Source organism: Amblyraja radiata, chromosome 8 (assembly GCF_010909765.2).
Source record: "Amblyraja radiata isolate CabotCenter1 chromosome 8, sAmbRad1.1.pri, whole genome shotgun sequence".
Taxonomy (NCBI): Eukaryota; Metazoa; Chordata; class Chondrichthyes; order Rajiformes; family Rajidae; genus Amblyraja; species Amblyraja radiata.
This window is the reverse complement of record NC_045963.1, coordinates 29,037,252-29,325,609: the sequence shown is the minus strand read 5'-3', so window position 1 is coordinate 29,325,609 and position 288,358 is coordinate 29,037,252. Positions and strand designations below refer to the sequence as shown.

The following is a 288,358-nucleotide window of genomic DNA, read 5'->3' as shown; positions in this document are numbered from 1 at the left end:
CCATTGCCACAGAGGGCAGGCAGGGGAGAGGGGTGAGTGATGAGGGTGAGAGAGGGAGAGATGGGACCAGGGCCTCCACTGCCCTCCCCCCCCTTTGAGGCCGCCACCGGTGGTGGGGGAGACCATAGACATGTTACTGTGAGGAGGAGAGAGAGGAGTTTGTGAGTGTGGCGGGACAGGCTGCCGCCGGTGGGGCAGGAAGGGGTGTCGCCATCCTGGCTGTGGCATTGACTGACAGGAGAAGAGACCAATCTGCATGGCGCTGACTGATGAAATCTGTGCATGCGTGGTTTTTAAGATCTTTAAACCTCGATAACTTTTACACTATACCACCGATCGGAACAAAACTTGTTGCACTCGCAGCACAGGAGAACGGCGAATAATCTGGCAAAATATTGTAGCGTCATCGCGTACCATTTCTGCGCAAATAGAAAAACCCCGCAAACCGGAAGAGCACAAGATCAGAGTTTTAGTTATGTAGAGATAGATATAGGAGAAAAATTTAGAAAGAACTTAGGAGGGCCTTGGCTACAGGCCTGAGCTATAGGAAGAGGTTGGGCAGGCTGGCACTTTAATCCTACAATAGTTTAAGGGGGGATCTTATAGAGGTGTATAAACTCATGAGGGGAATAGATAGGAATAATGCACAGTCTAACCCAGATTAGGGGAATCAAGAACCAGAGGGCATAGATTTAAGGAACCAGGGAGGCAACATTTTCCCACAGAGGGTGGTGAGGGATGGAACAAGCTGCCAGAGAAAGTAATTGAGGCAGGTACTTAAACAACATTTGAAAGACATTTGGACAGGTACATTGATGGGAAAGGTCTAAAGTGTATGGGCCAGACCCAGGCAGGTGGGGTTAGCATAGATGGGGAATCTTGGTCAGAATGGCTGTTTGGCTAAAGGGCCTGTTTCTGTGCTGTATGACTCTATGAAAGCAAAATGGGGTCACAAATTGACCATGGCAAGTAGAATGAAGGAGAATCGTAAAACATTTCATATGTATAAAGTGTATTATAAGTAATATGGGTGGCACAATGGTGCAGTGGTAGAGTCACTCAGCAGTCTTATGTCCTTAAGGGAGATGGGATGGGGAGGATATTTAACAGAAAAAGTGCAAAACTATTATTTTCCAAGCTCAGATTTATACTGAAGATTATTCATTCCACTTTTGATCTTCCATCTCCATGCGCCAGTAACAGCACTTGGCTTTGAATCTGGAGGTCATGGGTTCAAGTTCCACTTTGTGAGCTTGTGCACGGATTCTAGTTTGACTCTTTATTACAACACAGCAGGAGTGCACACTATCATTGGCAGCACGTTTGGAATGAGCTTTTAAATCGACACTGCACCACTATTCAAGGAAGAGGTTGGGTGTAGTGTTCAGCCATGGCCGTAGTTTAGTTTAGTTTATAGATACAGCGTGCCGACCAGCGATCACCTATACACTAGTTCGATCCTACACACGAGGGACAATTCACAGAAGCTAATTAACCTACAAACTTGCACTTCCTGGAACGTGGGAGGAAATCGGAGCACCAGGAGAAACCTCACAGGGAGAACATGCAAACTCCGCACAGACAGCACCTGTAGTCGTGATCAAACCTAGGTCTCTGGCGCTTTAAAGGGCCTGTCCCACTTACGTGTCTTTGGCACGCAAATTACGCGACCTCGTCCTCACATTGAGGTGCACGGGCATCGTGTAGCCGCGCGGAGCCGGTCCCACTGAGAATCGCGGAGGGGTATGGAGTTGTGCGCGGTATCGCGCAGCGCTCCGGGATTTTGTACCGAACTAAATCTTCGCACGCCAATGGCCTGTCGCGTAACTGACGCCAAAGTAGGACAGGCCCAAGACCCTGGAGCGACGCAACGTCTCACCTCCAACAGCAGCAGAAGCAGGCAAACGATCGCCGAGCTGGGGCTCACGGTCGTTGCGGATTCGGATCCGCCCCCACTTCTACTCCCAGAGTGGGGCCAAGAAAATCGAAGATAGACCCAAATGCTGGAGTAACTCAGCGGGACCGGCAGCATTTCTGGAGAGAAGCAATGGGTGACGTTTCGAGTCAAGAAGAAGAAGTCAGAAGAAGTCTCGACACGAAACATCACCCATTCCTTCTCTCCAGAGATGCTGCCGGTCCCGCTGAGTTACTCCTGCATTTTGTGTCCATCTTCAAATGACGTCACGTGCTCCAGACGGCTGTGCGGGTGCATGAAGACGCGCGCAACTTTCGCGGGACCACCACGAGGTCGCGTAATTAACATGCCAAGGACACGTAAGTGGGACAGGGGCTTAAGGCAGCAACACTACCCCTGCACCACTGTGCTGGCTGGAAATATGTTTCTGTCCAGGAACCTTGCGTGTGAAGCGAACCTGATAACCGCTAAACTACAGAAACCACCGCAGTTCTATAGTGGTCTCGGGCACTTTGTCCAAATAAAAAGCAGCAGCCACAATGCTTTAAGTTTTATCAGCCACTGCTACAATTGAACGATCGACCGATCAGCTTCATAAGTCATTGTTCATTTCAAATAAATTCTCTTCAGTCGTCCCAGAAGGTTGCTGCAGTAATATGAGCTTCCTCAGAGAAATATTGCTTTCAGAAGATCATGAACTGAAACCAGACGATTAAAGCTATATAATAAAATAATTGAGTTAGATCAAGTTCCCAGATGTGGGAGCTGTTAAAATGCAGTAATGTTTTCATGATTTATAATAGTCTCTGGTGAGTACACTGCAAAAGTGCAGTTAAATTCCATGGTCTCATATCCTGAATCCAGTTGCTGTATCTACATCAGATGCAAACTTGATTCACAGTTACACTTCTACCAATCCCACAATGTTCTGTATATGGTGGGAAACAATTAGTTTGTGAGGAGCATTCAAGTCAATACTTCATTAAGCATTTCCAGTTAGTGCAATTACATGTGAAGACAAGCAGACTCGACACAGATTGAAGGTAGATTCAAAATCTCAGTTTGAAATGCTAATGTTTTCAGAACAAGCATCCAAGTGGTCACTAGGGCGGCACAGTGGCGTAGCGGGTAGAGCTGCCGCCTCGCAGCAGCAGAGGACCTGGTTCGATCCTCAATGGGTGCTGTCTGCGTGGAGTTTGCACATTCTCCATGGGTTTCCTCCAGGTGCACATGATTGTAGGTTAATTGGCCTCTGTAAATTCCCCCTTATCGTGAGATAAGTGGATAAGATAATGGGATAAGATGGAATCAATATGAACGGGCAATCATTGGACGGCGTAGACCAAAGGGCCTGTTTACAAGCTGCAAGGTTAATTGGTCTCTGTAAATTGCCCCAAGTGTGTCGGGAGTGGATGTAAAATTGGGATTACATGGAAGTAGTGTGAATGCGTCGGGTGGACTCTGTGGACCGAAAGGTGTGTTTCTATGATGCAACTTAAAAACTAAAAGAATAGGAGCGACTACCAATCTTGTGCCAATTATTGATGAGTTTGGATTTACTAAAAAATCCCTTCTCCACATGCAGTACATTCTTGATTCAACCCACTAGTCTGAATGGAATTCAATCCCAAATGCTGGAAGTGGAAGGAAACTATTTCTGTTTGTGGACACAGCCCAGACCATCACATAAACCAACCCTTCCATTGATAGGCACAAAATGCTGGAGTAACTCAGCGGGACAGGCAGCATCTCAGGAGAGAAGGAATGGGTGACATTACTGGTTGAGACCCTTCTTCGGACAAGTTATAGAAATATAGAAACATAGAATATAGGTGCAGAAGTAGGCCATTTGGCCCTTCGAGCCTGCACCGCCATTCAATATGATCATGGCTGATCATCCAACTCAGTATCCTGTACCTGCCTTCTCTCCATACCCCCTGATTCCTTTAGCCACAAGGGCCACATCTAACTCCCTCATAAATATAGCCAATGGACTGGCCTCAACTACCTTCTGTGGCAGAGAATTCCAGAGATTCACCACTCTCTGTGTGAAAAATGTTTTTCTCATCTCGGTCCTAAAATATTTCCCCCTTATCCATAAACTGTGACCCCTTGTTCTGGACTTCCCCAACATTGGGAACAATCTTCCTGCATCTAGCCTGTCCAACCCCTTAAGAATTTTGTAAGTTTCTATAAGATCCCCCCTCAATCTTCTAAATTCTAGCGAGTACAAGCCGAGTCTATCCAGTCTTTCTTCATATGAAAGTCCTGCCATCCCAGGAATCAGTCTGGTGAACCTTCTCTGTACTCCCTCTATGGCAAGAATGTCTTTCCTCAGGTTAGGAGACCAAAACTGTACGCAATACTCCAGGTGTGGTCTCACCAAGACCCTGTACAACTGCAGTAGAACCTCCCTGCTCCTATACTCCTATCTGGGAAAGGGAAAGGAGAAATATAGACAGTGATGTAGAGAGATATAGAACAAATGAATGAAAGACGCAAAACAGTAATGATGTTAAAGGAAACGGGCCATTGTTAGCTGTTTGCTAGGTGAGAACGGGAACCTGGTGCATCTTGGGTGGGGGAGGGATGGAGAGAAAGGGAGTACAGGGGTTACTTGAAGTTAGAGAACACAAATATTCATAGCACTGGGTTGTAAGCTGTCCAAGCAAAACATGAAATGCTAGTCCACCAATTTGCGTTCAGCCTCACTCTGACACTGGAGGAAAGAAAGGTCAGTGTGGGAATGGGAAGGGGAATTAAAGTGTTTGACAACCGGGCGATCAGGTAGGCCCAGGCGTACCCATTGACTCCATTTACACCTCACGCTGCCTTGGCAAGGCCAGCAACATAATCAAGGACGAGTTGCACCCTGGTCACTCCCTCTTCTCCCCTCTCCCATCAGGCAAGAGGTCCAGAAGTGTGAAAACACACATCTCCAGATTCAGGGACAGTTTCTTCCCAGCTGTTAACAGGCAACTGAACTATCCTACCAACAACTAGAGAACTACTGTCTACCTCAATGGAGACTCTCAGACTATCTTTGATCCGATGTTACTGGCTTTTTCTTGTACTGAAGATTATTCATGTTATTCCTTTATCTTGTATCTGTACACTGTGGATGGCTCGATTGTAATCATGTTTTGTCTTTCTGCTGACTGGTTAGCATGCACTAACCAGTACCTGTACTGAGGTACAGGTGCATTGTACCTCAGTGTACATTACAATAAACTAAACTCAAACTTATCATACAGATCGAATTCAATGCAAATATAATGTCACTGGCAACGTTTCTGGTAACAGCAGAAACTGAACAGGGCTCCAAACATTAAAAGAATAATGGCCATAATGCATTGTTTAATGTTAAATTGGGGAGCGAGTCTATGTGGCCACCCAAGGGCCAATATTTGGATACCTTATGGTTTCTGGAGAAATTAATTATTTAGAGACCAAAATTGCAGAGTTTCGACTTTTAGACTTCTAGACTTTAGAGAAAAAGCGCGGAAACAGGCCCTTCGGCCCACCGAGTCCGTGCCGCCCAGCGATCACTATGTGCACTAGCACTATCCTACACACTAAGAATAATTTACAATTTGTACCAAAGCCAATTAACCTACAAAATGGCACGCCTTTGAAGTGTGGGAGGAAACCAGAGCAGCTGGAGAAAACCCATGTGGTAACAGGGAGAACATGCAAACTCTGTGCAGACAGCACCCGTAGACAGGGTCAAACCCGGATCTCTGGCCCTGTAAGGTAGCTACCCCACCGCTACGCCATTGTGCCGCCCCATTGTGCCGTTGTTGAATCTGGGGGCAAGTATTAGCTTGGGAAGAGAGACCGCAACGGGAGGAATCAGCCAGGAAACGCAAATGGAGACATGAAAAGCACCACAGATGCTGAAGTCTTGAGCAAAACACAAAGTGCAGGAGGAAATAGTGAAAACATTGCCACATTTAAAATCTGGGAACTTGATCTAACTCAATCCTTTTATTTTATACTTTTAATCATCTAGCTGCATTTCAGTTCCAGTCTGAAGAAGGGTCTTGACCCGGAACGTCACCTATTCATGTTCTCTAGAGATGCTGTCAGACTGGCTGAGTTACTCCAGCACTTTGTGTTCTTTCATGTAAAACAGCATCTGGAGTTTCTTGTTTCAACATTCTTGCTTCACTTCATAATCTTTTGAAGGGTCAGGTAGCATCTGGGAGTATAAGGAATGGTCCTAACCCACAATGTTACCATCCATTCCCTCCACAGATGCTGCTTCACCAGCTGAGTTCCTTCAGCACTTGGTGTTTTTGGTTAGGAAATGCAAATGTTAGGCCAGCTCATCACCTTGTGTGGGGATGATTTGTTCATAAAATCATAAGTTCTAGGAGCAGAATTAGGTCATTCAGCCCATCGTCTACTCCGCCATTCAATCATGGTTGATCTATCATTCCCTCTCAACCCCATTCTCCTGCCTCCTCCCCATAACCCTTGACACCAGTACTAATCAAGAATCTGTCAATCTCCGCCCTAAAATTATCTGTGTTTTTTCATTTCTGGCCCTTGTGTAGCCATCTGACGATCAACCCCCCCCCCCCCCCCCCCCCCCCCCCCCCACCCTTGCCTGCGTTCACTTCCTATCTGTCACACTATGTCCTGCCCCTCTTCTGTTCCAGTTTATCTCACCCACCCCCTCTAACCGACAAGGTGGAAAAGTGATGTTCTAACAACATTTAAGAACTGTTAAGAGGAACACTTGTCAAGTCTTTGCAGATACGATAGCGGCATTTAGAGACTTTAGGAGAGGAATATGGATTTGCAAGGAATGGAGGGATATGGATTATGTGCAGGCAGATAGGAGTGGGTCTTGGCATCATGTTCAGCACAGACATTGTGGGCCAAAGGGAGTTCCATTGTTTACATGCTTGTATCCCTTCGTTATCATCTCTTCCCAAACCAACAATGGGTCATTATGGGCTATACCGTTCCATGGTGGTCTGTTACAGGCCCTGCATAGTTCTGGCCTTTTCTTACCTCCAGTTTCCTCCCCTCTACTTTCAGTCTGCAGACCCAAAATGTCACCCATCCTTTTTCTTCAGAGATGCTGCCTGACCTGCTGAGCTACTCCAGCACTGTGTCTATCTTTTGCCTTTTTTTATGCTGTACTGTTCTATGTTCTTAGAATTTTATATTAAAGAGGTGATTTCAGTTCCTTCAGTGTCAGTCCATTCGCTCGTTCCTCAAAAGACAATCCCATCCAGCAATCACTCCAAAGAAACTTTGTTGCACATTTTCCCAAGCAAGCATATTTTTTCTTAAATTAGGAGGTCCAAACTTTGCGTGGTCTTGACCATGGCATGGTGGTGCAGCGGTAGAGTTGTTGCCTTACAGCGCCAGAGACCTGTGTTTGATCCTGACCAGGGGTGCTGTCGTGCGAAGTTTGTACGTTTTCTCTGTGACTGCGTGAGTTTCCTCCGAATGTTCTGGTTTCATCCCACACTCCAAAGACATACAGGTTTGTAGGCTAATAAGCTTCAGTAAAGATTGTAAATTGTTCCTAGTGTGTAGGATAGTGCTAATGTATGGGGGTGAATGGTGGTTGGCGTGGACTAGATGGACCGAAGGGCCTGTTACCACACTGTAACTCTAAACTGAACCATCCTACCAACAACTGGAGAGTGGTCCTGAACTACCATCTTCCTCATTGGAGACCCTTGGACTAAGTTTGATCGGATTTTACTGCCGTTATCTTGCACTAAATATTATTCACATTATTCCCTTTATCATGTACGGTGTGGATGGCTCGATTGTAATCATGTATTGTCTTTCCGCTGACTGGTTAGCATGCAACAAAAGCTTTTCACGGTACCTTCGTACACGTGACAATAAACTAAACTAAACTCAAATTAAAACATTTTCCTGGTTGTATACCAGTAGGCTGGAACATTTCTGGGGTTTAAAAAATAAGTACCAAAAAGAATTTACATATTATTCAGACAATTTATTTCAAATCTGGATGCTTAGGTCCCTACCGAGCTTTCCAATGTGCCCTTCTATTCCCCTTTCCCATGCTTGGCTCCCCCTTAATTAAAATGTTTCTAAATGGTCGGCAGAGTATAATATAGTTGGATCCCAAGGAATACATCACTGGCTTCTCAGGAAGTGTCACATTTATTTCTTTATAAAGGATTAAATGAGAATGGGACATTGGAATGTTCTGCTTGAGTCCAAATTCCCTTCAGATCAGGGATGTGCTTACCTTGATCAGGCAGTTAGCCATGTCAGGATTGCAAGACCAGCTTGAGTGCGGGGAGCGAGCGGAACAGTTATTTACTGTGGTATTACCTACAAAGATTAAATGCTACGGTATTACATGAGGAGCCAGCCAAGGATGACACACAAAAAAAAAAATCCATTCAGCATAAAGGTTGGGAGGTTGAAAGCTGCAGTAAAGCTTTGAATCTTCAGAAGTGAGGGGACATAGTTTCAATGGGCACTTTTTTAAGGGTTGAAGTCTGTTCTGAGGTACTCGCTACCGGAACCTCATCAGGTAGCTTTCTCCCCTGTAATAGTCCAGAACTTTGATGTCAAACAGGGAGCTTAATTTCAAGATGAGAAGGAATTGCACATTTAAAGAAAAATTTGCCACAGTGAAGCTACTTATGTTGGGAAGCAGTGCGGCATTTCCATTAAAAGGGGAAAAAGAACAACAGACATTGCTCATGGCTTCAGAAAATAATCACAGCATTGATTATTGCTTTACATCTGGGAACTTCTTGAGTCATTCTGTTTTCTCTTCTCTCTCTACTTCTCTGTGTCACTTGCTCTTAGTTTAGTTTAGAGATACAGCGTGGAAACAGGCCATTAGGCCCACCGAGTCTGAGCCAACCAGTGATCCCAGTGCACTAGCACTATCGTACAAATCAGGAAAAATTTACAATTTTTACCAAAGTCAATTAACCTACAAACCTGTATGTCTTTAGAGTGTGGGAGGAAACTGGAGCACCTGGAGAAAACTCACACAGGTCACGGGAAGAACGTACAAACTCCGTACAGACAGCACCCGCAGTCAGGATCGAACCTAGGTATCCAGTGGCACCGTAAAGAGCCTGTCCCACGAGCATGCGACTCCATGCGGCAAGCGCGACCTAACGTGGTCGCTTGAGGCGTACGGCCTCGTGGGGCCGGCCCCACTTCACTTCGCCGGAGCCGTATGGAGTTGTGCGGAGCTGGTCCCGACATCGCGCGGGGCTCCGAAAAACTGACCGCGCGGCAACGGCCTGCCGGCCCACAGCCACTTCGATGCCGTACGCACCGCCTTGACGCCGTACGTCACTCGCGGACTTCGCTCGAACTTCATGTCACTCACTCAACCTCCGCGTGGCCCCCGGTTCTGTTTGGTCGCGCTTGCCACATGCAGTCGCATGCTCGTGGGACAGGCCCTTTTGGTCGCGCTTTCCGCATGGAGTCGCATGCTCGTGGGACAGGCCCTTAAGGCAGTAGCTCAACTGCTGTGCCACCGTGCCACCCTTATGTTGGGAAGCAATGCGGCATTTCCATTAAAAGGGGAAAAAGCAGCAGACATTGTTCATAGCTTCAGGAAATAACCACAACATTGATTATTGCTTTACATCTGGGAACTTCTTGAGTTATTCTGTTTTCTCTCCTCTCTATTTCTCTTCACTGTGTCACTTGCTCTGCTTCATCTGAAATTGTTTTATTTTGCAGTAGAGCTACATTTTTTTTAACGTTAACTTCCCAGATAGATGTTCAGTTCAAATGCCAGTTCAACTGAATCAGACTGCAACAAACAAAAAATGATGCTTTCATGTCAGCGACAAGTTATTAATAGAATTCTCTCGCCTCCTCGCAGGGCTCGTGGGTTAAGGCAAACTGTTGCTGCCATTTTTGACAATGGCAGAGAGTGCACCGAAACACCCACTTAATGTTCAGAGAATGGCAGATACATTCATTGACCTCAAGGCGCGCACCATGCTTGAATTCTAAGACACAACCTCTTCCAGGGTTAACTCCATGAGGCACAGTGGTGCAGTTGCTGCCTTACAGCGCCAGAGACCCGGGTTCGATCCTGACTACGGCCATTATCTGTACACAGTTTATATGTTTTCATTGTAACCGCGTGGGTTTTCTCCGGGTGCTCCGGTTTCCTCCCACACTCCAAAGACGTGCAGGTTTGTAGGTCAATTGGCTTTAGTAAAATTGTAAATTGTTACTATTTAAGGCTGCAACTACCACTGTGCCACTATGCCGCTCTTAATAGGACAGGACAGAAAGTCATAAACTTTTTTCCCCGGAGCAAAGCATCTAAAACTAGAAGGAGAAACAAGGAACTGCAGATGCTGGGTTGCAAAAGAAGACACAAAGTGCTGGAGTAACTCAGCAGGCCAGGCAGCATCTCTGGAGAAATTGGATTGGTGACGTTTCAGGTCAAGACCGTTCTTCCGATTCGAGGATAACTTCAAGGTCAGCATAAGTTGAGGAGATTTTGCAGAAGAGCAGTAAAATGCAGGATGCAGGCTAGATGCAGGAAGATTGCTCCCAATGTTGGGGAAGTCCAGGACAAGGGGTCACAGCTTAAGGATAAGGGGGAAATCCTTTAAAACCGAGATGAGAAGAACTTTTTTCACACAGAGAGTGGTGAATCTCTGGAACTCTCTGCCACAGAGGGTAGTCAAGGCCAGTTCATTGGCTATATTTATGAGGGAGTTAGATGTGGCCCTTGTGGCTAAGGGGATCAGAGGGTATGGAGAGAAGGCAGGTACGGGATATTGAGTTGGATGATCAGCCATGATCATATTGAATGGCGGCGCAGGCTCGAAGTGCCGAATGGCCTACTCCTGCACCTAATTTCTATGTTTCTATGTTTCTAAATGGAGAAACAGGAAACTGCAGATGCAGCTTCAACCCCTGCTCCTTCAATCTTAACACACACACATGCACACACACTGTCCTAGGTTAAAATGAGAGCTTTGGAGTGTCTAGGGCGGCTTTAACCTGAATGTTTTCATTGCTCAAGGTCATTCAAAGTATCTGACACGGATCAATAAATCAAGTCATTCCATCCCACTCAGACATCCAACACAATTACAAACTGTCCATCGCAGGTAGCTGAGAACGGTATTTCAGATTTGGATGGCACTTTTGTGGGTTACCTCTGCTCAGCGTGCTGTCATCTTGAGGCTATCAGCATTTGCTAACCAATGGAACTTCCAGCCGCTGTTGCCGAGTGTCATCTGAACGATCACCCCGTAACGAGGGATAAATATTACATTTCTTGGATTATCTCGGAAGTGCTTTTGTTGATTGTGACATTTTGAGGATATTAATCCTTAAGTAAAGGTGGCTTGAAAGGGCACAAAGCACTGGAGTAACTCAGCCGCCAGGCAGCTTCTCTAGATGGGTGATGATGTAAGTCGGGACCCTTCTTCAGACTGATTGTGCCGGGGAGGGAGGGACGGGAGAAGAACGCTGGAAAATGGGAGAGGCAGGACAAATTGCAGCAGCTCAAAGATTCTAAAGATGGTAGAAGGCTGGCAAGGGTGGGGGTAGTTCCAAGAGGAGGAGGAATGTTGAAGGTGGGAGAAGGTGGGATAAGGCCTCTGTTAAGGAGATAACAGGTAAGGACAAACCGTTCCGTATTTTGGGAGAAGGGGTCGTCACCGGGAGGTGAGGACATCTTCTCTTTAGGAGAAGGGGAGACACTTGGACAGCTAACTAGATAGGAAAGGTTTAGTGGGATATGGGCCAAACATGGGCAAATGGGACTAGCTTAGATGTGACATGTTGGTCAGCATGGGCGAGTTGGCTGAAAGGCCCTGTTTCCATGATGAATGACTCAATGAAACCAGCATCTGCAGTTCCTTGAGTTTTTTTCTTTCTCAATATTCCCTTCCCACCTTCCAAACATTTCTATTTGTTACTCATTTATCATTGTTGAATGAGGTATGAAACAATAATTACCCTTCACCCCCACTCAGGACCATCCATTTATTTGCTTAATATAACACCAAACATCTATTTGTTTGCAGCCTGAAGCAGAGTATTTATTACTGGAGATGAAGAAAGCAAATGCTGACAGGTATTCAGCTAAACTGAAGGCAGTGACTAGAGTTCACTGCTCCATCCCAAGGTCTGGCAACATTTACCTTGAGGGCGGCACAGTGGCGCAACAGTAAAGTTGCTGCCTGATGCCCCTGTCCCACTTAGGAAACCTGAACGGAAACCTCTGGAGACTTTGGAAACCTCCCGGTGCTTCGGTTTCCTCCCACACTCCAAAGATGTACACGTTTGCAGGCTAATTGGATTGATAACATTGTAAAATAGTCCCAAGTGTGTGTGGGATAGTGTTCGTATGCAGGGATCGCTGGTCGGCACAGACTCCGTGGTCCGAAGGATTTGTTTTCACACTGTATCTCTAAACTAAATTAATACATTGGCAAATACACACTGCAGCAAAATACTAAGTGCTGGAGTGACTCAGTGGGTCAGGCCGCATGTGTGGATGGAATGGATTGGTGATATTTTGGGTCGAACCCTTCTGCAGACAGATGGACCATCCCCTCCACAGACGCTGCTTGACCAGCTGAATTCCTCCGGCACTTAGTGTTTATCTCAAGATTCCAGCATCTGCAGTTCCGTGTATTGGCAAACACAGTGTTATTCAAAAGGTCTCCCACAGGTTCTGTTTCCAGAATTGACTGGTTGAACACGTAGAACAAGGACAGAAAATAATTAAATGGAACATCCATGTTCCAAACAAATTATTTGCTTCTGATAATAAAATTGGCACTCATGCAGCTATGTTAATGGCTGCTTATGTAACTAAAGCAGAAATTGCTGCAAATATTCATCTGTGAAAAAGATACACTCAGAATTGGGAGATAATATCTCGGATTTTGCTGCTAATGATCATGGCAATTGCTGCCAAAATTACAATGAACATGAAATTCCCCGTAAGTGATGAACAATTTCTTGGGTGTTTTGTCCCTTCTTAAGGGACACAGCTTCCTCATCTTTACACGATTATCAGAAATGAATGCACTTGTGAACCAACTACCTTTCGAACTGGCTGCAGTGCACAGTGGGCGGCACAGTGGCAGAGTTGCTGTCTCACAGCACCGCAGACCCGGATCGATCCTGACTATGGGTGCTGTCTGTGTGGAGTTTGTATGGTCTCCCCATGACCACGTGGGTTTTCTCCGGGTGCTCCAAAGCGTGCAGATTTGTAGGCTAATTATCTTCTGTAAAATTCACCCTTCGTTATCATCTCTTCCATAGCCAACAATGGACCATTGTGGGCTCCACCTTTCCTTGGCTATCGATGCCGGTTCTGAGTTGTTCTGTACCTGTTCATACCTCTAGTTTCCCTATCCCCTGACTCTCAGTCTGAAGAAGCGTCTCATCTTGAAACGTCACCTATTCATTTTCTCCAGAGATGCTGCCTTACTCTAGCATTGTGTGTACGTATCTTCGATGTAAACCAGCATCTGCAGTCCCTTCCTACACTCTTTTGAAATAGAATAGACTGAAGATTGAATGAATGATGCCCTTTCATGAGAGTAATACATTTGTGATTTGCAAGGCTTCTGGGTCAGCCTTCCACAAGATCCCATATGACCAGTGGATCATATCCATGCATCTGGTAAAAGGCCCTGGGATCCAAGGTGTGACAAATTGGATCCAAAATCGACTCAGCAGCTTAAAGCAAAGGGTCATATTTGGGTGTGTGCTTTTGTGACTGAAAGCCTGTCACCAACGAGGTTCCATTCGAACATTCAATTACCCAGTAGTTTGAAATATTTGTTAATGATTTAAATTGATTAAAGAAAGGGTCCGCAGATGACACAAATCATAGGCTCCCTGATTGTGAGATGGAAGACTTAGACTACAAAATGATATGAATGATTTGATTAGTTAATGTAGTTTTAATTGAGAGAATTGTGGGATAATCCATTTGAGCAAGGCAAGGGAATGTGTAGTAAATGCCAGAAGATTGGGAGATTGAGATGATCAAAGGAACAGTGGAAAGGATGCCTATAGTTCCTTAAAGGTAATAGGAAAAGTCAATAAGATAAAGGACATGTAAGATAGACACAAAGTGCTGGAGTAATTCAGCGGGTCGGGCAGCATCTCTGGAGAAAAAGTTTGGAACTGTTCTTTGAAGCCTTTGAAGAAGGGTTCCCACCCGAAACGTCACCCATTTTCTCCAGAGATGCTGCCTGCCCTGCTGAATTACTCCAGCACTTTGTGCCTATCTTTGGTATAAACTAGCATATGCAGTTCCTTCTTATAGATGAAGTACATGGGTTGGCTTTGTTTATGCGTTAAGAATGGATAGGAGAACAAGGTTAATGCTCAAGCTATATACAGTATTAGTCTGGTCACAACTTGAGTGTATATTTTGTACTAGTCTCCACATTGCAGAGAAATATGATAGCACTAGATAGGCCCAGACTTACAAAATGTTGCTGGTACTGGAAATATTATCTACAAGGAAGGATTAGATAAGGCGTGTTTGTTTTCTTTGGAACAGAGGAGAGAATTAATTGCCGTCCATAATCACTAAGGGGCTCAGAAAGAATAACTGGGAAGGTGTGTTATTTTGTACAGGGGTCAAGAACAAGGGAGTACAGTTTTTAAAGTGATTCTTTGACGGATTACAGGGAAGACGAGGAGCTCCAAAACTCACTGTTTTTCAAAGAACACTGGGGGGGGGGGGGGGGGTGAAATCATCTTCAGTGAATTTAAAAAGCATTTGAATGTGTACACAGAACAATACAGTCTGAAGAAGGGTTTCGACCCGAAACGTTGCTTATTTCCTTCGCTCCATAGATGCTGCCTCACCTGCTGAGTTTCTCCAGCATTTTTGTCTACCTTCAATTTTCCAGCATCTGCAGTTCCTTCTTAAACATTACAGACAGGAACAGGCTTTTCAGCTCTCGATGACAGTGCTGACCATGATGCCAATCTAAACTAATCCTATTTGCCTGACTATGATCTATATCGCTCTATTTCTTCTGCTTCTTCATGTATCTGCCTAAATGCCTAAGCATTTCTTAAACATTGCTTTCATTGTCACTTCCACCAATGCCCCGTCAGTGACATTACAGGCATCCACCACCCTCTGTGCAAACAAAAGCTTGTCTTACCAATCTCCTCGAAACATTCCCTTTCTCACCTTAAACTATGACTCTGACAAGGTACCCTGTCTGTCCATGTCTCTCATAATTCTGCGCACTTTTATTACATTGCTCCTCAGCCTCTGACGCTCCAGACATAACAATCCAAGTTTTTCCAACCTCTCCTTATTGCTGATACACTTCAACCCAGATAACACCTTGGACTTTCAGATGTTTAAGAGTCAAGTCAAAAATGATTTATTGTCATATGTCCCAAAACGGAACAATGAAATTCTTACTTGCATCATATGTGAACACAGACACAAAATGCTGGAGTAACTCAGTCTCCACCCGAAGCGTCACCCATTCCTTCTCTCCAGAGATGCTGCCTGTGGTGCTGAGTTAATCCAGCTTTTTGTGTCTATCTTCGGATTAAACCAGCATCTGCAGTTCCTTCCTACACAGATATGTAAACATACTACTCTGTGAAGCCCATAAAAACCAACAAAAAAAAGTTCATGTATATATATAAAAAAACAAACAGACAAATAAATAGGCAATAGTAGCAAAGATATTTAGAATGTCTCCGATTTCTCTTCTACAGATGTGCTGGAGAAAGTATCCTGACTGGTTGCATCATGGCCTGGTACGGCAATTCCACCCACAGGAATGCAAGAAATTGCAGAGTGGTGGAATCAGCCCGGTCCATCATGGGTACACCTCCCCCCTTCATTGAAAGCATCTACATGAGGTGCTATCTCAGGAATGTGGCATCTATCAACAAGCAAGAAGGGTCTCGACAATGAAAGCAATGTCACCCATTCCTTCTGTCCTGAGATGCTGCATGACCCGCTGTGTTACCTCAGCTTTTGGTGTTTATCTTAGGATCTCCACACGACCTGATTTATAAACAGTTTCCTACAATCATCAGGTTCATAAGTTCATATATTCATGTCATAGGAACATAAGTAGGCCGTCTACTCCACCATTCAATCATGCTTGATCTATCTTTCCCTCTCAAACCCATTCTCCTGCCTTTGCCCTTTAACCTTTGACACTAATCAAGTACCTGTCAATCTCCATTTGTAAAAATACCCCAAAACTCGCCCTTCACAGCAGTCTGTGGCAAGAATTCCACAGATTCACCACCCTCTGGCTGAAGAAATTCCTCCTCATCTCATTTCTAAACATACGTCCTTTTATTCTAAGGCTGTGTCCTCTGCTCCTCGATTTTCCCACTAGTAGAATCTCCATTCTTTCCACATCCACTCTATCTAGGCCTTTCATTATTCAGTGAATTTCGATGAGAATCATAGTACAACCTGCACAACCCTAATCCTACTTTGACCACGGAACGCTTCAATTCACCTCTTGTACCACCATAGACTTTTTTTTCTAATTATCTTTGCACTGATGTCTTGTTTATTTTTGCACTTCGTTCTTTTAGAAATATTGTGTGCGATTTATACATAATTTCTGTGTTGAGTCCATGTGCAAGCAAAATTCATCATTGTACCTGTACCGCATTGTACTTTAAATTAAAGTAACCTCAACAAAAATATTTTCCTTCTGGTTTGTAAATGTTCTCTTACTCTGTTACTAGATGTATTTTTTGCGTGTTATTTTGACCATAAATTTGACGACTTCCACCTCTTCTGCACTCTCTCCAAGCTTTACCATCCTTCCTACCGTGTGGCGATCAAAACTGCACACAATATTACAAGTGTGGCCTAACGAAACTTTTAGACAGCTGCAACTTGAAGCACCATGCGTTGTCGAATATGGACCGGCTACCGGAAGGTGTGATCAGGTTGGGCAAACCTTTCAGTAGGCCAATGCAAAGGGGCAAGTGAACGGTCCTCTCATCAGCTAGAGTGTAGTCCTGACCTCCCATCTACCTCATTGGAGACGTTCAAACTATCTTTAATCAGACTTTATCAGACTTTATCATGCCCTAAATGATCCAGCCATTATCTTTTATCTGTGCACTGTGGACGGCTTGATTGTAATTATGCATAGTCCTTTCTTTAAGTGAACAGCACACAAACAGAAGCTGTTCACTGTACCTCAGTGCACATGACAATAATAAACTGGACTAAACTAAATTTCACTAAACTAAACTAAGTTTAAACAAAGAGTCGTGGGTGTATGGAATGAGCTGCTAGAGGAGGTAATTAAGGCAGGTACTATCGCAATGTTTAGGAAACATTTAGACAGGTACATGGATGGGATGGGTTTGGAGGGATATGGGCCAAGCACAGGCAGGTGGGACTAGTGTAGATGGGACTTGTTGGTTGGTGTGGGCAAGTTGGGCCGAACAGCCTGTTTCCACGCTGTGTGACTCGATGACACTAAACTAAACGGGGTGGGAGATTGCAACCTTCACGTGGTCCACCCTGTTTTGACTAATGCAATCAACCCGACGTGCACAAACAAATAGATGTAGTGTTTTGTTAGGCTGTGCACGCCATACGCAAGAAGACTAAACAAATCAAATATTTTCCTTGCTTCCTTAAGGGCCTGTCCCACTTAGGCGACTTTTTAGGCGAGTGCAAGATACTCTGCGCTCGCTTCATGATCGCCACATGGTCGTCACATGTTCGCTAATGGTCTCTGGTGAGTCTCCTTCATGGTCGAGAGGAGTTCCCGCATTCTGGGGACTAGTCGCAGCCTCTGTATGGTCACAGCAAATTTTTCAACATGTTGAAACATTTTCTGCGACCAAATATTGGTCGCCATGGAGAAAATCAATACTTTTGTAGTCGTAGTTAATGATAATAATAATAATAATAATAAATACTTTATTGATCCCCTCAGGGAAATTCAGATGTCCAGAAGCTCCCAATCAACAAACCCACAGATTCAAAATGAACGCAGACAGAAAATACATAAAATACAATGTGGACACTACCTGAGAGCAATAAATACTTAAAAAGACCAATAATTAACAGTTAAAAATTAATAATTGCAAAATGCATCCCCCTACAGCCTAGCGGTCCGAATTATAAAATCTAATGGCTGCAGGGGTGAAGGATCTCCTGAACCGCTCCGTTCTACAGGGCAGGGAGAGGAGCCGGTTGTTGTTCCGAGTGCTCTTTTGACTCTCCAGAATTATATGGAGGGGATGCCCGGGGTTTTTCAGGATGACCTGCACCTTGTGCCTCATACGCCTCTCAAGCACCTCCATCCCAGAGTCTACTCTCCCCTCCAGCACTGAGCCAGCTCGATTAACCAGTTTGACCAGCTTCCTATTGTTTTTTGCACTAATGCTGTTGCCCCAGCAGACAACAGCGTAGAAAATAACGCTTGCAACCACTGTGTTGTAAAACATGTGCAGCATATCCTTACACACATTGAAGGATTTGAGCCTTCTGAGGAAAAAGAGTCTGCTCTGGCCTTTTTTGTAGAGGGAGTCAGAGTTGACAGACCAGTCCAGTTTGTTGTCAAGGTGCACTCCAAGGTATTTATATGTCTGCACCACCTCAATGACAGCCCCTGCAGCGTTGACCGGCTGAAGGGGGAGCTTGGACCTGCCAAAGTTAACCACCATCTCTTTAGTCTTTGTAGTGTTCAGGGTGAGACAGTTCTCTTCACTCCAGGCACAAAAGGCACTGGTCAAGTTCCTGTATTCCTCCTCCTGCCCGTTCCTTACACATGCCACAATCGCTGTATCATCTGAGTATTTCTGTACGTGGCATGTGTCAGACTTATAGTTAAAGTCTGCTGTGTACAGGGTGAAGAGGAACGGGGCCAGAACCGTTCCCTGTGGTGCTCCAACATTGCACACCACTGTGCCAGACACACTGTCCCCCAGCTTGACAAACTGTGGTCGAGCCGTCAGGTAGTCGTGTATCCAGGAGATAAATGTGGAATCCACCCCCATCTTCTTAAGCTTGTCATTCAGAATCAGGGGTTGGATGGTGTTGAACGCACTTGAAAAGTCGAAGAACATAATCCTCACATAGCCACCGGGTTTGTCCAAAAAGGAGTAGATCCGGTGCAGCATGTAGAGGATTGCGTCATCCACCCCAATGTTCTCCTGGTATGCAAACTGTAGTGGGTCGAGTGCGTGCTGGACTTGTGGTCTCAGGAGACGAATGAGTAGCCGCTCCATTGTTTTCATAATATGAGATGTAAGGGCCACCGGTCTGTAGTCGTTGATCTCAGTCGGCCGCCCTGCTTTGGGAACCGGCACGAGACATGATGTTTTCCACAGACCTGGTACCCTCCCTGACTGGAGGCTCAGGTTGAAAATGGTCTGGAGCGGCTCCGCCAGCTGAGCCGCACAGTCTTTTAGTAGCCTGGGACATACACCATCAGGGCCAGCTGCTTTACCAGGGCACAACCTCCTCAGCTCAGCTCTCACCTCGTCCGCCGTGAAGAACAGTTGAGGAGATGCCGGCATAGGTGCTGCAGCTGTGGTGTTGGGGGGGCTGCCTCGTGGAGGTGATGGTGGGGGAGAGGCTGCACCTGTAGAGGTGGGAGGGGATACCAGATCAAACCTGTTATAGAACAGGTTAAACTCATTGGCCTTGTCCACGTCTCCTGACGGCTGGCTTCTCTTCTCCTTGAAGCCAGTGATGGTCTTCATTCCTCTCCACACCTCTTTGATGTTGTTGTACTGCATTCTTCTCCAGCTTCGTTTTATAGTCCCCTTTTGCCTGCTTCATACTCCTTTTCAAGTGGTGCTGTACCCTCTTGATTTCTTCCCGATCACCAACCTTGAAAGCCTCCTTTTTCTTGTTTAGGAGGCTCTTGATGTTGCTTGTAATCCAAGGTTTGTTATTGGGAAAGCAACAAACAGTTCTTACTGGCACAACAACATCCCTACAGAAGTTGATGTAGTCCGTAATGCATCCAGCCATCCTATCGATGTCCATACAGCTGTTTAATTCCTGTGGCTCCATCAGTATGTCCCAGTCTGTGCATTGAAAGCAGTCCCTCAGTGATTCACTGGCCTCTGGTGTCCACTTTCTGAAAGACCGGGTGGTTGTAGGCTGTCTCAGTACACAGGGTTTGTAAGAAGGCCTTAGATAAACCAGGTTGTGATCTGATTTGCCAAGCGGTGGAAAGGCTAAGACACTATAGGCCTCCTTGACATTGACATAGCACAAGTCCAGTGTCTTATTGTGCCTTGTGGGACAGTCAACATACTGTGAGAAGCCTGACAAGTGGGGGCTGATGTTCACATGATTGAAGTCCCCTGATAAGGCAATGAGTACGTCCGGGTGTCGGGTCTGTAATCTCGCGACAAATTTAGTTGCAATGGTAGTGGGGTCGCCATGTCATTGTAGGTAGTCGAGGTAGCCGTAGGTAGTGTTAGTTAATTTCCTTTGCTGACCGGGCATTTTAATTGACTCATTGGGGAAAAAAAACGTAAGTACGAGTTTTCAGAACCAAGGAAAACCGACCGGTAATGTTAAACTAAATCTCGTTGCACTGACGTGCAATGACAATAAAAGATATATTATTATTATTATTATTATTAAACGGCCACCAAACTTCACAGCAGCGTATCTCTGCTTATTAAAAGTTGTCTGGCTTCTTAAAAGTGTCTCCACTCCTTCTCCTCCCCCCCTCCTCCCCCCTTCTCCACTCCCCCATCTTTTAAAGGACTTACCGTACACTGTGCTAGCCATCTTTAACCTTCCTGTTCATCGTGGTGTGTGTCTGTATCACCTTGGCTTTGCACCGTATGAATTTTAGACAGTGCTCCCCCGCTTTCCCTGGCCCCCGCCTTTGCAATGTGTTTGTGTGTGAGTGTTCCGCTCTGATGGTCGCCGTTCCAGTTCACGGTTTTTCAGGCGAGTGCCGCTGAAAAGTCGCCTAAGTGGGACAGGCCCTTTACAAATTTTCTCCGACTATGTTGGTAGGTATATTTTTTCCCTAGTTTTTGTTCTTTGTTCACATATTACTGCCTAGCAGGAAATATCATTCCTTCCAGGGTGGCACAGCGGTGCAGCGGTAGAGTTGCTGCCTTACAGCGCCAGGTTTGATCCTCACTATGGGTACTGTTGTTTACGGAGTTTGTACGTTCTCCCTGTAACAACGCAGGTTTTCTCTGGGTGCTCCAGTTTCCTCGCACACTCCAAAGACGTACAGGTTTGTAGGTTAATTTGGCTGCTGTAAATTGTAAAAAAAATTGTCCCTAGTGTGCAGGATAAAACCAGTGTATGGAGATCACTGGTCGGTTCGGACTCAATGGGCCGAAGGACCTGTTTCCACGCTGTATCTCTAAACTAAACTAAAATCATTCCTTCCCTTTGTGCTACCCTGTAAAAACTGATAACGTTCTTGGAAACTGCTGTCACATTTCAGTTGTGTCAACAATGTTAATTGATCTGATTGTATCAATGTCCAATTCGATTCTTAACTGTGTTTTAACAAAGCTCCTAAATAGGAGACCTCCTAAATAGGAGACCTCAATCTTTGATACAGAAGGTTGGAAATTGTTTACAGACTGGGTGATATTTGATTCTTGCACTTTGTCAAAGGATAGAGACACTAGACCACACCTGCTAATCAGACAGTGTACAACCTCTGGGCTCAACACTGAATTCACCAATTTCAGATAATTGGTCCTTTCAACCTTGTGTCTTGCATCCTGGTTCCCGCAGTCTTTTGTTCTCTTGTGCTACTTTGAAATGTTGTTCAAATCTTCTGATTTACAACTCCCTCAGACGTTTGTTATTAGAATGGTGTAATGCTGCACAGGCACAGACAGTTCAGCCTGCTGATTCTGCAGCCATTACCACTTTCATTCATCCTCAGCCAGTTCTTCTATATTCCACAGCGTTGGTGCAAGGAGACAAATTAACCTTTGGACACATGCACAAATTGGAGGAGCAGCACCTCATATTCTGCTTGGGTAGCTTACAACCCAACGACAAGAAGCCTGAAGGACACAAAGTGCTGGAGTAATGCAGCAGATCAGGCAGCATCTTTGGAGAACATGGGTAGGTGTCGGGTTGAGAGCCTTCTTCAGTGATTGTGTTGGGGGGAGGGGAGGGGGTGGTAAGAGAAGAAAGCTGGAAAGGGAAGAGGCAGGGCAAAGCATGGTAGGTAATAGGTGGACGCAGGCGTGGGAGGGGGGTTGGAGGTTGATAACCAGATGGTCAGCCCACCCAGTGGTCTTGGACCGTTACTTGGTGAGTGTGCAATGGTCCAAGGAGATAGACCAGGAGTAAGTGAAGAAAGGGCACAAGGTGACTGGAGTAGATTTGGCTGCCATTAAGAGCCACTCATCAAGCCAAGCAGAAACCACAGTAGGATCCAAACCCACTGAGACATACAGTATCACAGACCTTTGTGGAAGCAAGGGTCTGTAATAAAGGGGCACCCTGGTCGCAGATGATTTCATAGCTCCAAAGTAGAATATATTACCCAATTCTCCAAGATAAACAGATCATAATATAATCCATGTCTTATCATTGATAGAATTACGATTACATTTTTTTGAGAGATACAGTATGGAAATAGGCCCTTTGGCCCACCGAGTCCATACTGACCAGCAATCACCCTTACACTAGTCCTATATAGGACAGGACAGAATAGGTTTGAAGCATGAATAATCGGACTTTCGTCTTTAGACTAGACTTTAAAGATACAGTGTGGGAACAGGCCCTTCGGCCCACCAAGTCTGCACTGGGCACCGATCCCCCTGTACACTAACACTATCCTACACACTAGCGACAATTTACAATTTTTACCGAAGCCAATTAACCTACAAACCTATATGTCTTTTGAGTTTGGGAGGAAACCAGAGCACCCAGAGAAAACCTACGTGGTCACAGGGAGAACGTACAAACTCCGTACAGACAACACCCGAATTGAACCCGGGTCTCTGGCAATGTAATGGGCCTGTCCCACTTACGCGACTTTTTCAGCGACTGCCGACATCCATCATAGGTCGTTGCAAATCGCTGAAAATTTTCAACATGTTGAAAATCCAGCGGCGACCAGAAAGACACTACGACTCTTTGGGCGACTGAGGAGACTACTCACGACCATACAGGTCACACAAAGTCTATATGGTCATGAGTAGTTGCCCAAAGAGTCGTACCTTGTTCTGGTCGCCGCTGCATTTTCAACATGTTGAACATTTTCGGCGACCTGCAACGACCCATGACAGGTGCCGGCAGTCGCCGAAAAAGTTGCGTAAGTGGGACAGGCCCATAAGGCAGCAGCTGTATCACTGCGCCACTGTGCCGCCCACTAGTTTGTGAGCTCTAAAATGTTGCATGGGATGAGATCATTGTAATGTGCGAGGAGAGAGAGAGAAAGGAGCATGAAATAAGTGAGTGGGCGAGTGAGTAAGTGAAAAGGCTGTTAGATATTTGATAAACCTGTGTCGGGAGGATGTTCAAATATTAACCCACTGCTCCAGAGGAATAGGATGTAACTAATTGAAAGATTCTGCCACTCGGTTTGACTTAATTTAGCAGGATCTTTTGTGTTTTAAGAGGCGGCATCTCTTTAAAAAGTTGTGCGTATGTGTGAGTGTGTGTGGGAGCCACATATGTTCTGCTCCTTTATTCTTTGGTTCAGATTCAGATGAGTTTATTGTCACATATTTCAGGGCACAATGAAACAGAGGCTTTGCTCTGTGCTCTTACGGATAAATGGATGGGAAGGATTTAGAGGGATCTGGGCAAATGCAGGCCAATATGCCAATTTGGTCAGTGGTGAACAAGGTAGGTCAAAGGGCCTGTTAACATGATGTACAGCTCTATGACTCCTCAAATGTGTTCTCCAGTGGTTGTACATAGTTAAAGTATTCTGGGGTGGGAGAGAGGGAGGGGACAATAGCGCATGGTACAGAAGTGTAAAAACGCACACCTCCAGATTCAGGAACAGTGGCTTCCCAGCTGTTATTATGCAACTGAATTATCCTATCACCAACATGAGGGCAGTCCTGAGCTACTACCCACCTCATAGGAGACCCTCAAGCTATCTTTAATCTGACTTTACTGGACTTTACTATTCCTTTGATTTATTTATGTTTCATTCACAAGAAGAAGACTGCACTTTATCTTACACTAAACGTTATTCCCTTGATCATGTATAGTCTATCCGCTGACTGGATAGCATGCAACAAAATTGCTTTTCCGTACCTCGATACACATGACAATAAACTAAACTAAACTAAACATAGAATAGTACAGCACAGGAACAGGTCCGTTGGCCCACAACTTGATGCCAAGTTAAACTGACCTCATCTGCTTGCACAAAGGTAGACACGAAATGCTGGAGAAACTCAGCAGGTGAGGCAGCATCTATGGAGCGAAGGAATAGGTGGCATTTCGGGTCCAGACCCTTCTTCAGACTGATGTGGAGGTGTGGGGGGGGCTGGAAGAAGAAAGGAAAAGGCGGAGACAGTAGGCTGTGGGAGAGCTGGGAAGGGGAGGGGAAGGAGGGAGAAAGCTGAAATTGGAGGTCAATGTTCATACCGCTGGGGTGTAAATTACCCAAGCGAAATATGAGGTGCTGCTCCTCCAATTTGCGGTGGGACTCACTCTGGCCATGGAGGCCCAGGACAGAAACGTCGGATTCGGAACGGGAGAGGGAGCTGGGCCACCGGGAGATCAGGTTGGTTAGTGCGAACCGAGCAGAGGTGTTGGGCGATGCGATCGCCAAGCATACGTTTGGTCTCACCGATGTAGAGCAGATGACACCTAGAGCAGCAGATGCAATAGATGAGGTTGGAGGAGGTGCAGGTGAACCTCTGCCTCACCTGGAAAGACTGCTTGGGTCCTTGGATGGAGTCAAGGGGGGAGGTAAAGCGACTAGTGTAGCATTTCCTGCGGTTGCAATGGAAAGTACCAGGGGAGGGGATGGTTTGGGTGGGAAGGGACGAATTGACCAGGGAGTTACGCAAGGAGTGGTCTCTGTGGAAAGCCGAAAGGGGAGGAGATGGGAAGATGTGGCCAGTGGTGGGATCCCGTTGGAGGTGGCGAAAATGTCGGAGGATTATCTGTTGTATGCGACGGCTGGTGGGGTGGAAGGTGAGGACAAGGGGAACTCTGCCCTTTATACGACTGGGGGGATGGGGAGTGAGAGCAGAGCTACGGGATATAGAGGAGACCCTGGTGAGAGCCTCATCTATAGTCGAAAAGAGGAACCCCCGTTCCCTAAAGAATGAGGACATCTATGATGCCCTGGTTTGGAAAACCTCATCCTGGGTGCAGATGCGGCATAGATGGAGGAATTGGGAGTAGAGGATAGAGTCCTTACAGGAAGCAGGATGGGAAGAAGTGTAGTCCAGATAGCCATGGGAGTCAGTGGGTTTGTAGTAGTGTTCCACATCCCATTATTTCCTGCTCTTCCATGTGCCCATCTAAAAGTCTCTTAAATTACATTATTGTACCTGCATAAGTGTTTTTCATGTCGAAATATATGGTTTATTTCCATCTTTTCAGTGCCATTTAGCTGGAAAGAGTGCCAAATGCCAGGACTCAAGGGCCCGAGTTATAGGGCGAGGTTGGGCAGGCTTGGACTCTATTCCTTGTAGGAGGTTGAAGGATCATCTAGAAACAAGGAACTGCAGATGCTGCTTTACCAAAGAAAGATATAGAATGCTGAGTAACTCAACGGGTCAGGCAGATCCCTGGAAAACATGAGTAGATTATGTTTTGGATCAGTCTGAAGAACGGCCCCGACCAAAAAACATTACCTATCCATTTTCCCCAGGGACGCTGCCTGACCAGCTGTGCTACTCCAATATTTTGTGTCTTTCCAGAGGAAAGGTTTAGTGGGATATGGGCCACGAGTGGTCAAATTGAAACCAGGTTGAATGGGGCATCTTGGTGCTGCCTGACTCTATGACTCTAACACACACCACTTTCTGCAGAGAGCTATCTCTCAATGCAATTGTATTGGAACAGCACCATCCAAGATCGCAACAAATTCCAGAGAATTGTGGACATAGCCCAGACCATCACACAAACCAAACTCCCTTCCATTGATTCCATCTACACTTCACGCTGCCTCAGCAGGACTACCAGCGTAATGAGGCATGAGTCTCACCCCAGTCACTCCCTCTCCCATCAGGCAAGAGGTATAGAAGTTTGAAAATACACACATACATTCAGAACCTATTCCTTCTCTCCAGAGATGCTGCCTGTCCTGCTGAGTTACTTCAGCATTTTGTGTCTATCTTCGATTTAAACCAGCATCTGCATTTCTTTCCTACATATTTTGTCTACTCCACTGCAAAATCTCCTCAAGGTAGGTCTACTTTGAAAAAGTTCTCCTCCTCTCTCCAACGAGAGCTCAACGGTCTGAAGACGTCTTTCCTACACCTCCAGATTCACGAACAGTTTCTTCCGAACTGTTATCAGGCAACTGAACTGTCCTACCACCAACTAGAGAGTAGTCCTGACCTACCATATATCTCACTGGAGACCCTCATGCAATCTTTATCTTGCACTAAACACAATTCCCTTTACCTTGTATGTGTACACTGTGGACAGCTTGATTGTCATGTACAGTTCTTTCTGCAACAGAAAGGCTTTTCACTCTACCACAATATATGTGACAATACTAAATAAACTAAACTAAACTATCATAAAAGAAGCTTGTTTTGGATGCCTGGATTTCCAACAAATGTGTTCCAATATGCAAAGGTGTTCTTGAAAGTTGAGATAGGCTCCCATTGTGAATAAATACCTCATGGAACTTAGTATTGTCACTCAAAATATTGAAGTAAGCCATGTCATTGTAGCCATTGATATTGCATTCAAGGACCTGCTGTTATCTTAAGGATATAATAACTCAATGTACTTTGAGATCAGAGAAATGTTACTGAATTTCTCGTGTCTCTCAGTGAAATATATTCTCAAGAAAGCCTGTTTGTTGTGCTGACGTTTTTCCATCTAAAGCCCCAGTCTCTGTAGTACAGTCACAACAGAGGCATATAAAAATGACTGACCAAATAGCTAGGGATCAGCTATTCCCATTGTGTAACAACATTCTAAACAACAGTTCCATTCATCTGCCATGATAATTAACAAGAGTAGTATCAAACAAACTTTTAATCCAGCACAAGGGATTGCAGACTTTAGCAAAACAGTGCGGAAACAGACCCATTGGCACACCGAGTGCGCGCCTACCAGCGACCGCCCTACACACACTAGGAACCATTTTACACTGTGCCGCCCCTGGCTTACAAAAAAAGACACAAAGTGCTGGAATAACTCGGTCAGGCAGCATCTCTGGAGGGTATGATTAGGTGATATTTTGCATGGGGATCCTTCTTCAGACTGAATTTGGTATGGGGAAAAATGGAAGAGAGGTGGGGCAGGCCAAAGCCACGCAAGTGATAGTTAGATACAGGGAGATGGTTGGTCAAAGGCCAGAAATGAAAAGATGAAAGGTTGTGAGGTAAGGAGAGAAGAAGTGTGAAATGTGGAGCCAGAGGAAGGGATATTCGTGGAAGGTGATGAGGGCCATTTATGCAGAGCCATTTTGGAGCAAAAGCGTGGTCAAAAGGGTAGATTTTAAGGATTGTCTTAAACCAGGACAGTAAAGAAAGTGAGTTCCAGAATTCTAGAGGCGGGACAACGATACAGCCGGTAGATACAGCCGGTAGTGCTGCTGCCTCACAACACTAGAGACCCGGGTTCGATGCTGACCTCAGGTGCTGTCTATGTGGAGTTTGCAAGATGTCCCTGTGACCATGTGAGTTTGCTCCAGCTGCCCCGGATTCCTCCCACATCCCAAAGACATGCAGGTTGGAAGGTTAATTGGCCTCTGTAAATTATCTCTGGAGTGTAAAGGGCCTGTCCCACTTACGCGTCCTTGGCATGCAAATTACGCAACCTCGTGATCGCGTTGAGGCGCACGGGCATCGTATGGCTGCGCGGGTCCGGTCCCACTTAGAAGCGCGGAGTGGTATGTAGTTGTGCACGACATGTTTGTAGTGAACTAAATCTTCGCGCGTTAACGGCCTGTCGCGGAACTGATGGCCAAAGTGGGACAGGCCCAAGACCCTGGCTTGACGCAACGTCTCACCTTCAACAGCAGCAGAAGCAGGCAAATGATCGCCGAACTCGGCCTGGGGCTCACGGTCGTTGCGGTCCGGATCCGCCCCCACTTCTACTCCCAGAGCGGGGCCAAGAAAATTGAAGATAGACACAAAATGCTGGAGTAAACCACAATCAGTCTGAAGAAGGGACTTGACCCGAAAGATCACCTAGCCATGTTCTCCTGAGATGCTGCCAGACCTGCTGAGTTACTCCAGCACTGTGTCTTTTTTTTCTAATCAATCTTCAGCCACTCCTGCACTGCTGCACATTCATCACACCTGGTCAACACAAATAATGATTTAAAACCACGATCCTGATCACACCTCTGACGGGTGCTAATGAGATCTACTGATAACCCCTGATATTATATCATTTAACTTTGTAACTGTAGAGCTGAAGGCCTAACTTGATATTTGTTTTCTCCCCCAAAAAGTATATCTGAACATATCTTACCGAATAATGAAATGCCTGGATAAAGTGGATGTGGAGAGGATACCTCCACTTGTGGTAGAGTGAAAGGAGATGAGGAGGATTTTTTTTAGTCAGAGGTGGTGAATCTGTGGAATTCTGCCACAGATGGCTGTGGAGGCCAAGTCACTGGGCGGAGATTGACAGATTCTTGGAAGAAGAGTCTCAACCCGAAACGTCACCCATTCCTTCTCTCCAGAGATGCTGCCTGTCCCGCTGTTACTCCAGCATTTTGTGTCTACCTTCGATTTAAACTGGAATCTGCAGTTCTTTCCTACACATTTTCACAGATTCTTGATTAATAAGGGTGTCAAGGGTGATGGGGAGAAGGCAGGAGAATGGGGTTGAGAGGGAAAGATAGATCAGCCATGATTGAATCACGGATTAGATTTGATGGGCCGAATAGCCCAATTTTGCTCCTATGACTGAACTTATCTTGAACGTCATGTCAAATTAGTTTCATTTTTGATTATTTTAGAGATACAGCACGGAAACAGGCCTTTTCGGTCCAACGAATCCATGCCAAACTTTGATCACCTATTCACAGTAATTCTATGTTATCTATCCCACTTTCTTATCTGCCTGATACAAACTAGGGATAATTTTTACAGAGACGAAAAAAACCTGCACGTCATTGGGATGTGAGAGGAAACAGAACACCCAAAGGAAACCCATACGGTCACAGGGGGAACGTGACGGCACAGATGGCACACGAGGTCAGGATCGAATGGAAAGGGTTTGATCCACACAAAGGCGACGGCTGGAGGCCCCGTAGCAGCCTGGGGTTCACCTCGATCGGATGCCGCTCCATAAGACCTAGAGTACAGACTGGACTTTGGAAATAGTGCCGAGTCAGGTGACTCAAAAATTAATTTCACTGTGTTTTGCACCTGTGACAATAGCACACTATTGAACCCGGGTCTCCGGCACTATGAGGCAGCAGCTCTAATACCCGTGCCAGCAAGATTATTGCTTGGAAAGACTTTTATCCTTGTTACGGTACTGCGATCAAACACTTCATTTCACTGCACTTCATTGTGCACGTGACGAATAAATCTGACGACTTCGAATGGGAAAAAAATCTAGCAATTCATGTCAGGAAATGAAGGAAGTTTAAAATGGAGCCACCAAGAAATATTATGAGTCGGCTCTGGCCATGTAATAGATGTGAGCTCATAATTTTTCATTTAAACCCAGTATTCCACCAGGGATAACAATGATCTACTGTACATGGAATAATATGATTCAGTGCACACAAATAGACCTGGAGGAAAGAGAATGAATCATCACCATGTCATAAAGTGGTGTGGAGGAGGCTGTTCTCTCTGTATAGAGAACATAATATAATAACATCCAATGCAATTGAGATACTACAAATTACACATGCCGGAGGAGGACAGGATGTATTCTGTTCTTCAGGTTTACCGTGCCATAATTTGCTTAACCAATTACTCTTAAGATTATAAACGTACTTCAGACACATTCATAACACCTTCGGAAACTAATGTGTTTAAAAATATGCCCTGGTGGTGTTGCTCTCCACAAAGTTTCCAGCACAGCGAGTTGGCAGGAAGAAACAAATTATAAGAGACAATGCAGTAGAGTGTGACAAAAGGAGGATCGAGCCAGGTTATTTCTGCTACGGTTGCTTAGTGTCGGAATTTATCTGCGGTTGCTTATGTTAAAGGGGAACCTGCAAGAATCATAATCCTTGTTCAATACGTACCAGGGCCCCATCCCCGACCTCTACCTCCATTACATCGACGACTGCTTTGGTGCCACCTCCTGCACCCATACACAACTGACTGACTTCATCCACTTCACCACTAACTTCCATCCGGCACTCAAATACACCTGGACCATTTCCGACATTTCCCTAACATTCCTTGACCTCACTATCTCCATCGCAGGTGATAGTTTTCTACATCTCATACATCATCTCCTCCCGTTCAGTTCCACTGACTTCAAATCTGTAGTGTTGCATGCAGTTCTGGTTGCCCCATTACAGGAAGTATATGGAGGATTTGGAAAGGGTGCAAAGGAGTTTTACCAGAATGATGCCTGGATATTAGTTAGAGAAAGAGTTTGGACAGTCTTGGATTGTTTTCTCTGGAACACTGTAGGCTGTGGGGAGACCAGATAGAAGTCGATAAAATTATGAGAGGTGTGGATAGGGTAGACAGTTCAAACGTTTTTTCTCTGGATGGAAATATCAAAATACTAGAGGGCAATTTTTTAGGTGAGAGAGGAAAACGTGGGGAGATGTATAGAGCAAGTTTTTTTACACAGAGGGTGGTGAGTGCCTGGATGGTGCTACTGGGGGTTGGTTGTAAAGGGAGATGCAACAGTGGCATTGAAGAACCTGATTATAAACATATGTGATATGCAGGGAATAGAAAGATATGGATTACATGGAGGCAGATAAGGGTTGGTCTTGTCATTAACTTTGGCACAGGCATTGTGGAATTCATTGCCACAGATGGCTGTGGAGGCCAAGTATTTGGGTATTTTTAAAACGGAGATTGGTAGGTTCTTAATTAGTAAGGGTGTCAAATGTTACGGGGTTACGGTATTGGGAGGGAGAGATAGATCAGCCATGATTGAATGGCGGAGGAAACTTGATGGGCCGAATGGCATTATTCTGCTCCTACAACATATATGACCTTATGAACTTACTTATGTTATTAAAATTTGCAGTCCATCTAAAGTGTGTGGCTTTCCCCACCTTGTACAGTACCGTTTCAATTTCTCACCTACATTGCGATTTATTTTCCCGTATTCTTCTCTTTAAAGATTCCTTGGGTTACGCAGTGTGCCGTTTGCAGGTTGTCTCAGCCTATTATATGCAGAAACTATCAGGTCAGGCTGTATCTCTGGTGGCTGGTTATCGGACCTCTGTGAGTGCTATACTAATTGGTGGGAAGGCCAAAGACCACAGGGAATGATTAAGGGTTAATTTCTCCATGGGTTTCTCCATCACTTTGCTGCTTGTTCTACATGAGCACCATATCCGGCATAATTCTTGATTTGAGTAAACTGCACGCACGGAGAAGCATCCATCCTTCTCTGCTCCACCGTGACCCACATGATGAATCAACCTTGTGGAATAGACTTGCCTCCCTGCCTCCTGGCCGAGAGATGAATAACAATCATGCGTGGAATTCATTTCTCTGCTGATGAAGAAAATTAATTGAAAACTGTGGCAACTAAAACCTTGGACATAGAAAAAAATCAACAGACATGTTTAAAGAGCTGGGCTTTTCAGTATGGATTTTCTGCTCAAGTTCACCCAATTTTCAGGTACAAACTGAGCAAATTGGTTAAAGAAATTGTGCAGGAACCCAATATACCAGATCGCTGCCTACTTTGTGCATCTCGCCAGCAGCTGGGGAAATAGAGATAAGAATCGCCTGCCTGAATTTTTTATTTCATTTTATTTTCTCTCACGTTCACTTCCAATTCAGTATTTCTAACACCAGTGGCTTCTACCTGACCAATCTATGCTGCCTTTGGCCAACTAAAACATTTAATATGTTCACCGCCACACCACCCTCACGTATAGTTTCTGTTTTTACTCTTGGTTTGACCTTAACTCATGCTATTTCCTTTTCTCCACGTTCCTTTATTTCTTTAATCAATCCTTAAATCTCTTTGCTAAAGGAAGTGTGAATCGTCCTTAAAGGGCACTCAATGTGAATTTACCAGGGCAATATCTGGACCTGAAGGGTTAGTTAGAGACAGAATTCTGGGCACAAGGTTATGGACATCAATGGGAAAGTGAATAAGGTAGAGAATCGCTACCTACAAACCAGGATGCGTGATGGAAATGTGAAGATGTCAAACAGAACAGTTGAGGAAGCAGAATACAAGTGAACAGCTTGGGGCGGCACAGTGGTGCTGCCTCACAGCGCCAGAGACCCGGATTCGATCCTGACTACGGGTGCTGTCTGTACAGAGTTTGTACATTCTCCCCATGACTGCGTGAGTTTTTTCCGGGTGCTCCAGTTTCCTCCCACACTCCAAAGCCATACAGGTTTGTAAGTTAATTAGCCTTGGTAAAATTGTAAATTGTCCCTAGTGTGTAGGATATTGCTAATGTTCCGGGTGATCGCTGGTCAGCGCGAACTCAGTGGGCCAAAGGGCCTATTTTTCCACACTATGTCTCTAAAGTCTAAAGAATGCTCTGATATGTATCAGATGAAACTTAACATAAAACAATTCAAAAGTGTATAATTTCAGTAGGAGCAACAAATTAATACAATATAAATTGAAGGGCACATTTTTAAAAGGGGTACAGGAACAGAAAGAGCTGGGCCCATAATTCTGCATACAGTGGATTTGAGGTTAAGGAGGAGGTGGTGTTGGGGTTTTTGAAGAGTATTAAGGTGGATATATCCCCAGAGCCTGATGGGATCTATTCTGGGTTAATGAAAGAGACAAGAGAGGATAGACACAAAAAGCTGGAGTAACTCAGCGGGACAGGCAGCATCTCAGGAGAGATGGAATAGGTGACGTTTTGGGTCGAGACCCTTCTTCAGTCTGACCCGAAACATCACCCATTCCGTCTCCCCAGAGATGCTGCCTGTCCCGATGAGTTACTCCAGCTTTTTGTATCTATAACCATATAACCATATAATCTCTTTGCTAAAGGATTAAATCTATTTTCGGTTTAAACCAGCATCTGCAGTTCCTTCTTGCACGAGACAAGAGAGGAGATTGTGGAAGCCTTGACAAAGATTTCTGCATCTTCTCTTGCCACAGGCAAAGTCCCGGGGGATTGGAGAGTAGCTAATGCTGTTCCTTTGTTTAGGAAGGGAAGTAGAGACAATGCGGGGAATTCAGGCAGGTGAGCCTCACATCAGTGGCAGGAAAGATATTGGGGGGGAATTTGTTGGGATCGTTTTTGCTTCCATTTGGATGAGAATGCATTAATTAGGGACAGAGTGTGGTTCTGTGTAAAGCAGGTTGTGTCTTATCAACGAGTTTCTCGAGGAGGTGATGAAGGTGATTGATGAGCGTAGGGTGGTGAATCTTGTCTACATGGATTTTCGGAAGGCATTTGAGGCATTTAAGGCATTAAATCCCCATGGTAGGCTGATCTAGAAGATTAAGATGCATGGGATTAACTGTTTTAAATCTAAAGTCTTAAAGTGCAGAACTGGGCAGAGAAATGGCAGAAGAAGTTTAATCTGAGCAAGTGGGAATGTTGCAGTTTGGGAGGTCGAATGTATGGGAACAATATATTAATGGTATGACTGCTGGCAGCATGGATATACAAAGGGATCTTTAGAAATCAATTAAAATTTTCAGCTTTGCACAAAATTAGTGACGGAACATAGACAAGTAGAGCACATGGCCTTATGGCCTACAATGTCATGCTGAATATGATGCCAAGTTAAACTAATCTCCTCTGCCTACACATGATCCATGTCCCTCCATTCCCTACATATCCATGCACCTTTCTAATAATATCTTAAATGCCACAGTTGTATCTGCTTCCACCCCCACTCCTGACAGCTCATTCCAGATTGAGAGATATGGACCAAATGTGGGCAGGTGGGTCTAATGTAGCTGGGACATGGTGGCTGGTGTGGGCAAGTTGGGCTGAGGAGCCTGTTTCTACACTGTATCACTCTATGACTCTATTCCCACCACAATTTGTGTAAATATGACTTGCCCCGCAAATCTCCCTTAATCTTCGACTCTCTCACCTTAAAGTTATGCCCTCTAGTCTTTGACATTTCCACCATGGGAAAAAGGTTCTGACTGTCTCATCATTTCATACACATCTATTAGATCTCCCCTCAGCCTGTGATGCTCCAGAGAAAACAATCCTGGTTTGTTCGACCTCTCCTTATAGCTAATGATGCGGGAAGCAAGCATTCAATGATGTAATATACCATTAAATGCTTTGTCTGCTCCCTTGTCAGGTAAATGGCAAACGTCAATAAATCATACCTGTTTACTTTAAAAATATGCGACATGTTCAAAATGGCAAACACAAACAGATAGCTCAACGAATGATTAGCAGTGCATTCCCGTAGCAATGGTGCCCGTAGGACATTATTGCAGGTGGACTTTGTGGTAGCTGGGCAGGCAGAGTCTCGAGGAAGGTACAGAAAGTTGCTGCTCATGCTGGTAGCTTGAGGCATGAGGAGGAGAAGGCTTCAGTTCTCATTGGCATGGCTGCACCATGTACAACCACCTTTGGTAGGAAGCATTTTGAGTGATGTCGGAAGGAACTGGTAACACCGAAGCTAGGCACAAAATGCTGGAGTAACTCAGCAGGTCACGCAGCATCTCTGGAGAAAAGGAATAGGTACCGTTTCAGGTCGAGGCCCTTCTTAATTTTGAGTGGGTCTTCATTACTAGTGCCTTCATTACTAGGAGCATACTTGCCTTCATTTTTAGGGGCATTGAGTATAAGAGTCAGGAAGTCGTGATGCAGCTCAGGGCACAGCATTGCAGCGGTATAGGGCCAGAGACCTGGGTTCGATCCTGACTACGGATGCTGTCTGTCCGGAATTTCCCTGTGACCGCGTGTGTTTTCTCCAGGTGCTCCACAGGGAGAATGCACAAACTCCGCACAGACAGCACCCAAGGTCAGGATCGAACCCGTGTCCCTGGCACTGCGAGGCAGCAACTCCATTGCTGCCCCACCATTCCGACAAATCTCTTTTAATTGTGGTTGGAACCCAAAGTTCAACAGAAAATTTGAATTTTGGAAATTTCTCAACAATTCATTTTCTGGCTCAAATTTCAATATTGCCATCCCTACTATAGTAATCTAATAACATATGGTAGACACAAAATGCTGGAGCAACTCAGCGGGTCAGGCAGCATCTCTGGAGAGAAGGAATGGGTGACATTTTGGGCCGAGACCCTTCTTCATATGGTTGTCTGCACTAATTAAAAAAAACAAAGTGCTGGAGGAACTCAGCAGGTCAGGCAACAACTGCAGGAGGGAATGGATAGGTGACATTTCAAGTCGGGACCTTTCTTCAGACTGAAGTAGGATCAGTCCTGAAGAAGGGCATGACCCGAAATGTCATGTGTCCATTTCTCTGGATGCTGCCTGACCTGTTGAGTTCCTCTAGCACCTTGTGTTTTGCTCACAAATTCCAGCATCTGCAGTCTCCTGTGTTTCCTGTCTGCACAAATTGTTTGGCCTCCTGGTTCCTTTGATCCCAAATAAATACGCTCTTGCTCAAAGCTTCCGAGTTATTTTCCAGTGGCATTTAAAATTTTGCTCACTAAAACCAATCTGAGATCTACCCATGAAGTGCTACATGATATTTAACATCAACCATCAAAAATTACAGCGTTACTAATGTGGCAGGCATGCACATTGGATTGACAACATAGGTGATAGGGAGAGCAATTTGTTTCTGCACAAGTACTCCATGTTGAAGATATGGGCTGACTTTGAAAGAAAATTAAGACTTCAGTCACAACACCTTATCTGTGAGCCACCCTTTCGAATTTTCTGCAGAGTTTCTGGTAATGTCTGAAACTGGTAGTAATTCTCAACTCATTAGGAACAGTAAATCACCTTTTGGCTTCTCTGTTGCAGCAGTTCTGTTTCCCCTGGAAATGATCTAAGGTGGCACAGTGGCACATCAGTAGAGTTGCTGCCTCACAGTGCCAGAGACCCGAGTTCAATAGTCACTTCAGGAGCTGTATGTACGTAATTTGTATGTTCTCCCTGTGACCACATAGGTTTTCTCCGGGTGCTCCGGTTTCCGCCCACACTCCAAAGACGTACAGGTTTGTAAGGTTTTCGGTAATTAAAATTGTAAATCGTCCCTAGTGTGTAGGATAGTGTTAGTGTATGCGAATGATCGCTGGCCAGCGCACTCAGTGGGCCGAAGGGCCTGTTTCTGTGCCATATCTCTGAAGTGTAAAGTCAAAAAAGTCTAAATCTCACGGGGCTCTCACATACCTAGAACAGATCAACTAACATAATCTTGACTCATAATTGAAGTCATTATCTGGGTGATTTTTTAAAACTCAATAATGACACTACCAAATTATATTTGTGGAGCGCTAGCAATGGGCGGCACAATCTGTCAGTGTCAGAAACGTGGCGACTCTTGTGCACTGCCCAGTGACGTCACCACGCAACGGCATGCCGGGCGATGACATCATCGCGCAACGCCACGCGCTAGGCGTACGACGTAGAGACGCTGCGTACGCCCGTCAAGACGCTGCGTACGCACTCAATGCGGCTTCGGGCCGACAGGCCGTTGTCGCACGGGATTTTCGGACAGTGCAAGATTTTTGGAGCCCCGCGCGATGTCTGGACCAGCCCCGCACAACTCCGTACGCCTCCGGCGATCGAAGTGGGACCGGCCCCGCGAGGCCGTACGTCTCAAGCGACCACGTTTGGTTGCGCTAGATGCATGCTATCGCAAGCTGGTGGGACAGGCCCTTTAGTGTGATTGGTGCACTGCTGGATTGACTGAATGGTGCAAGGTGGACATAGGCTCAGGTTTGCGCAGATTAGAATGAGAGAGGCACGTCAGAAATTTCATTAGAATAATCAAGCGCATGGGGTTTGAAATCACAGGTGATGGTTTTAGTAGCAAATGAGCCGAGGAAAGATTGGAATCAGGTAATTTAAATATCTGAGAAGTTAAATAGTGTCGCACAGGGTTTTTGAATCAGCAATGGAAATTAGTATGACCATTCACAAATTCACAGCTGTAATGAATTACCTATTTGACTTTTAATTGCACTGTGCATTTAACTTGACAGTAACAGAGACACATACTTTTATGCAAAAGCTACACTGCAGATTCTCAACTGATTCATTGCATACTGATTTTGTCTCAAAGATTTCAACTGATACATGCTGCTATCCTAAAGGACACAAAAAGCTGGAGTAACGCAGCATGCCAGGCAGCATCTCTGGAGAACACGGAAAGGTGATCTTTAGAGACACAGCGTGGAAACAGGCCCTTCGGCCCACCGGGTCTACACCAACTAACAATCAGCCATCATCCCAGTTTCGCATCCTTCACACTAGGGACAATTTACAGGAGCCAAATAATCTACAAAGCTGTACATCCACATGGTCACAGGGAGAATGCACAAACTCCGTCCAGACAGCACCCATGGTCAGGATCAAACTTGGGTCTCTGGTGCAGTAAGGCACCAACTGCGCTACTGTGCCGCCTGTCACCTTTCTATGTTCTCCTGAGATGCTGCTTGACACGCCGAGTTAGTCCAGCACTTTAAGTCCTCTTGTGTATTAAACCGCATCCGCAGTTGCTGGCTTCAAAATGCTGTACTCCTCTTGTTGCTGTCATAACTCCAGAGTAAAGTCACAAGTGTGGTTAGACAGAGTGGTGTCAAACAGCAAGAATTCTCTCCTTTTTGCTTTTTTTTAAAACATAGAACAGTACAGCACAGGAATTTCCAATTCAGCCCACAATGTTTGTGCCAAACATGATGCCTAGTTAAACTGAACTCATCTGCCTGCATGTGATCCATATCCCTCCATTCCCTGAACATCCATGTGCCTATCTAAAAGCTTCTTAAACACCACTGCCGCATCTGCCTCCACCACCACCCCTGGCAAAGCGTTCCAGGCTCCCACCACCCTCTGTGTAAATAAAACTTGTCCTGCACATCGCCATTAAACTTTCCCCCTCTTACCTTATAGCTGAGCCCTCTAGTGTTGGACATTCCCACCCTGGGCAAAAAAGGTTCTGACTGTCTATCCTATCTATGCTCTCATAATTTTATAGGGAAAAATGTACAGAGAAAAGCTAAAACAAAACATTTAAACCTTCTCTCAGTCTTCAGAATTCAAAGGAGGGGAGATGGTCAAAAGAGGGTTGTGGTCATATTTTATCCTAAATGTCAACATTGTTTTGATGCAAGTAGATGGATATGCGCTAAACTATCCACACACCTAATCAAATGGGGCAGTAAATAATTTGATGGCTTGGATTATTCTGAAAGTAGGTACTGGTGTCATTAAAAAAGCAATTAAAGCATTAATTACTGAAATGCCATCTTGACAAGTGATGACATGGGTGAGTTGGAGCAATTCACCAAATCAGTAATTGCAGTAAATAGAGTCCCAGCGCACTGTGGTGTTATTAATCAACCTTGCGAAGGCGCAGAAGATTAATGCTGTTTATTATAGTTTACTTCGTGACCAAAAATTTGAAATGTAGGTTTCTTTTAGAGATGCTGGTAAAAAGGATCATTGATTTGTTCAGTGTAATTGAAAATTGACTGGACTGATATTTCCGTACTGGAGATGCCAGATAATGATAGATACAAACCCAATTCATTCAGCCATTCAAAATATCGAGGCAGAGATTTGAATTGCAGAACTCTTTATGCATTATATATGAATACTTAATGTATTTCTTTCCTGGTTTAGATTTATATTTAAGTTTACCATTGTTGCGTGTAACGAGGTACAGTGAAAAGCTTTGTTTTGCTTGTTAACCAATCAAATTTGATAATACTATACATAAATATAATCGTCAGTCCCAATTATAAAAGGCAGAGCAAAGCGGAAGATACAGAGTGTAGAATATAGTTGTCAGAATTGTAGCAAACCAGCTCCAAAGACAGAGTCCTATGTCCGCAATAGGGTGGAGGCAAATCGGACAGTACCCTAGCTTATAGAAGGACTGTTCAGAAGCTTGATAACAGAGGGGTAGAATCTAATCCTGATGCTGGTGATATATGAATACTTAATGCATTTCATTCCTGGTTGAGGATGAGATTTAGGATGATTATTATTGCGTGTAGTGAGGTACAATGAAAAGCTTTGGTCTGCATGCTATCCGATCAGATCAGATCAGATACTATACATAAATACAACCAAGTGAAACTCCATTAGAATTGGTGGAGCTAAGGGGAAGATATAGTGTGCAGAATATAGTTCTCAGCATTGCAGTGCATCAATTCCATAGACCACCATATATTTATGCCGAATATATATATTTAAAAAAATACATAGAACACACACACACACACACACACACACACACACACACACACACACACACACACACACACACACACACACACACACACACACACACACACAATCCTACCCATGTACCCTAAATGTTTCTCAACCATTGTCATAGTACATTCCCCAAATACCTCCTCCGGCAGCTCGCTTGATGCACTTACAAACCTTCGTGTAAAAAAGTTACCCTTCATGTTCCTATTAAATCTCTCCCTCCTCACCTTAAACCTATGTCCTGGTTCTCGATTCCCCTACTCTGGGTAAAAGACTGTGCATTTACCCGATCTATTCCTCGCATGATCTTGTACACCTCTATAGGATCACCCCTCAGAATGTAATGAAAAAAATAAAGAATATAAAATACTTATGAGCACTTAAGTTTACACCCCAGCGGTATGAACATTGACCTCCAATTTCAGGTAGTCCTTGCTTTCTCCCTCCTTCCCCTCCCCTTCCCAGCTCTCCCACAGCCCACTGTCTCCGCCTCTTCCTTTCTTTTTTCCGCCCTCCCCCCCTCCCCTACATCAGTCTGAAGAAGGGTCTCGACCCAAAACGTCACCTATTCCTTCGCTCCATAGATGCTGCCTCACCCACTGAGTTTCTCCAGCATTTTTGTCTACTTAAAATCCTTGAATGAAAACCATTTAAAGAAAACATTGGTATATTAGTGAAACATTTTCTCTCCATTAAAATGAACGAGAATGCTATTCGGCCCATCAAGTCTACTTCGCCATATAGAACCCAAAATGGAATGGATTATATTTGGAATAATAGGAGAAGATACCAATTTAAATAAAGACCAAAATGTTTTTTTTAATTATGGGTTAATAATTGGAAAGAAATTGATACTTAAATTTTGGAAAAATACAACCATACCAACTGTTAAAATGTGGATTAGGAATATGATGGACATAGCACGCCTTGAAGAAATGAGACTCCGACTAATAGATAAATATGACCAATTCTTAAGGAGTTGGTCTCCTTTCATCGACTTTTTGGAATCATGTGATGCAGCGGTACCATAAGGATTGCTGATTTCAGTTCATGACGTGGATAGATCTACATCTCCGAATACAGATTTGAAAAATTCTCTTTTAAGGGGCCTTCTCTTCTATTTCTACTTTCCACTTTTTCTTTTTTATTTTTTTTAATTTTTTATATACACACTTCACATTTTTCTATTCTCTACCATCTATTTTTCCACTTTTTCCCCTTTCTATTATTTTCTTTTTCTTGTCTTGCTTACTTCCTTCTCATAACATAAAACTAGAGGTTGTACATAGAATGGATTACGGTATGACATAGTTGGCACCTAAAATCAGGTTCCACTGTACTGTTTTGTACTGTATTAACTTCTAATAAAATAAACAAAAAAAAAAAAAACAAAAAAAAAATCTACTTCGCCATTCCATCATGGCTCAACTATCTTTCGATCTCAATCCCATTCTCCTGCCTTCTCCCCACAGCCCCTGAAACCCTTACTATTCAACCAAACATTGACCCAAAGAGCAACAAAACTGATCTTAGATGTAGTGGAGATGTGTTGGGTGGAATTACTTTAGAAAAACAAGCTCCAAAAGTTATTAAGTCACACAAGTAGAAACTATGCTGTCAAGAAAAGCCAAGAATCTAAGTCAAAAGTAAGTTAGTAGAACAATGCTTCAGGACATAAATGTGAAATAGTAAAGAGTATTTTTAATTAAAAAAAACGTTTTTAATAATCTTATTTGGGCAATCTTGTATCAAGGGAGCACAGATAAATGTATTAATCATATTCAGCAGCAACAGGGTATTGTAGCTTGGAAATTGTTCAAGCAATGTCATCATGTGAACAGTTAATACACAGATAGTAAATTTGCCCTTGCCTTATTGTAAAGGAGGTATTAACCTGTTTATTTTAATCTAAGTTGCAGTATAACATGATGGATGTTATGTACAACGTTACAGGATCACTAGGCGTGAAAAGTGTGTTTTAAATTGCTGGGTAGCTGGAAGTCATTCTGTGAAATGGTGCTGGAAGATAAAACCCTCAACATATTTACAGAAGCATTTGTGAGAGTATGTCAAAGCTCAAGAATTACAATCAGAGGGCTGCAACGTGAAAATTGACGACATCGATTGTTTGTTGTCCAGCACGGGCACAATGGGCCGAATGGTCTTTTTTATTGTTCTGTAAATTTAGAAAAATTATTGTTGCAGGTTCTAAGCGATATTTTAAAATCTTGGATTTGATAATTATGTGAACGCATCCATATAAACAATACATACGAGCTTGGCGGTTGCTAAAAGGTGTTACGTGTGTTTTCAATTGTATTCCTTGCCAACTCGGTACACAGAGAGGGGAGGAGACCTTTCGGGCTGAATCATAGCTTCTATAGGTCACTATAGTGTTGTAAAGGTCAGAAGAACTTGAGTGACTGATCCCGAGTATCACATGGATCTGCAATACTAGTTTCGTTTTTGTTTAGAGATACAGCATGGTAATATGCCCTTCGGCCCATCGAGTCCACGCCGACCATTGATCACGTCACCTATGTTATCTCACTTATTCAACCACCCCCTACACGCTGGGGACAATTTACAGAGGCCAATTAACCCACAGTATAAACCCACACATCTTTCGGATGTGTCAGGAAACTGGAGCACCCGGAGGAAATCCACGTGGTCACAGGAAAAATGTGCCTACTCCACACAGACAGTAGCTGAGGTCAGGATCGAATCAGGGTCTCTGGCTGCACCACTCTGCCCTCCTAGATGTACGTTTCCAATTATTTTTCCCTAAATCCAAACTGTCAAATAAGAAAATGTTTGATGTTTTTGGACATTTTGACCACATTTTTAAAAAGCTTGGCACAAACGCACAGAACTCTTGCAATGACAAGAGCACTAATTTAACCATTGGTACACTTCTACTAACTTTTGATGTCTGAAGAACAGAGAATATTTGTCCCTGATAGATAACTACGTTCTAGCTGCAGCACAATAATAATAATAATAATACATTTTATTTATGGGCGCCTTTCAAGAGTCTCAAGGACACCTTACAAAAATTTAGCAGGTAGAGGAAAAACATGTAAGGGGAATGAAATAAATAGTAGAGACATGACTAGTACACAAAGTAAAGACAGAATTCAATTCAAAACACAATATGAGGCAATTAATGCACAGATGAAAAGGAAGGGAGACGTGGGGCTAAGGATAGGCAGAGGTGAAGAGATGGGTCTTGAGGCGGGACTGGAAGATGGTGAGGGACACGGAATTGCGGATCAATTGGGGGAGGGAGTTCCAGAGCCTGCGAGCTGCCCTGTAGAAGGCTCTGTTCCCAAAACTGCGGAGGTTGGACTTGTGGATGGAGAGGAGACTGGCTGATGTGGATCTGAGGGACCGTGAGGGTTGGTAGGGGGAGAGGAGGTCAGTGAGATATGGGGGGGCCAGATGGTGGAGGGCTTTGTAGGTGAGGATCAGGATTTTGTAGGTGATCCGGTGGGAGATGGGAAGCCAGTGAAGTTGTTTGAGGACTGGAGTGATGTGATGCCAGGGTTTGGTGTGGGTGATGAGTCGGGCAGCTGCGTTCTGGACCAGTTGGAGTCGGTTGATGTAGGTGGAGCTGATGCCAAAAAGAAGTGAGTTGCAATAGTCCAGTCGGGAGGAGATGAAGGCATGGATGAGTCTTTCAGCAGCGGGAGGTGTGAGAGAGGGTCTGAGTTTAGCGATGTTGCGGAGATGAAAGAAGGAGGTTTTAATGACATGGCGGATGTGAGGCTCAAGGGAGAGGGTGGAATCAAAGATCACGCCAAGGTTGCGGGTCTGGGGAGATGGGGAGACAATGGTGCCGTCGATGGTGAGAGCGGGGTTATTGATTTTGCTGAGTGTGGCTTTGGAGCCTATGAGGAGGAATTCTGTCTTATCGCTGTTGAGTTTGAGGAAGTTATGTTGCATCCAGGTTTTTATAGCTGACAAACAGGAGTTGATATGGGAGATGGGGGGGGTGGGGTTGTGGGGGGATTTGGTGCCGAGGTAGATCTGGGTGTCATCGGCGTAACAGTGGAAGTCCAGGTTGAAGTGGCGGAGTATCTGACCAAGGGGGAGGATGTAGATGATGAAGAGGAGGGGGCCGAGTACGGAGCCTTGGGGAACGCCTTGAGTGACTGTGGCTGTAGCAGAGGTGTGGTTGTGGAGAAAGATGAAGTGGGATCTGTTGGAAAGGTAGTAATGGAGCCAGCTGAGTGCAGAGCCTTCAATGCCGAGGTCTTTGAGTCTGGTGAGCAGGATGTTATGGTTCACTGTATCGAAGGCTGCGCTGAGGTCGAGGAGGATGAGGATGTTGAGGGAACCAGTGTCAGCAGAGGTGAGGAGGTCGTTGAGGACTTTGAGGAGAGCAGTTTCTGTGCTATGGAGGGGGCGAAAGCCAGATTGGAGGGGTTCAAGTAGGTTATACGCAAGGATGTGGGAATGAAGTTGCGACGCAACGATACGCTCCAGAGTTTTTGAAAGAAAGGGGAGGTTTGAGATTGGGCGGTAGTTAATGAGAGAGGAGGGATCAAGACCAGGTTTCTTTAAGATTGGTGTGACAGCAGCAGTTTTGAAAGTGGAGGGGACAATTCCTTGGGACAATGAGGAGTTGAAGAGATTAGTGAGGTAGGGGCAGAGAACGGGGAGGCAGGACTTCAGCAGGGGAGTGGGGAGAGGGTCGAGGGAGCAGGTAGTGGGTTTGGAAGAGCTGATGAGTTTGGAGATTTCAATAGGGGTGACCAGGTCAAACTGGGAGAGGAAGCAGTGTGGAGGAGGGGTAAGGTGGTCAGTGGAGATGTTGAAAGGAGGGGCCTTGGTAGGTGGTGGAGTAGATGCTGGGGAGTCAGGTACAGGGAATAAAGATTGATAGATGGTGCTGATTTTATCAGCGAAAAAGTGGAGGAATGAGTTGCAGAGATCCGGAGTAGAGGTAGGGAGAGTGTTGGCTCGAGACTTGAGGAGGTTGCCCACTGTGGAGAAGAGGGTTCTGTGGTTTAGGCAGGGATCGGTGAATATGGAGGAGAGGTAGGCAGATTTTGCAGCAATGAGGGCATCTTTGTAGTCAGTGAGGTGGAGTTTGTAAGCTTCAAGGTGGACTGTGAGAGATTATTTCTTTGTGTCGTTCAAGTCGGCGACCAGTCTGTTTCAGTTTACGAAGTGCAGGTGTGTACCAGGGTGAAGATGTGTTGAAAGTTACGGCTCTTGTTTTGAGGGGGGCAATAGTGTTAAGGGAGGTAGACAAGGTGGAGTTGAGATGGTTTGTGAGATCATCAGGTGAGATGGGGGTTGAGTCCAGGGGGAGAGTGGTGGAGAGCACGTCAGAGAGATGGTAGGGATCAATGGATTTTAGATTATGGAAGGTGATTTCTCGGAGGAAGCGGGGGCGAGGTGGCGGAGAAGGGATGGTGAACCGTATAAGCTTATGATCAGAGAGGGGGAAGAGGCATGGATGGAGGTCGAGTACCGGTTGATTTGTGGAGCAGACCAGGTCAAGGATGTGACCTTTGTCATGGGTGGGAAAGGTGACGTGCTGAGTGAGAGAGAAGTTGTCAAGTAAAAAGGCGAATTCAGATGCGAGCTTGCAGGTGGGGGAGTCCATGTGAATATTTAAGTCACCAAGTAGCAGCAGACGTGGGGAGAGGGATGAGGCAAGTGTGAGGAGTTCAGTGAAGTCAGATAGGAAGGAGGGGTTTGGTTTAGGTGGCCGGTAAATGAGGATGACTGTCATGGAGGAAAGGGCTTTGAAGGCGAGGAATTCAAATGATGCTACTGGGGGGAGGGAGAGTTCAGTGATCCGAAAATTCTGGTTGAAAATAACAGCGAGGCCACCTCCATGGCGGGAGGGGCGGGGTTTGGAAATGTAATTAAATCCAGGTGGGGATGCTTGATTGAGGGAGAAGAAGAAATTGGGTTGTTGCCAGGTCTCAGTGAGCAGAAGGAAGTCCAGAGTGTTGTCAAGGATGCAACTCATAGAGTTGGTGCAACTCATAGAGTTGCTGGCTCACAACACAAAAGGTTCAATCCTGACCTCAGGTGCTGCCTGTGTGGAGTTAGCATGATTTCTCTGTCAATCAATTCCATTCCATGAGAGATCTGTATCATACTATCTAGAATGCAGGAAGGGCATAACAAAGCAAAGAGAGGAAGTCTGCAGAGTGAAAGTCAATGGTCCAAACTCACTAGCAGGCGCTCAGTCTTGAACATGTGAACAGTTTGTAGGGTGGACAATCACAAAGCAGTAGAGACACCAAAAGAGACAGGTAGACTGCAACTGAAGAATGTGTAGAAACAAATTACAGAAGCAAAAAATGTCACTGGTTTATACCAAAAATAGACACAAGTGCTGGAGCAACTCATCGGGTCAGGCAGCATCTCTGGAGAAAGGGTTTCATCTGAAGAAGGGTCTCAATGTGAAGTGTCTCCCATCCTTTTTTCCAGAAATGCTGCTCGACCCGCTGAGTTAAGCCCCTGTCCCACTTTCACGACCTAATTCGTGACCTCTGACGACCTTAAACGACCTTAAAAAAAATAAAGGTCGCAGTAACCTACGACCTCCTACGACCTTCCACGACTATGTCTATGACCTCCTACGATTATCTTGAAGACCTCCCACGACTATGAAGAAGACCTCCTTCGACCTCCTTCGACTATGTTGAAGACCGGCTTTGACCATGTACGTTTTACTGCTGTTTGCCTTTTGCTTCTGCAGCCTTTTAAGAAAGGCAGAAGGGGAAGAGCAAGGGTGAAGAGGAAGCACAAGAATAGGTCTCAATGGGTGAATGGAGATGATGTGATGGACTGTCCCAGTACACCAGATGACTGGAAGAGAGTGGCGCTGGGCTTTGACAAAAGATGGAACTTTAAGCACACATGTGGGCAGTGGATGGCAAGCATGCCATTCTTGTCCCTGTCCCTGTATCCCTCATTTTCCTTTTCGTACAGGATGGCATTCTGCTGGTGGCATTCTGCTGGAACCATTCCTCAAGGTCCTCCTCCTGCTGCCTGGTGAATGTGTAGGGCATATCCTTCCTCCAGCCCTCCCTCACCACCAATGGGGCATCTGCCTCTAATGATGTGTCAGACACAGCAGAAAGGGCTGCTTTGCTGCTTTCAAATGAGGTAGTGAAGGATGGGGTGGTGGTGAGGACATACACTACCACCCTGGTCTCCTCCTCCAGGGGTCTCTCATGCAGGGCTACCTCCTCCTGCACTATCACCTCCTGTGGCATCACCTCCTGCCACTCCTCCTCTTGGGTGGGCAACACCTGCATGGCCGTTTTTTTTTAGGGTTGTGCCCTCCCCCTTCGCTGCTGCCTTTTTGATGCCATCTCTAAAACACAAGTCTCCTCTCCAAAAAACTCTCCAGCTATGAATGAACATGCCTTGGAGTGACAGAGGTGACCTTCTGCTGTTTAAATAACCTTTTTTTTCACTGACCTTTTTTTCACCCCGGAGCTATTACCTTCGACTGCCTCCGACCACCTACGACCACCTACGACTAGCATCACAACCTACTATTTTTTCCATGCCGACCTTTTTTACTCGTGGACATTTTTTATCAGGCTAGAAAGAACGCCGCAACCTACTTGATGCCACGAGTACCTACGACTAGCATCACGACCTGCTACGACCTACCTACGACCTCCTACCACCTTGTGGCGACCATGCTGCGAGTATGAATCAAGGACAAACTCAGCAGAGGTTGTGAATTAGGTCGTGAAAGTGGAACAGGGCTTAACTCCAATGCTTTCTGTTTATCTACAACTGAAGAATGCTAGGTATTTTATTTTATATGTGAATATTGCCAGAAAATTGGGGGAGCTTGTCTGCAAAAGGCATATTTTAGAGACAGCGCGGAAACAGGCCCTTCGGCCCACTGCCTCCGTGCCGACCTGTGATCACCCCATACACTGGCACTATCCTACACACTAGGGACAACTTACAATTTTCATCAAAGCCAATTAACCTGTTAACCTGTACGTCTTTGGAATGTGGGAGGAAAGCAGAGCCCCCGGAGAAAATCCACGAGGTCACGGGGAGAACGTATTAACTCTGAACAGAGAACACCTGTAGTCAGGATCGAACCCGGGTTCACCGCACCACTGCGCTGCCCTTATTTGGCAGACACTGGCTATGGACTGTATTTGAGCAACAGCATAATAACAGTGGCTAAATTTAATTATCCCAAAGCTCACCGTAATATAGCAATGTAAGTATTCAATGTGTTTTGGAAACATTTTGTGCCTGATTGCTGGATGAGTGTGTTGTTGGTCCAACATAAGATATACTGTTTGATGTAGTTCTCGGAAATGAAATTGAGCAAATAAATGATGTGAAGAGGAGAAAATTGGAAAATAGCGATCGCCGCAAAGTGCAGTTAAATGCAAGAACAGAAAAGATAATGAAGAGTCAGAGATAAGAACGCTGGTCTGGAGAAAATAAATGTTCAGGGAGATAAAAAGGTACCTGGTCCAAATCAACAGGGTTGGGAAGTTGCCAAATGATTCAACAGTCTAGCATTGGGCAAAAACAAAGTGTAAAGAATACACAATGGATCAAAACTTGCTGCCAGTGGAAGGAGTAAAGGGCCGGCCCCACCAGCATGCATTTGCATGTGTCTAGCGTGACCAAACGTGGTGGCTTGAGGCGTACGGCCTCGCGGGGCCGGTCCCAATTCCAACCGCGGAGGCGTCTGGAGTTGTGCGGGGCTGGTCCCGACATTATACTCACCAATCAGCTGGGCAGGAGGAGGGCCGACTGAATTTGGACGTCGCACGGCGTTGGGCGGTGACGTCATCACGCAATGGCACGCCGGGCGGTGACGTCATCCCGCAACACCACGCGCTAGGCGTACGCCATCAAGATGCTGCGTACGGTATCACAACGCTGCGTACGATGTCGAGACGTTGCGTATGCCCGTCGAGGCACTGCGTATGGCCTCAATGCGGCTGCGGGCCGACAGGCCGTTGTCGCGCGGGATTTTCGGACAGTGCAAGGTTTTTGGAGCCCCGCGCGATGTCGGGACTTGCCCCGCACAACTCCATACGCCTCCGGCGATCGAAGTGGGACCGGCCCCGCGAGGCCGTACGCCTCAAGCGACCACGTTTGGTCGCGCTAGACGCATGCTATCGCATGGTACACAAAAATGCTGGAGAAACTCAGCGGGTGCAGCAGCATCTATGGAGCGAAGGAAATAGGCAACATTTCGGGCAAAAAACCCTTCTTCAGACTGAAGAAGCTATCGCATGCTGGTGCGACAGGCCCTTAAGTTGATGTCGTAAAATTGTCCTTAGTGTGTAGGAAAATGTTAGTGTTGGGGGATGATCGCCAGTGGGCGTGGACTTGGTGTTTCTGCACTGTATCTCTAAGTCTTGACTAAAGACCTGTCTACTATTTCACACCCGGGAATGCATGCTGGCCTTGTTATCTCCACATCATCCAATGTCTCTATACTTTCCAACTACTACTATTAACACACATTCAAAGAAAGCAGGCAGAGAGCAACTGTGTATTTGGAAACCATAGTAAAGGAGACACACACGATGCATTCATCTTGCATGGGGAAGACAACAAACACTGCCAGGTAACAGCAGGCCACTGGTTGTGGAGGAATTGGAATTGGCACGTTAAGCCATTAAGAAGAGGAAAACCAGTCAATCAATAGAACAAAATGAGTCACTTTGGGTTGGAGGTGCTCAAGTTATTATTCCTTCAGTACTTTCATCCTAACTGTCACAGTATATTTTCTCTCCTCTCCTTCACCGACCAACTTAAAAGGAGCTAAACAAAGAATATATACTGACTGCAGAAACCCAAGTCGCAGAGCAACTTCAACAGTTCTCCCAATGGTAACGTGGACATTTTATTTCATTACTTCCATGAGAACGGCTTACGTTCACTATCCCCGAAGTGCTCCACTGCCTGGACACATTACTGAGTGGGTAACAAATCATTGAGATGAATAACTGAATCACAGTGCATAAGGAAGGTAAGTATGCAGACGTGGAAATGTTGCTTGAAGCCAATCTATTGATGAAGAGTATGTGTATCTCCAGGTCCTGGCCATGATACATAGTTTAGTATAGAGATACAGCATGGAAATAGGCCCTTCATCCCACCAAGTTTGTGCTAACCAACGATCACCCATATTCTAGTTCGATGTTGAGTCTAAGGAAGGGTTCCGACCCAAAACATCACCCTAACCAGCTGAGTTACTCCAGCACTTTGTGTTCATCGTCTAGTTCAATGTTATCCCAGTTTTACATTCTACACACTAGGGGCAATTTCCAGCGGTCAATTAATCTACTAACCTGCACGTCTTTGGAATGTGGGAGCAAGGATTTAGATTTATAGACCACTGGGATCTCTTCTGGGGTAGGGGTGACCTGTACAAAAGGGACGGGTTGCATCTTAACAGGAGGGGGACCAACATTCTGGCAGGCAGGTTTGCTAGGGCTACACGTGTGGGTTTAAACTAAATAGTGGGGGGGAGGGATTGACAAATTGGGAGTATAAAGATGGAGTTGAAGGGGAAGTGGCTACAGGACAAATTACAAAAGATTCTTGAATTAATGGGAAGGAAAGCTTGAGAATGGACAACAGAGTAAGATCAGGGCCAATTGTGAGTGGTGCGAGGGGGGGAAGTGAATACGGAGGTCAAAGTGCTGTATATGAATGCACGAAGTATAAGGAATAAAGTGGACGAGCTTGAGGCTCAGTTAGAAACTGGCAACTATGATGTTGTGGGAATTACTGAGACATGGCTGCAAGAGGGCCAGAGCTCGGAACTGAATATTCAAGGGTATACCTCCTATCGAAAAGTCAGACAGGTGGGCAGAGGGGGTGGGGTTGCCCTGTTGGTGAGGAATGAAATTCAGTCCCTTGCAAGGGGTGACATTGAAACAGGAGATGTGGATTCAGTATGGATAGAATTAAGGAATTGTAAGGGTAAAACTACCCTAATGGGAGTAATCTATAGGCCCCCAAACAGTAGCCTGGACATAGGGCGCAAGTTGAATCAGGAGTTAAAATTGGCATGTAGCAAAAGTAATGCTGTGGTTGTTATGGGAGATTTCAACATGCAGGTAGACTGGGAAAATCAGGTTGGTACTGGACCCCAAGAAAGGGACTTTGCAGAGTGCCTTCGTGATGGATTCTTCGAACAGCTTGTATTGGAGCCTACCAGGCAGAAGGCAATTCTGGATTTAGTGTTGTGTAATGAACCAGATTTGATAAAGGACCTGAAGGTTAATGAGCCATTAGGTAGTGACCATAACATGGTCAGGTTTAATCTACAATTGGAGAGGGAGAAGGGTAGATAGGAGGTGTCAGTGTTACAGTTGAATAAAGGGGACTATGGGGCCATGAGCGAGGAGCTAGCCAAAGTTGACTGGAAAGATACACTAGCAGGGATAACAGTGGAACAAATGTGGCAGGTATTTTTAGGAATAATACAGAAGGTGCAGGATCAGTTCATTCCTAGGAGGAAGAAAGATTCCAAGGGGAGAAAGGGACGACCATGGCTGACAAGGGATGTCAGGGACAGTAGATAGACAGTAGGTAGACAAAACATAGAGAATACTTGAAGTCTGATGAAAGGTCTCGACCCAAAACGTCACCTTTTCTCCAGAGATGCTGCCTGACCCGCTGAGTTACTTCAGCATTTTGTGTCATCTTCATTGAGAATACTTCCTTTGATATTTTGAGAAATCCTGCCTATAACTATTGATTGATGTACAAAATCTTATATGGGAAGCGTAATAAAGAGAGTATTAAATCTATTTTTCATATTGAAAAGCAACTGAGGCCAATACAAGAACTTTTAGCCAGGGCCATTTGTTGTCTTTTTTCCACAACTTTTTAACCTTGTACGTATTGACATGCAGCTGAATTGCTGGAGCAGGATTAATGTTTCCCTGTAGATGCTTCATAACTGCAAAGACACTGTAGCATGAGCTTTAGAAGATCAATGCAGGGCTGATACACTGCGCTCAATATTTCATTGCTTTGTGCTGACAATGGGATTCTTTTCAAAGTCAACACAGAGACAATCAATGGATCAGTCTGTTGATTGTTTACACATAGTCTCAACAGAAATTGCTGGACAGAAGTTCCTTACAAGCACGATATGCAACTGGGGTTTATTTAATAGAAGTCTTATGCGCTTAGACTCAAGGGTAAAAATCAGCATTCGAAAATTGCTGGTTAAATTAAATGAAGAGTTGAATGGTGGCCATTGCATCTGGAACAAAATAAAAAGGAAATATTTGTTTTTCAAGATATTATCTCCAGGCCACTCAGGGAGATGCAGAGAGAATGGTTCATTCTATATCACAGATTTGTTCCATTATTCGACTCATAAATGCTGCAAAGCTATTCTCGTTCCCACCGATCGCCTCGTGCTTGTGCTGCAGGCAACAATATTCAGGAGCTCCCAGGCTTCAGCATTTGACTGGATTGATCTTAAGTGGGAAAATATTGCAGGTACGAAAAATTAGCCTCGGCACTCTAGATCGGGAGGGAGAGGACAAAAGCAAGCTCAGAACCCGAGTGGTTCAAATGGGGCGCAGAACAAAGAACAGTACAGCACAGCAACAGGCCCTTTGGCCCACAATGTCTGTGCCAAACAAAATGCCAAGATAAGCTAATCTTATCTGTCCATACATGATCCATATCCACGCAATTCCTGCATATGCATGTGCCTATCATAAGACTCTTGAACACCACTATTGTATCTGCCTCCACCACCACCACCCCTGGCAACACATTCCAGGCATCTACCATTCTCTGAGTAAACAATGTCACCGAGCCAGTCTCCAGCTCGTTGAACCCGGCAGACCGCCAGACTGGGATTGGCCCCTGCTTGTCCCCCGAACCCTGAAGACTAGGGAGGACGGAGCCAGCAACGACGGACGCAACGGGCAAGCGACAAGGTCGGTAGGAGAGGAGAACTGGGGTCTGGCCTAATGCATCCTCGAGGTCGATTGCAGGAGGGATCCCCAGAGAACAAAGGTGGACGGGTGAGGAGAGGGATGTGGCGTCCAAGGAAGGAGATGGCTGGAGGCCCCACAACAGCCTGGGATTTGCCTGAAGCAGACACCGCTCATAAGAATTAGAGCGTGGACTTTGAAAATTGTGCCTAGACATGGAGCCTCTTGCATGCAGGCTCGGTAGACTATTTCTGTACACTTGCTAATCGAGGATCAGGGGTATGAAACATAGAAACATAGAAAATAGGTGCAGTGGGCCATTCAGCCCTTTGAGCCAACATCACCATTCAATATGATCATGGTTGAGCATATTGGCAATACTCTAGCGGACTGTTGGTATGAAAATTAATTTCACTGTGTGAGCACTTCGCACACGTGATAATAAAAACACCATTGAACCATTGAACACTTATCCAGCACATCTCCTTTTAAACTTGTCTCTCACACCTTAAAGCTATGCCAGCTAGTATCTAACATTGCCACTTTGAGAATAATAGGTTCTGATTGTCTACCCCGTCTATGCCCAAAGGCAAGGATTCAAAAGGTATTATATTTGGTGTGGAGGAACAAACTGCAGATGCTGGTTATTACATAGAAACATAGAAAATAGGTGTAGGAGTAGGCCATACGGTCCTTCGAGCCTGCACCGCCATTCAATATGATCATGGCTGATCATCCAACTCAGTATCCTGTACCTTCCTTCTCTCCATACCCCCTGATCCCTTTAGCCACAAGGGCCACATCTAACTCCCTTTTAAATATAGCCAATTAACTGGCCTCAACTACATTGGAGATAGACTCAAAAAGCTGGAGTAACTCAGCGGGTCAGGCAGCATCTCCATAGAAAAGGAATAGGTGATGTTTTGGGTCGAGTCGAGACCCTTTTTCAGAAAGGGAACGTCACCTATTTATTTTCCCCTATAAATTTGGTGTCATTTGATAAACGTCTCATACTTCTTCTGTGATTGACTGACTTCCTGACACTTACTGACTAGATTTATAATCAGGCACATGACACTTGGCTGAAGCGCTGAATGCCCACTGATACCTGGCCCATTAACAGCAAGTTAAAAAGTTCCAAAAAAACAAAGTTCATTCAAGCCATGCTCAGATTATTACCAATTTAAAAGTTGAGAAAGGAAATAGCTTCCACCATGACAAGCTTCGAAGCTCCTGCATTTCACATCATCCACAACCTGGTCATTCTATTGTAGGCCTCACGCCATTGCCTTCTTTGAACCCCGTGTACCTCTCCTCGCCCATCCACCTTTGTTCCACAGGGGTGCCTCCCGCAGCTGACCATGAGGGAGCGCTAGGCCAGACCCCAGTTCCCTCTCCTCTCCATCCTGGTCTTGCATCTTGCCTGTCGTCACTGGCTTCATCCTCCCAGCCTCCAGGCCACTGCTCTGCCGGGTCCATTAAGCAGGGACCAGCTTGGCGGCTTGATGGGGACATGGAGTACTAATTCCACCACAATTTGTTGGGGTTGTAAACCAGCACCTGCTGTTCCTCGTGTCGGTTTACTAAAACCTTTGCAGCTACGCTTCCAAGCAACTGGAGAGGTGAGTTATATGAACACTATCACACAGCCAACCAAAGCCTAACTTCGCTGCCTCCACCCATCTGCCACCATGTTCTACTACAAACACAAACAACACAATTCCAGTTCAGCTCACATGCAGCCGTGACTGTGAGCAGCATCATTGGAAGGACCAATCTTTTTGAATGTCAAGAGTGTTATATTGCCATATGTCCCGAAACAGAATACAATTCATACTTGCAGCAGCATAACAGATAAGGAAACACAGTACTCTGTAAGTACCATAATAAACCACTAAAAAGTTAAGTGTGTGTGTCACATACACATAAACAAATATATATGCACATATGACTATATTATATATAGAGACCTAATATATAGATTTGTGGGGAATTGTTTTTGTCTTTGCACTATCACATACACACTCGTTACAGTTTTCAGACTCCTATATCTTTTTCCCGTTGACAGGAGTGAAATGAGAATGTGGCCAGTGTGGTGTGGGTCTCTGACGATGCTGGCTGCCTTTTTGAGGCAGCGACGCCTGTAAATCTCTTCGACGGTGGGGAGGTCAGTACCGATGATGGATTGGGCAGTGTTTACCTCTTTTTGTGAGTCTTCTTTGTTCCTGGGCATTCGAGTTGTAGAAGTTCAAGAGATTATTTGTTGACATACCAAATCTCCTCAGTCTTCCAAGGAAGTAGAAGCGTTGATGGGCTTTCTTTATGATCGCAGCAATATGCAGGGTCCAGTACAGATCTTCACAGATATGTACGCCCTGGGATTTGAAGATTTTGACCCCCGTCAAAAGAAGGGTCTCGACCCAAAATGTCATTAATTCCTTCTCTCCAGAGATGCTGCCTGCCCCGCTGAGTTACTCCAGCTTTTTATGTCAATCTCCCATTGATGAAGACAGGTTTGCAGATCCTTAAACTTCCTTTTCCAAAGTCAACTTAGAAAACATTTCTAATTAAAACACAAAGTGCTTGAGTAACTCAGTGACTCAGGGAGAATCTCTCAAGGGAATGGATAGGTGACGTTTAAGTCTGAAGAAGGTCAGCACAGTGGCACAGCGGTAGAGTTGCTGCCTTACAGCGCTTGCAGCGCCGGAGACCCGGGTTCAATCCTGACTACAGTGCTGTCAGTGCAGAGTTTGTACGTTCTACCCTTGATCGCGTGGGTTTTCTCAGAGATCTTCAGTTTCCGCCCACACTCCAAATACGTACAAGTTTGTTGGTTAATTGCCTTGATATGTGCAAATTGTCCCTAGTGTGTAGGATAGTGCTAATATGCGGGGATCGCTGGTCGGTGCGGATTTGGTGGGCCTGTTTCCGCGCAGTATCTCTAAACCAAACTAAAACTAAGGGTCCCAACATCACACGTCACCTGTCCATGTCCTCCAGAGATGCTGTCTGACCCGCTGAGTTACTTCAGCACCTTGTGCTCCACTCTAAATTGCACCATGTGGAGTTCATTTCGCCCTCATTTCGTCTTTTCTCACTGCTAAAAGTAAAACAAAATTCCTTCCTCCTCCCCCCTCCTCCACCACCACACAGTCTGAAGAGGGATCCCGACCAGAACCGTCACCTACCCAGGATCTCCAGAGATGCTGCCTGACTGACCCAACAAGTTACTCCAGTACTTTGTGGCCATTTTCGTAAACTAACATCTGCATGAAAACAAAATCCCAAACTGTATCCAACAGGATCAATAGATTGCTTGCACTGGCGTGGCCAAAATTAATTATTGAGCTTCAAAAGATTATTTCACCATTTCTTTTCTCATAGTTTTACTCTTGCTTTACAAAATGTGCTTTTTTCACACAACGGGTGGTGGGTGTGTGGAACAAGCTGCCAGATAAGGTAGTTGAGGCTGGGACTATCCCACCATTTAAGAAATAGTTAAGACAGGTACATGGATAGGACAGGTTTGGAGGGATATGGACCAAGTGCAGGCAGGTGGGACTAGTGTAGCTAGGACATTGTTGGCCGGTGTGGGCAAGTTGGGCCGAAGAGCCTGTTTCCTCACCGTATCACTCTATGACTCCAATACTTCAAAAAAATAATGAAATGTCTCTGCAAAAACATGTTGGTACACAATGAGGCAATGAAAGATGCAAACAAATTCAAAACATTGTTCACCCTCCTGGTTGCCCCTAAAATAACCAGCGGTGCTGGGAATGAGCAGCAGGAATGAAAGTAGGACTGGCAACATTAGAGAAAGTCTCAGTCATCAGTGAGTCACAAATCATGCCAAAGAAAACGTAGATGGGATTTTGCTGGTTGCTAAATCAATTCGACAGCATGTTAAAAAAGTCGTACACCAGATGCCACACATTGACTAACATTAATTTTTGCAACATACTTAATGCCAGAGCATCTGGAGCTTTTAATTAATCCTTCCACAAATATATTTACGTATAGCAGCTTGACCAGCTAACTGTTTATTCCAATAATATTACCTGTGCCAAAGGCAGTCTTAAAATGGCTAAGAGATGGACTCGAGGACCTGAGTTCAGACATACAGCATGGAAACGGGCCCTTCGGCCCAGCGAGTTCGCGCCAAACATTGATCATCTGTGCACTGGTAGCTTAATTGGCTTGCTAAAATTTTCCTCAGTGTGTATAAGATAGTGTTAATGTACGGGGATAGCTGACCGTTGCAGACGGTGGCCCATAGGGCCTGTTTCTGCATTGTTTCTCTAAGTTCGTAAGTTCTAGGAGCAGGATTAAGCCATTCGGCCCATCAAGTCCACTCTGCCATTCAATCATGGCTGATCTATCTTTCCCTCTCAAACCCATTCTCCTGCTTTTGCTCCATGACCTCTGACACCCATACTAAACAAGAATCTGTTAATCTCTGCCTTACAAATAGCCATTGACGTCCTCCACAGCCGTCTGTGGCAATGAATTCTACAGATTCACTACCCTGTGACTAAAGAATTTATTTTTCATCACCTTTCTAAAGATACGTCCTTTTATGGCCTATGGTCCTAGATTCTCCCATTAGTGGAAACATTCACTCCACATTCACTCAATCCAGGCCTTTCACTATTCAGTACGTTTCAATGAGGATCCCCTCATCCTGCTAAACTCCAGCGAGTGCAGGCCCAGTGTCATCAAATGCTCCAACCTAAATAAACTAAACTATAGGAGACATGCAAGAGGTAGGACTGTCGTCAGGATTGTCAAGAGTCAAGAGCGTTTAATTGTCATATGCATTGGAAATGTAACAATTAGATTCTTACTTGCTGCATTTTTAGGCACAAAAACATTACAATACAAACCAAACAATAAATATACAATAAACAATAATACAATAAATGATCAGTTGTTCTCGGTAACCAAACCATAATAGTGTAAGCTGGCGTGCTTTGTAACTTTGTCAGCGCCGCCGTAGGTGGCTGCTATTTGTATACATTGTTTATGCAAGCAAAGAATCTCACTGTGCCCAGACACACGTGACAATAAAGTATGCGTATTCGTAAAGTACATTGCTCTTCCGCTGACTGGTGGCATAGTCTGAAAGTATAGCTTTACTGAAAGCCTAGTCTTTCTGCTGACTGGATAGCATGCAACAGAAAAGCCTTTCACCGTACCTCAGTACACGTGACAATTAACTAAACTAAAGTCTTGTACAATCTATACAAAGTCCGTAGTAGATCGATGCTGAGGTAGGGTTGCGGTCTGTCATTCAAGGCAGGTTTACGTAGCTGACACAAGGTAATGGTTGCCTTTCCCATTTTTAATAACGTATTCTCCCCTATAAACGCCAGCTGAGCAAAGGAATGGACTGGATTAATATTCTCCCTGAAGCTTAGAATAACAAACATTCTTTCATAGCCAAATGAATATTTTGATACACTCTTCCAATGCTACATCACCAAATCCAATATGTACCGCTCACTATAATGAATTTTCTGAAAACGCTCATGCAAAACCCAATGAAGATTTATTTGAAATCTCCGCATGGTTGGCTTCAGTAATGAAGTAATATATCTGAATCACTTTTAATAAACTCAAGCACTATAAAACTTAAAGCACATCTGATGACACAGCTCTGCAGGTTATCATCTGCAAAACAAATGCTGGGTTAAAATGTCAGAAATGTTGTTACCCGTGGCTTTGGAGACCATTTTCGCAAGGCTGGGTATATGCTATAACAAGCTGAAAACATATTTGTTCAAATTAGTGACTAAATCTATACCATGCCTCCAAAGGATTCTTCTTACCTTCAAAACAAAGAAAACACTGCTAAATTCCATCTTGAAGAAGGGTCTCGACCCGAAACGTCACCTATTCCTTCGCTCCATGGATGCTGCCTCACCCGCTGAGTTTCTCCAGCATTTTTGTCTACCAACAAATGCACTGGTTTTGTCTTCTTGCATTATTATTATTATTTGATTGTTTGTTTTACATATTTAGTTGAGTTTAGTTTAGTTCAGAGATACAGCGCGGAAATGAATGAATGAATGAATGAATGAATGACTGAATGAATAAGTTTATTGGCCAATTGTGTACACATACAAGGAATTTGCCTTGGTGCTCCGCTCGCAAGTACCAACACAACATCCAGTAAACCATTGAATAAAACATAAAACATTGTGAATGAAATAAAATACCAGAGCAAAAGGAAGCTACAGACTTTTGGTTATTGAGTAGAGCTACTGCTTGTGAAAAAAAACTGTTTTTATGTCTGGAGTCCGGGTTCCCCTTCCAGAGGGAAGTGCTTCAAAGAGTTTGTGGCCAGAGTGAGAGGGGCCAGAGATGATCTTACCCGCTCGCTTCCTGGCCCTTGCAGTGTACAGTTCATCAATGGGGGGAAGGTTGCAGCCAACAACCTTCTCAGCTGATCGAACAATTCGCTGCAGCCTCCTGATATCGTGCTTGGTGGCTGAGCCGTACCAGACCATGATGGAGAAGGTGAGGACAGACTCTATGATGGCAGTATAGAATTGGACCATCATTGCCTGTAGCAGATTGTGTTTCCTCAGCTGCCGCAGGAAGTACATCATCTGTTGCGCCTTTTTGACTGTGGAGTCAATGGTGGCCCCCCCATTTAAGGTCCCTGGAGATGATGGTTCCAAGGAACTTAAATTACTTCACAGATGTGACTGTGGTGTTGTTGATGGTGAGTGGGGGGAGGGGAGGGTGGGCTCTCCTAAAGTCTACAATCAATTCCACTGTCTTAAGAGCATTGAGCTCCAGGTTGTAGCAAAGGCACCAGGACGCCAGCTGTGACACTTCCTGTCAGTAGGCAGATTCCTCCCCGTCCACTATCAGTCCAATCAGGGTTGTGCCGTCCGCAAACTTGAGAAGCTTGACAGAGGTGTCTGTGGAGGTGCAGTCATTGCTGTAGAGAGAGTGAAGGAGAGGAGAGAGTACACAGCCTTGAGGTGCTCCTATGTTGAGGGTCTGCGGGTCCGAGATGTGCTTTCCCAGCCTCACATGCTGCTTCCTGTCTGTCAGGAAGTTGGTGATCCACTGACAGAGGGGTTCAGGCACAGTCAACTGGGAGAGTTTGGAATGTAGTAGCTCTGGCACAATGGTGTTGAATGCAGAGCTAAAATCCACAAACAAAATCCTTGCATAGTTCCCCTGGTGATCTAGGTGCAGGATGAAGTACAGGCCGAGGTTGACTGCATCATCCACTGATCTATTGAAAACCGCAGAAGGTCCAGCAGGGGGTTTGTTGATATTTTTCAGCTGGGCCAGCACATCTTTCAAGGGTCTTCATGACTACAGAGGTCAGTGCGATAGGCCTGTCATCATTAAGACCAGTAATCCTTGTCTTTTTGGGTGCAGGGACAATAGTGGAGACTTTGAAGCAGGCAGGGACAGTACAGGTTTGCAGGGTCTGGTTGAAAATGTCTGTGTAGACTGGTGCCAGTTGTTTGGGACAAAGCTTGAGGGTAGAGGGGGAAACATTGTCCGGTACTGGAGATTTCCGGCTTTTCTGTCTCCTGAACAGCTTCTCCACCTCCTCAATTTCTATTGTTGGTGATGGAGAAGTGGCCAGACTGATGTTGGGCAGCAAGGAGGGTGTGGGTAGTGGACGAGGGCCCAGTCTTTGCAGACTGGAGTCAGGCTGTAAGTAGACGTGAAGTGGCGGTTGGGGAGGAGTGGTGGGGGAGGGTGCAATCTTTGCAAACTGGAGTCAGGCTGTGAGTCGGTGTGAAGTGGTGATTGGGGAGGAGGTGAGGGGGTACTGGGGATACGTTTCTGTTCTTTGAACCTGCAGTAGAACTTGTTCAGGTCGTTGGTCAGATGACGACTGTCCAAGGAGCGGGGGATTTTCCTCTTGTAGATGGTGATTTCTTGCAAGCCCTTCCACACTGAAGAAGTCACTAGCTGAGAACTTGCTCCTCAACTTCTCAGAGTACCTTTCCTTGGCAGCTCTGATTCCTATTCTCAGCTTGTACTTGGCCTGCCTGTAGAGGTCTGCATCCCCGCTCCTGTAGGCCTCATCTTTAGACTGGCGAGCTGTCTGAGTTCTGTTGTAAACCAGGGCTTGTCGTTGTTGAACCTGATCCAGGACCTAGTGGGAATGCAACTGTCCTCACAAAAGCTGACAGATGATGTCACAGTATCTGTATATTCATCGAGGCTTGTGGTTGCTTCCCTGAACACAGTCCAATCAGTGCAGTCAAAGCAGGACTGTAGGTTTTCAATGCCCTCGCTTGTCCCATCTTTTCGTTGTTCTGATCACAGGTTTAGCAGATGTTAGTTTCTGCCTGTTGGTCAGAATGAGGTGAACTAAACAATGATCAGTGGGACCCAGAGGCGCCCGAGGAACAGCGCAATATGTGTTCTTGATTGAAGTGTAACAGAGATCGAGTGTTCTCTCCCTTCTGATGTGGCAGGTAACATGAAGTCTATACTTTGGAAGCTCTCAGCTGAGGTTAGCCTTGTTAAAGTCCCCCAAAACAATGACCATGGAGCCATGGAGTCCGGGAAGTCACTCTCTACCCTCAGCGAGTTGCGTTTGTGCCTCACGTACGCAGGCTTGGGGGGGGGATGTAAACTACAGCGAGAATAAAAGAGTAAATTCCCTTGGAGATTAAATGGGTTTGCAATTTATAAAGAAGGATTCTAGATTGGGAGAAGAAGAAGTTAGACATTACCATGATGTCGCTGCACCAGTGCTGGCTAGTGTAGAAGCATATTCCACAGCCTCTTGATTTTCCCGCTCACTCTGCTTCGCGGTTCGCTCTGTGTAGTTGAAAGCCAGCCAGTTACAGCGCATTGTCCGGGGTCGATTCACACAGTCAGGTCTCGGTGAAGCACAGGGCAGCAGATTGAGAGAAGTCCTTGTTTGTCTGGCGCAGGAGTTGCAGTTCGTCTACTTTGTTGTTGAGAGAACGTAGAGAACTGCAAAGAATATACTCGGGAGCGGTTTGCGTAATCCTCGTCGCCGGAGTTGGGCAAGTGCTCCAGAGCACTTCCCACAGATCCTCCTCCGTCTCAAGACCTCAAACACAGCCCCAGCCCCACCGACAAGTATGTCCAAATAATCCAGCGAGTGAGTGAAATCTGGAACGATGTTTGGAGGTACCGTATCTGATGTTAATGAGGACCTCGCTAATGAAAGTGATTTTTGTGGGATTTTCACAGACGACACACACAAAACAGCAAGGAGCAGTACACCGTGGTAGCCATCGTCATCGCCAGTCAAAACAGGCCCTTCGGCCCACCGGGTCCGCGCCGACCAGTGATCCCCGCACATTAATACTATCCTACACCACCTAGGGACATTTTTTACATTTGTCAAGCCAATTAACCTACAAACCTGCACATCTTTGGAGTTTGGGAGGAAACTGAAGATCTTGGAGAAAACCCACGCAGGTCACGGGGAGAATGTGCAAACTTCGTACAGACAGCGCCTGTAGTCAGGATCGAACCCGGGTCTCCGACACTGCATTCGCTGTAAGGCAGTAACTCTACTGCAGCTCCACCGTAACCACCACCGTGACCGTATATGTGTATATATATACACACACATAAACCCACATATAAACATATATGCATTTTTATGTGTGTGTCTGGTGTGTGAGTGTACGTATATATACACGCACACACACACACAAATACATACATATAAATATATACATAAATGTGAGTGTGTGTGTGTATATATGCATGTCTATGTGTGTGTGACGTTTATATGTGTGATTTATGTATACACACATATATATATGCACACACACATTTAAACACACATGAATGTGTGTGTGGTGTGTGTGTACGTGAATAGCTATTGAACAAATGAAGAGCAGAAAATAAGAGACTGCAGATGCTAGAAAGCTGAGTAAAACGCAAAGTGTTGGAGGGAAATGGACAACCGACGTTTCGGTCTGAAGAAGGGTCCCAACCCAAAATTATCCCTTTCCATTCCCTCCCCGGATGCTGTCTTATCCGCTGAGTTACTCCAGCACTTTGTATTTTGCTAGATGAACAACAGACGCAGAATGGGGCAGATTTTCCACTTGGAGACACAAGAGATTACAGTTGCTGGAACCTGGAACCATAAAACAAACCGCTGGAAAATGTCAATAGACCGTGATGCCAAATTACGACAAGAAATATTAACTACAGATGCTGTTTGACCCTTTGACCCAGTTCTACCAGTTGTTAGTTTTCTGTCCTAGCTTTTCTACATGTCCGTCTTGTACCCAGATTCCATTTATTCAAATATAACAAAAATAAAGTTCTAATCACTGATCAAGCTTGTCCCAAACTATTTACATTTAGGATTTCCGCAGTCTTTTAAAATGATTTTAATGATTCAATAATTCAATGATACCTTATCGTCACCTAGGCTTGTATTCACTGGAGTTTAGAAGGATGAGGGGGTTCTTATAGAAACATATAAAATTATAAAAGGACTGGACAAGCTAGATGCAGGAAAAATGTTGAGCGAGTCCAGAACCAGGGGCCACAGTCTTAGAATAAAGGGGAGGTCATTTAAGACTGAGGTGAGAAAAAAAAATTTCACCCAGAGAGTTGTGAATTTATGGAATTCCCTGCCACAGAGGGCAGTGGAGGCCAAGTCACTGGATGGATTTAAGAGAGAGTTAGATAGAGCTCTAGGAGCTTGTGGAGTCAAGGGATATGGGGAGAAGGCAGGCACGGGTTATTGATAGGGAACGATCAGCCATGATCACAATGAATGGCGGTGCTGGCTCAAAGGGCCGAATGGCCTCCTCCTGCACTTTTTCTATGTTTCTATGTACAGTGAAATTCTTTGTTTTTGCATACAATCTGGTAAAATTACACAGCAGACCTCACCAAGGAAGTACGCAAAGAGTCGCCACGTTCCTGGCGCCACACAGTTACAAAAAGTTCTTAGTACAGACTTCTCGCAGCGGCGAACCAGGACTGCTGCCGCAGTGGTGCCCCCTTCCTTCTCGGTGGCACTCATTGGGTCCCCCTATGCTCAGGGGGGCCCCCACCGCACCTGGTCTCCCCTTCGTCGACAGCGGACCCCCGGCGCGTCCCCCTATACATCCCAGGAACTTCCTGCCCTTGGATTCATGTTTCAATTCACAATCTAAGGACAAGGTCTCAGGTTAACACCATGGTGTTCCACCCAGTGCAAAGCATGCTACATGACATTAACATTTTCATAGGTGTGCAGGCGTGTGTTGGTATACTTATGAGTTTAATCGTGCAAAATATTTAATTTGCCCCGAAAGTGGCAAATGTACACCCCAATGATATGCACAAATGTGTCAGTAAATTATTTAACTGAGTTTCAAGCAGATTACATCAGGTTCCTCCCAGGTAGAAAATGAAACAGGTTTAAAATAAAAAGAGCCCATTTGGTGGGATTTGGGAATTGTGGGAAGGACCGAGCTGTTCTACCATTTTGTCAAGAACATGGGCAGCACTTCATTCTGTGGGATTCAAACTTTACTCCAGTGAAGTTGCCCTACTACACTAGGCTAAACATGTCTGGTTCAAGTAGTCCACTGAGTCAACAACTGGAATACCTGCATAGACACAAAATGCTGGAGTAACTCAGCAGGTCCGGCAGCATCTCTGGAGAAAATGAAAAGGTGATGTTTCGGGTCAAGACCCTTCTTCAGACTGAGAGTCAGGGGAGAGGGAAACTAGAGGTATGAAAAGCTACAGAACAAACCTAAGCCAGCACCAATGACTCAGTGGCCCATTATTGGCTGGGGATGAGGTGATGAAGAAGGAAGAGGAACAGTGAAGCTAGCAAGTCGACTAGGATGGGGGAGGTACAGACAGAGAGGGAATTCAAGGGTTATTTGAAATTAGAGAAATCAATATTCATTCCAGCCGAGCCCCATGCTGCTGCAGAGCCTCCAGCGGCCTGCTCCACCATCGAAGCAGTGCACCCCCTCCCGCTGCTGGTCTGCTTACCAGTCCTCAATGGAACTCTTTCCACCCTGGGAGGGCGAGCGGGCCTTCCTGACGGGTTATTGGGTCGCGCGGGCGAACGAGCCTTCCTGGAGGATCCTGGTCCACGCGGATGAGCTGGACCTTGCGGAACCGGCCTCGAGGTTGGCTGCCAGAGACGCCCCCTCCCTGGGGAACAAGGGCTGAAGAGCGCCAGGCGTGGAGAGTGATATTGGATCGCGGGATGGCCGGAATGGAGGTGACGGCTGCAACGGGCCTTCGTGGCCAGCTGCAGCTGGGACTGCAAAATGGCACCTCTTGCATATGGACTCAGTGGGCTGTTCTGTGAGTAATGTACTAACCGGGGGTTTGTGCTTATGTACGGGGATAGTTTTGCCGAGCTGTATGAAAAAATTGTATGTCACTGTACCTTTGACACTTGACAATAAAGAAACCATTGTATTATATAACCACTGTTCCGACAGCTGGAGAAACATATTGAATTGCATTAATAAAAGAAGACCAGGTTACTACTCTTAAATAGACAAAGGCATATTTTTTAATTTAAAGAAAGGAAATAAGGGACCACATTCTGTTATTTGCAATGGCCTATTTACAATGGTTTAAGGCATACTTTATGGTCGTGATTATAAAAATGCTTCAGTGAAAAATTGGATTGCATTCTAACTAATGCATGTCATGAATTAATTACAATTCTTAACTCAGTGGATTATGAATCTTTGAAATGATCTCATGAGTGCTTTGAATTCTGTTGAGTTATTCAAAGATGAAATTAATAGACTGCTGGATACGTAAGATTTATGGGGATCAAATGGGAATGTCAGCAGGATCAGTCATATCCACATTAAGTGCCAGAGCAAGCTTGGAGGGCAGGTAAGCAACTCTTGCAGTCTGAAGTCCAGGGGATTGTCTATGGAGCTGACGCATTACTATGTTGAGAATTATATTCTGCATTCTGTATCTTCCCCTTTGCTTTACCTATTGTACTTGCGTTTAACTTGACTGTATATTATTATCTGGTCTTTTTGGATAGCATGCAAAACAAAGCTTTTCAATGTGCCTCCATACATGTGACAATAGTAAACCTACACTTTAATCGATCTGAAACGTACTATATTCACTCCCAAGCCAGGAGGGACCTAACCCTAGTCTAAGGAAAGGTTCCAACCTAAAACGTCACCCATCTTTTTTCTCCAGAGATGCTCCCTGACCCACTGAGTTAATCCAGCACTTTGTGTCTATCTTCAGTAAAAACCAGCTTCTGCAGTTCCCTCCTACAAACCTAGCCCAAAACATCACCTGTCCATTCCCTCCACAGATGTTGCCTGACCCACTGAGTTACTCCATTACTTTGTGTTTTGCTCAAGAGTCTAACGTCCTTATTTCTTGTATCTCCATCTCTTGCTTTTGTTCTGAAGGATTACAGGACACAGGTTGAAAAACACCCATTCCATGCCTCTCATTTTGCCTGATTTATTGAAATGTGTTAAAATATATTTTTTAAATCATCTAAATGGAACTATTTATAAAAAAATGACATTGAATAATAGCGCCATAGATTGGTGCAACGTGGATACCACCTGCCTCAGCTACCTCCTCAGGCAACTGTGACCAAAAAACACAAATTGAGGAACGAAAGCAAATTGAGAGAAAAAAGTATTAATGCATTTAAATAATCATATAATTAAAAGTAATGCTTGATAATGTTTGGCACAAGTAACTGGTTGATATATAACTTAACATTTACAAAATCAGAGTAACCTTGCATGAAACCCAATATGATAAATGTGCCAGAGAGACTAGAATCTATTTTTGTTTCAGTTTAGTTTAGTTTAGAGATACAGCATGGGAACAGGCCCTTTGGCTCACCAAGTCCACACCGACCAATGATCACCCAGTTCACCAGCACTATCCTACACACACTGGACAATTTACAATTAATCTGCAAACCTTTATGTTTGTGGGAGTGTGGGAGGAAACCGGAGAAAAACCATGTGGTCACAGGGAGAACATATAAACTCCGTACAGACAGCACCTGTATCAGGGTCGAACCCAGGTCTCTGACACTGTAAGGCAGCAACTCTACCGCTGCGCCTCCGTATCGCCCTAGCATCTTAAACTTATCTATTTGGGCTGACTCCACTGATTTGCCACTCATGTCATGTAGGATTTTAGTTTAGTTTAGTTTATTGTCACAAGTTTCGAGGTACAGTGAAAAGCTTTTGTTGTGTGCTATCCAGTCAGCAGAAAAAAAATACATGATTACAATCGAGCCATTTACAGTGTATAGATACATGATAAGAGAATAACATTTAGTGCAAGGTAAAGCCAGCAAAGTTGTCCAAGGTTCACTAATGTGGTGGATAGTAGTTCTGCACTTCTCTCTGGTTGTGGGAGAATTATTCAGTTGCCTGATTAGATTAGATTAGATTAGATTTCCTTTATTGTCATTCAGACCTTTCGGTCTGAACGAAATGCTGTTGCCTGCAGCCATACATGTAATAATAACAACACACAATAAACACAAATTAACATCCACCACAGTGAGTTCGCCAAACACCTCCTCACTATGATGGAGGCAAAAGTCTTAGAGTTACTGTCTCTTCCCTCCTCTTCTCCCTCTGCGCCGAGGCGATACCCCACCGGGCGATGGTAAGTCGGTCCCGTGGTTCAAGCTCCGCGGCCCGGGGGTGGTCGAAGCTGCCGCCCTCCAGTCCAGCGGACGCAGCTGTTGCCACGGGTGCTCCGGAAAACAGGCACCAGCCTGTGACCTGCGAGCTCCCGACATTGTCATCCACTGGTCCGCGGCCGAGCCCCGGATCCAGGTCGCCGCCGCCAGAACGCTGCATCAGCCGCCGGAGCACCGTCTCCGCCCCGCACCGGGCCGCCCACACGGCAGCGTCTCAGCCCCGCACCGGGCTGCCCCCACGGGAGCGCCTTCCAGCCGGGAGCCGGTCCTGATAACAGCTGATAACAGCGGGAAGAAACTGTCCCGGAATCTGTGTCCATTTTCATACTTCTATACCTTTTGTCTGAAGGGAGTGGGGCGAAGAGGGAGTGGTCATGGTGCAACTCATCCTCGATTATGCTGCTGGCCTTGCCGAGGCAGCTTAATAACTTTACTACCATCAGAAAAAAAATATCTCTTTCCAGGGAATATGTTGCCTTTGATTAATAAGGGAAAAAATGTGTCTGAAGATGTAAGTAGGATGGTACTTCATTCATAGTCTGTATTCTGAATATCAAAATGGAATTGCTCTAATCACACACCAAAAGCAGCGGCTGCATGATTAACCAGATTGCCTTGACATCTAGTAGCATGCTACATCTTGCCTGGTGCACACTCCCAAAAGTAATGCTTGCAAATTCACTCACGCTTTCAATATTTCTCTCACAGACAGTGAAGTTTCAGCACAAAAATAGTCTCCTCGTGCTTTATTCCTAGTCCTTTGGGGGAAATTACCCAACATACATTACAGCTAAATGGACCATTTTGGTGATGGTGTATTAAAGCAGAAGGTACTCCTACTGTGTTCCCAGCAGGGAATCTTTTCCTGTGTTGCACATATAAAGTAGAATTACGATCTTAACTCACCTTAACATTTGATAACAAGGTGGGAGTGATACAATTTTATCAACAGTGCATCAGTTGATTTTACTTCGGAGTCACGTGAGTGACTACGTGAAGACCCCGTCCAGTACGCATGCGTGTCATATCGTCTATCGCATTGCGTGACGACTGGCAGGGTGAACGTGATTCTCCTGCCAGCAACAGACCTGAGGTAAGTTTTTTTTTAAACTTTCAGGTTAAATCTTCTTGCAGGAACCTCTACTTAGAGGTCCTGCTAAAAGTCAGGGGCAAAGTCGGGACGGAGGGGAAACCCCAGTCTCGAACTTCAGGGAACCCCGGTCACGGGGAATCCCGCCCACGGACCTAGGCGCACTGAACTGCAGAATGCGGGTAGCGAGCGACGGTGGATTCACCTTTGAGCCACTGGCAGTAGAACCAGCGGCTTCATATTGGGGGAGAACCCGCTCGGTAGACCGCGGGAAGCGGGGAGCGGACGGCGGTGGATTCACCTTCGAGCCGCTGGAGTTGGTGCCAGCAGCTTCATATTGGTGCCGGGGGCACCTGGACAGCTGCTCCGGAGACCGTGGAATATGGGGAGCGACCTGAGAACCCGCTCCGTAGACTGCGGGATGCGAGGAGCGGACGGCAGTAAGTCACCTACTGTGCCGCTGGCAGTTAAACCAGCGGCTTCATATACCCCCCCCGACTTTGTAAATCGCGGCTATCCCTTTGATAGGGACCGCGGGGATATCCCCGCTGCAGTAACTGCGGGGATACCCAGATTGGGGGGGGGGGGGGGAAGAAAGCCCCCACTGGAGAACACCGTGGAGAAGCCCTGTTATAAGGGACCGCGGAGAAAAAGCTCGGGGGAGAAATAACCCGCAATGGAAGTGTTTCTACAAGGACCACAGAGGAACCCCAGCTGTAACAAACCACGACCACGAGACCAGGCTCGGGAGGAGCTTTGCCCCGCAGCAGAAGGTTTAAAAAGGACATGCAGGTAAATTCCTTACTCGAAGGTCGTTTTGTGCTATTTTGTAAGAATATGTTACAGGAATGGACCGCATCCAGACTGACTGCGGAGGACCGCGGAATTGCGGGCAGTCAGCAGCTGTAGACTGCACCTGGATCGCTATTGATCAGCAGTCTCCGACCTGGCACCTGCACAGTCGGAATCGACACCTCAGACTGGTGGGAAAGCCAAGCAGAAGTCGGACAGGCCGAAGACTCGGACGAGTCGGGCTGTGAAGACTCACCGCCGGCGGGAGCAACTCTGATCGCATATCCCGCATGGAGCGGTTGATGGATCAGAAGCTACTATGTGACATGCTCCGGTATATGGAGTCTAGTCACCAGGGGGTCCTGGGACGCCCATGGCAGCACCTTATTGAGGGCTGCATAATGCATCTCCCTCGACAGAGGGGAGCATTAGGAGTCACTTCTGGGCTGACTCTGAAGACAGGGGTTTGGCTGAAGAAACCACAAGTGTGCAGGGGGTGCAGGAACAACACTACCAGCAGCAGGAGCTCGACGAGTGGCGTCGGGTTCAGGAAGGCCACATCATCACGCAAGACCTCACATCTTCGACGGCAGCACCCCTACGCACCCACCAGCAAACCACGATGAACTGAAGCTGGTGAAAGCTTGAAGGCCGTACAACAAGGACAAAGGTCTTTTTTAGGCCACAGCCCAGAACGGCCTTCCTGGAAGATGCGCCAACCTCGTACTCAAGCTCCTCTACCTCCCAGGAGCAGATGTAAAATAATGCACACATGTTTGAGGCAGCTCCTGGGTCGGGTTGCATAAGTCCTCCCATTCGGATAAAGGTATGGAACCTCATCGATGATGTCTCCTGTCATGGATACAAGTTGGTAATATTAAACTGGTTTGAATATTTACACTGGTTTGGGATAACACTAGATTAGTTTATACTGCACACAGGTATGGTTGGAGTTGCCTTTCAAGACAAGGCTCACAAGAATGGGATGTGGACTGATCATTGTCAACAGCCTCAACCCGCATGTGCAGTATAGACTTTTCTGAATAACTTCCATGTGATCATTTCCGCTCACAGGGTTGAAGATATTTGAAATTTAACTGGATGAGGCAACGATACACTCAGTAGCGTTGCAAAATGGGCTAACTCCAGTTTCCAGATTATTTACCAAATCACTACTATCAGTGCTTCGGCTGCACAGAGCTAACAAATAAGTAGCATGGCCAATCTGGATGATATTGAACATACTGTATTTTACTAAATTAGCCTTATCAGCCACATAGCTATATTTGAGGAATTGGTTCTCACCCGTCCAGTTAAATTTAAATTAAGTTGATACCAACTGAAACTATTGATTATTGGGATACAATCATCCATTTATTGGTCTGGGATCAGCTCTGAGACAAAAAATTAGACCTCTGCTATTTTTAGCTGAAACAATCAAAGTCACAATGATGGACAGCTTTGCTCCACTAAAACCTCTTATCCGTAAATCTTCAGTCATTTCCAAACTGATGCTATTGCCCAAAGGTAATTTACTAATACCATCTCTAGTTACGGAGGCAGATGGGATTAGCATGAGTTATCAAGTGTTCAGTCATGGTATCAACTGCCAATGGACACCAGGTGCATTCTGTGCATTAAAGGGTGTGTGGATATGCATATACGGCATGCACAAGTCCAAGGTGATACACTTTGGTGGTGGTATATGTTAATCACAAAGGTACAATCAAATCAAATTATCCGGTGATAGTTTTACCAAACCGCATTGTATTATTATGCAAAATCAATGACAACACAGAATGAATGTGTGATCACAAAGTATTTAATGACAATGTGGATTGATAGAACACTAACTATTGAGTTGCTTGTATCCAGTTTCAATCAACAGTGAACGAGGCATACAGTGGCGAAGGGTGCATTCTCGCTACACTAGGAAGGAATGTTCTTTTATGTCTTCCTCCATTTGGCCTCAATAGACGGGTCTTGCAAAATTCAGCAAGATTCCCGCTTCCGGGTTTTCATAGTGCCTGCCTGGGTTAAATACCTATGGCTCCTGCTGAGGCGAAGAATGAACATAAAACCTTACATGGTTAATTCCGGATAAAAAGATGCTGGTTCAGTTGTGATGTTGAAACCATCCTCTGCATGATATAATCAATTCATAGACTTACAGACTCTGAGAGATCGTTTCTGCGGCTCGGGTTGTCAAACCATAAGCGTTAAGAGTGCTCACTACAGATTGCAGGAATAGCACCAAATAGCAGCAATCTGCATAGGAGATGGGAAGCATTGTTTATGCTTCCTTACGTTTAACTCGGCACGGATGACTGACACATTAAAATTCAGTTTTATTGGATTATAACATTGTTACTATTCCATTACTGTGCCTTAAGTACCTCCTCATCATTTGGCTGAGGAGTACATAAACCACTCTGTCCGGTCTCACCCTCTGATATCCAGAATATGAAGGTATCGTCAGCTTAAAACCTCCCAGGCTTAGGGACGCAGAGATATGGGTTGTTAACATTGTACTACGTCACTTCACCGATGGGCACCAGCAACATCCCTGTCCATGGTCATACTCACGTACTAGTGATTACGCCATGGCACTGAGTACAGCGCTATTGGTCCAGTCATTGCAACACTGGATAGGATGATCATATCTGCGGGCTATAATAACATGTTTTGTTTATGATTAATCAAGCAGATTAGACAGGGACACAAGACCAAACTAGATGTTGCATATCCCATGGACCTTGGGTTGCGTGTGAACACGCATTTACACCAGTATGTCAAGGTTCCTAAGAGCCTGATAGACTGACAGCAATATTATCTATATTACTAAAAGTCTGTTCTTGACCGGTTTTGGCCTTCTGTGCTGCGTTTTCCGAGAGAACGCCGCAACCTACGGCCGTCATTTTTGGCCACCTTGCTCAGAGCCCCCCTCCGCCGTATGTGTGCCGAGGAGTTTTCCCGTCGAAGAAAAATGACAGAGATATTAATGCTTTTACAAAATTCCCCATTCTCTCTGCTGCTCCTGCTGGTGGGAGGGGGAGGGACTACAAAACCAGGAAGTGGTGTGCCCCAATCAGTCTCTACAACATGGAGGTCTGAGCTCTGAATGATTGAACAAATGTCTACACAGCTGTGAGTAAATACCCTTAATTTGGTTTGAAAATGAAAATATGGTTATGGTTAGTTTGAGGAATAAAGCACTGCCTGCAAATGGTTGTTTGGGGGGTTTGGGTTGAGTAAAAGGCATTTTCTCTCTCTCTCCCTATCCCTCTTTCTCTCTCCCCCCCCCCCCCCCCCCGTCTCTATCCCTTTCTCTCTCTCTCCCCTCATCTCTCTCCCCTCCTCTCTCTCCTCCCCTCTCCCTCCCATCCCCCCCTCTTCTCTCCCCCCCCTCTCCTCTTCCCTCTCCTCTCTCCCCCATCTCTCCTCTCCACCCTCTCCTCTCTCCCCCCCTCTCACCTCTCTCCCCCCTCTCTCCTCTCCCCCCCTCCCCCCTCCCCCCCCCCTCTCCCCTCTCCCCCCCCTCTCCTCGCTCCTCCCCCTCTCCTCTCCCCCTCTCCTCTGCCCCCTCTCCTCTCCCCCCTCTCCTCTGCCCCTCTCCTCGCTCCCATCTCTCCTCGCCCCCCTCTCACCTCTCCCCCCTCTCTCCTTTCCCCCCTCTCTCCTTTCCCCCCTCTCTCCTCTTCCCCCTCTCCTCTTCCCCCCCTCCTCTCCCCCCCTCTCCTCTCCCCCCTCTCCTCTCCCCTCTCCTCTCCCCCCTCTCCTCTCCCCCCCTCTCCTCTCCCCCTTCTCCTCTCCTCTCCCCCCCTCTTTCTCTCTCCCCTCTTTTTCTCCCCCTCCTCCCCTCCATCCCCTCTCCCACCGTCCCTCCCCTAAACCCTCCTCCCCTCCACACACCCCTACCCCCCTCCCTCCCCCTCCCTGCTCCCCCCCTCTCCCCCCCTCTCAGCACACCCTCTCTCCCCCCTCTCTCCCCCTCTCTCTCTCTCCCCTCCTCCCCTCCATCCCCTCCCCCACCCTCCCTCCCTCACCTAAACCCCCTCCCCTCCACACCCCCTACCCTCTTCCCTCCACCCATCCCCCTCCCTCCCCCTCCCTCCCCCTCCCTGCTCCCCACCTCTCCCCCTCATCCCCCTCTCCCTCCCCCTCACTCTCACCTCCCCTCTCTCTCTGTCTCTGCCCCTTCTCTCTCTGCCCTCACTCTCTACCCCCGCCCCCACACCCCCCCCTCTCTAGATGTGACTGCAAGTTGGGGGCTATGCGTCAGTAGATAGGGTGGTTATGGGGTAAAAGGAGCAAATTAATAATATTAATATAATATCAAGGGGGGTAATTAGCGTGAGTGCGGGGGGGGATAGTTAGTGTGTGTGCCGCTGCATACCGCCTCCCACCCCCCCCCCACAACCACACGTTGGGGGAACAGACCCAACGGGTCTGCACTTGGTCTAGTTAGTTACATAAAATCTTGTTAGAAGGAATCACTACGAACCATCTCCAGATGGTTATATGGGTCTGGCATATACAGGAGTGAACATTGACATTGAGTCTCACTCAACCAGGACCGCTATACCTCAGCAGCAGGGATGGATCACATCCTAGCGGTTGCAGGATGGTCAAACTATTGATCTGTCCAAATATTCAGAATAAACCTATTGCCAGATCAGGGGTATTTGCCAACTCTATGTTAGGTATGGTTCATACTTCCTCCAGGTTGAGGGAGGTTACTATTGCCACTATTATTCATTAATAGCATCAACATGTCTATATCTATGTCATGTCTGAATGCATTCTTAATGTTCACTGGCCTACTGATGCAGTGTATGACGCCTGGACTCGGTTCCACGGCATGAAATCACAGAGCTTTCAATTCTTCACGTAGTCACTCACGTGACTCCGAAGTAAAATAGTAAGATTAAACGAGCTTACCAGTTTGAAGTATGATCTTTATTTTATGAGGAGTAACGTTGAGGGATTACGTGCCCTCCGCTCCCAGCCCTCTATCATAAAGTTCAACTGGTATTATGGTTCTCTTATGTTACTATGTTCAGTTCAAGATAAGATAAGATAAGATAACCTTTATTGTCGTTCAGACCGAAGTCTGAACGAAATTGAAGCAGTCATACATACAATACAATACAATAAAAAACAACAATAAACACATATTAACATCCACCACAGTGAGTCCACCCAACATCTCCTCACTGTGATGGAGGCAAAAGTCTTAGGTCTCCAGTCTCTTCCCTCCTCTTCTCCCTCTGCGCTGAGGCGATACCCCCCGGGCGATGTTAAAAACTGTCCCGCGGCTCAAACACCGCGGCCCCGGGGTGGTCGAAGCTGCCGCCCACCAGTCCTGCTGACACAGCCGCTGGCCCGTGGCTCAACCCCGGACTCAGGCCACCACCGCCAGAACACCGTCCAAGCCACCGGAGCACCGTTCCAGCCCCGAGCCGGATCGCCCTCACGTGAGTACTGCCACCGTCTCAGCCTTGCGCCAGGCCGCCGCTTCTCCCTCGGGCTGGGGCGCCCCGACCGGGCGCCGCTCCTCCCTCGGGCTGGACCAACCCCGACCGGGCACCGCTCCTCCCTCGGGCTGGGCCGCCCCGACCGGGCACCGCTCCTCCCTCGAGCTGGGCCGCCCCGACTGGGCGCCGCTCCTCCCTCGGGCTGGGCCGCCCCGACTGGGCGCCGCTCCTCCCTCGGGCTGGACCGCCCCGACTGGGCGCCGCTCCTCCCTCAGGCTGGGAACGCCGTACCTCCCCGAGCTCGGCCACTCCGACGGGAGCACCGTTCCTTCCTCGGGCCGGCCGTCCTCACGGGAGCGTCACAGTCCTTCCCGAAAGCCTTGTCCCAGCCCCGAGCTGGGCCGTCCTCACGGGAGCGAGTCCTGGCGGGCTCTGCCTCCTGAGCCTCGAGGTCGCCAGCTCCGCCATAAAGCGGCCTTTTCACGGGGCGACTTGACGCAAGAGTTAACCGGAGTTTAACATCGTGGGAACCTCGTGCGATAACAGTACGGCATTCGTGGACCACCGTGGACCACCGTAGCGCTAACGGCAGGTAGTCGTGTAACTTGGTCACTCGGGAGAAAATTCAAGAAAGTTTGAATTTCTCCAAGATTGACTTGTACACTTGTGGTTGAGTATTGCAACATTATATGAACGTAGTGGCCAGTGCGATATCCGTAATAACTCTTGCGGGTACATATACCGTGGGAACTCCTGCGAACGGTGAACCCGGAAGCTGGACAGAGGGGACAGAAGGTGAGTAAAAATTATCTTCTGTGGGATTGAATTTTAAAAATAAATAAAAATAAAGATTTGCATCCGCATATGGACATCAACTTATTCATGAGTTATGTTAATGAGATTCAAGAAAATAACTATAATCTTTAAAAGGGACTTTAAAAGGGACTTAACTGAAAGGTTACGCATTTTTATGGTCCGTGAGAAATTTTTCACATGTACTTCTTTGAGAGATACAGGTCGGAGTCCTCGGGTCCAGGGGTCCGGAACGGTACCAATCAATGTTGTATAGAGACCCGTGTAAGGAATGAACTGCACATGCTGGTTTAAACCGAAGACAGACACAAAAAGCTGGAGTAACTCAGCGAGTCAAGCAGCATCTCTGGAGAAAAAAAGCTGATGTTTCGGGACGAGACACATCTTCAGACTCAATTCTGATTAGGCTGTCTGAAGAAGGGCTCCGATTCGAATCGTCACCTATTCTTTTTCTCCAGAGATGCTGCCTGACCCGCTGACTTACTCCAGCTTTTTATGTTTTTCTTCCCAGATCTGACTTACCTGCTGAGTTACACCAACATTTTGTGTCCTTCTGTGCGTATTAACCAGCATTAACCAGCGTCTGCAGTTCCTTTAGACATTACCTAACTTCAGATTTTAGAGATATAGCGCGTGGGAACTCCTGCGAACGGTAAACCCGGAAGCTGGACAGGGGACAGAAGGTGAGTAAAAATATCGACAAGGGAACATGTGTCCTTCGAGGACGTCCCACCTAATTGTCATTGTTGGATAATCTTTTTAACAGGAACACTTGCAGAGATGGCTCCCAGAAAATCTCAAAGAAAGGGGGTAAAGCGTGTCAGAGATGTTTTTGCCATGTTGCGCTATTCAGTTTCTATATTGTTTCAGTTTCTATATCTATATTGTTGCTCTATTCAGTTTCCCAGGGGGTCGGGACGGGACTGGAGTTGGGAGGGAAAGGTGGGGGAGTCGAGGGAGAGACAGATGGGGGTGTCTTCATTTACTGGCGGCGGGTGTCTGTCACTGAAACAGGCAGGTGAGATTTCACATCCACCTTGTGTGTGCCTCTCTCTCTCTCTCCCTCCCTCTTACACAGGCTGAGAGACTCTGCCTCTGTGAGTGTACGTCTCTTTCTCCCCCTCTCCCACACACAGTAAGACCGAGGTACTGTGCTCAGTCCATCTGTGTCTCCCACATACACAGTAAAATATGTCTCCAAATGAGCCAATTCAACCAAGGGAGGATATATATAGTGTGTGAAAAAAAAAGTTACATCATTTGTGTCACGTGTAGTTCACGATGTTCATTCAAGATTTAACGCGAAAGCTCGGGAAACGGACAAGTCACTCGCACAAATAACAGAAATGCCGAGTACCGTGGGAACTCTTTATCTACCCCCGTTATATCGTGCGAGACTCGTGCTGGACCACGACCTCTTCACTCTGGTGACATCTTGCGTCAACTCGCCCCGTGAAAAGGCCCCATTAGGCCTCAGCGCAGACGGAGGCAAAGAAGGGTAATACGACAAAAAGTCGCATTCCCCCGCAGGGAGAGACAGCAAGCCCCGTTTCAACCCCCCCCCCCCCCCCCAAAACAGAAACTAAAAACCAAAACTAGACTACCCAAAACGAAAATAAACAACACAAAAAAAATAGTTCAATAACTGTTATCTGTGATTTCACACCGCTGCTTTGAAGATTGACGCATGCGCACTGGACGGGGTCTTCACGTAATCCCTCAACGTTACTCCTCATAAAATAAAGATCAAACTTCAAACTGGTAAGTTCTCGTTTAATCTTACTATTTTATTCCTTCTGTCTTTACCTTCGGAGTTTAGAGATACAGCGTGGATACAGGTCCTTCGGCCCACCCACTCTATGCCAGCCATTGCTTCATTGTTCCGTTTTGTGACCAATGACAATAAAACATTGTTCACCCTTGACCATCCCATTCGGACTCCCACACACCAATGGTAATTTATAGAAGTCAATTAACTTACAAAGCGCCAGAGACCCAGGTTCGATCCTAACCTCGTGTGCTGTCTGTGTGGAGCTTGCATGTCCTCCCTGTGACTGCGTGGGTTTCCTCCGGGTGATTTGGTTTCCTCCCACATCCCAATGATGTGAAAGTTTGTGCATTAATTGGTTTCTGTAAATTGCCCTTATTGTGTAGGATAGAACGTGATCATTGGTCGGCATGGACTCAGTGGGCCGAAGGGCCTGTTTCCACGCTGTATCTCTCTAAAATTGTGTTTTGCTCAAGAATCTGCAATTCCTTGTACCTCCTTAACACGAGAACTGTCATTAGTCGAGTGTAAATAGGCCCAGTTCATTTCAAGGCACTGGGCCTGTACTCGCTGGAGTCCAGAAGGATGAGGGGGCCCTCATTGAAACATACCAAATAGTGAAAGGCCTGGATAGAGTGGATGTTGAAAGGATGTTTCCACTAGTGGAAGAGTCTAGGACCAGAGGCCACAGCCTCAGAATAAAAGGAGACCTTTAGAAAGATGAGGAGAAATTTCTTTAGTCAGAGGGTGGTGAATCTGTGGAATTTTTAAGGCGCAGATTGACAGATTCCTGATTAGTACGGGTGTCAGGGGTTATGGGAAGAAGGCAAGATAATGGGGTTGGGGGGGAAGATGGATCAGCCATGATTGAATGGCGGAGTAGACTTGATGGGCCGAATGGCCTAATTCTGAGTGTTAATATCAGAACTTACAGAGAGATAAAACTTTTTGACCTGAAATATTAATTGAAGAACAAACAAATGCTATTGCTGCGAAGCAAACAAAGAAATAAAAACATAAAACAGCTTGAACAATTAATTGTGTCTCTGCAGATGCTCACTGACCTGCTGAGTCTAGGTAGGATTTTCCAACTTTATATTAGGTATTTTTTCCTCTCACCTGATGGCCCCCAGCTATTTCCAGTAATTTGTGTTTTTATACTCTTAATGTGGTGTGGCAAACTAATCAGCTGCAAATCTTCATTTGCAAAAGCTGCAATGTCCTGATCAGGGAGCCCATTAAATGAGTGGCAGAAGCTTAAGGGCCTGTCCCACTTGGCCGTCATTTGCACCTCATTTACAGGTCATATGTAAAATAGGTTGCCGCGTCGTTACGCACAAATCACATGTCCAACATGCCGTCTGGTGCGCGTGACGTAATTAGGATACCCTGCGGCGCGCGGTGACGCATGGTTACGCACGGTGACGTAATCATGCGTGCGTAACCAATGTGTCAGCGTGTGTACGCGATACGTCACACAGGTGGCACGCGAGGATTTCGTGCAGCACGGAACTGTGGAGAGCCGCGCGATACCGCGCGCAACTCCACACTCCTCTACACCTCTCAATGCGCCCGTCCCACGCTACCCACACGCTACCCGTGCGTCACAACGCGACAACCACATGTTTGGAGGTTGCGTAAATGGCGCGCAAATGACGGCCAAGTGAGACAGGCCCTTTACTAGGTATGTTGCAAAGCCTACCTGAAGCGTCGCTGAAAATCTGTCGCTGCGGGTGTGCGCGATTTTGGCGCCGTTTAGAGGGGGGCGGGTTTAAAACGCGATTTTCTCTAGGCTGTTCCAATCGAAGATGTTCAGCCTTGTAAAATATTAACGAAAAATCGCCGAAAGACCCCGTCGCAAAAGCTATTATTAGTTTTAAAGGCCTTGAATAATAGTTATAGTAGTTTAAAAATCAATCTCTAAACCCGCGACCACCAGCAACCGCAGGGTCTCATAAAGCAGACAACTTGAAGGTAAGCTGTATATTTTTACATTAAAAAGGGCTTCTAAAGATCCCTTTATACAAAGTTTAATATTGCGAGTAGCTCATTTTGGGCCCATTATATCCCGCAGTATTTTTCTCGGCATTTGGGGCACAAATCTACCGCAATGTGAACGTTCTAAACCAGCGCGTTCCACAGGGACCCACTGGAAAGCTGATTTTAAATGGGCATTTATTTACAGCAATTGGACACTAAATTCCTTCCATTTGGTCTATAAATTAATGTAAATGAGATTTAAAAATCATGTTTTATTGTGAATTATTTGTGAATATTATTTGGACATTTAGGCTATTTAAAAATGTTAATCATTTATTAAAAAATGGATAGATGTTTAGATCTAGTAATTGAAGTCTGAAATTAGCTACAATTAGGTAACTAACTAATTATATGCTTTAATTTCAGGTCATCCAAGTAAGATTATTTTATATTTGTTTCAGAATGCTTCAATCTATGATAACTGAAAATTTCATTCAGTTCTCTTAATTTTTAAGAAAGTTATGGGCTTTTGACTGTTCACGATCACAGCTTTTTTGTTATGTCCATAGAAAATCAATAGGGAACAAGATGCTCATTTCCGAGTATGAAAATGGCCATAACTTTTTAAATACTTGAGATATGAAAGTGAATTAGGTGTCAAATTAAACTTATTTTTATGCTTTATCTGATGGGATAAATTGCAGACTTGATTTTTAAAATCTCAAAATTTTGTAACATTGCTACCTTTACTGTGCACAAGGTTCGAAGGAAACAATCCACCGGTATGCAAACCATTTGACCTGGATCACCTGTGCCAGGTTTTATATGCACACAATCCATAACTAATCTCTGTTTTTATTTCAAAATATAATCTGGTCTCCAGGCACAACATTTTATGGTTCCTGTGTTTTCCTTTAAACCGCTTGTCATGTCATTTGCACTTGGGACTATATGCACCTTCTGAATATCATACTTTCTCCTTGTTAAAGGAAAACACTAAGATCGCAACCTCTGACAGCGGGTGACGGAGAATATTAAATACCTATCACAATTACGCTGTCGTACATTAAAAGCAACTCATGAACATGTATTAAAACGTAAATGATCTGCATATGAACATGAGTACTCCAGAAGCAAACAACACAAGGCTGCATACACACTATCAATAGTCGCACGGTCAAAATAAACCTATCACCACATCCTTCACTTAAAACATTTGCTTCAGGCATTCACTGTGTCAAAACACTTCCTCATTAGCACCCCTCTGTCTATTCTGCTCAAACTAGCGGTTTCAGCAAAAAATATCTACAAATGTCACACAGACCTTCACCCCCCCCCATTAGATCTTGCAGTATCCCTCTATTACTGATCAGAACAGAACTTCATACCTTTGAGGTCATGGGCTGGTCAGAAATCGTGTCACAGAAGATTGGTCGAAAATGACACAATTTGTCTTTTTTATGATGTTATTAACACATCTATCAGATACTCATTTAAACGAGAAATCATGTGCCAAATCTTTCCAATGCCGGTGGGGGAACAGGGAGGAAAAAAATTATAGAGATGACAACCTTTAAACATCGATCATTAATAAGATGGACTACAGCCAGCAAGCGTCCTAACGACCCATCTTAATCTTTGGACTAACTGTATAAAACTAATGTTTTATTCTGTAAGGAATGTTGGTATGGAATCCCTCCTCAATTAAAGACATTGATCTATAGCAATGTATCGGGACTTGATCTGACAGATATACAGATCTACCACTGATTTTCCAGCAACGTGTTCCTGCACTCCCTTCAATTCTGACAAAATTATGAGAGCGTGCTTGAGATGGCCCCCTGGAAATCTCCCCTCCCCCGTGTGAGGTGACTTCATCGGGACTTCCATGGACGATCGGTGGGTCGAAATTGCCCCCTGTGGTCAGGGCTCTGGAATAAAAACCAGCTCTCTCCAGTTTTTCCACAGAAGTTCCCAACTCTAAGACATTACCAACTAGAAGGAAAACTAGTAGCGCAGCTGTAGAGTTACTGTCTTACAGCGCCAGAAACCCGGGTTCAATCTGACTACAGGTGCTGTCTGTACGGAGTTTGTACGTTCTCCATATGACTGCGTGGGTATTCTCCGGTTTCCTCCAACACTCCAAAGACGTGCAGGTTTGTAGGTTAATTGTCTTCAGTAAAGATTGTAAATTGTCCCTAGTGTGTAAGATGGTGCTGGTGTAGTGGGTAATCGCTGGCCAGTTTCCAGGTTGTATCTCTAAACTAAACTAAGTTTCACATCAGCGATGCACGAGACAGTCCCAAACATGTGTGTGAGTCACAGCATCACATTTCAGATTCACGATCAGGTGCTTTTCTACTGTGGTCAAGTTTTAACTTGAATTGTATTGAACGATGCAGCAAGTTATAGACTCATAGAGTGATACAGTGTGGAAACAAGCCCTTCGGCCCAACGTGCCCACACCGGCCAACACGTCCCAGCTACATTACTCCCACCTGCCTGCATTTGGTCCATATCCCTCAAAACTTGTCCTTGTACCTGTCTAACTGTTTCTTAAACTTTGGGATAGTCCCTGCGTCAACCACCACCTCTGACAGCTTGTTCCATACACCCACCAACATTTGTGTGAAAAAGCTACCACTCAGATTCCAATTAAATCTTTTCCCCTTCACCTTACCTATGTCCTCTGGTCCTCGATTCCCCTACTCTGGGCAAGAGACTCTGTGCATCTACATGATTTATTCCGCTCATGATTTTATACACCTCTATGAGATCACCCCTCAGTCTCCTGCGCTCCATGGAATAGTGACCCAGCCGACAACCTCTCCCTGTAGCTACGTACATTATTCCACTTTATCATCTATTCCTTACACACTAGGGGTAATTTTCAGAGTAAAAATTAACTGACAGACCCGCACGTCTTTGAGTTGAGGAAGGATAGAGAAGCACCCTGAAGAAATCCACACGCTCACAGAGAAAATGCGCACTGCACTCATTTCATGTCATACGAGCAGATTTAGGCCATTCAGCCCATCAAATCTACACCCCCATTCAATCATGGCTGCTCTATTTTTCCCCCTCAACCCCATTCTCATGACTTTTCCCCATAACTCTTGACACCCTTACTAATCAAAAATCTGTCACTCTGCCTTAAAAACACCCGAGGACTACTTGGCCCCCACAGCCGTCTGTTGCAATGAATTCCACAGGTTCATCACCCACTGTTGAAGACTAAAGAAAACTCCAAACAGACAGCACCCGAGGTGAGGATTGAAGCTGGGTACCCGGCACTGTGAGGCAGCAGCTCTACCAGCTGCACAACTCTGCCGCTCTATGTTTACACAAATAGTTCAAGGAGCATAATTAGGCCATTCGGCCCATCAAGTCTACTTCACTATCCAATCATGGCGGATTTATCTTTCCCTCTCAACTCCATTCTCCTGCTTTCTCCCCATAACCCCTGACGCCCGTACTAATCAAATAGCGATGGTGATTCCCAGTGGCACGGTGCGGTGAGGGGATTTGGCACTGGTTGCGTTTGTAGGCCCACTCATATCCTGAAATTAAAAACCTATCAGTGCAGTGGTCTTACTGGAGTGGACCTGCCCTCAGAACAGGCAGCACCAGTGTGCACAACTTAAACAGTAGCTTTACACACCCAAAGAACAACACAAAAAGCTGGAGTAAACCAAGTGGGTCATCAAGCATCTCCAGAGAAAAGGAATAGTTGACGTTTCGAGTCGAGACCCTTCATCAGACTGAGAGCCAGGGGAGAGGAAAATGAGAGATATGAAAACGTACATGGAACAAATGAATGAGAGACAACCAGGAGGCTGAGACTCGGGACGCCATCGCTGACACGAGAAGCAGCGCTGACATCCACCGCCTCTCCAACCCTCTCCAACAACTTCCCGGCTGATCCCTGGTCCGGACCACCAAAGCTGCTGCTGCCACCACCAACTCTCTCCAGTGTATGCCAGCATCTGCAGTTCCTTCCTGCACACTTTAAACACCCCAGACTGATTGGGCATATCTCTCTGTAGCACCTATTGATTTTTGTTTCGCTGGCTTTAATGCCTCAAAAAACAGATACAACAATGTGGACAACAATACAACAATTTATGTTCCTATATTTGCATAAATCGTACGCATCAGAGAGAGAAGCACGTTTATCGATGAGGCTAAGCAATGCCGTGTTCAAAGCACAATACAAATGCTAAAAATCGAAAATAAAGATACATCGCACTAGGAACGCACAACACGATGATGGAACAAAGTGCTGGAGCAACGGAGTGGGCCAGGCAGCATCCCTGGAGAACATGAATAGGTGCTCCGGTTTCCTCCCACAAACCAAAGATGTGCGGGTTTGTAGGTTAATTTGACTCTAATTCGCCCCAAGTGTGCAGGCAGTGGGTGCAAAAGTGACTGGTCCTGACCTGAAACATCACCCATCCATGTTCTACAGGGATACTGCCTGACTCGCTGAGTTACTCCAGCACTTTGTGTTCCTTATTTGTAAAGCAGCATCTGCATTTCATTGTTTGAACATCCAGGTTCAGAACAACTTCTTTCCTACAGCCATCAGGCTATTAAACCCGAACACCTCCAAATAAGCACTGAATACATAGCCTTGGGAGTATTAGTTATGCCTTTTGCATGTTCATAAGTGATAGGAGCAGAATTAGGCCATCCAGCTCATCAATTCTACTCTGCCATTCGATCATGGCTGATCTATCTTTCCCTCTCAACTCCATTCTCCTGCCTTCTCCTCATAACCCCTGAAGTGCGCGCGCGTGTGTGTGTCTGTGCGTATCTGTATATATATATATCTACACACACTTACACACCCACATAATATATGTGTGTGTGCGTGTGTATGATATACATTATGTGTATATAATTTATGATGCATATGGATATTTATGTGTATATATACACACATTCTATATATGTAAATGAAAAAAAAGTTTTACACACACACACACACACCCACACACACACACACATACACACACACACACACACACACCCACACCCACACACACCCCCACACACACACCCACACACACACACACACATACACACATACACACACATACACACATGTATATATATATATAAATAAACTTTTTTCCCGCTTATATTTTTTACAGAGTACTATGTTTATCCTGTTGTGCTGCTGGAAGTAAGAATGTCATTGTTCTGTTTGGAATGTGACGATAAAACGACTCTTGAATACTATTATGGCACTGTTCAGTTAGATCAGATTGAAAAGGTCAATCTGGTTAGATTGAAACTTGTTCTCCTCCTCTCTTAAAGTCAAGAAGACATTGATATATGCTGAGGTATGATCCTATGATTAACGAACAACCCTAGTTTACCCTCTGTTTGACCATTTCTTACCTGTCAGCAAGAGGTTTGGACAGAAGAGGCGTAACTCCCGTATTCAGACAGTAACCACACAGCTACAAGGATCCCCGGAACCATAATCAATAACGTGCCTGCGCCGACCCCTTCTACTTTATCCTGGCCCAAAGCTCACCTGCCAATCCCAGTGCCCCATCCCCGCGACAGTTGAGATTAGCTAACTTAACGTGATTGATGATGATTCCACGTTTGCGATGTTTTCACTCAATAAGTTATTAAGGTAGATTCAAAGATTGATAAATTGATCATTATTTTGGTGAAACAAAAATACATGAGGCAAATGCAAGGAGATCTGTGTCTGACTGAGTTTGCACTTCCATAAATGCCAGCAGCAGCAAATTGAAAAGTGACATTTGTTGATTAAATAGCATGTCCCTGCAGAAGATGAATGTCAGAAACTGCTATCTTCCGTACTGTTACTCACAATGACCCACAAATATAGGAAGGCAAAAATTGTCCGGCATTGATTTCCCTGTCCATCATTTCCATGCAATTCATCATAGCAGTGCTGTGTATAACCTCGACTAGAAGTTGGGTCAAACAGCATTCAGACTGAACCTGAACAATCATTTCTGTTTGCTTTATTGATACTGCTCCTTCCGCCTGCTTAAGACGCTTTTTTTGCTATTAAGTAACCTATCCTATCACATTGAGTCATGCAACATACAACACAACTAGTCTAGGACCAGAGGACAGAGCCTTAGAATGAAAGGACGCACCTCTAAAAAGGAGATGAAGAGGAATTTCTTTAGTCAGAGGGAGGTAAATCAGTGCAATTTATTGCCACAGATGCTTGCGGAGGCCAAGTCATTGGGTATTTTTAAGGCAGAGATTCACAGATTCTTGATGAGTACGGTTGTCAGGCGTTACGGGGAGAAGGCAGGAGAATGGTGTTGAGAGGGAAAGATAGATCAGCCATGAATGAATGGTGGAATAGACTCAAAGGGCCGAATGGCCCAATTCTTCTCCGATGAATTCTGAAGTTATGAACGCATGAACATGGAAACAGGCCTTTCGGCCTGACTTGCCCATCCTGACCAAGATGCCCCCATCTACACTCATCCCACCTTCCTGTGCTTGGCCTATATCCCACTAAACCTTTCCCATCCATTTCCCTGTCCAAATGTCTTTTAATACCATGACAACTATAAACAAACCCTGGCATTTTCCCTACACTGAATGTTGAATTTCCACCATTATTTTCCTGCATTAACATGATTTAACTGCTTCAGATATCAGGCCCAACATGTTTCACTGAAGCTTTCAGCAATCCAGATAAACATCACTTAAAAAAACACCAAAGATTCAAATAGTTTTTAAAACTGGTATTCCGTTAATTGCACTTGCAAATCCAGACTCCGTGTTATATATGCTGCTGGCTCCATCCGCATAATTCAATTGCTCAGTATTTTCACAAACTTAAAGAGGTTTGGGCATGAAACCAGATTTCATGCTTAGGTGAGGATTTATACATGAGTCATCACGTTGTGTTAATTGTAAGTGTCGTATTGAACTCGGGAAGAGCGAGTCCAATTGCTTCCTATCTACAAACTGTCCCGCAATGTGACAGTCACTCCCACAGAACCAGCACTGATGGCTAACTGTTGAAACAAAAAATAGGATGCTACCACTCTATGAGGGCTGGGAGATCAGACAGAGCCCGGGATGAGCGCAGTGAGAATCTGTAACTGGCAACTCATACCTGACGTAGATCAGCCCTGCACACAGTCAGCATCATTTCCACTTCATAAGCAAGCAGTTAACCATCACTACTGGGATTTCAGCAATAACTCAAGAGTAATGGTATGTACAACATCATGGCATTAATGGAGAATGAGTCGCGCTAACCAAATTCAATGGTGGCTTACACAGTCACCAAGAGTGTGAATGCGTATTCACTTCAGTTTCAGACTCTGGCAATTCAGATCAGGTTTGCAGTTTGTACTGAACAGAGAAAATGTGAAGATAGCTTACCCAGTCCTTGCCACATTTTCTGTTGACAGGATAAGAGTCTTGCTTTCATTCCTGTAGAGCAGCTGAACGACATAGTCCCCCGACCTTGATCCCTGCAGGTAAACGGCTGTGCCAAAGGTGCAGTGCTCGCTGGTGCTCCTCAGCCACGGACTCAGTAATGTGAACGTTGCAAGCCCCGATGCATTCAGAAAGAGAAAATGTCCTAGCAAAAGATAAGAAAACAGACGTGAAACATAGAAACATAGAAAATAGGTGCAGGAGTAGGCCATTCGGCCCTTCGAGCCTGCACCGCCATTCAATGTGATCATGGCTGATCATCCAACTCAGTATCCTGTACCTGCCTTCTCTCCATACGCCCTGATCCCTTTAGCCACAAGGGCAACATCTAACTCCCTCTTAAATATAGCCAATAAACTGGCCTCAACTACCTTCTGCGGGAGAGAATTCCAGAGATTCACCACTCTCTGTGTGAAAAAAGTTTTCCTCATCTCGGTCCTAAAACATTTCCCCTTTATCCTTAAACTGTGACCCCTTGTTCTGGACTTCCCCAACATCGGGAATAATCTTCCTGCATCTAGCCTGTCCAACCCCTTAAGAATTTTGTACGTTTCTATAAGATCCCCCCTCAATCTTCTAAATTCTAGCGAGTACAAACCGAGTCTATCCAGTCTTTCTTCATATGAAAGTCCTGACATCCCAGGAATCAGTCTGGTGAACCTTCTCTGTACTCCCTCTATGGCAAGAATGTCTTTCCTCAGATTAGGAGACCAAAACTGTACGCAATACTCCAGATGTGGTCTCACCAAGACCCTGTACAACTGCAGTAGAACCTCCCTGCTCCTATACTCAAATCCTTTTGCTATGAATGCTAACATACCATTCGCCTTCTTCACTGCCTGCTGCACCTGCATGCCTACTTTTAATGACTGGTGTACCATGACACCCAGGTCTCATTGCATCTCCCCCTTTCCTAATCGGCCACCATTCAGATAATAATCTACTTTCCTGTTTTTGCCACCAAAGTGGATAACCTCACATTTATCCACATTATACTGCATCTGACATGCATTTGCCCTCTCACCCAGCCTGTCCAAGGCATCCTCCTCACAGCTAACACTGCCCCCCAGCTTCGTGTCATCCGCAAACTTGGAAATGTTGCATTCAATTCCCTCGTCCAAATCATTAATATATATCGTAAATAGCTGGGGTCCCAGAACTGAGCCTTGTGGTACCCCACTAGTCACTGCCTGCCATTGTGAAAAGGACCCGTTTACTTCTACTCTTTGCTTCCTGTCTGCCAGCCAGTTCTCTATCCACATCAATACTGAACCCCCAATACCGTATGCTTTAAGTTTGTATACTAATCTCTTATGTGGGACCTTGTCGAAAGCCTTCTGAAAGTCCAGATATAACACATCCACTGGTTCTCCCTTATCCACTCTACTAGTTACATCCTCGAAAAATTCTATAAGATTCGTCAGACATGATTTACCCTTCATAAATCCATGCTGACTTTGTCCAATGATTTCACCACTTTCCAAATGTGCTGCTATCCCATCTTTAATAACTGATTCTAGCAGTTTCCCCACTACCGACGTTAGACTAACTGGTCTGTAATTCCCCGTTTTCTCTCTCCCTCCCTTTTTAAAAAGTGGGGTTACATTAGCTACCCTCCAAGCCTCAGGAACTACTCCAGAATCTAAAGAGTTTTGAAAAATTATCACTAATGCATCCACTATTTCTGGGGCTACTTCCTTAATTACTCTAGGATGCAGCCTATCTGGCCCTGGGGATTTATCGGCCTTTAATCCATTCAATTTACCTAACACCACTTCCCGGCTAACCTGGATTTCACTCAGTTCCTCCATCTCATTTGACCCCCGGTCCCCTGCTATTTCCGGCAGATTATTTATGTCTTCCTTAGTGAAGACAGAACCAAAGTAGTTATTCAATTGGTCTGCCATGTCCTTGTACCCCATGATCAATTCACCCGTTTCTGACTGCAAGGGACCTACATTTGTTTTAACTAATCTTTTTTCTCTTCACATATCTATAAAAGCTTTTGCAGTCAGTTTTTATGTTCCCTGCCAGTTTTCTTTCATAATCTATTTTCCCTTTCCTAATTAAGCCCTTTGTCCTCCTCTGCTGGTCTCTGAATTTCTCCCAGTCCTCTGGTAGGCTGCTTTTTCTGGCTAATTTGTACACTTCATCTTTTGTTTTGATACTATCCCTGATTTCCCTTGTTATCCACGGATGCACTACCTTCCCTGATTTATTTTTTTGCCAAACTGGGATGAACAATTGTTGTAGTTCATCCATGCAGTCTTTAAATGCCTTCCATTGCATATCCACCGTCAACCCATTAAGAATCAATCGCCAGTCTATCTTGGCCAATTCACGTCTCATACCCTCAAAGTTACCTTTCTTTAAGTTCAGGACCCTTGTTTCTGAATTAACGATGTCACTATTAACGAAGGTCAATAGGTGAGGTGAGATGATATATACAGTGGCTTGCAAAAGTATTCATACCCCCTGAACTTTTCCACATTTTGTCACGTTACAACCACAAACGTAAATGTATTTTATTGGGATTTTATGTGATAGACCAACACAAAGTGGCGCATAATTGTGAAGTGGAAGGAAAATGATAAATGGTTTTCAAATTTTTTTACAAATAAAAAACTGAAAAGTGTGGCGTGTAAAAGTATTCAGCCCCCTTTACTCTGATACCCCTAAATAAAATCCAGTGCAACCAATTGCCTTCAGAAGTCACCTAATTAGTAAATAGAGTCCACTTGTGTGTAATCTAATCTCAGTATAAATACAGCTGCTCTGTGAAGGTCTCAGAGGTTTGTTAGAGATCATTAGTGAACAAACAGCATCATGAAGCCCAAGGAACACACCAGACAGGTCAGGGATAAAGTTGTGGAGAAGTTTAAAGCAGGGTTAGGTTATAAAAAAATATCCCAAGCTTTGAACATCTCACGGAGCACTGTTCAATCCATCATCCGAAAATGGAAAGAGTATGGCACAACTACAAACCTACCAAGACATGGCCGTCCACCTAAACTGACAGGCCGGGCAAGGAGAGCATTGATCAGAGAAGCAGCCAAGAGGCCCATGGTAACTCTGGAGGAGTTGCAGAGATCCACAGCTCAGGTGGGAGAATCTGTCCACAGGACAACTATTAGTCGTGCACTCCACAAATTGGGCCTTTATGGAAGAGTGGCAAGAAGAAAGCCATTGTTGAAAAAAAGCCATAAGAAGTCCCGTTTGCAGTTTGCCACAAGCCATGTGGGGGACACAGCAAACATGTGGAGGAAGGTGCTCTGGTCAGATGAGACCAAAATTGAAGTTTTTGGCCTAAATGCAAAACGCTATGTGTGGCGGAAAACTAACACTGCACATCACCCTGAACACACCACCCCACTGTGAAACATGGTGGTGGCAGCATCATGCTGTGGGGATGCTTTTCTTCAGCAGGGACAGGGAAGCTGGTCAGAGTTGATGGGAAGATGGATGGAGCCAAATACAGGGCAATCTTGGAAGAAAACCTGTTAGAGTCTGCAAAAGACGAGACTGGGGCGGAGGTTCACCTTCCAGCAGGACAACGACTCTAAACATACAGCCAGAGCTACAATGGAATGGTTTAGATCAAAGCATATTCATGTGTTAGAATGGCCCAGTCAAAGTCCAGACCTAAATCCAATTGAGAATCTCTGGCAAGACTTGAAAATTGCTGTTCACAGACGCTCTCCATCCAATCTGACTGAGCTTGAGCTATTTTGCAAAGAAGAATGGGCAAAAATTTCAGTCTCTAGATGTGCAAAGCTGGTAGAGACATACCTCAAAAGACTTGCAGCTGTAATTGCAGCGAAAGGTGGTTCTATAAAGTATTGACTCAGGGGGGCTGAATACTTTTGCACGCCACACTTTTCAGTTTTTTATTTGTAAAAAAATTTGAAAACCATGTATCATTTTCCTTCCACTTCACAATTATGCACCACTTTGTGTTGGTCTATCACATAAAATCCCAATAAAATACATTTACGTTTGTGGTTGCAACGTGACAAAATGTGGAAAAGTTCAAAGGGTATGAAAACTTTTGCAAGCCATTGTATACTGGCCATATTCCAATGACATAACTATAGGTTTCATATATACTCAAGGGGCAAATACCCAGAGTTGTAGGTTTACTTTTAGAGATACAGTGCGGAAACAGGCCCTTCAGCCCACTGAGTCTGTGCCTATAAGTGATCCCCATACACTAGTTCTATCCTATGCACTCGGGACAATTTAAGGAAGCCAATTAACCTACAAACCTGCATTAAGGTATTGCAATATTAAAGTACTTCCAGGAAAAGATTCCACATGGTTTAGTTAATATGCACTGACGCTCAAAGGTTCTTCATGCTTTTAGTGAAGTTACATGAATTTTAGCACCAGCTAAAATGTGAGTGGAAACCAAAGCACCTGGTGAAAACCATGCTGTCACAAGCAGAACGTACAAGCTCAGCACAGAAACCACCCATTGTCAGGATCGAACCCGGGTCTCTGGCGCTGTAAAGCGGCAACTCTACCGCTGCACCACTGTGCCACCCGAGTGACTACACTGACATTCTCAGAGCAGTATTGACCAGAAAGAAGATTCAAGGAACTGCAAATTGTGGTCTACAAAAACCCTCACAAAGTACAGGAGTAACTGAGCGGGTAAGTGGCATCTCTGGAGAACATGGCTAGGTGACATTTCGGGTCGGGGCCCATCTTCAGACTGTTTGTAGTGGGGACCACTTGGGTAGGAGTCCACATCTCAACCAACAGATGATCAGGAGTCTGAAGACTGAAGGAAAGTCCTGACCTGTAACGTCACCTATCCATGTTTTCCAGAGATGCTGCCTGACCTGTTTTGTTACTTATGCACTTTGTCTTTTTTTTACCAAGGAATCCTTGTTAATTTGCCAATCTATGTTCACTTCAGTGACATTGGTTATCATTTAGAACATCACTATTGTCCCCTGAAGCACTGGGCCAGGAGAGAGAAAAGTCCATCGCAGTCCTATATCATGATTGTTATCCAGAAAATTGAGTAGAAAACATGTGTGTGGAAGCTCAGGTTTTGAATTTACTTTTATTATTGTGCCCTTTTGTTAAATGGCTTACAGATAGTTCATGCAGAAGTTAATAATAAAGAATAAAATTAATAATTTGGTAACCGAGTATTAGAGTATTGCCCCAGTTACCTCCAGGAAAAGATCCTACATGGTTTAGTTAATATACACTGATAATCAAAGATTCATCATGCTTTTAATTGTTACAAGAATTTAGTGCCAGCTAGTCCCATTGGTATGTTTAATTTGGTTTAGTTTAGTTTAGAGTTACAGTGCAGCAATAGGCCCTTCGGCCCACTGAATCCGTGCCGACCAGAAATCCCCGTACACTAACACTATCCTACACACTAGAGTCAATTTACAATTTTTACCGAAGCCAATTTGTGACCACTTTGTTTTTCTCCGGGCCCCGTTTCCTCCCACACTCCAAAGATGTACAGATTTGCAGGTTAATTGGCTTCGGTAAAAAAAATGGTAAATTTTCCATCATGTGTAGGATACTGCTAGAGTATGGGGTGATTTCTGGTTGGCATGGATTTGGTGGAACGCAGGGCCTGTTTCCGCACTGTATCTCTAAAGTCTAAAGTCTAAAGCCCCTGTCCCACTGCGGCGACCTAATTGCCGAGTTTAGAAGAGTTTTCCCTCGACTCATATTCGCAGCATGGTCGACACGAGGTCCTAGGGGGTCTTTGTAACTTTTCATGCTCGTGAGTAGTCCCCGCGTACTCGAGGCCTTAGCTAGGTCGCGGCGTATTTTTCAACATGCTGAAAAATGCCCGCGAGTAAAAAAAGGTCGCCATGGAAAAAAATCGATATTTTTTTTACTCGTAGGTTTAGTCGAAGTAGGTCATAGTAGGTCAGCATGTTAGTCGCAGGTAATCGAGGGTAGTCAAAGGTAGTCGAAGGTAGTCGAAGGTGGTCGTAGATAGTCTTCAACATAGTCGAAGGTGGTCATAGATAGTCTTCAACGTAGTCGAAGGAGATCGAAGGAGATCGAAGGAGATCGTCTTCACTTTCCACTATTCGGTGTCCAATTTTCCCGAAGCTAGGCGAGGCTAGTCTAAGCTAGTCTTCTACATAGTCGAAGGAGGTCTTCAACATGTCACTTTTTTAAACTCTCCTAAACTCTTCTAAACTCGCCAATTAGGTCGCCGCAGTGGGACAGCCCCTTAAAGATGCAAACCTTTTACTACTGCTTCTTGCGTATGGCGTGCACAGCCTAAAGTTGTAGGTCAACTTGTTCTATTTGATCTTTTGTTTGTGCACATCAGGTTGGTTGCATTAATCAAAACAAGGTGGACCACGTGAAGGTTGCATTCTCCCACCCCAACCTTTTACAGATATTAGTAGTTTCTTACCTATACCATACTTACATTCACTTCATATGTTGTACCCTATTATGATTTCTGCTGAACTCATTTATTCCTTTGAACCTACTTGAAAACCAGAACCTCTACAATTTACCGCATGAAATTACTTAATGACTCCCAAAATAAATAACTCTGCAAAATATTTAATCATATCCTTCTCTCTACCATTCCATTTCAGACTTCCATCAGCGACATACTATGTCGGAAAGACCACTTGATCCTCTCAGCCTGTTTCTGGTCCAACAACTTGACTCATGTTAGAAGCAGAGAAGAATCCCAGCATGTGTTAAAAGAGAGCTTCCTGCCAGCTTAGTCTGCCATCAGTACTTTATGTGCGCTCCCAAGCACTGTTTAAATGCTGATGGTTTCTGCTTATATCTTGCTTCCATACCCTCACCCTTCATAGAATCATAGTCATACAGCATGGAAACATCCCCATCGGCCCAACTTGCACACACTGACCAATATGCCCCATTTACACTAGTCCCAAATGCCTGCATTTTACCCATATCCCTCCAAACTACATATCCATGTTACCGTTGAAACAGTTGCAATAGTACCTGCCTCAACTACCTCCTCCGGCAGCTCGTTCAATACACCCACCACCTTTTGTGTGAAAAAGTAACCCCTCAGATTCCTAGTAAATGTTTCCCCCCTTATCTTAAACTCATGTCCTCTGGTTCGCGATTCCCCGACTCTGGACAAGAGACCCTGTGTGTTTACCCAATCTATTCCTCTCATGATTTAGTACACCTCTTTAAGATTCCCCCTCATTCTCCTGTTCACCAAGGAACGGAGTCATAGCCAGCACAATCTCTCCCTATAGCTCAGGCCCCGGAGTCCTGCCAACATCCTTGTAAATCTTCTCTGCACCCTTTCCGGCTTAACAACATCTTTTCTATAACATGGTGCCCAGAACTGAACACAATACTTTAAATGTGGCCTCACCAACATCTTATATAACTGCAACATGACCTCCCAACCTCGATACTCAATGCTCTGAGGTGCCAAAAGCCTTTTTGACCATCCTATCTACGTGTGACACCACTTCAATCCTCAAGTTGTTTTTTATTTGGCCTTATCTCTACACGATTCTTCCTGCTCATTGCCTTAAATCTATACTCCGTAGTTTTATGATCCCTCCGATAAATACATCAAATTCTTCCCACATACTTTATCATGACCACTCATAATTTTACATCATTCAATTGAGTTTCCCTTCTGCCTCCTCTGTTCCAGGGAATACAACCCCAGCTAATCCAATCTTATAGCTAAAGATTTCTAACCCTGGCAACAATCTAGTAAATCTCTTCTGCACTTTGGTTTCTGTTTGGGCGGCGCGGTGGGGCACCAGTAGAGCTACTTCCTCACAGCGCCAGAGACCCGGGTTCAATCCTGACTACGGGCGCCTGTCTGCACAGAGTTTGTGTGTTCTCCCCGTGATCTGCGCGGGTTTTCTCCGGGATCTTTGGTTTCCTCCCACACTGCAAAGATGTACAGGTTTGTAGTTTAATTGGCTTGGTATCAATGTAAAATGTAAAATTGTCCCTAGAGTATGTAGGGTAGTGTTAATGTGCCGGGATCACTGGTCGGTGTAGACTCGGTGGGCTGAAGGGCCTGTTTCCGCGCAGTATCTCCAAACTGAACAAAACTAAACTAAACTAAACTTAACCTCCTCCACTGTAATCACAGCATCCCTCTAATGTGGTGACCAGATGGATAGGCGATAGTCAGGCTATGGTCCAATAGATATTTCAAGTAACCCTTGCATTCACTCTCTCCCCACCCCTCCCCCACCGTAGTCTTCCTGCTAGTTTTACTGTTCGTATCACCTCGTTATTACCTCCTCCACAGTCAACAATGGATCATCGTGGGCTCTTTGGTCATCGGTGCCGGCTCTAATTTGTTCTGCACCTTTTCATACCTCTAGTGTCCCTCTGCCCTGACTCAGTCTGAAGAAGTGTCTAGAGCCAAAATGTCACCTATTCCTTTTCTCCAGGGATGCTGCCTGACCCGCTGAGTCACTCTAGCATTTTGTGTCTATCTTACAAGTTGTATATGTCAAGTAGTATCTTCCTTTTATTCTGTGTTTATCTCAATGGTATCCTATGCATTGCTTAACAAAGGAAAGCAAAGCTTATGCCGTAACAATTAGTAACGTCTCTTGCACTATTTATGAAACTCTGCGCATATACTCCAAGGTCCCTCCATATCTCTTAGTATATTTTGTTTATTATGTACATCTTAAGCTTGGGTTGCTTTCTTTGGAACAGAAGTGGCTGAGGGGACTTAATTAAGATGCAGAACGGATGATTAGGAAATATCTATTTTCCTAATCCTCAGGATCAGAAACCAGGGATTGTTTCAAGATCACAAGAAAATGAAGACATACTTCCACCCTGAGGCTGGTAGAGGCTGGAAGCCATTGCCTGGAAGGGTAATGGAAATAGAAACCCTCATCACATTTAAACGGAATCTGCATTTATATTGGGGACACAATGAATTGCAAATGCTTGAATCTTGATCAGTTCCTTGTGTCTCCATTTGTCCGCCCAGCTGCGAATTCTCCACAAAGTGCGCTTTGCCACTTTTTTTTCTCCTTTTCCTTCAGATTTCCTCCTCTCTCTGATGGGGATACACAGTTGCGCAGCGGTAGAGCTGCTGCCTTACAGCGCCAGAGACCCGGGTTTGATCCTGACTACATGTGCTGTCTGTACGGAGTTTGTACATTCTCCCCGAAACCGGGTGCTCCCGTTTCCTCCCACACTCTAAAGACAAGCAGATTTGTAGGTTAATTGGCTTCTGTAAACTGTCCCCTAGTGTGTAGAATAGTGCTAGTGTAAGGGGTGATCGCTGGTTGGGACGAAGGGCCTGTTTTCACGCTGTATCTCAACAGTCTACTTAGCACAATTACAACTACTTTTGGTAGAATTACTGTACTCACTTTTCCAAAAAACGTTGACACCAGTGGTGGTGCAGTGGTTAATCTATCCAACAAGAAATGCAGAAACCTAACTTTAAAACCCATTATGACAACTGACGAATTTAAATTCAGTTAACGACATGGAATTTTTAAAGAACACAGTGATTAGTAAGGATGACCACACCACCATCAGATTGTCATAAACATGCATCAACTTCACTAATGTTCTTCAGTAGGAGGAAATCTGCTGGCCTTACTGTGTGTGGCCAACAAATGACTTTTAAATAGCCTAGTAAGCTGCTCAGATCCAGGGGAGTACGGTACAGACAATGAATGTTGGCTCAGATACAAATAACTGAATAGATAAAATAACTCTGTCACACCACAGGATACTACTGGGCAAAATAGTGAAAGAAACAGAACATTACTCTGAAGATGGACACAAACTGCTGGAGTAACTCAGTGGGTCAGGCAGCATCTTCAGAGAAAAGGAATAGGTGATGTATTCCTTTGTAATCACCTCCTCCACAGCCAATAATGAACCATTGTGGGTTCTTTGGCCATTGGTGCCGGCTCTGATTAGTTCTGAACCTTTTCATACCTATAGTTACCCTCTCCTCTGGCTCTCAGTCTCAAGAAGGGACCTCATAGTCTCAACCCGAAACATCACCTATTCCTTTTCTCCAAAGATGCTGCCTGACCGCTGAGTTACTCCAGCATTTTGTGTCGATCTTCGGTGTAAATAGGCATCTGCAGTTCCTTCCTACACACAGGACATTACACTGTAGGATTACCTTCTTTTCATTACGTTGTTAAATGGTTTTATGAATGATGGGAAGGGAATACATTCTCCCTGCTCAAGTCTAGCATATACACTGATCCAAGAAATGTAAGATGCATAATATACGAGCCATGAGATACAATTCCTCACTGACCAATATCTTGACAACTCATGAATGTTGGTCAGCCTCAAGGGAGAGCATTTGATTACATCCCTTAGACCACTTTCCTTCCACTCCTGTTTCAATCTTATTTTTAGGATTAGGTTTTCCAATTGATGGAAAAAAAATACCCTTCAATTTATAAGCGCCAATGAAAATATCAGTATGTACCACAATTAGGGCGGCACTGTGGTGCAGCGGCTTACACCTCCTGTGGTGCACTGTGGGTCTCTGCCTTACACCTCCAGAAACCTGAGTTTGATCCTGACTGTGGGTACGTCTGTACAGAGTTTGTACATTTTCTCTGAGACTGCATGGGTTTTCTCTAGTTTCCTCCCACATCCCATAGATGTGCAGGCTTGTCAGTAAATTTTCTTTTGTAAATTAACCCTAGTGTGTAGGATAGAACTAGTATGCGGGTGAACGTTCGTCGGCATGGACTCGGTGGGCTGAAGGGCCTGTTTCAATCCTGCATCTCCAAACGAAATGAAACAAAACTAAACTAAACTAAACTAAAGTAAATTACACTAAAAACAAACATTTGTCAGAGAATTTGAAACTAGGGGGTCATTATTTATAAGGTGGTCTTCGAATTCTTCTTCTTTTCGTGTCTTTGAAGCTGGTTGGCTATATGACAGTTTCCCATTCCTTTACACAGTCCTTTGCGTTTTTATTGAACACTGCAAGATCCTTTGGGCTGCACTGGTTGGGTAGTAGGGGGCAGACAAGGCAGTGCTGCATTGTATGGTCCTCTTCTCCACATTCACAGGTGGTTTGGCCAGTTTCATAGCCCCATCTGGCCATGGCAGCTTTTGATCGCCCTGTTCCTGTTCTCAGGCGGTTGAGCGTCTTCCACTGGACCCAATGTGCTTCTGAGCCCGGAGGGAGGGCTTCAGAAGGAGGGATACCCATGTCAGTAGGAGGGGGGGTCGTCCTCAAGCCTTTTTGTCCATAGTTGGAGTCTGGTTTCTTCCCATGATGTTATTAGGGGCTGGACATGGCTGAGAAAGCTTCTCCTGGACTTCAGCCGTTGGGCCGGGGGTACACGTCCGTAGAGGAGGTGGCATTCATCACTGGTGGCCTTGGTCATCTCTACTCGGGCTGGCGACTTCCCGTCTCACATCAGCAGGGGCAATGCCAGCGAGGAGGTGCAGGTTGTTTATGTTGGTGGGCTTCAAGCAGCCAGTGATTGAGCGGCAGGTGTTATTCAACGCTGGGTCTAGTTTCTTGGCATGGGATGATCTCTCCCAAACAGGACACGCATACTCCGCAGAGGAGTAGCACAGGGCCAGAGCAGTAGATCTTAATGTGTGTGCTGTGGCTCCCCATTTGGAGTTGGTCAGCTTCCGGAGGATGTTATTTCGGGAGTTAACTTTCAGTTTGGTGTTTTTGACGTGTTCCTTATAGGAGAGAGTGCGATCCAGTGTTACACCGAGGTATACAGGGTTGGTGCAGTGCTCAAGAGGTGTTCCAGACCATGTGATGTTAAGGGGTCTGTTTGCTTCCCGGTTCCTGAGATGGAACGAGCAGGCTTGGGTCTTCGCAGGGTTTGCGTGTAGGTGGTTGCGCTCGTAGTAGAGGTGTAGCTCATCTAGGGCTGAGGTGAGATTCGCTTCTACAGCTTCAAACGTACTCTCTTGGGATGTTACACAGAGGTCGTCGGCGTAGATGAACCGCTCAGTGTTCTGGTCCATTGGCTGGTCATTGGTGTAGATGTTATATAGTAGTGGAGCCAGCACACTACCTTGAGGCAAGCCATTCCGTTGTCGTCGCCGGCGACTTTGCTTGTTGTTAAGGACAACATAGAAGCGCCTATCTTTCAGGAGGGCTCCGATGAGGTCCGTGAGTGCCAGGTCTTTGGTATTCTCCAAGATCTTTTTTAGGAGGAGGCGGTGGTTCACAGTGTCATACGCGGCAGATAGATCAACAAAGACGGCTCCTGTCACCAGTCCTTTCTGGAACCCGTCTTCAATGTGCTGTGTGAGATTCAGAAGTTGAAGTGGAAGAAAAGACTTTGAATATCATTAAGGCTGATGTAGATTGATTCTTGATAAGCAAAATGGCAGAACCACACCTGGGCAGAGGGAGAACGTGCAAACTCCAGACAGAGGTAGGGATTGAACTGGGGTTTAGAGTTTAGAGATACACCGCACAAACAGGCCCTTCTGTGCCAACCAGCGACCCACCCCCCCCCCCCCCCCCCGCACACTAGCACTAACCTACACACTAGGATCAATGTAAAGCAGCAACTCTACCGCTACGCCACCGTGCGGCCCCATCTCTAGCACTGTGAGACCAATGCTCTAATTGCTTGTCCATGGTGCTGTCCACTAGGTCTGATGCAACACTAGTCCACCACATGTAGACTGGAATGTGAGTTTAGGTTGCAAGCAGATCAGCCATGATCTCAGTGAGGGGTAGAGCTGACTTGAGGGGTTGAGTGGCCTAACCCAACTTCTAATTTGTATGTTTGTGTTGCAGGTAATGCAAGCTCATTTCTTAATTATTAACCAACCACTTAATGAGGCATTTGCTTTCACTTCACTGGCAAAGTTGAGTTTTTAGAAAGCTGGCAGCAACCATTTCGCACAGCCTGACATTTTGCCTGACAGCCTTTAAATTCAACTGAAACAAGATCTTAAAAGGACAAAATCGTAGTTCTAATGAATTTTAAAATAATTAGAATGTTATTCAATTACTTGCAGGATGCCATTAGGATGCGGAAATATGTTTCGTAATACACTTTACCATTGGCGGCAATTTAGTCTCATTGCTCAACACTAATTTCCACCCTTGGGCAGGCAATGAATTGGAAAGTGAAACTATTCATAACGTTGGGCTGTCTTATTTGGACTAATCTCTCAACCAGGTTTATTTCTAACAAGAATGATGTACAGATCCAAAGCATATATTAAGTACAATACAGCACAATTTGCCATTGACAATTCAAGTGGATGGACACAACATGCTGGAGTAACTTCGCGGGCAGGCAGCATCTCTGGAGGAAAGGAATAGGTGATGTTTTGGGTCTAAACCCTTCTTCAGACTGAAAGGTAAAGGTGGGGAAGGGGCGGAGGAGGGGAAGGAATGCAGGAGTTACTTGAAATTAGAGAAATCAATATTCATACCGCTGGGTTGTAAGCTGCCCAAGCAAAATATGAGGTGGTGTTCCTCCAATTTGCTTGTGGCCTCACTCTGACAGTGGAGGACACCCAGGATAGAAAGGCCAGAATGGGAATAGGAAGGGGAGTTAAAATATTTGGCAACTAGGAGATCGCATTTGCCGAGGCGGACTGTGCGTAAGTGTTCAAACCAGCATCTGCAGTTCCTTCCTGGACAATTCAGGTAGCTTAGTGAACTGTTCAAGAGACTACTATCTCTTAAGTCTAAAGTCTAAATGACAGTGATAATTGCTCGTTTCTAAGCTTCCCCCCAGTCTAGTTTCAGTAAAAACACTGAATCAAGCACTTGAAACAACTAATCTTTATTTCACCAAAAGCACGTCACAGTTCAACTACTGTACCTATCCCACCGCGGGTTCGATCCTCGTGTCTGCCTGTTCAAGCCCTCTAGGCCTCGTTGGTAAGCATATAGTGCAAGAATAAGGAGTAGGCCGTTTAGGACTGAGATGAGGAAAATCCTTTACACCCAGAGAGCTGTGAATCTGTGGAATTCACTGCCACAGAAGGCAGTGGAGGTCAATTCACTGGATGTTTTCAAGAGAGAGTTAGATTTAGCTCAGGGCTAAAGGAATCAAGCGATATGGAGAAAAAGCAGAAATAGGGTAATGATTTTAGATGATCAGACATGATCATATTGAACATGAGAGTGAATTTTATCATCTACCTTTGTTGAGGGAGATCTGATCTGAAAAGTGGTTACCGTTTTCCAGGGTCTGTTACTCTCAAAGCACAGTATTGTGCGGTGGGGGTAGATTGGCAGCGGACCTTTATCTTGCAGATGAGAGTATTCTCGTATCCTTCAGGGAACAGGTCAGCCAAAGCTTGAGCCTCAGCATGAATGGAAGCACAAATTACTGTGTACTGTATACTGCAGCTCAACTGCTGAAGCTGAGGTGAGCTTAATTTTAGATCAAGGTCGTCTTAAGGTCATAAGTGATAGGAGTAGAATTAGGCCATTCAGCCCATCAAGTCTACTCCGCCATTCAATCATGGCTGATCTATCTCTCCCTCCTAACCCCATTCTCCCCATAACCTCTGACATCCGAACTAATCAAGAATCTATCTATCTCTTTCCTTAAAAATGTCCACTAACGGTCTCCACGGCATTCTGTGGCAAAGAATTCCACAGATTCACCACCCTCTGACTAAAGACATTTCTCCTCATCTCCTTCCTGACTACCAATGGCAGTCTCCATTGTGTTTAAAGAGACTGCTGTGGTTAACAGAGGTATATTTTACACAGATATAAACTGTGGAGTGAAATATCACCCCTTGGTCAATAACCCACTTACTGCTGGTTTACAATTTCTACTGCCATATTTGCTTTTCAATATATTTAATCTCCTTAGTCTGGGGAAAAACAACCGCCAGAAGAAAACACAAACGCTGTCAAGTGAACAACCCTCCCCTTAAACTCCCTGTTATCTAACTGGCTGTGAACATAAATGGAATTCCAGTATTGCCAAGAGCGCAGTGCCTTTGTAGTTCATGTAGAACTGGAATAATAATCTGATCTGGACCAAGGCATGGAAGCTACGGCCAAAAAAGCACACCTACACCTCTGCTTCCTCAGCAGACTAAAACATTCAGTGTGTTTCCAACGACTCTCACCAACCTCTGCAGAAGCACAATAGAATAGAACTAATGGGTTTCATTGCAGATTGGTTCTGGAACAAGAACTCCAAGAGATTGCAGGTAGATGTGGATGTACCCGGTCCACTACACAGACCACACTCCCCATCACTGATTTCATCTACACTTCACGCTGTCCTGGGAAATCACCCAACGTAATCAAGGACCTTTTTAACCACAGCACTTCGCCTTCTCCCCACTCCAGTCGGGCAGAAGATATAATAAAACTTGAGAGATTCAGAAACAGCTACTTCCCCTCTATTATCAGACTTCTGATTGGTCCTCCCATAAGCTAGGATGCTCCAGCCCACCTCATTGCAGACATTGGACTTTTTCCCTGGACCTATAACAATATAATGCTGCACTGTGGTATTTTTCTCTTTGCTCTGGCTGTTATATTTGTGTATGACTTGATTATATGCATGAATAGTATTATCTGATTTGATAACATGCAAACACAAGCTTTTCACTGAATCCCAGTATACGTGACAATAATAAACCAATAATAATAATAAGTACTAGACTAAGTGGGACCCGTTGGGTTCCAGTCACACGGAAGGTCTGGTCCCCAAACGCAACCCGTTCCCCCACACAATATTTCACTACTCACCAGTTCCCCCAACGCAACCCGTTCTCCCAACGCAATATTCCACCACCGACCCATAGCCCCCGCCAGAGGCCTGGTCCACCAAAGTAACCCGTTCCCCAACGCAATATTCCACCACTCACCCGTTCCCCTAACGCAATCCCACTACTCACACACAGCCCCCAACTGCGCAGGCACGGCTCATTTCCCCTCATCTTCCAGCACTCCCTCCCCCTCCTCTTCATCCTCCCTCTTTCCCCTCTCCTCCTCCCCTCCATTCCCTCCCTCACCTCCTTTTCCTTTCCCTTACCCTCAGTCACTGCCTCCCTCCCTCCATAACTCATCACCCCTCCTTACCCACCTCCTATTCCCTCCTGACCTCCCCCATTGCTCTCCTCTCCCTCTATTCCCCCTCCTCCCCCACTCTCCCTCCTCACCTCCCCCACTTTCCATCCTCCCCTCCCTACCCCCTCCTCTCTCTCAATCCTCCCACTCTCCCTCCTCACCTCCCCAGGATCTCGAGGTTGCAGCAGTCGGTCTCGCAGTCGGCCTCAGAGTCTCCATCCCCACCTCCCAAGGATCTCGAGGTTGCAGGAATCGGTCTCGGAGTCGACTCAGCTCTGGGCGACGCAGCTCCAGCTGCGCTCCAGGCGGCGGTGATGCACAAACTCTGCTCGCTCCGCTCCTTCAACTTTACTCTCACCAGTCCCCAACGCAACCCGTTCTCCCAACGCAATATTCCACCACCGACCCATAGCCCCCGCCAGAGGCCTGGGCCACCAAAGTAACCCGCCGGTGAGTGACAAAGTACCCGGCCAATCAGTGCGGTGATGTTGTGCTGGAAGGGGCGTCGCCATCCCGGCCTGGGCGTCGCCGTCCCGGGTGACTGACAGGAGAAGAGACCAATCTGCGTGCCGATGATCGGCAGGAGAGGAGACCAATCTGCGCATGCGCGGTTTTTAAGATTTTTAAACATTAATAACGTTTAAACTATATCATCGATCGGAAAAAAACTCGTTGCACTTGAGCACAGGAGAATGGTGAGTAAGGTGGCAAAAAATCGTAGCGCTATCGTTTACTATTTTTGCGCAAATAGAAAAACCACGTAAACCGGAAGAGCACAAGATCAGAGTTTTTGTTATGTATAGATAATAATAATAATAAACCAATACCAAAACCATAATTACTAATTCCAATTCATGTTATGTAGAAATGAACTGCAGTTGCTGGTTTATATCAATGATGGACACAAAGTGCTGCAGTAACTCAGTGGGTCATGCAGCATCTCAGGCGAAAAAGGATGGGTTGGGACTCTTCTTCACAGTTTTCTTCAGTTAATTTTATCCAGTCTCTGAAATAAACTATCATCTTCCTTTTGCTTATCTGCTTGTCTTTCTGCGAGTGTTTCACGGAATTGTTGACCCAGTGGATGGGAGCAGACAGCATGCAGGCATGTGCAATTGCAGGGATTCATTGGGATTCATTCTGAACATAATAGCACAGAGGTCCAAAGGCACAGAAGCAGTTCACCGTGTTAAAGTGAGTGGAATAATGCATCAGCAACAGTCCTGCGCAGCATTACCATGAACAAGTGACGAGTTGCGTCACAGATCGCAGTCAAGAAGGGATGAATCTCAGACCAGTGTTTGGTCAGCCTGGGCAAGTTGGGCAGAAGGGCCTGTTTCCAAACTATACGACTCTATGACTCTAAAACATAAAGCGCTGGAGAAACTCAGCATACTCAGTGGAGGCCACACAAAGCTAACTGTCTTCCAGATGATTGGAGTGCCGGCTTTTTTTAAGCTACAGAATCCCTGCAGTGGACTGAAGCCATGCTCCCAGAACTAGACACGACTTCAGGTAACTTTTTCTGGGAACCTGTTAAACTGAAAACAAACTGGAATGCTGCGAGACAGTGAATAGCAGCAGGGTCTCCAGCCTGGTGGCAACACAACCTCAAGCCACCTGCGATCTCAGATTGCCCATCTAATGGTTGAAAAATCCTCTCATGTCCATCTGACCTTTTTTATTGCTTGAGCAACATGCTTGTTCTGGCGGCAAATCATAGAAACATAGAAACAAAGAAAAATAGGTGAAGGAGTAGGCCATTCGGCCCTTTGAGCCAGTGCCGCCTTTCAATATGATCATGGCTGATCATCTAAAATCAGGACCCCATTCCTGCTTTTTCCCCATATCCTTTGATTCCTTTAGCCCTAAGAGCTAAAACTAACTTGAAAACATCCAGTGAATTGGCCTCCACTGCCCTCTGTGGCAGTGAATTCCACAGATTCACAACTCTCTGGGTGAAGACATTTTTCCTCATCTCAGTCCTAAATGGTCTACCCATTATTCTTAAGCTGTGACCCCTGGTTCTGGACTCCCACAACATCATTCACAATTTTCCTGCATCTAGCCTATCCAATCCTTTAAGAATTGTATATGTTTCAATAAGATACCCTCTAAGATCCTTCTAAATTCCAGTAATTACAAGCCCGGTCGACCCATTCTTTCATCATATGTCTGTCCCGCCATCCCGGGAATTAACCTGGTGAACTTCCACTGCACTCCCTCAATAGCAATAATGTCCTTCCTCAAATTAGGAGACCAAAATTGCACACAATACTCCAGGTGCGGTCTCACCAGGGCCTTGTACAACTGCAGTAGGACCTCCTTGCTCCTAACTCAAATCCTCTCGCAATGAAGGCCAACATGCCATTAGCTTTCTTCACTGCCTGCTGTACCTGCATGCTTACTTTCAGTGACTGATGTACAAGCACACCCTGGTCTCATTGCATCTCCCCTTTTCTTAATCTGACACCATTCAGATAATAAACTGCCTTCCTGTTCTTGCCACCAAAGTGGATAACCTCACATTTATCCACAATATACTGCATCTGCCATGCATCTGACCACTCACCCAACCTATCCAAGTCACCCTGCAGCCTCATATCATCCTCATCGCAGCTCACAATGCCACCCAGCTTTGTGTCATTTGCAAATTTGGAGATGTCACATTTAATTCCCTAGTCTAAATCATTAATATATATTGTAAATAACTAGGGTCCCAGCACCAAGCCTTGTGGCACCCCAGTAGTCACTGCCTGCCGTTCTGAAAAGGATCCTTGAATTCCTACTCATTGCCTCCTATCTGCCAATCAGTTCTCTTTCCATGTCAATACCCTACCCCCAATACCATGTGCTCTAATTTTGCACACTGATCTCTTGTGTGGGACCTTGTCAAAGGATTTTTGATTGTCCAGATACACCACATCTACTGGCTCTCCCTTATCCATTCTACTTGTTACATCCTCAAAAAATTCCAGAAGATTAGTCAAGCATGATTGCCCTTCATAAATCCATGCTGACTTTGACCGATCCTGTCACTGCTTTCCAAATGCGCTGCTAAAACATCTTTAACAATCGATTCAAGCATCTTCCCCACTACTGATGTAAGGCTAACTGATCTATAATTCCCTGTTTTCTCTCTCCCTCCTTTCTTAAAAAGCGCAGTGGCTACCCTCCAGTCCATAGGAACTGATCCAGAGTCAAGAGAACATTGGAAAATGATCATCAATGCATCTACGATTTCTAGGGCCACCTCATTGAGTACTCTGGGATGCAGACCATCAGGCACTGGGGATTTATCTGCCTTCGGTCCCAACAGTTTACCTAACACCATTTCCTGACTAATGTGGATTCCCTTCAGTTCCTCCTTCCCACTAGATCCTCAGTTCCCTAGTATTTCTGGGAGATTGTGTCTTCCTTAGTGAAGACAGAACCAAAGTACTCGTTTAACTGTGTGCCATTTCCTTGTTTCCCATTATAAATTCACCTGTCTCTGATTGTAAGGGACATACATTTGTCTTCACTAATCTTTTCCTTTTTACATATCTAAAGAAGCTTTCAGAGTAAGTTTTTATATTCCCCACAAGCTTTCTTACATGCTCTCCCTCCCCCCCCTCTTAATTATCCCCTTTGTTCTAAATTTCTCCCAGTCCTCCGGTTTGCTGCTTCCTATGGCCAATTTATATGCCTTTTCCTTGGATTTAACACTATCCTTGGTTTCCCTCGTTAGCCACGGTTGAGCCGCCTTCCCCGTTTTATTTTTTCGCCAGACAGGGATGAACAATTTTTGGAGTTTAATCCATGAGGTCTTTAAATCTTTGCCATTGCATCTCCACTGTCAACCCTTTAAGTATAATGTGCCAGTCTATCCTAGCCAATTCCCATCTCATACCTTTAAAGTCTCCTTTCTTTAAGTTCAGGACCCTAGTCTTTGAATTATCTGCGTCACTTTCCATCCTAATGCAGAATTCCACCATATTATGGTGACTGTTGCCCAAGGAGCATTGCACAACAAGATCACTAATTAATCCTTCCTCATTACACAATGCCCAGTCTAGGATGGCCTGTCCTCTAGTCGGTTCTTCTACATATTGGTTTAAAAAAACATCATTATGCATTCCAGGAAATCCTCTTCCTCAGTGCTGCTACCAATTTGGTTGGACCAATCTACATGTAGATTAAAGTCACTCATGATAACCACTGTACCTTTGCTACACGCATCCTTAATTTCCTGCTTGATGCTATCCCCAGCCTCCCTACTGCTGCTTGGTGGTCTGTATGCAACTCCAACAAGCATTTTATGCCCTAGGCTATTTCGCAGCTCTACCCATACCGATTTTACAGCATCCAAGCTAATGCCTTTCCTTGCTATTGCATTAAACTTCTCTTTAACAAACAATGCCACCCCACCTCCTCTTCCTTTCTGTCTATCCTTCCTGAATATCGAATACCCCTGCATGTTTCGCTACCAGCCTTGGTCACCCTGGAGCCACATCTCTGTAATTTCAACTATATCATATTCCTTAACTACTAACTGCTCATTCAATTCATCCACCTTATTACAAATGCTCCTCGCATTAAGGCACAAAACTTTCAGGTTTGTTTTTCTTATCTCCCTCCTACCTTTTGTGTCTGACCTCCTTTTATGTCTCCTTGCATTGGTTCCCATCCCCCTGCCCTGTTAGTCTAAACGTGACCTTTCCTACTCTCTTTCCCGTTAACTGCCCCCCCCCCCCTCACTATTTAGTTTAAACCCACCCGTGTAGCACTAGCAAACCTGTCTGCCAGAATGTCAGTCCCCCAATTAAGGTGCAACCCGTCCCTTTTGTACAAGTCACCCCCTGTAGAGATCCCAGTGATCAAGACATCTAAATCCCTGCCCCCTGCACCAACTCCTCAGCCACACATTCAGATCCCCTATCTCTCTGTTCCTCCCCTCAGTAGCACGAGGTACAGGAAGTAACCCAGAGATAACCACACTAGAAGTCCTGCTTTTCAGCCTCCTACCTAGTTCTCTATACTCACGTTGCAGAACTTCCTTCCTCTTCTTACCCAGTCATTTGTGCCTACACGCACAACTACATCCAGCTGTTCACCTTCCCTCAGGAGAATGTTCTTAAGTCGGTCTAAGACGTCTTGGGCCCTGGCACCAGGGAGGCAACACACCTTCCTCGACTCTCGCCTGTTGCCACAGAATCTCTTTTCCATACCTCTGACAATGGAATCACCCACCCCTATGGCTCTGCCTGACGTCGATCTTGCCGATCGAGCCTCAGCGGCAGGTTTCGAGTCACAGACCTGTCCGCCGCTCAGACTGGAAACGTTGTTTGCCCCGACAGCTCCCAAGAGGGTGTACCTGTTTTCAAGAGGTACACACCCTTCCACCGAGATCTCCTGCCCTAGTTTCATCCCCTTCCTTTACGTCTCTATTCGTCGCACCTCTTGTACTCTTAGAGTGATGACCTGGCTGTAGGTCCTGTCCAGGAAGCTTTCCTTTTCCCGGGTGGACCGCAGGTCATCCAGCTACTGCTCCAGTTCTCTAACTCAGTCCTTCAGGAGCTGCATCTGGACACAGTTCCCACAGGTGTAGCGGTCAGTTACACCAGCGGTGCCCCTGACTTCCCACATCCTGCAACAATAATATTCGTGCCATCACGGCAATAAGTTTAAATATTTAAATTAAATTAAACACACAACCGAATAAATGTAACCTCCTCATCTCAGCACTTCACATCAACAAGGCCGTTCCCAACAGGACGCTCCCCGAGACCAAGCCCTACTTTTATTTAAGAAGGAACTGCAGATGCTGGAAAATCGAAGGTAGATAAAAGTGCTGGAGAAACTCAGCGGGTGAGGCAACATCTATGGAGCAAAGGAAATAGGTAACGTTTCAGACGAAACCTTTGAAAAGAAGGGTTTCGGCCCGAAAAACGTTGCCTATTTCCTTCGCTCCATAGATGCTGCCTCACCCGCTGAGTTTTTCCAGCACTTTTGTCCACCTACTTTTATTTGCTAATCAATTAACTAATTCAACTAATGGATGAGAATGTTGGACAGCATAGAACTAGCGTGAATGGGTGGTTGATTGATGGACTCAGCGGACCAATGAACCTATTTCCATGATGTACCTCTAAACTAAAATTAAAAAACACTAGTTTTGTTTAGAGATACAGCGTGGAAGTAGGTCCTTCGGCCCACTGAATCCACGCTGGCCAACGATCACCCGCACACTGGTTCTTACATTCTAGGATAAATTTACAGAGGCCAATAATGCTTCGAACCTGCACATCTTTGGAGTGTGGGAGGAAACCGGAGCAACTGGAGAAAACCCACGTGGTCACAACAGGAACGTACCAATTCTATACAGTCAGCAGCCGCAGTCAGGTTTGAACATTGGACTCGGGCGCTGTGAGGCTGCAGCTCTATCGGTGCACCACTGTGCCGCCCAAACTACACAAATCCATGCAATTTTTTAGGAAATTAATTTGACAGAAATAACACCAATATTTAAAAGTCTTATTTTGGATGTAAGCAACAGCATCATTCAATGGGTTGAGAAAACAAGAGCACCATATGCTCAAAGTCCCTACAGAACCATCATCTATCTGCATGCTTCTCTCCGCCTGCTGACAGTCCGTCTCCAGTTATTTGTCGATGAAGTTTTTTTGTCCGCAACTGTTCAAAGGAACGCTCTGGGCTGTAGTTTCAGATTTTATTATCCAAAGCCTCTTGCTCCCTGATGGTTTGGGAGCTTTGTATTTCGCCCAATGTGACACGGAGAAAATCAGTTTTGCTTGAAATCAACATCAATCGCTGGTTTGTGCTGAGAGAACAGAAACTGGATTACGATGGCTTTGCCCTCAGCACCCATGGGATATAGACAGAAAAATCTAACCACTTATTTTTACTGTAATCTGCACAAGCCCTAGCTCCTGGAGGCCGGTGACCACCACCATCTTGAGTCTCGCCTGAGCACAGAGCACAGATAACCTCTCTTACAAATTGTACACTGGCCAAATGCAGGTATTTTTACCCTGTGCTTTAGAGGTACAGTATGGTAACAGGCCCTTCGGCCCACCAGGTCCATGCCGACCAGCGATCACCCCGGACACTAGCACTATCCTACACACTAGTCTGACCCACTGAGTTACTCCAGCACTTTGCGTCTTTATAATAAAAACTAGTTGGCAGTAACGCCAACCCCAATACTTGAAGCAGTTTTGTTGCTTTTCACAAGATTTTGTGGTGTACGCTGACCGATATTAGAGTTTAAAGATACAACGAGGAAACAGGCCCTTCAGCCCACCAAAGCCGCGCTGCATCTCTAACGTTTAGAGGCATATGGGCAGTGAGACTAGTGTAGATGGGGCATGTATGTCGACGTGGGCAAGTTGGGCCGAAAGGCCTGTTTCCGCGCTGTGCGACTCCATGAGAACAGTTTAAAGCAAGTCTTTACCGTTCCCCTTTATAATCTCGCTACTTGCAAACACGTTAAAAGCAGCCTGACAAAAATCATGTAGGACAGTTTTATGCATTTCTTTCCATTAATATCTTTGTATTTTGAGAAAGTATCTTGTCGGGGTGGGACTAACAGATGGTTCAAATTAAGAAATTAAGATTCGCAGGTGAATATTAAATAATCAACCTGTCGGAGTAATGTAATTTATGAAACATCAAAGGATTTGTGTAACATATGAAATTCATTTTGAGAGAAACTAACTGGTTTCATTATATTAAAATGCAATGTTTACAACTCTATCACCTGTATAAATAATATGTATGTAATCCAATAAGCATGGAAGGTATACTGTTTGATAGTACCATTCTTGGTGTAGCAGTCTGTGTTATATGGACGCTAAATGCCAATAATCTTTGAATTAAGAGGTCTATAGGAAACCTTTGTACATTGCTGAGCTAAATATATAAATGGACTGACACCCAGCTATCCTTTGGCACTTGATGCTCAAACACATCTGGATTGCTTAGTTACACACAAACCTCAATGGATATCTTGCTATATTGTGCACATTAGTCTGTGATTTTTGTCAAAGATAATAAAAACCAATAAGCAGATTTTTCTCCAGAGTCCGGACCTTTGTGGTGTGAATTGATCGACATTGCTTGATCTAACACACTGAGCGCCGAGAAAAATGTAGCGTTTCAAATGAGAGCAGTTGTGCTTTCCAGTGGGAGTGGCCGCCCACTTATATGCACCTCCCTTGATGTATTTGTGGAAGGAGCCCTGAAAGCATCAATGGCCATGGAAATAGCATCATCTGGCAACTATTTAACATAACATGGGAGACAGAACTAAGAATAGGCCAAACAGAAATAGGATTAGGTCTGAAGAAGGATCCCGACCCTCGGATAGAGGCCAGGATAGAGTGGATGTGGGAGGATCTTGCCACTAGTGGGAGAGTCTAGGACCAGAGACCATAGCCTCAGAAAAAAAGGACGTACCTTTAGGAAGAAGATGAGGAGGAATTTCTTTAATCAGAGGGTAATGAATCTGGAATTCATTGCCACAGATGGCTGTGGAGGCCAAGTCAATGGATATTTTTAAGGCAGAGATTGATAGATTTCTGATTAGTATGGGTGTCAGGGATTATGGGGAGGAGGCAGGAGAATGGGGTTAAGGGGGAAGGATAGATAGATCAGCCATGATTGAATGGTGGAGTAGACTAAATGGGCCGAATGGCCTAATACTGTTCCTATAATTTATGAATTTATGAAATTATGAAAGGTGACCTATCCATGTTCTCAGAGATGATGCCTGACCCGATGAGTTATTCTGTCCTTTTTTAGGAATTGACCATTTTGGACTTGTGGTTGCACTCCCATTCTATGACTGTTTAGTCTTATGTTGTTTTGCTACATTATAGAACATAGTACAGCCCAGGAATAGACAGTTCAGCCCACTATGTCCGTGTCGAACATGATGCCAAGGTATGTAGAAAGGAACTGCAGAAGCTGGTTCATAGTGAAGGTAGAAACAAAGTGCTGGAGTAACTTAGCGGGTCAGGCAGTTTCTCTGGAGAAAAAAGATGGGTGACATTTCGGGTCGGGACCCTTCTTCAGACTGAAAGTAGAGGGGAGAGAACTGGAGGTAAGAGAAGCCCAGAACAAAGCAGGGCTGGCAAAAGAGGAATCTCAGAGGGGGAGTATTGGGAGAGGGTCTCACAGAACTCCCATGAGTGAGAGGAGAACTTCCTCCAAGTCGGCACACCTTGAGGAGATTTTGCAGTGGAGCAGACAAAATGTGTAGAAAGGAAGTGCAGATGCTGGTTTATACTGGAGATAGTCACAAAGTGCTGGAGTAACTCAGCAGGTCAGCAGCATCTCTGGACCCAAGGTAAACTGATGCAGTTTTACAGGATTCTGCATAGGCCACATTTGAAGGATTTTGTGCAGTTCTGGTCGCCCCATTCCAGGAAGGATGTGGAGGCTTTGAAAAGTGTGCAGAGGAGGTTTACCCGAATGGTGCATGGATTACGGGGTATTTGCTGCAGGGGGAGGTTGCACAGATGGATTGTTTTTGTTCTGGAAAAAGGTTGTGGGGAGACATGATAGAAATATATAAAATGATGAGACGGTTCTGACCTGAAACGTCACCTATTCCTTTTCTCCAGAGATGCTGCCTGATCCACTGAGTTACTCCAACATTTTGTGTCTGTCTACAGTATAAACCAGCATCTGCAGCTCCTTCCCACACCTACCACTGCCAGCCTTTGACCTGCATTCACTTCTCTTCCAGCTTTCACCCGCCTACCACAATCAGTATGAAGAAGGATCCCAGCACGAAATGTCACCCAGAGATGCTGTCTGTCCCGTTGAGATCACCATTTTGTGTCCTTTTTAAAAATTGAATCTTTCTCTGCTTATAAAATAATTTACATGTTTACCCGGCTCATCAAGAAATCTTGGCTTTTTTTTGGACTTTTTGGCCCAACACTATTTTCTACCCACACTTCCCTGGCCCCTCTTCACCTGACCTCCTATTGTCTTTCCTCCTGGCAAAGCTTTCATCTAGTCCATTTGTACCTGGTCTTCCTAAGGATCCACAATAGACCGACCTCCGCTGATCTACTCAGCCACACACTGACTCTGACATCTGACAGGCCTGTCCTCTTTAAAACCATCACTTCCACATCCTTTTGGTTCAGCCTTCATCACTTTAGACTTTTAGACTTCAGAGGTATAGTGCGGAAACATACCCTTCAGCTCACCGAGTCCTTGCCGACCAGAAATCACCCCGTACAGTAGCACTATCCTACACACTCGGGACAATTCACAATTTATAGAAGCCAATTAACCTACAAACCCGCACATCTTTGGAGTGTGGGAAGAAACCAGAGCACCAGGAGAAAACCCACACAATCACGGGAGAACGTACCAACTCGTATGATCATAAGGTCATAAGTGATGGGAGCAGAATTAGGCCATTTGGCCCATCAAGTCTGCTGCGTCATTCAATCCTTGGGGATCTATCTCTCCCTCCTAACTCCATTCTCCTGCCTTCCCATAACCCCTGACACCTGTAATATTCAAGAATGTATCTCTGCCTTAAAAATATCCATGGACTTGGACACAGGCACATAACTCCATACAGACAGCACCCATAGTCAGAATCGAGCCCGGGTCTCTGGCACTGTAAGGCAGCAGCTCTACTGCTGTGCCACTGTGCTTCACTGTCTGAAATTCAAAGTGGTGGACTAGCATGAATATGGCAGACAGCTGGTTTAACTAATCACCATCAGACGTGACCGAAACACTTAAGATCACTAGCAGGCCTTGCTCTCACCCTTCAAAAAAAGAGCTTGTCATTCATGTTCATCCCAAGCTGCCAAGATAATTCCGAGTGCATTCCCTTCAGTAAAATCGATGTTCTTAAATACTTTCTTCTTTCTTTTTTTAAGACAGCTCCAGGGATGAGGAGGTGGCTCGCTGTCTTCATTGAAGTGTCTGTTTTGCTACTTCTGCCGCTTCCCTTCTTCCCCATGGCCCAGCAAGCCATACATCTAAGGCTTCCCGCTTTAGGCCCGATCTTGCATCTTTTTGGAGTTTCTCCCCTTTGCTCCCCCCTCATGTTGTCTCAGAGCTATGCTTAAGCATCAGAACCACCTCCTGTTCCCTCTTGCCTCCTGCACAGTAGCGCAACGGTAGAGCTGCTGCCTCACAGCGCCAGAGACCCGGGTTTGATCCTGACTAGAGGTGACCGCAGCTATTTACAATATACATCAATGATTTAGATGAAGGGATTCAAAGTAACATTAGCAAATTTGCAGATGACACAAAGCTGGGTAGCAGTGTGAACTGTGAGGAGGATGCTATGAGAATGCAGGGTGACTTGGACAGGTTTGGTGAGTGGGCAGATGCATGGCAGATGCAGTTTAATGTGGATAAATGTGAGGTTATCCACTTTGGTAGCAAAAATAGAAAGACAGATTATTATCTAAATGGTGTCAAGTTGGGAAAAGGGGAAGTACAACGAGATCTGGGGGTCCTTATTCATCAGTCAATTAAAGTATGCATGCAAATACAGCAGGCAGTGAAGAAAGCAAATGGCATGTTAGCCTTCATAACAAGAGGAGTTTAGTATAGGAGCAAAGAGGTCCTTCTGCAGTTGTACAGGGCCCTAGTGAGACCACACCTGGAGTATTGTGTGCAGTCTTGGTCCCCTAATTTGAGGAAGAACATTTTTGCTATTGAGGGAGTGCAGCGTAGGTTTACAAGGTTAATTCCTGGGATGGTGGGACTGTCATATGCTGAGAGAATGGAGCGGCTGGGCTTGTATACTCTGGAATTTAGAAGGATGACAGGGAATCTTATGGAAACATACAAGATTATTAAGGGTTTGGACACGCTAGAGACAGGAAACATGTTCCTGATGTTGGGGGAGTCCAGAACCAGGAGCCACAGTTTAAGAATAAGGGGTAGGCCATTTAGAACGGAGATGAGAAAACACTTTTTCACACAGAGAGTTGTGTGCGGAATTCTCTGCCTCAGAGGGCGGTGGAGGCCAGTTCTCTGGATGCTTTCAAGAGAGAGCTAGATAGGGCTCTTAAAGATAGCGGAGTAGGGAATATGGGAAGAAGGCAGGAACGGGGTACTGATTGGGGATGATCAACCATGATCACATTGAATGGCGGTACTGGCTCAAAGGGCCGAATGGCCTACTCCTGCACCTATTGTCTATTGTCTGTACAGAGTTTGTACATTCTCCCTGTGACAGCATGGGTTTTCTCCTGGGTGCTCTGGTTTCTTCCCACACTCCAAAGATGTACAGGTTTGTAGGTCAATTGGCCTCAGTATATTGTCCCTAGTGTGTGTAGTACTAGTGCACGGGTAATCATTGGTCGGCGTGGACTTGGCGGGCTGAAGGGTCTGTTTCCACGTTTCTCTAAATTAAACTAAACTAAACTAAATTACCACTATTACCGCTGCATACAAGAGAATAGCTACAAAGAGCTGCAGATTCTGGTTTATACCAAAGATAGACACAAAGTGCTGGAGTAACTCAGCCGGTCAGGCAGAATCTCTGGAGAAAAATGATGGGTGACGTTTCAAGGTGGGGAATCTTCTTCACACCTTGTTCTGATGCAGCAGAAGTTCTGTAGAAAGCTTCCGACATGAAGCTTCCCACCATTCTTTTTTCTCCAGAGATGTTGCCGGCCCCACTGAGTTACTCCAGTGCGTTGTCTATCTTTGGAATCACCACCACATCCAAGTTCTCATCCTTGTCCATTTGCTCATCCATTGCATCCTGCTCTCCGTAAGTCTAACACATATCCCCTCCAGTCTTGTCGACTGTTACACCATCTCCAACCCATTTTCCTCTCCATCATGCATGTTGTAACAGTTACTTTTATGTAGAATTTCTTAATCAAACTCATACAAGTTCATCAATGCTACCAAGGACATTGCAATATGGCAGACTGTGGGGTAATTTATCCACCTTATATGTTATCTTTGACATGTTCGTCAGGCAAGAGGTATAGAAGTGTGAAAACGCACATCTCCAGATTCAGGGACAGTTTCTGAAGAAAGATGCTGCTGGTGCCGCTGAGTCACTCCAGCATTTTGTGTCTATCTTCTTCCCAGCTGTTATCAGTAGGTATGTTGCAAAGCCTACCTGAAGCGTCGTTGAAGATCTGCCGCTGAGGTTGTGCGCGATTTTGGCGCCGTTTAGAGGGGGCGGGTTTAAAACGCGATTTTCTCTAAGCTGTTCCAATCGAAAATGTTCAGCCTAGTTAATTATTAACGAAAAATCGCTGATAGACCCCGTCGCAAAAGCTATTATTAGGTTTAAAGGCCTTGAATAATAGTTATAGTAGTTTAAAAATCAATCTTTAAACCCGCGACCGTCAGCAACCGCAGAGTCTCATAAAGAAAATAGCAGAAGTTAGGTTGTATATTTTTACATTCAAAAGGGCTTCTAAAGATCCTTTTATACAAAATTTAATATTGCGAGTAGCTCAATTTGGGCCATTATATCGCGCAGTATTTTTCTGGGCATTTGGGGGCACAAATCTACCGCAATGTGAACGTTCTAAACCAGCGCGTTCCACAGGATCCCGCTAGAAAGCTGATTTAAATGGGCATTTATTTACAGCAATTGAACACTGAATTCCTTCCATTTGGCCTATAAATTAATGTAAATGAGATTTTAAAATCATGTTTTATTGTGAATTATTTGTGAATATTATTTGGACATTTAGGCTATTTAAAAATGTTAATCATTTATTAAGAAATGGATAGATGTTGAGATCTAGTAATTGAAGTCTGAAATTAGCTACAATTAGGTAACTAACTAATTATATGCTTTAATTTCAGGTCATCCAAGTAAGATTATTTTATATTTGTTTCAGAATGCTTCAATCTATGATAACTGAAAATTTCATTCAGTTCTCTTAATTTTTAAGAAAGTTATGGGCTTTTGACTGTTCACGATCACAACTTTTTTGTTATGTCCATAGAAAATCAATAGGGAACAAGATGCTCATTTCCGAGTATGAAAATGGCCATAACTTTTTAAATACTTGAGATATGAAAGTGAATTAGATGTCAAATTAAACTTATTTTTATGCTTTATCTGATGGGATAAATTACAGACTTGATTTTTAAAATCTCAAAATTTTGTAACATTGCTATTATCAGGCAACTGAGCCATTCTATCAACAACTAGAGAATGGTCCTGAGCTAACACCCACCTCATTGGAGACCCTCAAATGATCTTTAATTGGACTTTACTGGACTTCATCTTGAACTAAACGTTATTCCCTTCATCATGTATCCGTACACTATGGATGGCTTGATTGTAATCATGTAGAGTTCTTCCACTGCTTGGTTAGTATGCAACAAAAGCTATTCACTGTATACGTGACAATAAACTATTCTAAACTAAACTAAACTCTTTTGCCTGCAAGTGATCTGTAATCACTGCATCACCGTGTGCTTATCAAAAAACCACTATCATATCTGCTTTCACCTAGCAATGCATCCCGGGCACTCACCACACTATGTGTAAAAAAAAAACTGGTCCTGCACATCTATCTATCCATCTATACTATTACTAAAACTTTCATCTTGATCACTTCCGGTCTGCATTGTAATTACATTTGCGCAAAAACGATCCCCCATAGAGCTATGATTTTTCGCCACTTTACTCACCATTCTCCGCTGCTGCAAGTCAAATAAGTTTTGTTCCCCCACACACCCCCCCCTCTCCCCCCCCCCCCTCCCCAACACCACCCCTCCCCCCCACATTTCTCCAGAGATTCTGCCTAACCTGCTGAGTTACTCTGTGCGTCTATCTTTGGCAATAAACCAGCATCTGCAGTTCTTCGTGTGGGAAGGAGCTGCAGTTGCTGGTTTACACCGAAGATAGACACAAAATGCTGGAGTAACTCAGCAAGTCAGGTAGCATTTGAAGAAGGGTCTCGACTCGAAATGTACCTATTCCTTTACTCCAGATCTGCTGTCTGACCCGCTGAGTTACTCCAGCATTTTGCATCTATCTGCAGTTCTTTGTTTGGTTGGTTTTAGCTCAGCTAACGGGACCACAGGTATAATGAGGGGGGGGGGGGGGGGGGGTCCGAGAAGATGGGAGGGCGGTTTGTAAGGGGTGCATTCTTCATGCAGGCTTTCTTTGAAGTGCCAATGCATGGCCTTGAAATTTTCTGCATCCTCCCAATTACCCCATATCATCCTTGAGGGATCATGAGCTAGAGCTTCTCCGAAGTCAGTGGAGATGTTATACTTCAAGAAAGATTTGAGTACATCCTTGAAACTTTTTCTCTTTCCATCAAGTAATCTCCTCCCTTGACAAAGCTGGGATTAAAGTGCCTGTTTCAAGATGCTCGTGCAATGCGTACAAACAACATAAATTGGTAAGGAAAAGCTGACTGAGAAAAACTAACGCATACCTTCAGATTCAGGGACAGTTTCTTCCCAGCCGTTATCAGGCAACTGAACCATCCTATTACCAAGTAGAGAGCTGTCCCGATCTCATATCCACCTCACTGGAGACCTTCAAACTAACTGCAATTGGACTTTATCTTGCACTAAACATGATACCCTTTATCCTGTGCACTGTGGATATAGACACAAAATGTTTGAGTAACTCAGCGGGTCAGGCAACATCTCTGGGGAAAAGGAGTAGGTGACGTTTCAGGTCGAGACCCTCCCTAAGGCACATCTACACACTGTGGATGGCATAATTGTAATCATATATAATCTTTTCACTGACTGGATAACACGCAAACAAAAAACGACATTGTATCGTGGTACACATGACAATAATAAACTTAACTAAACTAATGCCCGAGTGGTTAGGATGATGATGTGGAAGAGAACATTGCTGTAGTTTCCCTTATCCTTACTGTGAATCTGGAGGATTTTCTCCAGACTGTGTTGGTGGTATTTTCCTGGAGTCTGATGAAAGTCAGATGCCTGCTGAAAGTGGTCCACGTTTCAGAAGCATCAGGATGGGAGAGATGACGGCTCTGTTAAACCGTGAATTTTGTGCCAGTCTATGGTCTTGATCTTCAAATACCCTTGTTGTCATTGACTGAAGGCTGTGCTTGTGCATCTTTAGGTTTAGGTATATTATTGTCACATGTACCGAAGTACAGTGAAATCTTTGTTTTGCATGCTATCATAAGTTCATAAGTCTTAGGAGCAGAATTAGGCCATTCGGCCCACGAGTCTACTCCGCCATTCAATCATGGCCGATCTATCTCTTCTTTACAATCCCATACTCCTGCCTTCTCCCCGTAACCTTTGACATCCTTACTAATGAAGAACCGGTCAATATCCGCTTTACAAATACCGAATGACAGCCTCCTCCACATCTGTCTGTAGCAATGATTTCCACAGATGTACCACCCATCTGCCTCCTCCACATCTGTCTGTGGCAATGATTTCCACAGTTGTACCACTCCTCTGACCAAAGCCATTACTCATTTCCTTTCTAAAGGTACGTCCTTTTATTCTATTTATCCAAATGGATCGGATCTACCATACATAACTGTTCAGAAGATTGTCTGAAGAAGGGTCCCGACCCGAAACGTTACCTATCCATGTACTCCAGAGATTTTGCTTGACTCGCTGAGTTACTCCAGCACTTTGTGTCTTTTTGTGTAGACCAGCACATGCAGTACCATGTTTCTTTTAAAAAAAAATTATTTTATTTTATTTTATTTTATTTATTTTTATTTATTAGATGCAGTGTACAAAAGTATAAACCGCGGCATATGACATAATACATTTATTGTACAGCTTCAATTTTAATTTTAGCTAAGATGAAATAGAAAAAGAAAGAAAGAGCAAGAAAGAAAGAAAATGAGAGAGAAAGTGAATGTGTAAGAATAGAACCCTTAAACTACCAAATGAGTGTAGTCGAAGAGTGAGTAAGGAAAAGAAATAGGAAAAACGTAAAGAAATAAAAAGACAAAAACGGAAAAAAAACAAAGAGTGATGATATACCTGCTTAATTTCTCTCCCCACCCATCACCCAGTCCGTAAATCTGTTTAATTCCGAAGTTGTGTTGCACCATACTATCCTTGTAATGAATCAATGAATGGAATCCATGTCTTCAAAAATTGCTCTGATTTTCCTGCTAAGACAAGTCTCATATTTTCAAGATGTAGCGTCTCAGAAATGTTTGTAATCCACATTTTAAGAGTAGGGACAGATGTATTTTTCCAAAATTTAAGTATAAGTTTTTTTGCCGTTATCAGGCCATAATTAGGGAAACGTCTTTGAAATATTGATAGCTCAGGGCAGGCTTCTGCTGTTCCGAAAATAATCAGTTCCGTATGGGGGTCCAGTTTTGCTTTTAATGTTTTTGAGAAAATTTCAAAAATTCCTTTCCAAAAGTTATGTAGTTTAATGCAAAGGCAAAGGAATGTGTTATAGTTGCTTCTTGAAGGAGACATTTGTCACAAATAGGAGATACATTTGAAAAAATCTTATTCAGTTTAGTCTTTGAGTAGTAGAGTCTGTGCAGCGTTTTGAATTGGATTAAAATGTGTCTAACATTAATCGAACAATTATGTATATATAAAAGATTTTTTTCCCATCTGTCTTTGGAAATTTTTAGGCCTAATTCCTCTTCCCATTCTCTTCTAATTGCGTCTGACGATGGAATTTCTATATTCAGAAGGGTATTATACAAGAATGATGTTAGATTGTTTGACTCTGAGTTTCCATTCATACCTTTGTCTAATATATCTGGCAGCAGAGTTTGATAGTCATGGGTATATGTTTTCAAATAATCTCGAATTTGAAGATATCTAAAATATTGATTACCTTTCAGACTGTATTTCGACTGTAATTTCTGAAATGACAGGAGATTTCCCATCTCGTACAGATCTCCAAGCTTTTTAATTCCTAATCTTTCCCAAAAATAAGTAAACGTTGTGTCTATAATAGATGGCTTAAACGACGGGTTATTAGCTATTGGTGAAAGAAGAGATAAATTTCTTAGTTTAAAAGTTGATAATCGGATTTTTATCATATAGTGTGTTCTTCAACTTTGTTGGGGAGAGAAGATTCGCGCCTATATTAAAAGGCGAGCAATCCTCTCTCTCCATTATTAACCAGCCTACCTGTTGGCATGCGTTATCCAGCCAATAAATTACATTTTAAATATTCGTAGTGCCATGTTTCTACACAGTTTCTACTACATGAGTGGCACGATGGCACAGCGGTAGAGTTCCTGCCTTACAGCGCCGGAGACCCAGGTTCAAAACTTACTACGGGTGCTGTCTGTACGGAGTTTGTACCTTCTCCCCGTAACCTGCGTAGGTTTTCCCTGGGAGTTTCGGTTTTCTCCCACACTGCAAAGGCGTACAGGTTTGTCCGTTAATTGCCTAGGTAAAATTGTAAATTGTCCCTAGTGTGCTTAGGGTAATGTTAATGTGTGTGGATTGCCGGTCGGCGTGGACATGGTGGGCCGAAGGGTTGTTTCCGCGCTGCATCTGCAAGTACCTCTAAGTTTAAGTTTAAGTTCAGAATATTAGTGTTCCCACTAGTTGCAATACAGTCGAGTCTCAAATGTTGATTGATAACAGGATGTGAAGTTGAGCCATTCTACTACATGAAAGATGTTACATAAATATGTTATCGTCTAACTAATCAAAAGATCTGTTTAATTTGTTTACTGTTTGCACATCATATTGAGTCAGTTTAAAATATTCCAATGACCTTTTTATGCAATTATTTATTTTCATTGGCAGATCTCGCCAGACAATTCGCTGCTTCAAAGCCGAGAATCTGGTACCAGATATAATGAGTGTCCTAGGAGCTACAGCAATTAAAGTTAATGAAGTACAGCTCGAACTAACTCCAAATAAAACTACTTGAGGAGCTCAACAAATGCAACTGTTTCATGTCTGACATTTGTCGAGTGGGATTAAAAAAGTTCAGAAAACACTCAAGATACAATCATTTTCGTCATTGTTGAATGTTGAGAACCATCTCAAAGGAGTTAGAGAACCCAGCTAATCCTTTCGTTTTAATGTGGGATGTAAATGAAGACAAATATGTCTCAAATATATCTATTGGGAGCACATCTATCACAGTATCATAGAATTGCGAACACACGAGGTTACTCAATCTTTGCATCTGGACTGCACGTCATCTTGGATAAGGGCTTGATAAATGTAGACACAAGGAACTGCAGATGCTGGTTTACAACAAAAAAAAGACAAATTGCTGGAGTAACTCTGCGGGTCAGGCAGCATCTCTGGAGAACATGGATAGTTCCCGAAAATCGGGACCCTTCTTCAGCCTTGTCGTGTCTTGAGTCTGAAGAAATGTCCTGACCTGAAATGTCATCTATCCATGTTCTCCAGAAATGCTCTCTGACCCACTGAGTTACTTTGTGTCTTTATAAATGGAACTAGTTGGCAGTAGTGACCACCCCAATACTTGAGGCAGGTTGGATGCTTTTCCCACGATTCTGAATAGTTACCCTGTAGTATAATGCTACAAATATTAGTGTTTAGAAATACAGCTCAGAAACAGGTCCTTCAGCCCACCGAGTCCACGCTGACCAATGATCACCAGTACACACTCGTTCTATCCTACACACGAGGTACAATTTTGCAGAAGCCAATTAACCTACAAACCTGTCTTTGGAATGTGAGAGGAAATTGGAACACCTGGAGAAAACCCACGTGGTCACAGGGAGAGGATACAAGCTCCATACAGACAGCAGCCATAGTCTGGATTGAACCTGGGACTCTGGCGCAGTAAGGCAGCAACTCTACCACTGTGCCCCCCTCAATTTAGTAAAAAAATAATAAAGACTTGCTTTCAGTTAACAATTCTTTTGGGTACTATTTAGGCATCACAGATTCTACATTTAGAATATGTGGCACAAAGATCCATAAATCAATTAAATACAGTCCTGCAAAAGATGTGGTCCTCGTTCTTCATCACATCATCCAATAAATTCTCTGAAGCACTGCAGGAGATTTACCATTGATTTACTTTACTTTACTTCAGAGATGCAGCGTGGAATCAAGCCTTTCATGCCACACAGTCCATGCCGACCAGTGATCACTCAAATGTCTCATTGGCACTATCCTACACACTAGGGACAATTTACAATTTACCTCTAAACCTGTACGTCTTTGGAGTGTGGGAGGAAAGCGGAGCACCCGGAGAAAACCTTTGCGGTCACAGGGGGAAGGTACACATTCCGAACAGACAACACCCATAGGTAGGATCGAACCTGGGTCTCCGGTGCTGTGAGGCAGTAAGTCTACCGCTGCACCACCGTGCTTCACGTTAGTCCTGTGACTGAATAGGTTACTCTGGGTGCGAGTTTCCCCTCACATCCCAAAGATGTGCGGGTTTGTAGGTCGAAGTTCCATTGTCAGAAGGAGATTGAATTTTCGTTTTCCCATCTGTAAATCAATCTACACCCTCTACATAATGTAGACGTTCAAACATAATATGTGCTGAAACTAGTCAATCTGTGCTGAAAGATGGAGATTTCTGGATTTTGAATGTTTACCCTCATATACACTGGCAGGGTGAGGTAAAGATATAATGAAAAACCTTGCTTGCAGCCACATCACAGGCACATAGATTCAACCTACACCCAAAAGCATAAAGCATACATAAATGATAAATATTAGGGGTGGCACAGTGGCACAGCTGAAGAAGCTGCTGTCTTGCAGCGCCACAGACCCAGGTTTGATCCTGACCATGGGCGCTGTCAGCGTGGAGTTTGCACATTTTCCCTGAGACCGAGCGGGTTTATTCTGGATGCTTCAGTTTCCTCCCACTTCCCAAAGACTTACGGATTTGTAGGTTAATTGGCCTCAGTAAAAAATGCCCCTAATCTGTACGGAGTGGATGAGAAAGTGAGATAACATAGAACTAATGTGGCGGGTGATCAAAGGCCAGTGTTTCCATTCTCTGTCTCCAAATGAAACTAAACTAAATTAGACACACATTCTCCAAGATAGTGAAATGGAAAAGACTGTTCAAAACAAAACAAGACATTAATGCAGAACACAATTAGAAAAACAAGTCCATCATGATGCAAGAGGAGGGTCATAGCAATCTCATTATAGATGTACAATTGTGGTTGAAACAAAGAACTCACAGGGTGGTGGGTGCATAGAATGAGCTGCCAGAGGACGCAGTTGAGGCATTTACAAATAGCAACATTTAGAAGACATTTGGGCAGGTACATGGATAGGAAAGTTTTAGACGGATAAGGACCAAACGCAGGCAAATGGGACCAGTTTAGATGGGGCATCTTGGTTGGCATGGACGAGTTGGGCCGAAGGGCCTGTTTCCATGCTGTATGACTTTGACTCTATGAAAGGCGAATATATTTGCAGAGCCTATGCTCGCGTTACATGCAAGATGTGAACCAAGTTGAGCATTTTAGACCAAAGTTTGAAACGTTTATTAATGCTGCATTATGTTGGACTGCAGCTGATATATAACCCAAACAGTATTAGAGCACTTCTGGACCTCAGGTTTTATGTCTAGCTTATAGCGCTTAATCATTCCTGAATCAGCATTGCATTACCATAGAGACTGGTACATAATAAACCTTGAATTTGTGACCAACTCTGAAATATAATGCACACCATTCTTTTCTTTTCAATTTATTCAGAAAATAGCAATGTTTATAAAGTCTTCAGCAATAGTCTTGCCAATGCTATTTATGCAGGGCGTGAAGCTCATCAGGTATAATTCATGCTTCCTTTATCATTTGCTGTTCTCAAAGTAATCAAATTAGTTATTGGTTTCCTGTCATAGTAAGATTGTGGAGATCAAATTAAAAGGAAAACTTTTTACGAATATTATCGCTGATATTTCTATATAATAAAGACAATGGTAATAGTTCATGTTCATAAGTCATAGGAGCAGAATTAGGCCATTCGGCTCATCAAGTCCACTCCGCTATTCAATCACGGCTGATCTAACTTTCCCTCTCAACCCCATTCTCCTGCCCCTGACAACTTTACTAATCAAGAACCTGTCAAAATCTCTGCCTTAAATATATCTATTGATGGCCTTCATAGCCAATTCATTCCTGAGATTCACCACCCTCTGACTAAAGATATTTCTCCATGTCTCCTTTCTAAAAGTACATGCGCTGGTCCAAGCGTTTCACACTAGTGGAAATATCCTCTCCACATCCAATGGTGTTTAAAATCACTTGGTTGAATCGTAGAATCAATGCCAATTTACATTGCAGGGGCCTATGTGGTCTATCATGACTGTAATGAGAGATGTCGAACATCGATGGTAGGTTCCTTCAGTGCATCGGAGAGAGCTGCCCAGCCTGAAGTCACATTACTGCTCTTGGTTTCTGGATCTGCATGTCAAAGCTCTTCAAGTGCACTTGAACGTTGTGATGTTTCTGTCCCTTCCACTCCTCCAGCATCTTTTCACCCTCTGAAGAAATCCATGCTTTAATCTCCCCTCAAATCCTTGAACAAGTTACTTCAAATCTATGCCCCAAGTCACCTACTACCACGCATGTCTCCAACAACTCTTACCAACTTCTACAGTTGCACCGTTGAAAGCAAACTGTCAGGTCGCACCACAGCTCCGTTTGGAAACCCCTCTGACCAAGACCGCTAAAAATGACAGAGTTGAGGATGTAGCCCAGTCCATCACACAGTCTGAACTCCCCACCATTGACTCTATTTCTACTTTGTTTTGGCTCATTAAAGCACCGAACATAATCATGAACCTTTTTCATCCTGACCATTCCCTTTTCTTCCAACTCCCAAAGAATCAAAAGGTACATAGTACATGCCAACAGAATCAGGAAGAGCTTCTTCCTCGCTGTTATCAGACTTCTGCACAGTTCTCCCATCATCTAGAAAATAGTCGTGATCTTACACCTGCCTCATTGTGGACATTGGACATTTTCTCTGCAACTGTTACACTACAATGCTGCAAAACTAAACTCTGGTATTTTTCTCTTCGCTCTAACTGCTGTATTTGGCTTGTGTTCAGTAAAACCTGATTTGATTGGATAGCACGAAAATAAAAGCTTTTCACTTTATCTCGTGACATATGACGAAAATAATCCAAACCAATACTCGTCGCGACCTCCCAGGTGCCAAACATTTCAACCCCCCTTCCCATTGCCATACCATAGAAACATAGAAAACAGAACAAAAAAAAAGGTACAGGAGTCAGCTATTCGGCCTTTCAAGCCTTTCAATATGATCATGGCTGATCATCTAAAATCAGTACCCTGTTCCTGCTTTTTCCCCATATCCTTTGATTCCTTTAGCACTAAGAGCTAAATCTAACTCTTTCTTGAAAACATCCAGTGAATTGGCCTCCACTGCCTTCTGTGGCAGAGAATTCCACAGATTCACAACTCTCTGGGTGAATAAGTTTTTCCTCATCTCAGTTAAATGGCCTACCCCTTATTCTTAAACTGTGACCCCTGGTTCTGGGCTCCCCCAACATCGGGAACATTTTTCCTGCATCTAGCCTGTCCAATCCTTTAAGAATTTTATATGTTTCTATATAATCCCTTCTCATCTAAATTCTAGTGAATACAAGCCCAGTCGACCCATTCTTTCATCATATGTCAGTTCCACCATCCCTGGAATTAATCTGGTGAACCTATGCTGCACTCCCTCAATAGCAAGAATGTCCTTCCTCAAATTAGGAGACCAAAATTGCACACAATACTCCACGTGCGGTCTCACCAGGACCCTGTACAACTGCAGTAGGACCTCCTTGCTCCTATACCGACCTTTCTGCCCTGGGCATCCTCCGCTGTCAGAATGAGGCCACATGCAAATTGGAGGAACAGCACCTCATATTTCACTTGGGCATCTTACAACCCAGTGGTGCGAATATTAATTTTTCAAATTTCAAGTAACCCTTGCTTTCCCTCCCTCTCCGTCCCTCCCCATCTTAATCGTTCTGCTAGTTTTACTGTTCATATCCCCTGATTATCACCTCCTCCACAGCCAACAATGGACCATCTTTGGTCATCGGTGCCGGTTCGGAGGGCTGAAGGGCCTTTTTCCATGCTGTATCTCTGAATTAAACTAAACCTGAGATTTAAACTCCCTGGTCTTGGCATGTGAGATTTAGTCCCCTATTCTTAATATCCTCTTCAGATGATACTCAGAATGGTTTGGCTGTCATTGGATTATTGATTCAGGTATCCATTCACCTGAGATACCCAAAACAAACACCTCAAGGATTTACCTGTGCGAATAACTCAAAGTCATCCACAGTGTGCAGATACAGGATAAAGTGAATAACATTTAGTGCAAGGTAAAGTCTGATCAAAGATAGTCAAGTATCTACACTGAGGTAGGTGGTGGGTTAGAACTGAATTGGATGGTCAGTTGCCTGACAACAGCTGGGAAGAAAAGGTCCTTGAATCTGGAGGTGTGCATTTTCACACTTCTGTACCTCTTGCCTGACGGGAGGGGGTAGAAGAGGGAGTGACTGGGGCGAGACTGGTCCATGATTATGCTGGTGGCCTTGCCAAGGCAGCGTGAGTGCTGATGGAGTCAATTTAAGGGAAGTTGATTTGTGTGTCAAACTCAAGTATAATAGGTAGAGCAAGTGTCTGTTTTACAGAATAATTGTGATTTCTACCACCAGTTGTACTCTTCTCCCTATTCAAAGAGGTTCAGTACTATTGAGCAAAACATAAAGTGCTGAAGGAACTTAGCGGGACAGGCAACATCTGTGGAGGGAATGGATCGGTGATAGTTTGGTTCGGGTCCCTTTCTGCAGTTTTTTGTACCTTAGTTAAATTCTCGGTGCTCTTGTGGTTACTTCATGGTACATAGACAGACGAAACCAGGTCAGTACATGCAAATACCATCATCACGTTATTCTACTTAACAATTGGGAAGATGATTAACATTGTTCAAGTGCGATTTTAGAGGCAGTTACTCTGAAAGTTTCGGACACGTACACATACAGCAACATTTCTGTATCATTAAAGCAGTTCCATCTGGTTACGAGATAGTGAATACAACAATTTCATGCCTACATAAACTCCGACCAACCTACTTTGTTCATTGAAATATAATTCAGCTTATTTTTCCGCCGAAAAGTTGTTTTTCACTCTCAGACCTTCAAGGAATTTTTCAAACGATCTCATCTGGCTGGCAAATGAGTCGCAGGCTAGCTTTTTCTCGTGCTTTTTGTTGTTAATAATTGTCTTTGTGAATAAACCCGTTCGACAGTTGAGATTACAGCAAATTCAGGGAAGGGTGACATTGGATCAGGTTTTGGAGCAGAAAGTAGAGTAAATAACAGAACCACGCAGGCACTTGGTATGTAGGAAAGCTGTTTACGCACATACACAGTCAAATGAAACGCGGAAGGTACTGTGCATATGGCCATAATCCTTCACAAGGCTTTCAACCATCTGTCCCCAACACCCATACAAATACATTGAACACTGCAAACCTATTGATAGAAGATAGACACAAAAAGCTGGAGTAAGTCAGCAGGGCAGACAGCATCTCCGGAGAGAAGGAATGGGTGACGTTTTGGGTCGAGACCCATCTTCAGACTGGTTAGGGATAAGGTAAATTAGAGATATAAACGATAGAGAGATAAAGAACAAAGAATAAAAGATATGCAAAAAAGTATCAAATTAGAGCACATGGTATTGGGGGGTAGGGTGCTAACATGGATAGAAAATTGGTTGGCAGACAGGAAACACAGAGTAGGGATTAAAGGGTCCCGTTCAGAATGGCAGGCAGTGACTAGTGGGGTACGGCAAGGCTCGGTGCTGGGACCACAGCTATTTACAATATATATTAATGATTTAGATGAAGGGATTAAAAGTAACATTAGCAAATTTGCAGATGACACAAAGCTAGGTGGTAATGTGAACTGTGAGAAGGATGCTATGAGGATGCAGGGTGACTTGGACAGATTGGGTGAGTGGGCAGATGCATGGCAGATGCAGTTTAATGTGGATAAATATGAGGTTGTCCACTTTGGTAGCAAAAAAAGGATTATTATCTAAATAATAAATTGGACTTTCATATGCTGAGAGAATGGAGCGGCTGGGCTTGCATACTCTGAAATTCAGAAGGGTGAGAGGGGATCTTATTGAAACATATAAGATTATTAAGGGTTTGGACACGTTAGAGGCAGGAAACATGTTCCCGATGTTGGGGGAGTCCAGAACCAGGAGTCACAGTTTAAGAATGAGGGGATAGTCATTTGGAACGGAGATGAGGAAATACTTTTTCACACAGAGAATTGTGAGTCTGTGGAATTCTCTGCCTCAGAGGCCGGTTTTCTGGATGCTTTCAATGGGGAGTTAGAACTCTTAAAAATAGCGGAGTCAAGGGATATGGGGAGAAGACAAGAACGGGGTACTGATTGTGGATGATCAGCCATGATCACATTGAATGGCGGTGCTGGCTCGAAGGGCCAAATGGCCTACTCCTGCACCTATTGTCTATTGGGAAGAAGGCATAGGAGCCTGAAAACTGTATTGCCCTGGTTCAGGAGCAATTTCTTCCCTATGTGCCAGGGGCTTGGGGAGGGGGGGTCAGTAATGCAGGGTGAGAGCTGTTTAAATCTTAGGACATGAGAGCACAACCCCAGAATTAAAGGATGTACCTTTACAATGGGGACGAGGAGGAATCTATTTCTATTGACTATTGTCTATTGTCCATTTAGCCACAGATGGCTGTGGAGGCCAAGTCATTGGGTATTTTTAAAGTATTTTTGGTAGGTTCTGAATTGGTAACGGTGTCAAAGGTTATGAGGGGAAGGCAGGAGAATGGAATTGGGAGGGAAAAATAAATCAGCCGTGATCAAATAACAGCGCAGACTCTATGGGCCGAATGACTTATGACAAATACACTCTTGACTCCTGACTCTTGATAAATTATTATAGGTTTGAAGGACAGTTCATTAGGTTGAGGAGCTCAGTAAGCAGCTGTTGCAAAACATTGATTTATTACAATGTGTCTCTGATCCAAACAATGTCTGAGAAAATGGTTTCATTAAGCAATTAATAACAAGGAGAAAATAGTTTGTCCTATTAAAATAAACACAATGAACACACCACTTGACGACAACACATGCAAGAGTCATTCATAGCCCTTAATACCACTCATCATTCAAATGAGAAGTTCAGTCAATTAATCTAAGAAACAATTCTTAAGCAAAAGTCAAAGTCATGCAGCACGGAAACAGGCCCTTCAGCCCAACTTGTCCATTCTGTCCAAGATGCCCCATCTATGGTAGTCCAAACTGCCTCATATCCCTCTAAACCTTTCCTATCCATGTACCTATCCAAATGTCTTTTAAACATTGTTACAGTTCCTGTCACAACTACCTCCTCTGGCAGCTCGTTCCATATACCCACAAGTGTCTGAGTGAAAATATTGCTCTTCAAGCTCCAACTAAATCTTTCCTGTCTCGCCTGAAACCTAAGCCCTCTTGTTCTTGATTCCCTTACTCTGGATAAAAGACTGTGGATTCACTCTATCTATTCCCATCATGATTTTAGACCCACCAGTAAGATCACATCAGCCTCCTGCACTCCAAGGAATAAATTTCTAGTGTCCAATCTCTCCCTATTACTCAGGCACTCGAGTCCTGGCAACATCCTTATAAATTCACTCTGCACTCTTCCCACCTTAACTACATCGTCCCTATAGCAGGGTGACCAAAACTGAACACAATACTCCAAATGCAGCCTCACCAACATCTTGTACCCACACGTTCTTACATTTCCTCTGCTCTACTGGATTCATAGCGATAGCAAATTATTGAATATCATCTCTGTTTATTGTCCTCGGTCACACTCGCAATCCCATTCCAGAGGTGAAGTTCTCTCAAGGACAGTGGTGCAGCAGTAGAGTTGATGCCTTACAGCACCAAAGACCTGGGTTCGATCCTGACTATGAGCGCTGTCTGTAGAGAGTTTGTACATTCTCCCCTGACCACATGGGTTTTCCCCAGGTGCTCTGGTTTCTTCCCAATTTTTAAAGATGTACAGGTTTGTAATTGACTTTGGTTCATTGGCTTTGGTAAAAAATATAAATTTCCCCTAGTGTGTAGGAGAGTGCTAGGGTGCGGGTATCACTGGTTGGTGTGGACTTGGTGGGCCAAAGGGCCTGTTTCCGTGCGGTATCCCTAAACTAAACTAAACTTGGAAGAGTGTTGATTATCATCAAATATCAGGAGGCAGCAGGTACAATTACACTCCACTCCACAGCAAAAGCTCCTTTCAAAACCGGCTGAAGGTTAAAACATTATTTGTCAATTACCATTTCAATAACGTAAAAGTCCTAACTCAATCCAACGGTTTGTGGTATCAAATGCAAACACTTTGGCATGCTCTAAACACAAATATATGAAGATGACCTACTTGCTCTCCACTGCGTTTTCAACCTTTTGCCATTCAATGTTGCCGTGTGTTTGACAGCTCACCTTATTTATTGTGCTTGGAGCTCAGCAGCCGTCATGATAGCTTCCTCACCACTTCTTGCTCCTGACGGATGATGCTTGTCACACCCTGGCTCTTATCACCCATCACATTGATCCTTCCTAATCTCCTCACGACTGCAGTGACCAAAGATTTATCATTCGTATGTGATGGTCGACTGACATCAACTTAGTGATGGCAGCGGCCACATAAACAGCCTCTATTCCCACTCACTTCCAAACCCCAACAAACACAACTACAGATACCCTTTGTTGTATGTCCTTAGAGGTCCATACAGTCGTATGTATTGTATACACATAAAGAATATATAATCAATAAAATATCAATATATTAATTAGGCGGCACAGTGGCACAGCAGTAGAATTGCCGCCTCACAGCTCCAGGGATTCAGTTCAATTCTGACTACGTGTACCTTCTTCCTATGACTGCATGGGCTTTCTCCGGGTGCTCCAGGGGCTTCCTACCACTTCCTACCAATTAACCAGGGATGTAGGTTAATTGGCTTCTGTAAATTGTCCCTAGTGTGTAGATTGTGATCATGTATAGTTTTTTTCTTTAACTGGATAGTACACAACAAAACGTTTTTCACTGCACCTCAATACATGTGACAATAATAAACTAACCTCCAAAATGGGGAGGAAGATTGCAACCTTCATGTGGTCCGCCCTGTTTCGACGAATGGAATCAACCCGGCGTGCACAATCAAATAAGATCAAATTCAAGGTACACAAAATTGCTGGAGAAACTCAGCGGGTGCAGCAGCATCTATGGAGCGAAGGAAATAGGCGACGTTTCGGGCCGAAACCCTTCTTCAGACTGGATTGAACGTTGTCCTACAACTTTAGGCTGTGCATGCCATACGCAAGAAGAAGAACTCCAAACTAAACTATAGAAAGCATAATGTCGGGTTACATCACAGCTTGGTTTGGAAACAGCTCTGCCCAAGTCCACAAGTAATCTCAGAGAACTGTGGATGTAGCCAAGTCTATCATACGGACCAAACTTTCCACCATCGACCCCACCTACACTTCACGCTGTATCTGGAAAGCAGCCAACAAATCAAGGATCCTTTTCACCCTCTCCCCTCTCTAGTTGGACAGAAGATACAAAAGTTTGAAAGCACAGACCACCTGACTCAGGAACAGCTTGTTCCCTTCTATTATCAGATTACTGAATGTTTCTCCCATAAGATAGGGTGTAGTCTGTCTGCATCCTCCAACCTATCTTATTGCAGTCATTGGTCTTTTTTTTAATGGAACTGTAAAGGGCCTGTCCCACTGCGGCAACCTAATTGGCAAGTTTAGAAGAATTTGCCCTCGACTCACACTCGCAGCATGGTCGACACGAGGTCCTAGGGAGTCTTTGTAACTCTCCTTCATGCTCGAGAGTAGTCCCCGCGTACTCGAGGCCTCAGCTAGGTCGCGGCGTCTTTTTCAACATGCTGAAAAATGCCCGTGAGTAAAAGAAGGGCGCCATGGAAAAAATCAATATATTTTTTCTCATAGGTTTAGTCGCAGTAGATCATAGTAGGTCTTAATGCTATCGTATGATAATCAAAGGCAATCGAAGGTAATCGAAGGTAAAGCTCGTTGAGGAACAAAAAGGTAAGTAAACCGAACAGTAATGTTAAATGCCCGCTAAACTTTATTAAAAGTTGTCTGGTTTCTTAAAAGTGTCTCCAATCCCCCCCTTCTCTTGCACTGACGTACAGTGACATTCATTTTTGCATACAGTTCAGTACAAGTATTACCACAGATAAGCACTTCTTAGATACAGTCCAAGTGTATAGAAATAGTACACTGAGGCCAATGACAAGAGTCACCAGATTGGGCGCCATTTTCAAGTCCTGGTTGTAAGTGCGGAGTGTCTTAATCTGGCCATGAAGACCCGTTGCCTTGGAGCTGCTGTAGGGTGTAAATACTATTTTTAATATCAGTACAACATCTCATAGCTTGTATTGTAGCCGTGTTGATGTATATACAGCAGTAATTCTGTCCCACATACCCCATAAAGGAACAATAATGTACCACAAAACTCTGTAAAAAAAACCCCCATTGCCGCAGTTTTTTCACTGTTGTGTATTCGAGAATCACGTCCCTAGCCACATGCTTGGAAAGAGATGGCAGCAAGGGTCAAAAAGGGACATGCTTTCAAAGCATAAAAGTAGTTGCAATTGTTCTCTGTTGGAGAGCAGCAGAAACTGATAGTCCATTCAATTTGACGCGTTACTTTATGTAGTGGCTTCTTCTCTCCCTGGTACTCAGCTGAGTTCAGTGCAGACTGCAAATTGAATCCATTTCTCATGTAGTTTAGTTTAGTTTAGCTTAGTTTATTTAAATGATATAGCATGGAAACAAAGCCTTTGGCCCATGGAGTTTATTTTATTTTAGTTTATTGTCACGTGTACCAAGGTAGCTTTAGGTACGGTGAAATTACACAAAGCTTTTACTGTCAGTGAAAAGCGAGTCCCTGCCGACCAATGATCACCCATACACTTGTTCTATTCTACACACTAGGGACAATTTACGGAAGCCAACTAACCTACAAGCTCACACGCCTGTGGATTGTGGGAGGAAACAGCAACAGCCAGAGAAAACCCACGTGGCTAAAGAGAAAACATACAAACTCCTTCCAGGAAGCACCTGAGGTCAGGTTCGAACATGGCACTGTAAGGTACTACTGTGCCACCTCTAAACGTACATTTCTAATGTACAATGATTGCTCCTTTCTCCAGATGACTGGCTCTGGTCAAAATTTAACAACCCTGCAGCAATGCCAAAGACCAGTTAGAAATCAAGTGTGTTTTTATGTGCCGCACATACAAAACCTTAACAGTAAGAAACATTGTCCAGTATTAGAATCTAGAACAAACAGTACAGCACAGGAACAGGCCCGCTGTGCCAAGCATGATGTAAGCTAAAGCAATTTACACTGCCTGCATGTGATCCCTATCCAATTTCCTGCATATCAAGCCTCTTAAACATCACTATTGTATCTGCTGCTACCCAGCACCCTCTGTGTAAAAAATCTTCCTCTGCACATCTCCTTTAAACTTTTGCCCTATAACCTGAAAGCTATTAGTTCATAAGTCACAGGAGATGTCAGGATCGAACTGAAACTTTGGCACTGTAAGGCAGCAGAAGTAGGTCATTCGGCCCATTGAGTCTACTCTGCCATTCAATCATGGCTGATCTATCTTTCCCTCTCTACCCCATTCTCCTGCCTCTCCCTGACACCCTTGACACCGCTACTAATCAAGTATCTATTAGTATAATAAGCGTCCATAAACCATAAGATTGTAGTGTGACTTCAATTTTATTACCGTATTCACACTCTTTTCATTTGGAATTATTAGGTATTAAGTGAAATGGTCCCTGTGTGAAAGGTCCTCTCAGATATACAGGTACCTTACGCTTGAATAGTGTTAATGAAAACATCATTAGCAATGGAAAGAGGACATCAACAAACTGTGAAAACAATGTGGGTTTGTTCTTTCAGTCTACAGATAATTTCATACAACCTGCAATTTGCAATTTTCCCTTTTAAGTCAGTTGATCAATATGTGTACTTTGTTCTTGCTTGTAAGATTATCCAGAGTATTAAATTAAGTTGATTTCATTTGACATAAAAGTGATATTCCACAAACAAAGGCAGGATTCGTAACACAATAAAAGGATTAATGTAACATGGAGTGACAGGTACCTGCTGCGTTAGATAAGGTTGATTTAATTGAAGCAAGAAATAATGTGTGCAAATAGATACTCAACCATTAATGAAAGGATTTTATTTCTACAAGCTAATGTGATTACAGGATTAACCCAACAATGAGCAAAAGACCAAATTCAATGAGGTTTGAGATTTGTCTAACACCAAGCCAAGCACCATCCTCTCAGTGTAACTACATTCTGTATTGTTTATTGTTTCTCTTTGCACTGCCTGTTGCATTTGTGCATGTTTTGATTGTACTCATTTATGTATGGTATGATTTGCCTGGATTGCACACAAAACAACATTTTTCATCTCAATAAACGTATGTTGAGATACAATTTTTCAACCGTTTCTCAATACACAATTATATTGACAAATATAAAATACCAATGCTCACTGGATGTGGCATCACTGGCCAATCCAGTATTTACTCTCAATCCCTATATGTCCCTGAACTGAAGACCTTGCTCGGTCTTCAGGTCTCTTCAGAGATCAGTTGAATGTTAACCTCATTTGGGGCGATACAGTGGTGCAGCGGTAGAGTTGCTGCCTTACAGCGGCAGACGCCCAGGTTCGATCCTGTCTACGGGTACTGTCAGTACGGAGTTTGTGCGTCCTCCTAGTGACCATGTGGGTTTCCTCCGGGTGCTCCGGTTTCCTCCCACGTTACAAACACATGCAGGTTTGTAGGTTCATTGGCTTCTGTAAAATGTCCCTAGTGTATAGGATAGAACTAGTGTATAGGTGATCATTGGTCAGCATGGACTCTGTAGGCTGATGGGTCTGTTTCCACGCTGTATCTCTAAACTAAACTAAAAACTAATCTAAAGCCATTTATATAAATTGGTGAAGATTAACAGCCCAGCATCGATCCATATGGCAAATCAATTGCTCCATCCTATCAACCAGACGGGGCCAAGGAAAGAGCGTTCACGTCGCGGCCCTGTTTCAACCAATCTTTCCACCACCACGCACAAGAAGCACAAGAAGCGCAAGACAGACACCATTGTGCAGATGCCGAGAAGTGTATTCAGCTCTGGCTGAACAACTTCTAATCTTGTGTGTGGACTCGATAAGAAGAAGAAGATCAACCAGACAAAGACCCTTTTCAGAGCTAATCTCAATTTCTTGCTCCCCAGCCAACCTTATATCTATGTTTTATTTGATCATTTACATCATGATCTTTTATTTTCAATAATCTTTGGTATGTCAACATACCAGAAATATGAATAATTTGCCTACATTCTGGTACTTTTCAATATTTATGCATTTAACTAACCTGGGATCCTATTCCCTTTCAATAAGGCTCATTGATCTATTTCATTTGTCCTCATTCTTTCCACCACCATTTACTGAAGGTTTGATTTGTATATGAAGCAGAAATGTTCACTGAACATTAGCTGTGGGAAAATTGCTACCGAATCTAGTCCACTCTAAGAAACTGCCTCGTTGAGCAATGCCTCTGCTGCCTGACCCACTCTTTCATCTTTAAAGCTCCCTTTTGTGTGTGGCCAAACACAGGTAGATGGGGCACCTTGGCCGGGGTGGGCAAGTTGGGCCAAAGAGCCGTATGACTCAATGACTATTATATAAGACATGAGGGCTTAAGTCTGAAGTGCGGTCCTGATCCGAAACTTCGCCTGTTCATTCCCTCCACAGATACTGCCTGACCTGCTGAGTTACTCCAACAATTGTGTCTTACTCGAGGTGTCAACAGCAGCAGTTCTTTGATTCTCTGTTTAAGACTTTAGCTGTGTCCTCTAGCAACTTGTACAGATTGAGACTTCAGTTTCTAATGAACTGTACTATGGGCACCCTTTTGTCCTTAATATACTTTTTAAATGAATTGTGACATTTTTCTCAATCTGGTCAGCTCATGTGATTTTATGACCCTCTCACTGCCCTCCTAATTAGTCTTTTATTATATCCTGTCAGCGAACCTTTGACTATTATTAGGTCATGGTAGATAGGTAGTTAAAATATAAGAATGAGAAAGACTACCACATGAGGATGGGAATATGTAGGTGAAATACCAATCATCTAAGTCATGATCTTACTAAACGACAGAGCAGGTTCAAGTAACCATGTGGTCTTCATTTGGTTGCCATTCCTATGTCTGTTTTCAGGTGGACCTGGCTTTCAAAATAAGCAGCAAGGAGGGCCCCATCAGAACCCCGCTAAATCACCAATGGAAAAGAACCAGGGATGCTGCCTGACCTGCTGAGTTACTCCAGCACTTTGTGTCTTTCCTTAGCAAAGCAGCATCTGTAGTTCCTTGTTTCAACAAAAAGATATTCCAGACCCGGTGGCTGGCTGAGAATGAGGACGGACCTGACGGTAGCTGAGAACGAAGACATGGAGGCTTCCGGGAACGAAGACCCGGTAGTCCGCTGCCTGCAGCGAGAAGCTCGGAAGCCCCTAAGACAGGAGCATCAAGGAGGGAGCCGAGGAATGGGCCGGTAGGAGAGAGACCAGGGTATTTATTGCCTCCAGCAGCTTCAAGGTCGGCTGCAGGAAGTCACCCCCCAGGACCAGAAGTGGTCGGGCGAAGGAGAGGGATGTTGGGTCGCCAGCCTGAGGCTTACCTGGATCGGTGGACCTCCAGCCCTTCCAACATGTGGACTGAACATGGACATTTTCTTTGTTAACGGTGTCAAAATATGGTGACTGGGCACTTGTCAGAATTTCACTCTGTTGTGCATATGTGACAATAAAGAAACTTCTAGTCACCATTCTTTAGGAAGGATGTAAAAGTCCATGTCCTAGGGTGGCACAGTGATAGAGTTGCTACCTTACAGTGCCAGAGACTTGGGTTCGATCCTGACTACGGGTTCTGTCTGTACAGAGTTTGTACGTTCTCCCAGTGACCTAGGTGGGTTTCCTCTGGGATCTCCGGTTTCCTCCCACACTTCAAAGACGTACAGGTTTGTAGATTAATTGGCTTGGTACACAGTAACTGTAAATTGACCCCAGTGTCTGTAGGATAGTGTTAATAGAAACATAGAAAATAGGTGCAGGAGTAGGCCATTCGGCCCTTCGAGCCTGCACCGCCATTCAATATGATCATGGCTGATCATCCAACTCAGTATCCTGTACCTGCCTTCTCTCCATACCCCCTGATCCCTTTAGCCACAAGGGCCACATCTAACTCCCTCTTAAATATAGCCAACGAACTGGCCTCAACTACCTTCTGTGGCAGAGAATTCCAGAGATTCACCACTCTCTGCGTGAAAAATGTTTTCCTCATTTCGGTCCTAAAAGATTTCCCCCTTATCCTTAAACTGTGACCCCTTGTTCTGGACTTCCCCAACATCGGAAACAATCTTCCTGCATCTAGCCTGTCCAACCCCTTAAGAATTTTGTAAGTTTCTATATGATCCCCCCTCAATCTTCTAAATTCTAGCGAGTACAAACCGAGTCTATCCAGTCTTTCTTCATATGAAAGTCCTGACATCCCAGGAATCAGTCTGGTGAACCTTCTCTGTACTCCCTCTATGGCAAGAATGTCTTTCCTCAGATTAGGAGACCAAAACTGTACGCAATACTCCAGATGTGGTCTCACCAAGACCCTGTACAACTGCAGTAGAACCTCCCTGCTCCTATACTCAAATCCTTTTGCTATGAATGCTAACATACCATTCGCCTTCTTCACTGCCTGCTGCACCTGCATGCCTACTGTAAATGACTGGTGTACCATGACACCCAGGTCTCGTTGCATCTCCCCCTTTCCTAATCGGCCACCATTCAGATAAAAGTCTACTTTCCTGTTTTTGCCACCAAAGTGGATAACCTCACATTTATCCACATTATACTGCATCTGCCATGCATTTGCCCACTCACCCAGCCTATCCAAGTCACCTTGCAGCCTCCTAGCATCCTCCTCACAGCTAACACTGCCCCCCAGCTTCGTGCTATCCGCAAACTTGGGGATGTTGCATTCAATTCCCTCGTCCAAATCATTAATATATATCGTGAATAGCTGGGGTCCCAGCACTGAGCCTTGCGGTACCCCACTAGTCACTGCCTGCCATTGTGAAAAGGACCCGTTTACTCCTACTCTTTGCTTCCTGTCTGCCAGCCAGTTCTCTATCCACATCAATACTGAACCCCCAATACCGTGTGCTTTAAGTTTGTATACTAATCTCTTATGTGGGACCTTGTCAAAAGCCTTCTGAAAGACCAGATATAACACATCCACTGGTTCTCCCTTATCCACTCTACTAGTTACATCCTCGAAAAATTCTATAAGATTCGTCAGACATGATTTACCTTTCATAAATCCATGCTGACTTTGTCCAATGATTTCACCACTTTCCAAATTCAGCTGGACTCTGAATTTCTCACAGTCCTCTGGTAGGCTGCTTTTTCTGGCTAATGTGCGGGGATCGCTGATTGGTACAGGCTCGGTGTGCCGAAAGACCCGTTTCCATGTAGTATATCTCAACTAAACTAAACTAAATGCAACAAAGTTACAATTAATATGCTGGGTTATTCTTGGAGTAAAGAAGGCTAAGAGGAGATTTGAGAGAGGTGGGGTGAGTTCATGGTGACTTTAGGCTGGGTAAATAGGTTTTGGGTTTCCATTCCCAAATGGTACAAGGTTTAAAAAGATGATCAATGAACATGATAGGGCAGTGAAGATAAACGTTTTGATATCTACTTGGAGTGATTATAGTCTGGAAACGTAGAGGTGATGGTCGAACAGGAAATTGGTTCGACCCTTGAATGAAAATACAGGCAAATAGCAGGATAGTGGGGAAACCGGGATTTAAATGATTGAATTGCCTCTTACTTTATTACTATGATGCCGTTCCATGAAAAAGAATTAAAAACTGTCAATATTGGTAAATATTACTGAAATAGGAACACAGTAAATAATTTTATATTTTAAAGAAAGATTATAATGACAAGATGATAAATGGGTGAAGAAAGAGACAAATAGAAGTCATGGGAAATAGAATACTTTAATCAGAACATAGGAAAGAAATGTGGTAAAATAATAAATTGGTTCTGGATCACTTCAATGAATAAGTATCTAAAACATAAATGTAGTATGTGAATGTAGAAGCCAAATGGAACATAGGGGCAGCACAGTGGCACAGCATTAGAGTTGCTGCTTTATATCGCCTGAGTCCCTGGTTCGATTCTTACTATGGGTGCTGTCTGTATGGAGTTTATACCTGTGACCACATAGATTTTCTCCAGGTGCCCCAGGTTCTTCCCACACTCCAAAGACGTGTAGGTTTGTAGGTTAATTGACTTCGGTAAAAAATTATGAATTATCCTGAGTGTATAAGATAATGTTAATGCATGAGGTGATCGCTGGTCGGCGTGGACTCGGTGGGCCAAAGATTCCGTACCGTATCCTTAACGTAAAGTCTAAAGAGTACTGGATCATATAGTTGGTAGACACAAAATGCTGGAGTAACTCAGCGGGACAGGTAGCATCTCTGGAGAGAAGGAATGGGTAACGTTTCGGGTCGAGACCTTTCTTCAGACTGATTTCAGGGGAGTGGGCGGGACAGAGATAGCATGTAGTCAGAGATAGTAAGACTGGTCGGAGAACTGGGTAGGGGGAGGGGATGGAGAAAGAGGGAAAGCAAGGGCTGTTTGAAGTTAAAGAAGACAAATGTTCATACCGCTGGGGATGTAGTGCTGGGGATCAAGGTGTGTTTAATTATGAATTTGTGCAGTGTATAATAAAGGGAAAGTCAAGCCGACTAAGGTGAATGTAAGAGATCCCAAGGCATCATTTAAATAGCACAGACAATATCCTTGCAAATAATTGGCACTGAATCCGCAGAACCAGAAGTATAAGCTGAAATACAAAGTACTGGAGTTGGTCGGACAGCATCTGTGGAGGGAATTGGAAGTGTGATGGAGGGTCCTGACTTGACCTGAATCGCCATCTGTCAATTTCCATCAACAGATGTGGCCTGACCCACCAAATTCCTCCAGCACTTCGGTTTTTGCTCAAAATTCCAGCATCTGCAGATTGTCGTATCCCCAACGTACAAGCTGCCTGGTGGCTTATTCTTATTTTTGTTCATTTTCCTGGCAACGTGCGGATTGCCAAGTGTTGTCTTGACACTAACACTTCAAAGTTACTGCAATGGCTGTGAAGCATGTTGGAACATGCTGTGGAAGTGCAAATTAGGACATAAATGCTGAAGCTATTTCCCTTTTCCTCCTCTCTCTAACATTGTTTCCCACAGCACCATTGTCACAATCTGTCAGCATGGACAGCCTGGAGTGAACCTGTGCATCACTGATAAATTCACAGTTCTGTGACTTCAGTCTGAGTAACAGAAGAGATATGGGTGATGAGGTAGAAACAAGATAACTGTGTCAGGGTGACAACTGTGTCAACTCTTGACTCAAATCCAGTGACTTGCTTGCACGTTTGCAGATGACACAAAGGTGGGTGGGATTGTATATGTGTGTTTTTACAATACTGGGTACAATAAGTGTGACATCATACATAAAGTTGAAGTTCACAAATAAATTATTTTAACATGATTCAGATTAATCAAAAACCCTCACAGCAGCAGTACATGACAGGGAGAGATAGTTCATGAAATTTGAGAACATTTGATTAATGAACAAAATGCCTTGTGTTCCTATGCGCTTTTTTACACTTTAGGTTTGGTGTCCACCATAACAACCTTTATATAAAATTTAGAAAGTCTTTTTTTTCAAAAGCATGATTGCTGATTTCTTCATTTTTGCTGTTTTTCAACTTACAAATGAACTTTCCTGCTATAAACATGGAGTATGTGACCAAATGAGCAATATTCATGTTATCTACTGAAACATGCGTTACGCGCGTTAGTGTCCAAGGGTGGATACCAAAATTAAAGTAGCTCCTGTTTCTTCCAGTATTTATTTTTTTGTAATTTATTTTTCATGTTTTGAATAAACTTTATGGAAGTAATTATCCATACAAAATAAGAGACTGCAGGTACATAATTTGATGGAAATATAGCTACTGCAAAGTGCTGGTGTTACGCATGTGATGGTGGACACCAAAAATATTCACTAATTTTGGCATACAGCAGCTTTTACAGAATCTTGATGTTAAGGTTACTTTCTTCTCATAATTTCATTACCTACTGATTTCTTCAAACTAGAAAATTTTCAATCTCCTTGGAAAGTTCTTTGGTCTTAATTTACCATTGTGGTGTAACGATGGTTACGGTGGTTACTCTAAAATAGGGTGAACACCAAGAGTAACCACCGTTACACTCTTTGATATATGGCCATTCAGAGCACTTCAATGCCAAATTCATCAAATGTTTTGCTTATTACTGTGAAACGTGCATCTCTGCAAAGCAACAAACTTGAAAATGTTTTGAATTATAATTAAATTAATGCAGAAATTGCCTCTTGATTTCATTGTGTCAAAGCATGTCACATTTTTGGTGTCCTAAAAATTGATATTTTTGAGATAAACTGGTAGAATCAGGGAATTAATTTAATTCCTAACTTGATTTTATCTACTATCTCTTGCACATTTGAGTAACAATCCCTGAAAAATTAACACTATACTACTTGAAACAGTGGAGATATGACATTTTTAATGTTCTGTGCTAAAATCTCTCCAGTATTGTAAAAATACACGTATAGCGAAGATGTTTGCCAAAAATTGCAGCAGGATTTTGATCGATTGGGCAGGTGGACCGAGGAATGGTTGATGGGATTTAATACAGTGAAATGTGAGGGGTTGCATTTTGGAAGTCTAACATTGGCAGGACCTACACAGCAGGGCATACGGGGAGAAAAGATGAGGTACAAAGGTAAGCTAGCCAATAATATAAAGGAGGATAGTAAAAGCTTCTTTAGGTATGTGAAGAGGAAAAAAATAGTTATGACCGAAGTTGGACACTTGAAGACTGAAAAAGGTGAATTTATTATGGGGGAATAAGGAAATGGAGGATGAGTTAAACAGGTACTTTGGATCCGTCTTCACTGAAGAGGACACAAACAATCTCCCGGATGCCCTCAGCATCCATAAGGACTCATCACACCCCTGCCACGGTCTGTTTCAACTACTTCCCTCCGGCAGACGTTACAAGGCCTTCTACGCCCGAACCTCCAGACTCAGGAACAGTTTCATCCCAAGAGCTATAGCGGCTCTGAACCGGCCCAAATGAGTGCCCCCCCACCCACCCCCTTTGGACAGTCTCCCTCAGATGGTCACGTCAATCAATTCAGCTTGTTTATTTATGTATTGTATTTATTTACCTTTCCTGGACATCAGTGGAGCTGCACACTAAATCTCGTTGCACTGACGTGCAATGACAATAAAAGATATATTATATATTATATTATTACTAGTGGCCAGAGGATCTAGGGTGAAGGAAAGTCACATTAAACAGGACAGCCTGATGGTCTGCATCCCAGGGAAGTGGCTTTAGAAATTGTAGACGCATTGTTGATTATTTTCCAATGTTCTATAGATTCAGGATCAGTGCCTGTGGATTGGAGGGTAGCTAATGTTATCCCACTTTTTAAGAAAGGCAGGAGAGAGAAAACGGGGAATTATAGTCCGAGTCAGCATGGATTTACGAAGGAGAAATCATGCTTGACTAATCTTCTGGAATTATTTGAGGATGTAACTAGGAGAATGGACAAGGGAGAGCCAGGAGATGTAGTGTACCTGGACTTTCAGAAAGCATTTGACAAGGTCCCACATTTCCCCTTCATAAATCCAGTAGTGGGCAAAATTAGAGCACACTAGACTAAGTGGGACCCGTTGGGTCCCATGTTCACACGGGAGGGGTGGTCCCCCGACGCAATATTCCACCTTTCCACCAATTCCAATATTAGTGGCCACTGGGTGGGGGGTGGGGGGGGGGGGGGGGGGGGGGGGTGGGGGGGGTGCATTTTGACTTCAACGCACACAACCATTTGCGGTGCATTTTTACTTCAACCCAAACAACCATTTGCAGTGCATTTTTACTTCAACCCAAACAACCATTTGCAGTGCATTTTTACTTCAACCCAAACAACCATTTGCAGTGCAATTTTTATTTCAACTCAAACATCCATTTGCAGTGCATTTTTACTTCAAACCAACCATATTTTCATTTGACCCTCTGGCTTCCTCCATCTTGCAGAGACTGAGTGAGGCACACCACTTCCTGGTTTTATAGTCCATCCCCCTCCCTCCAGCAGGGGCAGCAGAGAGAATGGCAATTAAAAAAAAAACATTAATATCTTTCTGATTTTTCATCGATGGGAAAAATCCTCTGGTCCGGGAAGGCGGAGGGGGGCTCTGAGCGAGGTGGCCAAAAATGACGGCCGTAGGTGGCGGCGTTCTCTCGGAAATCACAGCACAGTGGGCCAAAAGCGGTCAAGATCAGACTTTTAGTAATATAGATGGTATTGGGGGTAGGGTGCTGACATGGATAGAAAATTGGTTGGCAGACAGGAAACAACGAGTAAGGATTAACGGGTCCCTTTCAGAATGGCAGGCAGTGACTGGTGGGATACCGCAAGGCTCGGTGCTGGGACCGCAGCTATTTACAATATACGTTCAGGATTTGGATGAAGGGATTCAAAGTAACATTAGCAAATTTGCAGATGATACAAAGCTGGGTGGCAGTGTGAACTGTGAAGAGGATGCTATGAGGATGCAGGGTGACTTGGACAGGTTGAGTGAGTGGGAAAATGCATGGCCGATGTAGTTTAATGTTGATAAATGTGAGGTTAGCCACTTTGGTGGCAAAAACAGGAAGGCAGATTATTATCTAAATGGAGTAGTTGGGAAAAGGGGAAGTACAACGGGATCTGGGGGTCCTTGTTCATCAGTCAATGAAAGTAAGCATGCAGGTAGAGCAGGCAGTGAAGAAAGCAAATGGCATGTTGGCCTTCATAACAAGAGGAGTATAGGAGCAACGAGGTCCTTCTGCAGTAGTACAGGGCCCTAGTGAGACCACACCTGGAGTATTGTATGCAGTTTTGGTCTCCCAATTTGAGGAAGGATACTCTTGCTATTGAGGCAGCGTAGGTTCACCAGGTTAATTCCCGGGATGGCGGGACTGTCATATGTTGATAGAATGGAGCGGCTTGGCTTGTTTACTCTAGAATTTAGAAGGGTGAGAGGGGATCTCATTGAAACATAAGATTATTAAGGGGTTGGACATGCTAGAGGCAGGAAACATGTTCCCGATGTTGGTGAAGTCCAGAACCAGTGGCCACAGTTTAAGAATAAAGGGTAAGCCATTTAGAACGGAAATGAGAAAAAATCATTTTCACACAGAGAGTTGGTAATCTGTGGAAATCTCTGCCTCAGAGGGCGGTGGAGGCCGGTTCTGGATGCTTTCAAGAGAGAGCTAGACAGAGCTCTTAAAGATAGCAGAGGCAGGGGATATGGGGAGAAGGCAGGAACGAGGTACTGATTGTGGATGATCAGCCATGATCACATTGAATAGCGGTGCTAGTTCGAGGGGGCGAATGGACTACACCTGCACCTATTGTCTGTTGTCTATTGAATGGTAGGGTTCTGCAGAGTGCTGTAGAGCAGAGGGATTTAAAAGTGCAGCTACATGGTTCTTTGAAGGTGGCATCACCGATAGTTAGGGTGATCTAAAATAATTTTGGCACATTGGCCTTCATCAATCAGAGTACTGAGTACAGTAGGGAGGTCATGCTGCAGTTATAGAAGACATTGATGTGGCCACATTTAGTATTATATACAGCTTTGATCAGCATGTTAGGGGAAAGATGTTGTCAAGGTGGAAAGGGTGCAGTGAAGCTTTGCAAGGATTTTGACAGGACTTAGGGGGCTGAGCCATAGGGAGAGGTTGAGCAGGTTAGGACGTTGTTCCTTGGAGTGCAGGAGGATGAGGGGTGATCTGTGTACAGAATCATGAGAGCAATAGATTTGGTAAATGCAGAGCCTTTTGCCCAGAGGTGGGGAATCGAGAACCAGAGGACATGGGTTTAGAAAATAGAAAATAGAAAATAGGTGCAGGAGGAGGCCATTCGGCCCTTCGAGCCAGCACCGCAAAGGTGAGAGGGAAATAATTAAGAGGGTTTAAGGTGAGAGGGAAATAATTAATCTTAAAGTGTAAGGAACGAGCTGTCAGAGGAGGTAGGATTCAATGTTATTGCATGTTTAAGAAGTATTTGGACAGTTACAAGGATATGATAGGTTTAGAGGGATGTGGGCCAACACAGGCAAGTGGGATGTAGCCGATACCCTTCTTCAGAAGGATTCAGAAGTCTGAAGAAGGGTTTCGGCCCGAAACGTTGCCTATTTCCTTCGCTCTATAGATGCTGCTGCACCCGCTGAGATTCTCCAACATTTTTGTGTACCTTTGATTTTCCAGCATCTGCAGTTCCTTCTTAAACAGTAATCTTGGGATCCAGGTATGAAACAATGAGCCATAGAAAGCAGTTTATCGGGATGCATCACAGCATGGTTTGGGAACGGCTCCATTCAAGACCGCAAGAAATTGCACAAAGGGAGGTGTGAATGCAGCCCAGACCATCACACAAACCAACCTCCCTTCCATTGAATCCATCTACACTTTTCCCGCTTCCGCAGCAAGGCCACCAGCATAATCAACGACCAGTCTCACCCTGGTCACTCCCTCTTCCACATGAACCACTCTGAATCTTGTGACTACTCTCTGAGAGAATTTATGGAACTGATATCTCCACAATCACTCCTATTTCCAGTTTTCTCATCACTGACCCCTTGGTGGTATCAGCACACAAAACCTGGGAACCTTTTCCCAGGGTGGAAATGTCCAACACCAGAGGGTATAGTTATAAGGTGAGAGGGGGAAGGTTTAATGGGGATGTGCGGGGTAGGTTTTTTACACAGAGAGTGGTGGGGGCCTGGAAGGCATTGCCATGGGTGGTGGTGGAGGCACATACGATAGTGAAGTTTAAGAGGCTTCTAGATAGGCACATGGAAGTGCAAGGAATAGAGGGATGTGTATCACGTAAATTAGATCATTTGAACTAGGCATCATGTTTGGCACAAAACATTGTGGGCCGAAGGGCCCATTCCTGTGCTGCGCTGTTTTATGTTCGAAAACTTTATCTTGTAAGCAGATCCTCTTCATTTTAGTAGGATTAGTGGTCCTTTACTGGTTCGATGTTGGCATTTTCTTGCCTTGCTCCCACCTTTCCTCCTAGATTCAGATGAACCAGACTTGGTTGCATCCTCAGTATTTTGTGCGTCAGCATTTCTGCAGGAGTGTATCCTGTTGTGAAGTGCAGTATCGATCTGCTGCTCAGAAGAAACTCTTTGAGTGGATGTGAATGATCTCTCTTGCATGACTTCCCTCTTGTGTGCCTCTTTCACAATACATACTGATATCTCGACTTCTTTGATTGAGGTGGGGTGATAAGGAGATGTGAAGTGATGTTTGAATGCATCTAATTGCACAGGCCAAGTTGGACCTTGATTAAATCAGACACTGCTTTTGACCTCTCCATGTTTCTGTGTGTTACCCAACAGATTGGGAACTCACTGAGTATATGATAAAAGTCTTTAAAGGGATGGCAATTGTGAATTGGTTAAGAAACGGTGAGATAGGTACAGGTTTAGAGGAATATGGGCCAAATGTAGGCAGGTGGAACTAGTGTCAATGGGACATGTTGGCCGGTGTGGGCAAGTTGGGCTGAAGGGCCTGTTTCTGCTGTAAAAATCAATGACGCTATGACACACAAACTTGCTGACCAAAAAGAAAAAGAAGAAGGTTTACGCAAAAGGATACAAATTTCTGGAGTAACTTAGCGGGTCAGGCAGCACTCCAGACCTTTGTGTGCTTTAAGATAAGACTGTTGGTCAGAGCAGAGTGAAAAGAACAACGAAAGAGACCGGGTGTTGAAGATGGGAGAGAAACACCCCGTACACTAGCACTATACTACACACTGGGGACAATATACAATTTTTACCGAAGCCAATTAACCTACAAACCTGCACATCTTTGGAGTGTGGGAGGAAATCCACATAGTCACATGGAGAACATACATGCTCCGTACAGACAGCATACATAGTCAGGATCAAACCCCGAGTCTCTGGCGCTGTCACGCAGCAACTCTGCCGCTGCACCACCATGGCGCCCCGTTTTTGTTTCTTTCTTCTTTTCAGGAGAGAGGGAGAGTATTTCTCTGTGGTCTATGTTCCATCAGGACAACAGCAATTCTAAATGCAACACACATAGCCTCTGATGCTGCTTAAGCCTGGTATTACTGCAATAATTACGGAAGCCACATCGTTCAAGGCAGCTTTTACAACACCAAATAAGTTCTGCTGCTGCTTCACTTCTTCTGGGAATTAATAAACTGAAAAAAAGATTCATTCCATCTGGTCGACATCCTCGCAGAGAAAATACTGGCTGCACGTTGGCTCAATATTTACTTATGGTACGTGACATCCTCCAGCACTGTAAGAAGTAAATCTTGAAAATTTAACCACTGGAGTAATGACCAAGTTTATTTTGATGCACGAGAGCAGATCACTGAATGTGTCAAGGTTAATGTCCCTCTCAATCTGAGCAAACTTCCATTGAATTCCGAAGAAGTTTGCATAAGTAATGGCTGCGTAAATAGAGAGGTCAAAATGTAGAAACAAGGAACTGGTTAATACACAAAAGGACACCGATTCTGGAGTGACTCAGTAGGTCAGGCAGCAACTCTGGAGAACATGGATAGGTGACATTTCTGTCTGAAGAAGGGTCCCGACTCGAAATGTCACTGATCCATTTTCTCCAGAGATGTTGCCTGACCTGCTGAGCTACTCCACCACTTTGTGTCTATGAAAGAGGGCTGTATTGCAACGTGTTCAACAAATGTACTGAATTTACTTTCAAAGAATAACACAAGGAAATGGACTTGCTAATTTTAGCACAATAAAGTGTGTCACGACAGTATCGGCCATGGCAGAGTTAAAAGCCGTGAAGATCCAGAAAAGGAAAGATAGAGAAGAATACTTTATGATTCCAGATCAATAAAGATTCCATGTTTACAGTGACAGAGTGGACGACAAGTGGTGCAAAGACTGAGACTGAAAAATGACAAGCATTGTGATAACCAAATGAGACTAGCGCAGATGGGCATGCTGGTTAGCATGGACAGGTTGGGCTGAAGGGCCTTTTCCCATGCTGTGTGATTGTATGACTAAGAACAAAAAGCTTTTAATGATCAGGAGACTGATTAAAAACATATTCCATTTTTTTTTGTTAACCAAATCAATTGGGAGGAATATTAAAGTGCTGGAATTTTTGATCTAATTTTCCACTTTAATAGTGTTGAAAATGAATTTGCAGACATGCAAACAGATATCTTGCTCAAGTACTCTGCTGAGCTGTCAGGAGCTTTGATAGCATGACGTAACATTTTCCAATTTGCGACCCAGAGGTGAAGCAAGCAAAGCAGTGAACAACACAAGGGGCACATGCTAACAAGGTAACAATGCCAATTTATTGAAATATAAAAAGGACAGATTTCCAAACAAATTACTGTCCTCGACCTTACTTCAATTACTTTGTTGTATTAGTGGTTTATTTCAGTACCTGACCTAACCCCACAAATCATGATGGTAGACTGCAGCATGGGGCCCAAATGAATGCTGTGTGAAAGATTAGCTGCTCCTTTATCCTTTTAGAATATAAAACATAGAACTGGACAGCGCAGGAGCAGGCCCCTCAGCTTACAATGTCTGTGCCAAACATGATACTATGACCAATTGTCACTTGCTTGCACATAATCCATATCCCTCCGTATCCATGTGCCTATCCAAAAGGTACATCGCGCCCAGGGAAGGTGATGTCTGGAGGCCCATAGCTGCCTGGGACTTACCTGACTCTCGCTTTGCTCATAAGAACTGGCCTTTGAAAATGGCGCCAAAACATGGCACGATGACATACGGGTGACGCGTGGTAACGCACGGTCATTGCCTATGCTAATTTATTTTGCGTCACCATGCATCACCCGTACATTGTTGTGCGTCATGATGCGTCGCGGCGCGTCCCCTTTTTTTGGGAAGCTGGCTAATCAAATGACATCACGCGCCCCAGATGATGCAACCTGCCGTATCTTGCCGTATCGTGTCGCAGGTGGACGTACATTGCTGCTGCTTGACGGCTGTGACATCACAGGCGCTGTCCTTTGCTGCCATATGCTATGGCATGCTGTCGTATGGTGACCACTATGACCCAAAAGGACACAAAGCACAAAGTGTTGGAGTAACTCAGCGGGTCAGGCAACATCTCTAGAGAGCATGGATTGGTGACGTTTCGGATCCTTTACCCTCCGTTTTAAATCGCATCGTTTACTGATGACGTCATCAGCGCGACGTCCCGGGGCTCCGGTGAGTTTTTGAATTGGTCCTGACCTCCAGACCCGATTTTAACGCGAAAAATCGCGATTTTACAGCAGCGGAGCTAAAAGTTGCGACTGCTAGTCCGGCATGGCGCCACCGGAAGTCTATTGACACTTAACATTGAAATATCAAAATAAGGATTGCACAGATTAAAGGAAACTGGTTTCAACAGTGACAAAAACACTCGAAATATAGATGACCAAGATTGACCTTGGAAATTTTTTTCATTTACCGATTAATGATACATATTGAGCAACTGTAATACAAACAAAATCTTCCCAGCATGATAAATGGCTGATAAAACTGTTTTTGCAGTAACTGATATTGAAATGAAGAAGCCAGAGATATTATTAAAGACATCAATTATTTTGTATTTGTTGGAAGTAGACATATATTGGATTCTGAATTTAGTAAAGAAAAATTGAAATGCAAATAAGATTAGTTCCACAACGTGCTGTCACTCGATTCCGATCAGATGTTATGAAATTACTTTTATTCTATCTTTCTTTTTATAGCCTACGACTGTTTCATAAGGATCTGCGAGATTGGGGCCTGTAAATTTTTATACGTAGTTAATCAAAGATCAGAGTGGCTGTAAATTGAATAGAACAATACAGAATGTGAAGATATACAATAATCACAACATGCCACAAATACACAACCTGTCCAGATGCACGTTACTGGTCCACTATTGCTTTCCTGGCACCTATAGTTTCAGAGCCTTATGCCCCTGTCCAACTTAGGAAACCTGAACGGAAACCTCTGGAGACTTTGCGCACCACCCAAGGTTTCCGTGCGGTTCCCGGAGGTTCCCGGAGGTTTTTGTCAGTCTCCCTAATGGTCGAAAGTGGTTTCCGCTTCTATGTTCCAGCGATTATTTCAAAAAATTCAAAACCGGTCTTACCTTCCACTACCTGCAACCTCCGGCAACCACCTTCAACTAGCATCGCAACCGGCTTTGACTAAACAATTACCGATTTTTAAAACGGCAACCTATTTTTAGTCGCGGCCGGTTTGGAATGTTTTGAAATAATCGCCGGAACATAGAAGAAGCGGAAACCACTTTTGACCATTAGGGAGACTGACAAAAACCTCTGGGAACCTCCGGGAAGCGCACGAAAACCTTGGGTGGGGCGCAAAGTTTCCAGAGGTTTCCATTCAGGTTTCCTAAGTGGGTAAAATTATAGGTTGCATGCTGTATGCATCTCCTCCCTCTCCACTGTGCGACTGAGCAGTGGAACAGGCAATGCAGACTGATCCAGAATCCATGAAGCAAAGGGCATGGATCAATGTTTTGTAGTTGTTCAAAAAGCATGGATTTAGCATTCAACAATATTCGCACAAAGTAACGCTGCTGTCGCCATTGCCACAGGTCCATTTATGTTTTCCAATAGTAGGACATGTTCCCGGGTGGCTCACTGGATATAGTATATTGAGTATACCAATTGGAAATGTTATAGTTTCAATTAAGTTACAGTGCAGTTAAGTTACAGTTAAGGCACAGTAAACGTAGCGGTACTGTTGCTGCCTTACAGCGCCAGAGACCCGGGTTCAATCCTGACTACGGGTGCTGTCTGTATGGAGTTTGTATGTTCTCCCCGTGACCGTGTGGGTTTTCTCCTGGTGCTCCAGTTTCCTCCCAAACTCCAAAGACGTACAGGTATGTAGATTAATTGGTTTCTGTAAATTGTCCCTGGAGTGTAGTATAGTTCTAGTTTACGGGTGATCACTGGTCATCGCGGACTCGGTGGGCCGAAGGGCCTGTTTCCATGTTGTATCTCTAAAGTCTAAACTAAAAGTCTAAAGTTCAGCAATCAGAAGATTTAAAAAAAAATGTTGAGACTTTGAGAAGAGCGTGAAAACAGGCTCTTTGGCCCACCGAGTTCATGCTGACCAGCGACCCCCGTACACTAGCACCAACCTACACACTAGGGACATTTTACTATTTTTACTGAAGACAATTAACCTGCAAATTTGTATGTCTTTGAGATGTGGGAGAAAACTGGAACACCTGGAAAAAACATATGCGGTTACAGGGAAAATGTATAAACACCCATATTCAGACAGCACCCATAGTCAAGGTTGAATTTGGGTCTCTGGCGCTGCGAGGCAGCAACTCTACTATTGCGCCACCCCAAGACTCAATGGGCTGAATAGTCTGATTCCATGTCATATCTCTCTATGACGCAATTACATTCATACAGGTATCTTAGGCTTTCTGAAAGAAATAGACTTTAACAGCTACCAGGTTCAGCAAGGGCTTTTGAAGCTAGTGAAATATTATACACTGGATGCTGCAACTTGCTTTGATTCAAAAGTCCATCTTGGGTGGAGTGACGTGTGATGGTCATTCCTCTCAGGACAAAGTTGACTGAACATGGAACTTGTGTTACTTAGAGTCCTAGGGTTATATGGTGTGGAAACTGGCCCTTCGGCCCAACTTGACCACACAGACGAACATATCCCATTTGCCTGCGTTTTGGTCCATATCCCTCTAAATTTGTCCTATCCATGTACCTGTCTAAATGTTTCTTAAACGTTGTGACAGTACCTGCCTCAACTACCTCCTCTGGCAGCTCGTTCCATCCAACCACCACCCTTTGTGTGAAAATGTTACGCCTCAGGTTCCTATTAAATCTTTCCCTCCTCACATTATACCTACATCCTCTGGACAGAGAAATATTTAATAGAAAGAAAAATGGCTCAGTGAACAAATCCACCAAACAATGCAGTGCTGGATGAGATTTAAAGTCTAATACTTCATCGAGGGTGATTGCAGGGTGATTTGAGATAGGTGGAAGGAGTTGGGATGCTACTACCAAGGATTGTTGCCAGCTTAATGAGGCTTCAAACTTCTATCTGTAACCAGTGATGGGAATGTGGGAAAAATAAAATGGATTAGGGTGTAAAGAATGTAAATATGGCCGCTTGATGGTTAGATAGTAATATTACATTATTAATATTCAAAATATTATATATGATTAATATATTATATCAATATACATGTATATAATCTATATATTATTAATACTCGCATCTTGTTTGTTTCTTTGCATGTGTGTGTGTGTGTCTGTCTGTGTGCCCATGTGATCCCGGAACTACGTCAAAATGGTACACGATAGCACTACAAATTTTGCACCACCTTACTTACAATTGTCCTGTGGTGTGGTGTCTCAAGTTTCGTTCAGATTGATGTTATATTTTACAAATTATTCACATTTTTAACTTTACAAAATCCCAATTTGAGAAAGATTTATTCCCTCTGCTCTGGCACTTACCGCTATGACGTCACAATGGGATTGTAGCCCTGCTCGCTACAATGTTGCTATCCTAGGACGCTGAATTATGACAGCCCTAGCAAGCATTTTTTAAAAAGTTTAAAATGAGAGAGGGTGAATAAGGGTGAATAAGGGTAAATGAGCTGCCCCTGCGCAGTTGGGAGCTATGGGTGAGTTGTGGAATATTGCGTTGGGAGAACAGGTTGCGTTGGGCACCAGGCCTCCTGTGTGACAGGGACCCAATGGGTCCCACTTGGTCTAGTTAATATATAAACACATCATATTATATTATGTATTACATGATATTAGATCTATATATTATATTAATATGGTGTATCATATATTAATAATGCAATTACATATTAATATAATATATTAATAATATATAATATAATGTGCATTCATTATACATAGTTATTATATTATATAATTGTTATATAATAATATCATATAATATTAATTGGATCACATTATATGCAAAATTTTAATATTTAGAATTAGATTTAATATTATTAAATTTAGTTTCAAATTAAACAATTTTATTTAATGACATTATAAAATTAATTAGTTTTGTAATATTGTTTATATGATTAAATAATTGTCAATTTAAGCCAAGGTACAGTGAAAAGCTTTTTTGATCCAGTCAGCAAAAAGCCTATACATGATTACAATCAAGCCATTCACAGTGCACAGATAAAGGATAAAGGGTATAACGTTTAGTGCAAGATAAAGTCCAGCAAAGTACGATTAAAGATGGTTTGGTCTCCAATTAGGTAAATAGGAGGTCAGGACAGCTCTCTAGTTGGTGAGAGGACAATTCAGTTACCTGATAACAGCTGGGAAGAAACTGTCCCTGCATCTGGAGGTACACATTTTCAAACTTCTGTACCTCTTGCCTGATGGGAGAGGGGAGAAGAGAGAAGACCCACTGGCTTTTATCTTGCACTAAAACGTTATTCTCATATCATGTGGTACATTGTGAATGGCTTGATTGTAATCATGTATTGTCTTTCCACTGACTGGTTAGCACACAACCAAAGCTTTTCACTGTACCTTGGTACATGTGACAATAAACTAAATTAAATTATGGAGTGAGACCGGTGCTTGATCATGCTGGTGGCCTTGCTGAGGCAGCGTGAAGTGTAGATGGAGTCAATGGAAGAGAGGTCGGTTTGTGTGATAGTCTGGGCAGCGTTCACAACTCTCTGCAGTTTCTTGTGGTCTTGGATGGAGCTGTTCATAGACCATGCTATGATGCAGGGACCACGTGACATCATCCTGTGCACTAGTCTCCCACATTAAAAGATGTCACGCGCGGGCTTCCACTTGGCCCAATAACATCTGTGGCCCCAGGATTGGCCTCTTCAGGCATCTCAAGAACCACAGAAAGGACCCACAGGGACTATCACAATGTTTAAGAAAAAATGAGACAGGTACATAGATGGGACAGACTTAGAAGGATATGGGCCAAACGCAGGCAGGTGGAACTAGTGTAGATAGGACATGTTTTTTGGTGTGGGAAAGTTGGGCCGAAGGACCTGTTTCCATGCTCTATGTCTCTATGACTCTAATCATAGTCGACTTTGAGTGATCGCCAATGATGATCCGTCCATGCTCTCTGCAAGGGAAATTATCACAGGTGCAGAATTCACTGAACATGCAGACATTGCAGAAAGTGTGTGTGTGGATGTACACATTGGATTGGCTCAGCAGCTCATTGCTACCTATGACCATGAGTTGCAGAAAATAGTTGAACACATGGAACACATAAAACCAGCTGCCGGAAGAGGCAGTTGAGGCTGGGACTATCGCAAAATTTAAGAAATATTTAGACAGGTGCATGGATAGGACAGGTTTAGAGGGATATAGGCCAAATGCAGGCAGGTGGAGTATAGTGTATAGTGTATAGTATAGCAGGTGAGTATAGAAGTTGGGATGTAATGTTAAAATTGTACAAGGCATTGGTGAGGCCAATTCTGGAGTATGGTGTACAATTTTGGTCGCCTAATTATAGGAAGGATGTCAACAAAATAGAGAGAGTACAGAGGGGATTTACTAGAATGTTGCCTGGGTTTCAGCAACTAAGTTACAGAGAAAGGTTGAACAAGTTAGGGCTTTATTCTTTGGAGCGCAGAAGGTTAAGGGGGGACTTGATAGAGGTCTTTAAAATGATGAGAGGGATAGACAGAGTTGACGTGGATAAGCTTTTCCCACTGAGAGTAGGGAAGATTCAAACAAGGGGACATGACTTGAGAATTAAGGGACAGAAGTTTAGGGGTAACATGAGGGGGAACTTCTTTACTCAGAGAATGGTGGCTGTGTGGAATGAGCTTCCAGTGAAGGTGGTGGAGGCAGGTTCGTTTTTATCATTTAAAAATAAATTGGATAGTTATATGGACGGGAAAGGAATGGAGGGTTATGGTCTGAGCGCAGGTATATGGGACTAGGGGAGAATACGAGTTCGGCATGGACTAGAAGGGTCGAGATGGCCTGTTTCCGTGCTGTAATTGTTATATGGTTATTATATGGTTATAAGGTGGGACTAGTGAAGGTAGGACATGTTGGTCGTTGTGGGCAAGTTGTGCTGAAGGGCCTGTTTCCACGCTCTATGTCTCTCTGACTTCACTCACCACTCTATTCTACACTTACAACAATTTGATAGCTCTATAACGAAAGTCAGCAAGCAATCTTTACATTTATTACGATACAATACGATAGAACTTTATTTATCCCAGGAGGGAAGTTAATTAGTTTATTGTTGTTCTTCGACTGGGATTAGTTAGAGAGTGATTGCTGATGGTGATCATTTGGATTTGATGCATTCTTTGTCAACATTAGGCATTCACCACAGCACGGCAAGGCATTTTGGGCTGATGGTATAATCATCGTTAAATGAACAGAAACAGCACCAGGTGCTTTAATCAGGGCCTTCATTTGTTTCACAGACAATTTCACCAGTGAATAGTCGGCTGGTGTTGGAAATAGTAAACACTTGAGATTTTACAGCATGTGACAGAGGTTTGGATTTAGAAAGATATTTCAGGCACATACACCAACGATGAACATCTTGAGTTGTTCATCACGCCTACTGTTATATTAATCCGCCACGTTCAGTAGCATTGATCTTAAAAGCCCTTCAGGGCACTAGACTGTTCCTGTTGGTCATACTAATGGACTATTTTGGATGTAGACACAAGCAAGTACAGATGCTGGTTTACAAAAGAACACATTTCCTTCTTAATCCTCATCTCGATATTCCCTCTTCTCTAATTCTCGATTTAAGCAGTTCTATTGCATTGTCATAGAGTTATACAGTGTGGAAACTGGCCCTTCATAGAGTCATAGAGTGATGTAGCATGGAAACAGGCCCATCGGCCCAGCTTGCCCACACCGGCCAACATGTCCCAGCTACACTAGTTCCACCTGCGTGCGCTTGGTCCATATCCCTCCAAACTTGTCCTATGCATGTACCTGTCTAACTGTTTCTTAAATGTTTGGAAAGTCCCAGCCTCAACTACCTCCTCTGGCAGCTTGTTCCATACACCCACCACCGTTTGTGTGAAAAAGTTACCCCTCAGATTCCTATCAAACCTTTCCCCCTTCACCTTAAACTAATGTCCTCTGGTCCTTGATTCACCTACTCTGGGCAAATGACTCTGTGCATCTACCCAATCTATTCCTCTCATAATTCTATACACCTCGATAAGATCACCCCTCATCCTCCTGCGTTCCAGGGAATAGAGTCCCAGACTTCTCAACCTCTTCCTGTAGTTCAGACCCTGTAGTCCTGGCAACATCCTCATAAATCTTCTCTGAACCCTTTCCAGCTTGACCCTTGGCACTTCGGCCCAACTTGCTCACACCGATCAACAAACCCCATCCACACTAGTTCCACCTGTCTGCGTTTGCCTCTAAAATTATCCCATCCATGTACCTGTCCAAAAGTTTCTTCAACATGATAGTATTGAATCTTAAATCCATGTCAAACCATTACATGTAGAAGCTTTAATGCTTTCAACCACATTTATAATACTAACAAGTTTCAGTGAATAAATGTAAACATTTCCAATATACTGCTTTTACTGACAATCATTTTAAAGCTATGCCAACATGTAAGGTGAAGAATAGGATATAGAACAGCATGGCACAAGAGCAGGCCCTTCGGCCCACAATGTCTGTGCCAAACCTGATGCTAAAATGAACTAATCTCATCTGCCTGCAGGTATTCCGTATTTCTCCACTCCTTGCATATCCACGTGCGTATCTACGAGACTCTTAGACGCCACTATCATATCTGCCACCACCACGCCGTTCCAGACACCTAGCATTCTCTGTGTATAAACCTGCCCTGCACAACCACTGGCACACAGGGTGTTGCTCCCTCAAATGATTTCTGGATATGCTCATACTGTACCACAGAAATGGCAGAACAGATCAAATCTTTTATCTTTTTGCACTATAATTGTTTGTTTGTTTCTTTTAATGTGTATATATGCACGTGTGTGTGTGTATGTATGTATATATATATATATATATACTCCGCGGGACAGGCAGCATCTCTTGCGAGAAGGAATGGGTGACACAAAACTCAGCGGGACAGGCTGAAGAAGGGTCTTGACCCGAAACGTCACACATTCCTTCCCTCCAGAGATGCTGCTTGTCCCACTGAGTTACTCCAGCATTTTGTGTCTCCTTCATGTGTATGTGTGTGTGTGTGTGTGTATGTGTATGTGTATGTGTGTGTGTGTGTGTGTGTGTGTGTGTGTGTGTAACATAGATATATATTACACATAGTACTCTGTAAACAATATAATAAATGAAAAAAAGTGTTGCAGATATATTATATACTAGACTAAGTGGGACCCGTTGGGTCCCAGCATCACACGGGAGGGCTGGTCCCCCAATGCAATATTCCACCTCTCCACCAATTCCAATATTGGTGGCCAGTGTGGGGGGGGCGGGGGCACTTTCTGGAGCGTTAGTATGGGTGTTGTGGGCTGAGGGGACTGGTTTCCAGAGGGCTAGTATGGACATTGTGGGCCAAATAGATTCTTGGGCTGGTGGCTCAGTCACAAGCCTATTGTGCTGGCAGCTCACTCACTCACGGCTGGTGGGCTGACAGTTGACTCACGGCTATTCCTTGAAATTCCATTTCAAGCAGGGCGCAAGGCCACCAAATTCAAGTGCAGTTTCTTAACACTTCAAGCAGGGTGCAAGGCCACCAAATTCAAGTGCAGTTTCATACCACTTCATCAGGGTGCAAGGCCACCAAATTCAAGTGCAGTTTTATACCAATTCAAGCAGGGTGCAAGGCCACTAAAGACAGAGAGTCGTGACCTCTCCCTCGTCCATCTTGCAGAGACTGAGCCACGCCCACACTACCGAGTTTTATAGTCCTTCCCCCCCTCCCACCAGAAACTTTAATTAGGCAAGGCAACTTTAATTAGGCAAGGCAACTTTAATTAGGCAACACAGCTTTAGCATTTCCAAACCAAAGGCAACACAGCTTTAGCATTTCCAAACCAAAGGCAACACAGCTTTAGCATTTCCAAACTATATTTTCAAACCACATTAAGATTCAAGATAGTTTATTGTCATGTGTCCCTGATAGGATAATGACATTCTTGCTTTGCTTCAGCACAACAGAACATAGTAGGCATGATGGCAGAACAGATCAGTGTGTCCATATACCATTATATAAATATATACACACATGAATAAATAAACTGATCAAGTGCAAATAACAGATAATGGGCTATTAATGTTCAGAGTTTTGTCCGAGACAAGTTTAATAGCCTGATGGCTGTGGGGAAGTAGCTGTTCCTGAACCTGGTCGTTGCAGTCTTCAGGCTCCTGTACCTTCTCCCTGAAGGTAGCAGGGAGATGAGTGTGTGGCCAGGATGGTGTGGGTCTTAGATGATACTGCCAGCCTTTTTGAGACAGCGACTGCGATAGATCCCCTCGATGGAAGGGAGGTCAGAGCCGATGATGGACTGGGCAGTGTTTACTACTTTTTGTAGTCTTTTCCTCTCCAGGGCGCTCAAGTTGCCGAACCAAGCCACGATGCAACCGGTCACCATGCTCTCTACTGTGCACCTGTAGAAGTTAGAGGGAGTCCTCCTTGACAAACCGACTCTCTGTAATCTTCTCAGGAAGTAGAGGCGCTGATGTGCTTTCTTAATAATTGCATTGGTGTTCTCGGACCAGGAAAGATCTTCAGAGATGTGCACGCCCAGGAATTTGAAGCTCTTGACCCTTTCAACCATCGACCCGTTGATACAAACGGGACTGTGGGTCCCAATCCTACTCCTTCCAAAGTCCACAATCAGTTCCTTGGGTTTTCTGGTGTTGAGGGCCTGGTTATTGTGCTGGTACCATATGGACAGTCGCTCCATCTCTCTTCTATACTCTGACTCATCCCCATCAGTGATACGTCCCACAACAGTGGTGTCGTCAGCGAACTTGATGATGGAGTTTGCTCTATGACCGGCTACGCAGTCATGAGTATAAAGTGAGTACAGCAGGGGGCTGAGCACGCAGCCTTGAGGTGCTCACGTGCTGATTGTTATCTAGTCTGACACATTTCCACCAATACGAACAGACTGTGGTCTGTGAATGAGGAAGTCGAGGATTCAATTGCAGGGGGATGCGCAGAGACCCAGTTCTGCGAGTTTGGTAACCAGCTTGGAGGGGATGATTGTATTAAATGCCGAGCTGTAATCAATGAATAACAGCCTGACATATGAGTTTTTGTTGTCCAAGTGGTCCAGAGCAGAGTGGAGGGCCAGCGAGATCACATCCACCGTTGATCTGTTGTGGTGGTAAGCGAACTGCAGTTGTGTCCAGGCTTTAATTAAGGGCATTGACAGGTCAGTAAAACCACTCACAGTTTAGTAGACATGTGTTCAGTGTTATTCACAGCTCAGACTGAGAGACGTGACCCTCTCGCTCCCCCATCTTGCAGAGACTGACTGAGGCACTCAACACTTCTGGGTTTTATAGTCCCTCGGGAAGGGCGTGGCCTTCAGGAGAGAGAATCTCAACATTTTTTAAACACTAATAACTCTTATATTTTCATCGATGGGAAAAATCCTCTTGACCTGCACTGCGGAGGGGGACTCTGAGTAAGATGGCCAAAAATCACAGCTGTAAGTGGCACCGTTTTTTTCTAAAATCAATATACAGAACAACAGGAAGTGGTCAAGATCAGACTTTTAGTAATATAGATAGATATCTACTAAACTTTTCTTCATTCATAATATTGTTTACAGAGTACTATGTTTACATATTCTGTTGTGCTCTTGCAAGTATGGATTTCAATGTTCTGTATCGGGTATATGTTGATAACACACTCTTATCTCTTGACTCTTGCCAGCACCAAGATTTATTTTTAATAGGCATTTTCATTTAATGTCACCCCAGTCATAGCACTAAATGCACCATCAAATAGTCTCCAAAATTCAGTTACAGGCACTTCAATTGAATGAATTTCAGAAGCAATATATCATGTGCTCCGACTTTGTTAGATTTCTTGTTCCTGAGAAAGGTGAATTGCTCGGCAATATTTCTTTTCACCTACATAGAATCGTAGAGCATGGAAACAGGCCCCGAGGTCCAACTTAACCATGCTGACCAACATGCCACATTTAAGCTTGTCCTACTTGCCTGTATTTGGCTCATATTCCTCCAAATCATTGCTATCCAGGTACTTATCCAAATGTCTTTGAAATGTTGTTGTAGTAGAGGAATCGAGTATCAGAGATCATTGGTTTCATAGAAACCTGAGCGGCAATTTTGGTGGGAGTATGGAACGAGCTGCCGGAGGAGGTAGTTGCGGCACATTTAAGAAACAATTAGATAGGTACATTGATAAGCCAGGTTTAGAGGGATATAGGCGAAACGCAGGTAGGTAGGACGTGTAGTTGGGGCATGTTGGTCGGAGTGGGCAAGTTGGGCCGAAGGGCCTGTTTCCATGCTGTATGACTATGCCTGCCTCTTCTATACCCACTACCCTCAGGCACATGTGCATCTGAGGTTTATAGAACAGAAATGCCAACAGGCAAATTAACGCTTCAGGTATGCCATACAAAACCAACATCCAAATTATTCAAATAAGTTTGCCAACAACAGTGGTCTTCTTAGCCTTCTTTGATGGAACAGGCTCTTGGTTATGTGTCGAAAAAATAGACCATAATCGGAATTTTACCCCAGGTTGTCAGTTTGAGGTTTTTTTAATATTGTCAAATGCTGTATCAAAAATCGTTCTTCAGTTTTCATCAATTTCCTCATGGCGCTGAAATGAGTGGAAGTAAGTGAAGGCATGGGTTTCTTACAGGATTCAAACTGATGTACAAGAAAAGAAAATGATTTTGCCCTGCTGTGCAAAGACAGGAACTAGTGTGTTGCCAATATTGACCGACCAACCTTCTGCAAACAGCCTACAAAATAGTTCTTTCATTTCAACAGAACGCAGGGAAGCATTCCAGAAATCACAAACTTGCTCTTCAGGTAGAAAATCATATTTGTTTCCTCGCTATGAGAGAAAACGTGTACAGAAATCCCTTGCAATAACGGACCACAGGGGGGGTGGATGGCGTCCAATATTGCCGATTGTCCGGTATACCCGAGTGAGGGGGTAAACTTCAACCCAAGGCCGGGAAGGCAGAGATGCGACATAGAGGGGGGGGGGGGGGGGGAGTTTAAACCAGCGAGAGTTCACAGGCCGTGGATTGGCATAGTGGTGCGTCAGGGACGGGCCCGGTACTCACAACGCCTTCATGCTGCTGGCTCTCTCCACGCCCACAACTGGAAGCTCCCAACATGTAGCGCCAGCGCAGTGGGGAAACTAGCGGGGGGGAGAGGGAGGGCAGCGGTACAACGGGAGACTCGGTCTGCTATATCTGAAATCCACTAGAGAGACGTCCGTTATTGCTTAGGTTTACTGTGTGTTCAAATTCAATGCTCTCTCAAGTAACAAAAAAATAAGGACTATCCAAATCCCTCAAACATAGAAAATAGGTGCAGGAAGAGGCCATTTGGCCGTTCGAGCGAGCACCGCCATTCATTGTGATTGTGGCTGATCATCCACAAGCAGTAACCCGTTTCTGTCTTTTCCCCATATACCTTGATTCTGCTAGCCCCTAGAACTCTATCTAACTCTCTTTCTAACTTTCTTGAAAACATCCAGTGAATTTGCCTCCACTGCCTGCTGTGGCAGAGAATTCCACAAATTCATAACTCTCTGGGTGAAAAAGTTTTTTCTCATCTCAGTTTTAAATGGACTCCGCTTTATTCTTAGACTATGGCCCCTGGTTCTGGACTCCCCTAACATTGGGAACATTTTCCTGAATCCAGTCCCTTTACAGTTCTATACATTTCCATAAGATTTCCTCTCATCCTTCTAAATTCCAGTGAATACAAGCCCACTCTTTCCAATCTTTCATCATATGACAGTCCCGCCATTCCGGGGATTAACCTCATGAACCTATGCTGCACTGCCTCAATAGCAAGGATGTCCTTCCTCAAATCAGGAGACCAAAACTGCACAATACTCCAGATGTGGTCTCACCAGGACCCTGCACAACTGCAGAAGGATCTCTTTACACCTATACTCAAATCCTCTCGCAATGAAGGCCAACATGCCATTAGCTTTCTTCACTGCCTGCTGTACCTGCATGTTTACTTTCAGTGACTGGTGTACAAGGACACCCAGGTCACGTTGCACTTCCCTTTTTCCTAATCTGACACCATTGAGATAATAATCTGCCCCCTCGTTCTTTCCGCCAAAGTGGATAAACTCACATTTATCTACATTATACTGCATCCTCATGCATCACTGCCCACTCACTCAACCTGTCCAAGTCACCCTGCAACCTCCTAGCATCCTCTTCGCAGTTCACACTGCACATGATCTAAATCATTAATATATATTGTATATAGTTGAGGCCCCAGCACCAAGCCTTGCGGCACTCCACTCGCCACTGCCTGCCATTCAGATAAGAACCTGTTTATTCCTATTCTTTGTTTCCTGTCTGCCAACCAATTCTCTATCCATGTCAATATCCTACCCCCAATACCATGTGCTCTAATTTTGCCCACTAATCTCCTGTGTGGGACCTTATCAAAGGCTTTCTTATAGTCCAGATGCACTACATCCACTGTCTCACGTTTATTCATTTTGCTTGTCACATCCTCAAGACATTCCAGAAGATTAGTCAAGCAGGATTTCCCCTTCATAAATCCATGCTGACTTGGACCATTCCTTTTACTGCTATCCAAAGAGCTATCTAAATCTCGAATAAGTAAACAGAACTGCTGATTATTTAGAGTTTAGAATTTAGAGATACAGCATGGAAACGGGTCCATGTCAATCATCAATCACCCATTCACACGAGTTCTATGTTATCCCAATTTCTCATCCACTAACTGCACGCTTGGGACAACTTGCCGAGGTTAATTAATCTATAAACCCGTATGCCTTTGGGATGTGGGCGGAAACCGAAGCACCCAGAGGAAACCCATGCAGTCACAAAGAGAATGTGCAAACTCCATACAGACAGCATTTGAGGTCTCTGACAGATCGAACCCGGGTCTCTAGCGCAGCGAGGCAACAGCTCTACCAGTTTAAAAAATATTTGGACAGGTACATGGATAGGATAGGATAGGTTTAGAAGGGTATAGGTCAAATACAGGCAGGTGGGACTAGTGTAGATGGGGCATGTTGGTCAGCATGGGTACGTTGGGCTGAAGGACCTGTTTCCATGCTGTATGCTTTATAACTCTCTATGACTATGAGAATCTGGGCACCGAATCTGGCCAGCTATGAGTAAATATCACCTGTAAATATGTCCTGGACCACCCATGTTGAACAATGGCCAAGAAAGCCCACCAATGCCTCTACTTCATGAGAAGGCTAATGGGCCTGTCCCACTTAGATGATTTTTCAGGTGACTGCCGGTGACTGTCAAGTTGCCGGCAGTCGCCTGAAAAACCGGCAACTGGAACGGAGACTGTCAGAGTGGAACACACACACACACACACACAAACACATCGCTTCCTTCACCAGCCCTCTATGCAGGCGGGGACAGGGCAAACGGGGAGAGAATTGTCTGAGCGAAATTCACACAGTGCAATGTGATACAGGCAGACACCATGATGAACAGGAAGGTTGGCGCTGTAATTAAGAAGCTAAAAAGCACAGTGTACGGTAAGTCCTTTAAAAGAGGGGGGGAGAGGGGGAGAGGGGGGGAGAAGGGGAGAAGGGGGGAGAAGGGGGGAGAAGGAGTGGAGACAACTTTTAAGACGCCAGAGATACACGGCTGTGAAGCTCCGTGGACATTAACATTACCTATCGGTTATCCTTGGTTTTGAAAACTACTGCTTATGGTTTTTTTCCCAATGAGCCAATGACATTCACCCGTCAGCACTGGCTTCAATCTATGAGAACCTTCGGATTCCTGGCAACCCACTAGGACCTCCTGGCGACCCACCTACGGCACGAGAATTCTCGCTACTCTCCATGGCGGCGTCATTCTAGTCGCCACTAATTTTTCAACATGTTGAAAAATTTGCGGCGACCATAATGAGGCCACGACTAGTTCCCAGAATGTGGGAACTCGTCACGACCATGAAGGCGACTCCCCGACAACCACCCGCGAACATGTGAGGGACAGGCCCATTAAGAAGTTCAGCGTGTCTTCCCACCAACTTCTACAGATACGCCGTTGAAAGCATTTTGTCGGGATGCATCACAGCTTGGATTGGAAACTGCTCCATCCAAGACCGCAGGAAATTGCAGAGAATTGTGACCGTAACCCAGATTATCACACAAACCAACCTCCCTTCCAGTTAGGTTGGAACCTCCCTTCCAATTACTTCATTTACACCTCATGTATAATCAAAGACGAGTCACACCCCGGCCATTCCCTCTTTCCCTCTCCCATCAGGCAAGAGGATACAACTGTGGAAACGCACAGCTCCAGATTTAGGTACAGTTTCTTCCCAGCTGTTGTCAGGCAACTGAACCATCCTCGCAACAACTAGCGAGCAGTCGAAAGCCTCTTTAATCAAACTTTACCTTGTACTAAACATTATTCACATCATTCCATTTATTATGTACCTCCACACTGTGGATGGCTCGATTGTAATCATGTATTGTCTTTCCACTGATTGGCCAGCACGCAACAAAAGCTTCTCACTGTACCTTGGTACAAATGACAATAAACTAAATGAACTAATTAACTAACTATTCTTCTATTTTAATTGCGATTGTCCGGCCAATGCAATCATCACTTATGTCAGTTAGAAATAATTACAAGGGCCTCAGCAATAAGGGGAAGATTTTACATTTCTGATTTACTATCTGTTTGTGCTTTGCTTAACCAGCAATTGTTTGTGACACCAGGGTGCGAGCTTGAATGGGTTCTCAAGGCGAATAGTGCAAAAGTGCTGAGTCAGTACTGTGAGGATTGCAATCGACACAAGGAAGCTTCAACAGCAATTCTCAACGCACCGTGAAGCTTAGTGATCCTTCCAAGCAGTAACTCCTAATGGTATCACTGGTCTTAAAAGAACGTGGACAAGCTGAGTAAACAAAAGCAAAAAGAATATGAGTCAGGATTCCAGTCTCCCGGGCTTGTTTCTTTGTTTTCTTTTTCCTACCTCTGGCTTCCACCACGCCTCCCTCATGCTCCACTTTCAGTCTGAAGAAGAGTCCCGACCCGAAAAGTCACCCATCCAGAGATGCTGCCTGAACCCACTGCCATCCTCCATTACTTTTTGTCTATTCCCAGTTTCCAGGTTGATTTTTCAAATGTTTTCTTTAGGGTTAAACTTGAAATGTAATTGTTTTAGAGGAAGCTCTTGCAATTCATTAACTGTGAAGCCATCACCCTGACAAGCAATGTGTGATAAAAATGGCCTGCAGATGCTGGTTTATACCAATGATAGACACAAAGTGCTGTAGGTCAGGCAGTATCTCTGAAGAACATGGATAGGTGATGTTTCAGGTTGGGGTCCTTCTTCAGACAGATTGTAGGGGGGAGGAACTAGAAATTGGCTTATCCAGCCTGTCATGCAACCATGAGTTCAATCAGTCCTAAGACATAGGAGGCCATTCGACCCATCGAGTTTGCTCCGCCATTCGATCATGGCTGATCTATTGTTCACTCTCAACCCCATCCTCCTGCCTCTCCCCATAACCATGACCTACCTGTCAATCTCCGGTTTAAAAATATCCAATGACTTGGTCTCCGTTGAGACCGAGTTTGAGTTTAGTTTATTGTCACGTGTACCGAGATATTGTGAAAAGCTTTTGTTGCGTTTCATCACTCTCTGGTTGAAGAAATGCCTCCTCATCTCCATTCTAAAGGTACGTCCTTTTATTCTGAGGCTGCGAATTAGATTCGTAACTTTTGAAGTTTCCTCAATGCATAAGGTAAATATTCCACTTACTAATTCGTCTGAATGCCACTCAGGCTTTTCTGCATGCAAGTATAGCTTGCTTCACTTTGTCAGGGATTCTAATGTTTTTTAACACTTCAATCATTAGCAACCAACTCCATTTTTGGCCTTATTGACAAATCGGTTGAAGATATTCAGCTCAGCTTGTTGCCCTGAGGAATTCCTACAGTGATGTTCCCCAAGTTGAGATAATTGATTTCCAGCAACTATCATTGTGAATTGGTATGATTCCTGTCACAGGAGAGATTTTCCCACTGTTCGCTATGAGAATTAAAGGTCTTTGGAGCCAAACTCAGTCAAGTATTGTTTTAATGGAGAGAGTTCATTTCAACTCTGCAATTCATTGCGTCCTGAGTTTGAACTGAAATTACCTGAAGCCAAATGGTCCTGAGGGAGTCCAAAATGAGCAATGTAGGGCATATTATTGATGAGTATTGTTGATGACTCTTCCTTAGCTGCTGATATAGACGGCGCAGATAAAACAATAAATAGTTGTATTGAATTTACTACTTTTAATATGGACAATTTAGTTTAGTATTGTCATGTGTTTAGTTTAGTTTAGTTTAGTTTATTATTGTCAGATGTACCGAGGTGCAGTGAAAAGCTTTTTTGTTGTGTGTTTACCAGTCAGTGGAAACACAATACATGACTATAATCTAGCCGTCTGCAGTCTACAGATACAGGATAAAGGAATAACATTTAGTGCACGATAAAGTCCAGTAAAGTCTGATACAAGATGTGTACCGAGGTACAGTGAAAAGCTTTTGTTGCATGCTATCTAGTCAAAGAAAAGACTATACATGATTACAACCAAGCCATCCACAGTGTACAGATAAATGATAATGGGTACAACGGGCAAAATAAATTCTGATAAAGTCTGAGTAAAGATCGTTCAAAAGTCTCCAAAGAGGTAGATGGGAGGTCAGGACCACACTCAAGGTGATGAGAGGACGGTTCAGTTGCCTGATGATAGCTGGGAAGAAACTGTTCCTGAATCTGGAGGCGTGCGATTTCAAACTTCTTTACTTCTTGCCTGATGGGAGAGGGGAGAAGAGGGAGTGGCCGGGGTGAGACTGGTCCTTGATTATGCTGGCGGCCTTGCCGAGGCATCGTGAAGTGTAGATGGAGTCAATGGAAGGGAGGTTGGTTGGCGTTTTGGACTGGGCTGCGTCCACAACAGAGGACACGGGCAAGATCCTAGATTTCCAAGTAGGTACCAGCTGTACACCTGCTGAGAACAAAAGCCCACAAGTGCTCAGAAACACATATCAAAATGTGGATTTACCTCATAACTAACACTGCCTGGCGTTCTGCCTTGTGACCCCAAAATTGTTTAATGGATAAAGTGAACCGACTATCAGATCAGGAAATGAGTTAGATCTGAAAATCTGCATTAATCTGCATAAAAGTAAGTGCTATCTATCCAAACATGCCAAATAGATTATCCACAATCCACTCTGTGCATGTTTTCAACCTATGTATGGACATCTGTGTAGCATTATGTAGGTTCCCTTGAGGCTGCATTCAAATGAAACTTCTGCTGCACTATTTTTTAAATCAGTATGAATCTTAGGTTTTGCAATGGAAATTGGGCAGGGAAGCAATTAAAGGCTTGAAACGGAATATCATACAATAAACATTTAATGAAGAGTTTCTTATAAAAATGAAATACACTCATCAGAGACATCACTCACTGTAAATGAGGTCTGCCTTCACATGCTTATATTTACAAGCCAATTGCCTTGCACAAATATCTCTACAATATTTTATTAATAATTCGAGTGCTTTTCAGATCTCCATGGAAATGAGCCAGATCAGTAGAGCAACTTAGGAAGTGCTCTACATTGCAATTCAATCATCATCTTTGGGAAGAAAGACACAAAAAGCTGGAGTAACTCAGCGGGTCAGACAGCATCTCTGGAGAAAAGGAGCTGGCGACGTTTCGGGTGGAGATCCTTCTTCAAACTCACTGGTCCAGCCTTGATGGTGGGTTTGATGATAATGTCGGGGTTGCTGCAGAGTGAGTGGAGGGCTGTACGTTCAGAGGGAGTAAGGTTAGAGTAGGTAACAGGAGAGGAAAAATTGAGATGATTGATCTCAGTCCGGCAGTTAGAAATGAAAAGGTCTGAAGAGGGTAGAGGGCCATCCGGGGGGAGTCCAAGAGGGATCGGTGGAGATGGGGGAAGGGGTCATCGCTGGGTGGTGAGGACTCCTTCCCATAGGAGATGACATGGAGGTCTTTGGGATGTAGATGATCTTTCAGATGTACGGCACCCCGTTTCACTTGTCATTTGAGAAAACTGACAAATGGCTTTGTTCTGAATTTCCTCCATAAGACTAAGCCAGGCAAGAAACAGTGCCTTGCACTGAGCCCTGATGTGTCCAAACATATGCTAAATCTTCTAAATTATAACGCACAATGTTGTACTGAAGGATCGTTAATCCTAGGTTCATTGATCACAACCATCCATTTAAATTCTTTCTAGAGTCAACCCTCCGACCTTAGTTTAGAGGTACAGCACGAAAACAGGCTCTTCAGCCCACTGAGTCCACACTGACCATCGATCACACGTTCACACGGGTTCTGTTATCCCACATTCTCATCCATTCCCTACACACTAGGGGAAATTTTACTGAGGTCAATTAATCTATAAACCCATACATCTTTAGGATGTTGGAGGAAACCAGACCATTGGAAGAAACCCATGTTGTCACAGGGAGAACGTGCAAACTCTGCAAAGATAACAGCACCTGAGGTCAGGATTTCTGGCGCTGTAAGGCAGCAGCTCTACCAGCTATGCCGCTGAATCTCAGAAGAAAGGTGTTTAGCCCATTGGGTCTGTGCTCTGACCATTTCCGTCAGTCCCATCCCCATACTTATTTTCCCCACTTTCTCACCAACCCCCACCTCCACACCCCTCAAATTCTCCTACCACTCACCTACTCTTAAAATAATTCACCCAATTATACTACCAATCGGCATGTTTAGTTTCAAGTTACAACATGCAAATGAGTCTGAAGAAGGGCCCAAACCCGCAATGTCACATTTCCATGTTCCCCAGAGATGCTGCCTGTCCCACTAAACTACTACAGCACTTTGTGTCTTTCATGGAAACATCCCTTTGGCCCACTTTGTCCACGTCGGCCACCAATCATCCATTCACACTAGTTCTATGTTATCCCAATTTCTCATTCACTCCCTACACACTAGGAGCAGCCGGAGGAAACCCATGTGGTCGCAGGGAGAACGTGCAAACTCCACACAGTCAGCACCCTCAGGATCAAACTCGGGTCTCTGGTGCAGCGAGGCAACAGCTCTACCATTGTGCCACCTCATGTCTTCGGGATGTGGGAGGAAAGCAGAGCACGCAAGGGTAACCCACACAGTCACAGGGATCACAATTGGGTTCCCCCAAAACAGTTGGCAAAAATCTGATCAACCCCTGTGCCACTGGCCTTATAAGGCTGGAGGCACTGTCTGCAGGCTCGCTGTGCAGCCTATATTTTGAACAGGTCCTGAAGGATTCAACATCGAATGAGAAAAAACGTAATGCATGTTAGATTTCTGAGTAATCTGCCTCCCTCCCTCCGGACACGTTATATTCCACCCCAGTCCCATCTTCCTGAAGATCATCTGGAGGAATACCAACTGAAGATGCTACAAGCCAGGAAGGATTTGAAAGATAAAATCGGATTAATGGTCGTAAACTTCCAACAAAATTGACAGCTAAAGCATTTCACCACCTCTTTCTTGCAAATACTGACCAACCTTGATCTTTCTGTATATCAGACTTCCAGCTTTTATGGACTTTGTTTTATGTCTTGCATCTATTGTGATAAAAGTGAAAGCAAGACTGCCAATTACATTATGGGCAGCGTGTAAAGCAAATAATATCAACACCAGGAGACACAAGGAAGTGCAGCCACTGGAATCTAGTGCAGGGCATTGCATAAGTTTAACTTAGTTTATTGTCACGTGTGCCGAGGTACAGTGAAAAGCTCTTTGTTGCATGCAATCCAGTCAGCAGAAAGATTATACATGATTACCATCAAGCTGTCCACAGTGTACAGATACAGGATAAAGAGAATAATGTTTAGTGCAAGATAAAGTCCAGCAAAGTCCTAATAAATATACTCCAAGGGTCTCCAATGAGGTAGATGGTAGATCAGGACGGAGGAGATTGTTCTACACTGTTATGGGGCTTTTTCACGGGGCGAGTTGACGCAAGATGTCACCAGAGTGAAGTGGTCGTGGTCCAGCACGAGTTTCGCACGATATAACGGGGGGTAGATAAAGAGTTCCCACGGTACTCAGTATTTCTGTTATTTGTGCGAGTGACTTGTCCGTCTCCCGAGCTTTCCCGTGAATCTTGAATGAACATCGTGAACTGTAGTGTTGTTAATCACGTGGCACAAATTATGTTACTTTGTTTTCACACACTATATTGGTTTTTTTCACACACTATATTCCTCCCTTGGTTGAATTGGCTCATTTGGAGACATGCCTATACTAAGTATTTTCGAGTATAGGATGGTGGTTATTTTCATTGACGCGCTGTATGCAGCAGCCCACTATGTGCATCGAGAACGCTTGCGTGAAGGCAGAAGGGTGAGATTAATTAAAAAGAGAATTAAGAGGAAGTCTCACTGGGTGAAGCCCATCTTTCAACGGAGACCTCAATTTGGACAATATGATCAGCTGCTTAATGTGCTGCGCGAAGAGGATAAAAGTGCATTCACAAACTTTGTCAGAATTTCACCCGAGCTCTTTAATGAGCTGAAGAATAATCTGTTTTTTTTTAGACAAATGTTGTTTGGTGTGATGCACCTTCTCTCAATATGTGCAAGAAGTCGTCTTTTTATTTTGTCAAATAGGAATAAAGGCTTTGTCTCACATTGACCGTGATGGTTGTCTTATTTTATTATCTACTGAGAGGTGAAACTTTCAAACGTTTAACCAGTCAGTAGACAGACAATAAATAGTAACAATCGAGCCATAAATGGTGTATACATGGTGAAGGGAACAACGCTGTGTGCAAGATAATGTTTAAAATCATGCGAGGAATCGATCGGGTAGATGCACAGTCTCTTGCCCAGAGTAGGCGAATCGAGGACCAGATTACATAGGTTTAAGGTGAAGGGGAAATGATTTAATATGGATCTGATTAAATACTGTCAGTAGTAAACCCGATCAAAAACAACATCAGGACGTCTATTAAACACCAGAGATCCCAGTAAACACCCAGCCAAGACTTATTACAGGTCTAGTGGAAAGACACAAAGCGCTGGAGCAACTCAGCGGGTCAGGCAGCATCGCTAGACAACATGGATAGATGATGTTTCGGGTCGGGACTCTTCTTCAGCGCTGAGTTACTCCCGCATATTGTGTCTTTCCAATGCAGATTAGCGTCTGCGATTCTTTGCTCCTGCATTACGGGGTCTATCTCGATTCCCGATAAAGTCTAAAACCCATCCTCCAGAGTTCTCAGCCCAGGGCGCCCATAAACAAGCCCTTAACTCCACACTGGGGACAGAGGCTGAGAGGTGTACAAAACCATGAGACGAACAGGCAGGGAAATAGACAGAGTCCAGGGTAATATATGTCCTTTGCCCACAGAGGGGATTCGAGGACCAGAGGGCATAGGTTCAATGTGAGGGGGGAAGATCTAATAGGAATCTGAGTGAGGGGTAACATTTTCGCACAAAGGGTGGTGGGTGTATGGAACAAGCTGCCAGAGGAGGTAGTTGAGGCTGGGTCCATCCCTACATTTAAGAAACATTTAGACAGGTACATGGATAAGACAGGTTGGGAGGGATATGGACCAGACGCAGGCAGATGGGACTAGTTTCGATGGGACATTTTGGCCGGTATGGGCAAGTTGAGCCGAAGGGCCGGTTTCCACATTGTAACTCGATAAAGCCAGTGAGTATACGATCTAAGATAGTCCGAGGGTCTCGAATGAGGTAGGTAGTAGTTCAGGAATGCTCTGTGGTTGGTGTTAGGATGGTTCAGTTACATAAGTGCTCAAATGTAGGCACCGTTTTCGCAGTGGAAGCTCCGAGACTGTGCAGCGGGCGATTGTCGTGTTGGCTGGGACTCCTGTTATCCATGCAGGGGATTGACCTCAGTCTGACGAAGGCTCTCGACCCGAAACGCCACCCGTTCCTTCTCTCCAGATTTGCTGCCTGTCCGGCTGAGTTGCTCCAAGCAACTGGTGTCTATCTTCAAAGGACTGACCACCGGGCTGGATGTCGGGACTGGCGTGTTGCGTTTCACAGACCGAACTGTCCAATTAATGGTAACAGATGGGCACTGAGGGAAGTCCCCCCCCCCCCTCTCTGTTTATCTGCCCTTTCTTTAACGTTTGTGCTTCTATGCAAGTATCTCGCGAGCCATCCCAGACTGCCCATTTCTGCTCCCCCTCGTCTTTAATAACTACATTTCCCTAACAATTACTATCTTTGTTAGTTATAGGAGCAAAATTAGGCCATTCGGTCCATTAAGTCCACTCCGCCATTCAATCGCGGGTGATCTATCTCTCCCTCTCAACCACATTCTCTTGCCTTCTCCCCATAACCTCCTGACAGCCGCACTAATCAGGAATGTATCTATCTCTGCCCCTATTCTTCACCCTTTTGACAGTAGTTTTGTTTTATTGGAGACGCGGGAGACAGCGGATGCTGGAATACTGAGCAAAACACGAAATGCTGGAGGAACTCGGTGCATTTGTGTTTAAGAAGGAACTGCAGATGCTGGAAATTCGAAGGTACACAATAATGCTGGAGAAACTCAGCGGGTGCAGCAGCATCTATGGAGCGAAGGAAGTAGGCAACGTTTCGGGCCGAAACGTTGCCTATTTCCTTCGTTCCATAGATGCTGCTGCACCCACTGAGTTTCTCCAGCATTTGTGTGTGTGGGTAGGTGTAGGGGGGGGGAGGGGGGAGAGAGATAAGGCAGCCTGAAGAAAGGGTCGCCTGTCCATTTCCCTCCGTAGATGCTGCCTGGCCCGCGGAGTTCCTACAGTCTTAGAAACTGCTTTAGACGAAAAGAGACACAAACTGCTGGAGTAAAATAGCTCAGCAAGTGAGGTACCTGAACACTCAAAAATGAAAAAGAATGAAAATGTGATTATTTCACCTCCCTTCAACTATTTTGTGTTTCAGCATGAGAGGGATTATAACATTAGAGACATTCATCTTGTAGTGATGTGTTAATGAAGAATTGCAGACATCAATCTGATAGTAAAAAATATATTTATTTAACAATGAGGTAAAACAAGCACTGACAATCAAACTGCTCAGTTACTCGCCGTTCGCAGGAATTCCCACGGTACCCGCAAGAGTTATTACGGATATCGCACGGATATCGCACTGGCCACTATGTTCATACAATGTTGCAATGCTCAACCACAAGTGTACAAGTCACTCTTGGAGAAATTCAAACTTTCTTGAATTTCCTCCCGAGTGACCAAGTTAGACGACTACCTGCCGTTAGCGCCACGGTGGTCCACGGTGGTCCACGAATGCCGTACTGTTATCGCACGAGGTTCCCACGATGTTAAACTCTGGTTCACTCTTGCGTCAAGTCGCCCCGTGAAAAGGCCACTTTACACATACGTTGACAAACGTTACACACAAACAAAAACCTGGGGATGATTGAGTTTACGTATGATGAGCGTTTCTCAGCTATGGGCCAGTACTCGCTTGAGTTTAAAAGGATGAGGAGAGACCTCATTGAAACTCACTGAATAATGAAATGTCTTAATAAAGTGGATGTGGACAGGATGTTTCCACTAGCAGGAGAGTCTCTGACAAGAGAAGGCTGTACCTTTACAAAGGAGATGAGGAGCAATTTCTTTAGTCGGAGCGTGGTGAATGTGAGGATTTCATTGCCACAGACAGCTGTGGAGGCCAAGTCAATGGATATTTGTAAAGTAGAGATTGACATATTCATGATTAGAAACAGTATCAAAGGATACGGGGTGAAGGCAGGAGAACGGGGTTGAGAGGGAAAGATAGATCAGCCATGATTGAATGGCGGAATAGACTCGATGTGCCAAATAGATTAATTCTATTCCCATGTCTATGGTCATATGGTCTTAATTGCCAATTGCTTCCTTTTTGCCTTGAGCAAAAGACACAAATGCTGCTTGACTGCTGAGTTACTCCAGCACTTTGTGCATTTTATATAAAATTCCAGCATCAGCAGTTACTTGTGTCTATCCTTTTTTTACTTTCCTGCTTTCCCTGCCTGCACATCGCAGCATGAAAATTGGGAATGAGGTTGAAGGGTTGAGGTTGGCCCACTTGATCTCGCTCTCTACTCTGGACTCAGCACTGAGGATCCAGATAAAATGTGTAGCTGGCCCCACAGAACTGAAGAAATAACCTACCAATATTCAATGCCTTGACTCACATGTGAAGAGTGGCAATTCGGGTAGGATGTCAGAGTTCTCTGTATATGCGGCAGCAAGGGAAAGAGAACAATTAAAAGGAAATTTTGGTACTTCGTAACATCTGGCTCAAAAGTTCCACAACAGTATCCACAGCACTGCTGAGAATAGTGCAGAGCTTCTATTAAATGCTGAAACTGCATCACAGGTGGCACAGTGGGGCAATGGTAGAGTTGTTGCCTTACAACGCTTGCAGCGCCAGAGGCCCGGGTTCGATCCCCACTATGGGTACTGTCTGTACGAAGTTTATACGTTCTCCCCGTGACCTGTGTGGGTTTTCTCCAAGATCTTCGGTTTCTTCATACACTTCAAAGACGTACAGGTATGTAAGTAAATTGGCTTGGTCAATGTAAAATTGTCCCTAGCGTGTGCAGAAGAGTGCGGGGATCACTGGTCGGCGTGGACCTGGTGGGCCGAAGGGCCTGTTTCTGCCATGTATCTCTAAACTAAAACTAAAAAACAAAGAATAATAACTTGAAAACGGGCTCTAATACCATTGCAAACACATTTGCTGCAATCCTCTCCTCACACATTATTTGATTGTTTTCGAGCCTGCTGATTTCTCTGGTAGACTGCCCGTTGCCAAGGCATAAATTTGAGAGTCATAATATTTCGCGCTTTCTGCCAAATCACTTATTTTTCACAGTGATGAAAACCTACGAGTTAGCGTGTTAAATCTGTCATTTTTGGTGAAAAAAGCATTTAATCTGAAGTAGTTGAAAGCAAAAAAAAAAGTCACTTGTTTTTTTTGTAAAATGATTTTTGTTGTCGCAATTGATGTTGGATTACAGAATGAAACCTGTTTTATACACTGAGATCCATGTTATATTCTGTCTGAGGAGAAATTCAATTCTGGAATACAACCACACAGCACTGTCATTGTGACTGACAGACCAAATGTGATTATCTGCGACCAAAACCCTTAAATACTTTCTCTGCCACTGAAAGGCTGTTTAATGCACACACATCTTTCGAAGTTTGTTCCTACATGACTGCACAATTCCTCGTGCATGCTAGAATTACCTTTCTGGTCCCCAACCGCTCAAAGCATGGGGATCATTGAAGTCTTTTAGTTTTAGTTTTGAAGATATAGTAGGTCATAAGGAATAGGAGCCATTCAGCCCATCAAGTCTACTCCGCCATTCAATCATGGCTGATCTATCTCTCCCTCCTAACCCCATTCTCCTGCCTTCTCCCTATAACCTGTACTAATCAAGAATCTATCTATCTCTGCCTTTAAAATATCCCCTGATTTGGCCTCTGTGAATTATTTGCCTTCTGTGGCATATAATTCCACAGATTCACCACCCTCTGACTCAAGAAATGTCTCCTTATCTCCTCCGTAAAATAACTTCCTTTAATTCTGAGGCTATGACCTCTAGTCCTAGACTCTCCCACTAGTGGAAACCACCTCTCCACATACACTCTATCCAAACCTTTTACTATTTTGATAGACAGGTAGATGCACAAGCTCTCTTGTCCAAAGTAGGGGAATCAAGAACCAGAGGACAGAGGTTTAAGGTGAGCGGGGAAAGATATAATAGAAACCAGAGGGGAAACTTTTTTACACAAAGGGTGGTGGGTGTATGGAACAAGCTGCCGGAGGAGGCAATTGAGGCAGGTATTATCACAATGTTTAAAAAATATTTAGACAGGTACATGGATAGGATAGGTTTGGAGGGATATGGGCCAAATGCACAGTTGGGATTAGTATAAATGGGGCATGTTGGTCAGCATGGGCAAGTTGGGCTAAAGGGCCTGTTTCCACACTGTATCACTCTATGACACAGGTCCTTCTGCTATTGAATATGCGCTGACCAGCGATCACCTGTACACTAGTTCTATCCTACACACCAGGGACAATTTACAGAAGCCAATTAACCTGTAAACCTGCACGTCTTTGGAATGTGGAAGGAAACCGGAGCACCCAGAGACAACCCACGTGATCACAGGGAGAAGGTACAAACTGTGTATAGAAGCCGTAGTCAGGATCGAACAGCGCTGTCAGGCAACAACTCTACCGCTGCATCACCATGACGCTCCATTGGTCCGTCTAATTCTGATACTCAAGTACAAGTATTAAGAACATTTCTGGGACATTCCCTGGAACATCGGAGGTTGAGGGGAGACTTGAAGGAAGTATATAAACTTATGAGAGGCATAGATAGTCAGAACATTTTTCCCAGGATGGAAATGTCCAACACTAGAGCGGATAGCTATAAGGTGAGAGGGGGTGAAATTTAATGGACATGTGTGGGGCAAGTTTTTTTTACACAGAGAATGATGGGGGCCTGGAATGCACGGCCAGATGTGGTGGTGGAGGCAGATATGATAGTGGCATTGAGGTTTTTAGAAACACACATGGAAGTGCAAGGAATTGAGGGATATTGGTCATGTACGGGCAGGTGGGCTCAGTTTAACTTGGCATCATGTTCAGCACAAACATTGTGGGCCGAAGGGCACTTTCCTGTGCTCTATTGTTCTATAGTCTATGAAGTCACAGCATAAAAATGTTGCCCCTCAGGTTCCTATTAAATCTTTCCTCCCTCATCTTAAACCTATGTCCTCTGGTTCTCAATTCCCCTATTTTAGGTAAACGACTGTGCATTTATCTTACCTATTCCTCTCATGGTATTGTACACCTCTATAAGGTCACCACTCATGCTCCTGCACTCCAAGGAACAAGGTCCTAGCCTGCGCAACCTCTCCCTATAGCTCAGACCCTCGAGTCCTGGCAACGTCCTCGTCAAGCTTCCCTGCACCCTTGGATAGAAGGAATGGAAATTCCATTCCTTCTATCCAGAGATGCTGCCTGACCCTCTGAGTTTCTCCAGCATTTTGTATCTCCCTTCGGGGTAAACCAGCATCTGCAGTTCTTTCCTACACATTCCCTGCACCCTTCCAGCTTAACAACGTCAAGGAAGGAAGGCTAAATGAAGCAGTATTTCAATTAGGAGGGACTAGGTGCAGTAGAGTTGCAACATGATTTGACTATTCACACACACAGATCACTAAAAACAGTTCACAGGAACAAAAAGCAAAAATAAAGATTAACAGAATGTAATCCAACAATGCCTTACCTATTAGCAATACAGGAGATGCAAGGTCCAATGTGGACCCCAATGATTTTCACCAATTATTCCTTGGTTTGTTGTTTCCAGTTGTTTAAGTGTTTTCTGACTCCTTCTACGACTGTTTTAATTTGCATTTGTTGCAATTGTTTATGATGTAGTTTACTGTGGATCATATGTCAATTCTAAACTAAATGTTCTCATAAGTATGATTATTACTAATGATGATTAATTCACACAGGCAAAAGACATATCACTGCTGCACCTTTCATGAAATTATACTCTTCTTTTGCGGGACAGATAGTCAAAGGATTGAAATCAGGATTTTCTGTTCACATAGCATCAGAATATGCAACATATACTGATTTTTTGAAGCTTAATTTCTCTTAATAGTTTGCGGATAAAAGCACTATTAAGCATTGCCCAATGTGAACTCAAATTTCACCACAAAGAGGGTGGTGAATCTGTGGAATTCATTGCCACAGCCAGCTGTGGAGGCCAAGTCAAGGGGTATTTTTAAGGTGGAGATTGACAGATTATTGATTTGTAAAGGTGTCAGGGGTTATGGAGAGAAGGCAGGAGAATGGGGTTGAGGGGGAAAGATAGATCAGCCATGAATGAATGGCAGAGTAGATTTCATAAGTTCATACATTCTAAGAGCAGAATTAGGCCATTCGGCCCAACCTCCTGCCTTCTCCCCATAACCCCTGACACTTGATGGATCAAAAGGCCTAATTCTGCTCTGATAACGAACTTATGAAGACATCCACACCAGGAGGCTCACAGATTCGGTTCTTGGTCAGGGAGAAGGCAGGAGAATGGCGTTGAGAAGGAAAAAATGATCAGCCATGATAGAGTGGACAAGCAAACTCGATGGACCGAATGGCCTAATTCTGCTTCTTTAGTCTTATGAATCTCACCTGAGTTTGGCCCTGAGTTTTCCAAGGTAGAAGGCAAAGACCTGTTAGTAGGGTTGCCAACTTTCCCACTCCCAAATAAGGGACAAAACGTCAAAATAAGGGACAAATTCCCAATGGCAATTCGTTGACCGACTCGGCCGTGGCTGGGTAAATGATGAGTTGGCCCGGGTGCTGGACTGCACACAAAGCCCAACCGGCGGGCCAGCTGAGGGCCATAACTCTTCAGCTGGACGGCAGGCTGGGTTTTGTGTTCCGCAACACGCCAAGTCCAGCACGCCATCCAACTTATGAACCAATGAGAAGGAGGGGTGGTGGTGTCGGCGGTAAGCAAAGGTCTGAAGGTCGGACAGCGGGCCTGGCTGCCGACCAACGGGGCCACGGGCGAGCCGCTGCTTCTGCACTCCATGGGCTGCACTACCTCCGGATGGGTGAGGCGAGGCTGGACGCGGCGCTCCGACCCGACAGTCCCCTCGACCCGAGTAGTAGCAGTCAAATACGGGACAAGGGCGGTCCTGTATAAGGGATGTGCCCGCTAATACGGCACAGTTGGCAACCCTACCTGTTAGAGAATGTAAAATGTAAAGTACTGGAGTAACTCAGTGTCTGTGGAGTATCTGAGGAGGGAATGGATAGAGACGTTTCGGGTCGGAAGGGTTCCTACCCCAAACTTCACTTATCTATTCCCTGCACAGATGCTGCCTGACCATGTGGGTTACTCCAGCACTTTGTGTTTTAAGATATGATACGATGTGATAAAACTTTATTCAGTTTTTGGTCTGCCGATATTCACAACACACAAGGCACACAAAATCTTGAAATTAAAGTGAAAACAAAAAGAAACAGACAAGCGACTGTTGGCTGGCTGCTGTGTGTACAGCACCTTCACCAGAACAAATGACCAAACAAACAAACACAGACTTATCCCCTGGGCAGAGGATTCTAAGCTAGAGCCTCGCCCCATGCTGGGTCCTCCATTGTTCTTCACGACTGTCCCCCCACGCCGGGTCCCCATTTTCTTCCCCTCCCCTTCAAGCTCATCAACCGTTGATCATGGGTCGATCGCGAAGCCCCTCCACCGCTGAGGCCTACATTGCCACGGAGGCCCCACTGTTGCCGAGGCCCCACATTGCCACAGAGGCCCCCATTGCCACTGAGGCCCCACTGCCACCGAGGCTCCACTGCCTCCGTCGAGGCTCCCATCGCTGTCACCGCTGAGGCTACTTCAGATCAGACTGGCCTTGCCGCCTGGCTTCACCACAGTCCCCTGGGAGGACTGTGGGGCGAGTCGGGCCTACCGGGGAGCGTTCCCGTCTTCGATCGTCATTCTGTCAGCGACAGCGCGATTGTTCAACGGGTGGATCGGGCCCGCGAGACTCCCCGGGACACTACCGCCGTGCGCGTGGTCATAGAATCATAACCATTCGGCCCAACTTGCCCATACCTACCAACATATTCCATCTACGGCATTCCCACCTGTGTGCGCTTGGCTCATATCCCTGTAAACCTGTCCTATCCATGTACCTTACTAAATGTTTCTTAAACATTGCGATAGTCTCTGCCACAACTACCTCCTCCAGCAGCACGTTTCATACACCCACCACCCTTTGTGTGAAAACATTACCCCTGGTTCGTATTAAATCTCTCCCCACTCACCTTAAGCCTATGATCTCTGGTTTTCGATTCCCCTACACAGGGCAAAAGACTCCGTGCGTCTACCCTACATTTTTATTTTTTAATTTATTAGAAGAAAATGTACAAAAATAGAGCCAACGACATATAAAATTATACAGTTATTGTACAGCTTCAATTTTAACTTTTTAGCTTTAGTTGGAAGAAAAGAAAGGAGAAAAAGCAAGAAAGAGAAAAAGTGAGATGTGCAAAGATAGAACCCCTAGACTACCAAAGTAGTGTAGCCAAAGAGTGAATAAATGAAAGAAAGAAGAGAGGAATAGGAAAAAAAGAAAAGGACAAAAAGAAAAAGAGAGAAAAAAGTGGTGATATACCTGCCTCACATCCCTCCCCACCCACCTCACCCAACCCGTAATTAGATTTAAATCCAAAGTTGTGTTGTGCCATGCTATCCTTGTAATAAATCAATGAATCGTGTCCATGTCTTCAAAAAATGATCTGGTTTTTCTGCCAAGACAAGTCTAATATTTTCAAGATGTAGCATCTCGGACATAATCCACATTTTAAGAGTAGGGACTGATGTATATTTCCAAAATGTAAGTATTAGTTTTTTCACCATTATCAGGCCATAATTAAGGAAACGTCTTTGAAATAGTGGTAGCTCAGAGCAGGCTTCTGAAGTGCCTAGAGTGATCAGTTCTGTGTCGGCATCCAATTTTATTTTTTGTGTTTTTGAAAAAAGTGCTAAATAACGTAAATAATACAGAAAAACTGCATTTTTAAATACTGGACGTGGGAAATTTCATGTGAGTTTCCGTGGATGTTAATTACAATTAGCTCCGCCCCTTACAAAGTAATATTGCCAAAAAAAATGGACTAAACAGGATATTATGTAAACAGAAAAAACAAAACGTAGACTGTAAATAATTTCCTCTAAGACGGTTATATTTCTTCTTATAGCTTGCCTCTAAGTGGGTATTTACTATTTAAATACCCTATTTAAATTAAAAAGTCTTGCTTATTGATATTCGTATGTTAAATACATAACCGGTTAAAAACCGTCAGGCTTGAAGGGGTTAATTGGAATCTCCAGCAGTCTCACCGGCAGAACGAGAACTCTCTCTCTCTCTCTCCTCCCCTCTCAAACCGCCATCACATATTCCCTCTCGCTCTGACCTGGTAATTGCTGGAAATTCCAACCCCCCCATCAGAAAGATATTAAACATATTTTAAATATAAACCAATACATTGACCGTTGCCTAGAATTTGTAAATCTCGTAACTAATAGGTATTAGGTTAAAATAAACGGATTAGTATTAGGTATTAGGTTAAAATAAACGGTTTAGTACGTTTGTTAGTATTTTATGTGATAATAAAAGCTTTAGTTATATAATTTGTTAGTGTGTTATATCGTTACCATACGTTTAATTGTTTTCAATGCTGAGACGTTCAAAGATCTTGAACATTCTCCTCATAAACACGGGGACCTTGAACAATCTACCCGCTTACATTCCAATCTATCTCTGATAAGTATGTCTAGACTTAAGCGCCTGTGAACCTGTCGGCCATCTTATTTACAGGTTTATATATATATTTTTATGTAAAAAAACAGATTATATCAGTCTACCCCTTATAAATACATATAAAAGGTGTACGTTAAACACACGATTTAACAAACAGGTTCAGTGAAAGTTCAGTAGGGCATAGCCCTGCTAATCAAACAGAGCTATGTCAATTATTTCTTATCCCTTAGGTACTTTTTTAACTCTTGCGCATATTTAAATGCATCTTCTGGGTCGATAAAGAAACGCTCCGATCCTCCATATGTAACCCTTAATTTGGCAGGATACATTATTCCATATCTCAGGCTTGAGATGTCTCTGAGAATAACACGTGTCTTGGTGAAAAGAGCTTGCTTCTTGACAACCTCTGCTGGATAGTCTCTGAAGATTCTTATATTTTCTGCTTCAAACATCAGGGTTCCTGCGCTTGTCACTTTCTTCATGATATCTTCAAGAACTGATAGGTCGTGTAGTTTAAGAATAATTTGTCTTGGTGGGGCTCCAGCACCTGACCGAGCTCTCTGGACTCGATGAGCCTGATCAATTTTAGGTCTCTCAGGCAGATTAAATACCTGTTGAAGTAAGTTGGCAGTGAAGACCCGAGAGTCTTTTCCACTTTCCTTCCCTTCCTTCACTCCAACAAGTCTTAAGTTTTGGCGTCTGGACCGGACTTCAAGATCTAGACATTTGTCGGTCATTCTGGCCTGTTGTCCAGAAACACGGTCTAGATCTTCCTTCAGTCTTTGCGTTGTGTCAGAGATGTCCGTAGTAGTAGCTTTGAGTTCTCTGATAGCGTTGTTTTGTTTTTTTGAAGTGAGGAGAATGGGCTCCAACTTTTTGCTAAGATCTTCTTCGACCCGTTTAATTTCTCCTTTCAAAACGGTGTTTACCTCTTTGATGCGAACTTGTAGAATGTCATTTTCACCGCAAATGTCTTTATTCCCGACATCAAGTCTTGTTTCTAGCTTTCCAAGCTTTTCAGTCAGAATATCTCCAAAGTCTTTTGCCAAAGCCCATCTTAAAGATTGTTCTTGTTCTTGTATTTGCTCTTCCATGGTAGAAATAAGTCCTTCTTCCTCAGATTCTCCCTCAGATTCTTCAGAAGTTACTTTCTCTTGCTCTTGAAGAACCTGCAGTCGGGTTCTTTGTCTAGTCTGAGGTCGAGTCGGCAGAATCCGTTTACTCATTTAAAAATACCGGTATCCAGTCGGTATACGCCGATTTCTGATGACGTCACTTACGCGACATCGGGTATCTGCCGGTAAGTATTTTTCATTCGGTCCGTTTTTCTTTCCAGGTATTTTAATGCGTTTTAATGCATTTTTCGGAGCAGAGCTAAAAGGAGCGCCTCTTACTGCTCCATGGCACCACCGGAAGTCCCCTACCCTACATTTTGGTAGGGATTTCCCCCCCCGAAAATAAACCTTATTCAGAATTTTAAAATTCCATAAAACAAAAGCTAAGCTCTTCCGACATTCCCAGCGTCTGTACCTTAATTAGTGTTATGTTCAGTAGTGTTCACAAACTATCCTTGTACAAAGCACCCTTGCCACTCATGTGGCCCCCTGGGGTAATATACCTGCCCTCGTTTGAGGGGCATCGCCACCAGACCCTGCCCCCCAATGTACAGTGCATTCAGAAAGTATTCAGACATCTTCACTTTTTCCATATTTTGTTACGTTAGAGCCTTATTTTAAAATGGATTAGATTCATTTTTTTTTTATCATCAATCTACACACAATACCCCAGAATGAAGAAGCAAAAACAGGTGTTTAGAAATTTTTGTAAAGTAATTAAAAAGAAATAACTGAAATATCACATTTACATAAGTATTCATTTGCTAGGGCACTTAAAATTGAGCTTAGGTTCATTCTGTTTCCATTGTTTGAAGTCCACCAGTGGTAAATTAAATTGATTGGACATGATTTGGAAAGGCACACACCTGTCTATATAAGGTCCCAGTTGACAGTGCATGTCAGAGCAAAAACCAAGCCATGAAGACGAAGAAATTGTGCGTAGACCTCTGAGACAGGATTGTGTCAAGACACAGATCTGGGGATGGGCATAAAACAATTTCTGCAGCATTGCAAGTCCCGAAGAGCACAGTGGCCTCCGTGAATCTTAAATGGAAGAACTTTGGAACCACCAGTACTCTTCATAGAGCTGGCTGCCCGGCCAAACTGAGCAATCGGGGGAGAAGTGCCTTGGTCAGGAAGGTGACCAAAAACATGGTGGTCTCTCTGACAGAGCTCCAGGGTTCCTCTGTGGAGATGGGAGAAACTTCCAGAAGGACAACTATATCTACAGCACTCCACCAATCAGGCCTTTATGCTAGAGTGGCCAGATGGAAGCCAAAGGCACATGACAGCCCGCTTGGAGTTTGCCAAAAGGCAACTAAAGCATTCTCAGACCTTGAGAAACAAGATTCTCTTGTCTGATGAAACCAAGATTGAACTTTTTTGATCCTGAATGCCAAGCATCATGTCTGGAGGAAACCAGGCACCGCTTATCACCTGGCCAATACCATACCTACGGTGAAGCATGGTGGTGGCAGCATCATGCTATGGGGATGTTTTTCAGCGGCAGGAACTGTGAGACTAGTCAGGATCGAGGGAAAGATGAACGGAGCAAAGTACAGAGAGATCCTTGATGAAAACCTGCTCCAGAGCATTTTGGACCTCAGTTTGGGGTGGAGGTTCACCTTCCAACAGGACAACAAATCTAAGCACACAGCCAAGCCAAAGCAGAAGTGGCTTTGTGACAAGTCTGTGAATGCCCTTGAGTGGCCCAGCCAGAGCCCGGACTTGAACCCGATCGAACAGCTCTGGAGGGCCCTGAAAATAGCTGTGCATCGGCAGTCCCCATCCAACCTGACAGAGCTTGAGAGGATCTGCAGAGAAGAATGAGAGAAATTACCCAAATACAGGTGTGTCGAGCTTGTAGCGTCATACCCAAGAAGACTGGAGGCTGTAATCGCTGCCAAAGGTGCCTCAACAAAGTATTGAGCAAAGGGTCTGAATACTTGTGTAAATGTGATATTTCAGTTTTTTTCAGTTACTTTGCAAAAATATCTAAACACCTTTTTTTTGCTTTTTTATTATGGGGTATTGTGTGTAGGTTGATGATTAAAAAAATGAATTTAATCACTTTTAGAATAAGGCTGGAACGTAACAAAATGTGGAAAATGTGAAGGGGCTGAATACTTTCTGAATGCACTGTATTAATGTCACTCCTAGTTTTCACAGGGGAATGCAAAACCCCATATGCCCTCGTTACTTAGAGCTAATAGCAAAGATAAGATCATCAAACAGAAAAATAAATGAAAAGGAAGCACAAGTTGTCAGGTCCTTTTGACTGCTCAGTCCTGCATGTGTCAAATGAACCGCGATGTGGCTGCTAATTATAGTGTAACCCACAGGCTTTCTGCTTTTCAACGTTCCGGCAATTCATGGTCCTTGCTTCTGAGCCTTAAATAAAGGCGCAGTAAAATACACTCCAAATGCAATGAAATACAGAAAACAAGGAATGTTTGGGTATGATTATAGATGAGTGATGTATTTGAGCCCCAGATGAGAATTTAGGATGCAAATATCTGTGCAAAATTAAATGGCAATACATCTAATCAAGATAATGCCCATGTTTTAACAACAATTGATACTTGACCACAGTCAATGATCAATAATAATTTTAAATTAAAAAAAGACACAGAGTGCTGGAGTAACACAGCAGCATAGTGGCGAGAGACCCACAGAGTGTCTTACAGCGCCAGAGACCCAGGTTCGATCCTGACTACGGATGCTGTCAGCGTGGAGTTTGCATCCCTGTGACCGCGTTGGTTTTTTTTTCGGATGCTCTGGTTTCCTCCCACATTCCAAACATGCGCAGGTTTGTAGGTTAATTGGCTTCTGTAAATTGTCCCTAGTGTGTGGGATAGTTACTCCAGCATTTTGTGGCTATCTTCGGTGTAAACCAGCATCTGCAGTTCCTTCCTGCACATAGAACTAGATTGTGGGTGGTTGCTGGTTGGCGTGGACTCCGTGGGCCAAACGGCCTGTTTCCGCTCTGTATCTAAAAAAAGGTCAGACACCATCTCTGAAGAATAGGCAAAGTTCTGGGTCTTGACCCTTCTGCATATTGGGACATCACCTATTCATGCTCTCCAGAGATGCTGACTGACCCGCTGAGTTACGCCAGCACTGGTTCTCTTTTTGCTAACCAACATCTGCAGTTCCTTGTGTCAATCTTATTAGATAATTCTTTGGCTGAATCTTGTAACTGACTCTGCTATGAGATAGAGTGTCTTCAACAATTATTCCGCACCTGTCAATTAACCGATAGGTGTGAAATAAATGGTAGCTTGCATAAGATACATAAAAGTGTGTTTTCTTCATTAAAAAAAAGGCTTTGTGTTATTTCCCGTGATAGCTATTGAGTACAATCTCAGTAGACTTTAGACTTTAGAGATACAGTGCGGAGACAGGCCCTTCGGCCCACACAATCCATGCCGACCAGCGATCACCCCCATACTCTAACACTATCCTACACACTAGGGACAATTTACAATCTTTACCAAAGCCAATTAACCTACAAACCTGATCGACATTGGAGTGTGGGAGGAGCACAAGGAGAAAACCCACGCGGTCACGGGGAGAACATGCAAACTCCGTACACTCGTGGTCTCTGGCACTGTAATGCAGTAACTCTGCCGCTGCACCACTGTGCCGCCCATAATGTCCATGTTTTGATAAACGTTGCCTGCATCAGGAATCATGGGAATAAAAGTAAGACTATGGAGATTTGGCATGTCTCTGAAGATTGTTACCAATTCCTATGTAAACAGTAGTTTTCCACTGTATTTTGGTACACATGACAATAATAAACCAAAACCAATAATAATACCTTAGAATGCATCCTGTTGGAATGCATCACAGCTTAGTACAGCTACTGCTCTTCCCATGACTGCAGGAATTACAGAGAGTTGTGAACACAGCCCAGTCCATCCTGCAATTCTGCCTCTACCCCCCTCGACTGCATGCACACTACATGCTGCCTCGGGAAAGCAGACAGTACAATCAAGGGCGACTCACACCTCGGCCATTCTCTCTTCTCCCCTCTCTCATCGGGCACAAGATAACAAAAGCTTGAAAAACGGTATCACCAGATTCAAGAACAATATCTTCCCCACTGTTATCAGATGCTTGAACGGACCTCTCATATGATAAAGATGAGGTGCCAATCTTCCAGTCTACCATGTTACAGGCCTTGCACGTGTTTTTTTTTGCCTGCACTTTCTGTGTAGTTGCATTGCTATCGTATATTCTATTCGTTGCTATATTTCCATTCTCTCCTGTACAACGTTTTGCTCTTATGCATGGCACGATTTGCTGGGTAGCACACAATACAAAGTTTATTTGTTGTATCTCTGGACACATGGCAATAATATACCAATACCAAAATGTCACCTCACCAGCGCACCCTTGTACATGCACATGACACAAAGCAAAGGTCCAGCTGCAAGAACCTCGTGTTATTCTCATATTTGGACCTTTATTGGTGTTGTACCGGGTGGGACAAAGCAGTACTAATTCCACCAGAATTTGTTGTGATTGAGTGAGGTGCAACCATTTACTCATAAACACTTGCTCATGACACAAAATGGCCACCAGTCTGTTTATCTCAACGGAGATACAAGGAACTGCAGATGCTGATTTCCAAAAAAAGACACAAAGTGCTGGAGTAATACAGCGGGTCAGGCAGCATTTCTGGAGAACATGGATGGCGGACGTGTCTGTGTACCATTAGTGTATGCCAGGATAGAAGAGAGGATGGGATTTCATTGAGCCTCCTAGGATCTCATTGACTTCATCCACTTCCCAAAAAGGAATTCCTCTTCTTCAGGAAGTTGGATCATTACTGTGACTGTCCCTCTTTAAACCCCTGTCTCACGGTGCGAGTCAACCCACGAGTGACCCCGAGTTTAAAACAAATTAAACTCGTGGTAATCACGTACAATTAACGTAGCGGGAACATCGGAACTCGTGGACGCAACTTAGCGACTCGTGGCGCTAACGGCAGGTACCTGGGAAACTTGTTAACTCTTGAAAAACTTTAAACATTTTTAAAGATTTCCACGAGTCAAATTTACTCTTGAAGTTAAAATTTGAAACATTTAAACTCGTTGTAAGAACGTAGTAGCCCGTGAGATTACCGTGGTGATTCGTGAATCTACCGTGGGCACTCTTTAACTCAGCGGGCAGGCAGCATCTCTAGAGAGAAGGAATGGGTGACAGGATGACGTTTGCAACATTCTGCTGCGTCTGTTTTACTCCAGCACCGTGTGTTCACTTTTTGTCAACCAGCATCTGCCCTTTCTTGTGTATGACATTATTTGTATCCGTGGCAGTTGATTGTCGCTCCCTTCAGTTTCCCAGGGGGTCGGGACGGGACTGGAGTTGGGAGGGAAAGGTGGGGAGGGGGGGAGGGGGGGAGGGGAGTGGAGGGGAGGGGGGGGGGGTTGGGGTGACTTAGTACGGGAGACAAGTGTACTGACTGTGTGGGCAGACACTTTAGTAGTGATTGCCCATGGGGTTCACTGTCGAAGACTTCATAATGCAGAGAGCATTATAAACAGTGGAGCGATTAACCCTGGAAAGGGGGGAGACTTCTCTCTGAGTTGGACCCAGGAAACTGAAGCAGGAATTTTCTTGAGGTTATTAACGACAGATAAATGGATGGGAAGGGTTTAGAGGGCTATGGGCCACATGCAGGCAAATAGGACTACCCCAAGACGCCAACTTGGACGGCATGGCCAAGCTGGGCCGAAGGACCTGTTTCCATGTTGTACAGCACCATGACTAAGGCCTATCCAGTGGGATTGCCATGTTTTGTATTTTTCCTTTTAAAGATGCAGTGTATTTTGGTGACTATTGCACACTGCAGACCAGAAGCGCCTTCAATACCCAGAGAGAAGGGATGGGTGGGTTAGGTGAGCAGGAGAGTGGGGTTGTTTGCAGTTGCAGAGGGAGGGGGCAAGGGCAGTACAGTTCCCAGTCTCAGCTCCTGTTCTACCGAGCGTGGAGCGTGTGAACGGGTGGCTTGGTTGGCGGCGGCCCATGGTGTGGCAGAGCCGGCGTGCCCGCTGACTCCCACCCCACCCCCCCCCACCCCCTCCGGTCCGGGGCCACGCTGGGAGCGAGCCCCCGAGCATCTGCCCCGGGGCGACTGGCACTGACCTGCTGGCATCGCCGACGTGAAGACAGTGCAAAGCCCCCGCGCCCGGTGCAATGGGCGGGGATTTAGATTAGATTAGATTAGATTAGTTTATTGTCATTCAGACCTTTCGGCATGAACAAAATTTCATTTTCCTGCAGTCATACATATAATTATAAAATGACAAAAACACACAATCAACACAAATTTAACATCCACCACAGTGAGTTCACCAAACACCTCCTCACTGTGGTGGAAGGCAAAATCTTAAAGTCTCTGTCTCTTCCCTCTTTGTTCTCCCTCTGCGCTGAGGCGACGGTTCAAACTCCGCGGGTGGTCACTGCCGCCGCCACAGCTCCGAGGCCGAGTCGGGTCTCCGCTGCCGCCGCCACGGTTCCGGGGCCGAGTCGGGGAGCTGGAGAGGGGAGGGAAGGGGTCACACACATCGCCGGGAAGCAGAGGGGTGGGGGTGGAGGTGGCGACAGACAGGGCCAACAATGAGATGGAGAAAGACAGAAACACCGACGTGCAAAGGAGACCTACAATAGTGCATGATCTCTCTCGCGTTATGGCGGGTGATTGTCGCCTGCCCGCTGTTTCTGACGCTAAAGCCTTGGGATTGTTGCCCTTCGTGTTGGCGTGGAGGGGGAGGGGGGTATTGTGCTGTTTGATCGCCCCCTGCTATCCCAGGGACAGGGAGACACAGCGGCTTTTGAGACTGGTGGACAATCACTACCAAAGTGTCTGCCCACACAGTCAGTACACCTCTCCTACACCTGTCTCCCGTACTAAGTCACCACACCCCCCCCCTCCTCCCCCCTCTACCCTCCCCCCCCCACCTTTTCCTACCAACTCCAGTCCCGTCCCGACCCCCTGGGAAACTGAAGGGAGCGAAATAAGATCTGCAAGGAAATCTGCATTGCCAGAAATGTCATCTGTTGGATTAGGTTGTTTAAAAGGAGCTTGTCTATTCTCTGAGGTAACGTAAAAGATCCAGTGGCACTATTTTGGAAAAGAACAGGGCTGTTATCCTTGGATAATAATTATGGATCATTCCACATCACTGAAAATCAGGTTAGTTTAGTTTAGTTTAGAGATACAGCACGGAAACAGACCCTTCAGCCCGCCGTGTTTGCGCCGACCAGCGATCCCAGCACACTAGCACTATCCAACACACTCTAGGGACAATTTACAATTTTACTAAACCAATTAACCTACAAACCTGTACGTCTTTGGAGCGTGGGAGGAAACCAGAGCACCCGGAGAAAACCCAGGTCATGGGGAGATTGTACAATCTCCATATAGACAGCACCCATAGTCAGGATGGAACCCGGGTCTTCGGCATTGTAAGGCAACAACTCTATCACTATGGCACCGTGCAGGTTCACTATTATTACATTGCTGATGGTGGAAGCATCCTATCTACAAATTAACTGCAGTGTTTATTTCCTATATGACCACTGTAACTATACTTTAAAAGCACTTCAGTCAGTGAAGTACTTTGGGGAAACATGATGCTGTGAAAAAGCAAGCCTCACTTTAAGAGTGTCAGGAGATATGGAACAAATGAAGTCGGAGCTCAAGTTCAACCACAATATAATGCAATGGCAGGAACATCATGTTGTTTGAGAGACCTATTCCTCATGCTATCAAGCAGGTTGACTGGAAATGGTACCGTGCACTAAACTAGCCGACCTCAGTTCCTCACAACTACCTGTTCCTTTAAGCAACATCCACCCAGTTTCCAAATCCAATATACACCCTTCCTTCCCAACCCCAGGGATAGCTTCTAATCTTATACATGACCGTTTAAACTGAATCAGGAAAAGTCAAGACCAAAGATTTAGCAACATTGAATTATGCTAATGTCCTGATCCCTTTTAATCATCAGTCGGAAGAGATACCGGAACCAAAACATCATATTTAATTTCCCTCCATGGATCCTGCTTGGTGGCCTGAGTTACACAAGCACTAATTTTTTGCTCAAGATATAGTTTAGATGAGTTTGGTTTAGTTTTGTTGTTATCTGTTCTGAGGTACAGTGAAAAGCTTTTTTATTGCATGCTCTCCTGTCAGTGAAAAGACTTGTACATGATTACAATCAAGCTGTCCACAGTGTACAGATACAGGATAAATTGAATAACATATAGTGCAAGATAAAGCCCAATAATGTCCGATTAAGCATAGTCCGAAGGTCTCCAATGCGGTAGATGGCAGGTCAGGACCGCTCTCTAGTTGTTGATAGGATGGTTCCGTTCAGATAGCATCTGCAGTACCTTGTATCTAAACTTCCACTTGTTCTCCAGGGAGGCTAGAATCTTTGGACCTTCGTTACTAATCCCTCTTCCTCTTTTTTTTTTAGAGATACAGGGCAGAAACAGGTTCTTTGGCCCACTGGGACCACACTGACCAGCGATCCCTGCATATTAACGCCATCCTACACATAGTAGGGATAATTTTATTTTAACATTTACCAAGCCACATACCTGTACGTCTTTGGAGTGTGGGAGGAAACCGAAGATTTCGGAGAAAACCCATGTAGGTCACGGGGAGAACGTACAAACTCCGTGCAGACAACACCCGTAGTCGGAATTGAACCCGGGTCTCTGGCCCTGCAAGCACTGTAAGGCAGCAACTCTACGGCTACGTCACTGTGCCGCCCACTTCCATTGAGGAAGTTCAGATTGATTTCAAATATCAACCAATTTATTACAATGACATTGAGGGAAGGTGCTCTTGCTGTCGATCCTCCCAATAATGATCCTCTAGTCAACATATTTGTCCCATATGTCCAGTTTCTTTAATCGGACTTTACTGGACTTTATCTTGCACTAAACATTATTCCCTTCATCCTATATTTGTTGACGGTTTGATTGTAATCATGTATAGTCTTTCTGCGCGCAACAAAAATAGCTTTTCACTGTACGTCAGTACACGTGACAATAAACGAAAGTAAACTAAATATTAGAACATTTACATATTCTGCCAGGAAAAACAAATGCGACAATTAGAAGCTTTTGCCTCTGGCTTCAAATTATCTTGTTTTATTCCCTTTTAATTGAAAATGAACCAAAGAAGGAAATGGATATCGTTGGGTCAGTTGCTCATTATACATCTGCCTGCCTTCAATTCCCATTAAAACATCATAGCCATTTGTCTGCCAATCTCCCAAGTGCAATGTTAGCGTGTACAGTAACTTTAAACTACACAATATTTTTTTCCTCCATTTCTGGCTATCTCCAATTTGAATTGCTCCACCATCGCATAATTACGTAGGTAAGCTCTCTAATTCCTCTTGTAACCCTCTCTAACCTTCTTCTCTCCCGTCAGAAAACTTAGCTCTTTGACCGAGCTTTTGGTTATTTGTCCAAAACTCACTTGGCATGGCTCTTTGCCGTGCTTAGTTCATTTAATCTCCAATGAAAATTCTTGGGACATTTACCCCATTAAAAGATGCTATTGCTGTTGTGGAAAGTTACCACAATGTCCAAAGATGTGTAGGTTTGTAGGTTAACTAGCTTGGTATAATTGTAAATTGTCCCAACGTCTGTGTATGATAGGGTTAGTGTGCAGTGATCACTGGTCGGTGCGGACTCAATGGAATCCGTGTTGTACCTCTAAACTAAACTAAATCACCAGGCTTACACTTCATCCGAGTTACACTAAACTGTTGCACTTCACGTTTATAAAACTTGGTCTGACCTCAACATGTGCAGAGTTTTGGTCACCACAGCTTATCAAGGAGGTGATAGTGCTGGAATGGGTGCCAAGGAGATTTACTAGGATGGAGTGTTTCAGTTATGATGAGAGGCTAGAAAGACTGAGTCTGTTCTCCCTGGAGCAGAGCAGATTTAATAGGAACCTGAGGGGTAACTTTTTCACACAAAGTGTGGTGGATGTATGGAACGAGCTGCCAAAGGAGATCGTTGAGGCAGGGACTATTGCAACATTTAAGAAACATTTAGACAGGTACATGGATAGGAGAGGTTTAGAGGGATATGGGCCAAACATAGGCAGGTGGGACTAGTGTAGATGGAACATGTTGGGAAGTTGGGCCGAAGGGCCTGTTTTCATATTGTGTGACTATAATTCTATAATTCTCTATGAATTATCGTTATAGCACTTTATCTGGGTGTATGTCGGCAAGCTGATCTTTGGTTGCCATGATGACTATCTGACTGTTGGGTAGAAGAGAAGAAAGAAAGGCATACACAGTCTTATACCAACATCCCTTTCAGAATCCCCCAATGCACTTGATTGATCATGAAGTAATTTTGTAACGTGTTCACTACCATGATGTACATGTAGACGGCAAAACAGCACGTTCAATCTAAAACGCAACACATTAATAACTTGTTAATCTATTTTTAGTGATTTCTGACAACCGCTAGATAATTAGTTATGAGTGATTTTGGATAAGGGATAAATAACGGCCACAATACTGTGGACATCTTGACAGTTATTCTTTAAATGGGTGAATGGGAACTTTTATAGACACAAGAAACTGCAGATGCTGGGTTTACAAAAATAAGACGTAAAGTGCCAGAGTGACTCAGCCGGTCAGGCAGCATCTCTGGAGAACGCAGACAGACAGCGTATCATCTTGGGTCTTTACTGCAGACTGATTGTACTGGGGCCCAGTTGGGTGGGACTTCAACATCCCATCCAAATGATGGCACTTCTGACAACTCACTTGTACGGTAATACTCTGTAGATCCTTGTGTGCTGGTACTGAAGGACCCACATACATGGTCACCCTGAGAGACTTCTGTAATGTGATTCGTCTGATCACTCACTCTGCTTAAACCAGATCTGTTGGAAGCAGATCATCATTATCTGAGGACAATAAAACTCAATACCACGTGACTACAACTTGTAGGCATTCATTTCCAGATTCTTCTGATTCAGAGGCAAGTGAGCTACCAAATGAGGCACACCTTATTGTGAACGATGAATTAAATCCTGACATATTCTGAACAGTCCTTCCATAAACCAGGGTACTGTCCGATTAACCTCTACCCCATTGTGGACTTTGGACTTTGTCAAAGGAGCTACTGCACTGCAATGCTGAGAAATATATTTCTCACTCTGGGGAAATAAACTGGAGGTGATAAAAGGACAGAACAAATCAGGACCAGCAACATCATTAGGTCATAAGTGATAGTAGAATTAGGCCATTCGGCCCATTAAGTATACTACCCCATTCAATCATGGCTGACGTATCTCTTCTTCCTAATCCCAATCTCCTGCCTTCTCCCCATAACCTCTGACACCCGTACTAATCAAGAATCTATCAACCTCTGCCTTAAATATATATCCACCGACTTGGCCTCCACAGCCTTCGGTGGCGTAGTATTCCACAGATTCACCTAAAGAAATTTCTCCTCATCTCTTTCCTAAAATAACGTCCTTTAATTCTGAGGCTATGACCTCTAGTCCTAGACCCACCCATTAGTGGAAACATCCTCTCCACATCCACTGTATCCAAGCTTTTCACTATTCTGTACGTTTCAATGAGGTCCCCCCTCATTCTTGTAAATTCCAGCGAATATGGGTCCTGTGCCGACAAACGCTCATCATATGACCCACCCTTCCTGAGGTCACTAGTTTCCTCACACTCTTCTCACCTCCAGTTTATTCCCACCCCCCCCCCTCTACTTACAGTCTGAAGAAGAGTTCCGACCCGAAATGTAACCTGTTCCTTTTGTCCAGAGATGCCGCCTGACCCGTTGAGTTACTCCAGCACTCTGTGTCTATCTTCAGTATACATCATTTGTGTCTGAGCCAGTGAACATCTCTAGATGAATCCAGAGTAACAGCCCAGCCCAGCCCTTCTGCACACTGACACCAAGCAATTCATAAGTGTTCCTTCACACCCCAGTTAATTTCCCACTTAGCTTTCCTCTCCAGCAGATCAGCTAAAAATATTTTCTCACGCCTTCTCGGCAGCCACATCTGAGGATAAACTCTATATATATGTTGAACGGAACACTCTGCTCTCTCAGGTCCATTGCGATGCTTCTTGTTTAACCTAGCGACGTCTTCAGCTCCACTATCACGGTCAAAACTTAAACTGCACACTCCAACCAGTCCTGACCACTAAAGGGCAATTGCATCCCATTACCTCCTAGGACACCCTGAACGTGAATGGCAGGTACTGTACATGGATAGGAAAAGTCTAGAGCGATATGGGCCAAACGTGGGCAAATAGGACTAGCTTCGATGGGGCATCCCAGCCAGCATGGATAAGTTGAGCCGAAGGGCCTGTTTGTGTGCTGTATGATTCCATGACTGTCCATTTCCTCCACAAATATTGGCTGACCCACAGAGTTCATCCAGCACTTTGTGTTTAGCTCAGGATTTCAGCATCTGCAGTTCCTTATGTCTCCAGTTGTCAAACTAAATGGGGTCTATCAGCAGGAACAGATGGAAGAGACGCAGATGCTGAACCAATGTTCATATAAGGACACGATAAGACTATGTTTTTAGGAACTTGAAACTTGAAGGGCACTAGAATGTGTCGGAAATGTGGCGACTCATTGATAATGTGACAGCGCCAGAGACCCAGGTTTGATCCTGACTTGTGGGTGCTGTCTGTGCAGAGTTTGTACGTTCTCCTTGTATCCAGATGGGTTTCTTTGGGTGCTCCGGTTTCCTCCCACATTCCAAAGTCTTTGGCTTCTGTAAACTGCTCCTAACAAGTAGAGTGCGAAAGTGGGATAACATAGAACTAGTGTACTAGGTGATCAATGGTCGGCGTGGACTCAGTGAGATGAAAGGCCTGCTTCCACGTTGTATCTCCAAACTAAACTATTGCCGACTGCAATCATTGCATTGTAATGCTTATTTATGAGCGTGTTCATGTACAGTATGATTTTACTGAATTCTAATGCAAAACAGAATTTTGCTGCATCTTAGTTTAGTGGTACAGTGTGGAAATAGGCCTTTCGCCCCACCGACCTATACTCTAGTTGTATCCTACACACTAGGGACAAGTTACAGAAGCCAACTATCCCTAAAAACCTGCATGTCTTTGGAATGTGGGAGGAAACCAGAGCACCCGGAGGGTACTCACACTGTCACAGGGAGAACATACAACCACTGTACAAAAAGAACCTGTGGTCAGGACCGAATCCGGGCCTCTGGTACTATGAGGTGTCAGACTGTCATAGAGTAACCACATTTCCACCGCAATTTTGTGTCCTTAAAGTTTCAAGTTCCTAAAATCATAGTCTTATCGTGTCCTTACACGTACTACAGTATATAACCAAGGTTGAAAATAGTAAGATATGAATATTCATTGAACATGTTCGGAGTTAAGAGTTAAGAGAAAACCCACACGGTCACAGTGAGAACGTACAAACTCCGAACCGACAGCACCCGTGGTCAAGATCGAACGTGGGTCTCCAGCACTGTTAGGCAGCATCTCTACCTCTGCGTCACCCTGCCGCCATCTAGGTACATTTGACAATAATGTACCATTGAACCATTGATTGAGACACTCGTAGTTAGCTATTGAGGTGCTCATAAACCACCCTGATCATTTGCCCGAATTGCAGCCTTGATATTACACGTAATGAGGTTAGGGATCAATTGGCCATTCTATCCTGACTGAGTAGAATAACAGCAGCATTACCAACAACAGGGCCATAAACTCACCGCTGGGAATAATATTTGGAATACGTATCATGATTAAAATACTAGATGGTTATATTTAGCAACAATATGACAACTGGTTGAACATTTAAACACCAGAGTCAATTACTCATTGTTACTAACTGGAGAAAAAGAGTGGAGAAATAAATCACAGTTTTAACAGAGCATGAACCACTCTGCATATTTTCTCTATTACTTTAGTGCACTTAATTGGAATAAGTGGCAAACTCAGCCATTTCCCTGTTGTGTTTTACTGTGCAATTGAATGAAGGCTTTGAGGCACTGTTTAGATGCCTGGAAACGATCCACATTTTCTTGATCGGTATATCATCGTAATACTATTGACAATATGTCATCGTTGCCGGTATTTTATCTTACTTTTTACAACACCTTTGTGTTAGGGTCTTAAAAATGAGTCATTCGGTGTCATCCGGTAGCATTGAATAACGGCTGCAGCCGCCATCTAAATCACGACAGCAACAGGGTTGATAGAAGAAGGGACTGGAAGAGTGAAGCAAACAATAGTATCTTTCTGTGTCAAAGCTTTGCCTCCAGAGGACTGAGGGGGCTGATACATGACTGCAGCAGAACATGTGACAATAACATGCACATCTTGTCAAATGTGAGAGCAAGCTGAAGGAATGCAGTGAAGAATCACCTTGCCAGGGCTCGATGGCTTGAGTTATTGGGGAAAGGTTGGGCAAGCTAGATCTTTATTCCTTGGAGCACAGGAGGATGAGGGGGAAAACTTACAGAAGTGCACTGTATAAGATCATGGGGAATAAAGAAGGTGAATGCGCAGTCTTTTACCAGAGCGGAGGAATTAAGAACCAGTGGACATAGGCTTAAGGAGAGAGGGAAAAGGTTGCAAGAGGATGAGGGGTCATCTTATAGAAATGTGTAAGATCATGAGAGGAATAAATAGGGTAAACGTGCAGTCTTCTTACCAGAGTAGGGGAAAATATTAACCAGAGTGCATAGGTTTATGGTTAGGGGGTGGGTGGGGAGGAGATTTAATAGGAACCTGAGGGGCAACTTTTTTTTACCCAAGGGTGGTGGGTGTATGGAACGAACTGCCAGAGTAGGTAGTTGAGCCAGGTACTACCAGAATGTTTAAGAAACATTTAGGATAGGAAAAGAGGGATATGGGCCAAATGCAGGCAGGTGAGACTAGTATAGATGTGGCATGGTGGTTGGTGTGGGCAAGTTGGGCTAAAGGGTCTGTTTCTATGCGGCATGACTCTATGACACCATTTAATTGGAATCCAATGGGGCAGGTTTTTAACACAGTGGGTATATGGGAACAAGCTGCCAGAGGAGGTAGTCAGTGCGGATACCATAACAGTGTTTAAATCACACTTGGACAGGTACATGCATAGGAAAGGTTGAGAGAGATATTAGCCAAACACGGCCAAATGGGACTAGTTTAGATGGGGCACCTTGATTGGCATGGGTAAGTTGTGTCGAGCGCCTGTAACCGTGCTGTATGACTCTACGACTCGAGATGTAATTGTAGCTTTCTAATAGAAAAATAAAGATGAATAACCAAGAATATTAACAAAGTGGATGAATTAAAGAAGGATACAGTAGAATAAAATTCTAACGATTTTGTGATTATAATAGTAGGCCCTCAGAATGCCCTCAGAACCAGCATCTGTAGAAGGGATAAGTACTCATGCAGGGTCTCGACCAGAGACATTGCCGATTTATTATCCCTCCACAGATGTTGCTCGAGTTCCTCCAGCACTTTGTTCTTGCTTCAGATAGTGTGAAGTGGTTTGTTCACAGCACACTAATGATGGGAGAACGAGGACAGGGGAAGATGGTTGAGTTAAAAATCAGGAAAGGAAAGAGGATTTTTTTTCAGTCCTGGCTATAGTGATACTAGTAAAGGTGAGAAGGAACAAGAGGCACGTGGATGAGGGAACAAGAGGAGATGGCCTAACAGTTGACAAGTTTCTTCTAGTCTGAAGAAGGGTCCTGACCCAAAACATCACCTGTCCATGTTCTCCAGGGATGCTACCCGACCTGCTAATTTACTCCAGCACTCTGTGTAGTTTTTAGAAACCAGTATCTGCAGTTCCTCGTGTCTCCCAATTCCTTCTAACTCCGGTCCTTCCAAAGCAGAATGACCACATTTATTTTAAAGACATAGCTTGGAAACAGGCCCGACAGCCCATCGACACCACATTGACCATAGATTATCCATTCACACTTGGCCAATGTTACCCCAATCACCCTACACACTCCGGACAATTGACAGAGGCCAATTAATCTTCAAACCGGCACGTCTTTAGGATGTGGGAGGAAACCAGAGCATCCTGAAGAAACTCTCAAGGTCATAGGAAGAACGTGTAAACTCCACATCGATTGCACCCAAGGTCAGGATCTATCGCTGATCTCTGGAGCTGTGAAGCACCGGTTCCGGCTGAAGAAAAACAATATACTTGAGAATTGTAAATACAAGGAACTGCAGATGCTGGTTTACAAAAGAAGACACGGTCAGGCAGCATCTCTGGAGAAAAGGAATAGGTGATGTTTCAGGTCGAGACCCTTCTTCAGACTGAGAGACTGGACTGGACTTTCAGTCTGAAGAAGGGGCTCAACCCAAAACATTACCTATTGCTTTTCTCCAGGAGATGCTGCCTGACCTGCTGAGTTACTCCAGCATTTTGTGTCTATCTTAAGTGTAAATCAGCATCTGCAGTTCCTTCCTACACACAGCGTCACCTATCCATGTTGTCCAGAGATGCAGCCAGACCCGATGAGTTAGTCCAGCACTTAACATCTCTACTTGAGAATTGGCTGCAAAGAAGGCAGAGAAAACTACAATGCTTCATTTGAGTACAAATAATAAAAGTTCTGGAAGAGCCGATCACTTAATTGGCAAGAAAATAATGTACACGGTAAGAATTAGGGCAAAACTGACAATAAATTGAGGCTCGGTGACGGCAAGAAAACCAGAGGGGATGTGGAGATATATTAAAAGGTCAATTGTGAACTGAAATAGTTAGGTATTGCTGTCACTTTATGAATCACTGATGCACCTCAGCTTGAGTGCTGTGAACAGTTTTGGTCGTTGCAATATTTTAAAAGAAGCAAATTGCAGTGACTGAAAGAAGAGAGCAATCAGAATGATTGAGGGGTGGAGTGACTGGATTATCATGATGGAAATTGCCTTACTATCACTGACGAAGGGAATGTTGAGAGGTGATATGATTGCCATTGTTGGGATTCTAATGCGAGGAGATAATGCAGACTGTGACAGGCTTTTTCACCTTGCCTGGCACTGAAGAACCAAAGGACAAAGGATATACTTGAAGGGCAATAAATTCTAAACGAGCCACGCTGAAATAATGTTTCAGTGCGTCAAACATGCTCGATTTATGGAACAGACGGTGAACAAAACAAAAAGCTGGTATTTTCAAACAATTGCACATTAAGTAGTTAGTTATCTTTCAGCAAATAGATTTTGAAATATGAGCGGAGTGTTAAGTATATGAGCATCTGCAACGTAACATATGGTAGTGAATGTATCGTGCATAGGATCTATGTTTCTCTATACCCATTACCAATGAGAGAGACACAGAGCTGGAGTAACTTAGCGGATTAGGCAGCATCTCTGGAGAACGTGAATAAGTGCTGTTTCACGTTGGGACCCTTCTTCAGACTGCTGCCAATTTAGACTCCCTAACAATGATTATTTTCTTTCTCTTCCTGCCTGAGTCTGTACAGACGAATTAAAACAGGACAATTTCTATGTTCAGACAACAGACAATTATTATATAATCCATATTGTAGCAAGATCGTTGAAGATAACTTGGCTTCAGCTACTCAAAATGTTCTTGTGAAATTGTCTTCTTCTTCTTGCGTATGGCGTGCACAGCCTAAAGTTGTAGGACAACTTGTTTGATTTGATCCGATTTGATTGTGCACGCCAGGTTGATTGCATTCGTCGAAAACAGGGCGCACCACGTGAAGGTTGCAATCTCCCACCCCTTATTAAATTGTGATCATAGTATTCTCAAGAGTCAAGAGAGTTTAGATGTCACATGTACATAAAGGCGGCACAGCAGTGCAGCGGTAGAGTTGCTGCCTTAGAGTGCCAGAGACCCGGGTTCGATCCAGATTACAGGTGCCATCTGTATGAAGTTTGCATGTTCTCCCCAAGACCACGTGGGTTTTCTCTGGGTGCTCCGGTTTCCTCCCACACTCCAAAGACGTAGAAGTTTGTAGGTTAATTGGCTTTGGTAAAAATTGTCTCTAGTGTGTAGGATAGTGTTAGTGTATGGAGATCGCTAGTAGGCGAGGACTCGGTGGGCCTAAGGGCCTGTTTTTGGGGCTATATCTCCAAACGAAACTAAATGTACCAACAATTAAGCCTGGCGCGCTGATCTCTACAAGGCTGAGGCCACGCGCAAACTCTCGGACACCTCCCCCTACTTATCCTTGGACCATGACCCCACAAACGAGCATCAGACCACTATCTCTAGCACTATCACTGACTTCATCACTTCCGGCTCCCTGCCCTCCCAAGCCTCCAACCTCATCGTTCCCCAGCCCTGCACAGCCCGATTTTACCTTCTCCCCAAATTCCACAAACCTGACTGTCCTGGCATGGCCATTGTTTCTGCCTGTTCGTGTCCTACTGAACTGATTTTAACATACCTCGACTCCATCCTATCCCCCCGGTTAAATCCCTCCCTACCTATGTTCAAGACACATCACACGCTCTTCATCTACTCCAGGACTTCCGTTTTCTAGGCCCCCATTCCCTCATCTTCACCTTGGATGTCCAGTCACTCTACACCTCCATCCCCCACCAGGAGGGTCTTAGCCCTCCATTTCTTCCTCGACTGCAGAACCAACCAATCCTCGTCGACAGATAATCTCCTCCGCCTAGCGGAGCTGGTCCTTACCCTTAACAACTTTTAGTTTGACTCCTCCCATTTCCTCCAAATGCAAGCCGTAGCTATGGGCACGCGCATGGGCCCTAGCTATGCCTGCCTCTTTGGAGGGTACGTTGAACAATCCTTGTTCGAGGCGTACCGGGGCCCTATCCCCAAACTCTACCTCCGCTACGCCGACGACTGCATTGGTGCTACCTCCTGCACCCACACACAACTCACTGACTTCATCCATTTCACCACTAACTTCCATCCGGCACTCAAATACACCTGGACCATTTCCGACATTTCCCTACCATTTCTAGACCTCACTATCTCCATCGCAGGTGATAGACTACAGACCGACATCCACCATAAACCCACTGACTCCCATGGCTATCTGGACTACGCTTCTTCTCACCCTGCTTCCTGTAAGGACCCCATCCCCTACTCCCAATTCCTCCGTCTACGCCGCATCTGCACTCAGGTTGAGGTTTTCCACACCAGGGCATCGGAGATGTCCTCATTCTTCAGGGAACGGGGGTTCCCCTCTTCTACTATAGATGAGGCTCTCACCTGGGTCTCTTCTATACCCTGTAACTCTGCCCTCACTTCCCATCCCCCCCACTCGTAACAAGGGCAGAGTCTCCCCTTGTCCTCACCTTCCACCCTACCAGCCGTCACATACAACAAATAATCCTCCAACATTTTCGCCACCTCCAATGGGATCCCACTACTGGCCACATAATCCCATCTCCTCCCCTGTCTGCTTTCTGCAGAGACCGCTCCCTCCGTAACTCCCTGGTCAATTCGTCCCTTCCCACCCAAACCACCCCCTCTCCGGGCACTTTCCCTTGCAACCGTAGGAAATGCTACACTTGTCGCTTTACCTCCCACCTTGACTCCATTCAAGGACCCAGGCAGTCTTTACAGGTGTGGCAGAGGTTCACCTGCATCTCCTCCAACCTCATCTATTGCATCCGCTGCTCTAGGTGTCAGCTGCTCTACATCGGTGAGACCAAGGGTAGGCTTGGCGATCGCTTCGCCCAACACCTCCGCTCGGTTTGCATTAACCTACCTGATCACCTGGTGGCTCTGCACTTCAACTCACCCTCCCATTCCAAATCCGACCTTTCTGTCCTGGGCCTCCTCCATGGCCAGAGTGAGGACCACCGTAAATTGGAGGAGCAGCACCTCATATTTCGCTTGGGCAGTTTACACCCAGCGATATGAACATTGACTTCTCTAATTTCAGGTAGTCCCTGCTTTCTCCTCCCCTTCTCAGCTCTCCCTCAGCCCACTGTCTCCGCCTCTTCCTTTCTTCTTCCTGCCCCCCCCACCCTCACATCAATCTGAAGAAGGGTCTCAACCCGAAACGTTGCCTATTTCCTTCGCTCCATAGATGCTGCCTCGCCCGCTGAGTTTCTCCAGCATTTTTGTCTACCTATTTTCCAGCATCTGCAGTTCCTTCTTAAACAATGAAGTAATGATTTTTTTAACTTGCAGTAGCATAACAGGTGTATAAACACAGTACTCTTAGATGACATATAATGAACAAAATAAAAATCAATAAATGAATCACCACAATACTAGTGCAAAAAGCCTAAAGTCCTTAGTGCAACCGAACACAATGTAAAGTTCATAGTTTAGTTAAATGTTGTGAAGTGTTCAAGAGCCTGATGGGTATTGGGAAGAAGCTATTTTTGAATCGGCCAATCACAGATTTCAGACTCCTGTACCTTCTTCCCAATGCTAGGAGTGAAATGAGAGTTCACAAGTTCACTAGTTATAAGAGTAGAATTAGGCCATTCGGCCCATCGAGTCTACTCCGCTATTAAATCATGGCTGATCTCTGTCTCCTAGTCCTATTTTCCTGCATTCTCTTCATAACCCTTGACACCCATTCTAATCAAGAATTTGTCTATCTCTGCCTTAAAAATATCCACGGACTTGGCCTCCACAGCCCTCCGTGGCAATGAGTTCCACAGATTAGCTACCTTCTGACGAAATAAATTCCTCCTCACCTCTGGTCCTAGACTCTCCCACCAGTGGAAACATACTTTCCACATCCACCTACCTATGCCTTTCATTATTCTGTAAGTGTGGTCAGGGCGGTGTGCGTGTTTGATGATGTTGGCTGTCTTTTTGAGGCATCGCTTCCAATAGATCCCTTCGATGGTGGGGAATGGGCAGTGATGGACTAGGCAGTGTCCACCAGTTATTGTCATCTCCTTTGCCCCTGGGCATTCAGGTTGCTGAAAGCAGCACATGTTGCAACCAGTGGGTATGGTTGAAAGAAGAAGGTGGGTTTGTGCAATAGACAAAGTGAATGTGGAGAGGATGTTTCCACTAGTGGGAGAGTCCAGGACCAGAGGCCATAGCCTCAGAATCAAAGAACGTACCTGTAGAAAGGAAATGAGGAGGAACCTCTTTAGTCAGAGGGTGGTGAATCAGCAGAATTCATTGCCACAGACGGCAGCGGAGGCCGTCATTAGGTATTCTTAAGGCACAGATTGACAGATTCTTGATTAGTAAGGGTGTCAGGGGTTATAGGGAGAAGGCAGGAGGATGGGATTGAGAGGGAAAGACAGATCAGCCATGATTATGGAGTAGACTTGATGGGTCAAATGGCCTAATTCTGCTCTTATAACTTATGAACGTGAACGTATTGGCACCAGAGGAGGACCCAACAAATGGTAAGTTTAGAGAAGGGGGCTGTATACTGAAAGAGAATGGAGAAATAGGTAGAATGGTTTCATATACAGGCTGGAGACTTCGCTGGCTGAACCAGCATCAATTATATATCCTTATTTACCCAACCCCAGAAGGAGCTGTGAATGAAGGAACTGCAGATGTTGGTTTAAACCGAAGATAGATACAAAATGCTGGAATAACTCAGCGTGATAGGCAGCATCTCTGGAGCATGGAATGAGTGATGTTTCAGGTCATGACCCGAAACGTCACCCATTCCTTCTCTTCAGAGATGCTGCCTGTCCTGCTGAGTTACTCCAGCATTTTGTGTCAATCCCAGAAGGAACTGATCAGCTACCTAAATGAAGTACTTAATTGTGCTGGTGAAGGTATCTCAGAGTGCTGTTGAGGATGACATGGACCCATCCGTGTTGAAAGAGGAACAATATATTTCCAAATCAGAATGATCATTGACTTTGAGGGAAAATTTCAAATGGATAACCTCCTCTCTCGGAGATTGTGAAGACACAAGGAACTGTGGAATGCAGAATTGTGAGCAAAACACAAAGTGCTGGAGGAACTCAGGGGGATCAGGCAGCATCTGTGGAGGGAATAGACGAGCAAAGCAAGCAACGCTTTTGGTCTGGTCCCTTCTTCAGACGGCTTCATTTTCCAAGGTGTTTTAAATGGAATTAGACAAAGTGCCCAGGAAAGTATAATAAGGAACGAAAACATAAATCGTTCAATCCACAGAAGTGGAGAACTTCATAACACAAAATATCGTCCTTTCATCTGAGACTTGTCTCTTGTTTTTGCAGCTGTTTCTTAATGTAGTACTTTGTAAGCATAAGCTCATAGGATAAAACAATTCCTAATTCCTTATTAATTGACACTAAATTAGCTATCTGACCCAGATGCCACTAGTTTTAAATATAAAAGACATTTTCTTTTGAGATTGGAGCTTGGCTAATGTTCTTGGCCACGGTATAAGAAAGTATATTTGGTATCCAGCTGTGTGCACTTGGCTCACAAGCGTTTGATGCTGTTTTGGATGTTGAGAGGGGGAACTGTCCTATTTTCTGCAGCAAACATTGCCTCAATAAGTGCAAAAGATTAACTTTAAAAAAAAATAGCAAGAGCAAGGATAATATTAGCATTTCAAATTTTAGAGTTGAACAGATCCCAGGGGAAGAACTGAACATAACTGAACGAAAAAGTCAAGTGCAATCACAAAGCACGCATAGATTTTACCCGGCAAAGACCAATGCTGTGATTTGGCACTGAAGGGATGATGTTTAATTTAATTCAGTTTAGAGATACAGCATGGAAACAGGCCCTTCGACCCACCGAGACCATACCAACCGGCGCTCACCCCGATCACTAGTTCGATCCTACACACTAGGAACAATTTACAGAAGCCAATTAACCTATAAACCTGAACGTCTTTGGAGTGTGGGAAGAAACCGGAACACCTGGAGAAAACCCACACGATCACCGGAAGAACGTACAAAATCCATACAGACAGTACTCGCAGACACTGTGAGGCAGCAACTCTACCGTTATGCCACTGTACCATCCTAAATGCTTAAATCTTGTACACCCTGCCAGTATCCTTTACATGTTTAAAGTACATCTTGAATGCCTGCAGTGTGTAGGAGGTGAGGATGGAGTATGGTGTGGTAAGTTCAGCATGTGTGTGCAGAAAATACATTGTTTTCAAACACTTGAAAATTTGGTCGGCATCCAATATTTCTAATAGTTTGGTGGGAAAACAAAATCGAATTAAAGTTAAACGTAAGTAAGTAAATAAGTAAGTTTTATTTATATAGCACGTTTAAATCAACTCGCGTTGAAACCAAATTGCTTTACATAAAATAAATAACTAAGTTCCGTACATCCATAGCAAAATTAAATACAAGCTGCACTTTCCTGCTCATCAAATCTGCATTCCAAAATTTGTGACAACTTTGGGATCCCAAGGGCAGCATGGCACGGTGGCGCAGCGGTAGAGTTGCTGCCTCACAGCGCTAGGGATCCGGGTTCGATCCTGACAACGATGTGCGGAGTTTGTACATTCTCCCTGTGACTGTGTGGGTTTTCTCCAGGTGCTTCGGTTTTCTCCCACACTCCAAAGACATACAGGCTCCAAACACCTAGGTTAATTGGCTTCAGTAAAAATTGTAAATTGTGCCTAGTGTGTAGTATAGTGCTAGTGTACGGGGGATCGCCAGTTGGTGCGGACTTAGTGGGCCGAAGGGCCAGCTTCCGTACTGTATCTCTAAACAAAAGTAAACTAAACAACAGATACTCTTTATTGCCCCACTGTCAGGCGGTTTCTCACCTTAAATCTATTTGGATGCAAATTCTTGTGAAATTCTGTACAACAGGAAGACCTCTGAAAACCTCCCACTCAGAGGTGGCATCAAATGTACAAGAACTCGCCATAAATTGCCAAAAGGATTTTGATTTTAATGACCCTTTTCTTTACATATCATCTTAAATGCACCGCTGAGACAGAGAGGCAGAACATTAACTGCCCTGTAATTAATGAATCCATCACTCAGTATGAAGAGAGTAGAAATAACAAACCTCCAGTGACTGATTAAAAGCCAGCACTTTTATCAATAGTAACAAGATGCAATGTGAGGAGGCCGCCCACGTAATACGATTTACATTTTGCCCAGTGCGAATCAATAGACAATAGACAATCGTTGCAGGAGTAGGCCATTCGGCCTTTCGAGCCAGCACCGGCAGTCAATGTGATCATGGCTGATCATCCCCAATCAGTACCCCGTTCCTGCCTTCTCCCCATATCCCCTGACTCCGCTATTTTTAAGAGCCCTATCTAGCTCTCTCTTGAAAGCATCCAGAGAACTTGCCTCCACCACCCTCTGAGGCAGAGAATTCCACAGACTCACCACTCTCTGTGAGAAAAAGTGTTTCCTCGTCTCCTTTCTAAATGGCTTTCTCCTTATTCTTAAACTGTGGCCCCTGGTTCTGGACTCTCCCAGCATCGGGAACATGTTTCCTGCCTCTAGCGTGTCCAAACCCTTCAGAGGCACAAAACAATTAGGTGAAAGTACGGCTCTATAGTGGGGGGGCACAGGGGTGCAGCGGTAGAGTTGCTGCCTTACAGCGCCAGAGAACTGGGTTTGACCTGGGTTTGAAGGGCCCATTTCCGTGCTGTATCTCTAAAGTCTAAAAACTACTATCCGATGCCAAGGACTCTTTCGTTCAAAGCCAACTACTACTGTTTCTTTCACATGCACTTCAAGCTCCAGCTGAAAGTGATGTTGCATTTGATCGGTCTATATGGAAACAATAATCCAGAGTTTGATGTAGAACATTGAATGTGAGTATAGAAGTTGGGAGGTCATGAGGCAGTTGTATAAGACGTTGGTGAGGCCGCATTTAGAGTATTGTATTCAGTTTTGGGCACCATGTTATAGGAAAGTTGTTGTCAAACTAGTGAGGGTGCAGAGACTATTGACAAGGATTTTGCCAGGACTCGAGGGCCTGAGCTATAGGGAGAGGTTGAGCAGGCTAGGACTATTCCTTGAGGGACAGAGGATGAGGGGTGATCTTATAGAGGTGTACAAAATCATGAAAGGAATAGATTGGGTAAACGCACATAGTCTCTTGCCCAGAGTTGGGGAATCGAGATCCAGAGGACACAGGTTTAAGGTAAGGGGGGAAAGTTTTAATCAGAGCCTGAGGGGTGACTTTTTCACACAAAGGGAGGTAGGTGTAGGGAACAAGCTGTCAGAGAAAGTTGTTTATGCAGGTACTATCGCAACATTTAAGAAACATTTAGACAGGTACATGGACAGGACAGATTTAGAGGGATATGGACCAAATGCAGGCAGGTGGGACTAGTGTAGATGGGACATGTTGGCGGGTGTGGGCAAGTTGGACCGAAGGACCTGTTTTCACACTGTATCTATGACACGATGCCAAGTTAAACTAATCTCCTCTGCCTTCATGTGATACATATCCCTCCATTCCCTGCATATCCATGCACCAATCCAAATGTCCATGATTATATCTGCCTCCACCAACACGTGTTCCAGCCATCCACCACTCTCTGTAGGAAATTTGCCCCATGCATCTCCTTTAAACATTGTTCCTCTCACCTTAAAGCTGTGGTCTTTATCCTTGCACAACAACCTGTGTTGATAATCAGAACCCCCATGAAGCTGGGAAAAAACTTACATAAAACACAAAAATCCCCAAATAGTTTAGTTTTAGTTTATTATTGTCACTTGTACCAGTGAAACACTTTTGTTTGTGTACTATACAGTAAAAGAAAGGATGATACATGATTACAATCAAGCCGTCCATAGTGCACAGATAATGGGTAATGCGGTATTGTGGTGCTGAATGGTAGGCTGTGGTGCCGAATGGCAGACTGTGGTGCCGTGGAGCCGGGAAACCCATCTTCAAAGCGCAAGCTGCTGAGCCCTGCTCTGCTCGTGCCCGAGGGCTGGAGAGGAGGGTGATCAAATCCAAGATGGCGGCATCGGCAGTGGACGTAACGAACAGAGGGCCTGTAAGCAGACCGGCTGCGGGAGGCAGTGCAGCGCACCTTGATGGTGGAGTGGGCCACTGGAGGCCCTGCAGCAGCCTGGGGCTCGGCTAGATCGGGCACCGCTTCAAGGGACCGAGCGTGCGGACTGGATATGACCTGCAGCTGCACAGAGCAGAGGAACACCTAAGGCCTCACTTGGCCAGGTTGCTCCTGCAATGCCACCAGGACAACAGTCCTTCATGGCCAGGTTTAAACTCTACACATACCAACTTGGCCTTGAAAATGGTGCTGAAACCTGGGGACCTTATGTACTATATCAATGTATTATTCCTTTACACTTGTACTGAATCTAAGATGGGCTTATGTGTAGAAATACTGCTACTCAACTGTATGCAAAAATGAAATTCACTGTACCTCGGCACATGTGACAAAGTACCGTTGGCCATTGACATTTAGTTTAAGATAAAGTTCATTTAAAGATAGTTCAAAGGTCTCCAATGAGGTAGATAGGAGGTCAGAATTGCACTCAAGATGAGAGGATGGTTCAGTTGCCTGATTAGAGCTGGGAAGAAACTGTCCCTGAATCTGGAGGTATGCATTTTCAAACTTCTGTACCTCTTGCCTGATGGGAGAGAGGAGGAGGGAGTGACTAGGGTGAGATTGGTCCTTAATTATTTTGGCAGCCCAGCCGAGGCACCATGACGTGTAGATGAAGCCAATGGAAGGGATTGGTTTGTGTGATGGTCTGTATATTATAGTATATACTGTATAACAGTGTCACTAATTCCGTGTATTTCTATGTGTTATGATGTTTCTATCCTTCTTCCAATAAAACTTAGGGTATTCACAAGCTGCAACTAAGTTATGGATTTTATAAACTCATCTCACCATAAAATAAGCCAAACATTTCATACTTCATTGTATGAAATTTGAGTTGGTTTGTGATGGTGTACAAAAGCATAACATGCTCAGCAAACTAACTAACTCTAAAACAAACTAATTTTATGATTGTGCTCAGTAATTCTTTCCCATAGATATTTCAGCATAATGGGATTTTTAAATAAACATACTTTTAAAATGTTTATGATATTACAGTTTCTTCCTTAGTCATTTTGTATGCTCCAGTTCATATTTAGATCTCAACATAACATTTAAAAAATTAATAAAATATTTTGCCTCCTACTTCCTACAAAATCACCTAGGTTACAGTACCGGAGGAAGCTATTTGGTCTTTTGATTCCAATCCAGCTCAGTTAAATCAATTCATCTACCCCACTCATTTGCCATTTGCCCAAATCCCAGGAAATTCCTTCTTTTCGTATGCATATCAGCTCTCCTTTGAATGCTCAAATAAATCTGCTTGGCATCTACCCATGGCAGTACAGTTCGGACCATAATCACCCAGAATCTCTAACCCAGAATCTCTCATTACTTTAGGGTGGCATAGTTGCGCAGCGGTAGAGTTGCTGCCTTGGTGTCAGAGGTTATGGGGAAACAGCAGGAGAATGGGGTTAGGAGGAGAGATAGATCAGCCATGATTGAATGGTGAAGTAGACTTGATGGACTGAATAGTCTTTAAATTCTACTCCCATCACCTATGATCTTATGATCTAACAGCATCAGAGATCCAGCTTCGATCCCGACTAAGACTGTACGGAGTTTGCACGTTCTCCCTGTGATCGCATGGGTTTCCTCCCACAATCCAAAGACGTGCGGGTTTGCAGGCTAATTGGCTTCTGTAAATTGTCCCTAGTGTGTGGGGTAAAACTAGCGCACGGGATGCTCGTTCGCCGGCGCGGACTCGGTGGGCCTGTTTCCGCACTCTATCTCTCAACTAAATTAAACTTAGTCCATTCTGTCGCATCGGGATGCAGTGTTGAGTTTTTTTTTCCGCAGCTGAAGTTTGTGTCCATTTTGAACAATCCGTCTTACAAAAGTGGACTGGTTAATTGACTGTTTATTTTACGGCTTTTCATGGCAGCTTGCTGTGCACAAATCACTGCTTTGTTTACCGAGATAGCAACAGTGGCTGGACTGCAAACATAACTCTTTGGCTTTATAATGGCTTGCACGAATATGAGAGAGGTTTGAAGAATTCAAGCTCGGTTCTCAATTTGATTACATAAAACTGGCCGTCAACGGGAGAACAATCATTTCATCAGATCATAAAACCACCTCAAGCAAATGTAAAGAAAACTGACAGAGTAAGGAAACAGATATAAATAAAATCTTTTGGAGTTAATTAAAATTGTAAAATATTCAAACAAACAATAAACCATTTCATATCTCGGCCAAGGCTCTTTAGAGTCTAATTTTGAAGTTTTAAATCAATTCAAAGCTGCACAGTTGAATAAGAAATGTCTTTTGATTCTCTTTGATAGTCATCAGAATAGGTATATGAAACAATGTACGACATCAGTGCCAAATTCACAGCTCAAAGATGTCCTTGTCAATGATATAGTGAAAATATATTTCTTCTTTAGTACTACAATATCTGAAGACAAACCAGAGCAAAAATTCATCCTCGTTACTTGCATGTTATAACAATGCAGTTCATTTAAACAAAAGTTTGAAAGCCGAGAATAGTATGAAGATGTTATTTCATGGAATACTGGGTGGCACAGAAGTAGAATTGCTGCATTACAGCGCCAGAGACCCAGGGTTCCATCCTGACTTCAGGTGCTGACTGTGCCGAGTTTGCACGTTCTCCCAGTGACCGTGTGAGTTTTCTCCCGGTGCTCTGGTGTCCTCCTACATTTCAAAGACATGCAGGTTTGTAGGTTAATTTGCTTCTGTAAATTGTCCCTTGTGTATAGGATAGTGCCAACCGAGTCTGCACCGACCAAGGATCCCCATACACGACAATTAAAAAATCAAGCTAATTAACCTATGACTTTAGAATGTGGGAGGAAACAGGAGCACCCGAGAAAACACCCACGTGGTCACAGCGAGAACTTGGACCTTGTCAGAGGTTGTCCCACAACCCGTTGTCTGAGAACCTACGGCTGTCAGGGCTTATAGGGAGAAGGCAGGAGAATGGGGTTGGGAGGGAGAGATAGATCAGACAAGATTGAATGGCGGAGAAGAGTTGATGGGCTGAATGGCCTAATTCTGCTCATATCTCTTATCATCTTATGAATGCACAAACTCCACACAGACAGCACCCGTAGTCAGGATAAAGCGTGGTTCTCTGGCGCTGCACAGCAGCAACTCTTCCGCTGCGCCACTGTGCCGCTGCACTTTGTGCCGTTGCACATTTTTAGCAGAATGAACAATAAATATGGTGGCTCCCAAAAATAGGCATTGGATTATGTTGTTGGATGAACCTATTCTTGTTTCAGCCCATATTTGGAATATTGAGAGTAATTTTGGGCCTCATGTAAAAGGAAGGTTGAGAGTCCAGAGATGGTGTTGGAGAGGGTCCAGAGAACGTTTGCTCGAATGATCCGAGAATGATTGGGTTAACAAATGAGGAGAGTTTGATGGCTCTGGGCCTGTAATCGCTGGAGTTTAGAAGGATGAGAGGTGATTTCACTGAAAACTATCGAATAACGAAAGGCAAGGTGAGAGTGGATGCTGAGAGGATGTTTCCAGCAGTGTGAGTGGGAGAATCTAGGACTAGAGGCCACAACTGCAGAATAAAGGGACATACCTGTATAATGGAGATGAGGAGGAATTTCTCTTGAATTTATTGCCACACACGGCTATGGAGGCCAAGTCATTCGGTATTTTAAAAGTGGAGATTGACAGGTCTTGATGAGAAAGGGTATCAAAAGTTATCAGGTGAAGGCAGGAGAATGGGGTTGAGAGGGAAAAGTAGATCAACCATGATGGAAAGGCGGAGCAAACACAATGTGCCAAATGGCCTAATTCTGCTCTTACGTCTTATGATCGTACTAACTCCATCCTGCCTGTTAATTAACATAGCTGCAGTTTGCAAGAGGCAGTAACCATAACCATTTGCCCATAACCATTGCTCAGTCCATCATGGGTAATGATCTCCCCACCATTGAAGGGGTCTCAAGGGTGCCTCAAACAGACAGTCAGCATCACCCAAGACCCACACAGCCTGGCTACACTCTAATTTCACACCTGCCATCGGGACGACGGTACAGGTGCCTGAAGACAGTAACGTCCAGGTTCAGGAGCAGCTTCTTCCCGACAACCATCAGCCTATTAAACACTACAACCTCCAAATAAGTTCTGAACAACAGAGACTTGGGGGTGTGTAAGAAGGAACTGAAGATACTGGTTTAAACCGATGATAGACACAAAAAGATGGTGTAATTCACCGGTCAGGCAGCATCACTGGAAAAAAGGAATAGGTGATGTTTCGCGTCTAAACCCTGCTTCACTTTGGAGCATTGTTTTGTTGATTATTATTGTTCCCGATGTTGGGAGAGTCCAGAACCAGGGGCCACATTTTAAGAATAAGGGATAGGCCATTTAGAATGGAGATGAGGAAAAACTTTTTCACACAGAGAGTTGTGAATCAGTGGAATTCTCTGCCTCAGAAGGCAGTGAAGGCCAATTCTCTGGATGCTTTCAAGAGAGAGTTAGATAGAGCTCTTCAAGATAGTGGAATCAATGGATATGGGGAGAAGGCAGGAATGGGGTACTGATTGTGGATGATCAGCCATGATCACAATGAATGGCGGTGCTGGCTCGAAGGGCCGAATGGCCTACTCCACCACCTATTGTCTATTGTCCAAACCATTATTGTTTGTTTGTTTATTAAGATTTTTACCGAGGACAATGTTGCCGCTGCAAGTAAGAATTTAATTGTCCCGTTTTGGGACACATGACAATAAAACACTCTAGACTCTTCAGTTACCCTTTGTGTGGTTTTGACCCTTAACTGCCATTGCAGGGGCAATAAGGGAAGGGGAGTAGACACCGACTTTACCTCCCTGTAAATAAAATTTAAAAAACACATTCGCCACAAACACATCGAAGCTTTGCAATTATCCCACCCTGTAATAAAAGCCTCATTCCCAGCAGGAATGCTGCTTTCAAAGAAAGTATGGGGCACAGTAGCACTCATGTTCTCTTAACTATTAATGATAAAAGATGCAGAACATCAAAATGAATACAAGATAAAACGTGCCTAATCTCCAAAGTGAAATCATCGCCATTGACATCTCCATGTTATCTTTTAAGGGTCCTGTGGATGGATATCAATATATCCCCATAAAGCTCAAATTCCTATATTCCAGAGTATTTACACAATGGAATAATTATACCTTGTCTGACGATTTTTCTGAGAAGGCATGGTGAACTTCACTTTATGCTTCATCACCAATCGGCAAGTGCATATCAATCATCTAGTCAGCCTACATACTGTAAAAATACAGCAACATGAAGCCACTTTTCTTTGCAGGTTCCTCTATGCCGACTGTAACGACAACCATTCATCTTCACATTAGATAAGTGACTCGATACAGGTCAGGCTGGAGTATCATTAAGGGCTGCGTGAACGCTTACAAAATCAGAGATTGAATGATAGGGAATATTTGCAGTTCACAATTTAAACAAGCTGCTAATGTTCTCAAAATCAGAAAATGCACAGTCTGATGCTCGGCGACATCTGCACTGTCCCTTACTTCTCCACGTGTTATTTCAAAGCATCATTTTAGTTTAGTTTTAGCTTTGTTTAGTTTAGACAGTCAGGTTCTTCGGCCCACCAAGTCCTACCAATGATCACCCATACACTAGTTCAACCAACAAAACTGCACGACTTTGAAATGTGGGAAACTGAAGTAGCCGCAGAAAACCCACGCAATTAAGAGAGTCAAGAGTGTTTTATCGTCATATGTCCCAGACAGAACAATGAAACTCTTACTTGCAGCAGCACAACAGGATATATGTAACCATAGTACACTGTAGACAATATAGTAAATGATAAGAAAGCTCAGTGTGTATATATATGTTATACACATGCACACACATATACATACACATACACACACACATATACACATACATATACCATTACTATATTAGTGTGCAATATTATTGTTTGTTTGTTTTATGTGTGCACATATGTGTGTATATATATATATATATATATATATATATATACACATATATATACATACACACACACACACACACACACACACACACACACACACACACACACACATATATATATATATATATACATCCACACACACACACACACATACACACACATATAAATATATGTGTGTGTATGGATGCATGCATATATGTATATAAATATATATGTGTAGGTATGTATATGTGTATATATGTATATGTATATGTGTAAGTGTATATGTATATACTAGACTAAGTGGGACCCGTTGGGTCCCAGCATCACACGGGAGGGCTGGTCCCCCAACGCAATATTCCATCTTTCCACCAATTCCAATATTGGTGGCCAGTCGGGGGGGGCTTTCTGGAGCGCTAGTATGGGTGTTGTGGGCTGAAGGGACTGGGTTTCCAGAGGGCCAGTATGGACATTGTGGGCGGATTGGATTCTTGTGCTGACGGCTCAGTCACTGAAGCCTGTTGTGCTGGCAGCTCACTCACTCACGGCTGGTGGGCTGGCAGTTGACTCACGGCTATTCCTTGAAATTCCATTTCAAGCAGGGTGCAAGGCCACTAAAGACAGCGAGTCGTGACCTCTCCCTCCTCCATCTTGCAGAGACTGAGCCACGCCCACACTTCTGGGTTTTATAGTCTCTCCCCCCTCCCACCAGAAGGGGCGTGGCCTTCATGGCATGATTGACAGGAGAGAAAATCTCAACATATTTTAACCACTAATAACTCTTTTATTTTCCATCGATGGGAAAAATCCTCGGCACCTGATGAGCGGAGGGGGACTGAGTAAGATGGCCAAAAATCACAGCCGTACGTGATAGCGTTTTTCTAAAATCAATATAAAGCGCAACCAGGAAGTGGTCAAGATTAGACTTTTAATTATATAGAAGGCAAGGCAACTTTAATTAGGCAAAGCAACTTTTATTAGGCAAGGCAACTTTTATTAGGCAAGGCAACTTTAATTAGGCAAGGCAACTTTAATTAGGCAAGGCAACTTTAATTACGCAACACAGCTTTAGCATTTCCAAACCAAAGGCAACACACCTTTAGCATTTCCAAACCAAAGGCAACACAGCTTTAGCATTTCCAAACCAAAGGCAACACAGCTTTAGCATTTCCAAACCAAAGGCAACACAGCTTTAGCATTTCCTAACCAAAGGCAACACAGCTTTCGCATTTCCAAACTATATTTTCAAACCACATTAAGGGCGCTGACAGGTCAGTAAAACCACTCACAGTTTAGTAGACATGTGTTCAGTGTTATCCACAGCTCAGACTAAGAGACGTGACCCTCTCGCTCCCAAATCTTGCAGAGACTGACTGAGGCACTCAACACTTCCGGGTTTTATAATTCCTCCAGAAGGGGCCTGGCCTTCAGGAGAGAGAATCTTAACATTTTTTAAACACTAATAACTAGTTTATTTTTAATCGATGGGAAAAATCTTCTTATCCTACGCAGTGGAGGGGGACTCTGAGTAAGATGGCCAAAAATCACAGCCGTAAGTGGCAGCTTTTTCCTAAAATCAATGTACAGAACAACAGGAAGTGGTCAAGATCAGACTTTTAGTAATATATACTAGACCAAGTGCAGACCCGTTGGGTCTGTTTCCCCAACAGCGTTTGTGGGTTGGGGGGGGGGGGGGGAAAGCGGCATCACACTCACACTAACCACCCCCCAAACACACAGGTGGGGGTAGGGGGGGAGAGGGAGACGGGGTGGGGAGAGGGGAGTATGAGAAGAGGGGAGGGAGGGGAGAGGAGGAGGAAACGGGAGTGATTTGTGAGGGAAAGGAGAGTGGGGTATGGGGTGAGTGAGGGGGATGGGGAGAGAGGTGTGGGGGAGGGGGGGATGGGGAGGGAGGGGAGGAGGGAGGAAGAGGGAGAGGGGTGGGGGGAGAGAGGGGAAAGAGTGGGGAGGGTTGGTGGAGGGGAGGGGTAGTGGAGGGGGAGAGGGGAGAGAAGTGGAAGAGTGGGGAGGGAGGGGGTGAGGGGTAGGGGGAGTGATGGAAGAGGGACAGAGGGGTAGGGGGAAGGGGTGGGGGAAGAGAGGGAAGGGGATGGAGTAGAGAGGGAAGGGTGGTGGGGGAGAGAGGGATGGGGTGGGAGGAGGAGGGGGAGAAGGGTGAGGAGAGGGAGATAGAGAGAGGGGAGGGTGAGAGATGTGTGGAGGTAGGGGAGAGAGGAGGAAGAGTGTGGAGGGAAGGGGAAGAGTGGGGAGGGGGAAGGGGGTGGGGAGAGAGGGAAGGGGTGGGAGAGAGAGGGGAAGGGAGGTGGGGGAAGAAAGGGATGGGGTGGGAGGAGACGGGGAGGAGAGGAGTGAGGAGAGGGAGAGGAGAGAGGGGTGGGGAGGGGGAGGAGAGAGGGATGGGGAGGGGGAGAGTGGTGTGGGGCATGGGCGGAGGGAGGGGAGGAGGGAGATGGGGTAGAGGGGTGGGGGAGGGAAGGTGATTGGGAGAGAGAGGGATGGGAGGGGGGGAGAAGGAGAGGGGTGAAGAGAGGGAGAGGGGGAGGAGAGAGGGATGGGGAGGGGAGAGAGGTGTGGGGGAGGGGGGGAGGAAGGGGAGGAGGGAGATGGGGTAGGGGGAGGGGAAAGAGTGTGGAGGGAGGGGGAAGAGTGTGGAGGGAGGGGGAGAGAGGTGGGGGGAGAGAGGGGAAAGAGTGGGGAGGGAGGGGGAGAGGTGTGGGGGGAGTGGTGGAAGAGGGACAGAGGGGTAGGGGGAAGGGGGCGGGGGAAGAGAGGGAAGGGGGTGGGGTAGATAGTGAAGGGGGGTGGGGGAGAGAGGGATGGGTGGGAGAGGGAGAGGGGTGAGGAGAGGGAAACATAGAAACATAGAAATTAGGTGCAGGAGTAGGCCATTCGGCCCTTCGAGCCTGCACCGCCATTCAATATGATCATGGCTGATCATCCAACTCAGTATCCTGTACCTGCCTTCTCTCCATACCCCCTGATCCCTTTAGCCACAAGGGCCACATCTAACTCCCTCTTAAATATAGCCAATGAACTGGCCTCGACTACCCTCTGTGGCAGAGAATTCCACAGATTCACCACTCTCTGTGTGAAAAATGTTTTTCTCATCTCGGTCCTAGAAGATTTCCACCTTATCCTTAAACTGTGACCCCTTGTTCTGTACTTCCCCAACATCGGGAACAATCTTCCTGCATCTAGCCTGTCCAACCCCTTAAGAATTTTGTAAGTTTCTATAAGATCCCCCCTCAATCTTCTAAATTCTAGCGAGTACAAGCCGAGTCTATCCAGTCTTTCTTCATATGAAAGTCCTGACATCCCAGGAATCAGTCTGGTTAGCCTTCTCTGTACTCCCTCTATGGCAAGAATGTCTTTGGCAAGGGAGATGGAGAGGGGGGAGGAGAGAGGGGTGGGGGAGGGGAAGAGAGATGGGAGGGGGAGAGAGGTGTGGGGGAAGGGGGAGGGAGGGGAGGAGGGAGATGGGGTAGGGGAGAGAGGGGGAAGAGTGTGGAAGGAGGGGAAGAGTGGGGAGGGAGAAGGGGAGTGGGGGAGAGAGGGATGGGGGTGGGAGGAGGAGGGGAGGAGAGGGAGATGGGGGGTGGAGAGGGTTGGGGGAGGGGAGGAGAGAGGGATGGGGAGGGGGAGAGAGGTGTGGGGGATGGGGGGAAGGGGGCGGGGGAGAGAGAGGGAAGAGGGTGGGGGTGGGGTAGAGAGGGAAGGGGGGTGGGCGAGGGAGGGATGGGGGTGGGAGGAGGAGGGGAGGAGAGGGAGATGGAGAGGGGGAGGAGAGAGGGGTGGGGTAGAGAGGTGTGGGGGAGAGGGGAGGGAGGCGAGGAGGGAGATGGGGCAGGGGGTAGAGGGGGAAGAGTGTGGATGGGGGGGAAGAGTGGGAAGGGGGAAAGGGGTGGGGTGGAGAGGGAAAGGGGTGGGGGATGGAAGGGGGGGAGAGGGAAGGGGGTGGGGGAGAGAGGGAAGGGGGTGGGGGAGAGAGGGATGGGAGGAGGAGGGGGAGGAGAGGGAGAGGGGTGAGGAGAGGGAGATGGAGAGGAGGAAGAGGGAGGGATGGGGGAGGCGGAGAGAGGGATGGGGAGTGGGAGAGAGGGATGGGGAGGGGGAGAGAGGTGTGGGAGAGGGGAGGGAGGGATGGGGAGGGGGGGGGGAGGAGGAGATGGGGTAGAGGAGGGAGGGGTAAGAGTGTGGAGGGAGGGGGAGAGGGGTGGGGCAGGGGGTGGTGGAGAGAAGGAAAGTGGTGGGGGAGGGAAGGGGGGTGGGCGGCGGGGGGTGGGGGAGAGAGGGGAGGGGGGGAGGGAAGGGGGGTGGGGAGAGAGGGATGGGGGTGGGAGGAGGAGGGGGAGAGGGGTGAGGAGAGGGAGATGGAGAGGGGTGAGGAGAGGGAGATGGAGAGGGGGAGAGAGTGATGGGGAGGGGGAGAAAGGGATGGGGGAGGGGGAGAGAGGTGTGGGGGAGGGGGGGGGGATGGGGTAGGGGAGGGACAGTCTATCTGTTCCACATTCCCTATCACCCCCAATCCTCTTTCTCTATTCCCACACACGTGATGACACAGGCTGCGGGGGTGGGGGGGAAGGGCTGGGGCTTGTGCAAAGGCATATGTAAATGGATCCATTCCGATTGGACATATGTGAGCATTGGGCATTGTGACATCACACAATGGAACATTCACCAGGGGCTGGGGCTGGGGCTGGTGCAAAGGCATATGTAAATGGATCCATTCCGATTGGACATCTGTGAGCATTGGGCATTGTGACATCACACGATGGACGTTCACCAGGGGCTGGGGCTGATTCTATGGGTGAGAAGCAGTTTTCTTTTGAAATTTGTGGGGGGGGGGGGGGGGGGGGTGGGAGAAGGATTTGATTAAAAATGTGTACATAAACACGACAAAATTTAATCTCTACCGAAATTGAAAAAATCTCGGCGATTCTGCGTCTGGTGTCGGCGTAGCAACGAATCAAAGGCAGAAAAGTGGCCGGCAGGACGGACGGCGGACGGACGGACGGCGGCAGCCACAGAGTTTTAAAGATAGATAGATAGATAGATAAGATACATGTTTAGTAATATATAAGATGCTTCTGTGTGCTGAAGCAAAGCAAGAATTTCATTGTCCTATCAGGGACACATGACAATAAACTCACTTGAACGCGAACATATACACATATACGTACACACAGATATATTTCTACACATATATCTACACACACATATATATATATATGTGCGTGTATACACACACACACACACATACGTGTATATATATATATACACACACATTACATACACACATAAAAACAAACAAACAGTAATAGTGCACACTAATATAATAATAGGCCACAGGGAAAACCTACAATCTCTGTGCAGACAGAACCCAAAGTCAGGATGGAACCCAGTTCTCTGCCATTGCAAGGCAGCAACTCTACAACTGCTAGACTGTGTCACTGTGGTAGGTTTGAAATTAGAGCAGGAAACCAGCCACAAACTATTCTGTGGCCCTCCTCTAGTTGACCTGAATTACAGGCTGTGTTCACACACCAAGTGACAGCTTGTGGCACTCGTTAAAGTGTTACTTTGTCGTTTGTCACACGTTGCCAGTGAGCTTGTCAACAGCTCAAGAAAATTACGTTGGCTTGGAATCTTTCACTCTCATTTACAATTTCAGAATGTCGGTAGCGTTTGATAATACTTCTCAATACTTTGGCATGTAAGAAATATACTTGACAAAAGACCATGCCATAGACCACATAAAACTGGCTGAACAGGCTAGGACTTAATTCATAGAGACATAGTCATTGAAACAGACCCTTTGGCCCATCTTGCGCACACTAACATACCCCATCTACACTAGTCCCACTTGCCTGCATTTGGCCCATATCCCTCTAAATCTATCCTACCCATGTACCTATCAACATGCTTCTTAGATGTTAGGATTTTTGGATAGACACATGGATATGCAAGGAATGGAGAGATAAGGATTTGTGCAGGCAGTTAAGAGTTGGTCTTGGCATCATGTTCGGCACAGACTTTGTGGGCCGAAGTGCCTGTTCTTGTGCTGTACGGTTCTATATTCTAGAAGGTTGTCATCCATTGAATCCAATAGGAAATTCAAGTAGAAACAAGGAACTGCAGATGCTGGTTTATGCCAAAGATAGACACAAAGTGCAGGAGTAACTCAGCGGGTTAGACAGCATCTCTATGAAAAAGGCTGGGTGACATTTGGGGTCGGGACCCTTCTTCGGACTTAAAGTAGGAGTGTGTGGGGAATGGGGGGGTGGGGGGTGGTTGGAGATGAAGAGCTGGAGGTGAGAAAAAGACCAGGACCAATCAAGGTTGGCCACAAATGACCTCAGGCAGGGTGGTGCCTGGTAAACTCATTGTTGGCGTGGGAATGTGTGACCACAAGAGGGAAACAATGTGGAGAACTGGGGAACTGGTATCACAGAAGGGGAGTAGTGACAGAGGGTGTTGCAGAACTCCTGTCAGAGAGAGGAGACCTTCTTCAAAGTAGGCATACCTTGAGGAGATTTCATAGTGGAGCAGTAGAGCAGACAAAATGTAGCAACAAGGAACTGGTTTATATCGAAGATAGACACAAAATGCAGGAGTAACTCAGCAGATCAGGCAGTATCTCTTCAACAACACAATAGTTGACTTTTTGTGTTGGAACCCTTCTTCACACTGAAAGTAGGGGTGCAGGGATGTGGGGGACGCGGTAGGAAAAGCCCTGACGGCAATAGGGAGGGTAGAGCCCATGATGGCCCATTGTTGGCTGAAGAATAGAATAGAATAGAATAGAATAGAATAGAATAGAATAGAGTAGAGTAGAATAGAATGCCTTTTATTGTCATTCAAACAGACAAGGTTTGAACAAAATTACAAAAAAAAACAAGACACACACTTAACACAATTTACACAAAACACAAAAGTGAATCTCCAACAGCTCCTCACTGTGATGGAAGGCAAAAGTCTTATCTCTTCCCTTTGTTCGTCTCCCGCGGTCCAGCAGTCTATCTGCACCGTCGAGGCGACTGGGGCTCACGATGTTAAAGCCCCCGGCGAGCGATGGTAAGTCCCGCGGCTGTTTAAGCCGCGCCGGGCGATATTAGGTCCCGCTCCGAGTCATTTAAACCCCGCGATTCCGGCGGGAGAAGTTGCCGTTACAGGAGCTCCGAAAAGCGGTCTCCCACCAGGGACCTGCGAGCTCCCAATGTTACTGTCCAGGCTCCGAAGTCGGGTTGCAGTCACACGCCACCACAGCTCTCCCCGCTCCGAAGACAGCCAGCTCCTCGATGGCGAGTCCGCAGGCTCCGCGACCGGAGCTCTCAGGTTGATGATGAGGCCGCCGCTGGCTCCACGATGTTAGGCCCAATGACACCGGAGACCCGACAGGGAAAAAGTCGGGTCCCCGTACAGGGAAGAGATTAAAGCGGGTTTCCCCCCCCACACATAAACACAGCTAAAAATAATAAAAACTAGAACCTAAAACATACATCCAACGGGACAAAAATTAAAAAAGACAGACGGACTACAGTCGAGCCGCTGCCGTTAGGCGCCGCCACTTCGCAGGTGGTGATGACGAAGGGATACAAAGCGAATAATTATAAAATGTTTTAAATGTTACCAACCTATCGTCTGATAGCAAGAAACATTCAAATCACGCTTTGGTTTATTAGAATCTGAGCACGAAGTTTCATGCATTAATGGTACGTATCTGTGGCTCAATGTCAACATTCTCATCTCTTGAGTCAGACCCTTGTGAACTCAGGTCCCTGGTCGTTAGCTATGAGCACATAATCTAAGCAGCACAGAGGGAATACTGAATTGCAGAAAGCATTTCAGTTGAAATGTTAAATCAAATCCCATCTGCCATTTATCGTTTCAACAAAAAAAAACACAAAAAGAAATCAGTCTGATGAAGGGTCCAGACCTGAATATTTGCCTGTCCATGATCTCCAGAGATGCTGCCTGGCCCACTGAATTACCCCAGCACTTTTTTTTTTTTTTTTTGTAAGCCAGCATCTGCAGTTACTTGTATCCTGAATATCAATATTTGTCGAACCAGTCCTGATGTTTTATCTGGTGGAGAAGCCAAAAGTCACTTCACACGTGTTAAGTATGTTGGACTATAGGGCAGGATAAACACATTTTAAAGCAGTTATCAATTTTACTCAATAATACCATGATGGCAAATCGGATAGCAATTTAGTTTTGTTTATATTGGAGAAATAAATGGTATCAGATATTGTAGATCGGAAGTTCAGACCAACACCATTCGATAAAGTGATTTAACCATCTTCATATTGCTTGCCAAAATGCTCTACTTTCTAAATACCCATGATTTTACTATTTAGAATTTAGAGATACAGCATGGAAACAGGCCCCTCGGCACACCGAGTCAATGCTGACCATCGATCACCTGTCCACACTAGTTCTATGTTATCCCACTTACTCATCCACTCCCTACATATTCGGGGCAATTTACAGAGACCAATCAACCTACAAACCTGCATTTCTTTGGGATGTTGGATGAAACTGGAGCACCTGAAGAAAACCCACACGGTTACAGGGAGAATGTAAAACTCCACACAGACATCACCCGAGGTCAGGATTGAACCCGGATCTCTGGCGCTGTGAGGCAGCAGCTCTACAAGGTGTAAGTTAGCAGTTCTTTCTACAGCGTAACTGTTATCTGATTAGGATATGGTAATAGTTATTAGATCTATTATAAAAGCATTAGAGTAATACATTTTTCCGTGCAGTGTTTTAATGGAACCATTAAGCTATTCAAAATAGTGAGATCCTGTTACAGTGAAAATAGTAAACAGCAAGACGTCCGAGAGAACATTAAGAGAACTCACAACTCAGTCCATTAATGAATTGATGGATGGATTTTATCCAGCTACAAAGCAAATGTCACAATTTGTGTCAGTGGGTTGTACATCATTATCTTAGCACTCATTTTAACAGATAGGAATTCACACTAGTCTTGCCAGCAGAATCAGGGACAGTTTCTTCTCAGCTGTTATCAGGCAACTGAACCATCCCACCAACAACTTGAAAGCGGTCCTGAGCTACCATCTACCTCATTGGAGACCCTCAGACTATCTTTAATTGGACTTTACCTTGCACAATATGTTATTCCTTTTATCCTGTATCCAAACACTATAGATGGTTAGATTGTAAACATGTATAATCTTTCCATTGATTGGATGGCATGCAACAAAAAAGCTTTTCACTGTACCTCAGTACACGTGACAATAGACTAAACTAAGCTAAACTAATCTAATATCTGATTATTTGCACAACAAGAGTGTAAACAATACAGAAACAGCCTATTTTCTGTAACTCAGAGTAATACAACATGGAAACTCACAGGCAATTTTTTTTGGCGACTGTCACAGTCGTAGCAGGTTGTCAAAAAAGCGGCGACTGGACCCCCCCTACGACAATGTCTACAACAAGCTACGACAACCTACCACCTAGTCGACGTCAAGCTGCGACAAGCTACCGACAACCGGTGACCCACCTACGACCACACAGGTTACAACCTACGACAACCAAAGTCAACCTACGTCCACCCGCAACAAGCTACGACCCTGTCGGCGACAACTGAAGACAATTCCGTCGCCGGTAGGTTGACGTAGGTAGTCGCCAATGGAATTCACCGAAGTCAGCACCCGGCAACAACCAACGTCACCTGACGACAACCTGCGTCATCCTGACAACAACCTATGACAGGAGAGAAGACAAGCTACGTCAAGCTACGTCAAGCTACGTCAAGCGCACAGTCGGCAAAAGATTTTGAACATTACAAAATCCAGCGGCGACCAGAAAAACGTTACGACTCTTTAGGCGACTTGAGGAGACTACTCGCAACCATATAGGCGTCACCCCGCGACCATGTGATGGCAGCCAAGTCACCTGTAGTCGCCGAAAAACATTGCTTAAATGGGACAGGGGCTTTATTGGATGGCTCGATTGTAATCATGTATGGTTTTTTCGCTGACTGGTTAGCACGCACCAAAAGCTTTTCACTGTACCATGGTACACGTGACAATAAACTAAACTGAACTGAACTGAACGAAAAAAACAGCAGAAGCCTCAGACTATGATGTGCAGTGAGAACATAGAGCAATAAAGACTTTGGCCCATTGTGTCTATGCAGGCCATAACTACAATCTAAACAAACCCTATCTGCCTGCATATGGTCTGTACTCCCTATTTTTATATTTCCTCCATGTGAAATATTACACCATGGTTGCTAATTTGTGAAATGATGAAAAAATCCATTGTTTGAATCCTCTTGGCTAATCCCATAATTAAAATAAATAACCTCATCACATCCTATTGAAAATTGCGAAACCTTGCCAATTCCAAATTGGCAGCTGAATTTCCAAACAATGTTCAGCTGAAGGTGGCGGGTGAGGAGAGGGACGTGGTTCACGGGACGATCCGGTCGGGGGCGACGGCTGCAACACGCCTTGAAAGCTGGGACTTTGAAAATGGTGCCAAAATCTGGCGATTTTTGTATTGGACATCAATGGGCTGTTTCTATGTATTCTGAACTTAATCTGGGATTGTATTTATGTATGGCAATAATCTTAGTGATCCGTATGCAAACAAAGAATTTCACTGTACTTTGATGATAAAGAACTATTGAAGCATTGATCTCCAAGATGCTGAGTTATTGCGAACTGAGTTGTTTTAGATATCTTAAAAGGTGCCTTACAAATGCAGGTTCATTTTTTTTACCATAATTAAATCCGGTGCCCTTGATTTCTGTTCTATTATTTCTGAAGAATGGATACGCAGGGAATGGAGGGAAGGGATCTGGATCACGTACAGGCAGATGCGACTCATCGACCTTGGCATAATGTTCGACACATGATGCCAAGTTGAACTAATTCCCTCTGCCTGCAGGTGATCCATATCTCTTCATTACCTACATATCTTAAATGCCACTATTGTAGTTGGGTCCAGCACCACGCCTGGCAGCACAGTCCAGGCACTCACCAGTCTCCGTGTAAAAAACTGGTTTAGTTTAGTTTAGAGATGCAGCATGGAATCAGGCCCTTTGGCCCACCGAATCTGCGCCATATGTCATACACTAGTTCTATCCTACACTCCAAGGACAATTTACAGCAGCCAACTAACCTACAAACCTGCACGTCTTTGGAACGTGGGAGGAAACCGGAGCACTCGGAGAAAACCCATGCAGTCACAGGGAGAATGTACAAACTCCATACAGACTCCACCCAAGGTCAGGATCGAACCTGGGTCGCTGGCGCTGTAAGGCATCATCTCTACCATTGGGCCGCCCTGTACAGCTATTTTCAACTTTTCTCCTCTCACCTTAAAGCTATGCCCTTTAGTCTTTGACATTTCCATGCTGGGCAAAATGTAACTTAATTGATCCAAAAGGCAAGCTTTTGTGGCAGAACTTCCATTTTTCACTCCACGTAATGTATCGTTGAAGCATCATGCTGTACATCACACTATCATTATCTGGCGAAGCATATATTTATTTTCCTCTTGTTCTGCTCTCTTCTGCTGAGAAACGATTTCATCCAGCAACACAGCTTGGAGCTAGCAAAGTGAACTATGCTTACATTTTTTGTTAAAGTGGAGAGATAAGTGGGAAGGAACGGGATACTCTGTCACTGAATACACACAAGGCTGAGATGGGTAACCCTTTGGACACCGATGGAATTGGGGACGGGTGGCAAATTGGGTGGCAAAGTTCACAAGAGGGTGCAGAAGAGCTTTGCCACAAAGTTGCCTGGGTATTAACTATAAGGAGAAGTTATTTAAACTTGCATTGTTTTCTCTGGAATGGTGGATGTATAGAGGACACCTAATAAAAGTATATAACATTATAAGAGGAAGAGAGAGGGTAGAGGGGAAAGCTATAAAGTGAGAGGGTGAGTTTAAAGCACTTTAGACTTTAGAGAAACAGGCCCTTCAGCCCAGCGAGTCTGCGCTGACCAGCGAGCACCCCCGTACACTAGCACTATACTCCACACTAGGACCAATTTTACTATTTTTAACGAAGCCAATTAACCTACAAACCTGTACATCTTTGGAATGTGGGAGGTCACCGGAGAACTCGGTGAAACCTACTCGGCCACAGGGAGAACGTACAAATTCCCTGCAGATAGCACCCGTGCTCAGGATTGAACCCGGCTGCTCTCTGTTGCAAATATCTTTTTTTGTAAACCAGCATCTCCAGTCCCTTGTGTCTACAAGGTTCGGTCATATATTGTATATTCTATGGTCTATGTTCTATTGTGCACTGTTTAGGCCAGTGTAAATTTCCCTACTCGGGGCACTTTGTGTGTTTTGTTGTGTAAATATCTGCCTGCTAAAATAAATTGAAAGACAATGTTGTGTGACCCGCTGACACACATTGTGCACAACATATGGACTGTAGCAGAATAAAATCTACCCTTCAGTTCATGTTGATTGCTGACACATTAATGTTCTCTTAGAAGTCTTGTATTTCCTATTCTAACTGAAATGAGAGCCCTGTATTTTGAATGGATTAACAGTCCCATTAAAACACCGAACAGAAAATGTTTAAGAAGGAACTGCAGATGCTGGAAAATCGAAGGTAGACAAAAATGCTGGAGAAACTCAGCGGGTGAGACAGCATCTAAGGAGCGAAGGAAATAGGCGACGTTTCGGGTCGAGACCCTTCTTCAGACTGATGCGGGGGTGGGGGGGGCAGGAAGAAGAAAGGAACAGGCGGAGACAGTGGGTTGTGGGAGAGCTGGGAAGGGGGAAGAATGAGAAAGCAGGGACTACCTAAATTTGGAGAGTCAATGTTCATACCGCTGGAGTGTAAACTACCCAAGCAAAATATGAGGTGCTGCTCCTCCAATTTACGGTGGGCCTCACTCTGGCCATGGAGGAGGCCCAGGACAGAAAGGTCGGATTCAGAATGGGAGGGGGAGTTGAAGTGCTGAGCCACCGGGAGATCAGGTTGGTTATTGCGAACCGAGTGGAGGTGTTGGGCGAAGCGATCGCCAACCCTACGCTTGGTCTCACCGATGTAGAGCAGCTGACACCTAGAGCAGCGGATGCAATAGATGAGGTTGGAGGAGGTGCAGGTGAACCTCTGCCACGCCTGGAAAGACTGCTTGGGTCCTTGGATGGAGTCAAGAGGGGAGGTAAAGCGACAAGTGTAGCATTTCCTGCAGTTGGAAGGGAAAGTGCCAGGAGAGGGGGTGGTGGGGATGGGAAAGGACGAATTGACCACGGAGTTACGGAGGGATCAAACTTTGCAGAAAGCTGAAAGGCGAGTAGATGGGAAGATGTGGCCAGTGGTGGGATCCCGTTGGAGGTGGCGAAAATGTTGGAGGATTATTTGTTGTATGTGACGGCTGGTAGGGTGGAAGGTGAGGACAAGGGGGACTCTGCCCTTGTTACAAGGGGATGGGGAGTGAGAGCAGATTTACAGGGTATAGAACAGAAAATGTTGGTAACCTAATGCTTTTGTGCTCGTATTCATAACTATGGTTACATCATTAATAACCAAATCAAGCACATTTGGAAAATAGACCAAGAGTAGAGCGAGATTTAAATATTTTATACTGCAGTCTTAATCACTTCTGATCCATCTGATGATTTATTTCTCCAATCAGAGTTAACCAATTTCTTTTGATACTGTACATATAATAAACTGTGTATTTATTGTGAAAGATGTAAACAAAATGAAAACCTCAGTAAAATGGAGATCTTAATTAAACACTAGGATTGTTGCATTATCTGAAGCATCTATCTCCACTCTATTGCTGACTGTGGCATTCCCCTTTAAAGCACAATGTTTGAAACATCGTTGAAAATGTTAATGTTTAGCATTTACATTTTTTTAGGTGGAATTAATTGCTGATTGCTTTGACATTTATTTTACTCTGTTAAGTCATTTTTGATCCCAGGAGACTGCCTAAGAAGAGGATTTGTTTAGTGTTTGAAAACGCATTAGTGGTATTGGGATAATGCAGAATATGACTAAGATCATCGGAAATGTTTTCTCGTATTTGTACACCTTGGAATGGGTTACGTTTCTGCATAATTCCCATGCCACGACTTGATTTACTTGCTAGGGCGGCACAATGGCGCAGCATAGAGTTGCTGCCTTATGGCAGTTTCCGTGCTGTGATGTCTGTGATTCTATGATCCGGTGGCACCAATGTGGAGGACTATTGTGGAGAAGTTTCATTGCCTATCCACACTGATTTGGGTCCATGGGCTAAGAAGCCGAGGATCCAGTTGCAGAGGCGGGTGCTGACTATTAGGTCCTGGAGTCTTCTTCTTTCCTGTCCATCTTCCACGTTTCAAATGTTGACATCGCTGTCATCGTCCGTCCTGAAAAGGACGCAAGCTTCCGGCAACAATCAGTGGGAGCCATCACTTGTTGCAATCGATGATGGCGGTAGCAGAATTAGCTCGGGATACTTCCAGTTTCCAGCCCCGCGATGTGGACGCTTCTGCTATGGGGCCGGTCCAGGAGTTTGGAGATGAGTTTCATTGAGATCAAGGTGCTGAAGGCAGTGTTATCATGGAGTCATACAAGCCCTTTGGCCCATCCTGCCTACGGTGACATACTAGCCCCATCTGGCTGCATTTGGCCCATATCCCTCTAAACCTGTCCTATCCATGTACCTGTCTAAATGTATCTTAAACGTTGCAATAAAACCTGCCTCAACTACCCCCTCTGGCAGCTTGTTCCCTTTTCAGGTTCCTAATAAATCTTTCTTACCCCCTCACCTTAATGCTTTGTCCTCTAGATCTTAAATTCATAAGTTATAGGAGCAGAATTAGGCCATTTGGCCCATCAAGTTTACTCAACCATTCAATCATGGCTGATCTATCTTTTCCTCACAACTCCATTCTCCTGCCTTCTCCCCATAACCCCTGACACCTTTACTAATCAGGAATCTGTCAATCTCGGCCGTAAAAATATCCATTGATTTGGCCTCCACAGCCTTCTATGACAATGAATTCCACAGATTCACCACCGTCTGACCAAAAAAAATTCTTCCTCATCTCTCTTCTAAAGGTACGTCCTTCTATTCTAAGGCTATGCCCTCTGGTCCTGGACTCTCCCACTAGTGGAAACATCTCTTTATCCAGGCCTTTCACTATTCAGTAAGTTTCAATGGTTCTCGATTCACTACCCTGAGTAAAATACGCTGCATGTACCCGAGCTACTCCTAATTCCTATTCCCAAAGATATCGATTCCCAATTGTTAAGTAAACATTATAAATTTATAATAAAAACATTATCTTTATTTATAAATCAATAAATAATGGTCTGACGTACGTGTCCTTGTTCTCAATATTATGTGGCCTCCAAGTCAACATTATTCAACATCATTCTTGTCAACTTTATTTGTCCATTGCCACACTTATATTTGAAGGAGTTTGCTGTATGGTAATTGTTACAGCTTCTCTGAAGTTGGAAGAGTGACGAAACTTTAAAAGTACTTCACAAACTGCTTTGGGACATACTTAACCATATAACCATATAACAATTACAGCACGGAAACAGGCCATCTCGACCCTTCTAGTCCGTGCGAACACGTATTCTCCCCTAGTCCCATACACCTGCGTTCAGACCATAACCCTCCATTCTTTTCCCGTCCATATAACTATCCAATTTATTTTTAAATGATAAAAACTAACCTGCCTCCACCACCTTCACTGGAAGTTCATTCCACACAGCCACCACTCTCTGAGTAAAGAAGTTCCCCCTCATGTTACCCCTAAACTTCTGTCCCTTAATTCTTAAGTCATGTCCCCTTGTTTGAATCTTCCCTACTCTCAGTGGGAAAAGCTTATCCACGTCAACTCTGTCTATCCCTCTCATCATTTTAAAGACCTCTATCAAGTCCCCCCTTAACCTTCTGCGCTCCAAAGAATAAAGCCCTAACTTGCTCAACCTTTCTCTGTAACTTAGTTGCTGAAACCCAGGCAACATTCTAGTAAATCTCCTCTGTACTCTCTCTATTTTGTTGACATCCTTCCTATAATTAGGCGACCAAAATTGTACACCATACGCCAAAATTGGCCTCACCAATGCCTTGTACAATTTTAACATTACATCCCAACTTCTATACTCAATGCTCTGATTTATAAAGGCCAGCACGCCAAAAGCTTTCTTTACCACCCTATCTACATGAGATTCCACTTTCAGGGAACTGTGCACAGTTATTCCCAGATCCCTCTGTTCACCTGCATTCTTCAATTCCCTACCATTTGCCATGTACGTCCTATTTTGATTTGTCCTGCCAAGATGTAGCACCTCACACTTATCAGCATTAAACTCCATCTGCCATCTTTCAGCCCACTCTTCCAACTGGCATAAATCTCTCTGTAGACTTTGAAAATCTACTTCATTATCCACAACCCCACTTATCTTAGTATCATCTGCATACATACTAATCCAATTTACCACACCATCATCCAGATCATTGATGTACATGACAAACAACAGTGGACCCAACACAGATCCCTGTGGCACCTCACTAGTCACTGGCCTCCAACCTGACAAACAACCATCCACCATTACTCTCTGGCATCTCCCATTCAGCCACTGTTGAATCCATCTTGCTACTCCACCATTAATACCCAACCATTGAACCTTCTTAACCAACCTTCCATGAGGAACCTTGTCAAAGGCCTTACTGAAGTCCATATATACAACATCCACTGCTTTACCCTCATCAATTTCCCGAGTAACCTCTTCAAAAAATTCAAGAAGATTAGTCAAACATGACCTTCCAGGCACAAATCCATGTTGACTGTTCCTAATCAGACCCTGTTTATCCAGATGCTTATATATATTATCTCTAAGTATCCTTTCCATTAATTTGCCCACCACTGACGTCAAACTAACAGGTCTATAATTGCTAGGTTTACTCTTAGACCCCTTTTTAAACAATGGAACAACATGCGCAGTACGCCAATTCTCCGGCACTATTCCCGTTTCTAGTGACATTTAAATTAGGAAATATACTGAGTAAAAAAATCTGTCTCTCTTCAATGCTTGTATCAATTGAAATGCAAATTTACCATGGCATGGTGGCACGATGGTAAAGTTGCTGTCTTACAACGCCAGAGACCCGTGTTCGATCCTGACTATGGGCACTCTCTGTACAAAGTTTGTGCGTTCTCCCTGTGACCTGCGTGGGTTCTCTCCGGGTGCTCCAACAAAGATGTATAGGGTTGTAGGATAATTGGCTTGGTAACACTGTAAATTGTCCCTAGTGTGTGTAGGATAGTGCTAGTGTGCGGGGATCGCTGGTTGGTGCGGACTCGGCAGGCCACACGGCCTGTTTCCACGCTGTATCCCCAAACTAAAAACTAAACTTTAAAAGTACTTCACAAACTGTAAAGTGCTTTGGGACATACTTAAGTTGTGAAATACAATGTGTTAATAAAAATGTCTCTCTTTAATGCTTGTATCTATTGAGATGCAAATACAAATAGGAATCGTCGAGGAACCTACTTGTGGAGAGCAATAAAGAATGTACAGCACATCCTGGGCCATTAGTTTGATTCAGAATAAAATTGAGTAATAATCAGATGATGCACCATCCTTCGCATAGTCATTGTCATACAGTGTGAAACAGGCCCTTCGACCCAACATGATCACACCATCCAACATGTCCAATCTCCACTAGTCCCACCTCCCTGCTTTTGGCTCATATCCTTCTAAACCTTTCCTATCCATGTACCTATCCAAATGTTTCTTAAACATTGTGATAGTACCAGCATCAACTACCTCCTCTGGCAGCCTGTTTCATATACCTATCACCCTTTGTGTAAAAATAGTTGCCCCTCAGGTTCTTATTAAATTCTCTCCCATCCATAGTGACTGCTAATCAGAAGATAACCATGGCTTGTGTAAACACCATAGAATTGTTTAATTGAACCAAGCATGCAGAGGACTAAGGGGAATTGATAGAGTGAATGCACAGAGTATTTTAGGGGAATCAAAAACAAGAGGACATAGGTTTACGGTGAGAGGGGGGAAATTAATAATAGGAACCTGAGGGGCAACGTTTACACTCAGAGGGTAAATGGAACAAACTACCAGAGGAGGTAGTTGAGATATGTACAACAACAGCTCTTAAAAGATACTTGGGCAGGTACAAGGATAGGAAAGGTTTAGAGGGATATGGACCAAATGCAAGCAAATGGGACTAGCTTGGATGGGGCATCGTGGTCAGCATGGACGTGTTTTTCCTAAAGGCCTATATCCGTGCTGTATGACTCGGAGAACTTAACCCTGAGCAAGATAAGAGCTGGGATAAAGAACAGAGGGAATATTTAGTCCGTGGAATGAGAGAGTAAGCACTTCCAGTGGCAGGCGTAAACTGTCAAGCCATTCTGGGTTTATTTTTTGTGAGTGTTGTCATAAAACATGTCATGAAATTTTGCTGTCACTTAGATGTTGATCAGAATTCCATAACAGAAGTAAATTGATTTTCTAGTCATGCATGGTGTCACATTCCAGGTTGCTGGTTCCTCTGCGTCTCAATCTGCACAATGCTTGTGTATTTGTCCATAAGTAGTAAAACTGTTGACAGCCGGTATAAACAGAGGGGGAGTACGGTTGGGCAATGGGCACCACAGCGGTAGAGTTGCTGCCTTACAGCGCCAGAGACACGGGTTAGATTCTGACCACGGGTCTGTCTGTGCGCAGTTTGTATGTTCTCTCCGTGACCTGCATGGGTTTTTCCTGGGTGCACCAATTTCCTCCTACACTTCAGATATGTACAAGTTTGTAGGTCAATTTGCTTCGGTAAAGATTGTAAATTGTCCCCACTGTACAGGATGGTGCTGATGTAGGGGTTGATCACTGGTTGGCGCGAGCTCAGTGGGCTGAAGGACTTGTTGCTGCACTGTATCTCTAAAACACAAATCCCTTCACTATCGTGGGCAGAGAGCTAATATCTCCTTTTCCTCCCCCTTCTCTCTCCTCTTGATGGCCAAGAAGTCTTCCGCACCGAACTCATCGACTAATTACAGTGGAAAAGCCAAGCTGTTGCTTGTTTGTTAGAAACCTAATTGGCTGTGAAAAAGCTGAACTTGTTTTTTTGCGAATTATAAACACATCATCTACATGCCAAGAACCATAATTTCTGGCAAAATGAGTGTCAGGATCTTTGAAAGGAAAAGCCGTAACATTGCAAGTCATCCCTTAGGCACAGCTCCTCTGAGACAGCAGTCTTTGTCCTTAAAAAGAGATGCCGGCACTTGTCAGCCATACAAAAGACAACGCTCCTCGCTGCAAATGTGTAAATCTGCGTTTTTTAACTAATTCTCCTCATGCATTGCAGTGAATGCTCTTATGACCAATTACTATTGAAATGCGGGAACAGTTGCAAATTGTTCGGAAGCAAGCCAACTGGCCTTACAGAGACTTAAATCAAGAGTTAATTCAGTTTCAAACTATGTAATTATGGGGAAATAAGAGGGTCTGCTTGAGCTAATGGGGCTAGTAATTGAATATTGATAATGAAACGTCACATGAACTTTTCCTTGTGCTCTCTGAATGTAAGAGTCCCTTCAATACCTTGCTTTGTTCATGAAGAAGTGCTCCGATAGATTTGTATTAATTGCTTTTAGTGCAAGTAACTGCTTTGAATCTCCTTTATATTCTCTTTTAGCATAATGGTGATTGTCATGCTTTGCAAACTCAAGCCTTTGGGCGGCATGGTGGTGAAGCGGTAGAGTTGCTGCCTTACAGCTCCAAAGACCCGGGTTCAATCCTAACTACGGGTGCGGTCTGTGCAGAGTTTGTACATTATCCCTTTGACCGTGTGGGTTTTCTCCACGTACTCCAGTTTCCTCCCACACTGCAAAGACATGCAGGTTTGTAAGTTAATAAAGTTTGGTTAAATTGTAAATTGTCCCTAGTGTACGGACGATTGCTGGTCGGCCCGGATTTGGTGTGCCAAAGGACCTGTTTCCATGCTGTACCCCTAAAGTGTAAAGTCTAATACTCCATTATTAGATAAAAACACAAAATGCTGGAGTAACTCAGGTCAGGCAGCATCTCTGGAGAATATGGAAAAGATCACTTTTCCGATTGTGACTCTTCTTCAAACTGATTGCAGTACATGGGGGGTTAAAAGCTGGAAAGGAGGTGGAAGAAGAGATCCAATCCTAAAAGTAAGAACATCAAATTATGAGAGCATAGATAGGGTAGACAGTCAGAACCTTTTTCCCAGGGTGGAACAGTCCTACATTAGAAGGCATAGGTTTAAGGTGAAAGGGAGAAAGTTTAATGGAGATGTACGGGGCAAGTTTTTTTTACAATTGCCGGTGTGGTGGCGGAGGCAGATACGAAAGTGGCCTTTAAGAGGTTTTTAGATAGGCATATGGAAGTGCAGGGAATAGAGGCAGATAGATCAGATTAAATCAGTTTAACTTAACATCATGTTCAACATAAACATTGTAGGCGAAGGGCCCATTCCTGTGCTGTACTGTTCTACTGTCAGCGATGGCAGCCTCGCCAAAGAACTGTCTGTCTTTTTTGTTATTTTTAGTGAGTTTTAAAAAGTATGTATTAATGTTCTCTTGTTTGTTTATGTGGGGGGTGGGGGAGGGGGGCCGGGGGAAACTTTTTTCTCAATCTCTTACCTTGCCACTATTTTTTTCCGGATCGTATCTCCGGTCGCTCAGCAGCCTAACATCATGGAGTCGGTGGCCTTGCTCGAGACTGAATTTGAGCTCCACCGAGGGGCTGTAAACTTACCATTGGAGCCTGGGTTCGACGTTCCAACTGTGGCCTGCGGATTCCAAGATCGAGGATGTGGTGGATGTTTTTGTTAAAATGTATTTTGTGTATTTTATTTTTATTGGTATGACTGTATGGCAAATCAAATTCCTCTTACGTTGCAAAACATACTTGGCTAAAGTATGATTATGATTATGTACTTTGTTCAATTTGAAACGTCGCCCATCCATGTTCTCCAGAGATGATGCCTGACCCACTGAGTTACTACCACACTTTGTGTATTTTCTTTGTAATCCAGCGTCTGCCGTTCCTTGTGTCTCCAGTATTGGGTATAGTTCAAAAGCTCATAAAACATGCAAGCAGAGTTAGGTCATAAGGCCCATCGATTCTACTACACCATTCAATCATGGCTGATCTGTCTTTCCCACCCAATCCCATTCTCCTGCCTTCTCCACATAACCTTTGACACCCTTAATAATCAACAACCTATCAATCTCCACCTTAAAAAGACTGGGCCTCCACAGTCGTCTGTGGCAGTGAATTTCACAGATTCACCACCCACCCTCTGGCTAAAGAAATTCCTCATTATCTCCTTTCTAAAGGTACAAACTTTTATTCAGAGATTGTGCCCTCTGGTCCTAGACACTCCCACTAGTGGAAACAACCTTTCCACATTCATTCCATCCAGGCCTTTCATTATTCGGTAAGTTTCAATAAGATTCCCCCATATCCTTCCAAGCTCCAGCGAGTACAGGTCCAGAGCCATCAAATGTATCGGTGCATTTTGTTTTTATTTCAAAATAATTGCTTTCCCTTGTGTTTGAAACAAAGCCTGAAATTTTCTGGTCTTTTACCAGATACCATTTATCTTTGGGACGTAGGCCAGTGATGTAATGGGATGCCAAGAATTAGTTGAAGAAGATAAATGTTATCAGGTGAAGAAAGATTTATCACTAATCTGCTGTGTTTCAATTATCAGTTTACAACAAGAAAAACAGATGATTGGATCATCATCTATGCTCTGGATTACTGTAAGTACATCAATCTTTCAAGAGAGGGAGTTGGCATTGTGTTATGTACAATGAAGAGTGTCGAAAGCAGAAAAGAAAATTAACAATAAACAAGGAACTCCAGATGCTGGTTAATACCAAAGAAAGATACAAAGTGCTGGAGTAACTCAGCGGATCAGGCAACATCTACGGAAAAGAAGGATAGGTGACGTTTCAGGTCGGAACATTTCTTCGGACTGGTTAGTTTAGTTGAAAGATACAGCATGGAAACAGGCCCTTCAGCCCACCAAGCCCACGCCGACCAGCGATCACCCAAACACAAGTGTGTAGGAAGGAACTGCAGATGCTGGTTTACTCCAAAGATAGACACAAAATATTGGAGTAACCCAGTGGGACAGGCTGCCATCTCTGGAGAGAAGGAATGTGTGACGAATCTGAAGAAGGTTCTCGACCCACAACGTCACCCATTCCTTGTCTCCAGACATGCTACCTGTCCCACTGAGTTACTCCAGCATTTTGTCTACCCATACACTAGTTCTCTCCTACACACTAGGAACAATTTACAACTTACAGAGGCCAATTAACCTACACACCTGCACGTCTTTGGAATGTGGGAGGAAATAGGAGTACCAGGAGAAAACCCACCCAGTCACAGGGAGAGCGTACAAACTCTTACAGATAGCTCCTATAGTCAGGATCAAACCCGGGTCTCTGGTGCTGTAAGGCAGCAACTCTGCTGCTGCGCCACTGTGTCTCCTTTGATTGTGGGGGGTTTGGGAAAGAAAACTGTGAGAGAGGGGCAGGACAGAGCATTGCCGGTGATGATGAATGGTTATTTGATTAGTGGACGAAGGCCAAAGATGAAGGGAGCTGGTGAGCACCAGGAATCACAGAGGGCCGATCCATGTTCTCCAGTGATACTGCCTGACCAGATGAGTTACATCTGGACTACACGTCTTCCCACCCTGCCCCCTGTAAAGACTCCATCCCCTACTCCCAATTCCTCCGCCTACGCCGCATCTGTTCCCAGGATGAGACATTCCATACCAGGGCATCGGAAATGTCCTCGTTCTTCAGGGAACGGGGATTCCCCTCCGCCACCATAGATGAAGCTCACACCAGGGTCTCATCCATACCCCGTAGCACTGCTCTCTCTCCCCATCCCCGCACTCGCAACAAGGGCAGAGTCCCTCTGGTCCTCACCTTTCACCCCACCAGCCGGCAAATACAACACATAATCCTCCGCCATTTCCGCCACCTCCAACGTGACCCCACCACTCGCCACATCTTCCCATCTCCCCCCATGTCTGCCTTCCGCAAAGACCGCTCCCTCCGCAACTCCCTCGTCAATTCTTCCCTTCCCTCCCGCACCACCCCCTCCCCGGGCACTTTCCGTTGCAACCGCAAGAAATGCAACACCTGTCCCTTCACCTCCCCCCTCGACTCCATTCAAGGACCCAAGCAGTCGTTCCAGGTGCGACAAAGGTTCACCTGTATCTCCTCCAACCTCATCTACTGCATCCGCTGCTCTAGATGTCAGCTGATTTACATCGGCGAGACTAAGCGGAGGTTGGGCGATCGTTTCGCCGAACACCTCCGCTCAGTCCGCAATAACCAACCTGACCTCCCGGTGGCTCAGCACTTCAACTCCCCCTCCCATTCCCAATCCGACCTCTCTGTCCTGGGTCTCCTCCATTGCCAGAGTGAGCAACAGCGGAAATTGGAGGAACAGCACCTCATATTCCGTCTGGGGACCTTGCATCCGGATGGCATTAACATTGAATTCTCCCAATTTTGCTAGTCCTTGCTGTCTCCTCCCCTTCCTTAACCCTCTAGCTGTCTCCTCCCACCCTCCCATCCGCCCGCCCTCGGTCTCCTCCTCCCCTTTTCTTTCCTTCTCCCCCCCCACCCCCCATCAGTCTGAAGAAGGGTTTCGGCCCGAAACGTCGCCTATTTCCTTCGCTCCATAGATGCTGCTGCACCCGCTGAGTTTCTCCAGCAATTTTGTGTACCTTCGATCTTCCAGCATCTGCAGTTCCTTTTTGAACAGTTACTCCAACACTTTGTGTCTATTTTTTGGTAAATTAGCAAGCTGTCGGGGGAACTAAACTGTATTCTGTGCTGCAACCAAGTTGGAAAATAATCAAAGTAACTAGAATCATGAAAATAATTATCCAATAAATCACAATCCTTCATTCAGTTAAAATTTCTGTCAGAGAAAGATTTTACTTGTGAGGCAAAGCTTCCTTTCGGATTTAATGCTAACTGACCTGCTTTGCTTTTTTCTTTGATTTTCGCTTTCAGTTCACGAAAACGGATGGTGCAAACAATATTTGACCAGAATTAATTATGCAAATAACACAAAGGCTGTCAGCTCTCACCGTTGCAATCGAGGAAACCTGACAGCAAGAACTGACAGCAGTTGCTATTAGTAATACCCTGCTAATCCACAGAATGCACTCTTGCAGCCTCCCCTCAGGCAATCGCCACGGATCCAAAGGAGCTTGCGTGGTTTACACACTCAGTCCTCATTATTTGTGAATTTCCTATCTGTGTATTCAGTCGGCCAAACCATTATTTTTATTGAGGAACTCATCACCATCAATATAAATATGGTAGGAAGGAACTGGTCTCGACCCGAAACGTCACCTGTTCCGTTTCTCCAGAGTTACTCCAGCATTTTGCGTCTACCTTCCATATAAATATGGTGATTGGTTTAATTTAGTTTTAGTTTAGTTTAGAGATATAGCACAGAAAGGCTCTTCAGCCCACCGAGTCTGTACGCTAGACTTTCCTACACATAATGGACAATTAACAATTTTTTTTATCGAAGCCAATTAACCGACAAACCTGAACGTCTTGGGAGTGTGGGAGGAAACCAGAGCACCCGTCAATGGGAGAATGTACAAACTCTGTACACACAGCACCCATCGTCAGGATCGAACCTGGGTCTCTGGCGCTGTAAGGCAGCAACTTTACTGCTGCACCAGTGTACCGCCCTAGGTTTCCGGGCCTCTTGTGTCAAGTGGTTCCCCGCTATTCAACAGTGTTCCAACAGAGAGCAGCTTTTATTTATATAGTTGCAACTCATGATTTCAAAATCTACCTGTAACTTTCAAAATACTCAATGGAAGTAGTTTGTTACCCAATATCGCTTCCAATTAGATATATAAATATTTTAATGTCTTTATTAATAGATGTTAATGATTTATGAACATTATGAGGTATATTTATCTATAATTGAAAGGGTAGTGATAATTACATTTTTTATTATCTGTGAGAAGTCTATCACATTTCTCGTGGATAATGAGGATTTAGTATGTACTGTTCTGGGCCCATGTATGCTGAAAATGTTACACATTGTTGAATGTGACATCATTGAGTTTTATTGTTGTATACCAGATTGTATACCAGAATATTTTAGTTTAGTTTAGTTTAGGATACAGGCTCTTCAGCCCACCGAGTCCGCGCCGACCAACCTGTACACCAGTTCTACCCTATATGCAGACATTCACCACCCCAAAAATAAATTTGAAAGTTTTACTTTTTTTTTTAAATGAGACGTTATGTGTGACCATTTCTACACTGGACATAATAAATCATTTGATGATAACGACACATAATGTAAATATAACGATCCAACATATTATAGGATATTATAAGCAGCTGTTTATACTGAGTGGAGACAGAACGTGACATGCTGAACCATCTCAGTGCAGCCTCTTCATTGGCATCAAGTACCAATTCACTTTGTCCATGTTGGTTCAATGATTTCTCATGTGCTCTGCATATGTAAAATCCTGCTGAATTGCCACTTATGTCAAACTAAAATTTGTTGGAACCAGGACATAATTCAGTAGCTGTTGTATTATTTCTAGTCTTCGGAGATATGGCGTGGAATCAGGACCTCGGGTCCATTGATTTCACGCCAACCATCGATCACCCGTACGTACATGAGTTCTATATTATCCCACTTTAACATCCTACACACTCGGAGCGATTTACAGAAGCCAATTAACCTACTGTACAAACCTGCACGTCTTTGGAATGCGGGACGAAACTGGAGCACCCGGAGAAAACCCACATGGTCACAGGGAGACAGTACAAACTCTGTACACTCCCCCTACAATCAATCTGAAGAAAGGTCCAGACCTGAAGAACATTGGAGAGGTTAAGGTGATTATACAGGCCATCCAACAGCCAGAGGCAATTAGAGGATCAGATACAGTATGTAAGCGAGTCGCATGAAGGTATGAGAGAAATAGGGTTACAATAGTGGGATTTTAACTTTTCCCAAAATTAACTGGGGTTGGCTGAATGCAAGGATAGTAGATTGGGCAGAATTTGTCCAATGCATCCAAGAAAGTCCTGGAGGCTAACGCCCTAAAATCCAAATGGAGATGGGTCTCATCTCGATTTTGTATTAGGAAGTGGCTGGCACAGTGGCGCAGCGATAGAGTTGCTGTCGTGCAATGCAAGAAATCCAGGTTCGATCCTGCTGTCCGTATGGAGTTTGTACATTCCCCCGTGGATTTTTCCCGGTGCTCCAGTTTCCTCCAATAGTCCAAAGACATACAGGTTTGTAGATTAATTGGCTTCAGTAAAAATTGTAAATTCTCCCCATTGTAAAGGATAGTGCTAGTGTACAGGGTGATCGTTGGTCAGCGCAGACTTGGTGGGCCAAAAAGCCTGTTTCCACGCTGTATCTCGAAAGTATGAAGTAAAGTGTAATTCGGCAGTAGTGGAAATAACACTTTGAGAACAGTGACCATAATTCCGTATGTTTCAAGGAATGGAAAGGGATAAGGTTGGTTATCAAGTTAAGGTCTTCAAGTTAGGACGGAAGGCTGGTTTAAATAACATAAAACTGGATCTTGTGAGCCTAGATTGGAAGCAGATGCATACAGGTAAATTAGCAGCTAATAAGGGTGAGCCGTTTGAAAGAAAGTTAGTAAGTTTTCGTGGCCTTCTTGTTCTAGACATGAAATTTGATATTGTTTTGGAGATAGTGAGGAAGATTTCTAAGTCTACGGCAGGATAGAATTTTAATGGGAATTTAGACAGTTTTGGCAGATGGAATTTAATCCTGATTAGTGCAAACTGAGGCATTTTAGCAAGTCATGTAGAAGTAGAGCATAAACAGTAAATGACAGGATACACAGGAATAGAGATGAGCAGAGGACCCCTGCTGCATTAAGCCATCGTTCCCTGAAAGTGGCAAAACAGCTAGAAAGGTTGGTGAAGGAATGTGCCATGCTTGCCTTCATGTCGTCTCTGTGACGGCAAGGATTTCCTCCTACTGCTCCAACTGATTGAATGATACTGTATGGAAGCAGGCTATTCGCCCCCCCCCCCAAATCCACACTGACCTTCGAGCATCCGTTCTCACTATTTCTATGTAATCCCTCTTTCCCATCCATGCCCGACACATCGGGGGCAAATTTACACAGGCCAATTAACCTACAAAAACTGCACGTCTTTGGGATGTGGGAGAAAACCGGATCAGCCAGAGGAAAACCCACACAATTTATGTGAGAATGTAGAAACTCCACACAGATCACACCCGAGGCCGGGACTGAACCTTTGGCTCTGGTGCTGTGAGGCAGCAGCTCCACCAGCTGCACCATTGTGGAGTTCAACATTTAATTTCTATATAACTATTTCATTGTTATAGTTTAATTTTAAAAATATTTGTGTTTCATAATGTACAGTAAATCCTTGATTATAAATGTTCGATTTACAAATTTTCACAACCATGCTGTCGACATTTTAATCTATTTGTTTTTTGATTTACAAAGCTATCTTTTTCTACAATGAATAGTGCATCTCTCTCTGCACATTGGAATACATTGCACTAGAAAACCTAAAATACTTTTTGTCCAGTCTTTGTGATTTATGAAATTTCACTGAATGAAATATTTTGCAGGAATACATCCCTTTCATAAATCAAAGAATGGCTTTAGCAGAATACATTTTACAGCAGTCTTTGATAAATAATGTATTGTATTTTAATGCTAAGGTGACATGGTAGTATATTGTGCTCAGAATTACATTAATTCTTAGTAATGCCCTTGGGTCCTATAATTTAGGCAGTAATTTTTTTTGATTGCTATTTCACATACATGTGATTTATTTATCTCTTGTTTTCTTTCTTAAAGTTCCATTTGTTACAAATATTGAATTTTTCAAAATATAATTGCATTTTTCTTCCAATTTGTCATAGCTTTAAAAAGATACACCTCCCTCCATACACATACAGCATATAAAGGGTTTGAATTGTCATGAACAGTTATTTTTTAAGAAATATTAGAACAGATCTATATTTATTCCTAATATTCCAAGGGTGATAAAGTACCATGACCTATTCCAACTTGAGCAATGACCTTTCCTCCCAATTTGTTAAGAGCCTCTCATTTTTTGCCTTGAATATGCCCTTTGATGAAGCGCAAACATTAATATTACTCGATGTTGCTGTCCATACTGTGCTATTAGGAAGACCTCACCCAGCATGACAAGTTTTGCAACAGCAATTTAGCTGCACCAGCAACTTAATTGCATGAAGAACCTTGGATGTGATGAAACATCTCGAGCTGTTTTGCATGTTTGAATATGAAACTGAATCTGACATTGAATCATTCGAGAGGATATATCACAGAGATGACCAAAAACTGCATCAACCTGGAGAAGAAAAATAGAAAATTGTAGGAAGGCTTATGCACAAAATTTACATGGTAGTAACAGCACAACACAGGCCAACCAATCTATGTAGTTCAAAACACAAAGTGCTGTTGGAACTCATGGACAGCTTGATTGTAATAATGTTTTGGTTTAGTTTAGAGATACAGCTCGGAAACAGACCCTTCGGCCCACTGAGTCCACCCTGACCAGCGATCCCCTTGCACTAGTCCTATCCAACACACTAGGGACAATTTACAGTTTTTACCGAAGCCAATTACCGTATTTCCCGGCAATGAAGACGCTATTTTTTACCCAGAAATAAGGCACGAAAATTTACCTGCATCTTGGAGGCCGAAGGCTAGGTGTTAGCCAAGAAAGATAGACTTGGCTATCCCTCAGTGCAGCAACATCAAGAACGGGAGCGGAGCCACCGCATTGTGGCTGGGGAGGGAAGTAGCTCAGGTGGCTACGAGCGGCCGCCGTTCCTTAAATTCCTGTGTCAGCGCGAGTAACCTCAATTGGTCTCTTGATCGCGCTGGCACAGGAGTACGCTCCACCGCCCGCTGTCCTGTCATCCATTGCCCGCTGACCAGCTCCGCTCTATGATCTTTGCTCTTGAGCTGGTCCCCGCAATGTCCGGTCTACGTTGAGAGACACAGACCGAGCAGTGAATGCCATGCAGTGTCACCCAGCGCAGCAAGTGGGGCCATGTCATGCTCCCGGCGGCAGTCAGAATTTAAGGAAAGGTGGCCGCTCGATGCCACCTGAGAAACTTCCCTCCCCGGCCACAATGCGGTGGCTCCGCACCCGGAGCGCCACGACAGGGGTGAGTGTGTGAGTTGCTGGCATGATTCCCGACCCCCTCCTTCTCAACACTCCTGCCCATGCTGATCCGGGCCAGACTCCCCACACGCTGTGAAAGGAACTCTCCCCCCAATCGGTCCCTTGAACTAGTATTGTCATTCAATAAGATTACAACTGATTCAACTTGTCCCAGTGTGCTCCCGTTTTCCCCCACCATCTCTCCACCTGCCGTCACCCTCCACCCCCCACCCATTCAGTCATTCAGAATGGAGGAGATCTGGAAGCCTTTGGCAAATTGAATTGTCACTTTCTTTATTTGTATTTATTTATTTATTTACTTATTGAGCGTGAGAAATTCTATGTCCCGCCAGCCTTCTTTCAAAATTGAGTAACTCAAAATGGGGGGTGCGTCTTCGATGCAGGTTCGTCTTCATTGCCGGGAAATACGGTAACCTACAAACCTCTATTTCTTTGGCGTGTGGGAGGAAACCGGAGCACCTGGAGATAACCCACGCAGTAATGGGGAGAATGTATAAACTCCATACAGATAGCCTGTAGTCAGGATCGATCCCGGCTCTCTGGCACTATAAGGCAACAACTCTACCGCTACGCCACCATGTCGCCACTAAAAGGGCTTTTCACTGTACCTTGGTACATATGACACTAAAATAAACTAAATGCCCGTGGAGGGAATCGACAGATGACCTTTGTGCTCGAGACCCTTCAGCCTGATTGTAATAAAGGGGCAGAAAGCTAGGCAGGAGAGGTGGGAGCGGGACAATGCCTGCCAAGTGATAGGTGGATACAAGTGAGGGTGGTTGAACTGGCAGATGTAGTGGTCACACAAACCATCTTAAATCCTTATTGTCATAGAATCAGTCAGCGCGGAAACAGGCTATTTGGACCAACTTCCCCATGCCGACCAATATGTCCCATATACTAGTCCCACCTGCCTGCGTTTGGCCTATATCCCTCTAAACCTGCCCTATTCATGTATCTATCTAAATGCTTCTTAAACTTTGCAATAGTACCTGCCTCAACTACCTCCTCTGGCAGCTTGCTGCATTCACCTACTGCCCTTTGTGTAAAAATGTTACCCTTCAGGTTCCTTCTTCAGTTTATTACATGATCATAACATTCCTATACAAGCTCCCTGCTAGTTTATCTAGATTTGGCCTAATGTATATCTGCTCATTGCCAGTTTACTACATATGGGAGCACTTCCATGTCCCAACCACTCCCCGGGCTCTCCCCCCTATTGTATTTAGGAAGGATTATCTTACATTTATGACTTTTGGTTCAAATCTCCAAAGAAAATGTAAACATTTACAAACACGTGTGTAATCTTCAGGACTTGTCAGCCACCTCTTACCCTCACAAAAGAAACATGGTGAGTCATTCACTTGCGATACTTATAACTTTACCTTTGTAAATCTTATATTGCGCCTTCCCTTGCACTCCCATGTCTATCTTGTCATAAAGAGATGAGACTGTGGTCTAAACAAAGGCTTAATTTTCTGGTGTTATAACGAATTTGAGCGATTTATTTATGTATTTTGTATCTGCATCATTATTATTTGCAGAAAGACACAAAGTGCTGGAGTAACTGAGTGGGTCAGGCAGCATCTCTGGAGCGAAAGGATGGGTGACTTTTCAGGTTGGATTCCCATGGCAGGCAGGATATGGAGGCTATGGAGCGGGTGCAGAAGAGGTTTACCAGATTGTTAGAGATAGCTTCAGTCTGAAGATGGGTCCCGACCCGAAATGTCACCCATCCTTTTTCTCCAGAGATGCTGCCTGACCCACTGTTACTCCAGCACTTTGTGTCTATTTTTGGTATAAACCAGCATCTGCAGTTCTTTGTTTCTTCATTATTATTTACAATGCTTGTGCCCTCAGATCCCTTTGCTCTGCTGAGCCAATTAGATACATTTGCCAAGATGAATGTGTCCTCATTACATTTCTATCAAAATATACCAACTCATACTTATTTTTTGCCAAGTACAGATCCCCAAGTACAGGATTAATTCTGTTTTCCTAAATCTCCATGCTTTATATATTACCAAAACCTCCACTTTGGCATCATCTTCAAATAAGGAAACTGTGTCTGATTTCTGAGTCAAAATAATTTATCTAAATAGCAAACAATTGTAGTGCATTGTTAGAAACCCACTTCCTACCTTTTAACAAACTAAATAGCTCTTCTTAATTCCTGGTAATGTTCCAACATCGATTTTCCGGCACCGGACAAATTTACGAGAGTGCACACGAAATTCTCCTCCTCATCGGGACTTCGTGGCCAACCGGCGGGTCGAATTTGCCCACAGTGGACGGGGTTTGGAACACCGGCCCGGCTGGAGCCGGCAGATCCCATAGCTGACTACCAAGGCTGACTTTGTGGGCCGGTATCTCGGTTCCTCGGCGGCCAATGCGGACCGTTCCCATACCGTTGGACTCCTCTCCGAGGCCGTGACCTCTGTTGGTCCGGCAAAACGGATAATCCAGTAAGGCTCTGGAACCACGGGTGCCGGAAAATTGGAAGTGGACCTGTACCTATTCTGCAGTCAGCTTGCTGTCGACTTGACTATTTGTCCCCAACTCCATGTAGCCTGACCTTAGCCACAAGTTTATCATTTCCAAAACCCTTTTGAAAAATCAAATAAATTACCACATTACCCATTCCCGGAGAATTCAATAAGGTTCGTCAGGTCTGACCTCTTTTGAAATATATGCTGACTAGTCTTTATTATATTTTCAGATTCTAGACATTCTTCTATTGTGCCTTTGAGTAGGAATTTTGTTATCTTCTCTAATACCAACATTAAGCTAATTGGTCTATAGTTCCCCAGACTTTTTCAATCTACTTTCAAATATGGTAATCATATTTGATGCCAGCCAGCCTTCTGGCACGGTGCCAATTTCTAATGATTTTTCAGTTTAGTAATGGCTCTGCTCCCTCTCCCCAAAATGCATTATGTTTTGTTTAATCATGGGATGTAGACAATGATGGCAAGGCCAGTGATCATTTCTATGGCTTATTGCCCTGCAAGAAGTGGAGGGAGCCATATTCCTTGAACTGCTGCAGTCCTTCTGAGGAAGGCACTGCAACCGTCCTGTTAGGCTGGGGACTGTCGTATTTGGCGACGAGGAACTAAAGAAGATATTTCATATTACACTTGGGCTGCCTACAACCCAGCAATATGAACGTTGATTTCTCTCATTTCAAGTATTTCCTGCATTCTCTGCCCCTCACCTCCTCCGGCCCAGTCTTCCTACCAGTCTCTACTGTTCACACCCTTGCATCCCTCTTGTTCTCACACCTTCCTCAGTCAATAAGGGGCCATTGTGGGCTGCATCCTTCTGAGGTCATCGGTTGCCGGCCCTGATTTGTTCTGGCATTTCTCGCCCTCCCCCCCCCCCCCCCACACCCCAACCCTACACCTACTCATGGCACGGTGGTGCAGTGGTAGAGTTGCTGCCTTACAGCGAATGCAGCGCCGGAGACCCGGGTTCGATCCTGACAAGGGGTGCTGTCTGTACGGAGTTTGTACGTTCTCCCCGTGACCTGCGTGGGTTTTCTATGAGATCTTTGGTTTCCTCCCACACTCTAAAGACATATAGGTTTGTAGGTTAATAGGCTTGGTAAAAAAACTAGTGGGTATAGGATAGTGTTAATGTGCGGGGATCGCTGGTCGGCGCGGACCCGGTGGGCTGAAAGGGCCTGTTTCCGCATTGTATCTCTCACCTAAACTCTCAGTCTGAAGAAAAGGCTCCCACCCGAAACGCCACCTATTCTTTCAACTCCCTGATTCCATCAGGCAGATGGCACAGAGCTTGAAACCGCGCACCACCAGACACAGGAACAGCTTCTTCCCCGCAGTTATCAGGCTTCTGAACGGTCCTTCCTTAAGCGAGGGTACTGTCCAATTCACCCCGACCTCATTAGGGACACTGGACTTTGTCCATGGAACCGATGCACTACAATGCTGAGAACTAGGTCTGGATAGAGTGGATGTGGAGGGGATGTTTCCACGTGTGGGAGATTCCAGGGCCAGGAGCCATAGCCTCACAATAAAAGGACGTAGGTACCTTTAGAAAGAAGACAAGTTGGAATTTCTTTAGTCAGAGGGTGATGAATCTGTGGAAATCATTGCCACAGAAGGATGTGGTGAACGTCACTGGGTATTTTTAAGGCACATATCGACAGATTCATGATTAGTAAGGATGCCAGGGGTAATGGGGAGAAGGCAGGAGAATGGGGTTGAGAGGGAAAGATCAGCCATGATTGAATGGCGGAGTAGACTTGATGGGCTGAATTGCCTAATTCTGTTCATATAACTTATGAATTTATGTACTATATTCTGCACTCTATCCTTCACCTTGCTCTATCTATTGTACTTGAGTTTGCCTTGATTGTTTTTATGTACAGAATTATCTTATTTGATTGGATAGCATGCAAGACAAACCTTTTCACTGTACCTCGGTACATGTGACAATAATGAACCTAAACCTAACAGGATATGTTTCCAAACCAGGAGACACTGCAAGTGGTGGAATGTCAAGTGGTGCACCCACTGCCCTTATCCTTCTTGGTGGTGGATGTTGTGGGATCCAAAGAGGTCTGTTCGTGAAAATCTCAGGAAGGTCCAGAAAGACCAGCCCAAGACATGCAAACTCCATAGAGATGTACCTGTAATGCATCGCTACATTTATACTGAGGTTGGTGTCATTCCAGAGATAGAAATCAAACACTGGGTTGTGCAGTGGCAGAGTTGCTGCCTTAAGGGCCTGTCCCACTTAGGAAACCTGAACGGAAACCTCTGGAGACTTTGCGACCCAGAGGTTTCCGTTCAAGTTTCCTAAGTGGGACAGGAGCCTGTCCCACTTTCACGACCTAATTCATGACATCTGCCAAGTTTGCCCTTGACTCATACTCACAACGTGGTCATCACAAGGTCATAGGAGGTCGTAGGAAGGTCATAGGTAGGTCGTGATGCTAGTCGTAGGTACTCGTGGCATCAAGTAGGTCGGGGCATTTTTTCTAGCATGATGAAAAATGTCCACGAGTAAAAAAGGTCGTGAATTAGGTTGTGAAAGTGGGACAGGCCCTTTACTGCGCCAGAGACTCAGGTTCAATCCCGATTACAGGTGCTGTCTGTGCGGACTTTGTACATTCTCCCCGTGACCACATAACCACGTGCGGAATCAGTTTCCATGCTGTAATCAAAACTAAACTAAACCAGGTTAAGGTCTAGATTTATTATTGTCACGTGAAAAGATTTATTTTATATGCAATCCAATGTGATCAGATAATATTATGCATAAATACAATCAAGCCAGACTCATGTACAATAGGTAGAGTGAAGGGGAAGATACAGAGTGCAGAATATCATTCTCAGCTGTGTAGCTCATCAGGTCCGCAGACAGAGTCCTGGGGTAAAGGTGAATCAGACAGTACCCTAGCTTATGGAAGGACTGTTCAGGAGCTTGATAACAGAGGGGAAGAACCTGATCCTGAGTCTGGTGGTGCGTCCGTTCAAGCTTCTGTACCTTCTGCCGGACGAGAGAAGGGAGAAAAGGAAATGACTGGGGTGGGACAAATCTTTGATTATGTTGGCTGCTTTTCCGAAGCAGCATGAATGGTAGTTGGAGTAAATGGTGGATGTAGAACTGTTGTTCTATTTTAGCTATCGTTTGAGTAATTAGTTTGGCCAGAACACAGAGAATTCTTATGGTTTTCTGAACACTACTTTGACGTTCCAATACATCATCAGTACTGCATTGATGTGGTGGCTTGATTATGTGTCCCAAATCCAATACTTTCTGACCCAGAGCTAGCACTCATCCAAGTTGATACTTTCCTTGTTAGATAATGGATTAAAACCACAAAACCGTAACAAATACAAATTAATATAAAGTGGCAAGATTATTTTAAGTAAGGACAGAGAAACTCGGCAGCATTATAAAGGTTGTCAGATATGATATACTATTTGGTATTCAGAAGAAAATCTCCACCGTGTTGTCTATCCTCATTATTTAACTGAAAATGGATGTCCAGTTGAAGAGAAGTAGAGGTGTGCACAGATATCAGTAAATGAGGTTACTGAAAAGGGATTTGTCCACAGGACAGCACCATTAAATATTGCTTTACACATAAACACTTATTATGGCCAATCTTAAATAACTGTTACCGCATTGCGTGGCCTCCCAGTCTCTTGTTCCTATTGCCGTCATCCAGCACAGTATTTCTCATTAAAATTAAATTAAATTGTGGAATTGCTGCAATGGGCATGTGTGAGTACATGCACCATTATAGACCAGTTAGCTTGGCATTGGTGGTGGGGAAGACGCTGGAGTCAATTATATAAGATGATAAAGCGGTACATTTGGATAGCAGTAACAGGATCGGTCCAAGTCAGCATGGATTTACGAAGGGGAAATCATGCTTGACTAATCTTCTGGAAATTTTTGAGGATGTAACTAGGAAAATGGACAAGGGACAGCCAGTGGATGTAGTGTACCTGGACTTTCAGAAAGCCTTTGATAAGGTCCAACATAGGAGATTAGTGGGCAAAATTAGGGCACACGGTATTGGGGGTAAAGTGCTGACATGGATAGAAAATTGGTTGGCAGACAGGAAATAAAGAGTAGGGATTAATGGGTCCCTTTCAGAATGGCAGGCAGTGTCTAGTGGGGTACTTCAAGGCTCGGTGCTGGGACCGCAGCTATACATTAATGATTTAGATGAAGGGATTAAAAGTAACATTAGCAAATTTGCAAATGACACAAAGCTGGGTGGCAGTGTGAACTGTGAGGAGGATGCTATGAGGATGTAGGGTGACTTGGACAGGTTGGGTGAGTGGGCAGATGCATGGCAGATGCAGTTTAATGTGGATAAATGTGAGGTTATCCACTTTAGTGGCAAGAACAGGAAGGCAGATTATTATCTGAATAGTGTCAAGTTAGGAAAAGGGGAAGTACAATGAGATCCGTGTTCATCAGTCACTGAAAATAAGCATGCAGGTACAGCAGGCAGTGAAGAAAGCTAATGGCATGTTGGCCTTCATAACAAGAGGAGTTGAGTATAGGAGCAAAGAGGTCCTTCTGCAGTTGTACAGGGCCCTAGTGAGACCACACCTGTAGTATTGTGTGCAGTTTTGGTCTCCAAATTTGAGGAAGGACATTCTTGAGGGAGTGCAGAGTAGGCTCAAAGATTAATTCCCAGGATGGCGGGATTGTCATATGCTAAGAGAATGGAGCGGCAGGGCTTGTATACTCTGGAATTTAGGATGAGAGGGGATCTTATTGAAACATATAAGATTATTAAAGGTTTGGATACGCTAGAGGCAGGGAGCATGTTCCCAATATTGGGGGAGTCCAGAACCAGGGGCCACAGCTTAAGAATAAGGGGCAAGCCATTTAGAACGGAGATGAGGAACACTTTTTCACACAGAGAGTTGTGAGTCTGTGGAATTCTCTGCCTCAGAGGGCGGTGGAGGCCGGTTCTCTGGATACTTTCAAGAGAGAGCTGGATAGGGCTCTTGAAGATAGCAGAGTCGGGGGATATGGGGAGAAGGCAGGAACGGGGTACTGATTGGGGATGATCAGCCATGATCACATTGAATGGTGGTGCTGGCTTGAAGGGCCGAATGGCCTACTCCTGCACTCATTGTCTATTGTCCGTACAGGCAGCACCTGTAGTCAGGATCGAACTTGGGTCGCTGGCGCAGTAAGGCAGCAACTCTACCGCTGCATCACTGTGCCGCCCAACGGTTCTGCCAAGGAAATGGAAGGCACCAATAATGAGTGCACATTCTTTTTTTTTAACCTGCATAATTAGGTCACAAACACTGCTCAGAATGCAAGTTGGAAGATTCCAAATGGGACTAAACAATGGCAAATGCCTCACATTAGCTGTAACTTGGCACCATGTGCAATTTAATTGCATTTGTGGCCTTGTGAGTTCTGCAGGATTCCCGGCCAAGATCTGCTGTATGGGAAAATTAATCCTGCAATGCATGCCAGGAAGTGAAGAATGTTGAGAAGCTGTAATTTTCTGTTGAATAATTATTTAACACTGAAAATTTGCTTGACACATAAACACTTATTACGGTCAATCTTAAATAACTGTTACCGCCTCTCAGTTGACTGTTCTCCAAGACTGGGGAGAAATTAATTACAGAGCAGATAGCCAGGAGAAACTAACAGGGCGGCACAGAGGCACAGTGGTAGAGGGGCTATGTTGCAAGCTAATATGGACAAAGAAGAGAAAAACATATCTTGTTCAGTAATATTGGGATTCTTGCCAACATAAGCCATGGAACACAAAAAGCCCCACTGATCTTACTCTCAATTTCTCATGTTCCTATTGCTGTCATCCAGCACAGTATTTCTCATTAAAATTTAATTAAATTAAATTGTGAGATTGCTGCAATGGGCATGTGTGAGTACATGCACAGATGGCTTCAATTTTTTTAAAAATATTATTGTGTGAACAGCTTCAGGAGAGAATGGAGGCAAGCGTGGATGCAGTCAGGAGATGGAATTGGTGATGTGCCAGCAGAATATATGGAGCTGTCCGGTGGACAAATGGGGTCCGACAGCAGTGGTTTATCTAACCGGTGGGCCTGGGACATGCCATAAACAAGTTATCACTCGAACCTTATACAAGGGTATGAGAAATGGTGCTACTGCAAGCTCACACTGTAAGAAATACTGATTAGTGAAAAGTCTGGAGAGGGTGAATGTGGAGAGGATGTTTCCACTAGCAGTAGAATCTAGGGCCAGAGGGTACAGCCTCAGAATAAAGGGATGTACCTTTCAAAAGGAGATGAGGAGGAATTTATTTCATCACAGGGTGGTGAATCTGTGGAATTCTTTGCCACAGGCAGCTGTGGTGGCCAAGTCAATGGATATTTTTAGTGCAGAGATTGACAGATTCTTGCTTAGTACGGGTGTCAGGAGTTATTGGGATAAGGCAGGAGCATGGGGTTGAGAGGGAAAGATAGATCAGCCATAATTGAATAGCAGAGTAGACTTGATGGGCCAAATGGTCTAATTCTGCTCCTAGAACTTATGAACTTATGAAATACCCCAACACGCAGAACTGTGTAAGAAAGAATTCCGAGCCGAAGGACACGAGTATTTTCCATCCCTGAGAGAGATAACTGAGCAGAGGGGTTATCTGAAGTCGGAAAGGTCGACACAGATAATTAGCAAGGAGCTAATATGGTTCAGGTTGGATTTCCCACAACCATGCTGCACGCATAAATGAAAAAGGAGGGGGGGGAGGGGGGAGGCCGAATGCTGATTAACATCTGTAAATCCTTCTGTAACAGCTGTAATCACCGATCATGCAGGCTGAGAGAACATGCAGCTCTGGGCCATAATGTGAACCAAAGTTATCAAAGAAAGTTACGTTCACCAAGGGTTTATCTGAATTAACAACCACATATATACACAACGTTTCTGGTCAGCACCCTTCTTCAGTCAATCCGCGGTTTGTGTAACATTTGTTTATACAAATGTTTTTATGGAACGAGCTGCCAGAGGAAGTAGTTGAGGCAGGAACTAAAACTATGTTATCTCAACCTGCATATGTACTAAAATTATGTTATCTCAACCTGCATATGTGTATATGCACAAACGATATATATAAACTCAGTAGACCGAAGGGCACGTTTCCACGCTGTATATCTAAAACTAAAAGACACAGGTAAAACTCCCTGGCACAGTGAAGGAATGCTGCAATAATGAAAAGCACACAAGCACGATTTGCTCTGGGAGGTTTTCCCCGATTGTCTGCTGTAACACTAATGAATAATTACCGAGAACTTCCGCCACAAAACCTATCATCCCGGTAACATCGCAGCAGCTAAATGGAGCAATATCCAAATGATCAACAGCCTTGAATTACTGTACAATAGTTTCCACCAAAATCAAACATTGCAATGAAGATCAAGAGTTATTTAAACAAAGCCAAATCTATTAGGAAGCATTGAAATTGTAATGAGTCGTCGTACACACGTCAAGATACAACACTTATTTATTTAAGTCCACTTACAGCACAGGACATTACAGTAACTAGCAGCTACTCAGGCTGAATTACGCAAACAAGATCTTGGTATTATAAATCGCATATGAGGCGGAGCAACTACTAACAAGCACTACAATTGGTTAGTAGGAAATAACCAATCTACATCTTGTAGAAACAAAATAAAGCATCTATACGTGGAAACATGGTGGCTAAGCAATACAGCAGCTGAAACGTTAATAAAGCATATGGGGAAGTATAAATGGTTACACAAAATCACCGTATCTAATGGGCGGCCTGCTGACCCATCCGGCACGTGTGCGGTACGAATCTGCATCTCCTTTCACCGGTGAAGTGACTGGGGAGGTGATAGGGGATGTGACCGGGGGCGGCGCCAGAGACCCGCCGGATAGAGGTGGCGAAATAGGCGAGATGGGCACTGAATGCCGTGGAGAGGCCGCGGGGGACACAGTCTCTGGAGGTGGAGCAGCCGGCCCGGTAGTGGGAGGGTATACAAAACGCGAGACCACTGGATACAGAGTCGCAGGATGCGGTTCCTTCACAGGAAGGAGATGTTGATGGTTGCGTCTGTAAATGGCCCCGTCCTCGCTAACCAGGTAGGAGCGCGGTTCTTTGGCAGGGCTGTGGATGTGACCGAGACGGCCGTAGCCCTTGTTGGTCTGGAGGCAAACAACCTGTCCACTGGAGAGAGGTTTAAGTGGCTTACTTGTCGAAAAAACGTTTTTGTGTATCGCGCTTGAATTGTAGTTCAACAAGTTTCTGGACTGCGGGTGGAGAATGAACCTTTGGCTGCAGAAGCTGCTGGGGTACAGGCAGGGCAGCACGGGTTTGACGAGACAAACTTTATAGACAATGACGAGACATTCTTTATAGAAAATGTTAAAATCAAAAGGCTGCAGCTGCATCATCATCCGTTGCAGGCAAGCCGGAGCAGCGTGAATGGGTTTATTCAAGATGGTGGTCTGTTTCTATAATTACAGACTTCCCTAAAATAAAGTCTTTGAATTTTGTGCAGGCAAAAACCACTGCAAGCAATTTATTTTCAATCTGGGTGCAATGTTGTTCAGGTTCAAATTGGAGGCGTGGGTTCGCATCCCACTTCTGACACCATGTAATGATTCAAGTCGTACACACGTCAAGACAGAACACATATTTATTAAAGTCCACTTACAGCACTGGTCTGCAGGACATTACAGTAACTTGCAGATACTCAGACTTCATTACGCAAGCAAGATCTTGGTAATATAAATCGCATATTAGGGGGAGCAACTACGAAAAATCTCTCCCATTGGTTAATAGGAAATAACCAATCTACAGAAATAACTGGAACTATATTTCTGCATGCCTTTTGGACATTTTCTTGATTTGATAACCTGTAAAATTAATAGAGTGAAGCATCTGTATTTCTCCCTGTTGGATTATATCATGCTGGCAGTGATGCCCTTACCTTCACTTGACTTCTCAGAGTAATCTTGATCTGGTACAGGAGTCTCAGTGATCAGGGCAAGATCCTGTGGTGTTGCAGTTACCCAGCCTGTCAATCCGTTGTCACCATCAGAGGAGTACTCCAGCTCACAATCTGTCTCAAAATCACAGTAGAATTCTGAAATGACACAAAGAGAACATACATTTCTAACTGAGAAATAACACGGCAAGGAGGGATTTTCAGAGCCTGAAGCTAATCAGCAAAGCCGTTTGCAGTGGCTTTTACAGACATTCAGAAGCTAATACAACCAAGAGATGTTTTGCTCTTGTGTTATGGCCTGGTTGAAGTTTAGGCAGTATTGGATGTGAATAATCATTGTTTTTTTTAGCATTGTCATAGAGATATGAGTAATCTCACAGAGATGTAGATTTATAGCTTTTACAGTGGGTGGCACAGTACTGGAGTTGCTGCCTTACAGCGCCAGGGACCCAGGTTCGATCCTGACTATGGGTGCTGTCTGTAGGGAGTTTGTACGTTCTCCCTGCGACCACGCTGCTTTTCTCCAGGTGCTCTCACATTCCAAAGATGTGAGAGTTTGTAGGTTAATTGGCTTCTGTAAATTGCCCCTAATGTGTAGGGTGCAAAACTAGGATAGCGAGGACCTTCATGCTAAATTAAACTAAATGTCCCAACTCTTATATTCCATACCCCAACCTATGATGGCAAGGATGCCACATGCCTTCTTCATCACCCTTCCAACCTGTGTTATTACTGCCAGTGAATTACACCCTTCAATCCCAATGTTCCTCTCCTCACCATCATTCCTTAGTGCCCTTCCACTTTCTGCATATGTCCAATCCATATTTCACTTCCCAAGATGACTCAGTTAGACTCAGTTTAGTTTATTGTTGCGTGTACCGAGGTACAGTGAAAAGCTTTTGTTGCATGCTATCCAGTTAGCAGAAAGACAATAAGCTTGCATGAACATGAATGAGCATGACAATACAAGAATAAGCTTGCAATTGTTGGGATCAAATTTTAGTTTAGTCTGAAGGGTCTCGACCCGAAACATCACACATTCCTTCTTGCCAGACATACTGCCTGACCCGCTGAGCTACTCCAGCATTGTGTGCCCATCTTCGGTGTAAACCAGCCCCTGCAGTTCTTTCCTACACATTTAATTGAGATCAGTTTAGATTATTGTCTTGTGTACCAAGATACAGTGAATAGTTTTTTTGTTTCCAATCAGTGTAAAGACTATCCATGATAATAATTGAGCCATCCACAGTATACAGATACACGTCCGCAGTGCACAGATACAAATTCTCATTCTCTGCACAACTTTCCATCTAATCTATATCCAGCTCGAGCGTTGGACAATCTTCTTGACTATACAGAGCATCACCAATTTCCATATTATCTGCTTACTGATTATAATCCCATCCAAGTTGTTAACATGTATCACAAACAACAAGGGTCCCAACGCTGATTTATTCAGTACACTAAGTCACAATATTCTAAATGGCTATGCATGCTTCCATATGTACCCTCTACCACCTAACAACAAGCACATTCAGCCCATCAAGTCTACTTCGTCATTTAATCATGGCTGATCTATCTCCCTCCTAACCCTATTCTCCTGCCTTCTCCCCATAATCTCTGTCACCTGTACTAATCAAGAATCTATCTCTGCCTTAAATATATCCATTGACTTGGCCTCCACAGCCTTCTGTGGCAAAGAATTCCACAGATTCACCACCCTCACTTGACTAAAGAAATTCCTCCTCATCTTCCTAAAAGAATGACCTTTAATTCTGAGGCTATGACCTCTAGTCCTAGACTCTCCCACTAGAGGAAACATCCACTCTTTCTAAGCCTTTCACTATTTTGTACGTTTCAATGAGGGTCCCCCCCTCACTCGCTTCCACTTTCTGGATCAGCAAACCACATGGCTCCTTGTCAAATACTGTACTGAAGTCCACATGGACTACATAATCTGCTTTGCTTTTATCAAACTCATTTGCTACCTCCTCAAAAACAATCAAATTAAGGAGGCAGGATTTCCCTTGCATAAAGCCATGCTGACTTTTGATTTTTAGACTTTAGAGATACAGCATGGATCAGGCTCTTCAGCCCACCGATTCCATGCAAACCATCGATCATCCCGTACACTAGCACTATCCTACACACTCGGGGCAATTTTCAATTTCTACCGAAGCCAATTAATCTACAAACCCATACGCCATTGAAGTGTGGGAGGAAACCGGAGCATCTGGGGAAAATCTACACGGTCACAAGGACAACGTACAATCTCTGTACAGACAGCAGCCATAGTCAGGATGAAACCCGTTCTCTGGCCCTGTAAGGCAGCAGCACTACCACTGTGCCACCGTGCTACCCTGACTCTGATCAGTACATGCCCGTCCAAGTGTACATAAATCCGTCCCTTTGAATTTTCTCCAATAAATTCCCAACTAATGATGTAAGGATCACTGGTCCATAGTCGCCTGGCTCTTCTGTGCTGGCCTTAACTAAAGGAACAAGATTTAGGTTTAGGCTTATGATTATCACGTGCACTGAGGTACAGTGAAAAGTTTTGTTTTGTATGCAATCCAATCAGATCAGATAACACTAAACATAAATATAATCAAGTCACGTATAATAGATAAAGCAACGGGATGGCTCGGTGGTGCAGCAGTAGAATTGGAGACCTGGGTTCGATCGTGACTACGGGTGCTGCCTCTAGGGAGTTTGTACATTCTCCCCGTGACTTTGTGGGTTTCTCCCGGGAGCTTCTTGTTTTCTCCCACATTCCAAACGCAAACAGGTCTGTTGGTTAATTGACTCAGTCAACATTGTACAAATTGTCCCCAGTGTATAAGATACGGTGCGCGGGAATCGCTGGTCGGCGCGGACTCGGTGGCCGAAGTGCCTGTTTCCATGCTGTATCTCTAAACTAAAGTAAAGGGGAACAGACAGCTAGATTTACAGGTAGGAAAGAGATTCAGGAGTAGAATGATTATATCGGATGACAGTAGATCCCTCTCTGGGAAGAGCACACAAAGAATCGCCAGGGTAACATCAGTTATCCTGACGTGCCCTATGACTAATTGTCCTCTGGACTGTGAATAATGTGAATTGAAAGAGGCAGAGTCTAATCTTTGGATAAATTGCACACAGCTTATTAGACTCTCCATGTCTCACATGCCTCATCTGTATATTCTGCAGCAGTCACTTTCTGAGGCCTGCAATTGACTAAACGCACCCATTTTTACACCGGGCACAAGGATTGGATGGTGAAGGATGCCAGCGAGCAAAAGTGACACACTTGTCGATGGCAATGAGTGATTGCACTGGGGGGGACGAGTCCAAGAAGCTCACAAATGATCTCAGTGATATGGGAACCATCGACACGAGTCTGATGAGCTCAAACCAGGTTCAGCATTTTCAGAAATTCTACACAAGTGGAATTTTACACACATAGAACATGGTACAGTACAGAGCAGAAACAGACCCTTCAGCCCACTATATCTGGACTGAGCATGCTGCCAAGTTAAACTAACCTCCTCTGCCTGCACGTGATCCATTCGCTTACAGCGCCAGGGACCTGGGTTCAATCCTGGTCACGTGTGCTGTCGGTGCAGAGTTTGTGCTTTCTCCCCATGACTCTGTGGGTATTCTCCGGGTGCACCGGTTTCCTCCCACAAGATGTAAAGGTTTGCAGGTTAATTGGTTTTGGTAAAATTGTAAATTGTCCCTAACGGGGATTGCTGGTCAGGGTGGACTCGGTGGGCCGAATGGCCTGTTTACGTGCTGTATCTGTAAACTAAACTATACTATCCGTGCTTATCCAAAAGCCTCTTAAATTCCACTCTTGTTTCCTCCTCTACATTGGCTGAGAGTTCCAGGCACCCATCACCCTGCCCAGCAAATCTCCTTTAAACTCTACTTTCTCATCTTAAAGCTACATGCTCTCGTCTTTGACATTTACATCCAGGGGGAAAGATTCCCACTGTCTACCCTCCTCTCATCATTTCATTTACTTCTATTGGATCTCCCCTCTGCCTCTGACGCTCCAGAGAAAACAATCCAAGTGTGTCCAACCGCTCCTTATAGCTGATATCCTCTAATCCAATCAACATTCTGGTAAAGGGTAGAAACAAGGAACTGCAGATGTTGGAATCTTGGGAAAAACCCAAATGCTGGAGGAACTCATGGCGTCAAGCAGCATCTCTGGAGGAAATGGACAGGCGGCACAATGGTAGAGTTGCTGCCTTCAGCGACAGAGATCCAGGATCGATCCTGACTATGGGTGCTGCCGGTTTGGAGTTTGCATGTTCTCCCTGTGTCCGTGTGGGTTTTCTCTGGGTGCTCTCACATTCCAAAGATGTGCCGGTCTGTAGGTTAATTGTCTGCTGTAAATTGTCCCTGGTGTGTAGGATAGAACTAGTGTACGGGTGATCGCTGCTTGGCACGGACTCAGTGGGCCAAAGGGACTGTTTACACGCTGTATCTCGAAAACTAAAAACATATTTTGTATTCTGTATCTTCTCCTCTACACTATCTATTGTAATTGAGTTAGACCTGATTGTATTCATGCATAGTATTAGATGATCAGATTTAATAGAATGCAAAACAAAGCTATTCACTGTACCTGTATCTACTGTGTACATGACAATATCAAATCTAAAATCTCAGAAAATCCATTGCTGTGGAGATAGTCATAGAGAGAGAGCAAACAGGCCCTTTGGCCCAACTTGCCCACACCGACTAACATATCCCATCTAAACTAATCCCACTTACTTGTGTTTGGTCCAAATCCCTTTAAACCTATCCTATCCATGTAACTGTGTAAATATTTCTTAAACGTTGCGATAGAACCTCCCTTAACTACCTCCTCCGGCAGCTCATTCCATACACCCACCGCCCTTTGTGTAAAAAAGATACCCCTCCAATTCCTTTCAATTCTATCCTCACCTTAAACCTACTGGTTCTCGGTTCCCTTACTCTGTGCATTTACCCAATCTATTCCTCATGGTTTTATACACCTCTAGCAGATCACCTCTCATCCTCTTTTCCCCCCCAAGGAATAACTGGAATTACTGGATTGAGGCAGGGCATTGCTTTCAACCACATGAATCATGAATCAAGCAATTGAACCATCCCATCACCAGTTAGAGAGCGGTCTTGACCTACTATCTACCTCATTGGAGAGTCAAACTACCTTTAATCGGACTTTACTGGACTTTATTTTGCACTAAACATTATTCTCTTTATCCTGTATCTGTACATTTGGACTGAGTTCCTCCCTCAGAGTCAGAGAGTCATACAGTGTGTGCCCAACATTGCCATGTTGATCAACATATCCCATCTACGCTGGTTCCACTTGCCTGCTTTCGGCCCATATCCTTCTAAACTTATCCTATCCACCATATACCTACCTAAATGTTTCTTAATCATTTAGAAACTGCAATCATATACAGTCTTTCCGCTGACTGGATAGCACAAGACAAGAGATTTTCACTGTACCTTGGTTTGGTCTGCGAATGGTATGTTAGCTTTCATAGCAAAAGGATTTGAATATAGGAGCAGGGAGGTTCTACTGCAGTTGTACAGGGTCTTGGTGAGACCACACCTGGAGTATTGCGTACAGTTTTGGTCTCCAAATCTGAGGAAGGACATTATTGCCATAGAGGGAGTGCAGAGAAGGTTCACCAGACTGATTCCTGGGATGTCAGGACTGTCTTATGAAGAAAGACTGGATAGACTTGGTTTATACTCTCTAGAATTTAGGAGATTGAGAGGGGATCTTATAGAAACTTACAAAATTCTTAAGGGGTTGGACAGGCTAGATGCAGGAAGATTGCTCCCGATGTTGGGGAAGTCCAGGACAAGGGGTCACAGCTTAAGGATAAGGGGGAAATCCTTTAAAACCGAGATGAGAAGAACTTTTTTCACACAGAGAGTGGTGAATCTCTGGAACTCCCTGCCACAAAGGGTAGTCGAGGCCAGTTCATTGGCTATATTTAAGAGGGAGTTAGATGTGGCCCTTGTGGCTAAGGGGATCAGAGGGTATGGAGAGAAGGCAGGTACGGGATACTGAGTTGGATGATCAGCCATGATCATATTGAATGGCGGTGCAGGCTCGAAGGGCCGAATGGCCTACTCCTGCACCAAATTTCTATGTTTCTATGTTTCTACACACGACAACAATCGATGTTCATCGATTACAGCTCAGCATTCAACACCATTATACCCTCTAAACTGATCACCAAACTCGGTAACCTGGGCATCGACCCCTCCCTCTGCAACTGGATACTGGACTTTCTAACCAACAGACCCCAGTCTGTTAGGTTAGACAAGCACACCTCTTCAACCCTAACCAAGCACACCTCTTCAACACCGACGTTCCACAGGGCTGTGTGCTGAGCCCCCTCCTCTACTCCCTCTTCACCTACGACTGCACACCTGTACATGGTACTAACACCATCATCAAGTATGCAGATGATACAACGGTGATTGGCCTCATCAGCAACAATGATGAGTCGGCCTATAGGGAGGAGGTCCAGCACCTAGCAGCATGGTGCGCTGACAACAACCTGACCCTTAACTCCAAGAAGACCAAGGAGCTCATTGTAGACTTCAGGAAGTCTAGGGGCGGCACGCACACCCCCATCCACATCAACGGGACGGAGGTGGAACATGTTTCCAGCTTCAGGTTCCTGGGGGTCAACATCTCCGATGACCTCTCTTGGACCCACAATATCTCAACTCTGGTCAAGAAGGCTCACCAGCGTCTCTTCTTCCTGAGGAGACTGAAGAAGGTCCATCTGTCTCCTCAGATTCTGGTGAACTTCTACCGCTGCACCATCGAGAGCATCCTTACCAACTGAATCACAGTATGGTATGGCAACTGCTCTGTCTCCGACCGGAAAGCACTGCAGAGGGTGGTGAAAATTGCCCAACGCATCACCGGTTCCTCGCTCCCCTCCATTGAGTCTGTCCAAAGCAAGCGTTGTCTGCGGAGGGCGCTCAGCATCGCCAAGGACTGCACTCACCCCAACCATGGACTGTTTACCCTCCTACCATCCGGGAGGCGCTACAGGTCTCTCCGTTGCCGGTCCAGCAGGTCCAGGAACAGCTTCTTCCCTGCGGCTGTCACACTACTCAACAATGTACCTCGGTGACTGCCAATCACCCCCCGCCGGACACTCCTCCCACAGGAAAAACACTATGACTGTATGCATGTAAATAGATTTATTTATTGAAATCATATTCTATGTCGCTCTTCCAGGGAGATGCTAACTGATTTTGTTGTCTCTGTACTGTACACTGACAATGACAATTAAAGTTGAATCTGAATCTTGAATCTGAATAATAATAAACTAAACGAAACATTAATTCCTTCTTAAGCTGCAAGAGATGTAATATATATGATACAAAAAGGTTTGCTGACTGGAAGGTAAATTGCTGTACCGAGGCAGTGCATTGCTTCCGGTGACGTGCCCTGCCTGGGTTGACTCACAAAGAATGACCATTTGGCTACAGATATCTGAGACCCCTGGATGCAGTGTGGTTTCAGTTTTCAGCAAGTCGTCAGTGAGTGGGCCAAGGGCTGTGGCTTCACTCCCTTATCCAATGCAAATGATAAATGGCATGCTCAATTTCTGTGCTCGGACACCGTTAGAATTTACGAGATGAGCTATCAGTGCTAATTCGGCTCTTCACTGGCAGCTTGACCATTAGGGAGGTCAGGAGATCCGGAGGATCAGCTCAAAGCCCTCCACGTGCGTACATACAGAACGATTGACAGCCTGCCGCACTGTGATAACTGAGGATGGAATGGCTTCTCACTGACGTGGAGGTGATACAGGTTGTACGTCTTCCCATTCTTCCAGCAGATCAGTTTAGTTTAGAGCTACCGTATGCTCCATAACTAAAATACAAAGTGCTGGAGTAACTCAGCTAGTCAGGAATGTGCAGGAAAGAACTGCAGATGCTGGTTTACACCGAAGATAGACACAAAATGCTGAAGTGACTCAACGAGTCAGGTAGCATCTCTGAAGAAAAGGAACAGGTGACATTTTGGGTCGAGATCCTTCTTCAGCCTGAGAGTCAAGCGAGAGTGAAACTAGAAGTATGAAAAGGTACAAAAAACAAATAAATGGAAATGTATGAAAAGAACAGATCAATGCCAGCAACGATGATCAAGTTGGAGCCCACAATGGTCAATTGTTGGCTGTGGAAAAGGTGATAACTAGTTTTAAACCGTGAAACTAAGCATGATGACAGTGAAACAAGTAGGACGACTAAGGTGGGGGAGGGATGGAGAGAGAAGGAATGCAAGGGTGCTCCGGATTCCTCCCACCAATCAAAGACGTGCAGGTTTGTTGGTTATTTTGGCTTTTGTAAAAATTGTAAATTGTCCCTTGTGTGTAGGATAGTGATAGTGTACGGGGATGGCTGGTCGGCATGGACACAATGGGCCGAAGGGCCTGTTTCCGCTCTGTATCTCAAAACTGAGCTATATTCTGCGCTCTGCACCTTTCCCTTCACTCTACCCATTGTACGAGTTTGGCTAGATTGCATTTACATGTAGTATTATTTGATTTGATTGGATAGCATGCATAACAAAGCTTTTCACCGTACCTCGGTACATGTGTCAATAATAAACTTTGGAGATACAGCATGGAAACAGGACCTTCGGTCCACTGAGTCCGCACCGACCAACGATCATCTCATACATTGGCACTATTCTACACACTAGGGGCAATTTTACAACAACAAAGCCAATTAACCTACAAACGTGTACATCCTTGGGGTATGGGGGGTGGAGGCGGAATATCCGGAGAAAATCCACATTGCCACAGGGCGAACGTACTAACTCCGTACAGACAGCACCCGTGGTCAGGATCGAACCTGGGATATCTGACACTGTAAGGCTCCATCTCTACCACTGTGCCATGGCCGCCTGTTTTAATTTTATGTTTAGTATTTTTTTTTTTTTTAAGTGATTCATCTCAAGTTTATTGAACAAATATTGGTATATGTTCAAGACATAATCAGGCATTGCGGAGAAATAAAGCCATCAAATACGCAGCCTTCTGTTTAAACTGAGATTTGGTAATATTTACAAAACAGTACAATACAAGAAAATAATTTGATTGCAATAACATGCAAAAACAAAGCCTTTCACTGTACCTCGGTACGTGACAATAATAAACATGAATCTAAACCAAAGAGTTTCTTGGCCACTTTGTTTATGGGGAAAATACTGTGTTCATCAACAGTCATAAGTTGATAATATGGCTAAAACAGGGTTTCTCCTGGGCTATCTAATTGCCTGGGGCAGTTGTTAGTCTCACTCGATTTACAAATCTGGAAAACTTTGCAGGATCCAGTAAGAAATGTATTTAACAGGAGTAGAGCAACCCTCTTAGCCTGTTCCTCACAGTACCGTTTGCTTTTAAGTACACAAGACTGCTGGAGGCTTCAATAAAGTGAAATTTTCAACATTGGTCTGCATGTGCTCCCATCAGGCAAAGGGTATAGAAGTGTGAAAATGCACACCTGCAGATTCAGGGACAGTTTCTTCCCAGCCGTTATCAGACAACTGAACCATACTCTCACCAACTAGAGAGTGTTCCTGACCTACTATCTACCTCATTGGAGGCCCTTGGACTATCTTTTATTGCACTTCACTGGATGTTATCCTGCACTAAACTTTATTCCCTTTATCCAATATCTGTGTACTGCAGATGGCTCAATTGTAATGCAACATAAAGCTTTTCACTGTACCTCGGACAAATGTGACAATAAGCTGAATTATCCTGTATCTGTCTTTTTGCTGACTGGATAGCATCCAACAAAAACTCAGTACATGTGACAATAAACTAATTAAACTAAACTAAACTAGGTCGATCAAAGAGGAAGATACAGAGTGCATAATGCTGAGAACTATATTCTGCACTCTGTATCTTCCCCTTTGCTCTAACTATTCTAATTGAGTTTGAACTGATTATACCTGATTATATCTATGTTGGATCGGTTTGGATGGACAGCAAAACAAAGCTTTTCACTGTACATGGGTACATTTTACAATAACGAAACCTAAACCGGAACAGAATACAGTACTTTGTGAATGCGATTCAGATTTTTGACTCACACCCGCAAATTCAGGCAGTGAGCTTCTAACAACCACCATTCCGTGGGTGAAGAAATTGCTCTTCAACTCCTTTTAATCCCTTTTCCGACTGATTTATATCTCTGCTCCCTATTTACCGAGCTCGCTGCAAATATCCCTGCGTGGTCTGAAGTTGCCTGCTTCACACGATAACAATTTTGCGATAATAGCTTGCTATTTATTGTGATTAGAATTTTCTGAATGATGGCAATTTAATTCCATTTGCAAAAAGCGTGCAATTCACTTCACCATAAAATATGCATTACTATAACGAATCGCAGAGGGCTTTTGCATTGTTTGTGATTATGACTGGGCTTCATCCCAGCACAATGTCTCAATCAATGAAGCATCAATGCTCCCGTAATTCAGTCTTAAATAGAGGTGACAGAATGAATAGACAGTGGAATTGTGATGAGTGACATTCTTTAAAAGATGTTGTTTGCTTCCTGAGTTTTGATATTACAACCTCCGATGTAAGATAAGAGGGGAAATCCAAGTTTTAGATTACAGTGCCAGAGACCTGGGTTTGACCCTGACCACGGGTGTGATCTGTACGGAGTTTGTACGTTCTCCCTTGACCATGTGGGTTTTCTCCGGTTTCCCCCCATGCTTCAAATATGTGCAGGTTTGTAGGTTAATTGGCTTCAATAAAATTGTAAATTGTCTCTAGTGTGTAGGATAGTGCTTGTGTGTGGGGTGATCATTGGTCAGCGCGAATTTGGTGGGCCAAAGGCCCTGTTTCTGCGCAGTATCAATAATGTCTACAGTTTAAAGGCTAAAACCTCGCTTTCAGTTTCAGATGCTTACGGTGGCACAATGCATTTCCAATTTTTATTTCAGACATCTAGCAATCAACAGTGACTGAACTCAAAGAGGAATCCAATGACTGTGAAATGCTTTTCTCCTACATGAAAAGTTACCATGTCTATGCATTTGTTCACTGATTTGAAGGCTTATTTCCATAACTATTATGCCCTGTTGATTAACATTGGAATGTGATATATAATGGCATCTAATCACCAAGTGTTCCTCTACATTACATTACCCATCCTGCTGCTCACATTTTGCACCTTGCATTCAGTTCAATGAATGAATTCATCCTCGATACAATCTGTGACTTTCAGTAATCTTACAGTACTTATCAGGACATTTTATCAACAACTAAAGAGCGGTCCTGAGCTACTATCTACCTCACTGGAGACACTAGGTCTATCTTTAATCAGACATTGCTGGACTTTATCTTGCACTCAACATTATTCCCTTTATCACGTGGATGGCTCGATTGTAATCATGTATTGTCTTTCCGCTGACTGGTTAGCACGCAACAAAAAGCCTTTCTTTGTACAGGTACTTCGTTACATGTGAGATTAAACAAAACTAAACTAAGTACTAGAGTAACTCAGCAGGTCAGGCAGCTTCTCTGGAGAACATGATAGGTGACATTTCGGGTTTAGTCGAAGGAGACCCTTCTTCAACGTGTACAGGTGACATTTTGGGTTGGGATCCTTCGGGAAGAACTTTGTGTCCTTTTGTCTACATTGCCATCTACTATTCTTTGTTTTTACAGTTCTTGTCCTTGTGACCAGCCAGGAGCTTTCAGTGGATTAACTTTAAGGGACAGAGAAAAATGTTCACAAATTCTAGGAGACGAATTTCGGCCCATCCAGTCTATTTCACCGTTCAATCATGGCTGATCTATCTTTCCTGCTCAACCCCATTCACATGCCTTTGCCCCATAACCCCCGACACCTTCAAGGGCTGTCCCACTGCGGCGACCTAATTGGCGAGTTTAGAAGAGTTTGCCCTCAACTCATACTCGCAGCATGGTTGACACGAGGTTCTAGGAGGTCTTTGTAACTCTCCTTCATGCTCGAGAGTGGTCCCCATGTACAGCTAGGTCGCCATGGAAAAAAAATGATATTTGTTTACTCATAGGTTTAGTTGAAGTAGGTCGTAGTAGGTCGGCATGTTATTCGTAGGTAATCGAGGGTAATCGAAGGTAGTCGTAGATTGTCTTCAACATAGTCGAAGGGAGGTCGAAGGAAATCGAAGGAAGTCGTCTTCACTCTCCACTATTCGGTGTCCAATTTTCCCGAAGCTGGTCGAAGCTAGTCTTCAACATAGTCGAAGCTAGTCTTCCACATAGTCGAAGGAGGTCTTTAACATTACACTTTTTCAAACTCTCCTAAACTCTTCTAAACTCGCCAATTAGGTCGCCGCAGTGGGACAGCCCCTTTACTAATCACGAATTTGTCAATTCCCACCTTAGAAATATCCATTGACTTGGCCTCCACAGTTGTCTGTGGCAATGAATTTCACAGATTCATCAACTTCTGATGAGAGAAATTCCTTCTTGCCCCCTTGCTAAAGGTAGGTCCTTTTATTCTAAGGCTATGGCCTCTGGTCCTAGACTCTCCCACTAGTGGAAACATCCTCTCCACATTCACTCTATCCTATATGGGCTATGTCCAAAATACATTTCATAGAGCTGAGATGTACAGCTGGGAACCACAGCGATAACATGTAGGAAGGAACTGCAGATGCTGGTTTACTCCGACGATAGACACAAAATGCTGTTGTAACTCAGCAGATCAGGCAGCATCACTGGAGAAAAGGAATAGGTGACATTTAGGGTTGAGACCTGAATTCAGACTGACTTTCAATCTGAAGAAAGGTCTCGACACGAAACATCACCCATCCTTTTTCTCCAGAGATGCTGCCTGACCCACTGAGTTACGACAGCATTTTGTGTTTATCCACAGCGTTAATGTATTGCATTAGAAGCAGTTACGTCAGGTCCTGTGGGGCTTTTTGTCACCTCAAAGTGTCTGCCTATGACAAAGGAGACAGTGAAATTGAGCTGTTAACATCCCAAATCTTCTTCCCAGTTTAGACTTTAGAGATAAAGCATTGAAACAGGTCCTTCAGCTCACCAAGTCCACGCTAACCAGTGATCAGCCCATACACTAGCACTGTCCTGCACACTAGGGACAATTTACAATTTTACCGAGGCCAATTAAACTACGAACCTGCACCTCTTTGAAATGTGGGAGAAAACCGGAACACCCGGAGAAAACACATGCAGTCATTGGGGGAATGTACAAACTCCACACAGACAGCACCTGTAGTCAGGATCAAACCCGCGTCTCTGGTGCTGTAAGGCAGCAACTCTACCGCTGTGTTACTGTGCTGCCCCAACTATTGACATAACACTAACAGAATCCCCAAACCTCTAGAGAGGGTAAAAGCAACTTCATTCATCAGATCTAAGCGTCTCCTGCATAGACCTCCAAAAACACTGGAAAAAAAAGGCCGGCAAGGATGTGCTGGGCCGAAGAGCCTATTTTTCTGCTGCATGATTCAATGGTTCCTTGACCCTGATGCAGCAAATAGTTTAATTACGGTTCCTCTATTCTCTAGGGCACAATCCTCCTGCTGGACCCAATGCAGTTTGCATATCGGGCCAATAGATCTGTGAATGATGCAGTCAACCTGGACCTGCACTTCATCCTACAGCACCTCGACCGCCAGGGGACCTATGCGAGGATCCTGTTTGTTGATTTTAGCTCTGCATTTAACACCATTGTGCCAGAGCTACTACACTCCAAACTTTCCGAGTTGACTGTGCCTGAACCCCTCTGTCGGTGGATCACCAGCTTCCTGACAGACAGGAAGCAGCATGTGAGACTGGGAAAGCACATTTCCATATAACCATATAACCATATAACAATTACAGCACGGAAACAGGCCATCTCGGCCCTACAAGTCCGTGCCGAACAACTTTTTTCCCTTAGTCCCACCTGCCTGCACTCATACCATAACCCTCCATTCCCTTCTCATCCATATGCCTATCCAATTTATTTTTAAATGATACCAACAAACCTGCCTCCACCACTTCCACTGGAAGCTCATTCCACACCGCTACCACTCTCTGAGTAAAGAAGTTCCCCCTCATGTTACCCCTAAACTTCTGTCCCTTAATTCTGAAGTCATGTCCTCTTGTTTGAATCTTCCCTTTTCTCAAAGGAAAAAGCTGATCCACATCAACTCTGTCTATCCCTCTTATCATTTTAAAGACCTCTATCATGTCCCCCCTTAACCTTCTGCGCTCCAGAGAATGAAGACCTAACTTATTCAACCTTTCTCTGTAAATTAGTTGTTGAAACCCAGGCAACATTCTAGTAAATCTCCTCTGTACTCTCTCTATTTTGTTGACATCCTTCCTATAATTGGGCGACCAAAATTGTACACCATACTCCAGATTTGGTCTCACCAATGCCTTGTACAATTTTAACATTACATCCCAGCTTCTATACTCAATGCTCTGATTTATAAAGGCTAGCATACCAAAAGCTTTCTTTACCACCCTATCTATATGAGATTCCACCTTCAAGGAACTATGCACGGTTATTCCCAGATCCCTCTGTTCAACTGTATTCTTCAATTCCCTACCATTTACCATGTACGTCCTATTTTGATTTGTCCTGCCAAGGTGTAGCACCTCACATTTATCAGCATTAAACTCCATCTGCCATCTTTCAGCCCATTCTTCCAAATGGCCTAAATCACTCTGTAGACTTTGGAAATCCTCTTCATTATCCACAACACCCCCTATCTTGGTATCATCTGCATACTTACTAATCCAATTTACCACACCTTCATCCAGATCATTGATGTACATGACAAACAACAAAGGACCCAACACCGATCCCTGAGGCACCCCACTAGTCACCTGCCTCCAACCCGACAAACAACCATCCACCATTACCCTCTGGCTTCTCCCATTCAGCCACTGTTGAATCCATCTTGCTACTCCTGCATTTATACCCAACAGTTGAACCTTCTTAACCAACCTTCCATGAGGAACCTTGTCAAAGGCCTTACTAAAGTCCATATAGACAACATCCACTGCTTTACCCTCGTCAATTTCCCTAGTAACCTCTTCAAAAAATTCAAGAAGATTAGTCAAACATGACCTTCCAGGCACAAATCCATGCTGACTGTTCCTAATCAGACCCTGTTTATCCAGATGCTTATATATATTATCTCTAAGTATCTTTTCCATTAATTTGCCCACCACTGAAGTCAAACTAACAGGCCTATAATTGCTAGGTTTACTCTTAGAACCCTTTTTAAACAATGGAACAACATGCGCAGTACGCCAATCCTCGGGGACTATTCCCGTTTCTAATGACATTTGAAATATTTCTGTCATAGCCCCGGCTATTTCTACACTAACTTCCCTCAATGTCCTAGGGAATATCCTGTCAGGACCTGGAGACTTATCCACTTTTATATTTTTCAAAAGTGTCAGTACTTCTTTTACTTTGAAACTCATAGTATCCATAGCTACTCTACTAGTTTCCCTTACCTCACATAATTCATATCCTTCTCCTTGGTGAATACCGAAGAAAAGAAATTGTTCAATATCTCCCCCATCTCTTTTGGCTCTGCAGATAGCTGTCCACTCCGTCTCTCCAATGGACCAATTTTATCCCTCGTTATCCTTTTGCTATTAATATAGCTGTAGAAACCTTTGGATTTACTTTCACCTTACTTGCCAAAGCAACCTCATGTCTTCTTTTAGCTTTTCTAATTTCTTTCTTAAGATTCTTTTTACATTCCTTATACTCCTCAAGCACGTCATTTACTTCATGCTGCCTTTAATTATTGTAGATCTCCCTCTTTTTCCGAACAAGATGTCCAATTTCGGACCCGCAAATGCTCAGCATAGGAGCACCGTAAGGCTGCGTACTCTCTCCTCTCCTCTACTCTCTCTACACCAATTACTGCGCCCCCACAGACACCTCTGTCAAGCTTCTCAAGTTTGCGGATGACACAACCCTGATTGGACTGATCCAGGGGATGGGGAGGAATCTGCCTACATACAGGAAGCGTCACAGCTGGCGTCCTGGTACCATCGCAACAGCCTGGAGCTCAATGGTCTTAAGACAGTGGAATTGATTGTAGACTTTAGGAGAGCTCCCCCTGCCCTCACCCCACTCACCGTCAACAACACCACTGTCACATCTGTGGAGTATTTTAAGTTTCTGGGAATTATCATCTCCAAGGACCTTAAGTGGGTGGCTACCATCGACTCCACAGTCAAAAAGGCACAACAGAAGATGTATTTCCTACGGCAGCTGAGGAAGCACAATCTGCCACAGGCAATGATGGTCCAATTCTACACGGCCATCGTAGAGTCTGTTCTCACCTTCTCCATTATAGTCTGGTTTGGCTCAGCCACCAAGCACGACACCTGGAGGCTGCAGCGAATCGTCCGTTCAGCAGAGCAAGTTATTGGCTGCAACCTTCCCTCCATTGATAAACTATACACTGCAAGGGCCAAGAAGCGAGCAGGCAAGATCATCTCTGACCCCTCTCACTCTGGCCACAAACTCTTTGAATCACTTCCCTCTGGAAGGCGATTCCGGACTGTCAAAGCTGCCACAGTCAGACATAAAAATCGTTTTTATCCACGAGTAGTTGCTCTACTCAACAGTCAAAAATCTGTAGCCTCCCTTTAATCTGGTATTTTGTTGGTTCACATGCTTGATCAATGGTGTTTTATCATTAATGTTTTATTATTATTAATGTTTAGTGTTTTCTGAGTCATTCGTAACTGTCACTGTATGTCATGTTGTTACTTGTGGGCGGAGCATCAAGGCAAATTCCTTGTATGTGAGTACTTGGCCAATAAACGTACTGACTTACTTACTTACATCGGTGACAACATTTCAAACATAAAGATATAGTAGCACAGATTCATACAGGTTGGAAACAGGCTCGTTGGCCCAACATACCAAGTGCCACCTCACCACTGTCATGTACAACTGTAACATAATGTCCCAACTTCTGCACTCATTTCCATTCCTCAGCCCACCTACACAGCTGATCACGATCTCACTGTAATTCGGAATCATTGTCTACGATACCAGCTATTTTAGTGTCATCTGCAACATTTAGCAATCACGCCTTGTCCATTCCCATCCAAACCATTCATGTAGATGACAAGTAGTACCAGCGATGATCCTAGAGGCATACCTCTAGCCACAGGAATCAAGTTCTCAAAATAGGTTACACCATCATCTTCTGTTGACATCATTCTGTATCCAGTTAGTTAGCCCTCCTTGGATCCCATGTGATCTAACCTTCCAAAGCAGCCTTCCAGGTAGAACCTTATCAAAGACCTAGCTGGTCCATATACACTGCGTCTACAGCCCAGCCCTCATCAACCTTCTTGATTAGTTCTTCAAATGGCTCAATCAAATTCATAAGAAATGATCTCCCACGCACAAAACTGTGCCGATCGGGGACATTTTGAAAGAGACATTAAAGCTCCAGCCCTGCTGGAGCCGGCAGATCCTTTCCCATAGCTGACTTTGCAGGCTGGTATCTCAGCCCCCAATGCCGTGACCTCTGTTGGTCCGGCAGAACGGATAATCCAGAAAGGCTCTGGACCCAAGGGTGCCAGAAAATCAGTGGTCGACCTGTAGTTCTTTTTTAATGTCAATTGCAGACCTGTACCATAAAGGGATCATTATATAACGACTTATGGGTTTGCACTGGTGGAAGAGTTAAGCATGAAACTGCTTTTGTCAACGTCAGATTCAGTCATGATTATCCTGCCAGGGTGTCAACAATCACTGTCAATTTTCTTTGTGGGCAATGCCTATTCTTTGAGGAACCTGAGCAAGTGGAACAGTCTCCAACAAGGAAGTCAAGGAGAGATATATATTTTTAAAATGCCTCAGCGACACATTCACTGGGCTGTGCGGATCTCAGGAAGCTACTTTGCATGTTGTTGTTAGAGTTGAGGTTTTAGATGTGACATCTTCTTCTTCCAATTGTCAATCTCACTTAATGTTCATGCTTGCACACAGGTGCACTGGGATCATTCGGTTCTGAATAGGATGGGCACTGCTATTACTTGCATTACATCAGGGCGGGTCAGGGACAGATTTCAATGGAACAACAGTGGGACTGGTTTGCCCATCATGTCAATGGTGTCTCAGTTTAGTGAGCAACACTCTCACTTCCGAATCAGGAGGTTAAGGATCAGGTTGCATGCTGGAGATTTATAACACAAAAACCTAGATTTTGACACTCCAGTAACATTTTGAAGATCGAATACACTGTTAGAGTTTAGCTTAGTTTGTCGTCCCGTGTACCAAGGTACAGTGAAAAGCTTTTTTGGTGCATGCAATCCAGTCAGCTGAAAGACTATACATGATTACAATCGAGCCGTCCACATTTTACACATAAGATAAAAGGTATGACATTTAGTGCAAGATAAAGTCTGAAAGTCCAATTAAAAATAGTCCGAGGGTCTACGATGAGGATGATGGTAGCTCAGGCCTGCCCTCCAGTTGTTGGTAGGATGGTTCAATTGCCTGATAACAGCTGGGAAGAAACTGTCCCTAAATCTGGAGGTGTGCGTTTTCACGCTTCTGTAACTTTTGCCTGATAGGAGAGGGAAGAAGAGGGAGTGTCCAGGGTGAGACATGTCCTTGATTATGCTGGTGGCCTTGTCGAGGCAGCGTGAAGTGTAAATGGAGTCAATGGAAGGGAGGTTGGTTTGTTTGTGTTTACACCAAAGTAACTGGAGTAACTAAGCACGTCAGGCAGTATCTCTGGAGAAAAAGGATGGGTGACGTATCGGGTCGGAAGCCTCTCAGTCTTTCTTTCCCTAGGTTGGTTTTAGTGATGGCCTGGGCTGCGTCCGCAAGTAATCGCACCGTCTTCTAGATCCGATTTTAAACTGAGCTCCATCTGCTCTCACTGGAGATTTATCCCAAATTGTCCAAATCAATATTATATCCTTCCTTCAGCGCTGGAAAGGGAACGTGCTCTCATCACCTGTCTGCTTGCGAAAACGTGTTATGTGCACAAATCGGCCAGCATTTCCCACTTAACCACAGCAACTAAACTTCAAAGGTGTTACATTGACAGCGAGAGCTACTGTTTGACCTTCTCTTTATTCGGCCACGAGACGTGGACATGACTATTTTACTGGGCCACTTCAGACATCAGTATAAAAACAAGCCACAGTGATGAGTCTGGAGTCACAGACTAAGTGAAGGTGGCAAGAAGAAATCATGAAACAGGTCATTTTTAAGAACTGTTCATTACTGATCTTAGTCTTTCATTCCAAATATACATAGCCAGTTGAATTTAAACTTCTCAGCTGCCGTGGTGGGATGTGAGCAAACATCTCCACCCACTGGATATTGATCTATTATCCAATGCACTCTCAGCCTGAGGCCATGAAAAGTGTCAGTTAATGCAAATCAATCTCCTGTTCTTTTCTTTGGTGTCTGAAGAAGGTTCCGACACATAACATCACCTAGTTATACTTCAGGGAAGGTACACAAAATTGCTGGGGAAACTCAGCGGGTGCAGCAGCATCTATGGAGCGAAGGAAATAGGCGACGTTTCGGGCCGAAACCCTTCTTCAGACTGATGGGGGGTGGGGGGGGGGAAGAAAGAAGGAAAAGGGGAGGAGGAGGAGGAGCCCGAGGGCGGGCGGATGGGAGGGTGGGAGGAGACAGCTAGAGGGTTAAGGAAGGGGAGGAGACAGCAAGGGCTAGCCGAATTGGGAGAATTCAATGTTAATGCCATAAGGACGCAAGGTCCCCAGACGGAATATGAGGTGCTGTTCCTCCAATTTCCGCTGTTGCTCACTCTGGCAATGGAGGAGACCCAGGACAGAGAGGTCGGATTGGGAATGGGAGGGGGAGTTGAAGTGCTGAGCCACCGGGAGGTCAGGTAGGTTATTGCGGACTGAGCGGAGGTGTTCGGCGAAACGATCGCCCAACCTACGCTTGGTCTCACCGATGTAAATCAGCTGACATCTAGAGCAGCGGATGCAGTAGATGAGGTTGGAGGAGATACAGGTGAACCTTTGTCGCACCTGGAACGACTGCTTGGGACCTTGAATGGAGTCGAGGGGGGAGGTGAAGGGACAGGTGTTGCATTTCTTGCGGTTGCAACGGAAAGTGCCCGGGGAGGGGGTGGTGCGGGAGGGAAGGGAAGAATTGACGAGGGAGTTGCGGAGGGAGCGGTCTTTGCGGAAGGCAGACATGGGGGGAGATGGGAAGATGTGGCGAGTGGTGGGGTCACGTTGGAGGTGGCGGAAATGGCGGAGGATTATGTGTTGTATTTGCCGGCTGGTGGGGCGAAAGGTGAGGACCAGAGGGACTCTGCCCTTGTTGCGTGTGCGGGGATGGGGAGAGAGAGCAGTGTTACGGGGTATGGATGAGACCCTGGTGTGAGCCTCATCTATGGTGGCGGAGGGGAATCCCCGTTCTCGTGTTCGTGCCCCACCGAACTCATCTCCACATACCTTGACTCCATCCTATCCCCCTTGGTCAAATCCCTCCCCACCTATGTTCTAGACACCTCAGACACTCTCCGCCACCTCCACGCATTCCACTCTCTGGGCTCTTTTATACAGCCATCTAACCCTTTGCTCTGAGTCTTAACACAAACTCTTCAACCACTAACTCTCATTTTTGTTTTTTTAAGTTGAAACTCAGAAATCTTTAATGTTATCTTAAAGTTTTTTAATTAAATATTAAAGGCTTTGCAATACCTCGAAGCACATGTAAACACATTGATTTTGCATGGTAAGCATACTAATTGTTGGACAAGGGTAGCAAGCATCATTTTAATGAAAGACTACTCACCCTGTGGTCTTTGATAGGTAGACAAAGGTGTCTCATCCTTTAGCAGCCAAGTAAAATTCCAGGTAGTTAGGTTATTATTTGCAATCTCCTTGTTTTCTTCAAATTGTGCTACTCCAGATGCTGCAAACAGAAAGAGCTTAAATTGGCATTGTTTTACGAAGTAACACTGGGAAAAAGTGAAAGCATCTCAAATTGTGCACAACAAATCCTATGCTCAATATCTAGTGCTTGCAAACTAGTCAGCAAGGAAACAATGTTATTGACTAACAATGGCTTGTTCGAATCTAAATTCAGTTTGCACTTTCCGATACCACATCCAAGATGGCGTCCCAGCCAGGCCTGGCCCCAGAAATGGATCTGCAATCACGCATTACAATCGCTCCACTCTTTTAAACCTCTACTCCAACAACAGCATTTCTTACTTTCACCAAATGTTATTCCCTTTATTCTGTGGATGGCATGACTGTCATCATTTATAATCTTCCCACACACAACAAAAGCTTTTCACTGCACCTTGGTACAAGTGACAATAAACTAAACTGAAGTTTATCAATATATTGTCTGTGAAATCTAATATTAAACCTGGCATTTCGGGTTTCCTTCATCAAATTGGTAGTGTGTCCAATCCTACGGTTGCAAAGACCCTAGACGCAAGGAACTGCAGATGCTGAAGAAGGGTCCCAACCCAAAATGTCACCTCTCCATGTTTTCCAAAGATGCTGCCTGACCTGCTGAGTTACGCCAGCTCTTTGATCCTGTCATCTACTGATAACCAGTGCTTTTTATGTGACGATACACACTGGTACAATGCCAATAGCATTGCATCAAATGTTATATGTGTACCGACACCTCTATGTCGACAAGGAAAGCATGGTTGATAACTATCAGAGACCCGCAGGCTCACTACAAGGTTTCCAGCACTCTATGCAGCTGTGAATAAATGACCAATGTTTCCATGGTTTTGTCTCTGGAGGTTTCATGATTTGAAAACCCCTGGAACACCTTTTGCATTTCTTGCCTCCAGTCATCCACCTTGATAAATGTATTTAATGATTCCACAAAACCATTAGCTGAAAGCTTAAACGATTCCCAATCTGTTTGCTGGAATAGTTCACTAAATTTGACTTCTCAAACACGAATCAGGTCAAAGGCGGCTAATGTGTTTATGACTGAAAGAAAGACACAAAGTGCTGGAGTAACTAGCGGGTCAGGCAGCATCTCTGGAGATATATGCCTGAGGTGCTGCCTGATCCACGTAGTTACTCCAGCACTTAGTGTCTTTTCTTTGGTTAAAAACCAGCATCTGCAGCTCATAGAAACAAACAACTGCAAATGCTGGTTAATACACAAAAGGGCACAAAATGCTGGGCTAACTCAACGGGTCAGGTAGCATCTCTGGAGAACATGGACAGGAGACGTTTTGGGTCGAGACATATCCTTGTGCCTGTGTTTATGACAAAATATTCTTGGTTACCTTCTCCATTCTTCAAAGACGCATTCAAATACGTGGTTGGTGCTGTCTTAGCCTACGACTAACCCACACCGAACCACAACAGAAGGAATGGAGATAACAGAGGCTACATTTGACAGACGGCATAAAGGAGCCCAGGGATTGAGATGCACGATTAGCCTGTGCTTGTTCAATGTGATGCAGGCAATGTGCCAGGCTTATGCTGATTCTCATTATAATGATGGTGGCATTAAGCCAGCACCAAGTGACTTTAGCAGGAGGCAATGTGTGGAGCTGCAAACTCCAGTTAAAGCTAGTCCGTGTAGTTTAAAGCCAGCCTGTTCCTCCTATGAGGGAGGTACAGTGGGTTTTTGTTTGTTTGTTTTTATGCAGGTGTGGTGGACAGCACCGAGGGATTAGCACTTCTTCATTGGTATTGAGGGTGGTGTGGAGCTGCCTCCCTGACCCACTACTCTCTTCGAGTTGAGGAACATCAATAACATTGTCCATCAGTCAACAGTGAACACAAAAGAGAGGTATTTCACAAGATGGCATATAGTGTGACATTCTGCAAACCGTTGAGGTGTAAATATATGTCGGAAGGAACTGCAGGTGCTGGTTTAAACCAAAGGTAGACACAAGATGCTGGGGTAACTCAGCGGGACAGGCAGCATCTCTGGAGAGAAGGAATGGGTGACATTTTGGGTCGAGATCCTTCTTTGGACTGATGTCAGGGGAGAGGGAGATACATAGAATGTATGTATCAAGGAAAGTGTAGAATCGATACGCAAGCAACAGCTGTTTCTGCCTTTCTAGTGGGTTCAAGGTGAAAATTCCTATTTTGATAAGGAAGCATTCACAAGTTGCTGTCATTTAGTGGGAAAATCTCATATAATCCAGGTTTGGGTCAATATTAGTCATGAGTGTTTTATTGTCATATGTCCCAGACAGAACAGTGAAATACTTACTTGCAACAGCACAAAAGAATATGTAAACATAGTACTCTGTAAACAATATAATAAGCAATAAAGTTCAGTGTATATGCACGCATACATGCATACACATAAAAACAAACAGACATTAATAGTGCAAAGAGACAAGTCTATGTAGTTCAGAGCTTATTTGTGGGGTAATTTAATAGTCTAATGGTTGTAGGGAATTGCATTAGATGGTTAGGACAGCTAATGAGGGTTGCAATTCAGTTTAGTGTAAATGAGCTCAGCATTCTTTGACGTCAGAAATGCTGTGTGGAAAAATTGCCCTGTTTAATTAAAGCAGTAAATACCAAAAACTGCAGCAGCTCAAATATTGCAGTCGATGCAATGGGTGCAATGTTGCAATTGTTCGGCGACAGAAATCAGTGCAGCATTGGACCTGGTGCTGCTTAATAATTGTAATCAATATTGCTTTTTAAATGATTGCATTGCAAAAATACAGGGAAATTATTACAATTTATGCTGCTGCTAAATCATTGCAGTCAATACTGCAGGAATCTGCTGCTTTTTAATTAGTGCAGTCAATCAAAACTGCAGGAATTTGTTGCTGTTGAATTAATGCAGTCAATACTGCAGGGATCTGTAGCTGCTTAATTCATGCAGTCAATGCTGCAGGAATCTGCTGCTATTGAATTAATGCAGTCAATGCCGCAGGAATCTGCTGCTGTTTAATTATTGCAGTCAAAATTGCAGGGAGGAATCTGTTGCTCTAATTAATGCAGTCAAAACTGAAAGAGATATACTGCTATATAATTATTGCAGTGAATACTGTAGTATGTCATTAGATCAATTTTGCAGCTAACAATATCTTTTTAATTATTGCAATCAATAATGCAACTAACTTGGCTGCAACTCTGCTGCTGTTTAGTTATTGTTACTTGATTATTGTAGTCAATACTGCATGCAATTGTTGCAGCGTTTGAATTACTATGGGCAATACCGCCGAGGGACGGTTCATTTCTTCTTCTTCTTTCCGTAGCTTAGACGGTCCCTGAGGATTGAGGGGGACATAATTCCACTTTGGCTTTGTGGGTTTTTGAGGTGATGGATGTGGCCAATGTGGGAATTGCAGAAGCTTCTGCAATGGGGCAGAAGGTGGTTTGACAGATGCGCTAGTGGGTGGTGTATAGGATGGCGTGATCTTCCCACGACTTATACAGGCCTTCTGTGTGTTCCCGATGCGTGAAATGATGGCTTTCAACATTATCCCCAATTCTCCTCCATTTTGAACAGTCATGGTCCAGAAATACTTAGACGTCAGCTGGGATGTAGTACTTTCATCAAGGTGTCTTTGGGCACAGAGAACAAAAACCATAGAACACTATAGTACAGGAACAGGTCTTTTGGCCCACAATATCTGTGCAGGGTTGGAAGGGGAGGAAAGCAGTGAGAGAGGGTCTCACTGAGCGGGTGATCGCTGGTCGATGCGGATACAGTGGGCCGAAGGGCCTGTTTCCGCGCTGTATCTCTAAAGTCTAAAGGACTTCCGTCGGGGAGAGGAGGAGAACTTCTTCAGGATAGGCACACCTTGAGGAGATTTCAGTGGCACAGTCAACATATAGAAATAAGGAACTGTTGATGCCCGTTTACAAAATTCAAGATAAAGCAGCCTATTTGACAGGCATCTAACCTACCACCTAAACATTATTTCTCTCCACAGCTGTTTAATCATTGCACTAAATGCTTCTAAAAATCAATTCTGACTAAATTATATGATGGAGAAAATGGTTCTGCTTAATAATTGTAGTCAATGCCCAATCCAATTTGGAGCTAGGTTAGAATAATGGTCAATGTTGCATATAAACCGCTCCAATGCTGAAGTATAATAGCTTTTAAAAATTATTATAATCAGTGTTTTGGTTAATTTGATTGATTCATGAAAAGGCGCAGCAGCCAATAAAAGGAGGGAAAGTTGCAGAACTCTGGGAGGTGGGAGATTATTTTTTAATCTTCAAAACATCAAACTTAAACACTTAAAAGTCACGGAGGGAGTTAATGAGCAGTCATTTTGAGAGGAAAGAAAGCAATTTTGAAAAATCGGCAGGAGAGTTGAGTGAAAGAGCTGGTTTTGATTGAAAAGTGGGTTTTTATTCAAGAGAAGCCAGGACACTTAAGAAGCAGGTGTTTGATTGGCTCCGGAAGGGACACAGCTTCAAGTTCACTGATGACTCCACCGTTGATGGACGAATTACAGAAGGTGATGGTATTGAAGTGAGATCGATCGACAGACCAAATGGTGCCAGCGCAACAACCTGGCTGTCTAAAGAGGGGTCTCGATGCGAAACGTCACCTATTCCTTTTCTCCAGATATAATGCTTGACCCGCTGAGTTACTCTAGCATTTTGTGTCTATCTTCGGTTTAAGCCAGCATCTGTAGTCCCATCCTACACAACCTGGCTCTCAATGTCAGTAAGATCAAGGAACTGATTGTGGACTTTGGAAGAGGAAGGATGGGACCCACAAACTGTCTATATCAATGGGATGATGGTGGAGTGGGTCACTAGCTTCAAATTTCTGGGTGTGCATATTTCTGAAGATCTTTCCTGGACCCAAGACACTGATGCAATTGTAAAGAAAGCCCCTCAAAGTGTCGACATCCAGAGAAGATTGTGGAGATTTGGTATGTCAGAGAGGACTCTCTTGGACTTCTAGAGTGTAGAGAGCATATTGACTGGTTGCATAACGGCCTGTTTCAGCAACTTGAATGCCCAGGAGTGAAGAAGATGGCAAAAAATGGTGAACACTGCCCAGTCCATCACGGGTTCTGACCTCCCCACCATCAAAGGGATTTACAGGAGTCACTGCCTCAAAAAGGCAGCCAACGTCATCAGAGACCCACACGCACCCTAGCACCCTAGCCACAAACGGGAAGAAGGTGCTGAACAGCTTCCTCCCTACAGCCATCAGGCAACTAAACAACACAACCTCCAAATAAGCTATGAACAATATGGCATTGGTTTTGTCTTTTGCACTACTTGTGTGTCTGTCTGTGTCTGTTTTATATATCCACTGAACTTTTTTTTCACATTACAGGTGCACAACCTTTTATCCGAAAGCCTTGGGACCAGACACTTCTCGGATTTCGGAATTTTTCGGATTTCCGAATGGAAGGTTTTTAGCGTAGATTAGGTAGGTAGCGCGGGCGGCTTGAAAAGTCTGGAGCGGCTGCCTCCTCCCCGGAGAATCATTGTAAATCATTGCTTAAATGTTAGTCAGTTAGTTTGGAGGGATTTTATGTGGTGGGGGGGGGGGGGGGGGGGGGGGTGAAGGGGGAAACTTTAATTCTTAGTCCCCTACCTGGTCGGAGAGGCGGGGAGCGGGCAATGCCTTACCGGGTCGCCGTGCGGTAAGCTCCGGAGCGCTGTGGCCACCGACACACAACATCGCGGAGCTGGGGCTGCGGGCGTCTGGCCGCGGGCCGCGCTGGATTTGGAGCGCCGCGCAGCCAGGGGTAGAGTTGCCGGGGTCGGAGCTACAACCGGCGCCGCCCCCAGCCCCAGCTCCGCGATGTTGGGAGTCGGCGGCCACAGCGCTCCGGAGCTTACTGCACGGCGACCCGGTAAGGCATTGCCCGCTCCCCGCCTCTCCGACCAACCCCCCTCTCTCCCCTCTCCTTCGCATAAAAGCCCTCCAAACTAACTGACTAACATTTAAGCAATGATTTACAGATGTTTAAGTGTCTCCCCGGTCTCCGGAGAGGAGGCAGCCGATACAGTAGTACAGACCTGGGTTGACCGTGGGTCGTTTCGGGTCAAGTTTGGCGCCAAACGTGAGCTTTGGTGTGCAGACGACATCCTGGAAAAAATGTCCGGTTTTCGGAGCTTTTCGGTTTCCGGAACTCCGGATAAAAGGTTGTGCACCTGTATATTGTTTACTGCTGCAAGTTAAAATGTCATTGTTCTATCTGGGATATAAGATAATAAAACACTCTTGACTCTTGTCAAATAGAAGAGGGCATAGCCTTAAAGTACTAAGAGCAAGGCTTAAGGGAGATTACAAAACAATTTATGTTTTAGAGTGGTAGGTGCCTAGAACGAGCTGCTATGGGAAGTAATGGAAGCATATATAACAGCAACATTTAAGAAGCATGTAGACAGGCACAGGAACAGCCAAGGAATAGAGGGATGTAGACCATGTACAGGCAGATGGGATTAGTTTGGATTGTTCGGCACAGACACTGTGGGCTGAAGGGCTTGTTCCTGTGCTGTATCTTTCTGTGTTCTAACTCTGTATGGACAGCCTGTTATGATTTACTTGTTGCCGCCTCTTCTGCAGAGAATCTGCACTTTAATTATTGGTGACAAGGCAGTGGCAAATCTGCAGCTGTTAATTTAATTAATAGACGACGCAACAGGAACGATGCGACTATATATTTCTTGCCTTCAATACCATAGGGAAACTGCTGCTTTTAATTATTGCAATCAGTACTGCCGAAATACTTGCCGTTTAACTTCATCTGTCGATACTAAAGGGAGAATTGAATGTTTGAAATGAAAGATACAGCAGGGAAACAGACCCTTCGGCACATTGAGTTGCACTGATCACCCATTCACACACTAGTTCTATGTTATCACACTTTCTCATCCACTCACTGCAGACCAGGGGTAATTGACAGAGGCCGATCAATGTAAAATCCATAGGTAGACAAAAATGCTGTAGAAACTCAGTGGGTGAAGCAGCATCTATTGAGCAAAGGAATATGTGATGCTTCATGGCGAGATCCTTCTTCAGACTGATTTTTCGACCATCTGCAGTTCTTTCTTAAACAATGTAAAACCCATACATCATTGGGATGCGAGAAAAAACTGGAGCACCCAGAGAAAACCTGCGTAGTCACAGGTAGAGCGTGCAAACTCCACGCAGAACCTGGGTTTCTGCCACTGTGAGGCAGCGGCTATACCAGCTGCGCCACTGTGCCCCCTCTGTAAAAACGCTGCTATTTAATTATTGCAGCTAGAAAATGATGGTGCGCGTTGACAACAGTGGATGCAGTTTGCAAATTATCAGCTTTTGCCGTGAGGTTTGCAGTGAATTGAATATCAGAGACAAAAGTTTGTTAAACTTGCTGCAGTTAACTACTTGTATGGTCCATTCTACGACAGTCTTTCTTCACTCACAGCTACCTGGTATGATTCAGGGAGCACACTGTAAACGAACCATGATTTTGGGGATTAAAGCTATTCCCTCCTCAAATGGCTTCTTACTCCACACAAACACATAACAAATGAGCAATGCTACAATCACAGCCGTGCCTTTGCCTGTAGCTAAGGGTTGAAGATAACATTCTGGGCTGTCTGCACAATTCTTGAATGGTTCTACACTAAGCTGCTTGGCTGTCAACATTATACACCTTTACTGTGCACTGCATATCTAGATCATCAGACAGGCCTACTGAGAAGGAAAGCCCAGCAGGTCAGACAGCAGGACGTGTGAAGATACACAACTACGATGAACACAAGGAGCTGCAAAAAAAGGAAGAAGTATGGGGCATAGTCACTCAAATTTACATCTGCACCAGCAGGCCTCCCACCCCGGACTTCTCTGAAGCCAACATCTGTCCATGTTTCCCGAGAGATAACATCATATCAGACTGTTCACCAGACTGATTCCTGGGATGTCAGGACTTTCATATGAAGAAAGACTGGATAGACTCGGCTTGTACTCGCTAGAATTTAGAAGATTGAGGGGGGATCTTATAGAAACTTACAAAATTCTTAAGGGGTTGGACAGGCTAGATGCAGGAAGATTGTTCCTGATGTTGGGGAAGTCCAGGACAAGGGGTCACAGTTTAAGGATAAAAGGGAAATCCTTTAGGACCGAGATGAGAAAAACATTTTTCACACAGAGAGTGGTGAATCTCTGGAACTCTCTGCCACAGAAGGTAGTTGAGGCCAGTTCATTGGCTATATTTAAGAGGGAGTTAGATGTGGCCCTTGTGGCTAAAGGGATCAGGGGGTATGGAGAGAAGGCAGGTACAGGATACTAAGTTGGATGATCAGCCATGATCATATTGAATGGCGGTGCAGGCTCGAAGGGCCGAATGGCCTACTCCTACACCTATTTTCTATGTTTCTATGGTTCTATCAGACCCTGGAAAGTCTTCGCTGAACTGTATAACATCCATGTCTTCCTACACACTCATTCCCAATATCCAATGGGGGGCACAGTGACGCAGCGGTAGAGTTGCTGCCTCGTAGTGCCAGAGACCCAGGTTCGAACCCGACTACAAGTGCTGTCTGTACAGAGTTTGTACGTTCTCCCTGTGACCTCAAGGGTTTTCGACGGGTGCTCCGGCTTCCTCCCACACTCCAAAGACGTATAAGATGGTAATTGGCTTCAGTAAAATTGGAAATATTGTCCCGAGTATGTTGGATAGTGTTGGTGTACATGGTGATCACTGGTCGACGCAGATTCGGTGGGCCGGAGGGCCTGTTTCCACGCTGTATCTCTGAAGTATAAAGGCTAAATGCTTTCTTGACAAGCAGTTTGCTCCATTTACAAACCTCATCAGAAGCCACATTCAAGAACACTCGCAGTCAAGTACAGAGAGAAAAATTTAGGATCAGGACAATGAAAGTTAAACGAGCTCTGTAATGTAGTCAGAAACACACAATTATCTCCTCTTAATAGTACAGACAATTTAAACACTAGATGCAAATCGCCACCACTTCACGTCAGCCAAAAATACTCTTGTTAGACTTGTGGTTTGGCGAGACGAGTCAGTTGAGTAAAATAGAATTCTTTATTTGAAACGGCAAACAAAGTGTATAACTCAACCGCACTCTGGGTCAGCCAAATAACATGACGCTCCTTCTACACGGGTGGAGCTTGACTAACTAACAATCCAAAAACCCGCGAAAGCATACCCACGATCACGTGATGGCGCCAGCCAATAGCGAGGGTTTTGTATTGCCCCACGCTACCACAAGGTGCCGCTACAGTGGTTTAATTTAAAATTGCAGATAAATTATCAACACTTACAGCACATTTAACATATCAGTCTGTGGAGGTGTAAAACTACGTTGCATCAGAATTAATCTGTAGAGGTATAGACCTACCTCTGTAAAGATTGAATTGCTTTATATCAGTATCTACCCGTAAGGATGTAGATGTGCCTCATGTTAGTCCACCACCGATTTTCCGGCACCTTTAGTTCCAGAGTTTTTTGGGATTATCCATGTTGCCAGACCAACAGAGGTCACGGCCTCCGAGAAGAATCCACGGTACCGGAACGGTCCATCTTGACCTTTAGCCGGGCTGGAGTTCCAGAGCCTTGGCTGCAAGGGGCGGGGTTTTCAAGTGCTCTTTCATAATTTTGTCCAGATTTATGGAGGTGCGAGACTGCCAGTTGCTGGAAAATCGGTGATGAACCTGAGTCAATCTGCAGGGGCATGGAACTGCCTTACATCAGTATCTATGTGCACAGATAGAGACCTGTTTCATGTCAGTTACTACCAGTTTCCAAACATTGCAACCCCCCTTCCCATTCTGACCTTTCTGATCTGCCCCCCCCCACCCCCACATCATTGTCTACATCTCTAGTTTCCTTTAACCAGTCTGAAGAAAGTAATCGACTCGAAAGGTCACCCAGTCCTTCTCTCTAGACAGGCTGCCTGTCCCGCTGAGTTACTCCAGCTTTTTGTGTCTATCTTTGGTTTAAACAGAGCTGCCAACTCTCACGCATTGGACGTGAGAATCATGCATTTATATGGGTTAAAAAACAGGAAAGAGGTAATAATAATAATAATAATAAATTTTATTTAATGGGCGCCTTTCAAACATCTCAAGGACACCTTACATAGTATATCGGAATAACATATAATCGGAATATAACAATACTGATTTTAGATGAACAGCCATAATCATATTAAATGGCAGTGCTGGCTCGAAGGGCTGAATGGCCTATTCCGGCACCTGTTTTCTATGCTGGAGTATATGGCAATAAAACTCGATCACTTGATTTTGAAGCATTCATGCATGGTGGAGGTATAAAGTAGTCATAGAGTGATACAGTGTGAAAACAGGCCCTTCGGCCCAACTTGCCCACACCCGTCATCATGTCCCAACTACACTACCAACTTTTGGTCCATATCCCTCCAAACCTGTCCTATCCATGTATCAGTCTAACTGTTTTTTAAATGTTGGGAAAGTCCCTGCCTCAACTACCTCCTCTGGTAGCTTGTTCCATACACCCACCACCCTTTGTGTGGAAAAAGTTACCCCTTAAAAAATTACCTTAAAAATACTTCAAACAAAAGACATTGAAATCATACTTCCACAAAGCACTAAAACATGATTTTAATGCATCAAATTTCAAAAAGTCCCTACTGTGCCCCTCCCCCAACTCAGTCACTCCACCCTCGCCGGGTACCCCCAAGGCCAGTGATCAGTGATCGCTCAGCCCCCCCCCCCCCCACTTTCAAAAATGCTCCACGGCCCCTGGATCAGACGGAGAGCACTGCCAGATGTGAGCGGGGAACTGAGGCCAGTTGTCCGTGATGTCCGGATCCCAATGTTCAGCGCTTCGTGTTTCGGAGTTGGCTAATGTTATTGATTAGTAATTAGCCTGCTTTGTCATTAGTTGACAAAACCTTAATTTATTAATCCTTAATATCTAGGGGGATGGGATAATTGTAATATTAAAATGACATGCAAGGTGTCAGGCAGTCTGTCACAACATACAGCCCTGATAACCCATTATTTCCTTCAGTTAAATATTGGGAAGGTAGCACTATTGTCATTTGCCACTCAACTATTATGTTTGTTTACCACACTGATTATTTCTAACCCCCCCCCCCCCCCCAAATTCCTTTGACAGGTTGAATAGAAATGTCCCCAATCTCATTGTTTTATT

General features: G+C 44.5%; 2 long non-coding RNA genes across 2 annotated transcripts; one reads left to right on the top strand and one right to left on the bottom strand.

The window, feature by feature from the left end:
* Window positions 1-86,479: 86,479 nt before the first annotated feature.
* LOC116976003 lies at window positions 86,480-277,173 on the bottom strand. The gene is made up of 3 exons (XR_004412834.1): window positions 277,060-277,173; window positions 256,210-256,365; window positions 86,480-86,675 (listed from the first exon to the last, which is right to left on the bottom strand). It is a non-coding gene; the product is annotated as an uncharacterized LOC116976003 (long non-coding RNA).
* On the top strand, window positions 183,105-192,466 carry LOC116976002. The gene is made up of 3 exons (XR_004412833.1): window positions 183,105-183,335; window positions 186,555-186,559; window positions 192,456-192,466. It is a non-coding gene; the product is annotated as an uncharacterized LOC116976002 (long non-coding RNA).
* Window positions 277,174-288,358: the final 11,185 nt, after the last annotated feature.